Source organism: Marmota monax, unplaced genomic scaffold, assembly GCF_021218885.2.
Source record: "Marmota monax isolate L192 unplaced genomic scaffold, Marmota_monax_Labrador192_F-V1.1 WCK01_AAM20220418_F8-fsc00005, whole genome shotgun sequence".
Classification (NCBI taxonomy): Eukaryota; Metazoa; Chordata; class Mammalia; order Rodentia; family Sciuridae; genus Marmota; species Marmota monax.
Window position 1 is genome coordinate 28,164,422 of NW_026692254.1, and position 278,834 is coordinate 28,443,255.

The window sequence follows — 278,834 nt, forward strand, 5'->3', positions numbered from 1 at the left end:
ATAATAAAGCTATTTCACTTTGAAGAGGAATTGAAAAAGTCACTGAATTAGAAAGAAAAAAAGAGTGGGAAAAGATCTTTATATAAAATGTTTAATGCTTTCATTCAAATTGCTTCAAGATGTATGCAGGTAGAATTTTTCCACAATCAATGGACTCTCTGCTTGAGGGCCATTTCAAAATAGTAAGGTAATAAGGACTAAGTAGACATCTTCCAATGGATGAGGAGGAAAACTGATCTTCCTGATGTCTTTTTGAACAACTCTTTAACTTGGGATCCAAATGGTTAAGGTCACCAAAAGACTGTGTGGTGGCTCTGGAAGAAACCCAAGAAGTGAAATGACTTGTTTATGGATAATTGTCGTGAGTCAGAACTCATTCAGAGCTCTGGAGTTTCCAGGCCGTTAACTTATCTGCCTGAACCTGTGAGTCAGAGTCCGTGGGCCTGGGGTTTGCGCACATACTTCCCTGTCCTGCTCTGCCAGCCTGGCTTCTGGGCTTCACGCATGCACACACAGAAGCACTCACAGACCTCCTCATGCGTACATCCTGGGAAGGGCGCGGGCATGCTTGCCTTATTTATCCATCTACAGGAGATACGCACAGGATCTTAGTACCCTCCTGAGTACTAAGATTGGACCCTAAAAATCATTTACTTTCCCTTTAAGTATTCCTGTGAAGAGGGTGGATATGCTTCTAAATATCACTGGGTTACGTGCCAGTGCATGTAATAAACTATTATTCCTTTTCCCCCATTAATCTATCTTCAGATTGTCAAATTTAATTGTCAAACCTTAAACACATTTATTTTACATTTATGTGGTGCTGAGGATCGAACCCAGTGCCTTGTGCATGCTAGGCGAGCACTCTATCACTGAGCCACAACCCCAGGCCCTAAACACTTTTTTTTTAAATTGATTTTTATTTATTTTTTGTTATCAGGGATTGAAGCTAGGGTGCTTAACCACTGAGCCACATCCCCAGTCCCTTTTTTGTATTTTATTTAGAGATAGGGTCTGAGTTGCTTAGGGCCTTGCTAAATTGCTGAGACTGGCTTGAAATTTGGGATCCTCCTGCCTCAGCCTCTAGAGCTGCTGGGATTACAGACATGGGCCACCGTGCCCAACTCTTAAACACTGTGTCTGCAAGGATGACCTTAGGCCTTAGCCTAAGCAACTCCATTTTAAAACTCTAGTTTGAAACCTGCAGTCTCACCAGACACACATATGGAGCCCTCTAGCACAGCCCTTAGGCACAAAGGAGTCACTTCTCCCCACCCGGACAAACTCAGAGTGAAGTCATTCCACCCCAGGAGAAGGCTGCCTTGGTTCCTGATCTGATCATCATGGTCTGAGTTTGCATCTGCTGGACTTAGAGCCTAAGGCTTGAGGTTTTTGATCTAACATTTGACCTTAGCATGCAGAGGGAATGTCTGCCTATCATGATTAAGTGTGTTTGCAATGCTTAGAATTAATCTAGAATTGTTTGCTGTGAATTGATTATGTCTATTGCAGTGCCTAGCATTAAGGATTGTCATCTTCTTGATTAAGAACCTATAGAGTGAAATTATGTTGAGTGATTTGACTGAATAAAATATTGAAAAGGGCAGAAGTGTGTGGACATTCTTTATTTCTCCCCCTCAACCGCATTAGTTGCACTTTTTGCCCATCTTGACAGTGTCCCAGCAACGTGAGGGTATAACCCTCCTACAGACTCAGAAAGAGAAAAGACCTGGAAATATCATTGAGCTTTGGAACATCCATCTAGCTTCCCTTCCAAATAACTCTCTAACAGGTACCCTTCTGGGTATTTTTTGTTCACATTGATATACAGAGTAATTTTACAATTACATATTAATTAATTAATTATCTTTTTATGGTGCTGGGATCAAAGCCAGGGTCTCACATGTGCTAGGCAAACACTCTACTGCTGAGTTACACTCCCAGCCCTACAAACTTAAAAATACACGGTATATGTCTGTTAGTCCAACCTAGGTTTGAATCCCTAAGAGGTTACTTACCACTTGTGTCCCCTTAGACAAGCCCCTTGATCTTTTGAAGACTCAGTTTCCCATCTGAGTGGCAGTCCCCCCTTATCTACCTTTCCACATTCCTCAGTTTCATTTACCCATGGTCAATTGTGGTCTAAAAATATTAAATGGAAAATTTCAGAAGTAATTCATAAAATGGGTTTCTTTTGTTTTTCTTCATTTTCCTGTGGTTTTAATCCACTGGGAATTTAACCCAGGGCACTCTAACATTGAGGTATATCCCCAGCCCTTTTTTATTTACTAATTCTTTTGAGACAAATTCTCCCTAAGTTATTGAAGCTGCCCTCCAAATTGCAATCCAACTGCTTCAGTCTCCTGGGTACCTGGGATATAGTTATATGCCACCACAATCAGCTAATTCATAAGTTTTTAAATTTTTATTTATTTATTTATTTATTTATTGGTTCTGGGGATTGAACCCAGGGGCGCTTTACCACTGAGCCACAATCCTAGTTGGAGACAGGACCTCACTAAATTGCTGAGGCTGGCTTTGAACTCCTGATCCTCCTGCCTCAGCCTCTCAAAGCTGCTGGTATTACAGTCATGCACTACTGAGCCTTGAGTTGTTTTTGTATTTTTGTACTGAAGTTTAACCCGGGGATGATTAACAAAGTGAGCCATATCCCCAGAACTTTTTATTTTTTTATTTTGAGACAGGGTCTTGCTAAGTTGCTAGGGCCTCCCTAAATTGCTGAGGCTGGCCTCAAACTTGCGATCCTCCTGCCTCGGTCTCCTGAGCCACTGAGAATACAGGTGTGTGCCACCACACCCAGCTAACAGCTAACAACTTTTATTATGGTATATTATTATGATTGCTGTTTTTTTTTTTAAGAGAGAGAGAGAGAGAGAATTTTAAAAATATTTATTCTTTTAGTTTTCGGCGGACACAACATCTTTGTATGTGGTGCTGAGGATCGAACCCAGGCCGCACGCATGCCACGTGAGCGCGCTACCACTTGAGCCACATCCCCAGCCCAGATTGCTGTGTTTTATTATTAGTTATTATTGTTAAGGTCTCACTGTGCCTAGTTTATTGTAGGTATTTATGCATAAGAAAAAATAATGTCGGGCTGGGGATGTGTCTCAAACGGTAGTGTGCTCGCCTGGCATGTGGGGGGTGCTGGGTTCAATCCTCAGAACCACATAAAAATAAAATAAAGATGTTGTGTCCACTTAAAACTAAAAAATAAATATAAAAAAAAGAAAAAAAGAATATCATTGGTATTTTTCAGGCATCCACTGGGGTTCTTAGACCATATTGGATATGGAGGAGCTACTCTATTTGCATCCTGGAAACTTGCAGATTAAATGTAATGGTGTAAATTAAGCTCTTAGTAAACAGCTGCTTAGTAAAGTCATAATAGTAATGTGGACCTAGGAAATGGAGTGTTTGAGGGTGATTGTTTAGAAACTATAAATAAATATGCAAAAAAAGATTATCTCCATCCATAGATGGAAGTTTTCTTTTCTGCTCCTCCTCCTCCCCTCCTCCTCCCCTTCTCCTCCTCCCCTTCTCCTCCTCCCCCTCCTCCCCCTCCTCCCCCTCCTCCCCCTCCTCCTCCCCCTCCTCCCCTCCCCCTCCCCCTCCGCCTCCTCCCCTCCCCCTCCCCCTCCGCCTCCTCCTCCTCCTCCTTCTTTTGAACTCAGGGGCACTTAACCACTGAGCCATATCCCCAGCCCTATTTTGTATTTTGTTTAGAGTCAAGGTCTCATTGAGTTGCTTAGTGCCTCATTTTTGCTGAGGCTGGCTTTAAACTCATGATCCTCCTGCCTCAGCCTCCTGACTTGCTAGAAATATAGGCGTGTGCCACTACACCTGGCTAGATGGAAGTTTTCTAGGTCCATATCTGGACCAGTTTCCTGGTATCACATAACCCTGGTGGGGAGGGGGAGATCGGATTTTTTAATGTCCAGGTCTTCCTTATCTTTTTTTTTTTTTTTTGTACTAAGGACTAAACCCACCCACGGGCACTCTGCCACTGAGCCACATCCCCAACCCTTTTTATTGTTATTATTATTTATTTATTTATTAAAAAATTTTTTTAGTTGGAGTTGGACACAATACCTTGTTTTATTTATTTATTTCTATGAGGTGCTGAGGATTGAACCCAGGGCCTTGCTCGCACTAGGCGAGCACTCTACCGCTGAGCCACAACCCCAACTCCTATCGTTATTATTTTTATATTGAGATAGGGTTTCACAAAGTTGTGGAGGCTAGCTTCAAACTTGTGATCCTCCTGCTTCCGTCTCCCAGATTGCTAGGATTACAGGCATGTGCCTGGCTGGGTCCAGATTTTCTATACTACATTACTGAGCCTCATCTCTAAAATGACAGGGTCAGACTCCAGCCCCTTTCAGCTGAAAATATTCAATTGCACATCATTCCTGACACATCAGTAGGCCCAGACAGGTGGTGTGCGTGTCCTGCTAGTTGGGTGCCAGCCTTCGCTGCATAACACCAGACTGGCTGCACAACACCAGATTGAGGTTTGGAGAACTACAGCCTGTCCCTGGTCCTCAAGAGGGTGAAGTGGGGGTGCTCTGTGGCCAGGCATTTGGCTGGGTGCCTACAGAATCAGGCAAGGGCTGCCCATGAGGGCTGGCTGAGTGCCGGGAACTTCTTGTCTTTCCATTGAAACAGACACTGGCTGTCTGTTGAGATTCTGGAAACATCTGACCTTTTGCGAGCATCTTTAGAGCTGTGTGTGTGTGTGTAGGTTCCTGCTTTCTGTAAGTTGTTTAACCCTTTCCATGCAACCCTTGATGGGGGAGGGAATCGGTTTCCAAAGAACTCCAAAGATTTGCTTGGCTCATCTTGTCAGGTAGGGAGGTAGATGGTGCTTGGGGACAAAGAGACACTTAGCCACAACTTCTACACTGAGGTCAGGTTCAGACACCCTCCCTTTACTTTATATACCAAATAGAAGTCATCAGAGTAGAGTCTTTCTTATGTTTTTCCTACTTGCTTTGAGGTACCTGGGCTACTTTCATGAAAAGGGTGGTGGTCTTGGGACAGATGATGTGTGGATAGATAGCACATTACAAAAAAAAAAATGCAGTTATTTAAAATGTTTTGCTTTTGGATGGGGGGTACTGGGACTGAACCTAGGGCCTTGCACATGCTATGCCTGTGCTCTGCCAGGGCCTCTCCCATGAGATGTGGAGATGTGTTAAACATTAGATAAATGCAAATTAAAACAATGTACAGTACTTTTGGTTTTGGTACTGGGGATTGAACCCAGGGGAGCTTTACCACTTAAGTACATCCCCAGCCACCCCCCCCCCTTTTTTTTTAAATTTTGAGTTGTTTAGATCCTTGCTAAGTTGCTGAGGCTGTCCTGGAACTGGAGATCGTCTTGCCTTAGCCTCTGCCTTAGCATCCGAGTTGCTGGATTTACAACAGGTGTGTATGGATAGCAGTTTATTAATAGTAGCTTCAACCTCCCCAAACTGGAAATGACCCTTATCAGTAGGTGAAAAAATTGATGGTAAATACAATAAATGATTATTTAACCATAAAGAGAAATCAGGCACAGTGGTGCTCTCATCTGTAATCCCAGAGACTCGGGAGGCTGAGGCAGGAAGATAGCAAGTTTAAGGCCAGCCTGGGCAATTTAGTAAGACTCTGTCTCAAAATAAAATTAAAAAGTGTGTGTGGGGAGGATAAACTATTGATACTTACATCCTCACAACTCTAGAAAACATCATACTGTAGAAAGAAGTCAGGCTCATGGGCTGGGGATGTGGCATGCGTGCGGCCCGGGTTCGATCCTCAGCACCACATACAAACAAAGATGTTGTGTCCGCCAATAACTAAAAACTAAATATTAAAATTCTCACTCTCTCTTTAAAAAAAAAAAAAGAAAAAAGTCAGGCTCAAAGTGTACATGCTGTAAAGATTCTCTTTGTAATGAAGTTCTAGAACAGGCGAACTAATTTGTAACCACAGAAATAAGATCAGTGGTTGTTGGGGGACAAAGGATATGATTGATGGCAAAGGACACAGGGAACATTTTGGTGTCTTGGAAATGTTTTATACCTTGACTGTGATTGTGCTTACAATTATGTACATTTTCAAAATTCATAAAAAATGTGCACATAAAGTAGGGCACGGTGGCACATGCCTGTAATCCCACAGAGTTAGGAGGTTGAGGCAGGAGAATCATAAGTTCAGGGCCAGCCTCAGCAACTCAGTGAGGCCCTAAGCAATTTAGGAAGAACTGTCTCAAAAATGTAAACAGAAAATGTGTTAATATTATTATATATAAGTTTATCTTGATAGAGTTGATTAAGAATTATGTCATTTAAGAGAAAAAAATGAAAAGAAAAATGATATCATTTAGATTAGAAAAATTAGCCAGATAATGCCAGAAATTAGCAGGGTACAAAGTTCCTACTAATGGGTATATGGGTGGCCTGTGACCTAGCAATTCATTTCCCACAAATAACCTCAAAAGACAGTCTCAAATGGGTCCATAAGGTAGAGAGGCAAGAAGATATTCACTGCAAAGTTACTTCGGGATTGGAGTTTGCTTTCATTCCTTGTGGCATAGATGCATAAAATGCAGTAGATGTGCACTTGGATTATCCTGTGGCAGAAACAGTGGATTAGATGTACTCAGAGCAGCATGCATGGGTCTGCAGAATAAAAAAAAAAAACTAGAAAATAAGGCATGCATGTGTTGTTGGGTGTAGTGGTGTCCACCTGTAATCCAAACTACCTGGGAGGCTGAGGCACAAGGATCACAAGTTCCAGGCCAGTGTTAGCAACTTAGTGAGACCCTATCTCACCTTAAAAAAAAAAAAAAAAACGGCTGGGGAGACAGTATAGTGGTAAAGCACCCCTGGGTTCAATCCCCAGTACCACAAAAAGAGAGAAGAAAGGAAAAGAAGGAAAGGAAGGAAGGAAGGAAGGAAGGAAGGAAGGAAGGAAGGAGAAAAAAATGTGGAAAAACTAGATCTTTGGTACATCCCTGGTGGGAATGTAAAATGGAACAGCCATTCTGGAAAATAGTGTGGCAGTTTCTTACAAAACTAACATGCACTTACCTTAAGACCAGTAATTATACTCTTGGGGCATATATTCCAGAGAAATGAAAATTCATATTCACATAAAAACTTGTACATGAAAATTCATAATAGCTTTATTTGTAATAGCCCCAAACCAGGAACAACCCAAATATTCTTCAGTTCAACACGTGACTGACTAATCTCTGGCATACCCACACTATGGGATACTACTAAGTGAGAAAAAAAAAAAAAAGAACTAGCCGGCATGGTGGCACATGACTATGGTCCCAGCACTTGGGAGATAGAGGTGACAGGGCACTTGAGCCCAGGGATTTGACACCAGCTTGGTCAACATAATAAGACTCTGTCTAGGAAGGAAGGGAAAGAGGGAGGAAGAAAGGAAAGAAGGAAGGAAGGAGGGAAGAAGTGAGGGAGGGAAGGAAAGGTAGGCAGGCAGGGGAATTCACACAAAAAGAAACATACATGTACCTCAAAGTCATTCAGGTTGTGTGTGTGTGTGTGGGATGCTTATCTTGAAAAGTGATTCCATTTATTTACATAATAGTCCCCTGTTGTTTTGTTTAAAAGAAAAAAACAGGGATTGAATCCAGGGATGCTCTACCATGGGACACATCCCCAGTGCCCCCCCCCCTTTTAAATTAAATTATTTATTTATTCTAATTTGTTATACACAATGGCAGAATGCAATTCATTTCATATTACACATACAGAGCACAATTTTTCAAGTCACTGATTGTACACAAAGTATTGTCACACCATTCATGTCTTCATACATGTACTTAGGGTAATGATGTCTAACTCATTCCACCTTCATTCATTCCTACCCCCTTCCCCCTCCCTTCCCCTCCCTCCCCTTTGCCCTATTCCTCCATTCCTCACCCCCCATCACCATTATGAATCAGCATCCTCATATCAAACAAAACATTCCGCCTTTAGGTTTTGGGGATTGGCTAATTTCACTTAGCATTATATTCTCCAATTCTAACCATTTACCTGAAAATGCCATGATTTTATTGTCTTTTAATGCTGAGTAATGTTCCATTGTATATATATACCAAAGTTTCCCTGTCCATTCGTCTACTGAAGGGCATCTGGGTTGGTTCCACAATTTAGCTATTGTGAATTATGCTGCTATAAACATTGATATGGCTGTATTCCTATAGTATGCTGTATTTAAGTCCTTTGGGTATAAGCCGATGCATGGGATAGCTGGGTCAAATGGTGGTTCCATTTCAAGTTTTCCAAGGATTCTCCACAATGCTTTCCATATTGGCTGCACCAATTTGCAGTCCCACCAGCAATGTATGAGTGTACCTCTTTCCCCCACATCCTCATCAACACTTATTGTTGATTGTATTCTTAATAGCTGCTATTCTGACTGGAATAAGATGAAATCTTAGAGTAGTTTTGATTTGAATTTCTCTAATTGCTAGAGATGTTGAACATTTTTTTCGTATGTTTGTTGATTGATTGTCTATCGTCTTCTGAGAAGTGTCTGTTCAGTTCCTTAGCCCATTTATTGATTGGATTATTATTATTATTATTTTAGTGTTAAGGTTTCTGAGTGTTTTATATATCCTAGAGTTTAGTGTTCTATCTTATGTGCTTGTGCTAGAGATTTGCTCCCATTCTGTAGGCTCTCTATCTACTTCACTGATTGTTTCTTTTGCTGAGAAGAAGCTTTTTAGTTTGAATCTATCCCATTTATTGATTCTTGGTTTTAATTCTTGAGCTACAGGAGTCTTATTAAAGAAGCTGAATCCCCAGCCTTTTTTACTTTTTGTTTTGAGACAGGATCTTGCTAAATTTATCATCTGGCCTCAACCTTTTGATCCTCCTACCTCAGTCTCCCGAGTCACTGGAATTGAGACCTGTGTAACAGCACCCCGTTTACTTAACTATTATTATTTTTTCCTTAGGTACCAGGGATTGAACCCAAGGGCACATAATCACTGAGCTACATCCCCAGCCCTTTTAAAATATTTTATTTAGATATGGGGCCTCACTAAATTTCTGAGGCTGGCTTTGAACTTATGATCTTTCTGCCTCAGCCTCCTGAGTTGCTGGGACTATAGGTGTGTACCAGCTACATAATATTTTTGAAATCACAAAACTATAAGATAAAGACATTAGTTTTTGTCAGGGACAGAGATAGAAGTGAGTGGGCAGGACTGTGACTGTAAAGGGGTACTATGAGGGAGTTCTCTTATGGCAGTGTTACTGAAAGTTTGGTACTTGTCCCTGATCCCAATCCAATAATGAGGATGGGTTTTGAGAAAAAGGAAAAATAACTTTTATTGTTTTGCTAGCAATGGAGAAGCACAGTGGACTCCTGTCCCAGAGGCTGTGATTCCAAAAGCTACATTCCAAGTCTCTTGAGTTGTAATTCACTTGTTAATTTGGGAGACAGTCATTTCTGAGATTTTATGGTGCCAACACCAAAGTCTAAATTACTTCATTCCTATGATGGGTGTGTGCTCCCACCTAGACAGATAACTCTGCCTAGGCTGGAGAAGAATGGTAATCCTATTTTCTCCAGAGTAGGAGAGATTAGGGAGATGGAGGGAGAGAGGAAGAGAAAGAAGCATGTCCCTTCCAAAAATAAGTTGCAGTGGCAGAGGAGCAATGCTTTATTCAAAGCATAAGGAGGACCACTGTTACAGTGTTGGAGCAGTTCTGTATCTTGACTGTGGGGGGTGCAAAAATTGATTCTTGGTATCAACTTGCACAGATCTATACACATATAGACAGCATGAGCACGTGTGTGTGCACACACACACCACACACACACACAGTGCATGTCACAATGGGAGGGAAATTAATGGAAAGATCTGTAATCTATTTCACAGCATCGTACCAATGTCAGTTTCTTGGTTTTGCTATTTTTCTGTGGCTATATAATATCATCATTGGGGGAAGCCTGAGAAAGTTTCATGGGACATTAAGTTCTAATTTTGCGACTTTTTGTGAATCTATAATTATTTCAGACTAAAAGGGTAAAAAGAACAACAACCATGTGTACAATTCTTCAATACGCACTACACAAGAATGTGTACCTTAGAATGGTAGTCTAGGGGGTGAGGGAGTGGAGGAGGAATGAGGATAAAAGGATAAAAACAGCAACATTAATCAAGGTCCTCTATGATGATAATGTGCTGCACACTGAAAAGATATTAACTCCACCTTCCTTGCACCTGAGGTCCTGCAGATAAGGAAGGATGTTTGTTGACCACAGGGAGTTGTGGGGGAGGTGGATCCATAAGAGTAAAGATGGGGCCTTTTCCCAGTGACATTAAATGTTTCTTTCTTTACTCAATAGAAAATTGGAGGAAGGTTGGGCTGGGATTGTTGCGGCTCAGTGGTTGGGTGCTTGCCTTGCATGTGTGAGGCACTGGGTTTGATCCTCAGCACAAATAAATAAATAAAATTGTGTCCATTTACAACTAAAAAAATATTTTAAAAACCCCTCACACATCAGATAGAGCAGTAATCTCTAGGGTATATAAAAAACTCAAGAAGCTAAGCACCAAAAAAACACAAATAACCCAATCAACAAATGGGCCAAGGACCTGAAAAGACACTTCTCAGAAGAGGATATACAATCAATCAACAAATATATAAAAAAATGTTCAACATCTCTAGCAATTAGAGAAACTTGCAAATCAAAACTACTCTAAGATTTCATCTCACTCCTGTCAGAATGACAGCTATTATGAAGACAAACAACAATAGTGTTGGTGAGGATGTGAAGGAAAAAAGGTACACTCATACATTGCTGGTGGGACTGCAAATTGGTGCAGCCAATATGGAAAGCAGTATGGAGATTCCTTGGAAATCTGGGAATGGAACCAGTATTTGACCCAGCTATTCCTCTCCTTGGACTATACCCAAAGGAATTAAAAACAACATACTACAGAGACATAGCCATATCAATGTTTATAGCAGCACAATTCACAATAACTAAACTGTGGAGCCTTCAGTGGATGAATGGATAAAAAAAGGTGGCATATGTACACAATGGAATTTTACTCAGCATTAAAAAAGAACAACAGCATGACATTTGCAGATAAATGGATGGCATTGGAGAAGATAATGCTAAGTGAAGTTAGCCAATCCCCAAAAAACAAATGCCAAATGTTTCTCTGATATAAGGAGGCTGACTCATAGTGGGTATTGAGGGGGAGCATGGGAGGATTAGATGAATTCTAGATAGGGAAGAGGGGTGGGAGGGAAAGGGAGGGGGCAGGGAATTAGCAAGGATGGTGGATGTGATGGACAACATTATACAAAGTACATGTATGAAGACAATGAAAGATTTAAAAAAAAAAGAAATTTGGAGGAAGGTTGAAGGGGGAAGAGGAAGAAAAGGTGATGGGAAGGGATGGATGTGGTGTTGGTGTGTGTGTGTGTCTGTCTAGAGTATTCTTCTGGAGGTTCTGGGTTGGTCTAGGGATTACATGGGTCACAGTGACCAAAGCCTTCTGGAGCTCAGAGGTCCTAATGAAGAAGGCCAGAATTTTAGGCACTCTTGTGAGCAGCTGGTGCTCACAGGATGCTGTATGTGCTGGGAACTTGGAAGTTTTTGCATGGCCTCCTGGATCTAAAGACCTTAGACAAGACCTTTAATTTAGCTGTGTTCCCACTATTCTTTGCAGTGCCCCCACAATACTGTTTAGAAGGCAGAGCTAATAAAAAGATAAAAAGATTGATAGGACTTTTTTTTTTTTTGGTACTGAGGATTGAAACCAGGGGTGCTCAACTACTGAGCCACATCCCCAGCCTTTTTTTTTATTATTTTATTTAGATAGAGGGTCTTGCTGAGTTGCCAAGTGCTTTACTAAGTTGCTGAGACTGGTTTTGAACTTGTGACCCTCTTGCCTCAGCCTCCCAAGTTGCTGAGATTACAGGTGTGCATCACTGTGCCCAGCATTATTTAAGATAATGAGTGATGCTGGGCACAGTGGTGTATTTCCAGCTCCTTGGGAGGCTGGGGCAGGAAAATTGAAAGTTCAAGGTCAGCCTGAGCAATTTAAACCTGTCTCAAAATAAAATAAAATAAAAAAGGCTGGGAATATAGCTAAATGGAGGAGTACCCTGGGGTTCAATCCCTAGTACAAAAAAAATGCTTAGAAATAATTTAATGTTCAATAGTAGAGTTTTGGTTAAATGTACATTGTATTTGAATAAATAGAACACATTAGTTGGGCAGTGGGCCCGGAGGCTGAGGCAGGAGGATAGAGAGTTCAAAGCCAGCCTCAGCAAAAGTGAGGCACTAAGCAACTCAGTAAGAACCTGTCTCTAAATAAATAATATAAAATAGGGCTGGAGATGTGGCTCAGTGGTGGAGTACCCTTGAGTTCAAATACATGTACCGCCCCCCCCCCAAAAAAAAAAAAAAAAGGAAAAAAGGAAAAAGACCAGTCGATAGTCACCAAAATTGTAACGCCAGTGGACTTAAGATTTGTGCACTTGGTGGCTGGAATTGTAGCTCAGCCATAGAGTGCTTTCCTCTTAGGTGTGAGGCACTCCATTCGATTTCCAGCACCACATATAAATAAGCAAAAAAAGGTCCACCAACAAACTAAATAAATAAATAAATAAAGATTTGTGCACTTTACCAAATGTAAATTAGGTTTACATTTTTGAAAAGTTTTAGCTTTCCTTTTTCTTTGGTACTAGGGATTAAAACCCAGGGCCTCGTGCACACTAAATAAGTGCTCTATCACTAACTAAGTTATACTATCAACCAAAAAGTTTTTAAAAATATAATACTGGTGGTCTCTGGTGAGATGAAATTATGGGCAACAGTATTTTTCATTATTATTCAATCTTCCTGTGGTAAATATGTGCTACCTTTTGTAGGCAGGTAATAAAATAACCACTTTGTTCCTTTTCTAATGGAGTCTAGCAGCTCTGCCTGAAAAGATGGCATAGGGACAGTGTGCTCTTAGGCCTACTTTGGCCCAGGAAGAGGCTGGCACTTGGCCTCTTGTTTTCTCCAGCCTCTTGACCAGCCAGCTCTGGCCAGCTCAGCCATTTACACGCCCAGAACCGGTTGTTTCAGGAACCGCCCAGAAATCAGCTGTTGCTTTCCTGGAAGATAGGAGAACCAGGACATGAAGGTCTAAAGAGGGACAGGCAAGGTCACTTGATAAATGTGAGATATTTATAACCATATCTCTCCCCTCCTGCAGATCTCTCCCTTTACTCTCTCAGGGCGGTCTCCCATTGGTCGCTAAGGAAGGCAGCAATGGGACACTAAGGAAGGCAGCAATGGGACGCTAAGGAAGGCAGCCAACGGCATTTATCATGGGTGGAGATCTGGGTGGATTCACAGAGGGTGGCTTGCTCCTCTCTCTCATTGCCTCCTACTATAAACAATACTACAATTATAGCCAATTGACCACGTGTCGGGTGTTTCTCCACCACTGCATTTCACACAACCCTGTGAGGTCCCTACTGGTCTGATGCCCACTTTACAGGTGAAGAACTCAAGGATCAGAGAGGTTAAGGAACTCGCCTAAGCTAACAGTAGTGGATTCCAACCCGGGCCAAGCCAGGGCTCCAGCTAGTGAGACCGCCCCACTTAGGGACAGGACCAGCGAGCCTTCCAAGGTCAAGAAGGACGCAGCCCCGTGGACCCCGCGGCCTATTTCGGCACGCAGCCACGGTTGGGGACAAGACCCGACGCGGGGCGGGAAGACAGCCTGGAGTCCCGAGTAAATGCCCGGGGTCGGCCGGAGTAGTGGCCGGGCCAGGGCGGTGGGGAGAGGGATCGCGCGGCTGCGGAGCCCAGAAGCCAGAAGTGCGCCTGGGGATCATTCCCGTGAACTCTGGCAGGACGGGGCGGGGCGGGGCGGGGCGGAGCTTGGCCTCGGCCCAGCATTTCCGGGGACACCGCGCTGGACGGAGGGCGTCCGCTGGACACTCCGGGCCCCCAGGGACTGCGTCGGGCCGTCCTGGCAGCCGGAGCGAGCCTGCAGAACCTCGGGCCGCACTGTGGCTCAGAGGTGGCTACGCCGGGGGTGGTGACTCACTCCAGGTAGGCGCGTGTGTGGGGGGGTCGCCAGGCGGCGTGGGACTTGCGGCCCTAGGGTAACAAACGAGGCCCAGGCAGCTGGACAGCCTCAGTCCCCCACTCTGCGAACTACCACCTCCCGCCAAGCCCCTCTCCCAAGAGGGCGCCACCTGCACGCTCTGACGGGCACCCGCGCCCGCCACTCGGGCAGCCTGTTGCCATGGCAGCGCAGGAGGCTGGCCCATGTTCCCATGGCCACCGGGGGCCTCTGCTTCGAATCCTTTAACTGCGTCTTAAAACACTCTGCTTATGCCATCCCTTACTCCCAAACCGGGAATTCTGACCCGGGAGGGAAGAGTAGTCACTTGGAATTTGGAAAGGCTTGGACCCCTCATGGTGGTCTTTTTATACCCTCCAAGTTAGGCCCTTTGTTATGGCTTTTTTTTCTTCTCTACAGCAATAAGGTGGATTTAGGGGATAGGAGGGGAGGAACGTGAGGGTCTTGGGAAAAAGATCCTGTTGTGGCCTCTCCAGAGCCATTATGATTTAGCACAAAAGTGCGGGAACCTTGGGTCATCTTGGGAAGGTCATCAAACTTCTGCTTATATTTCCTCATGGGTAATGTATGTTATTTAAGAATCACAGGATTGGGCTGGGGTTGTAGCTCAGTGGTAAAGCGCTTGCCCCCCATGTGTGAGGGAGGCTCTGGGTTCGATTCTCAGCACTGCATATACATAGAGAATCAAAGCCCATCAACAACTAAAAATGCATATAAAAGTTTTCAAAAATCACAGTATTCTTGTGGAGGGCTGAATGCCATAAGAGCACAGAAGCATATAATTAAAAAAAAAAATTTCCCCTATAGATGCTTTACAACTGGAAGAGATTTAGAAATCACTTAGTCCTGTGCTCCCTCATTTTCATGGGGGAAACTTGACTCGCAGATTAAATTACTTCCTAAAAAATACAGTGAGTTGGTGGGAAGGCCAGAGTTTTAACTCAGTTGCCTGAGTCCCAGGCTGTGGCTGTTTTCCTTTGTGAATATTCTTTCAGAAGCTCAGAGAAATAAGGTATATCACCCGCTATTGGCTGAGGATAATTTAAAGATGGAGATGGGACTGGGCATGGTGGCTCATGCCTGTACTCTCAGTGACTGGGGAGGCAAGGCAGGAGAATCTCAAATATGAGACCAGCTTCAGCAATTTAGTGAGGCCCTAAGCACTTTAGGGAGGCCTATCTCAAAAAGAAAAAATTTTTTTTTTCTAAAGGGCTGGGGGAGAGACTGGGGTTGTAGCTCAGAGGTAGAGCACTTGCCTAGCATGTGTGAGGCACTGGGTTCGAATCTTAGCACCACATATAAATAAATAAAGGTCCTCAACAACTAAAAAAAAAATATATATATATATATATATATATATATATATATATAGAGAGAGAGAGAGAGAGAGAGAGAGAGAGAGAGAGAGGGCTTAGGAGAAGGAAAAGGGGGACTGGGAATGTGGCTCAGTGGTAAATCACCTCTGGATTCAATTCCCGGTATCAAAAAAAAAAAAAAAGAGAGAGAGAGAATGGGACTGGCAGTGTGGCTCCGTGGTACAACACGTGTTTAGCATGCTTTGAGGCCCTAGGCTCTATCCCCAGCTTCAAATAAATAAAATTAAAGACGGAGACATTGACAATAGGTAAACTAAAGATGGGAAATTGAGGCTTTTGCTTTAGGGAGAACTGAAAAATTCTCTCTCCCTGGCACATGGGTCTTGTGCCCAGGACTTTTACTTTAATGCTGTTATCTAATAGGAGCAAGAGAATTCAGCCACTCTCCAACATACTACCTCTTCTGAAGCCAACAAAGCTGAGACTAGAGATATATGAGTAAGAAAACCCTTTGCCCTAAAGCCAGGAAATGAGGCTCTGGCCCTACCTGCATGGTGTGGTACCTTTTCCTTTGAACAGGATAAAGGAAGGTGGGAAAGAAAATCCAGGAGGAGTACTTGAATTAATTGTTTGGAAATGATTTGAGACGGGCAGCTAGAGCAGAAAACTCATTTATTCAGTTAGTAAATATTTACTGTGTGCCTGCTATTTACAAGCTCTGCCCTGGGGCTGGAGATTTAAAAACCCGAGTTAGGCAGGTCTGGTTCTTGCACCAAGCAGCTTGTAGAAAAGAAGGGAAGAGAGGGATGGGATGTGCAAATGAGTGTTTTACTACAGCATAATGAGTGCCTTAATGGAAATCTGAGCTGAGTGCAGAGGGAACCCAGAGAAGCAACTCCAGAAATCTCGTCAAAAACAGCAGGATTCTAGCCTCTACTGCCTGGGAGCACTGCTGGAGCTCTGCCAGGTTGGCCCTGGCCACTACCTTTTGGTAGTAATGGACATGTCTAAAGAAATGTGGGTGAGGATGGGTTTTCCCTGGAAAGAAGAGCTTAAAGGATCCTGATGATCTATAACTGTGAGGCAGCTACCATTTCCTTCACATTATCAACAATGCTTAGAAGGCAGCAAGTACCCAAGAAACATTTGTGGAAAGAAGGAATGAAGAAAGGAAGGATGGAGAAGGAAGGAAAAGAGGAAGAGATGAGAGAGAGAGAGAGAGAGAGAGGAATTGGAAGGCAGGAAGGACAACAGCCCATATTATCTGAAGAGGAGATGGCTTTAGAAACCTGGTTGAGATTCTGACTATAGGTAGAGTGCCCATGAGGCCCTGGAGTAGAAGATCTGGGTCTGGTCCTAGTCCTGACTTAGCACTTATGTGACTTGAGCAAGTTCCCGAGCCTCTCTGTGCTCCAGTTTCTTGTCTGTGTAGTGGGAATAAACTGTAACTTATGTCTCCCTCTGTTGTGAGGATTAAATAAATGATTAAATGTAAAAAGGTCAGCACAGTGTTAAATGTCAACTTTGATTTAGGTGAAAAGAGTTCACCAAATATTTCACATCACAGTTATATAACTGTTCCAAAGTAAGGTATGATTTCTTTTTACCTGAAGAAGGCTAATTTTTTGTTTGTTTGTTTGGAACTGGGGATTGAACAGGAGAGTGCTCTGCCTCTAAGTTACATCCCTAGACTTTGTATTTTTTTATTTTGAGACAGAGCCTCATTTAGTTGCTGAGGGCTTTCTAAGTTTCTGAGACTGGACTTCAACTTGACTTGTGATCCTCCTGCCTCAGCCTCCAGAGTTTTGGGGATTATAGGCACATGTCAGAGTGCCTGGCTTGATCAAGGCTAATTTTGAAAGTTCCCTATATCTGCAGATGAACGTAACTTAAAGAAATGGTTCCTCATTTTTTTGGGAGGGGAGTTTTTTTTTTGTTTGTTTGTTTTTAAATATTTATTTTTTTAGGTGTAGATGGACACAACACAATGCCTTTATTTTTATGTGGTGCTGGAGGATCGAACCCGGGTCCCGCCTGTGCTAGGCAAGTGCTCTACCACTGAGCCACAATCTGGGAATTTTTTATTTTGTTTTGTTTTGTTACTGGGGATTAAACCTAGGGGCACTGTACCACTGAGCTACATCCTTAGCCCTTCCTATTTTTTATTTTGAGACAGGGTCTTATTAAATTGTCAGGCTGGCCTCCGACTTTTGATCCTCTTGCTTCAGCCTCCTAGATCACTGGAATTACAGGCATGAGCCACCTAACTTATGTCTCCCTCTGTTGTGAGGGAGTTGACAAGGATCCTTTTGAAATCAGATGAAAGCTCTGATCCCCTTTCTCCAGAAATAGCATGTCATTCTTGGGGTTCACAGTTTCCTGACGCCTACCCTGGGGTTAAGGGGCTCCCTGCTCTGCTCCACATTCCACAGGCTGCAGTGAAAAGGCCTAAGGCAGCATTCATTGAAGAGGCTCTAGGAGGTGCAAACTGGGGTCTGCTCTTTCAAGCGGGTATGGAAACCACAAGATAGCGATTTGGAACTAATCCCATGTCTGGGTGGGTCTGGCTCCTTAGAGCTCCCTCCCCTGCTGGGACCAGGCTCGGGCCACTCCAAGTGCTGCAGAGTTCCTGGTGTGGCAACCTCTAGCCTGATGCTCACTTTACACTTATAAATGGTGCTGCTAGCAAGTCCCAGGGAGTCAGGGGCCTAGGTAGATAGTGTATAAGCTCCCTCAGAAAAGTCTTTGTTGCCCTTACTGCAAGTGTTGTCTCCTGATGCCATTGCTTTAGGGTGGCAAGTGGGCATACCACTATGGGTTGGGTATTTCTTAGAACCTTCATTCTGGCAAAGCAGGGTGGAAGTACCATCCTTGCAACCACAGAAAAAATAGCAACCTATATGTCTATTCCCACCACCCTTGTAGGCATACCAACCTGCCTACCCTCTGGATTCAGCATCATAGTCAAGAGAAAGGCTCTATCTGGGAGCAAGAGTGGCAGCCACCAGGTAATCTAAAGTGATTGAGACCTACCAGGTGACCTAAAATGCCCATCCTCTCTGGGACAAAAGAGGCTAAGTGGAGAACCTTGGGCCTGGGAAGGAAGGTTTGTTCTCTTGGGTGATGGCAGGGCCCTGGCCTTCATAGGGCAATGCCTAGGGGCCTGGGGCTCAGAGTGGATTTACGGAGGAAAGAACTCAGTGGCAAATGGGGAGATAAGTTTCTTACTTCTTAAGATCTTGAGAACTGAGTATTATAATAAGCTGAACTGGAAGCTAAGACTCTTTCTCCCCCAGGCCTGAATCCTTCTTGCCCCATCCTTACCTGGCCTAGAACACTTACCTTCTACCTGTGAGAGGCTGCAGTGGTTTGAGAGCAGGGCAGAGTTGCTGGGCAGTTACTGTGCCCCTTCAGGGTTACAGGTGCCAAGTACCTGTCAGGCCAATTACCCTATGCTCTCTAGTCCCCCCAGTGAGCAGGCCTAAAGGCACAATATCTCCTGAGCTAGTGTTGGGGGTGCAAGGGAGTGACAGTGGCAACTTCATGTTCTACCCTGCCTGGGCAGGGACAGGTTGAGCCCTGCAGGTTGCACAATACCCCTGTAGGTGGGGGGGCGGGGGGCGCGGCGGATCCCCTCCCAGGGAGTGGCCAAATCAGGCCCCAACAGGCCCAGTGGGGGTGGTGCTGGGTGGCAGGCTGCTCACCATAGCTGGCACACCCAGGTTTGGGCTGGGCAAGCTGGTTTCTTCTCCCTGTGAGAGTTGCAACCTCAGCACTGGATTTGCAGGAGGCAGCCAAACCAAGAAAAGAGCCTAGAAGGGGTGGGGGGGTCCTTAGCATGGGCATCTAACATGGTTAAAAGTTGTTGAGGCTTTGGACAACTTTTAGATGGAGGTTGAACTGATACCATAGCCTGGAACATGGAGCATTCACTACATTCCAGTGTTGCCAGTTGCTTTATAGGTATTATCTCTTCATTTCTCTTAACTGCTCTAAAGTACTGTTACTATTCCCATTGCAGATGAGGAAATGGAGGTCCAGAGGATGCATGGCTTTCTTTCCCATTTTTTTTTAAACAAGCACTTTACCATTGAGCTACACCCCCAATCTAAACAACTTTCTTAAAGCCCACAAAAATAACGGGTAATGTTGATTTCTTCTGACAGAAGAACCTGTGTGCTCAGTCACTGGATTCTTGCACTTACAGGATCAAGAAAAAAACAAAGGACCAATGGATAGGAACCTGGTTTGGGGAATAGAGATGAGGCCATTTATTTACATTCATTGCCAGACCTTGGTTGAAAGCTGCCTGAGATTTGAAGGCAGTATTAGTACTAACCCTGGGTGGATGCCCTCTTCTGCAGAGGGCACTGCCCCAAGGAAGCACCCAGCCCCCAGGACCTGGCAACTATTGGCTGATTTAAAAGCACACACAGGATGTGCCAGCTGGTGTCACTTGCTCATCAAAATGTATCCATGCTGCAGCTGAGCTGCTTACGGAGCCCTAGGGAAGAGACACTAGCAGCGTGCCCAGCCAGGGCAGGATGGGGAGCTGCAGCTGCAGATTGGTATAAGAGAAGGACTTGGGGCTACGAGGGGATAGTGGCAGGGGGCCAGGACCTGAGGAGCTGGGCCACAGCCAGTTTGTGTCTGCAAGGCCTTGCTTGGGCAGGCTGCCAGTCAGCACCAAGAGCAGGGAGAAGTCTGGAGACTACTCTAGGAGGGAAAGTGGGACCTCTGGGTTCAAGCTCCACTGGACTTGGCAGGAGGCCCCTCCCCCAAGGGCAGCAAACAAAGCAATGACTCCCGAGTAGAATTGTGGGAGCCAGGGAGCCAGGCTCCCTGGGTGGGAATCAGAGCTGGCAGGCTTGGCTAGGGGCTGCCTGGCAGGGGTCATTCATGGGCAAGGATGCCTTGTTTGCACCTGGGCAGAAGTGGTACCTTGGGTGATTAATCAGTATTGATGGGTTTAGGAGACTGAATGTGGCCTGCTGAAGGTTCTATGGCTAATGTTTGCCCGGTGCCTATTCCCAGCCTTCCTGGAGAGAAGGAACAGGAGAGAGGCAGCAGATAGATGTGTTCATTTGATTCACATTTCTTCTTCTTCTTCTTTTTTTTTTTTTTACAGGGATTGAACCCAGGGGTGCTTAATCACTGAGCCACATCCTCAGATCTTTTTTGTATTTTATTTAGAGACAGGATCTTGCTAAGGGCCTCAGCCTCTCTAGCCACTGGGATTATAGGCGTGTGCCTCCACACCTGGTTTACAGTTTTCTTCTTGTTCTTTTTATTTTCTCTTTCTCAGTAGCCTTTCTTATTTCTCATCATTCTCTTTCCTTCTTCTGTAGTTCCTCTCTCTTTTTTTAAAATTTTACCACCCGATCCCCTTTTTGTTCTCTATCTCTCTTTTTGGTCCTAGAGATTGAATTTAGAGGTGTTCTTCCACTGAACTACATTTCTAGCCCTCCCCCCTTTAACTTTGAGATAAGGTCTCACTAAGTGCTGTGGCTACCCGAAAACTTTCCATCCTCCTGCCCCTCCTGCCCCAGCCTCCCAAGTAGCTAGGATTACAGGTGTGGCCACCACGCCCAGCCAGTCTCTCTTTTTTTCCCTATGATAATAGATAGAAAGTATAAGTTTACATACAGTAAAATGCATGGATCTTAAGTATACAGCTTGACATTTTAACATTTGTACACACTTGGAAAACCAATACCAGATCTAGATGTAGAATGTTTCTATCATCCCTCAAGTTTCCTCCTCTCCTGCCTACAAGTCGTGTACTCACTAGTCTGACATCTCTCACTGCAGAGAAGTTTTGTCTCAACTTTGTTATAATGTCTTCCAATGCACATTTTACCTCTTATTCTTTATTTTGTGTGTGTGCTACTGGGATTTGAACCCAGACACTTAACCATTTAGCCACATCCCCAGCCCTTTTTTATATTTTATCTAGAGACACGGTCTCACTGAGTTGCTTAGGAACTTGCTAAGTTGCTGAGGCTGGCTTTGAACTCGAAATCCTTATGCCTCAGCCTCCCAAGCCTCCTCAGTCTCCCAAGGGATTACAGGCATGCATGCGTGTGCCACTGAGCTCCCCCACTTTACCTCTCATTCTTGTGCCTTTGTCCTTATGTGTGCATAAGACAGACCTTCAGATAGAGAAGGCAGGAGGGTCAGAATGAGAGGAAGAGTAAGGACCAGTGAGCATGGGTGGAGATGGAGATGGAGGGCCACACTTGATGATGACTTCATCCTGCTGGCTCCGGGCACAGAGGAAGTGTTGCTTTTCTCTCGGCCCGCCTCCCCACCACTCTGTACTCCCTTTCCAAGCCGCCCCCTGAGCTCTTTATAAACACTGACAATTCTGGCCAAGAAAGACTTGCCTCCATCCAAGAGAAGCAGAGGGGAAGAAGAGACATGTCATTGGCTTGGGAACCACTCTTCAGCCCATAGGAAGTCTGTTCAAAGGAGATTTTTCTCTGTCGGTTGTCCTGTTTCTTCCAGTCTGGGGAGAACACATTAGCACACTCACAGAAGACGGTGGAGCCCACGAGGACTGAGATTGCCAGGCTGGGGATGCGGGTTAGAGGGCTCTTCTCCAGGCCAACATTGGGCCCCTCCTATTGTCAGCCCTGTGGAGCTTGTACTGGAGTGCCATGAGAGGCAATGGGGGTTTGGAAGACTGAAGACCTGTCACTGCCCTCGAGGGGCTTGCTGCCCAGTTGGCACAAGACATACTTTTGAAGCATTTGAGCAGCCGTGAGCAGGATATAATTAACCGCCAAGTGAGGCTGCAGCAGCCCCTGCCTCCTCTCCCCAGAGATGAGTATAGCCCTGTGTTGCCAAGACACGAGGCAGACCAATCTTTCTGCCACCTTAGGAACTATCTGATGTTGAGATTCAGGTTCTCAACAAAGACTAATTGAGCAGGTGGCCACAGATCAAGTGCTGCTCTAAGTAAGGGCAATAAGCAGAAAACAAGAGAAGGAAATGCTGTAACCATTACCTTCATTTTGACAAGATTTCTTGAAGGTTTTTCCCATAATAGTCTTGTGGATAATATGGAGAAACATGGGCTGAACAGTGGAGTTAGGAGGGCACAGAGATAATTGCTCAACCTATTAGGGCTCTTGGTCTATTTTAACCCTATTGAGGGGATCCTATGACATGCCACGGGGATCTGTTTTCGGTTGTCTTACTTATTTTTCCCAAATGAAGAGCTAAAGGATCGGTACAAAAATATCCATAACTTTACCTTTATTGACAAACTGTTAAAGTTTTACCACAGTCATGTTCTTACTCTTTCTAACACACACACACACACACACACACACAATTTTTTTTTTTGCTGAAGTATTTGAAAATAAGTTGTAGTATCATGACACTTCACTTCTAAAAACCTTAGTAGGCATTTCCAAAAAACAAGGACTTTATCATACATAAGAAATACCATCACATACCTAAGAAAATGAGCAATATTGAGCATGCCTGTAATCCCAGCTGAGGCAGAACCATTGCAAGTTCAGGGTAACTTAGTAAGACCCTATCTCAAAAAAATTGGGTACAGTCCCCATACAAACAAAACAAAACAAAACAAAAACCTAGAAAATAAACAATAAAGTCAATAAATACCAGCTGGGCATGGTATTTATTACACACCTGTAATCCCAGTGATTTTGGAGACTAAGGGAGGAGGATCACAAATTTGAAGTCAGCCTCAGTAACTTAGATCCTGTCTGAAAAAGGAAAATAAAAGGGCTGGGGATGTAGCTTAGTGGTAAAGCATTCCTGGGTTCAATCCCCAATACCAAATTTTTTTTTTTAAAAACCCAGTAAATATCATATTACACAGTCTACATTAAAAATTTCCCAATTGCTCCATGGCATTTTTTCTCTCCAAGATTCAATCAAGGTTCATTTATTACCTTTGGTCATTATGCCTTTTTAGTCTCTGAACCTAAAATGGTCCCGTCTTTTTTGCCTGTTACTAGATTGACCTTTTGGAAGAATTCAGGCTAGTTGTTTTATAGAATGTTCCACATACTGGATATGTCTGATTGCATCCTTGTTATTAGATCTGGGTTAAACACTTTCTGCAAGAATACCACAAGATTGTTGTATACTTTTTTTTTTAAATATTTTTTAGTTGTAGATGGACACAATACCTTTATTTCTTTTTATGTGGTGCTGAGGATCAAACCCAGTGCCCCATACGTGCAAGGCGGGCACTCTACTACTAAGCTACAGCCCCAGCCCTGTTGTATACTTCTTATTGCATCAAATCAGGAGGTAAATTATGTCACACAGTCCTATAACCAGTGATGATACTTTTGGCCTTTTGGTTAAGATGGTAGCTACCAGATCTCTCTCTCAGAGATAATTCTTCCCTTTGGTAATTAGTAAAGTCATTTGTGGGACAGACTTTGAGACCTTGCTAATACATACTTTCCTAATAATTTGCCATCCAATTGTTTCACATTCATTGATGATTCTTGTTTGAGTCTACATTTTTAGTCAGCATTTTTCTGTAAAGAAAATCTTCCTTTACAGAAGATTTTCTTTACAGAAATTAATGGATTATATTTTAATTTCATGCATTAGAAGCCATTATGCTATTTGATGCAAAAAGTGGTCATCAAGCTGGCTCCTAAGTCCCTTCCTGCCCTGCAAAATTTGCTCAGTAACAGAATAAGACACCTCCTAGGTCTCCTTTTGACATGACCCCATAAGTCTTTGATCACTCTTTGCTTTCTGGGCCAACAAACTGTCCTGTGTTTACTTCATACTTTTCCTTTCATTTTCCAAGGAGTCCTTATTCCTTTTATTGGAAACTGTTTTATAGAAACCAAGATCTGGGCGTTAGGTCTGCTCATCCATTATCTTTATCAATGACTTGTATAAAGGCATAGAAATACTTAGCTAAATTTACAGATTACTCAAAAGTGGGAGGGGAATATTGCAGCAATATTCAAAATGACTTCAGGAGGATGAAACCTGGGACAGAATCAATAGATTTACAAGAGATACTAAGTCCTGTGTTGAACTGAAAAAGCTAATTGCCTAATTTCAGATTTGGGAGAGGTCTTTACTGGATCAAAGTGTATAAAAACTAGTTCTATAGCTGGCTATGGTAGCGCATGCCTGTAATCCCAGCGGCTTGGGAGGCTGAGGCAGGAGGATCACAATTTAAAGCCAGTCTCAGCAATTTAGTGAGGCCCTAAGCAACTTGACAAGACCCTGTCTCAAAAAAAAGAAAGAAAGAAAAGAAAAGAAAAAATAAACCGTGTGTGTATGGGGGTAGTGGGGACATGGCTCAGTGGGTAAGCACCCTGTGTTTAATCCCTGGTTCAAAAAAAAAAAAGTTCTATTGTAAGTTAAAATGAGCCTGTAGTATTTTGTGACTCTTAGGTTACACTCATTCATTCATTCAACCAATATTTATTGGGGCCTGCCACCATATATCAGTACTGTTCTAAATGCTTAGGACAGGTTAACAAACCAACCAAACACAATTCCTGCCCTTTGATTTTCACCATTGAGCAGAGGAGAGGGGTGACCTGATTTTCTTTGATACTGGGGATAGAACCCAGGGGCACTTTACCATTGAGCTGTATCCCCAGATCTTTTTATTTTTATCTTGAGACAAGGTCTCACTAAAATTGTTGAGACTGGACTGCCTAAGGATCCAGGGATTATAGGTATGGGCCACTGTGCCCAGCCTGATTTTCACTTTTCTTTCTTTTTTGACCATAGTCTTTTTATTTTTTATTTTAGAGACAGGGTCTTGCTGAGTTGTTTAGGGCTTCACTAAGTTGCTGAAACTGGCTTTGAACTTGGGACCCTCCTGCCTCAGACTCCCCAGTCACTTGGACTACAGGCAAATGACACCACCTGCCCCTGTGGAATTCTGTATCCAATGCTAGGAGCCCCTTTAAAAGGGATGCCTAGCTTGCACCATGTGCACACAAGGATGTCAGGATGGTGGAGGTGCAGATATCATGTAACATGAATAAATTTGGTTTGAAGAGAGAAGACCTGGGCCACTTGGAGTGCTATGCTCACCCTCTGCCTGCTGTGGGAGAGGATATGGCAGCAGGGAGGCAGGGCAAAAGGATGTGACTCCGAGGACACTGATTTTGGCTGCGGGGTGAAAAAGAGTTGTCTTGCATTTGCAGCAAATTCCTGGAGACTCGGTTCCCAGGACACCGAACTGAATAGCAGAGGCTTTCAAACTCCTTTGTTATTATAGTTAAATAAGGAATTACATTTTACTGTAATCCTGTGCACACTTAGGAAAAACTGAAACAGGTTTCCCAAAACATCCATTCTGTGATCAATGAACTCTGCTTTTTCTAGGTTGGTTTTTCACCAAATTGATTTCAGAATTCAATAAGGGGTTCAGGCTACTACTGAAAACCCCTGGTCTCAGCATTGCTGAACTCCACCCATAGGGATGTTGGGAGAATTGAGGATAGCTGCCTCTGGAATACCACTCCAGCATTAGTGGGTCCTTTCCCCTGCCAGGCCAAGTGCATATTGTGAAGAAGATCTCATTTTCTTGGCAGTGTAGTGTATTAAATTCTCTTAGCCCACTTAAGCTAATTTTGCCCCGCCTCCCGGGTTTAGGGTGGACAGAATTCTAAGCATGGTCAAACCCCCGCAGGGTACCTAGACTAAGTGCTGAGCCTGTAGTGAACGGCCAGCTAAGACCTGCAGTGGATTGACTCTTGCGGAAATTAGATTCGCAAGCAACCAGCCCCCCTGTCTGCATGAGCTCGGCGGAGTTCATTTGTTCACAGACAAGTGGGTGCCAGGAAGGGGGGCTAGGGGGAGCCGCACATAAAGGAAAGAGACCGAGGCCTGACCTTCCCAAGGCGCACAATTCTCAAACTGAGGTCTCGGAGGAGCCAGAAGGGGGCCCTGCCCCGCCCTGGTGGGCGGGTCTGAGAGGTAGGGCGGGGATCTGGGGGTCTTCTGTCGTTCGTGGTCCAGGGCTCCAGCTGCGTCGGTGGCTACTTGATCTCGCGACTTGGCCGCTCCAAGCGAGCCCAGAGGGGGTGCACTAAGCCTGCGCCCCTTATGCTTCCAGCGCCCAGGAAAAAGGAAGAGGGAAGGGGAGGGTTGGACAAGGAGCAGAGCCCAGAGAGGCAGGACTAACCGCCCAACTTCCTCCTTGCCCTCCTCTCCCTCCCTCCCTTCGAGCGACACTCGCTGGGGAGCTTGGTCTGAACCCACTGGCAGTACGTGCGCCGGGCGGGAGGATCGCGGTGCCGGGGGCTCCGGGCCAGCGTTGCAGCTACCCACGTGACTCGTTTCCCGTCCGCGTCCCCTACCCCCAGGTCTGCAAGGGGAAGCCAGAGGAGTGACTCGGGGGCCGGACTGCGGGGCGGGGCTGCTGCCTGCGATTCCAGTTAGCAACCTGAGCCTGAGCTCGAGGACGCCGTCTCTCGCCGCGGTCCGAAGTCGAAGCGCCGCGATGGGCCGGGCAAGCGGGCCAGCCACCCCGCTGCCGCTGCTGCTCCTCTCTCTGCTCCTGTTGCCGCCGCCTCCGACGCGGGCTCTCAGCCCCAGGATCAGCCTGCCGCTGGGTGAGTGCTGCTGCGACCCGCGGGGTGCATGGAGGGGAGGGCTGCTTGGAGAGGTGCCTTGTGCAGAAGTGACCGTGACAAAGGAGGGAGGAGGGGGCCTGTGGGAGGCTTGGGATCCGTTACGATACCTCTTTCAAAAGTGCTGAGGGGAGGGAGGGAAAGGAGAGGGGAGCTGTGGGGCCGAGGGCCTCTTTCTTCCGTTTTCTTTCTGGGCATGGAGGGGGTTTCACTCACTGTCGCCGCCGCTCATCCTCTAGGAGGATGCATTTTCCGTTGTGTCTGGGGGCCTCCGGGTGCTGACCACCTGGCCTGCACTCGGTGGCCACCCTGTCCATCTCCTTGTCTTTGATGCTGGCCAGAACCGGCAGCGGTGCCGCCCCCTGAGCACGGCTCTGGGTGGAGGGAGTCTGGTGCTTGCTGTGCTGTAAACACTGGGGTTCTGGTATTCCTAGCAAGTTACTGCAGCGCCAGGAGAGATGGCTGGCTGGCGAGCGCCTGATCTTTCCTCCCGGCCCCTCAGTCCTTGACTGGAGGGAACCCCCCATCTCCACCGCCCCAGGTCCTGGGAGCCAGCCCTCTTTAGAGTGACCTGGAATGCCATCCTTTTGGGCCACCTTCCTCTGGTCGCCTCCCTTTCCAGTTTCTGCTCTTGCCTCTTTACTCCCAGCTCCTCTTGGCCATTCAGGCTTTGGAATCAGAGGGACCTGAGTCCCCAGCCCAGTAAGTACCTTCTGCTCCCCAGTTTCCTTATTTGGGAAGAGGACTCAGTCGTAGGTATCTTGCAGAGCTATCTTGGGGATTTGATAAAACTAGGTGCAGTATATGGGCATAGGCTTATAGGTACCCAACAAATGTTTCTCCAAGCCCTTTAACTGGTTGTCACCTTGTACAAATTAGAATAAAGCAAATTAGAGGTTACAGACTGAAACAGTCCAGGCTTCCTTCTCCTCACAGCATCCCCACCCCTAAAAACATCCTATTTACAAAAGGAAAGAGTAGAATCAGCACTTAAATTAAGGCAGGGCTCCAGTGACCTGAGCAGCCCTGTTAACAGCTATCTGAAGCATTGCAGACGGCCTGGGTTCAGATCCTACCTCAGCCACTTAGTGACCTGGAGCAAGCTACTTCTGTGGACCTTAGTTTCCTTATTTGTAAAATGGGGATAATTGCACTTAACTCAGGTTTCTGAGTATTAAATCATCACATGTTTGAAAAGTCCTTAAGACAGGGCTTGGTACAGAAACTGCTCAATAGGTGTTAGCTATCATTCTTGATATACATTGACCTTGGACCACTCCTACACATCCTGCCCAGAGCTAGGGCAGTTTTGCCTGAGGAGGGGATGGTGGGGGGTGTGTATGACTGCAGCCCCTTGGATGCTCCAGCTTGTGAAGTGAGAATGAACAGGTGTGTTTAGCCTCAGGCTGACGGCCGTGCTATTTCTGCTGTGACCTTGATTCATTTTTGGCCTTCAGACCCTCTTAGTTTGGGAAGTGAGGTGAAGTGGAGACAGATCCTCTGATGGACTTCACTTATACCTTGGGGAAACTGGACTGGCTCACAGGGCCATGATAGATGCAATAAGTGTCCCATTCAGAAAATGCAGTAAGTGTTGTGTCCAACTCAGAAAAGGGTGACTGGAAAGCAGAATTGGGGAACTGTGAAGGGGGAAAATAAGAGGACTTGCTTCCTGAAAACAGCTGAACTCTTAGTTATTAACTGCACAGTTCTAGCACCTGGCTCATTTCCACAGTTAGGCTCTAGTGGGGATTTTTGTCACACACCAAAACCCCCTGTACAGGTCACACCAGTTTATTTGTCAGGACTGTCACAGATTGTATAAGGGTGTCTAGGTGAGAGATTCAGAGGGCCTGAAATGCAGTCCATAGTATTCATCAGACTGGAAGTCCTAAAGAAGAGACCCCTTCCACTGTGCTCTTGGGGCCAGGTCTTCCCAGATGGAACCCCTTTTCCAGACCTACCAAATCCCTAGAATAGTTCAGCAATACCCCCACCTACTGAACTATGGAACACATATCCACACTTGACTGAGCTACCACACCTGCATACTTCCCCTCCCTGAGCTTCTGCCTGGCCCTTGATACCCATCTCTACCTCCTATCTATGCGCAGATCCTTTGCCTGTCTGGGAGTTCCAAAGGGGAATGCTCAATAGTGACTGAACAGGCTCATCCTCAGTGTGGCTTGAGGCAGTTTCCTCCCTCATCCCTGGGGGCTCGTTAGATGTTCCTGGCAGCCTGCCCATCTTGGGCAGGCCTATGGTGACCAAGGGATGCTTGGCCCAGGGCCTTTGGGTCCTTCCTTCACATGCCTCTCAGGAAGAGAAGCATGGGACTGGAGACCACACCCCCTCTTCCTGCCACCTACCTTCCCCTACTGAATTCTCACCTAAACCTCCCAAGGGCCAGAATACCTAGGACAGTGGGCTATGTCCACAGCTTAAAACAAATCCATTGAAATGGATGGAGCTTCTAGTTGCTCTGCATCTGGGGTCCCTCATTGAAAACCCCCACCATCAGTGTTGATGAATAGCACATTCTTGGGGCCTTTAGGTGGTGAGGGCATTTGTGGCCTTACCCAGTATCCAGTAGGAAGAGGACGACTAGGGGTAGGCAATGGGGACTCCAGAGTTATCTGGAAGTCTCTGTGAAAGGAATATATGAGAGAAGAGTGTGGAACTTGAGTTCTTTTGCACTGAAAACTGAAAAGTTCCAGGACCAGAGCATTGTCAGCAGCAGGTGTGATATTGACTATAGGGTCCAGTGCCTCCCAGCCTGGCCATGTGAGAAGAAATAAAACAAATCTGTTCCCTGTTTCACCAAAATCTTATGTAATTCCCTTATTTAGGCAATTTAAGGGAGTTATAATGTCCCCCTGCCCAAGAAGTGCATTTCTGGAAAGCTTGGACACAGTGTGTCTGAACTAGATTGAAAATAAATCTGTAGGCCTGCAAACTTCAGTCAAGAAAACCCCACTGAGCAGAGAGCAGGGACCTTGGCACGAATCAGATGCTAATCCTCTGATCCTGGGTCAGGCACCCAGGGTGAAGACTGCCTTGAGAGGTCCCCTGTGCTGCTTGCTTGTTTAGTCTTATCCCACCCTCCTTGTTGCGGCCTCAGCTCGGAATGAGTCTTTGTCTTCAGCTCTGTCCCATCCGCTGGCCTTTTCATGGTTCTTCAGGGCCAAATGGACAGGGCTGTAACTGAATGCTAAGAACCTAGTTGGGAAAACTAGCTGACCTCCCTCACTAACTACATATCCCAGAGCAAGCTTCCGGCCTTCTCCAAGCCTGCTCTCATGTTGGCAAGACTGGAATAATAATAGCAGGACCTGTCGCCCGGAGTCCTGAGAGGATTACATGAAATAACGCAAGTAAAGTGTTTGGCATGATGCCTGGCACGTGCTGCGAGTGTCCCCAGTAAAAGACAGTAGCTTCTGCTCTGCTGTGCTAGAAAGTCCCTCCAGCCTCACTGTGTGAGTCTTTTTGCACCAACATGGTGGACATCGTGTGAGTGCTGGCTGTATACAGCCCTCTGCAGAGGATAGGGAAGATCAGAGTTGGAGAGGGACAGGGAGGGAGAAGATGTCCAGTCCCAAGCAGATGAGATTCTTGGGGCAAAGGGGAACTTTGATTTTTTTTTTTGAGGGGAAAGTACTGGAAATTAAACCCAGGGATACTTCACCACTGAGCTATATCGCCAGTCCTTTTTAGTTTTTATTTTGAGACAAGTTCTCACCAAGTTACTTTGGGCCTCGCTAAGTTGCTGAGGATTTTAGGTGATATAGTTGGTGTTCTAGCATTTGGAGCTTAGAAGAAGGTAGAAGGTGAGGTAATGGGGATAGAGCTATTGTGAGCACCAGGCTTTCATGGTCTGGACTTATAGGTAAGATTGCTCAGGATCACAGGGGGAAGGATTTTGTCCAGGTCATAGAGTTCTGCCTCCAAAGCCTGTGATCTGACCTATTCTCCATGGGACCCCTGAGCTCTGCACTCAAGGGTCCATCTCGAAGCCCATCTTCTATATTAGAGGGCTCTAGCTGGGTGGGGCCTGCAGTGAGGGACTTTCAGTGGGGATGTAAATGGGAGACAGAAGCTCTCATTCCACCCTACTCTTCAAGAGGGTCCAAATTAACCAATTTCCCTCCCCATTTTTGGCCTCTTGTTGTACATCCTTCAGAAGAGGCCCTTCCTCTGGAACAGGAAGGAAAACCGCCGTTGTGGAGTGCCCACTGAGCCAGGTGTGGAGGTGTGTTGTTTTATCTTGTGCAAAAGAGAAAGTCAAGCTTAAAAGATTCCAACTCATATTTCAGGGTTGTGCAGCTAGATAGATAAGGGACCAAGACTGGACCACAGTCCTCTGACTCAGGAACCACATTTCCTCATGAGAACAACTGCTTCTTGCTTCACCTGTGAGTTGGACAAGAGCAGCAAAATGACCCCAGCTCACCTTTTGGGTAATTGATAAGTTATGTGATTCCATCTGTAAAGAAATCTATTGAGGCCACTCTTGGATAGGACAAGGAAGCCAGCTGAGGCACCTGAGGACATAGCCCTATTTGGAAATGTGGCAGAGCCCAGCTGACCTCACCAGGATTGCAGCGCACGGGAGACAGGGGACAGATGTCTTAGAGGTTTGCAAATTCTGGGGTAGTAAGCAAGAGCCAACCTGAAGATATATTTGGTTTGGCCCCCAGGTAACGGTAAAATTTTAACTAGTGGTTGATATTCAAAACTAAGGAAATTTTATATAAAAATCCTCATTTCCAACTTTTTAGATGACCTGGCAAGGCTGCACCCCCTTTCCATTTGGCAGTAAGCATCCAGGACAGTGGAGCTGCCACTGCTTCAGAGGGCACTCCTGTCTCCGGGTGGCTGCACACCTCTTCCTTCCCTGCTGGAGTGAGCAAGCATCAGAGGTGGAGGTGACCAGCGTGCTGCATGTTGCCCAGGGAAAGCATGTTACCCATATGACACATGAGAGAGGCGTAGAGCAAGGTTGGGAGGAAGGAAGGGAGTCAGAGGAGCAGCAGAAGTCCTGATTGCTGGTGACCCCTGATCTTTGCAGAGCCTGGTGTGCCACATGGGCCGGGTTGTTGCCTTTCATTGCAATCCCTTAAGGCCTCTCAAGAGTCAGGTGATTTGTTCAGGGTTGTACAACTGGTCAGTGATGAAGTCAGGATTCACATGTGGCTCTTGTGACCTCCTACTCAGTGCCCCTTCTTTTGGTACTGGGGATTGAACTCGGGCACTCAACCACTGAGCCACATCCCCAGCCCTATTTGTATTTTATTTAGACAGGGTCTCACTGAGTTGCATAGCACCTTACTATTGCTGAGGCTGGCTTTGAACTCGTGATCTGCCTGCCTCAGCCTCCCAAGCCAGTGGGAGTATAGGCGTGCACCACTGTACCCGGCACTCAGTGCCCTTTCTGGTCCTTGTGGCTTGTGTCCTGTCTCCCTCAGCCCTTTAGCTTCTATCCGTGGACCCTGGGATTGCAGGGCTGAGTGTGCAGTGCTCCAAGAAGGGGACAGGGTGGAAGAAATTGCTTCTCAAACACACTCTTGTGAGTCTTGTGAAGTTCAGGACCTCCATGCTGCCTTTGAATCTGGGACCCTCCCAGGGCCAGAGCACCCCAAATTGGACGACTCTGTCACTCATTTATCCAGTCAACAAACATTTATGGTAAAACTCCATAGTACTCACATAACCACATACAAATACGGAATACAAACATGACCAAAATGTGGTACTATTGGCTTGATGGAAAAGACAGGTACAGAAAAGTACAGAAAGCTTATCATAATCATTAGACAAGGTCACCATTGCACTGTGAGAAGTGTGGACAGAAAATGATGGGCACACAAAGAAGGGCCTCAGCCCAGCTGGAGATTCAGGAAGGTCTCCTGGAGGAGGTAAAACCAAGCTGGGTCTCAAAGGATGAATGTAAGTTAGTCAAAGGAATGAAGGACCTTTTGGGCAGAGGGGACCACCTGAGCAGAGATAAGAGATGAGAAACGGGCCCTTGAGTTGCAGTTCTGTGTCACTTAATTGAAACAGGGGAGGGAGGTGGTGGGTTAAAGCTTGGATGATGGGGCACCATTGGAGGTTTTAATCAGGACAGTGACAGTTCCCAGAGAACCTTCTTTTTTTTTTAATATTTATTTATTTTTTTAGTTATCGGCAGACACAGCATCTTTGTTGGTATGTGGTGCTGAGGGTCGAACCCAGGCCGCACGCATGCCAGACAAGCGCGCTACCGCTTGAGCCACATCCCCAGCCCCCCAGAGAACCTTCTTGTTGCAGCATAGGGAGGCCCTTGGGAGGCTGCTGTAGTGACCCATGTGAGCAGATGGTGACTGGCCCTGGGCTGGGCAGTGGACATAGTGAGAGGAATGGATCTGGAAAATACTAAGGATAAATTAGCAGGACTTGATGATAGATTAGATGTGTGTGGGTAAGAGAGAAGAAGGAGGAGCACAGGGCAGTGGGGCCATCCAGAGACACCAGATTCCAAGCCCATAGGTGGTAGTGGCGATGCCCATTGAGGGTTTCCTTGTGTGAACAGATTTGGGGGTCATTAGCATCCACATTATTGAAGTGATTGGTATGCATGCGTGACTCAGGGGCTTTCCCAGAGCGAGAAGAGCAGGGTCAAGAGCAAATCCCAGAGAACAAGAACATTTGAGATTAGAGCCTTGAGAGGCTCTGGGGTAGATTAGTAACACATACTCCAAAGCCAGGCAGCCCAGGTTCAAATCCCAGCCCCACCACTTTTCTACTTGGTGAATCTCATCTGAAGAATGGAGATGACAAATCCTACCTGACAACCACCTTGGGAGGATTATGGCCCTTAATCTACATAAGGTGCTAGAATATGACAGCTTTTTGAGGGATGGAGGCCCAGAAGGAGTGGAGAGAGATTGGAAATAATCTTTGAGACTGTTGGCGCATACACACCTGGCATACCTGCAGGACAGGTGGATGATAGTCCACAGGCAATCCCTGGGCCCTTGGAGTGCTGACCCACTGAATGTGGAGCTGCTTGAGGTCTAATTCCCTCTTGGAGTAAGTGGGAGGTGAGGAATGAAGACAGCATGGGCTGCTATCTTCTTTGGAGTTTGCCTAAGGGATGGGGAGAGTTATAAACTTAAAGAATGGACTTAAAGAAAAAAACTGCTTTCTGAAAGTTCAAGTCTCTAAGGAGATTGGGGCTGGCATTGATGTTGACTATGCCGAGGGCCCCAGTATCCTCAGAAAAAATAGAAGCAGTTGAGGAGGAAGGTGGACCCTAAGGCAGAGCCCTCAGCACATGGGGGTGTTGAAATGGCCTGCCCCTGAGCAGAAGGCAGAGGAGCTGACCATGGTCCCAGGTGGGCCCTGGACCCGCAGGTGGAGGTCAGGGCCCTAAATTGGAGGTGGCAGCTTGAGTAATTGTGTACAGGCTCTGCAGCCTGGGGATTCTGACAGAAGCTCTTGGACAATTCACTGGGGGTCATGGCAGTGGGAGGCAGGCTGTCAAGAGTGTGCCCACTCTAGAACACAAATCTTTTGACTATTTTAGCCTATGGGGCGGGGGGAACTTCTGCTACAGTTCTCCTGTAATCCCCCCCCCCCACACACACACACACAATGGGAATGACCCTGATCGTGGACTGTGCTCTGGCGTGGTGACATCAGAGGTTGGTCTGCTGTTCCACACTCATGTAGCCTGGGGAAGAGGTGGCTGCTGGCTGCTTCCTGCCCCACACTGGGTGGTGTGCAGGAAGTACATCCAGGTCAACCTGCCATACCCTAGTTTATACTGACTGTAGTCCAGTCAGCATGCCTGTCTCAGGGGTGGTGCCCCTACTGTTACATATAGGCTCAAGGTTCTGGTGACTTGGCATGGTGCCCCTGGGACACATCCTCTCAGGGCTGTCCAGGGACTTGTCCTGGCTCATTCCCCTCTCTCTGGGGCCAGAGGAGCCTCTAGTTGCCTCCTCCACTGGAGGTGTTTTCTGGCCTCATCCTGCTGGGGCCTGTGGAGGACAGGATGTTAGGGCTAGGTCAGCATCTTGCTGCGATGCCAGGAGCCATGGAGGAGAGAAAGGTGGGGTGGAGCTCTGAGTCATGGCACTGCTACAACTCACTGGCAGGCCAGGGGTGGGGACTGCCCAGGGTGGGGATGGTACTGAGCTCTTTTCCCGTCTTAACTCAGAGAGCACCAAGCTTCCGGCTGAGTCACAGGGAAGGGAACAGACTCTAGAAGGGGCTGGGGTCTGAGTTGTTCCCATATCACTTCCTGCTGAAAACCCACACCTCTGGGGTGCGGAGTGGAGCCCACAGGTGACCCTGAAGTGCCTAACGCAGCACTCCCTCTTTAGGAAGGTTGGTGCTGGGGCAGCTCCAGGCCAGTCTCCATCCTGCCTTCTGGGAGGATATTCTGCCTAGCTTGCACTGGTCTTGGAGAAGCCATGGTTTTGGCCAGCCCAGGGCAGAAGGTGGGCTTTCATCCTGCCTGGGAAAACCAGCCACAGCCTCAGACAGGCCCAGCTTTCTTTATAGTGGACAGCCTACTGGGTAGATGGATTTGGAGAATGTCTGAGCAGCACACGCAGCCCAGTAGACAAGGTGAGACGTGTTCGTTAGCACTGGAGCCACAACAGAGAACAACATAAAAGTTAAAACGGACCTGAGATTTACCAGTCCTTGCGGGGAGCAAGATGCAGAAACACCTGCCCAGTCACCTCTGCATAAAGAGCACCCAGGAGTGAGCACACAAGCATGGGCAGGCCCTGCGGTTCGGTGCACATAGACACAGACAGAGGCAGAGCCCCACACAGGCATCTGTAGTCACATCTACACTGGAGGTGACCCCTGGCACCTGCGAGCTTAGACATTAATACCACTCACACAGTCAGGCACAGACCCCAGCTCAGTACACAGCACATACCTGCAACCCATACACATTTCCATTTCTGAGCTGTTTTGGCCATGAGACCCTTGAGTGACCAAATTCAGGCCTAGTTAGAATCATCGAGAATAAGTGCTTTAACCACACAGGTGAGGGAGGCCCCACTCCTCCAGTGGCCCTGCCCCTCTGGCCACTCTCGCCTGGTTGGATTTTCCTGCAGGGCTTTTGAATTTTGTTTTTGAGCCACTTGAGAGTTGATCGTGTGCCAGACACCATGCTAGCACAGAGTAACGTGTGCAAAGTTGTTTTGAGTAAAGCTCTCAGTAAATGTGGGTTATTATGTATATTATTATTTACCTACATAATCTCATTTCTTCTCATAACAACCCTATGAGGCAGAGTGCTATGATTGTCCCCATTTTACAGATAAGGAAAGTGAGGCTGTAAGAAGTTAAATGGCTTGTCCTGATGGCACACAGCTAGTTAGTGCTAGAGGCTGGGTGTGAATCCAGGTTTCTGACTCCAGTTTGTACTCTCAATCTCTGTCTTGTTGAGATTTCCAGTGAGGAAGCCAGATCCACCAACCAGCCCTGGCCAAGCCCACAGTGTCAGGGGCCAAGGTCATCCATATACTATGGGTTTAATTCTGAGGCTCAGGCAGAGGGATGTGGGCAAGCTTGGAAAGCAATCCCCAATGGAAATGTTTGGAGCCAAGGGACCCTTACCTACCTCAAGGTACATTCCACTTTCTGTCCCTTTGCATTTTGAAAAGTGTATTCCCTAGGGGCTGGGGATGTGGCTCAAGCGGTAGCGCGCTCTCCTGGCATGCGTGCGGCCCGGGTTCGATCCTCAGCACCACATACAAACAAAGATGTTGTGTCCGCCGATAACTAAAAATAAATAAATATTAAAAAAAAAAAAAAAAAAAAAAAAAGAAAAGTGTATTCCCAAGATGACTGGAAGAGATGTGGGGGTTCAGGAGCAGCTGGATTGTTTGGAGGACAAGGGACCCACTGATGACCAGGCTTCCCCTCCAGCCTGGCTGTGCTCTATCTGCAAGACCCTGGGCAGCTTGCCACCCTCCTCCCAGGCCTGAAAGGGGTGAGCTGCCACCTGGGACTTCAGCTTATCTCCAACTCTTGGCATTTCTGTGTTTGGACATGTTCCAAGGGTGGCCTCCTGCTCAGAATTACAGGATCCGCCCAGGTGGAAATGCCCCTCCAGTGCAGGCAGATAAGCATTGGCAAATTGGAGGCCATCCTTGCTTTCAGAAAGTGTTGTGGAGGGATGTGAAAGATGTAGCTATTTGCCTTGATCTCACTGATTCTTCACGAGAATCTTGTGAGTTTCTTTTTTCATTATCCCTATGAATATGAATATGAATATGAATAGTATGAAGAAACTATAACTTTGTGAGTTGACGTCTACCCTGCCATACAGAAGGGCCCACTTGATGCTTCTCAGAATCACCCATGGTCTGGTAAAATGGCCATTTTCAGGCCCTATCCTAGATCAGCAGCATCAGAATTTCTAGGGGTAGGCCTGGGATTTTCCCATATTTTGTGGACCATGGATTCAGGAAGGAAGCCTCATGGGCCAGCCTCCTGCTCTGGCTTCCTTTGGCTTAAAGCTCTTTGAAGGTTGATGATCTCATTCATAAACTGGTGATGACAATTGTACCTGGCTGCCCCATACAGTTGTGGGGATGCAGAGTTAGCATCTGCAATGTGTTTGGCACAGCAGGGAAGGGTCTCCTAGGGTGGTGGTTCTTCCAGGGGCAAAGCACAAGATGAGATTGCTTGTTCCAACGTGCTCATTGGCTCGTGGCATAAAATACAAGCAATGTGATTGGATCCCAATATGTTGGGGAAATTTCTGATCTAGGAGAAGTTGGGGGGGTAGTGCTGGGGACTTTCCAGTGGGTAGAAATGGTGAGGAACTGGGACTCTAAGGCAGAAGTCCTAGAGTCTGATGTGATTCTGGACTTCGTGGTTGAAATATAGCCTCTTACTCATTTAAAGAGAGGTTCTCTTCAAGCTGAGCATGTTGGCACACGCCTGTAATCCCAGCGACTTGAGAAGCTGAGGCAGGGGGATCACAAATTTGAGGTCAGCCTCAACAACTTAGTGAGACCCTGTCTCAAAAAGTAAAAAGGCTGGGGATGTGCTGCCACACTACTATATCAGTCAGGGTCACTCCAAGTGAATTGGGTTGGCATTGAATAATCACACAGAAACAGAGAAAATACCTTTTTCTTGGGGTTCTTTGCCCCAGCTCCCACAAGGAAAGCAAGAGAGGCAGACAAAAGAGAGAGCGAGAGAGAGCACGCCTAAAGCCCTGTTTCTTGAGGGGAAGGCACTCTACCCAAATGAGGCAAGGGATTGGGCTTCAGCAGGGTGTAGCCCAATCTCATTGGGTGACATCCACTTCCAGAGCTTCATTCCCCTGCCTAGCAAAGGTGAGGTCCACCTGCTCTCACGCCACGAGCTCGCTGTGAGCGGAAGCCAGTCCCACACTTAATGTCGCTCAAGGCTAAGGGTCTGAGCTCACTCCTATGTGGCAGTTCCTGACAGGGATGTAGCTTAGTGGTAGAGCACCCCTGGGTTCAATCCTCATACCAAAAAAGAGAGAGAGAGAGAGAGATCCTCTTCAGACTACAGCTGCCCTCTGTGGTTTCAGTAGAAAGTTTGGGCTCTAGTCTTTAGGCAGGACTGAAGAATTCCCCATGAATTCTAGCTCTGGTTCCAGAGTGTGATAAGACTTCCAGCTGCAGAGCCCACACACGTTCCCTATAAACTCCTCCGACTAGTCTTCTTGTGTCACCACTTCCTCTCACCAGGATTGGGCTTGGACCTGCTGTCATCCTGTCAAGATAGCATTCTGTCAAGATGCTATCCATGTCATGTCTGGGCACATATACTGGGAAGACCCACCTGAGAGCTCCCTGAGCATTAACTTCCAGGGACTGAAAAACTGAGTTTTCCAGAAAAGGCTCATGTGCACTCTTCCTCTTAAGAAGTAACTTCATTTCCCTTTTCTCTTTGGCCACCAGGAGGAGGCTCTACATTAAATGTGCAATCCATTTCTAGTAGCTGTGTGGAGACCTCATGACCTGCTTATGTGACTCTTTTCTTTCTTTCTTTCTTGTTTAAGTCTTCAGATATTTCCCCCCACTGCCCTTGATTTTCATGTTTATATTTCACTACTTTCTTTTCTTTTGTGTTTCTTGCCTGTTGTGGAGCCAGTCTGAGGGTATGTAAAAGAAACTCACATACAAACACACATGAAGTCATTTTCATAACTGCTCTGTTGGCATGGCCTTTTTGCTCCCTCAGCTTCATGAGACTGTTTATTTGTGTGGTCATAATCCACTGGTCAGTTAGGACTTGCTTGAGGTTGCTGGGGGGAGGAGGCTGCATTTTATTGTTTTTCTGTTCTCATCAGCTGCTTAGAACAAAAGTATTTTTCAAATAATTACTCTCCAAACCTATTAGGTACTCCTAGCATAAATAGTACCCTGGCGAATCAGTGCGTGCGTTTACTTCGTTTTTCTTCTTTCTCTCTAATTTGTATCTTTCACAGTATACAAGTATAACTTATTGTAGAATCCAAAAGTGTTAAGTGAAAAGAAAAAAAAAATGACCTGCAATCCTACTAGAAATTCTGCTTTTTCAGCATTTTTTTACATCCTTCTGGATTTTTTTTAGTTGATTTTTTTTTTTTTAGTTTTTTAGTTTTATTTTATTTATTTATTTTGTGTGGTGCTGAGGATTGAACCCAGCGCCTCATACGTGCTAGGCAAGTACTCTACCATGAGCCACAACCACAGCCCCTAGATTTTTTGTTTGTTTGTTTGTATTTTTCCCACAAAATAAAAGAATCTGACCATATGTACTACTCTACAACCTTGATTTTCACTTTGTGGTAGGTAATTAGTATTATTACTTCATATTCTGCAATAATGAATGATACTTAAAATTTATATCAAGGGTACCTTACTTTTTTATTTTTTGGTACTGGGAATGGGAACCCAAGGGTATTCTACCACTGAGCTACATTCCCAGCTTTTTCTTTTTCTTTCTTTTCTTTTTTCTTTTTTTTTTTTTTTTTTTTTTTGAGACAGGGTCTGGGTACTTAGGCTGGCCTTGAACTTGAAATCCTTCTGCCTTAGCCTCCCAAGTCCCTGGGATTATAGGCGTGCACCACTGCATCCAGCCTGTTATATAATTTTTTGTTTGTTTGTTTCTTATATAATTTTTAAACCTGTCCCTCCTTCTCCCAACCCCTTGCCACCCAGTGCCTTCAATTAAACTGGCCCATTCAAGAGGTTGGTGTAAGAGGTTTGTCATGGAATGAAAGGTGGTCCCTAGGTAATGTCAATCTTCTCCCCAGGCTCCAAAGATCGGCCGATCCTCAAATTTGAAGGTGAAAACATCTCTAACTACACAGCTCTTCTGCTGAGCACAGATGGCAAGACTCTGTACGTTGGTGCCCGGGAGGCCCTCTTTGCACTCAACACCAGCCTCAGTTTCTGGCCAGGCGGGAAATATCAGGAGGTGAGAGATGTTGTCCAGGACTGGTTAGGCTGGGCAGAGAGAGAACGACAAGAAGCTTGACCTTCTGGGTTTGAGGATGATGCAGACGGGAGAAGAAATTGGCTCAGTGAATCCTCCACAACTCTTGTACACTTTCCTTCCCCTCTCATTCCCCAGCTGCTGTGGAGTGCAGATGCAGAGAGGAAGCAACAGTGCAGCTTCAAGGGCAAGGACCCAAAGGTAAGTCAGGACCTGGGGATGACTTGGGCTGAAGGAGGTTTGGAGGGTAATGGATCTGGGTCCAGGGCAGAGACTACAGAGGGGAGCAGACATATCCAGGTATGTCAGAAAGGGCATAGACTTCTGAGATGGCAGCACCTGGGTTTGAATCTCAGCCCTGTACTTATTATCTCTATGACCTTGGACAAGTAGATACACCTGGCCAAGCTATAATGCATACACCTGTAAAATGGTAGTAATAATACCTATCTCACTGGGCTTACTGTGAGGATCTAACAAGCTGGTAGCACCTGGCACATAATAAGTGCCATCAGCATCCAACATAGGTGGGGTGGGAGCTGTATCCTTCTGCACGTGGTCCCTGATGGCAGCTAGTCAGACAAATTCTGGTTTGGTTTTGGTCAAACCATTAGTAGGGTCTGGCCCAACCCAGGGTTTTCTGAAGGACTCCACACTGTTCCCAGAGGCTCCTCATCCTGAACACAGCAGGTGCAGCCAAGGCAAAGGCAAAAGAGCACCAGACTTGGGGGGCAAGGTAAAGGTTCAAGCCTTGTGTGGTGGTGAAAGCCAGTAATCCTAGTGTCTCAGGAGGCTGAGGCAGAAGGATTGCAAGTTTGAGTCCAGCCTCAGCAATTTAGCAACATCTTGTCTCAAAAAATAAAAAGCCTGGGGATGTAGCTCAGTTGTAAAGCACCCCTAGGTTCAATCCTCAGTTATCCCCTCTCGAAAGAAAGAGTGAAGAATTGAGAAGGTGGTCAGGAAAATTAAGGGAATTGACCGTAAGATATGTGGGAAAGAAACAGGATTTTGGATTTCACTCAGAGAAACATTTGGGGAACAAATGGAGAGCTAAGCAGAGAAGTGACATGGTCTCCCCTGGTGTTGGGCGACTCTGAGCTCCGGGGTAAAGGAGCCTCCATGCACAGGACAGAGGTGGTGGGCCACAGTGAAGAGCAGGAGATGAGGGTGGCTCTTTCTAGGGCGATATTGATAAAAGGAGTAAAAATGATGGATTCCAGATGTATTTTGAAGCTGGAGCTACCAGGATTTCCTTTTGGAAAATTGTGGGGTTTGAGAGTCCAAGGCTAGGCCTTCAGCCACTGAAAAGATTGCATTGCAGTTAATAAGGGTGGAGCAAGTTTTGGGAATGATGAGCGGGGTTGGAGATGTCTAGTAGATATCTCATGGAGTGACATGCACCTGGGTTCCGGACTGAGAGTGTCCTGCTCTGGGCTGTGACTTTCCCACAGGGTTGGTTGGGAGAGCTTTTGGTTTTCACTGAGCCTATAGAGGGGCAGACAGCAAATAGTTTGAGATTCCCCCGCATCAGGGTACCCTTCATTTACCAGACAGACAGAACCTTTGCTAGACAAAACTAGGTAAATCCCAGTGTCCCTGTGGTGCACACACATGCTGTGATCTTCTGTCTGCTTGACTCCTGGAAGCTCCTGGATTCTCATTTGTACCAAAACTTGAGTGCCCACCTCCAGATCCTAACCCTAACCCCTGGCCTGGCCTTGGATCTGTGGAGGAGGGATCCTTGGTGCCCCTTGGAGGCTGGGCTGGACCTGACATTCTCCTACTCCTCTTCCCCTCTAGCGTGACTGTCAAAATTACATCAAGATCCTCCTGCCACTCAATAGCAGCCACCTGTTCACCTGTGGCACAGCAGCCTTCAGCCCTCTGTGCACCTACATTGTGAGTACCCTCCTCAGCCCTGGGGTACCCCATGCCAGCCCCACAGGAGGAGCTGCCTCTCCTCCAGCTCCAGGGAGCTGTTTCTTAACACACACCCTTAGTAAAGAATAGGGCCGAGGCGGGGCGGGGCTTCTAAGTAGCAGTGGACTCTGAGAGCCCTGAGCCCCGTCACCCTGGCACCTAGCCCAGCCCCGATAGCCAGAGTCTCCTGCAGGGGGAAGAGGGTGCATGCCATCACCCTTGGACAAAGATCCTGTTCATCCCTGACTGGCTGCCCTTTCGTTTTCTCCAGCTTCTCTCCCTTGCTTTTACTTGAACCTCTTGAGTCATCTTGTTATGCACCCCTCCTCCCCCCACCCCCACACCATTTCATTCCTGTCCTACTCACTAGCCGAGGCTGACATTTGAGGTCATGGATTGAAGCCCCAGCTTTAGAATCAGAAATACCTGGGTTTGCATCATGTTGCTATCTCTTCCTAGCTTAAATCATTTTCTAGGCCTTATCTCTCTGCTAAGTGGGACTGATAGTTTCCCCCTACATCATCTCACAGACAGGGCAGGTGCCAGAGTGAGAAGGATGGCCTCCCTGACACCTGAACCCTCTCTCCTGCTCACCTGTCTGCAGTTGCCCTGTCTCTCTGCCTTTTCTCCTTTTCCGCTGAGCATATTCTTCATTCCTGGGCATGCTCCAGAATCCACCTATCTGCCCCCTACAGAATGTGGAAAACTTCACTCTGGCACGGGATGAGATGGGAAATGTCCTCCAGGAAGATGGCAAGGGCCGTTGTCCCTTTGACCCCAATTTCAAGTCCACTGCCCTGGTGGTTGGTGAGTATTGGAGTCAGAATGGGCTCATGAAGCCTTCATGTGGAGGCAGGCAGATGCACAGGGCTGGAGAGTTGGCTATGGGCAGGGTAAGTCCCAGGCCTGAGCTGTAGGTCTGTGCCGTGCTGATTCCCAGGGACACAGAGTGACCATGGGCTGCCCTTGGGTTTAGTTTTTCCAAGTTCCTGCTTCCGTCTCTGCCCACTGCAGGCAGATGGATGGTGCTGGGGTCACTCAGGGCCCTGAGCTGGGAGAAGGAGCCGTGCCCAGGGAGCCATTCCCATGGGAATGTTTTTTTGGCAGAGGGTGAGCTCTACACTGGAACAGTCAGCAGCTTCCAGGGTAACGACCCGGCCATTTCCCGGAGCCAAAGCCTCCGCCCCACCAAGACCGAGAGCTCCCTCAACTGGCTACAAGGTGAAGTTATCCTGCCACTCCTCCAGTCATCGGTTCTGAGGGGGCATTCTCCCCCAGCTGGGCCTGTCTCCAGAGTTCCTGGGCTGACTCTGTGCTGGCCCCCACAGACCCTGCATTCGTGGCTTCAGCCTACATTCCAGAGAGCCAGGACAGCTTTCAAGGTGATGATGATAAGATCTACTTCTTCTTCAGTGAGACTGGGCAGGAGTTTGAGTTCTTTGAGAACACCATCGTGTCCCGTGTCGCCCGCATCTGCAAGGTGAGTAGGTTGGGCTGGCGCCTTGGCTGCAGGATAACCCACATCTGTGGTCCTTCTTGTCTTCCCGGGAGCAGCAGCTTAGCCAACTGTCTGTCTTTCCGTCTTTTTTTTTTTTTGTTTTTTATGTGGAACTGAGATGGAACCCCGTGTCTCATGAATGCTAGGCTGGTGATCTACCACTGAGCTACATCCCCAACCCGTCTCTCCTTTATTTTTTTTTTTATTATTTTTTTAATATTTATTTTTTAGTTTTCGGCGGACGCAACATCTTTATTTGTACGTGGTGCTGGGGATCAAACCCGGGCCGCACGCATGCCAGGCGAGCGCGCTACCGCTTGAGCCACATCCCCAGCGCCCCCCGTCTCTCCTTTAAATTAAAAGATTTCTTATTGGTTTTGCTTACTTGAAAAATGTGAAAATGTAGAAAAAGTACACAGGAAAATCACTTACAATATAAAAATTAAGGTCTTTAATCTTGCCAGGTACAGTGGCACAGGCCTATAATGTAATCACAGTGATTCAGGAGGCTCAGGCAGGAAGACTCAAGTTTGAGGCCAGCTTTGGTGACTTAATAAGACCGTGTGTCAAAGTTAAAAAAGGTAGGGGGATGTAGCTCATTGGTAAAGAGACCCTGGTCTCAATTCATAGTACCAAAGAGAAAAAAAAAATCTTGATTTTTAATTTAATCTTAATTTAAAGATTAAGAGCATAGCTGGGCACAGTGACACGTGTTGGTAATCCCAGCAACTTGGGAGGCTGAGACAGGAGGATTGCAAGTTCAAGGCCAGCCTCAGAAACTTAGCAAGACCCTGCCTCAAAATAAAATATTAAAAGGGCTTAAAATTGGAGCTGGGGTTGTGACTCAGCGGTAGAGCGCTCGCCTAGCACTTGCAAGGCCCTGGGTTGATCCCAGCACTACATAAAAATAAATAAAATAAAGGTATTGTGTCCAACTACAACTAAAAAATAAATATTTAAAAAATTAAAAACTAAAAGGGCTAGAAATATAGCATAGTGGTAGAGTACCCCTGGGTTTAATCCCTAGTATCAAAAAAAAAAAAAAAAGATTAAGAGCACAGACTCTGAAATCAGACTGGTGGGTTCAAACCCTGCTCTTCAGGCTCTTGTATAAATCCTCACATTCTGGGTTAACAGATTCCTCATCTGTTGAATGGGAATAAAAACAACACTAACCTCAGAGTGTGGATTAAATTCATTCATGGAAAGTTCTTAGGAGTGTGGGAGCCACTGACCAAACGGAAGCTGTTAGTATTTTAACCCCCAACCCCCACAAGAAGGGGCCACTGTTAACACTTCAGAATGTTCATTGCTGGGCTTTTAAAATTATATGTGAATTTACATTATTAACTTATTTACAAACATAAATTATGCACCCTTGCTTTGTTTTCCCTGTCTATCCAGAATTCTGTCATGGACACCTTTCCCTATTTGATTGATTGATTTGAGACTGAGTCTCATTGTGTTTCTCAGGTTGGCTGAGAACTCCTGGGCTCAGGTGATCCTCCTGTTTCAGCCTCCTGCTCAGGCTACATGCATGTAGCAAAATGGCTGGTAATGCTTGTATACTGGGCAAGCACTCTTCCACCAGCTACATCCCCAGCCCTTTCCCTGTTTATATGGGCTCCTGTTGGTCCTTGTCTTTTGTAGCCCACAGTAAGGAATGTACTCTCATGATGGCATATGCACACTGCCTCCATATTTTCTTTTTGTTTGTTTGTTTGCCCATTTTATTTTATTTGTTCCAATTTGTTATGCATGACAACACAATGCATTTCGACTCATTGTACACAAATGGAGCACAACATTTTGTTTCTCTGGTTGTACATGATGCAGAGTCACACCATTTGTACAATAATACATGCACATAGGGTAATAATTACCATCTCATTCCACCATCCTTCCCACCCACATACCCCTTACCCTTCCTTTCCTCTCCTCTGCCCAATCCAAAGTTCCTCCATTCTTCCCTTACCCCCAGCACCATTATGGATTAGTATCCACATATCAGAGAAAATATTTGGCCTTTAGTTTTTAGGATTGGCTTATTTTGCTTAGCAAGATATACTCCAACTCCATCTATTTACCTGCAAATACTATAATTTCATTCTTCTTTGAGGTTGAGTAATATTTTATTGTGTATATGTACCATAGTTTCTTTATCCATTCATCTATTGAGGGCATCTAGGTTGGTTCCATAGTTTAGCTATTTAGCTGCTATAAACATTGATGGGCTGTGACACTATAGTATGCTGATTTTAAGTCCTACTGAGGAGTGGGATAGCTGGGTCAAATGGTAATTCCATTTCAAGTTTTCTAAGGAATCTCCATACTGCTTTCCAGAGTGGTTGCATGCCTGGTTTCTGTTCTCGCGACTAAAAGGCTCAGGGGTCACTCTAGTTAAACTGGGCTAACTGGGCTGCACGAAATAACCACACAAGAGACACAAATACCTTTTTCTTTGGGGTCGCTGTGACGGCTCCTCTGACCTTAAGGGTCCACAGAAAGAGAGAGAGAGCGAGAGCATGCGCTGACCCCTTTTATTGAGGAGAAGCTATTCAAATGAGGCAAGGGGTCAGGTTTCAGGGGGCTGAGTCTATCTTCATGATGTCCACTGTCAGCAGGTTGACTGACACCTGGGTAGGCCACACCCAAGGGCACAGTAAGAGGAGGGGACACACACAAGGCATTTCCATGGAAGATTCTATCCTAAACAGGGCAAGGGGTTATATTACAAAGGAACAGGTGAGCATAGCTTCACCCATGGGGCTGTAGCAAGACACACCCATTTCTGTGACTGAGCACCTCAGCACCCAGCTGGGGAGTGTAACTCAGTCACCCGTAAGGTTGGCCTCCCACAGTTGCACCAATTTGCAGTCCCACCAGCAGTGTATGAGTGTGCCTTTTCCCCCCACATCCTCAACTCCAAGTTTTCTCAATTGTAGATGGAACTTTGTCCCAGCTTTCATTTGTTCTTCATTCCACTTGGAAGGGGCAGTGAGGAGGCACCCTGTCTCCTGACTGCCCTGCTCCTGCCTCAGCTAGCCTGTGCCTCCTTCTCTTCCAGGGCGATGAGGGTGGTGAGCGGGTGCTGCAGCAGCGCTGGACATCCTTCCTTAAAGCACAGCTGCTATGCTCCCGGCCTGATGACGGCTTCCCATTCAATGTGCTGCAGGACGTCTTCACGCTGAGCCCCAGCCCCCAGGACTGGCGTGACACTCTTTTCTATGGGGTCTTTACTTCCCAGTGGTAGGGCTCCCAGGAACTAGCGGGGGATAGGAAGGTGAAGGGTGGCTGGGACTGGGACCCAGGAGCCAATCTTTGGGCCCTATGGGCCTCATCCTGAGCCCCTGAAGTTCCTGGGTTAATCTGGCTGTTTGCTTTGCAGGAACAGGGGGGCCACAGAAGGCTCTGCCCTCTGTGTCTTCACCATGGACGATGTGCAGAAGGCCTTCAATGGCCTCTACAAGGAGGTGAATCGAGAAACCCAGCAGTGGTACACTGTGACCCACCCGGTGCCCACGCCCCGGCCTGGAGCGGTGGGTACTGGCTTTGCACTCGGGGCCGGTATTGGGAAGATGTGGATCCCCATGTCATTCTGGGACCAAGGCTGTCCAGCCTCAAACAAATCATATAGTTTCTCGGAATCTGATTTCTCATCTTTAAAACTGAGGGTTTCTCTATGTAGGTCACTCTCAATCAGTACGTGAGGCAGCAGTGGTGATAACAACTCCAAATGAACTGTTCTGAGATGGGCTCCACACCACCTCGCAGGCCCCACTGAGCCTAAGCTGCAGTCACCCACAGCAGTAAGGGCTCACTGATACACCATTATGGCTTTCGTCTCCTACCTTCACCTGCCTGTGGTAACGGGCTTGGGTCATGGCTTAGCAGTAGAGTGTTTGACAGTATGTGTGGGGCACTGGTTCAATTCTCATGCACCCCATGTAAAATAAATTAAAAAACAAAACACTGGGGACACAGCCCAGGCCTGCTTGACTCACTAAATAAGATATAAATATGTGTGTTGATATGCCTTTGGTCCTGTCCTATCTCAGGCTGGGCAAGTATGTCCCCATTACTACTTACTATTGTAATCATCCCTTCACTTGGTCCTCTCTCCTACTCAATTGCAAGCTCTTTATTTAATAAGTGACCAGATGAACAGGCTTTAAGGCAATAGACCTTTGTATTTTCATTCTAGCCTAATGGGCTCCCCCAAAAGCAGACCTTGAAACAAGGCTATGAGTGCCATTAGCTTATTTGGGAGGTGACCCCAGGAAGTAGCCTGAGGGAACAGGCAGGTGAAGGTGGGAGAAGAAAGCCATAATGGTGTATCAGTGATTCCTTACTGCTGTGGGTGACTGCAGCTTAGGCTCAGTGGGGCCTGCGAGGTGGTGTGGAGCCCATCTCAGCTCAGAACAGTCCATTTGGAGTTGTTATCACCAACTGCTGCCTCAATTACTGGTTGAGAGTGACTTACATAGAGAAACCCTCAGGAAGAGAGAATCGGGCAGCTCTGGAAGGTGCAGGAACTGACTGTAGCCATTGCTGCCAGGATACTGCCCAGCCAGGGCTTCCTGAGCACTCTAGTGGGAAAGATGATAGAAGTATAGGGAGAGTAGGCATGGTTCTTGAGGCCAGTGTGTGAATGGAGTAAAGAGGCCCCAGCAAGGAAACTCAAGTCAGCCCTTGGTGAGTCCTTGGGCTTTCCCTTGGGCCTTCTGACTGGCACTCTGCAGAAGGCCAGGCAATGTGCCATGGCTTCTGGGGCAGGGGCAGAAGGCACTCCTGTCCACTGGGCCCCCATCCTGCCTGCTGCCCTGCAGTGTTGCTGGCTCATGCTGCCACCTTCTCCTTCAGTGTATCACCAATAGTGCCAGGGAACGGAGAATCAGCTCGTCCTTGCAGCTTCCAGACCGTGTGCTCAACTTCCTCAAGGACCACTTTCTGATGGACGGGCAGGTCCGCAGTCGCCTGATGCTGCTGCAGCCACAAGCCCGCTACCAGCGTGTGGCTGTGCACCGGGTCCCCGGCCTGCACCGCACCTACGATGTCCTCTTCTTAGGCACTGGTGAGTGCCTGCAGCCCACAGGCTCAGGGTAAGGGGCGTGGCTGGCGGGTCATGGGTGGCGGACTGTACCCAGGGCCTGAGTGCTGTCCATTCTCCAGGTGATGGATGGCTGCACAAGGCAGTAGATGTGGGTTCAAGGGTGCACATCATCGAGGAGCTCCAGATCTTCTCGTCAGGACAGCCTGTGCAGAACCTGCTCCTGGATAGCCACAGAGTGAGTGGGCATGGGAGGAGTCTAGGCAGCATGCTTGGGAGTGGCCCTCCATAATTACCAGGTAGTCCCCACCCAGTTTTTCCTCCCCTACACCAGCGAATGAAAAGTTATGAAATCCAGGCTCATGGCACAGGTGATCAGAAAGTGGAGGGTGCCACTTTCTGATAGAGGCCTCTTGGGTGGAGTGCTAGTGGGCATGTGAACCAAGTGTGGTCATGGGTGGTGGCCCTGGCTGTCCATGCCTGCCTCTCATCCCCAGTGTCTGGCTGTGCAGGGGCTTCTGTATGCTGCCTCCCACTCGGGTGTAGTCCAGGTGCCTGTGGCCAACTGTAGCCTATACCGGAGCTGTGGGGACTGCCTCCTTGCCCGAGACCCCTACTGCGCTTGGAGTGGCTCCAACTGCAGACATATCAGCCTCTACAATCCTGAGCTGGACTTCAGGTAAGAGCTCCTTGGGGCCTCCCACCCTCCCACCCCTGCCTGTGTATCCAGCCTTAGAGCTCTTCCTCAGGTCTCTCTAGGATCATCACCTGGTCTCATTTGCACTGTCTTAATTCTGCTTAATTATCCTGAGCTCCCTGCTTCCTCTCAGCTGTTTTGTAGTTCAGATAGTGTGTTTACCTTACCTGCCTGAAAAGGAGTGACACAATTTGGTAGAGTGTGCAATGTCACAGCTATGAAAAACCTTGCAGGAGAATATGGATTGGCATGTGAATACGTTTTAGGAACAGTAAGGGCTACAAAACAGTCTATTAAACCAGTAAAGAGTGGTTCAGAATAACATTTGGATTATAAAATGTTCCTGTAGAAAACAGGGATAAACACAAACAAAATAAAAACTACCCCTAATCCTACCACCTAAAGAGAATCTGAGTGGGATTCTGATTTACTATTCTTCCAGATGTTTTTACATATGTAGTAAATAAACAATATAAATGTTAAATAACCATGGAATCTGTCCTATTTGTAGTGTTCTTTTTGTTTGGGCCCAGGAAAAAGAATATACAAATTTATTACACACTTAAGGCATGGGAGTATCAGATTCCCCATTTATAGCATTCTCTCTTCTCAAGCATATATCTGGTGACAGTTTTTTTTTTAAATATTTTTTTAGTTTTAGGTGGACACAATATTTTTATTTTTATGTGGTGCTGAGGATCGAACTCAGTGCCTTATGTGTGCTAAGCAAGCACTCTACCACTTGAGCCACAACCCCAACCCTGGTGACAGTTTTTATTTCAAAAAACCAAATAGGCTGGGTGCAGTGGTGCACACCTGTAATCCCAGCAACTTGGGAGGCTAAGGTGGGAGGATCACAAGTCCAAAGCAGCCTCAGCAACTTAGTGAGACTGCCTCAAAATAAAAAAGAAAAAGGGCTGGGGATGTGGCTCAGTGGTTAAGTGCCCCTGGGTTCAATCCCTAGTACCAAAAAAATAGGAGTTTATGAACGTACACCTGGAAGGACATGCTGTCATGATCAATGGATGGCAGATTACATGAGATTTTTGTTTTATTTTTATCTTTTTGTTTGGTTGAGCTTTCCATTTTGAGTGCAGAATTATTTTTCTTTTTATTATTCTTTATGAAGTAAATCAATGCATGTGGATTAGTCTGAGACATATTTACATATAGGTCCAGCTGTCCTTTCAGACTGTTTTTGAGAGCACATTCTGCTTTTATAACTAAGGGAAACAGTATGTCACTTTTATCTGCAATGATGTGTAAATAGAAGGTGCTCATTCAAGCCATGTAGGGTTGGGGAATGAGCTCAGGGAAGTTTCTTACCCTCTGCTTTGGGCTTGGTGTTCCCTGAGAACCAGGTCCCCTGGCCAGGCTCAGGTATGCATTGAGGGGTGAGGGAACACAGGCTCATGGGGCTATCCCAGACTTTTTCTGGTCCTCAGGCCATGGATCCAGGACATCGAGGGGGCCAATGCCAAGGAGCTCTGCAACACTTCCTCAGCTAGGCCCCGGTCTTTTGTACCACCAGGTAAGGTACACCCTCAGAGGCTGGAGGAGGGGGGTGGGACCAAGGCTGCTTAGAAGACCTGTCTGAACATTGATAGGTGTAAATGCCTTTCCTCATATCCTCATCTTTTCAACTGGCAAGTGAGACCCTAGAAAATGAGACTCAGTCTCAGGAGTTCCCAGAGTTGCCCATCCTGGCACCAGGAGTATAGCTGGGAAGGAGGGTGTGAAGCTAGAGCGACTGTGGACACCAGCCCCCAAGTACCTGATGCCTCTTCTGTCCACAGCCAAGAAGCCCTGTGAACAAGTTCAATTCCAGCCCAACACAGTGAACACCTTGGCCTGCCCACTCCTCTCCAACCTGGCCACACGGCTCTGGCTGCACAATGGAGCCACTGTCAATGCCTCTGCCTCCTGCCGTGTGTTGCCCACGGGGGACTTGCTCTTGGTGGGCAGCCAGCAGGAGCTCGGAGTGTTCCAGTGCTGGTCACTGGAGGAAGGCTTCCAGCAGTTAGTGGCCAGCTACTGCCCAGAGGTGGTGGAGAATGGGGTGGTGGAACGAACAGACCGGGGCGGCAGTGTGCCTGTCGTTATCAACACGTCGCGAGTGAGCGCACCAGCTGGTGGCAAGTCCACCTGGGGTGCAGACAAGTCCTACTGGAATGAGTTCCTGGTGATGTGCGCACTGTTCGGGCTCGCTGTGGTACTTCTGATTTTATTCTTCCTCTATCGGCACCGGGATGGCATGAAAGTTTTCCTGAAACAGGGGGAGCGTGCCAGTGTGCACCCCAAGACTCGACCTGTGGTGCTGCCACCTGAGAACCGACCACTCAATGGCGTAGGTCCTCCTAGCACTCCACTGGACCACCGAGGGTACCAGGCCTTGTCAGATAGCTCCCCAGGGCCTCGGGTCTTCACTGAGTCAGAGAAGAGACCACTCAGCATCCAGGACAGCTTCGTGGAGGTGTCCCCTGTGTGCCCTCGGCCCCGGGTCCGCCTGGGCTCTGAGATCCGGGACTCTGTGGTATGACGGCTGACTTCTAGATGACGCTGCCCTGGCTTCAGAGGCTGTGAATGCTCAGAAGGGGGTCACTAGGCCTCCATTTCTCATGGAACCCAACCAGGGTTCCTTGCCCTTGGGAGCCTTGGAGTTAGCTGGCCTGCTGCTCTTCAACCAAGTCTTACAGCCCGGCAAGCTGTAAGAGGGCTGCCCTCCAGGGCCCAGTGGGGCCTGCCTAGCTGGGCAGAACAGTGCTCCTAAGTAAACTGAGCCTTTGGTTTAAAAAGACAACTGAAAATGTGAATCCAGATGGGAAAGAGAGAGAACATGGACATGCCATGCCACAGACACATGGTTCCTACCTTCACGGTCTCCCAGACTCTTGGGACTTTTATTCAAAGTGGTTGTGTGAGACAGAGTTGGAAATCCCTGCCCAGTTGGTATCCTCTACCTTCTGCCTTATCCTACTGCCACAGGCTTCCCTTCTCCCTGCAGAGGTAGGGGCCAGCTTGGGCTCTGAGGGTCCTTGAATTGCCTGATTGAGGATACAGCTGTGCCGCCATTACCCCACCACTCAGGGACCAGAGGGCCAGGCTGGCTCTGCAGCCCTCCTTAGGCCCTGGGCTCAGACCCAGCTCCTGGGCCTTTTTGCCCATGTCAGGCTGTGGCCACGTGAGAGAAGGAGCATGAGCCTGGGAAAGATTGTGACAACGTACACATTTCCATTGGAATTCAAGGAAGGAAGAGACCGTTGCCTGCCTTCATCCCAGTCAGAGAGACAACTCTTGTGTCCCTTTCACCATCTCAGCCCCATTTTTGAACTTAAGCACAGGGTGGAATTGACTGTATCCCAGCTTCTTCCCATCCCAGTTGACCTTCACACCCTGCCTGACTCCACACTAAGGGATACCCATACTGACACTGCCCAGCACAGGGCCTTGAATTTACATGGGTTTTATAAATTTTTTTTTTAATAAGATGCACTTTACTTTTTTTTGTAATAAAATTTGAAAAATAATTGTTTAATCATGGCTCTCTTAAAGGACTTTTGCTTTTTGAAGTTGGTCTGTTTCTGGGGGTTCTGAGCTTTTTTTTCCCCAAGGGTTAGTGAACCACAGCCAGCCTGGAGTGGAATATGGCACTTACCTAAGGGATTTTAGTTTGCAGGAGTCACTCTGTCCATCAGTTCAGTGTAGCAAGGGATGGGCCTACTTTCCTTAAATGCCTTACAATTTTGGCAGGGTTGTGGGGTACCAGAGATTGAACTCAGGGGTGCTAGGTAGTGAACCCAGGGACTGAAACCAGGGATTGGCCACTGAGCCACATCCCTAACCCTATTTTGTATTTTATTTAGAGACAGGGTCTCACTGAGTTGCTTAGGGCCTTGCTAAATTGCTGAGGCTGGCTTTGAACTCACAATCCTCCTCTCTCAGCCTCCTGAGTTGCTGGGATTATAGGAGTGCACCATCATGCCCAGCCTTTTACAATTTTTAATTTTACAAATGATAATTTGGTAAAACTAACTTTTCTTTTAGTATACAGTTCTTCAAATTTTAACACATTCCAAAATTCATGTAACTACCACCACAGCCAAAATTCTGGAGAGTTCCACCCCTCACTGCTATCTCCTTATACCTTCATTCAGGGGTGGGAGGGATTTGATTTCTCATTGATCCAACCTTTCTTTTTCTATATCTCTTTCTTACTGTACTGGGGATTGAACCCAGGGGTGCTTTACCACTCCCAGCCCTTTTAATTTTTTATTTTGAGGCAGGGTCTCAGTAAGTTGCTCAGAGCCTTGCTAAATTGCTGAGGCTGTGATCCTCCTGTCTCAGCCTCCCAAGACTCTGGGATTAGAGGCATGTGCCACATGCCTTGCTGGCCCCATTTTTAGATGTGACTTATTACTAGTATGATCAAAAGTTTCTAAAAGTTCGGTCCTTCCTTATACCAGTGTTTCTAGTGCCACACTTAGGATCAAAACTTCTAAACCTTTATTATTGATTAGTAGAAACAGAGTGATGACAATGGCAGGAAAAAGCAGGTGGGGTCCTCTCCTGCCCGGGACCAGACTGCGCGGTGCCGGCTCCAGGCTGGGCCTGCTTGGCCGGCCCTGACAACGCAGGCGTAACCTTGGCCACAGCTCAGCAGTGGAAAGGTCTTGGACAGGGTGCTGGGACACATGCTGGGGCTGCTGTCACAGGACAATCTTAAAGGAACTGCACAGAAAAGAGTGAGTTGGGTTTTCTTTTTCTTTTTTTCCCCAGTGCTAAGGTTGGAACCCAGAGCCTCATGCATGCTAGGAATATGCTCTGCCACTGAGCTACACCCCCAGCCCAAGTGGGGTTTTCTGATGGAAGAGGAGGGTAGGGACTGAATCCAAACCTAGCCGCCCCTCCCCCTAAGACCTTCTTTGGAATGGTTTGTGTCCCATGTGAGTCTGTCCCTTCTCCTTTGGAAGAAGAGTGACCTGAGACCTGGTCCCCAGAATGCAGAGCAACCACTACCAAATACCTGGCAAAGTCAGGTGAACGGGAGATGACATGCTGGAACTCAGAGAGATTGATGGTCCCATCCCTATCAATGTCTGACTCTTCCAGGATCTGGGAAAGGGAGAGCTTTAAGCCAGAGCCCCAACTCTTGCCTCCTGCTCCCAAGCCCAGCTAGATCAGGCCTGATCTGGCCACTCACATTATCAATGAGCTGCTTCATCTCTGAAGCACTGAGTCGAGTGTCCTCGCCCTCTCCCGTAAGACAGTTCACAAGCTGACTCAGGTCTTCTCTGTCCAGAGTTCCATCATCATCAAAGTCTAGAGAGCAGACATAGGAGGGCATGGTCAGGAGGAGCACCACAAAATGCACAAATGCCACCCACTTCCCAAACAGCCCCACCATGAAGCCCATGTTGGAATAGGTGGTGTTCTACCAGTTCTTTCTGGTCCTTACCGAAAATGCGAAAGGCATAGTGGGACTTGATGTCTGGGGTTGCTGTGTCACTAAATACACTCAGGAGGTCCAGGAAGTCCTCAAAGCTTAGGCTATCCCTGGTGGGGGATGTAGAGAAGACCCTGCAGATTCGTTCCTTGAAGGGATTGGCCTAAGTAAGAGAGCCTTTGGTGAATGCTTTGGGAAGTAGCCCCAGGTCACATGCTCATTAGACCCTATCAGAAACTTGATGGAGTGGGTCACAGTACCAGCACCATGGAGCTCAGATTTATGGGGAAGAAGCTCTGGGGCCAGGATATAAGGCCCTGGTAGGGGAGCGCAGGGGGCACTAAATGAGCCAGCTGGAGAAGGGGCAGGAATGGCTTCCTGGCAGTCTGTTTAACTCAAAGTGAGACCAGAGTGGGAAGAGGAAGGGAAAAAGATGAACTGGTTATTTTGGAATATAAGTATTTAACTGAACAACTATTATGTTACAGGAATTGGGTTAGTCCCTTTGTATAAAAAATTTCACAGCAGCCCTACTGAGTTACAACCAACCTGTGCAATAGGGTTTCTCAAACTTTAATAAGATTTTGTCCTCTTAAAGGACAAAACTTGTCTGAACTTCCAAGAATATGTCCTGGAATCCCAGTTTAAAAAGCACCATTCTAATCCAGGCATAGTGGTACCCGCCTATAATCCCAGTGATTTGGGAGGCTGAGGTGGGAGGGCCAGTCTCAGCAACTTTGTGAGACCCTTTATAAAAAACAGAAAAAGACTTGAGATGTAGCTCAGTGGCAAAGTGCCTCTGGGTTCAATTTCCAGTACCAATAAATAAATAAATAGCAACATTCTAGATAATTTTGCTGGGTGATTTTTCTTAAATATTTTTTTAGTTGAACACTTACTTTTATGTGGTGCTGAGAATTGAACCAAGTGCCCTGCACATGCTAGACGTGCACTCTATCCCTGAGCCACAACCCCAGCCCTTGCTGGATGAATTTGATAAATCCTTGCCCTCAGAAAGTTAGAGCTAAGCAGGAAAAAAAACTGGAATACAGACCAGTGACACCATTATCTCTATTTGAGTGGCAGGAAGAATTAGGGGGTCTAGCAGAGTAAAGGTGGGTAGAGGGGTGGGGAGCCTTACCTTGAGCTCTGGAATGCTGAGAATCAGCTCAAAGGATACCCGTGCCTGCAGTGATTCGTCCACACTTCGTTGCTCCTGGGGAAGGAGCTCACAAAACCGCCTGTGGGCTCTGACAAAGAGAGGGGAACTGGTCTCTCTCAAGCAATTGATCTCCCTGTGTGTGCTTGCATTCCCATTCCTTGCCTTGCACCTGACCCGTTATAAATCAGGTGAGGAGCTAAGCCACAAACAGGACTTCTGCGTCACTGGGCAATGGTCAGTCAAAAGGAGATAAGTCACAAGACAGTACAGGCTGGGAGTCCATTCTTGCAATAGGTATTTACTGAGAGCCTATTGTGTGTTCTCTGGCACTGTGCTGGGCACTGATTCTAGATCACTGATGGATGGAGAGACTGGAGAAAGAGCCAAAAGGTCCTTAAGAACAGAAAGAAAAGATCAAAACCACAATCTCATTCTCTTTCACTCCAGGGACTCCTCCAGACCTCCTTGAACTATCTTTCTTCTCAGCCCCACCTCCTTCCCAATGGAATGATCTTTGCCAAGGGAAGCCCAGGAATCTTCTCATTCAAGGGTTCTAACCCACAACAAATCCACTTCCTCCCAAGGTAGTCTTAGGCAAGTTACCAAACCCCTCTGTACCTGTTTCCTTGCCCTATACCTCCCTAAGTTAGATGATACAGGCAATCACTTAGCACAGTTCCTGGCCTAGGTAAATGCTCAAGAAGTGTTAACAGTTACTATATTATTCAAGTTAAGTTGGAAGGAAACGCCAGGCTCTCCAAGGCTTCTCTGGTTTTGTTACTGGGCAAAGTCAGCCGTGAGAGCTACAGCAACCCTTGCAGGACAGGGGCAGGATGTTCGCTAGTGCAGAAGCCAGTGGAGCGCAGGGTCAAACAGCTCCCAACTTTTCCCGGATCCTGAGAGGTGGTTCTGTGGTGCAACGATGGGGCCCCAGGCGCGACACGAGAGGGTGTACCAGGAAAGGGGTGCAGCCTTGGGCTTGGACTCCTCGCTTCCAGTAACATCTCCGCTGCTTAACTCCGGCAAGCCCTGCCCCACCCTCCAACAGGGGATCAGTTTGCCCATCTATAAGACAGTGACCCGCAAAGCCGCCTCTAGAGGATCCCAAGTCGGAAGTGGGGTTCAGGGCAGCACTCACAGGAGAATCTCCTGCTTAGTCAGGAACGTCAAGTCCTGGAAGGCAAACCAGAAGGGAGGTCAGCCGACCGTCCGGAGGCCGCAGCCGCTGGGCCGCCCACCCCGGGACACCGCTTCCGGGCGCAGGCCGGCACGCGAGCTCCCTGAGAACCCGCGTCCCGCGCACCTGGTACTCGGCCAGCAGCTCTTTGGACAGGCGACTGCCCGAACCCCCCATTGCCGCGCCGCGCGCACAGCTCCGCCAACTCTCCTTGGGACACCGACAACTTTCTCACTTCCGCCCTCCGCTGCGTCACCGACCAGTCCCCGCGGCAACAGCTGCTGAGGCTACCAACCCCGGCACCCGCTCCTCGCCACGCCCAGGCCTCCCAGAGCTGCTCCGCCCGCCAGCTGCCGGCCTCCGCAGTACTAGGCGCGCCGGAGGCGGGGCCCGGGGCGGGGCCGGACGCTCCGGGGCAGGGCCCAGGCCCCGCGGCCCCGCCCCCTGGTGGGCGGTGCGGCCGCGCGCGTAGTGCAGACTGCGCCTGCGCTGAAGGCTTCCTGACCCGCTTTCCCCGTGGTAGCGGCTGCAGGGAAAGTCTCGTGGTGTTGCAGCCCCACCTGCAATAGGTGCTGGCGGCTACAGCCCTGGGCGGGACCCGTAAGGAACATCTAGGAAATCCCTGCAGCCGGAGTATCCGGGAAACCTCGGGACTCGCCGGGTGACTGGAAGCGGTCGGCTCCCCATCTGCCCTGAGAGCACTTTTCCAGTCTGTCAGCGGGCGACTGTTACAACACTCGGTACAAAGAGCCCCTTCTTCCAGAAGTAACCACAACCTTGCTGCCTGTTAAGCCTGTTTACTGAGAAGCCACTGGATGTCAAGCACTGTGCACAGTTATCTTCCATTTTGAAACAGCTGGACCAGGTAGGCTCCCATTTTACAGACATGAAAATTCACGTCCAGAGGGTTTCAGTGACTCTTCTGGCTCGGACATTTAGACATTTAGGACATGTAGGTTGACCCCCTCCGAGGCTCCCACCCTACTGTATTATTCCAGCTGAGGTGCTTCCTTGAACTCCACCCCAGCGCCAGATTACATGCTCCCAGATGTAAAAACCGAGCTCTTGATCTTGTCCTCTCTCAACTCCCAGGTCATTGCTTGGCACATAGATTTTCAATAAATATATATCGGATGCGTGCTTGAATAAATTAACCTATAGTACTCTAGAAGGTGAGGATTCCAAGTTGCTGGGAGGAGGAGGTGGAGGTAGGATTAATTTTTGATTCTCCCAACTCATTATTCCTCCTGATCTTTGTAGAGTCTAGACCTGAGTATGTCATTCTCAGTTTAAAACCATTAAATGGAGCCGGGCAAGAGAGCATATGCCTTGTAATCCCAGAGACTGGGAAGGCTGAGGCAGGCGGATAGAAAGTTGGAGACCAGCCTCAGCAATTTAGCAAGATACTCAGCAACTTAGTGAGACCTTGTCTCAAAATTAAAAGAGGACTGGGATTGTAGCTCAGTGGTAAAGCGTCCCTGGGTTCAATCCCCAGCAAACCCCAATCCAGGGGGGAAAAAAGTTAAATGTTTAAAAATCCAAAGCCTGATCTTCTGGAACCCAGACTTCCTCTTTTCTTTTGGCCCTCTCCTCCTGTATTTCAGCTACTGTGGCTTTTGTTCCTTTTTTTTTTTTTTTTTTTTGGTACTGGGGACTGAACCCAGGGGCACTTTACCACTGAGCCACATCCCCAACCCTTTTTTATATTTTATTTACAGACAGGGTCTTGCTGAGTTGCTGAGACTGGCTTGGAACTCCCGATCATTGTGCCTCAGCCTACTGAGCTGCTGGGATTATAGGCAAGTGCCACCACTCTTGGCTTTTGTTCCTCTTCATTTTATCTTCAGGGAAGTCTTTCCTGACTCTCTAGATTAGATAAGGACTCTACACTTAGAGAGGTTCTAATGCTTCTTCCGTGACAGTGCACATATATCTTGTTTGCAATGTAGGTTTGAGTGATGATTGCATAAGTGTCTGTTTCCCTTTGTAGAATGCAAGCCCCATAAGCACAGCTAGGACCTGATGTGTGGCAGTTGTTCAGTGTTTAATGAGTGACTCTAGTTTTCCCAGCACTTCATAATAAGGGGATCATTTGAGAGTGATTTTGTTAAGAAAGATTCACTAAATCAATGGATGAGTACCACATTTGTGGAAATGTTACACTCCATGCAGTGGAAACTACAGAGCTATGGAAACACCAAAACCAGTCAAAGTGATTGGAGTGTAGCCTCATCCCAACCTGATTATTTTTCTCTTGAGAGTAGGCCCTTTCTATCCAACATAGAGTTGATCTTCTGTATTAAAACAATAGATAAGGGCTGGGATTGTAGTTCAGTGGTAGAGCACTTGCCTAGCATGTGTGAGGCAGTGGGTTTGATTCACAGCACCTCATATAAATAAGTAAAATAAAGGTCCATTGACAAATAAAAAATTGCCGGGTTTCTGTTCTCAAGACTAAAAGGCTCAGGGGTCACTCTAGTTAAACTGGGCTAACTGGGCTGCACGAAATAACCACACAAGAGACACAAATACCTTTATCTTTGGGGTTGCTGTGACGGCTCCTCTGACCTTAAGGGTCCCCAGAAGGAGAGAGAGAGAGAGAGCACACACACACACACACACACACACACTGAGGCAAGGGGTCAGGTTTCAGGGGGCTGAGTCTATCTTCATGATGTCCACTGTCAGCAGGTTGACTGACACCTGGGTAGGCCACACCCAAGGGCACAGTAAGAGGAGGGGACACACACAAGGCATTTCCATGGAAGATTCTATCCTAAACAGGGCAAGGGGTTATATTACAAAGGAACAGGTGAGCATAGCTTCACCCATGGGGCTGTAGCAAGACACACCCATTTCTGTGACACCCATTTCAGCACCCAGCTGGGGAGTGTAACTCAGTCACCCATAAGATTGGCCTCCCACAGAAAATAATTTAAAAAACTAAACAGAAACAATAGACAAGCAAGAATCTGTCACTGTGGCTCCTATGTAAGACAGACCAGGAAAAGCTAACCAGCCAGGGGTATCTTGACTGCATGGTGATCAGAGATTTACATGAAGATGTGGCAATTGACCTTGTGACATGATGACCAGCTGTCATCTAGATCTCCCAGCTGCCTCATTTGGTTCTGAATCTTCCTTTCTGAATAACCTTCTGATGGTCACTTTGCTTCCTGGCAGATATTGTGCCATTTGGCACATTTGTCATAGTATTAAGTAGTTATTCTGAATCATGTGGTATCTGGTTAGCATATTGTCCTTTTTTGTTTTTGTTTTTGTTTGCCTAATCATTGATAAAATTGAGTTCCTAATGCCCACTGTGTGTGTGTGTGTGTGTGTGTGTGTGTGTTGTGCTGGGGATCAAATCCAAGGGCACTCAACCGATAAACTATATCCCCAGCCTGTTTTATTTTTTTATTTTGAGGTAGGGTCTCACTAAGTTGCCAAGAATGACTTTGAACTTGCAATCCTGCCTCAGCCTCCCAAGTCATGGAGATTATAGGAATGAGCCATTGCTCCTGGCTCTGATATACATTAAAAGGAGTTTATCAAGAACTGGAGGATAGCTCAGTTGTAGAGCACTTGCCAAACATTCATGAGTCCCTGGGGTTCATCCTTAGCACCACCATTAAAACAAAACAAAATAAAAACCATCTTCTCATTCTGATTATAATTTTATTTCTTGGTTTGATTCTCAAAGGTTAAATTTGTATGTGTGTGTGATTGGAGATTAAACCCAGGGCCTTGCACATGATGCCAGGCAAGTTGTCTCCCGCTAAGCTCCGTTCCTACCCCTTTTTAATTTTATTTGAGACAGTGTTTGCCCAGACTTGCCATCCTCCTGCCTCATCCTCCCAAGTAATTGGGATTACAGGCATATTGGTTATGATTTTGTCAAGAGTATCAACTCTTGGATTTATGGATTTGTTCTACTTTTTTCAGTTTTTTTTTTAATATTTATTTTTTAGTTATAGGTGGACACAGTGCCTTTATTTTATTTTTATATGGTGCTGAGGATTGAACCCAGTGTCTCATGCATGCTAGGCAAGCACTTCACCTCTGAGCCACAACCCCAGCCCCCTTTTTTCATGTTTAACAAGACTTTTTTTTTTTTTCTTTTTTGGTGCTGGGAATCGAATCCAGAGCCTTGTGCATGCAAGACAAGCAATCTACCAACTGAGCTATAGCCCCAGCCCAACAAGACATTTTTTTTCCTACTTGTAAGATTATTCCTTTCTTCTTGTTTTCTTTGGGACCTTCAATAGGATGGCCATACAGATTTCACCAACACAGTGATTTATGATCCGAGACCCAAAGGAGCCAGCCATGTGAAGAAACTTTGGGAAAAGGATGTGTTATTTTGCATTAAAGGAACGGAAAGTACTGACACCCTGAGCAAGAACAAACTTAGGAAGAGTAAGGAGTAGAGTGGCAGTGGGGAGAGTGGTCGAGATGAATTGAAAAGCATACAGAATAGGTATCCCCAGAATATCAGGAGTGAACATTATGTAGGTCTTTATCCTGAATGAATGAATGAATGAATGAATGAATACTGTCTTTGATATAGCTCGGGTAAATAGGAAATAATTGAATTTCTTAAATTCATTTTGAGACACTTTTTTTTTTAAAGTTTTTAATTGTGCTAACAGATGCATAACATAAATTTTATGTTATCTTAATCTCTCTACAAAAAGTTTTTTTTTTTAATACTGAGGATTGAACTTAGGGGTGCTCCACCAATTCCAGCTCTTTTTTATTGAAACTGGGTCTCATTAAGTTGCTGATTTTCCTGCCTCAAGTCTCCCAACCTGCTAGGATTAAGGACATGCATCACTATGCCCTGCTAAAATTTTTTAATTGCTTGGGATGTAGTTTAATGGTAGAACACTTGGCTAGCAAATGCCAGGCCCTGGGTTCAATCTGTAGCACCATACACACAAAAAATATATATAAAATACAAACAATATATTATATTGCCAGGCTTGATGGAACACACCTACAACCCCAATGACTTGAGAGGCTGAGGCAGGAAGACCAAAAGTTTGAGGTTGACCTTGGCAACTTGGCAAGACCCTGTCTCAACATAAAATTGAGGACTGGGGATATAGCTTAGTTGGTAGAGTGCTTGTCTCACATACACAAGGCTATGGGTTCAATGCCCAGCACCACAAAAATAAAAAAATAAAATAAAATAAAATTTGAAAAGAGGCGAGGATACAGCTCAGTGGTAAAGTGCCCCTGATTTTAACCCCCAGTATCAAAATAAATAAAATAAAATAAATTGTTTGGGGAACTGCTATACTTTTTCCTCCAATGGCTGTATTACTTCACTCTCCACCAACAGTGTACAAGGGAGGCTTCCAGTTTCTCCACATCTTTGTCAACATCATAGAATAAGTCTTTTATCTTTTTTTCTCCCATTCCTCTACTCTGTGTATACATATACAGAGAATACATGTGTGTGTATGTATGTATGTATATATAAATATGTATGGATGTTTGTATATAAAACTGTCAACAAAAAATAGTCTATACATTTTTGATTTAGTAAAAACATGCTCATCTGCAAGTGATGGAAATATGAGCAATTTCTATGTTTTCTAGGTATTTTACCAAAGGCATGGATTATATATTGTTTTTAACTATAATCTAAACAAAAAGTCAAGATTATTTGAAAATAAAAATCTCTGAAAATGGACTACTCTCATGTATTTTTCATCTCTTAGGATTGTTTCAGGTAGTTCCATGGCTCTTTTGCATTATTCAAAGGAAACTTCATATTTGCTACCTCCAAACAATGAGGACTGGGAAGAGAAAGGCATCCCTGACTTTGTCTATGGGCAGAAGGAACTTATAGTGGAAGGCATTCAGTGGCCAAGGAATGCACCCAGCACCCTGGACACACCATCGAGATTTGACTCTGCCCTTTGTTCTGCCTGGAGGCAGAGGGTGGAGCTAGGGCTCTTTCGATACCGCCTAGGAGAGTTGCAAACTCAAACCCTCCCTGGTGCTGTGGGTTTTGTGGCTCAGCTAAATGTGGAACGAGGTGTACAGAGGAGACGTCCTCAGAACATCAAGAGTGTAAGGCAGGCATTTGACCCTGAACAGTTTAACTTCAACAAGATCCGGCCAGGAGAAGTTCTCTTCCGTCTGCACCGGAAGCCCAATGACTGTAGTGCTGTCCAGCAAGAGGACATCCTGGTGATAATCAATGTCAGTCCCCTGGAGTGGGGCCATGTGCTGCTGGTTCCTGAGCCTACGCGGGGGCTACCCCAGCGCCTGCTACCAGGTGTGCTGCGGGCAGGGCTTGAGACTGTGTTGCTGAGCTCTCACCCAGGCTTCAGGGTTGGCTTCAACAGCCTGGGGGGATTGGCCTCAGTGAACCACCTCCACCTGCACGGCTACTACCTGGCCCACAGATTGCCTGTGGAGGGGGCACCAAGTGAGGCTCTAGACCCAGGGGGCCATTTGTATTTGCTCCAGGCTGTCCCAGCTCCTGGTTTCCTCTTTTACACTAGTGGGCCAGGGCCTGACTTAGAAGCCTTGATTAGCAGGGTATGTCGAGCCACTGACTACCTCACTGACCACGAAATTGCACATAACTTGTTTGTAACTCGGGGAGCTCCACCTGGAAAGGCATCAGCATCCACAATGCTCACAGGGGTCCGAGTAATTCTGTGGGCCCGGAAGTCCAACTTTGGAATAAAGGAAGGTGAGGCTTTCAATGTTGCCCTCTGTGAACTGGCTGGCCACCTCCCTGTCAAAACATACCAGGACTTCAGCAGCCTGACAGAGGAGGCTGCCCTGGCCCTCATTCAGGACTGTCTGCTGCCCCCAGCACAAGCAGATGAGATACAGGAAGCACTGGTAGCCTTGATGGCCCAGGAAGAGCTGTGATCCTTCTGGAGGTATTTATTTGCTAACTGACTGAATCCCTTTCCATTCATAGTCCTTCATTGTCTAGTCATCTGGTCATTTATTTTTATGATTGCTTTCCTATTTCTCTCAGCCTAAGGGGAAGAATAAAGAAAGAACTGATGACTGGTCTTGGTGAAGGAGAGAAACCTTGGAATAAATTGAATCAGCATGCTCTCCTGGTTATATCTGCTGTTTCTCACCTTTCTTCCTTTTCTCACCTTCTCTGTTTGTTCCTCCTTTGCCCACTGTTTTGTTGTTGTTGCTGTATGTTTTTTGTTTTGAGACTGGCTCTCCCTATGTTATTCAGGCTGTCCTCAAATTCCTGAACTGTTGGGCTCAAGTGATTTTCCTGCCTCAGCCTCCCAAATAGCTGGGATTACAGATGAATGCCACCATACCTGACTGCAGCTCAGGCAGTCAGATGCCAGAATCTGAGCTGGGACAATGTGCATTTGTGATTCTCTCTACCATTTATTTTCTTTTCTTTCCCTCCCTCCCTCCCTTCCTTCCTTCCTTTTTCTATTCCATCACTTATTTTTATTTCTTCATCCTTCTCTTGAATTTGTTCCTGCTGCTCCATCAAGATGCCCTACTTCTTCATCTCCCTAAAAATTCATCTTGAATTTTCCTCCAGTCCCCAACATAGAGTTGAATGGTCTTTCACAATATCTCTTGTGAAAACAGGGTGTACTCATAACATTAAAGATGCAGGTCCTCTTACTATTTCCATTTAACAAATGAAGAAAGGGAAGTTGACAGATTATCACTTATCCAAGGTCAGCCAGATAACACATGGGATTTGAACTGCAGCTCAGGCAGTCAGATGCCAGAATCTGATCTGGGACAATGTGCATTTGTGATTCTCTCTTCAGTCAGCAATGCCCATAAAGTCATAAAGTGTAATGCTGCCCTTAAAATTTTATGGCCTTCTGGAGTCTTTCTCTGGCATTTCACAAGCTCCACATGATGTAGGCTTCTTGAAAAATCCAGAGCTAAGTCTTTACTTCTCTATCTGTATCTGAGTCAGTGTAAGATTTTATTTGTTTGTGCTACTGGTGATTGAACCCAGGGCCTTGTACATGCTAGGCAAGTATTCTACCCTATAGCTAAGCTATATCCCCAGCGCTTTTAAAATTTTATTTTGAGACAGGATCTCAGTATACTGTCCAGGCTGACCTCAAACTTGTGATCCTTCTGCCTTAGCCTCCCAAGTAGCTGGGATTACAGGCGTGTACCACCATGCCCAGCTGTGGAAATTTTTGAAAAATGAATGCTTTGTCTTGTTCTGTTACTCCAGTGATCTCCACACTGATTCCAGAAGAACCAGTCAAAAGGTACTATTATAGGGCTGGGGTTGGAGCTCAGTGGTAGAGCACTTGCCTGACATGTGTGAGACACTGGGTTCAATTCTCAGCACTACATATAAATAAATAAATAAATAAATAAATAAATAAATAAATAAATAAAAGGTCCATCAACAACTAAAACATATGTATACATACAAAAAATTTTTTAAAGGGTATAGTTGTTAGAGTTATATATAAAAAGCCATTTTTCCTTGTGCTTCCTTGATTCTTGTATAGCAAAAGTAACCCCAAAAAGGAAGAAAGAAAAGAAAAAAATCCTGAGTTTAGTTTTCAATAGGGATGATCACTGCCACTTATTTATTTTGTGGGGATTGAATCCAAGGGTGCTTTACCTTTGAGCTCCATCCTCAGCCCTTTTTATTTTTTGAGTCAGGATCTCACTAAATTGCTGAGGCTGGCCTGCAATCCTCCTGCCTCAGCCCCAGCCACTGGGATTTCAGATGTGCACAACCATGCCCAGTCCACTGCCACTACTCTTACCCCAAACCTCCTGAATGAATGGGAGTTCCTACTCACAGTGTAGGAGTCAGGGGGGCCTTCAGAATAAGGTGCCACCCGCTAGCTGGAAGAGTTCTCCCAGCAGAGGTTTGGGCTCCTCTGCCTTCTATTGTGTGGGCACAGCTTTGGCTGTGGCTTAGGCCCATAGGTACTTGGCTCCCTATGCCCAGGCCTGTAGAAAGCTTTATCGTAGAATTTTTTATTATTATTATTTTTTAAAGAGAGAGAGAGAGAATTTTTTAATGTTTATTTTTTAGTTTTTCGGCAAACAATATCTTTGTTTATTTGTGGTGCTGAGGAGTGAACCCAGACCGCACTCATGCCAGGCGAGTGGGCTACCGCTTGAGCCACATCCCCAGCCCTATCATAGAATTTTAATTGGAAATTTTATATCACAAAAGAAGTTACAGTCTCATTGAGATAAAGCAGACTATGCACCCATAACCTATGTTATAAGAAAAACAATTAAGCATTTTTACATTCTCTCAAATTTTTGACTACCCTCATGTTTTTGGCAAATGGCAGTAATTTTAACGTTTTTCTGAGAGCTTTTGCATATACAAGCTCAATATGCTTGCTTTTCCTTGCTTGCTCCCCAAAGGGAATGCATGAGATGATATTACAGCTAAGTAGATTTTGTGTCCAAGGTGATGAGCCAAATATCTGGATTTCTCCAGTTTGTCCCTGGGACTTCCCTGACCCAAATGAGTTTTTCTATAAAGCGGGGCAGGGTAAAGTCAAATAGGTTTTCTTTATGATAGTGTTTCTCAGCTGTTTATATGCTTTAGGAATTGTTTATAAAGTTTTGTTGTTGTTGCTTTAGGAATCTTTAAGAAGGTGGGCCAGGGATATGGCTCAGTAGTAGAGCACTTGCCTAGCATGCGTGAGACACTGGCTTTGATCCCTGGCATCACATAAAAATAAATAAAATAAAGGTACATCTACAATTAAAAAAATTTTTTTTAAAAAGAAGGGAATTTTATCTGAAGCTTTGTCTCAGCCAGAATATGGAATATATAGGCTCTTTGTACTCAGAGCCATGATAGGAACTGCTGATCCAAACAGGGCCTCTCCACCTTTTTGCCTCTTGATTCAGGACCTCAAATGCTAAGGGCCTATGGATTTGATCTAATGGGAAACCTTGAAGAGTACCAAATGGTGTAGTAACAGATTTGCATTTTAGGAAAAATACTCAAGCTGCAGATGTAAAGTGGTGGGAATATAAGGTTAGGGGGCTAATTCTATAAACTAGGTCCACTGTGATGACCCCCACATGCTTTCTTTTAAAAAGCAATTTACCTGGCTTAAGTCAGGATATGTTACACCTCAGCAAACAACCTATTATCTGAAGAAGAAATGCAGGGTAACAGAAGTTAACCCTGAAGTCGGGGGACTTCTGTGACTTATATAGGCCAGATCCCAGAATTCAGGAAGATAAGGACAATTCCCCCTAACTCTAAAACCCATAAGAACAAGTTCTAGTTAGAACCAGTCAACATGGGCAAATGCCCTGGATCTTTACTATACACAGTTGGGACTTGGAAGTTTGATGTGATTGTGCTGTCAGTCAAATGTCAAGAGGTGTCAGGCGCAGTGGCACACGTCTGTAATCCCAGTGGCTTGGAAGGCTAAGGCAGGAGGATTGCAAGTTCAAAGTCAGCCTCAGCAACTCAGTGAGGCACTAAGCAACTCAGTGAGACCCTGTCTCTAAATAAAAATTTAAAAAAGCACCCCTGGTTCAATCCCCGGTACCAAAAAAAAAAAAAAAAAAAAAAATCAAGAGGTGTTGGGCTGGGGTTGTGGCTCACTGGTAGAGTGCTTGCCTAGATGTGTGAGGCACTGGGTTCGATTCTTAGCACCACATATAAATTAACAAATAAATAAAAAAAATATTTTAAAAAATATTAAAAAAAGAAAGTCAAGAGGTGGACCTGGGGTGGGACCCTCCAGAAAACTCCCTGAGACCCCCCCCAGGAGGGCAAGAGAGGGGCACCATCCCTCTGAGAGGACCCCCTCTCACGCTTGAGAGTGTTCCCTTTTCCTGTGAACTCATGTCTGCTACACTGAGTGACACGTCTGAAATCTTTCTGATCACAAGAACTGCTAATAGAGGACTGTTGTAGTGTCTCAGCTCTGCAGTAGGCGGTGCTCTGTAACAAGGAGGATAAATGAAGAATAGTCAAAGAATTCAATGAAGAGTTTGCTGAAACAGTGATTCAGGCAACAAATGAAGATGGACCAGATCCTAGGACAGTGCTTGTAACACTGAATATTTGTTGACAAAATGAGAAAAACTAGAAACAAGGGACTCCAGAGTATTTCAAGGAGATCTTATATAAAGTCAAGCCCCACCTCTTGACTTTTAAAAAAAATATTTTTTAGTTGTAGATGGTCACAATACCTTTATTTTGTTAAGTTTTTTAATGTGGTGCTGGGGAGATTATATATATATATATATATATATATATATATATATATATATATATATATAAAATCATGTTGAAGAAAGAGCAAGAAATCTATGAATTTTAAAAATGTCCACTTAGAGCTGGGGTATAGCTCAGTGGTAGAGTACTGGCCTAGCATATGCAAGGTCCGGGGTTCCATCCACAGCACCAAAAGTGATACAAAAACAAACAGAAAAACAGAAGTCCTGTCCTCCTAAAGGATGGAAAATTTTAAAGTGTCTTCTGAATTTAGCCCACAGGATAATCTGAGTGACAAGTTGGGCTAAGTTTTGTGGAGATGGCTAGCAGAAGTCAAAGTGGGAGGGTGTCGGGGAAAAGAGGCCACGGTGACAGAACAATGTCATGAAGGGGTTCCGTTATTCCTTAATGGAGCTGTCTTAGACCATCAGGCTGAAAGCGCTGGAAGATATGTGTCTTAATCAGAGCTTTCCTAGAGGGCAAAGACTGTTCACTGCATGATTTCGGAAAAACCGAAGAAAAGAGAGCAGCTATTCGTCCCCAACGCAGACTTCATTTGTGCGTTCAAGAAAAGATGGGAGTGGGGAGGTGCGAAGTTGTGCCAAATCAGGAGAACTACAAGTCCCATGACGCACGCGCGGGGCGGGTCCTCCTGGGCCGCGACCCGCCCCTCTTCCGCTTCCATCTGTAAGCAAACGTAGCCCCGGCCAAGATGGCCTCAGCCGGCTCCCGGGTGGGTGTGGTCCGCGGAAGGACCCGCCCCCGGAACGCTTGTGCAATGGGAACCGCCCTCGTATCCATGGCGACGGCGGCGGCGGCTGCCGTCGGCTAGCTAAAAAAGGCGCTGCCGCCGCCTGGATCTCGGAGTCAGCAGTTAACCCCCAGGGGGAGCGGGCTCCCTTTCGCGACAGCCCGGACAGACGGTCCTGTGGAACTAATAGGCGGTCCCCGACACCAGCAACGCCCAGGAAGAGCCGAAACGGGCGAAGGGCGGCCATGAGCGAGCAGCTGGGTTCTACCCCAGGCCGCTAGGGGCAGCCTCAGCAGTCCCTCAGCTCTTCTCGGAACCTCGGGTGGGCAGTGTCCGCCGTAGGCTCCCCTTCTGTGGTCAGAGCCCAAGGGTTGCCTGGCCCCAGTGTGTTTACATGGAGAATCTGAATCCTGAGGCAGAGAAAGGGCCGACCTATTGTACATTTGATCTTCAGTTGTATTACAAAGCAAATTATCTCCCCAGTTCACCCAGCCATCCCTCATTCCATTCAGGAACAAAAGAGCCATGGTTATGGTTCTTACCATCTCTGCTCATTACTGCACGCACCACAGTGTGTTGTATGATCCAGTGTGATCTTGGGTGGTAGTCAGAGAATCCATATCTCCTGGCATCCCACACACCCTCACCCCAACTTGGAAACATCCTGTTATTCAGTGGGATTGTTCTGTTCCGAAGGAGCTGCAACATTTTCTTACAACACCACGAAGGGCCTTTGGGTGGATCCCTGCAAGCCATCCTGGGCCTTAATTCCTACCCTCTTCCCCTTAGAATCTAAGAGAATGGAACCTAGTACCTGTAAGACCAGTGAATCTGAGGAAGACTCTGTTGAGGAAGAGGAATCTGAGGAGGAGTGTGTTAAAGAGGAAGATACCACCCCTTCTAACTCTTCACAGCAGGCACTCTCAAAGGCAGACTATAAGGCATTTGAGAATGGGGATCCCTTAGCCATTATAGCCAAGAAAATTCCAAAGAAAATCATAGCCCCAACTGACACAGATGACTTAGAAGTTGGGAGGAGAAAGAGAAGGCGGAAACGCAGGTAACCTTCCCTGGACCTCCTCACCTGCCTGGCTCCAGAGTCACCCCCTGACCTCCCTTCAGCATTTGGGAGACTGGGACCTAAGCTCTTCCCTTCAGTCTTTGGAAGAGGAAAGGCTGGAGCATGATTTATCTTTTGGTACAACAGAAACAAAAATCAGAAACATTTGGGCTAGTTCATTTTGGAATTTCAGTATATTTTTTTCCATGCTGGGGATTGAACCCAGGGGTCTTTACCACTGAGCTATATCCCAGTCAGTCCTTTTTATTTTGAGACTAGGTTTTGCTAAATTGCTTAGGGCCTCATTAAGTTGCTGAGGCTAGCCTCAGACTGTGATCCTCCTGTCTCAGCCTCCAGAGTCCCTGGGATTACAGGCATGCTCACCATGCCTGGCAGAATTTCAGCATGTTTTTATCACCCTTGTCTTTCCTTTAAGTGGCTTCTAGAAAAAATGAATTGTGTTTGTTGGATATCTCTGCATCTGAGAGCCTGGCAGCCCAGGGTCTGTCTTTCCCTTCCACTCTGCCTGATTTCTGCTATTCCTCCATTCCAGACCCTTGGCCATCAACCTGACCAACTGCAAGTATGAAAGTGGTAAGCGCCCGACTCACACCCTTTTACACAAGAGGGCTGTCATTCTTACTAGGGAGAAGGAGCTCCAATCAAGCTTCCAGCGTTGGATCTTGCCAGGCTGTCCTAGAGCCCATGTTGAGGCTCATGAGGTTCCCCTGGCTCAGCTACTGGCAGTTGAGATATTGCTATTCTAACTAGTCTCAATGGTAGGGACAATATCTTCAGTTAACTAACAAAAACAACGAAAAAAGTTCTGGGTATGGTGGCTCATGCCTGTAATCCTAGAGACTTGGGAGGCTGAGGCAGGGAAATAAGTTTGAATCCAGCCTCAGCATTTGGTGAGATCCTATCTCAAAATTTTAAAAAGATTTTTAAAAGGCTAGGGGGCGTATAGCTCAGTGATAGAGCACTACCGTGTTCAATCCCCAGTACTGCTAGAAATAAAATACATGAGAGTCACCATTGCCCTACCCTCCCCAGATTTGTGCAAAGATGAGACAAGCTTAAAACAGTTTGGGTGGGTGGCTAGGGATGTAGTTCAGCACGTGCCTAGCATGTGTGAGGTCCTGGGTTCGATCCCTAACACCTAAAAAACAAAACAAACAAACAACAATAACAACAACAACAACAAAAAAAAACCCAAACCCCTACTTAAAAAAAAAAAAATCCCCAATTAGGTCAGTGTTTTCCTTCTTCCCCTCTTTTTCCCACTGCCATCTGTGCAAGAGGCCACCCAGAGTGTTAGGCACCAGTGTGGTCCCTACCTATGGTCAGCTCTGCAGAAACAATCCTGATTGAGAGATAGGACTGGCAGAATCATAAGGCCAGGCGCTCATTTTCTCTGCTGCATATTTTGGAAGGGCCTGACAGCCTCATGAACTTGGAATTGCCACCTGATAACTAAGATGCAGAACTGAAGTAAGAGTCACCTCCCTCTTCAACCTGGCCTCTGGTCAGATCTGTTCCTTTCCTGACCCATCTAGAGTTCCAGGGCTTGTTGCTGGTGCTTAGGCTGGCAACACTGACCCCCCCTATCTCTGCAGTGCGGCGGGCAGCCCAAATGTGTGGCCTGAAAGAAGTGGGGGAGGACAAAGAATGGACTGTGTATTGGACAGATTGCTCCGTCTCACTGGAACGAGTCATGGACATGAAGAGGTTTCAGGTACCAACTCCTGAGCTAAGATTCAGAATGACTATTCCTAACCCCTGTCCAGGCATGAGGCTGCCATTCTTTTTTGGCTGTACCCTGTTTAGACAGGAATGGCTATACTAAGGATCTTCTGTTCCAATGGAAATATTCTCCTCTTGGCTCTCTGGAGCTTCTGTTATCTGAAGGAAGTTTCCGGTGGGTAGATAATTGCCCATTATTTGCTCTGCCTGGTGACATCTATGTCTAGCCTGCCTGCTCCAAGGCAGGACTGAGAGGTAGCCTCAGAGCTAACAACAGGGCCATCTCAGCATCTTAGAACCCATCAGTGTGGTGGTGCATGCCTGTAATCCCAGCGATTTGGGAGGCTGGGGCAGGAGGATCACAAGTTCAAAGCTAGCCTCAGCAACTTAGCAATGACCTACGCAATTTAATGAGACCCTCTCTCAAAATAAAAACAATAAGGACTAGAGATGTGGCTCAGTGGTAAAGCACCTCTGGTTTCAATTCCCAAGTACAAAGAAGTGGGGGGAGGAAGAGAAGACAGCGTGTCAGTTTGGGGTCCTGCCTGGCAGCAAGAAAATCAGGGAAGATGGACCAGGTCCCTAAGAAGAATGTTCCTGCCAGGCTAGGGATGTAGCTTAGTGATCAAACACTAGTACATGCAAGGCCCTGTGTTCAATCTTCAGTATCTCACATACACAAAAAATATACCTGCCTCAAGGTATTTTTATTACCCTCTAACAGATTCCTTGTGGTGAATATCAATAAAATAAGTCATGTGTCACTTAATGACAGAGATACATTTCTGAGGAATGCATTGGTAGGTGATTTCATCATTGTTTGAGTTTTGTAAATGTATTTTACGAAATGGATGGATATGATATCACCAGATGACATAATCTTATAGAACCTTATATGTAGTTATTGAGTAAAATGCCCTTATACAATGCATGACTGTAATTAAAAAGGGTCTGGTGGGGCTCCACGGGAAGCTGAGTGATAGGTTTTCAAGTTCGAGGACAGCCCGGGCAACTTAGCAAGACCTTGTCTTAAATTTTTAAAAAGGCGATGGGGGTGCAGCTCACTTGTAGAGTACTTGTCTAGCAGGCTTGAGGAGCTGGGTTAGATCCTTAGGACACAATAAAAAAGGGAGTTGGGTGTGTATAGGCTTATTTTGAGGGGAAGCCAGTAAGGGATTGAAGAAACTATAACCTGTATCAAGATAGACAGCAAGTTCTACAAGTATTCAAGAAGCTTTGAAAAGAAATGCAGAAAGCTATTGTCAGATAAGGATGGCAATAATAACAGCTGTTATTGAGGACTTACTATGCATCTAACAGATACCATGTTAAGTGCTTTTATGTTGTTTTTTTTATTATTAAATCCTTAATAATGTTGGTTGTGATGGAGCAAACCTATAATCCCAGCAATTGGGTGGCAGGGGTGACTGAAGCAGGAGGATTACAAATTGAAGGACAGCCTGGGAAACTTAGTGAAACCCTATCCCAAAATAAAAATAAAAGGGCTGGGGATGTAGCTCAGTGGTAGAGCATCCCTGAGTTCAATCCCCAGTACCAGGGAAAAAAATCCTTAAAAACAAAATCCTGATGGCTGGGATATATCTCAGTTGATAGAAGGCTTGCCTCACATGCAGAAGGCCCTGGGTTCAATCCCTAACATCACACACACACACACACACACAAAAAAAAAAAAAAAAAAAAAATCCTGAGCAGCAGGTATCCTTTTGTTAAAAAAGGAAGCTGAAGCTCAGAAATACTAAGTTTATACAGCTAGTGACTGAGAAAGTCATGAAGGACAGAGCAGCCAGAGGTTTCCTAGCAGGCACCATGTCATCTCTAGGTGTCATGGAGTGCATTTCCTTCAGCTGGTCTTCAGTTTCCTTTTCTATTTCCTATCTTTTAGAGAATGTTTTTTATGATTTCTTTGTACTGCCATACATTGTTACTTTATAAGACAAGTACTGGTGGTGGTCTGAGGGATATTAGAAGATGGCTAGAAGGCCCAGAGGTCTGGCCTAGTACACATTCTTCTCTCTTGTCCTCCTCCTTTTTTTGAATGGGATGGTAGCGGGTACCAGGGATTGAACTCAGTGTCACTTAACCACTGAGCCACATCCCCAGCCTTATTTTGTATTTTATTAGAGACAGGGTCTCACTAAGTTGCTTAGCACCTTGCTAAATTGTTGAGGCTGGCTTTGAATTCATGATCCTTGGGCCTCCACCTCCCAAGCTGCTGGGATTATAGGCATGGGCCACTGGGCCAGCCTCTGTCCTTTTTTTTTTTAATATTTATTTTTTAGTTATATTGGACACGATACCTTTATTTTCTTTATATGTGGTGCTGAGGATCGAACCCAGGGCCCTGCACATGCTAGGCAAGTGCTCTACCACTGAGCCACAACTCCAGCCCCTTGTCCTTTATTTTTGAATGAAGGATGTGCACATTGGGTGTAGAAGCCTTGGGAGGGTTTCTCACCTGCCTTAGGGAATCTTCCTGTTTCTACCTTTGGGGTAGTAAGGACAGTGCTCACCTCCACTGTGACTCCTCCCTTCTTCCCCATCCTCTTCCATGATTTTTTGGGATGCCCACGCCCCAGGAGCTGTCATTTACTCTAGGAGACAATATAACTAACTGGCTCTGTTTCAGAAAATCAATCACTTTCCCGGCATGACAGAAATCTGCCGCAAAGATCTGCTGGCTCGGAATCTCAACCGCATGCAGAAACTCTATCCTACCGAGTACAACATCTTCCCCCGTACCTGGTGCCTCCCTGCAGAGTAAGTGAATCTAGCTTCCCAGGCTGAGATCCTAGGGGCAGGAATGGGTTGCCCTCCTTTGTCCCCTCCAGACTCTGGTCTGGTATGTCTCAGGGGGATGAAAGTGGACCAAGAAAGTTTCAGCTGATCAAAGAAAAGTGAGTCTGAGAACAGTGTTCCAGGAAGAGTGTGGATTAGATAGCCTAGATAGCAAGAATATAGCCACAGGCCCCTAGGTCAGCCATGATTTGCAGAAACCTTTTGACCTGCTCCTCTCTGCACATAGCTATGGGGACTTCCAGTCCTATGGTCGGCAGCGAAAAACCCGCACTTATATCTGCAAGCCAGACAGTGGCTGTCAGGGACGTGGCATCTTCATCACCCGGAACCCCCGTGAGATCAAGCCAGGAGAGCACATGATCTGCCAGCAGTACATCTCCAAGGTGAAAGATACCTCAGTACCATTAGGCTCCTCCCTGGCCCTGAGGTTCCTTGTCTCTTCCAAAGCCAGGGAGGAAGCCAGTTTTGGGCTCCTACCCTTTCTGCTGTCCCCATTATCCTGGAGGCAGTATGGAGCCATGGTTTAGTCAGCCTGCCTAGGTTTGAATCTCATCTTTTCTACTTCCTAGATATGTGACCTCAGGTAGGTGAATGACCTTTTTTTTTTTCTTCTTGCCTCCATTTCCTATTGTTTCATGGGAAGAGTAACAGTAACTACTTTATATGATTTTTGTGAAAATTAAATGAGTTGTGTATTTGAAGCACTTACAACAGTGTGTGGCACATAGTAAGCACTTCAAAAATTAATTACAGGGCTGGGGCTATAGCTCAGTGGCAGAGAGCTTTCCTCTCATATGGGAGGTACTGGGTTCGATCCTCAGCACCACATAAAAATAAAGGTTATTGTGTCCACCTACAACTAAAACAAATATTTAAAAAAATAAAGGCATGCTATCCATCTACAACTACAAAAAAAAATTTTTAAGTTAATTATATTCCTTCTGGGTTTGTGTGCTCTTAGCCTTTCCTTATTGATGGCTTCAAGTTTGATATGCGAATCTACGTCCTGATCACATCCTGTGACCCTCTTCGGATCTTCATGTATGAGGAGGGCCTGGCCCGCTTTGCCACCATGCCATATGTGGAGCCCAGCCACAACAACCTGGTGAGGGGGCAGAATGACACCCGTTCTCTTCCATTGCATAAGTGCTGATGTTCTAGGGAGAAACGAGGTAGAGATTTTTCATTATCACACAAGAAAAAGGAAGGAAGTCAGCGAAAGCCATGACACCAAGCTATGAGGACAGCACTTGGTGGGTGGTGACTGAGAAAAGGTGCCCATCACACCCCACCCTCTTCCCCAGAATCTTATAAAAGGACAGTCCCCTGTTGCAAAGGGCCAGGAGACCAGCAATACTAGGGAGGGGTAGAGAAGGCCATAAGACACTGGAGAGGTGGGCCGCATGGAAGCAGTCTGAGCCCATGGGGCTACTTGCTTCACAGGAAGATGTCTGCATGCACCTGACTAACTATGCTATCAACAAACACAATGAGAATTTTGTCCGGGATGATGCTGTGGGCAGTAAGAGGTACTTGCTACTCTGTTTTTTCCTCCTTCCTCTATCCTTTAGCCCTACAATTTCAGGAGCCCATGAAACCCAGCTGACTTTTGGGAGGCTGACTGCTAAGGAAAAACTGTCTTTCTAGACCCTGGATCTGTGCCTGAGTCTATCAGCCCCAAGCCCCACCCTAATAACTAATCCCCGTTCCGAGCTGCTAGCAGCTCTTTGACACACAGGGGCCCAGGCCTGGAATTAGGGTTAGCATCAGGGAACCAGCTGCCTGTAGCCAGGCCCTGGTGGCATAGAAATCTGTATTCCTCTGAGCACTGGGCCTCACAGGAAGCTGTCAACACTCAACGCCTGGCTGCGAGAACACAGCTACAACCCCCGAGAGCTGTGGGGCAACATCGAGGACATCATCATCAAAACTGTCATCTCAGCCCACTCTATTCTTCGCCACAACTACCGAACTTGTTTTCCTCAATATCTGAGTAGTGGTACATGTGCCTGTTTTGAGATCCTTGGTTTTGATGTTTTGCTGGACCACAAGCTGAAGCCCTGGCTGCTGGAGGTAAGGTTTCTCTCCTCATCTTTGCAAAAGCAAGATTCAGAGGCTTCTCTGAACAGGACATCTGGGATAGGAGGCACTCAGGTGGGGACAGAGAAGGGGAGATGATAGGGAAACTTCAGGGTAGGTGGCAACCAGCAGAAGGCAAAAGACATCTATCTACCCTACCCTTTTGGCTGGCTGAGTCAAACTTTGGTGATCTCTGGCTTCTACCACAGCAATCCAGGTTTGGGATCCCCAGTATAAACCTTGACTTTCAGGACACTTTATCTGTAGACTTAGGCTATTTGATTTACTCTCCCCAAGATGCCTGTGAATTGGAGGGATCAGTATGCAGAGTCCTATGGCCTTGAAAGCTAGAGCTTCCAGCCAACTTGGTTGCGGTTATAGGAGGGGATGTTTCTCCTAGACCCTCACTCAGGTCTTCAAGAGACCACCATCTGTTCAGGTGGTAGATACAGGAAGGGGGCAATAACTACTTCTCCTGGCAGGTAAATCACTCTCCAAGCTTCACTACAGACTCCCGCCTTGATCGAGAGGTGAAGGATGCACTTCTTTGTGATGCCATGACCCTTGTTAACCTCCGGGGTTGTGACAAAAAAAAAGTGTTAGAGGAGGACAAGCGGAGAGTCAAGGAAAGGCTTTTGCAGAGCCACCAACAGCCACGAGAAGCCAGGTATGTCATCTCAGCCCACTCTGTTCTTCGCCACAACTACCGAACCTGTTTCCCTCAATATCTAATGTGAGTTTATTAGCGTAACTGGTCTTGCTTTTATACTTTCCTGAGAGTGAAAGTCCACTAGAAGAAGGCCACAAAGAGCGAATTAACTATTGAAAAACATTTTGGGGCTGGGGTTATGGCTCAGAAGTAGTGCTCACCTGGCATGTGCAAGGCCGTAGGTTCAATCCTCGGCACCACATAAAAATAAATAAGTAAAATAAAGGTTTTGTGTCCAACTACAACTAAAAAATAAATATTAAAAAAAAATTGGGGGGGCTAGGGTTGTGGCTCAGTGGTAGAGCACTTTCCTTGCACAAGTGAAGCACTGGGTTTGATCCTCAGCACCACATAAAAATAATTAAATAAAGATATTGTGTCCATCTACAACTAAAAAAAATTAAAAAAAAAAACAACAACATTATTTTGGGGGACTGGGGACATAGCTCCATTGTATAACACTTGCCTAGCATGCATGAGACCCTGGGTTTGATCCCCAGCCCTGTGAAAAAAATTTTTTTTGCATAGATAGTACATTACATATGTATAGATAATACATCACATAATATAGACAATATATTCAAAATTCAAATGATACAGTTCACAGTTTTTCCCCTGCCCATCTCATCCAGCTACCCAATTTTCCTCCCTGGAGTCAGTCAACATTCCTAGTGTAGTGTCATACTTTCACAAGCACTTAAAGCACAAATATATATGTATTTATAACAAAGTATGTTTACCCAGACAGTTGCATAACTTATACATACTCGGCACCCTACTTAGCAATGTATTTTAGAGCTATTTTCATATTAACATATAAGGTGCTTTAGGTGGTTTGATTAGTTTTTTATCCTCATTTTTAATAGTTTTTTTAATCCTCATTTTTTATTGGTGTATTATAATTGTATATTTTTAAAATTTTTTTGTAGTTATAATGGACAGAATGCCTTTATTTTATTTACTTTTATGTGGTGCTAAGCATCAAACCCAATGCCTCACACATACTAGGCAAGTGCTCTGCCACTGAGCTACAGCCACAGCCCTAATTATACATATATACATATATATATATTTGTAGTTGGACATAATACCTTTATTTTACTTATTTATTTTTATGTGGTGCTGAGGATCGAACCCAGTGCCTTGCATGTGCACTTGCATGTGGGATTTGTTGTTACATATTTATATTTGTACATGCACACAATATAATAATGTAATTTGACCAAAATCACTTCCCAGCTTTCCCCCTTCCCTCTTTACTTTCCACCCCTTGATCCCTGTCCTAATCTCCCTTTGGTTTAGGAGATCCACCCTCACTTTTGTTTTCCTTTTTTTCCTCTAGCTTATGCACATGAGAGAAAACATAGGACCTTCTGAATTTGACTTATTTTGCTTAACATGATTGTCTCTGGTTCCATCCGGTGTCCTGCAAATGCCATAATTTCATTTTTCTTTATGGCTGAATGAAACTCTATTGTGTATATATACTATATTTTCTTTATCCATTTATCCACTGATAAACACCTAGTCTGGTTCCATAGTTTGGCTATTGTGAACTATAAACATGGTTATGCATATGTATCACTGTAGTAAAGGTAAATACCAAGAAGTAGTATAGTAGGGTTCCATGCCTAGTCTTTTGAGGAGCCTCCATTCTGATTTCCATAGTAATTATACTAATTTACAGTCCCACAAACAGTATAGAAGTGTTCCTTTTTCTCCACATCCTTTCCAGCATTTATTATTATTTGTATTCTTTTGTTTTTTGGTACCATGGATTGAACCCAGGGGCACTTAATCACTGAGCCACATCCTTAGCCCTTTTTATAGTTTATTTAGAGACAGGGTCTCACCGAGTTGCTTAGGGCCTTGCTAAGTTGCTAAAGCTGGCTTTGAACTTACAATCCTCCTTCCTCAGCCTCCCTAGCCCCTGGGATTACTGGTATGTGCCGTGGCATCCAGTTCTTATTTGTATATGTATTTTTTTATTATTTGTATATATATATATACAAATATATATATATATATACATATACCAAATATATATATGTATATACATATATATATATACATATATATATATATATATATATTTGGTATATACATATATATTTGGTGCTGGAGATTGAACCCAGGGCCTTGTGCATGCGAGGTAAGCACTCTACCAACTGAGCTATATTCCCAGCCCTATTATTTGTATTATTGATGACTGCCATTCTGACTGGTGTGAGATACAATCTCACAGTAGTTTTGATTCGCATTTTCCTAATTGCTAATGATGTTGAGCTTTTTTCCATGTATTGTTGGCCATTTGTATTTTGTCTTTTTTTGAAAATTATAAATATTTATTTATTTTCTTTAAAAAATTTATTTATTGGGGCTAGGGTTGTGGCTCAGCAGTAGAGCACTAGCTTCTCACGTGTGAGACCCTGGGTTCGATCCTCAGCACCACATAAAAATAAGTTAAAAAAAATAAAAATATTGTGCCCATGTATAACTAAAAAAATTTTTTAAAAAATTATTTATTTTAATTTGTATTTTTTCTTTTGAGGAGTGTCTGTTTAGTTTATTTGCCCATTTATTAATTGGGTCATTTGATTTTTTGGTGTAAAGATTTTTGAGCTCTTTATATGCTCTAGATACTAATCATCTGTTGGAAGAGTAGCTAATAAAGATTTTCTCCCATTCTGTGTGTTTTCTCTTCATATCCTAATTGTATACTTTGCTGTGCTTTTTTTTTTTTTTCCTTCAGTACTGGAGATTGAACCTAAGGGACTGAACTATATTCCCAGCTCTTTTTATTTTTTTAAGACAGGGTCTCACTAAATTCCTGAGGCTGGCCTTAAACTTGTTATTTCCCTGTTTCAGCTTCCCACATAGCTGGGATTATAGGTATGCATCACCATGCCCAACTGCTGGTTTGTTTTTTTTAACACAGCTCCTCTAGAAACCAGTTCCTGAGGAACTTTCTAAAAATGAAACACAGAAAACAGTTTAGTTGTTAATAGGGAATTGTTTAAATCAGTATTGATCACCCATTGTTGTTTTCTGTATAAAATGGGTTACAAACATGGTGATTGGTTACTGATATTAAAAGTATATGTTAATGATACATAAAATTGAATTTGAGTAGGCTTTGGATATTCCTGTAGTAACATTGCTTTTCTCTACTGGTATTCCAATATGAGGGGTAGTTTGTATTTGATTCCTCATGATAGCCATAGGGCCTGGTGAATAACAGGTACTCAAATGTTTGTGTGATGAATGGGAGTGAAGGATAAATTAAACACCCTGAGTGTTCCCATGAGACTGAACAGGGGACCTGAGTGAATCATGTTCAATGGGGAAAAATGGCTGACAACTACTTTACCTCTGAGCTACATCCCGGACACTTTTATTTTTTATTATGAGACAGGGTCTCACTAAGTTGCTCAGTCTGGCCTTGAACTTGTGATCCTCCAGCCTCAGCCTCTCAAGTAGCTGGGATTACAGGCATGTGCTACTATGTCTGGCACTCATTTTAAAATATTGATATATGATCCCAATTTGGAAGGAAGGAAGGAAAAAAAGGAAGTGAGGGAGGAAAGGCAAACTAGGGAGTAGCAAAGACAGGATTCAAACTCAGGAGGTCCTGCCCTGGAGTCCTTGCTCTGTGCTAATTACTAATATGTTAATTTCATAGTAAGATCATGGGGAGTTTTAATTTTTTTGCTCTTCTAAGTTTTCTGTAGTGAACTTATATTAGTCTCATAATTAGACTCCGATAATTTGGAGTGCCAGTTTGTAAGTAAACCCCTCTAAACTTAGAACAAAAATCAAATTTCTGGAAGCAAAGCCTATTCTTCTGCCTACACACATGGTCATGCTGACCAGAGATGGCCTTGACAGCCTTCCCCACAGTCAAGGGCTTGGGAGGCCAAGCGGCCAGCAGGAGTTTCTCAAAGGCTTACCCAGCCTTCCTTTCTCAAATCTCTGACTCTGCTGAGCTGTTTCCACAGGCGAGAACAGATCGAGTCGTCCCATGCAGCCATGCAGGACCAGGAACGATATGAGGATTCCCACCTGGGGGGCTATCGGCGGATCTATCCTGGGCCTGACACAGGGAAGTATGAACCCTTCTTCAAGCACAATGGCTCCCTCTTCCAGGAGACTGCTGCCTCCAAAGCCAGAGAAGAGTGTGCCAGGTACTTTGCCACTTTGTCCTGCATCTCCTTTATGCAGATGGATGAGGGCAGATCTTGAACCTGAATTACTCCCCAGCAGTGGGGGAGGAAGCCAGACACTTGAGGAAAGAGAAATAGAGCTATATAGTCTGTCAGCCTCTTAGTGACTCTTCATTCTGCAGGTTCCTCCCTAATTCCTGTCCCAAGAACAGATCATGATTCCTGCTTATCCCGTTTTCCCTCTATTTCCTTTTCCCCAACACAATTCCTCCAGTATCTGAAGCTTTTATGTTTTATCAGGCAGCAACTAGAAGAGATCCGCCTGAAGCAGGAACAGCAGGAGAATTCAGGCACTAAGAGGCGAAAGGAAAACAAGGACCAGAACCAGGGTGAATCAGCTGGGGAGAAGAGCCGATCCAGGGCAGGGCCCCGGGGCCTTTTCACCTTCTTGGCTTACAGGAATCGGAAGCGGGAGAAAGAGGTGTCAAGGGTTGTGTGACTCTTATCTTTCTGCAGGAAAATGGGTTGGGACTACTAGAAAAGGGAATCTCTGCTGTCCTCTCCTCCCCTTGCACAAGAGAGATGAGTTCCTTATCAGTAAATTGAAACTGACTTTTTGGAACAGAAGGTGAGAGAATGGACAGCAAAGGGAACTCTACAGGAGGGTCAGGGCAGGGATGGAGGTAGAGTGGGCTAGAGTCCTACAGCCATCCTTGCCGATGGTTTGTGACTTGTCCTTGGAGATCCTGCATTTATCTCTCATGTACCTTGCAGCCCAAATCAATACACCTGGATATTATGCAACCTCAAGATATTGTGGAAGAGGAGGAGCTAGAGCGGATGAAGTCCCTGATACAAAGGGAGAATCTCATTCGAAGCCTGGGTATTGTAGAGCAGCTGACCCGCATGCTACACCCCAGTCACAGGGGCCAGAAAAAACTTCATGAGTATCAGGTGAGGGTCCTTATGAAGCCTTTGGCAAAAGAAGGGATAAAAAGGTTGTGATATCAGCAGATGGTGGTGTCACACCAAAAGATGCTTATGTGATGGTATCTGTCAATGGAGCTTGGGAAAGTTGAATAGGCTGGGCCTTGGGAGAGGGTCTGGTCTGTTGGTTCTTTTTGCATCTATTCCCCATCTCCCTTATTTTCAGAATTGACATCCAGCAAAGTGCAGGCCCCAACTTTCTCAATTACAAGAGACTTACTCTCTATATTCTTATCTCATAGTAGCCCAAAAGTTATGACTGACAAATAACAAGGTTGCCATCATGCTGTGGCTTCTGTGTAATCTCTCTAGCACTGACAGTGTCCTCTAACAGGGAATAAGTAAATAGTCTCAGGCCAGTAAAACAGTTGCTGGGTTAGTAACAAATCTATTGGGCCCTCTGTTTTTATTGAACCCTAAAAGAGTAACTGGTTAAATAGTGGCTACGGCCTAGAAGAGATTTTTTAAGTTACTTATTTCTTCCAACACTCCATCCAGCCTCACAAGAAATGTGGTAAGGGGCTGCTCTTCTCCTCTAGCCTAGATTTCACCAGGACGGGCTGGGCAGTCAAGAAGTGCAATCTGTGAGTCTGGTCCCATTGGTGCTCCTAAGAGGGGCTACCTCAGAGCAGGGCCAGCCTCATTTCCTGCAACCACTTCGGCCCCATGAATTGATCCCCAGGATCTTAGGGCCACTGCCAAGCACGAATGCTGCAATTCCACAACATTCCCGGTGCCATCTGCAGCCCAGGACCTTCAACTGGATAGGAGATCCAGCAGCCATCGGTCCCTGTTCATTGTCAATGAGGAAAGCTGGGAGGCACTATTTTTCCAGCGCTAGAGTCAGGGTCACTAGCCGTAAGTATACAAAACTAGCTTTGGTCACTTTGACCTGTGTAAATTTCTAATAGCAGATATTACAGCTGGGATGCTCCTAAACTATAACGATGCAGTGGTACAGGAACGGGGAGGTGGTGGACCCATTTATTTAACTTCTCCTATGTATTAGACTCTGATGATAATAATGGCAGAATTACAGTCCTAGCCCTCAACAAAGGTAACAAGAAAGTGGGCAAGTAAACGTACCAAGTATAATACAGTGTGGTAAAGATGCTGGAGGAAAGCATGGGATACCATTCCTCTGTGGTAGTAACTGGATTACAGCTGAGAAAGAGGTGGGAAAATCTTTTCTGTGAGTACCAACTCAGGAGGGGTCCATGTTTTCACTGCAGAAGGCCAAGCCAGCAGAAGGCTAGAAGCCATAAACCAAGCCCTGGCAGTATCAGTGCCATCCACTTTAACCCCAAAGCATGGCTATCTTCTGCAGACTGAAAGCACATTGCCTTCCATGGTAAAGTCTGAACACAGAACAGCCAAGGCCAGGGATCTCACCCTCTGCCCTGCCTCTGCACCTGTTCTGCAGCATTCTAGTACAATTCTTAACGTTAGCCAGCACAGGTAAAAGCAAGAAGGAAGTCAGCACTCAACCTTTCCTGGAGAACCTCCTGAGGTTCCAAAAGGAGCACTGGGCCTTCAATCTTTGCTAAATGAAAGTCGGCCACCAAGTTCCAGTTTGAAAACCCCAGTCAGGAATCCTGTTTGAAAAAGGAAAAACAAAGACACCAAGAATTCCTCAACACCCTAAGATTCTTTTGGGATTGGTAAAGACTAAAAGATGAAGAGCCAAGGCTGGCCAAATACTCATTTCCACTTGTCAAACCTGAAGCTGGGCTTACTGTTGAGGGATGTCTGAACCTTGGGAGCGGTCACCCCAGCGACGTGTCCCTTTTACCATTGGAGTCAAGTGCCCAAGGCACGGGTCTGTCGCCGTCAGCCGACTGCCAAGGGTGGCCGCCCTTCCTGCCATGGTGGCGGAGACCGGCAGGCCTGGGCAGCTTGAGACAGAGGGGAGGCTCTCGGTAATTGAATCCGTCTTTTTATTAAAGTTTATGTCGTTTTCCAGGAGTGTCCTGAACCTCATTTAGACCCTCGCGTTTCAAGACAGCCAAACAGTTACAGCTGGGAAGAAAGGGCCGCTAAACAGCTCAGGCCTAGACTGTCCTTACAGCCCTGGAAAGGGCAACGCCTCGCATCTGCCCTATTTCCCGCCCCGCCCCTTCCGCTTCCGGGACTGCTTCCGGTGCTGTAGGGTAGCGGGCTGCTGGAGGTTGGTGTACTTCGCCATGGCGGTTACCCTCAGCCTATTGCTGGGCAGCCGAGTCCGTACTGCTGTTGCTCGCTATGGGTTCGCGACCCGGGGGCTGGCGGGCTCAGGCCCTATGGGCCGTGAGCCGGACCCGGATTCCGACTGGGAGCCAGAGGAGAGGGAGTTGCAGGAGGTCGAGAGGTACTAGCTCCTTTCCCGGCCCTCAGCCTGAAGCTGGCCTTGGGCCTCGGCGCTTCAAGCCGCGCCCCCTTAGCGCCGGGCGTCCTCCAGCCGCCTCCACTGTGACTCTAGTTTCTTCTTACCTGTTGTTAGCGGCGTAGGGACAGATGTTCAGCTCCCTTGCGACCACAGGTTCCTTCGCTAGTGACGTATATTTCGTTACACTTTTAGATAGTTCAGCATGCTTACGGGCAGTTATTGTTGTAGGTGTTAGATTTTTGGGTCGGTGTACAGAGCGGCGTTAAGCTGGCAAACATGGCCCGGTGGCCTTTATTGACACAAAAGAGGGCTGGGCTGTTGGTGATTTAGCTCAAGACTTTTCAAACACCCATCTTGCTTCCACGCATGGCTTCTGCCATTGGTTCTCTCCCCCAGCACCCTGAAACGACAGAAAAAAGCAATTCGATTCCAGAAAATTCGGAGGCAAATGGAGGCGCCAGGTGCCCCGCCCAGAACTCTGACATGGGAAGCCATGGAGCAGATACGGTAAGACTCAGGGTACTTTGTTAGCATCCGCTATGATAAGAGGTGAAAGATTCTGGGGCTAAAACACAGGTTTGGCCATTTGAGTTTTGTTTTTGTATTTTGTCTTTCTGTTATAGGAAAATTTATACAGAAAATACAGTAACATGACGAATTTCCTTAATTTATCATCTAGATTTTATTTATTTATTTTATGGTATCGGGGATTGAACCCAGGGGCGCTTAAGCACTGAGCCACATCTCCTGCCCCCCTATATATATAGTTAATTAGTTGTAGGTGGACACAATTCTTTTATTTTTATGTGGTGCTGAGGATTGAGCCCAGTGCCTCACCCCCGCTAGACAAGCGCTCTACCGCTGAGCCACAACCCCAGCCCCCCTTTTCTATATTTTAATTAGAGACAGTGTGTTGCTGAGGCTAGCTTTCAATTTGCGATCCTCCTGTCGCAGTCTCCTGAGCCACCAGCTGCTGGGATTACAGGCAAGTGCTACACCTTACCCAGCTGTTATCTAGATTTAGCATATAACAGTTGGTTCGTTTTTGCTGAACATTTTAATATAATTTTGTGGTTATTAATATTTTCATATTTTTATTGGTGCATTACAATTATATATAACATTGGAATTTCTTATTAACATGTTTATACGTGCATGATATAAAATTATAATTGTCAATATTGCAGAAAATGTAAAATAACACATTGCAGCCCTAGGTTCAGAAACAGGACTCACAAGGTTATGTGAATTTTCTTTCCTGTTTGTTTTTTTGCTTTGCTGGGGATGGAACCCAGGACCTTGCACCTGCAAGTGCTCTACCACTGAGCTACATCCCCAGCCCAGTTATATGCATTTCCTGAAAAGAGGATCCATACCTTTAAAAATCTTAAAAGGTGCCTTCTCAAAAAATGTTAAATGTTTTTAAGTTGCTTTTCTTTTTAAATTTTTTCTCTTTTTTTTTTATCTTGAATAGGTAATGTGTTATGGATGGTTCAAAATTATAACTATAACCTAGTGTACACATTGAAAATGAATCGTCCAGTTGCCTATTGGTACTATTTTTAATAGGTTTTGTGTTTTTTTTCTCCAGATTTCCTTATGTAAATACAGCAAGTATGAGTACAAATTTTATTTTCACCACCTGAATCACAAAAAGTAGCATACTATAAATTCTGTTCTACATTTTCCTTTGTAACTTGATTTGTCCTATAGATCTTTCCATTTCAGAAGAGAGAGCTACTTGATTCTTGCCAGACGTATTTGTTGTATACATTCCCAGAAGTAGAGTTTACGGACCAAAAGATAAAGTATTTATATTTTGTTAATATTGCTGAATAGATCTATGTTGGTTATGTATGCTGAATGATTCCAGTTGGGAGTAAAAGATTTTGTAGAAACCGGTTAAGATTTTGTGAGTCCAGCTGGATGTAGGGCATATGTGACTCTGGAGTCTGAGGTAGGCAATTGCAAGTTTGAGACCAGCCTCAGCAACTCAGTGAGGCCCTAAGCAATTTTTCAAGACCGTATCTCAAAAAAAAAAAGGGGGGGTGCTGGGGATGTGGCTCAGTGGTTAAGTGCCCCTGGGTTCAATCCCCGGTTGCGGGGAAGGGGGAAGATTTTGTTAACCTGTACCATCTCCCTTCTAGGGTCCCATGAACTATATCTCCAGTCCTTTTTATTTTAATTCTGAGATTTTGAGACAGGGTCTTGCTAAGTTGCCTAGGCTGGTCCTAGAACTTAAGATCCTCCTGCCTCAACCTCCCAGCTTTTTTTCTTTTTTTCTCCTGGTGCTGGAAATTGAATCCAGGGACTTACACATGCTAGGCAATCAGTTCTCTATTATCTTAAATAACTTTTTCAAACCTTCCAGCTTTCTACCTATCAAATCCCCTTTTGTAGTCAATAAATGTCCTTCTAAAAATTTAAAACAGGCCATTAAATAAAAACCCTGTGAGCTTCCTAGTCTTGCTCTTTATCTTTTATTCTCATTTTGAGAGAAGTGATAGCCTATCACTTTGTTTAGGACAGTTCTCTTTGTGCTTTAGGTTGTCCCCATGTATTTTCTTAGGAACCTGTCTGTTTGTTTGTTTGTACTGGGGATTGAACCTAGAGGTGCTTTACCACTGAGCTACATCCCCAATGCTTTATTTTTTATTTTGAGACAGGGTTTTGCTAAATTGCTTTAGGGCCTAAGTTGCTGAGGCTGGCCTTGAACTTGCAATTCTCCTGCCTCAGCTTCTCAAGTCTGGCATGCACTACTTACCCAGTGCAACCTGTCATCTTAAAACCCTCCCTTGGGGTTGGGATTGTGGCTCAAGGGTAGAGCCCTTACCTAGCATGGTTGGGACCCAGGTTCGATCCTCAGCACCACATAAAAATAAAGGCATTGTGTTGTGTCCATCTACACTTAAAAAACAAAAAACAAAAAACAAACCCTCCCTTACCAGGTGTTGTGACACACCTGGATGGACTGGGGATGTGGCTCAGTGGTTAAGTACCCCTGAGTTCAATCCCTCAGTACTCCCCCATCAAAAAAAAACTATAAAGTAAAAACCCTACCTCTTCTTTTTGTTTCCAACTTGCTTCTACCCATATTAGTTGTTTTTTTTTTTTTGTTGTTGTTGTTGTTGTTGTTTTTTGTAGAGGGACAACATGCCTTTATTTTATTTAATTTTTACATGGTGCTGCGGATCAGACCCAGTGTCTCACACATGCTAGGCAAGTGCTCTGCCTCCTGAGGTACAGCCCCAGCCCCAGTTTTTTTTTTTTTGCATGTGATGTTTTAACCACTACAATAAGACTGTTCTCTTTAAATCCATCAGTGACTTCCTTATTATTAAATTCAGCTGACACTGTGTGATCTTTAGCCTCCTTAAAATTCCTGGAGCATCTGACATCATAAACTGAACCTGGGACACATAGGTTCTTCAAACTGAATGTATACAAAATAGAATTAATCACTTTTACCTACAACTTAATTCTGTTCTTTTCCCTATAACCCATCAACCACCCTAGCTTTTGTGTGTGTGTGTGTGTGTGTGTGTGTGTGTGTGGTGCTGGGGATTGAACCCAGGGCCTGTGTGTGCAGGGCAGGCACTCTACCACCTGAGTTATATCCCTTGCCCCCTAGCCTTGGCCTTGATACTACCATCCCCAGTATTTAGTTCCTTAACAAATTCTACATTTGACCTTCCTAAATATTCTTCAGCTCTCTTCTGTCCTGTGCACACCATGCCATTGTTTCTGTTCTGACTGCCTGAATTACAATAATAGCCTTTTGCTTAATCTTTCCACTTAGACCACCACCACCACCACCCTGCCCCTATGATGCTGAAGATTGAACCCAGGCCCTGGGTCGTGCTGAGCAAGTACACTCTGCCACTGAGTGCACCTCCAATCCCTCCACCTACACTTTTTTTAAAAAAATATTTATTTATGTATTTTTTTTAGTTGTAGGTGGACACATTATTTTGTTTTTACATGGTGCTGAGGATCGAACCCAGTGCCTCATGCTACATGGTGCTGAGAGGATTGAACCCAGTGCCTCATGCATGCTAGGTGAGCACTCTACCACTGAGCCACAACCCCAGCCCCACTTTTTTTTTTTTTTTTTTTTAATATTTAGTTTTTAGTTGTAGTTGGACATAATATCTTTCTTTGTTTTTATGTGGTGTTGGGGATCGAACCCAAGGCCAGTGCCCACCCCCCACCCTCCACTTTTGTCACTGAACAACAATCACTGGGTTGAGCTTCAGAATGAATACTTACTCATGGCATTCTACTGCTTAAAGTCCTTCTTTGGCTCCCTGTTGCCTTGGGATAAATTTCAGACTCCTAGGCGCCATGTGACCTTACTTCTGCTCTGTCTGTTCCCAGTGAAGGTGATGTGCTTCCTTGTATTTCAAATGTTGCTCACTCAACTATCAATGTCTTTGATCTGTCCTGCCCTCCTGTTTTTTGTAGTTGTAGATGGATAGAATGCCTTTATTTTGTTTTGTTTTTTTTTATTTTTTAGTTGTAATTGGACATAACTTGTTTGTTTGCTTATTTATTTATTTATGTATTTATGTATGTGGTGCTGAGGATCGAATCCAGCACCTTGCATGTGCTAGGTGAGCACTCTACCACTGAGCCACAACTCTAGCCCCTTATTTGTTTATTTTTATGTGGTTCTGAGAATCGAACCCAGTGCCTCACATATGCTAGGCAAGTGCTCTGCCACTGAGCTGCAGCCCCAGCCCCCCTTGCCCTCCTCTCTACTAGCTTATTACTGCTTTTCATCCTTTCTGATGGGCTCTAGCTTGGATTTCCTGGAACATTTCCTGGGCAGCCCTTTTGATTGTTCTCATTACATCATCTGCTGTCATTTAGCATAGTGCCATTGTGTGCTTTTGGGAGTGAAGTTCAGTCTTCCTTCACCCCAGGAAGTAACTTCCAATGGGAAGTGTTCAGTTGATGTGAAATGAAGTGACCGACTGAAAGTGGTCAGGTGTTACTGTGAGTATGCCAGTTACTTAATTGGCACAATAAAAGGACTGCATTTATAATTTTTTCAAAGTCCTTTTCTTTTTACTTATTTATGACTGGTATTATCAATTAGCTGTTCTGGTAGAAGACTTCTTCACAACTTGAAAACCTGCTCCTTTTTCCCATAGGTATTTACATAAGGAATTTGCTGAGTCCTGGTCAGTTCCCAGGTTGGCTGAAGGTTTTGATGTCAGCACCGATGTTATCCGAAGGGTTTTAAAAAGTAAATTTGTACCCACTTTGGAACAGAAACTGAAGCAGGATCAAAAAGTTCTTAAGAAAGCTGAGTTTGCCCACTCACTCCGGCAGCTCCAGGGCTCTAGAGATACCGTGAAGCCACTTGCTGCAGGCCACTCTGTATCAAACTCTTTTCTGATGCCAGGGGATGAAGCCTCATCTGAAGGTCAGCTTCACAGCACAGCTTTGACAGTTATAGAGTCAAAAACTCACAGTACAAATGCACTGAGACAAAAGGGAAGGAATAAAGGAATCCAGAGCTTGAAGAAGGAAACCTTTGAGCCTATCACTGCAGCCTTAGGTCATCAGAGAGAGCTGCAAAAATACTCCAATGATTGTGTAGGCACCAGAAGAACTGACAGTAATGGATTGCCAAGTGATGAGAAACTGGAAATGTTGAAGACAGGGGAGCTACGGAACCAGAACTTCAGCAGCAAAGTAGTGCAGAGGGGACGGGAGTTCTTTGACAGCAATGGGAACTTCCTGTACAGAATTTGAGTTGGGGCCCGGCTTGTGGAGATGCCATGTGAAACAGCTAGACTAATATATTTGGAGCTGCCAAGATTTCTGCATGTGGATATCTACTTTGAAAATAGGAGGAATTTGATGAGCCTGGAATATGGACAGAAAGAGCTGCTTGGTTATTCAAGCTTCTTGGATCACTGCTCCCAGTCTGACCTGTGTATCTTCAGTATTCTCCTTTTTGCTTAACTTCTGTATGTTGAAAATCAGTATTGTTTCTGTGATACTTGCAATAATATGTTTGGGAGGAAGTGAAATGTTTGCTTTCTGACCTCATTTCCTTCTTGATCATCGAACACTAACAGTTTTTGAGCTGCTTAGTAAATTGGTTCTTTTATTTTCCTTTGGTGCAAAAATAAAATGTAGCAGTTCGTGTTGCTTTGTGTCTCTGGAGTGACTCTTGGAGAGTGCTGGAATGGAAAATGCACTGGGAGATGAGGAATCCCCATCTGAGGGCTCTCTGCAAAGCACCCTGCTCGTTGATAGAATTTGGGGAGTGGGGTACCCAGGGACAATTTACCACTGAGCTACATCCCCAGATTCTATTTTGAGATAGTGTCTCACTAAGTCACTTAGGACCTCACTAAATTGCTGAGGCTGGCCTTGAACTTTTGATCCTTCTGTGTCAGCCTCCTGAGCCACTAGGATTATAGATGTGTGCCACTGCACCAGGCTTAGTGATGGATTTTGATAACCCCAAACTGTACATCTTTCAGTTGCTGGAGTTTTGAGAGAGATTGGGAGTGGGAATTTGACAAAAAAATGGAAAGCATGCAAAGGCTTAAGAGTCCCCAACATCAGCCAAGCAGGCTGTAATTCCAATACATCTGTACTCCCAACTCCTGGTGAGGCTGAGGTAGGGAAAAGCAAGTTTGAGACCAGCCTGGCGAGTTAACCTTGTCTCAAAAATAAGAAAAGAGGGCTTGGGTTGTGGCTAAGTGGTAGAGTACTTGCCTACCACATGTGAGGCACTGGTTTGATTTTCAGCACCACATAAAAATAAATAAATGTGTCCATCTACAACTAAAAATAATATATTTTAAAAGAAAAGGGTTTGGGATGTAGTTCAGAGTAAAGCTCTTGCCTAGCATGTGCAAGGCCCTGGGTCTAGTCCCCAATACTGAAGAATGAAGTCCCCATCGTAATTTATTTCTTTCTTTTTTTTTTAATATTTATTTTTTAGTTGGACACAACACCTTTGTTTTATTTATTTTTATGTGGTGCTGAGGATGGAACCCAGGGCCTCGCATGTGCTAGGCAAGTGCTTTACCGCTGAGCCACAATCCCAGCCCCCACCCATCGTAATTTCTAGCCACATTTTAAAGCTTACCTAGATTACATCTGATTTTTACAGCTGACAACAGATTTCTACAAAAGTGCCATGCAGTAGGCAAGAACAAATAGGCCTCTCTTACAAATAATGAAATGGATATGATGGCTGCTGTTAAGTGGTGGTGTTGGGACATGAACCCAGGTCACCATTAAGGTTTTCTGAAACAGGAATATTCTAGGATGTGGCATAGTTTCTACTAATTTACTGATTTTTTTTTTTTTTTTTTTGGTAATGGGGATTGAACACAGGAGTGCTTCACAATTGAGCTATATCTGCAAGCCTTTTTTTTTTTTTTTTTTTTACTTTCAAGACAAGATCATTAAATTGCCAAGACAAACTTGGAATCCTGCTTCAACCTCCCAAGTAGCTGAGATTACAAATGTGTGTCACTGTCCCTGGCCCATGAAAATCTTTTGTCTAGAGGCATTAGATGCTGTTTGAATATTGCAGTATGCATATCTTTAACACTAAGCCATGCTTACAGCAACCCTGCCCCCCCCCCCTTTGTTACCAGGGATTAAACCCAGGGGCACTTAACCACTGAACTTTTTTTTTTTTTTTTTTTTTGAGGCAGGGTCTTGCTAGGTTGCTTACAGCCTTGCTAAGTGGCTGAGGCTGACTTTGAACTTGTGATCCTCTTACTTCAACGTCCTGAGTCTCTGGGATTATAGGCATGAGCCACTGTGCCCAGGTAGCCTTTTTTATTTTTGAGACAGGTCTTTCTACACATAAGGCTTACAGTTTGCATCCCTTGCGAATCATCTCACCATTCATTTTCCCAGTGGACTGTGGAAATCTACAAGTTCAAACTTGGATGTGTTTTTCATATACTTTACCCCTGCACTCCCTTGCTCACTAATCTGAAATCTTTTTTCCCATTCTTGGAGCATGCCAGTTTAGGCTTTTGCTCTTATTCATTCTTTGCCCCCAGATTCATGTGACTGACTTCTTGTCATTTAAGTCTCAAATCAGTTGTCACTTTCTTAGAGGGGTCTCCTCTGATCATCCAATTTAAAGCAGGTTCTTTAATACTCATTATTACTACCTCATTTAATTTTCTTCAGTATCTGAAATCTGTTACCACTTATTTTCTCCCCAGCCTTTTACCTCATGAAGGTAAGAGACTTGTGTGTTCATTACTGTAGTCCCAGCCCCTAACATCTCAATATTGGTTGAGTGAATGAAGAAATGATTGAGGGACTACTGAACAGTCAATGTTTGATGGTCAAAAAGCCTTGCTTTTTACTGTTGCCAGTTTACCCAGGAGCTCAGCCAGGGTAGGCCTCCTGCTCTAGCCCGTCAGTGTGTCTCAGATCCTAACTCACTGGTTTTAGGAAACTCCAGTTTCTTTTTTTGAGGAAGGGGGGTAACTAAGGATTTAACCTAGGGGCAGTTAACTATTGAGCCACATTCTCAGCCCCTTTTTTAACAAATTTTGAGACAGGGTCTCTCTAAGTTGCTTAGGGCCTCAGCCTCTGTAGTCACTGAGATTACAGGCATGTGCCACCATGCCTGCTTTAGGAAATTCCAGTTTCAGTGTTTCAGGAAATAGTCTCTGAGCCCAAGCTGTGATGTGGGATGGGGTATAATTCCAGTTCTGTGTTTATTGGGCTGGGGTCATGCTCTCCACAGACCCCTGTTCTCAGTCCCTTTACATGACAAGAACATTAAGGCCACACCGGATGAGGTGGAACTGCACTGTGGAGCACAGGTTCGATGTGTCCAATAGAGAAAGCAACAGGTAACAAGGTTCTTCCTGAGCTAGAGAGAAAGCAGCTACTGGTAGGTGTTTTTGTTAGCTATTTTGCCACTGTGACTTAAAGACCTGACCAGCACAGTTGTAGAGAAGGAAAAGTTTATTTGGGGGCTTACAGTCTCAGAGGTCTCAATCTACAGACAGCAGGCTCCATATCTTCGGGCTCAAGATGAGACAGAACATCATGGCAGAAGAGCATGGCGGTGGAAAGCAGCTCACATGGTGATCAGGAAGCAGAGAGAATCTACTGGCCAGATACAAAATATATACCACAAAGCCATGTCCCCAATGCCCACCTCTTCCAGCCACCCCTTACCAACCTTCAGTTACCAAGCAGTTAATTAATCCCCCAGGGGATTAATTCACTGATAATGGGTTCAGACTCTCAACCCAATCATTTCTTCTCTGAACCTTCTTGCATTTTCTTGCACATGAGCTTTTGGGGGACATCTCACATCCAAACCATAGTAGTGAAATAGTTACCTCCCAGCAGCCTTTGGTCCAAGCTCAAGAGGATGGCAAACCACAACAAAAGAACTTTTTGTGTCTCAGTGGTAGAGTGCTTACCTGGAATGTACAAGGTCCTGGGTTCAATTCCCAGCACCTCAAAAACAAATAACTTGTCCCTTTACTGTAGAGGATATACACTTACCTGCTTTAAGGGACACTAGAAGTGAAATTCACCATCTTTGGGCAGCCTCCAGTTCAGTGCACAGCTGAGATTCAAGCTAATGGTAATGTGGGGGGAGGAAGCTCAGCATAAAATATTACATGAGCTCCTAAAGTCCAGTATGAGCACAGCACTCTTCTAACAACAACAACAAAAAAAGATGAAAATTAAAATGCAATGAACCACTGTTTACCGACCACTTTTTTTTTCTTTTGATGTGTGAGATTGAATCCAGGGTTTCATTCTACTAATGCACTACATCACCAGTTCTTAATAAATCGCCTAATATTCTGACAGTGGTGTCTCTCTTAGCAGTCCTACAATTAACTCAGGACCACTTTACCACTGTGTCCCATCCCTTTTTATTTTTCACTTTTGAGATTGGGTTGTTCTAAGTTGCTGAGGCCTCAAATTTGTGTTCCTCCTGCCTCAGCCTGAGTAGCTGGAATTACAGGCATGGGCCATCTTACCCAGCTGATGTGGTTTCTTTATTTTTCCTAAATGACTTTTGCAGTTAGTTTATTTGAATTAGTATCCAAACACGGTTCACACATTGTAACATTACATTTTATTGATAGGTCCCTTAAGTCCTGTATTTTATTTATTTATTTTTTAGTTGTAGTTGGACACAAAACTTTATTGATTTTTATGTGGTGCTGAGGATTGAACCCAGGGCCTCACACATGCTAGTGAGCCCTCTACCGCTGAGCCACAAACCCAACCCTAAGTCCTGTATTTTAAATATGGTTGCTTTGACCCCTATGTCTTAACATGTTCCTATTAATCTGTATGTTCTACAAAGAAGTCGATATTAAAGTTTGATCAGGGGCTGGGGATGTGGCTCAGGTGGTAGCGTGCTCGCCTGGCATGCGTACGGCCTGGGTTCGATCCTCAGCACCACATACAAACAAAGATGTTGTGTCCGCCAAGAACTAAAAAATAAATATTAAAAAAAAAATTCTCTCTCTCTCTCTCTCTCACTCACTCACTCTCTTTAAAAAAAAATAAAAATAAAAAATAAAGTTTGATCAGGTTCAAATTTTGGCAGGATGTGATGCTCTGTACTTTGTATGTATCTCACCAGGGAATGGTATGATGGAATGATTATTCAGAGTTTCAGATGGGTGCGGTGGCACCCACCTATAATCCCTCCCTACTTGGGAGGCTGAGACAGGAGGATCTCCAGCTAGGCAATTTACCAAGACCTATCAAAAAGGAAAAAAATAGGGGCTGGGATTGTGGCTCACTGGTAGAGCACTCGCCTAGCACATGTGAGGCCCTGGGTTTGATCTTCAGCACCACATAAAAATAAATAAGAGGATTGTGTCTAACTACAACTAAAAAATTTTAAAAAGAATAAGAAGAAATAACCTAAAACAAATAACAAAAAAACTGGGGATGTAGCTCAATGGTAGAGTGCCCCTAGGTTCAATATCTAGTACTCCCCAACCCACCTTTTTTTTTTTTTTTAAGAGCTTCAGGTATTGTCATCCTCATGTCTCTTTGTCATGTGTGTGTGTGCGTGTGTGTGTGTGTGTGTGTGTGTGTAATTTACTTCCTGCGATGCTGGGGATGGAACCCAGAGCCTTGTGCATGCTAGACAATTGGCTCTACCACTGGATTGGGTATAATTCCAGCCCCTTACGTCTCATAAACCTTTTTTTTTAAATAGATATAGATTATTACCATCATTACCCTTCATAGTTTCCTCTTATCTTCCCAGCCAACTCCTATTCTCAAAGGCAATCACTTTTCGGAAAACATTTTCACCATACATTAGTTTTTCCTGATTTAGAACCTCATGTAAATATCACCATAGAATTATACTCTTGTCTTTATCTGCTTTCACTTATTCAGTTGTTTTAAATATATGAATATATCAGTTTATGTATCCATTTTTCCAAAAAAGTCATTAACAAATCAAAGTCTGAAGGCCAGAGCTGGCAGAGGTTGGCTTCTATTGGACTGTAAAGCGTTCCTCTTTCTCTCCACGGATAGGCATTTCCACGCATTTAGCCTCCTGCAGCCCTATCTGGCTACTAAATTTGTCAAGTAGATTTGATTGACAGCTGAGACTCAAGTGATCCAATGCTCTGTGGACCAAGTTGGTTTAACTGAGCAGGTACCAGCACGGTGCACGCTGGAAACCCCTGTTACTTGGAAGGCTGAGGCAGGCGGATCGCAAATTCGAGGCCAGCCTGGGCAACTTAGTGAGAACATATCTCAAAATAAAAAATACTGGGGGATAGGCTGGGAATATAGCTCAGTTGGTAGAGTGAGTACCTCGCATGCACAAGGCCCTGCGTTCAATCCCCAACACCACACACACGAAAAAAGGCTGGGGATGTAGCCTTTTTAAACCTCAGGGTAAATTTAACTTGAGTTCAGTCTTCTGTACCAAAAAGAAAAGGAAATTGAAGACGTGCCCAACTCCTACTTGAATGAGCCAGAAGAATTGGCTGTATCCTTAAAAATTAGTTAAATATATCATTTCATCCTAGGAACACGTTCCTCTGGCCAGAAAATGAAACTAGAAAGTTGACTTGTCGCTTACGGTATCCACTTGTTCCTTCCCGGTCGCCGTTCCCTTCCCGGTATGCTAAGCGCTAGGAGAGCGAACAAGACTTCCGGGAGGTCTAGGAAGTGGCTTCTTTTTCTGGGCGGAGTTACTTTGGCGCCGGTGGAGTTTGTGCTGGTGTAGGGCGGAATCCTGCTGACAAACGGAGTAGGTTGGGAAGGAACGGATCGCTACACAGTGACTGCAGGTCTGAGGCGAGTCGCTCTCCAAGCCTGCGGCCGTCTGGCTGGGAGGCGGCTATTTATTTTTCTAGTGTGGCCGAGGGGCGAGGGCCCCTCCGGGTGTTCTGCTCTGGTACTACAGTCCCAGGCGAGCAGGATAGCCGTCCTGTGCTCACCCTGGGTGGCTGCCGGCCTTCTCAGAACGGAAGGCGCCCGCCTCCTTCTACACCGGGGCACAGGTGTCCGCTGCCATGGCTTTTCCACTTCGGCCGGACGCCCCTGAGCTTCCTGACTTTTCCATGCTCAAGAGGCTGGCTCGAGACCAACTCATCTATCTGCTTGAGCAGGTCAGTGCCCGTCACCCTCAGCATCCATGGTTTAGCACTCACATGACGCGTACTTCTTTGTTTGTTTCTGAGTCCGTTCGATCTTGTTGTTGTCCTTGAAGCTTCTGCGTCAGGTCCAAAATGAAGCAGACAGCAAAGAAAACCCAGGGTAGAATGAGCTGCTTGAGACCTGGCCAAAGAATTAATGGATTTTTTTTTTAACAGTTAAGGGAGATAACGCTTGTCCAGGCGTCACTGGGGATGGAAAGACATCTTTGTCATTAAAAGATCTTAAGCACCAGGAGACAGATAAAACACAAAGTACTACACGCAGGGTATCAGGTGGTAAACCAGTGATAGACTGCTTGAAGTTCAGAATAAGCACTCATCTAGGTTGGATGATCTAGGAGTTTTGCGGAGCTAGGGTGTAAAGAATAAACATTTTCTTTAGAGACTGAAGATTATTCTCCAGGCAGATGGACTGGTAGGAGCAAAGCTGAGGAACCAGGGAAGGGCAAAGCATGTCAAGAAAATGGAGATATCAGATGATAGACTGAACCCTTCCCCATCCTATTTGTGGCATGAACAATACTTGATAATGATTCTAATAGCAATGTGTGGGATGGGGTAAATGGGCAACAGAATGCCAGTTAAGTGACCATAGATCAGATTGAAGTAATAAAGACCCACATGAAGTTGGAGGCAATGGAATGAGGGAGAAATGATGGATTTGTAAGGCATGGTGAAAGAAGACTGAAAGAGTTACTGATGATTAGTTGTAAATAATGAGAAGTAAAGTTGACTGAGATTTTTAACCTGGATAATTAGGGAAATAATGCTGCTACTATAACTGTAACAAATTACTTGTTTAATTATTTAGTTATTTGGGTTTTTTTCCCCAAACTGTATCCAGCTTTATTAAAGATATTTTTCACAAACAATCATAGTACTTCAAGCAAGATATGGGCAGACAATAGTTAACAGTATATAACAGCTTTAAAATCCCCTTCTTGGTTGGACTACCAAAATCAGAAAACCACTGTAAAACCCAATGAAATCTTCATACGATGCTCTAATAGAGAAAGTTTAGAGTGAGGGTTGACATTCCACATTTAGCATGTTGTTTAACAACTTTTCATGAGCCAGCCCTGACTTTCAGGAAATAAAATGAAAATGGTAAAAATTATTGATTTGAAGATCCACAATGTAGAAAAGGAACTGCTGCTCTTCTGAGGGACACTGTTCTCAATGATGTCACTGGAAAGACCCTATTGCCCCATACACTGGTAAAACCAAGTGTTGGAATCAGGTCCAACAGATCTGAGTTTAGGGGAGTTAAGTCTATGCAGGTGGCAGAAAGGGAGAGAAGGACATAAAGATGAATTTAAGTTTTTCCATACCATGAGGCATTTGTGCTAAGGTGACTAAGTGTGCCAACATCAGGGAGTCCCTCCTCTTGGGACTCTCAAAACTAGCAGGGAAAGGTGTTTTCCCCCACAGCAATCCAGCTTTGGAGACATTCTGCTAGTGATGTTTGCTCCTTCCCTCCAAAACAATAATGAGGGGCTGGGGATGTGGCTCAAGTGGTAGCACGCTCGCCTGGCGTGCGTGCGGCCTGGGTTCGATCCTCAGCACCACGTACAAACAAAGATATTGTGTCCGCCGAAAAACTAAAAAAAATAAATAAATATTTAAAATTCTCTCTTTCTCTCTCACTCTCTCTTTAAAAAACAAAAACAAAAACAAAAAACCAATGATGAAGTGTTCTGTGTGCTAACAACATAGCTTTAACAACAACAACAAAAAAAAGTAGGGCTGGGATTGTGTCTCAGCGGTAGAGCGCTCGGCTGGCATTTGCAAGGCCCTGGGTTCGATTCTCAGTCCCACATGAAAATAAATAAACAAAATAAAGGTATTGTGTCCAACTACTTCTAAAAAATAAGTATTTTTTTTAAAAAAGTAAAAAAAAATCTGCATTTTATTAAATTTGATAAAAAATAGTATTTCAAACTGTACGGTACACAGTTATCAAAAATGCACACACTTCACTTGGCATAGTCAGCACCTTCAGCTTTCTGTGCCTTGTCTGTTTTGGTGTCTCCATTTTCTGCATTATTCCCATCCTTGGTGGTGTCAGCTTTTTCCTTTTTTCCCTTTGGGTACCTTCTCTCCCTTTGCAGAGGCCTTTATATGATTGGGCTCTGGCTTTGGAGAAGTAGGTTTAGCAGACAACCTTGCAGATCTTCTGTGACTTTATCTCCTTTAGCATCCCCTTCAGCCTTTCTCTTGGGCACGGTGGCAGCTGCAAAGGGACGAAGGCGCTGGATGCAAGGGTGCAGCGGTGTGAGGCCTTGATTGGTTCAGGGGTTGTTCTTGCCTTTTCTTCACACTGCTCTGTGTTTTTTTTTTTTTTTTTTTGGTTTGTTTGTTTATTTTTTTTGGTGGAGCTGGGGATTGAATCCAGGGCCTTGTGTATGTGAGGCAAGCACTCTACCAATTGAGCTATATCCCCCAGCCCTAGTTATTTGTTTAATATCTTGTTTGCCACTAGATTGGAAGGTCCTCAAGGACCTAGCTTAGAGTCAAGCATATAGCATGTGCTTAATGAATATTCATTTTATGAACATTGAATGGAAATTTAAAAACACATAGAAAGAAGAATGAGTTTGGTGGTCATAGCTGATTCTTTTAGATTTGGATGGGGTGAAGTTATGGAGTTTAGTGTGTAACATTTGGCAGATAGAAATGTAGAGCTGCATTTCCATCATGAGGGCTGGGAGACAGGAGAAAACCTCAAGACATCTGGGACTGAATTTTATTTTGCTTTTGTATGCCCCATAGTGCTAGCACAGTGATTTGCCCTCACTCATTGTTGAGTAAAAGATTCAACAAATGTCTGAGGAATTGAAAAGAGGTGCTAGTTAAAGCCATTAGTTCAGGTGAGATCAACATGAAAGAACAGAGACCAAGGATAGAGACTTGTAAGTGGGGGGAGTAGGTGAGGAAGAGGCGTCCACATAGTGACTCAACATGGCCAGAGTGGATCTCCATGAGCTAATGCCCTCCTCAAACTAACTTCTGATTCACTTCTTGTTAATGGGCACTGCTGTTTGGCTGGATCATAATCATCTTTGACTATCCTTCCCACTAACACTTAAGTGAATTGATTGCTGAATCCTATGGCTATTTCCTTGCACATAACCTTATAGTGCAGGGCTTTTCACTTGCTAGGCAAGCACTCTACCATTGAGCTATAATTCCAGCACTTCTTATTTTATCGTGACATAGGATCTTGCCAAATTGTCCAACTAGCCTCAATGTTGCAATCCTTCTGCCTAATCCTCCCAAGTAGCTGGGATTACAGACATGTGCCACCAAATCCAACTACATATTTTTTTAAAAATAATGATCATAAAATAGTTTGCATATTATAGAAAATGTGGAAGATAAAGAAAATATTAAAAAAAACACTTATAATCCCACCACCAGATATAAGCAGTGTTAATAATGCTAATTTCTTTCAGGTATATTAAAAACCTAAATTACATATTCCATGTAACTCTTAACGTATTTTTATTCATGGCACTACCAGCTTAAAGCAGGTCTTCATTCGTTGTCACATGCTTGGCTGCTTAGTCTGGCATTAACTTCCTAAAAGGACTCACCTGCTTTTCTCACATCTCAATCCATTTTATCCATAGTTACTAGATTCTTTTTTTTTTTTAAAGAGAGAGAGAGAATTTTTAATATTTATTATTTTTTAGTTTTCGGCTGACACAACATCTTTGTTTGTATGTGGTGCTGAGGATCGAACCCGGGCCGCACGCATGCCAGGCAAGCTCACTACCGCTTGAGCCACATCCCCAGCCCAGTTACTAGATTCTTATGATTAAAATTTCTAACCAATTGGGATGTTTCAGTGCAAAAAAGTTTCCTGTTATCACTGATCCATAAAGGATTGTGTCATAACCTGCTATTGGAAGCCCTTTATGTTCCATTCTAGGCAACTGTTTCAGTATTATTCCTTACCATTATCCTACATAATGGTTTCTGAAGCTTGGTTCTGTTGACATTCTGGGCTGGATAATTCTGTGTTGTAGGACTTGTCCTATTCATTGTAGAATGCTTAGCAGCACCTCTGTCCTTACCTGTATGATGCCAATAACACCCTCTACTTGAAGGCAGGCAACCAAAACTGTCTCTGGACATTGTCAAATGTCTCTTTGGTGGGGCAGAATCATCCCTGATTGAGAACTTATACCTTCCATGTACCTTATCAGCCCAATTGAATTGTTTTGTTCTTCCCTTAACATTCAGTTTATTCTCTGTTCCTGGCCTTTGCTTGATTGCCTTTTTTTGTTGTTGTTTGCTTACTTTTTGTTTTTTGGTACTGGGGATAGGACCCAGGGGTGCTTTACCACTGAGCCACATCCCCAGCATTTTTAATTTTTCATTTTGAGACAAGGTCTCACTAAGTTGCTGAGGCAGGCCTTGAACTTGCAATCCTTCTGCCTCAGGCTCCCAAGTTGCTGGGATTATAGGTGTGCACCATTGCACCTGGCTGGATTGCCCTCTTAAGACAACTTCCAAACCATTTGTCAAGACCTAGTTGAGAGGAAACTTCCAGTGACTTCCTCCTCCCTGTCACTGACCGAGACTTCTCCTTCCTCTTCATCAGGAGTACAGGAGTCAGATGACAGAAATTGTGGGTGGGTGAGTGAGAAGGTGACAGGGCAAACACTGTCCTCATTTTCTAAGTTCTGTGTTGAACATGTGTTATTTTTGTAATTAGAAGAAAAATTCTACTTGAAAAGGTAGTTAGTAATTAGTTGAGGGGATTGCAGAAAGCAGGGTGGAGTTTTGTTGTATTTGGCTTTGTTCAGCAGGACACCAACCTTGTTGGGAGACAGAGTGGAGGAGGCAATGATGCAGATCAAAACCAATAGGCAGCAGGATGGTTGAGTGACAAGGAGTTGATCTGAGAAAGAAAATGGAATATCTTTCCAGAATAGTTGAATATACAGAAAAATGTTATCTGGATATAAATAATAAATGAGATGTTTAGCTAGATGATACCTACTGCCCTTCCAACTCAGAGACCATCTGTGTTTCTGTTAAATGGGTGGCTGGATGAATTCTCAACTGAAGGGGCTTGTGTGACCTATGAGTAACCTGACATACTATGTTTCCTTCAGCTTCCTGGAAAAAAGGATTTGTTCATTGAGGCAGATCTTATGAGCCCTTTGGATCGAATTGCCAATGTGTCCATACTGAAGGTACTGTCCCTTTTCCAAGGAGGCTCTTTCCCCTCTTTGCTGTCTTTCCTCTTTAAGCAGTTTTTCTTTCGATGAACAATACAAATTCGTGAAGAGTGACTGCTCTTACAGGGTGAAGATAGGGTAAGCTGATTTGGGGTAGTTGAATTAGGCTGACACAAGAATTGATATGTTGGTTGTATTGTTTTATATGTTCTATTGTTTTTTCTATTGACAGTTTGAGGAAGGTTTAGGGGGACAGTTGTCAGGGGAGTATTTTGATTCCAAGAATTAACATAAATAGGAAGCCCTTAATAAATCCCCTGTCTTTGTATCATGCTTTGTGCTTTTCAAGCACTTTTACGTTCATTGTCTTGTTGGATTCTTCCTGTAGCAACATGAAGTAGACAAGCTGTACAAGGTGGAGAACAAGCCAGCTCTCAGCTCCAACGAACAGTGAGTGTCTGCAAGTGTGTCTCACTTCCAAGTTAGGAGATCCCACCATACACAGTGGTACATGCCTATAATCCCAATGACTCTGGAGGCTGAGGCAGGAGTATTACAAGCTGGAGACCAGTGTTAGCAACTTAATAAGACCCTGTCTCAAAATAAAAAAAGGATTGAGGATATTGTTAGCACATTTGCCTTTGACCTGTCCTTGCCCTTGGTCTGGCACCATGGTATCTATGATATGATTCACTTTCCTGAATTTTTATAATTTCATGCTTAGATTATTGTTTAGCCTCTTAATGAGTCTTCCTCTCAGTTTCTCCCACTCTTGTTCTTTTCCCTCTCTAATACATATCACTATTTTATAACTAGATTGATTCCTCTCCCAAAAATAATTTTTAAAAAAGTTTTTTAGTTGTAGATGGACACAACACCTTTATTTATTTATTTTATGTGGTGCTAGGGATCAAACCCAGTGCCTTATGCATGCTAGGCAAGCACTCTACCACTGAGCCTCAATCTCAGCACTTCCCCAAAATAATTTTTGATAAGGTTCTCTTTCAAGAACCTTCCAGGCTTCCCATTATTTACATTATAGTCCAAATTGTACATCACAGATTCTAAGGCTGTCATTAGTGTGGACTTACATGCTGTCTGTCCAGCCTTTTTTCTCATGTGTCCCCTTTAAGCTTCTGTTGACACATGCTTCCACACACACCATGCTCTCTGCATGTGCCTTCATCTTTTTAACCACTCCATTTGTTTGCCTGAAAAATTTTTTTTCTTTCTTTCTTTTTTTTCTTCCTTTTTTAGTACTGGATAACAAATCCAGGGGCACTCAGCCACTGAGCGACATCCAATGCTCTTTTTAAAAATTTTTTATTTTGAGACATCCTGGTAAATTTCTCAGATTGACCTGGAACTTGCAATCCTCCTGCCTCCGCCTTCCGAGTAGCTGAAGTTATAGATTTGCATCATTGTGTCCGGCTTACTCAGATTCTTCTAAACCGCTGTCACCAACTTCATGATTTATCTTCACCATTTTTTTTTTCATCTTTTCTCTTATAGATTGTGCTTCTTGGTCAGACCTCGCATCAAGAATATGCGCTATATTGCCAGTGAGTGTGCCATGGTACTATGTGTAACCAAGACGTAGGAAAGAGTGGGCAAGATTGAAGGGCCCGTCAGTGAGGACCCTTTAATAGGAAGAGACTCTTATGAGTTGGCCCCTGCACTTGTAGAGAATATCTCCTTCCTTGTTTTTGGTCTAATACATGGCCCATGGCTTTCTGGGCTGGATTCTTTTTCTTTGTAGATCTTGTCAATGCTGACAAATTGGCTGGCCGAACTCGAAAATACAAAGTGATCTTCAGCCCTCAGAAGGTGAGTGTGGATCCTAGTAAGAGTGGGATGTGATATCAAACAAGGTGACAACTGGGTGAGTAAGGGGCTAGTGTTGCTGTCTCCCCCAAATCAGATTATGTGTGATTGAACCAATTAACTGCCACTGTCCTGAATGTATCCATGATTGTTAGGCAGAGGGTCTATCATCAAACTGCCCCAAATAGAATATTGTGGAGTTGTGAGAGGTGGCCTCTATTATATAGATTTCTTTAAATGAAAATCTTTACATTTTTGAAATAGAACCTGCTATATATCTCTGCTAACAGAATCCTGTATCATAATGTTTCTAATGTTATGGCTTCTCTCTATTATGGTTCAAAATATTGTGACCTTCTTCTTTTTTTTTTTTTTTTTTTTTTTTTTAATTTATTTATTTTTAGTTCTCGGCGGACACAACATCTTTGTTGGTATGTGGTGCTGAGTATTGAACCCGGGCCGCACGCATGCCAGGCGAGCGCACTACCGCTTGAGCCACATCCCCAGCCCTTGTGACCTTCTTCTTATATCCCTTTAATGATAACTATAATAAATCACCAATCCCCCCACTCCCATATTTTGATCCAACCCAAGGTATGTGGCCTTGGTTACTAGAACCACACCACCATTTTTTTGGCAGTGCTGTGGATTGAACCCAGGGCCTCACATGCTAGGCAGGCACTGAGCTAATCCATCCCTTTATATTTTTATATTTTTATTTTGAGACAGGGCTTTGCCCAGTTTCTTGTGATCATCCTGCCTTGGCCTTCTGAGTAGGTGGTATTACAGTTGTACAGGTATACACCACCATGTCCAGCTCACCTTTTTTTTGATACTGAGGACTGAATGCAGCAGCAGTTGACTCTGAGCTATACCCCAGTCTTGTTAATTGCTGAGGCTTGCCATGAACTTTCTATCCTCCTGTCTCCTAAATTGCTGGGATTGCAGGCATGTTCCACTGCACTCAGGTTCCCTTTTCTTTAAAAAAAAAAAATTTATAATAATTGTACATATTAACCAGGTGCACTGGTGCATGCTGGCAGTCCCAGCTATTAGCTGATGCAAGAAAATCACTTGAGCCCAGGAGTTTGAAGTCAGCTTGAGCAATATAGTGAGATTCTGTCTCAAAATAAAACAACAGCAACAGTGATAGCAAGAAAGAAACAATTGTACACTGGAGGGAGAAAGCCTTCTCTTACATAGGGAAGGACCCTAAAATACCATCTTATTTTACCCTAACTTTGAGCAACTGAGAGAACCTTGCCCCATGCTCACATGGTGAGTTACTATAGCCAAACTGGTTTCCTTCAATAATTGTAGTGTTTGAAGGTCCATCATAATATTTCTATTTCTTGATTCCATTGAATTCCCATCCCACTGCATATCAGCTAGGTGCCTTGTAGATGTGTCCCCAATCTCAGTGTTTGGCAGGAATGATATTCCAGGCCTTTACATTCTCAGCTATAGGCCTAAGAAGCTCTACCAAGTAGTGCATGCCACAGTTAGAGCAGTTTGAAACTCAAGTTGAAAGGACAGGGATTTATTTCTTCTTAGTTTTTCTAAGAGAGTTCTAGAGAAAATTGAAGCTATAGCTAAGACTGAAGATTGTGAAGCCAGGCTATCTGGGTGTGAATCTTTATTTTAGCATTTGTTACCTGCATGATCTTGGATAAGGTACTTAACTCCTTTGTGTTCAGTTTCTTTATCTTTCAAATGGAATTGATAATGTTACCCCATCTCCCACCCCCATTAACCAAGGGGCACTTTACCACTGAGCCACATCCTCAGCCCTTTTTATTTTTTATTTTGAGACAGGATCTTGCTAAGTTGCTTAGGACCTTGCTAAATTGCTGAGGCTGGCCTCAAACTTGGAATCTTCCCACCTCAGCCTTCTGACTTCATGGGATTACTATGTGATAGTGCACACCTGACTAGTATTTTTTTTAATTTAAGTGAGATGATTTTCAGAAAATAAATGAAAAATCCTGTGGAATTATATTTCTGTATGGTTTTCTCATCACATAAGAGGAATAAGAAGAAAGAGCCAATGATGTTCCTTGAAGGTTCTTTGAAAATGGATCGAGCAGTCTGACAAATAATTAGTCTGCCTATGAATACAAATGTAAAATGTATATAGTAACACTATTATCAGGGCAGGAAATTATTAAATAAGATGACAACCTATAAGAATCATAAGTTTGAGCTGGGATTGTGGCTCAGCGGTAGAGCGCTCGCCTAGTACGGGTGCGACCCAGGTTTGATTCTCAGCACCACATAAAAATAAAGGCATTGTATTGTCTATCTTCAAAAAAAAAAAAAAAAAAAAAAAAAAGATTCATTTTCTCTCTCTCTCTTTAAAAAAAAAAAAAGAATCATAGGTTAATTTTGAATGTTATTAAAGGAGCCATGGTCAATAATTTTTAGTGTTTGGGGTCTTATAAAACTCCCTCCACTTTTTTTTCTCCAAATTATACTTTTATTTGTATTAACATGGAATAGAACAAGTTGGTAATAGTTTCAAATAAGTCTTCAAGCAGGCATGAAGCATATACCTGTAATTCAAGAGGCTGAGATAGGAGGATTGCAGATTTGAGGCTAGACTTCGCACTTAGTTCTTGCCTATGTCCTGTGCAGGTGAGGGAAAGGGTTCCTCTCTGAGGGATGGGCTGGCTGAGAAATAAAAGCTAGAAAAGTAGTACTATGAAATAACCACAGGACACAGAAATATAGGTTCAGAATGGGGGCAGTGATGGGCCATGACAAGACGGGTATAGCTTCTGACAAAAAACAGAGCCCATTGCCCGGTTTATTTATATCTGAACAGATCAAAGAGATTCGATAGAAAGTTCTTCGCCAGGGCTGGTGTTTTAGCTCAGTGGTAGAGTGCATGCCTTGCATGTGTGAGTCACTGGGTTCGATCCTCAGCAATACATAAAAATAAATAAATTAAATAAAGGTATTGTGTCCATCTGCAACTAAAAAAAAAAAATTAAAAGAAAAAATAAAGAAAGTTCTTTGCCAAAAACAGGATAGAGGTCGGGCAGAAAGGCTTTGCTCAGTTCCTAATGGGTCATGTCCATCTCTGGTGCTGTATGGGACCTCTTGGCAGAGCTGAGGGGGAGTTCACATGTAATGGGGTGGTCTTAATGGTGGGATTGCTGCTATAAGTTCCCAATTACCAAATCTACTCCCTCAGTGGCTTCAATACTGGAAATCCTCATGCATTTTATGGGTGGCTTCCCGCACTTAGTGAAATCCTGTCTCAAAAATAAAATAAAAAGTACTGGGAGTGTCATTGATAAAGCACCCTTGGGTTCAATCCCTAGTATTATCACTAATTTAAAAAAAAAGTCTCCAAATTACACAGAAAAACAAAATTGGTATTTTTGTGAATATTCTTCATTTAACACCCTATCAAAACTTTTAGGCCAGACTCGGTGGCACATGCCTGTAATCCCAGTGGCTGGGGAGGCTGAGGCAGGAGGATTGCGAGTTCAAAGCTAGCCTAAGCAACTTAGGCCTTAAGCAACTCAGTGAGACCCTGTCTCTAAATAAAATACAAAAAAGGCCTGAGGATGTGGTTCAGTGGTTAAGTGTCCCTGAGTTCAATCCTTGGTACAATAAAAAAAAAAATGTTTTATATCTCTTCCTCAGTAGTTGTTAGGAAATGGGGCATCTCTGTCTCTTTTTGAGTCTGCCTTTGTTAGTGACTAGGATAGGCAGATTTCAGACTGGGCTCTGAAGTTCAGTAGTTAGCACTAAAAGTTAAAAGCAAGACTGGATTTAGCTTACTGGCAGAAATGAGTTAGAGATGAATAAGGTTCTTTTGTGTAACAGTGAAATAAGGAGCACGTAGCATGAATCTTTACCTCATGGAGCTATCATGAGGTTGAAGACAGAAGGTCCTTGTAAAATACAAAGAACAAGACCTAGTACATGTTAAGTGCTTAATCTCAATCAGCTATTATTAGTGTCATCATCGTCTGATGTGAATACCCTCTGTATTCTTCCCTTTTATCTCCAAGTTTTTACCCTTTACCCACTTGTCTCAAAGGAGGAAGAGACGCTGGCCCTTTCTGAGATCAGCTGAGCTGTTTCAGCTAAGTGCTGGCCACATCCATGCCTGCCTTTTCCATTATCTTACTTCATCAGCTAGATTCTCTTCTGTCTTCCCTGTCAACCCTTTTTCTGCTGTCAGGCTTCTGCTTCTTCACCTCCATCTTTACCCACTTGTCTTAGTGGTCTCTCTCTCTCTCTCTCTCTCTCTCTCTCTCTCTCTCGTACTAGGATTTGAATCCAGGAAAGCTTTACCACTGAGCTACAGCCCCAACTTTTTTCATTTTTTTTAATTTTGAGACAGCAAAGCTAAGTTGTGATCCTCCTGTCTCAGCCTCCCGAGTCATTGGGGTTACAGGTGTGTGCCACTGTATCCAGCAGTGGTGTCTCTTTGATGCTCATCCTCCGGCATTTGACACCCTATCTTCCTTGAAGTGTTAGCTGTCCTGCTGTTAGTGGTGCTCCTGCCAAAATGGTTTTTTTTGTTGTCTGTTTGTTTGTTTTTGTTTTTTGGTAGTACTGGGGTTTTCCTTGTACACAAGAGGCAAGTGCTCTATCACTGAGCTTTTTGAATTTTTATTTTGAGATAGGTTCTCGCTGAGTTGGCAAGGCTGACCTGGGATTTGTGATCCTCCTGCCTCAGCCTCCTGAGAAAGTCAGGAGCCAGATTTCATTAGAACGCCAGATTCCTGAGCTGGAATTATAGGTGTGCACCACTGTGCCAGGCATCAGCACCTCCATGATTTTTAGAGCAATTTTATGCCAATATTCCCAGCTCTGTCTGTACAGCTCACCCCTCAAATACAACTGAAATACCTTCTGGCATACACATGGCTCAGAGTTTAATCCTCAGTATCTCTCTCTCTCTCTCTCTCTCTCTCTCACACACACACACACACACACACACACACATAAATCTACCTACCTACACATATAAATCTACCTACCTACATACCTATGAACTCTTGGGGGTATAATCAGTCTCTCCCCAAACTGTAGCAGTATTTATAGAGGAACTCCAGAGAAATGGAAGCAACAGGGCTGGGGATGTGGCTCAAGCGGTAGCGCGCTCGCCTGGCATGCGTGCGGCCCGGGTTCGATCCTCAGCACCACATACAAAGAAAGATGTTGTGTCCACCGAAAACTAAAAAAGATAAATAAATATTAAAATTCAAAAAAAAAGAAATGGAAGGAACAGAAGAAGATTGTTACTAATTAATGTCCTTTTTTCTTTCAGTTTTATGCATGTGAGATGGTGCTTGAGGAAGAGGGAATCTATGGAGGTGAGAGGAGATGAATGTGAGTGGAAGGGGAGAGAGAACATGTAGAAGAAAGAAATCAGATTGTCATCCCTCTCCCAGCTGCTCCTTCTACTGGTGTTATTCCTGTTGGTTTAGTGGGAGGAGAGGCTCCGAGGATGGGAGTGGGAATAGGACCCCAACCAAGAACACTAGAGGCATGCCAATGCTTAGAGTTGGAAATGACCAGTTGCTGTATTCTCATCTTCCAAGACCTCCACCTCTGTGTAGTCTTCATTTCATTCTTTATGCAGCCTAGACCTGACCACACGCCTTCCTGCTGAAAATCCTGCAGTGTTCATTGAAAGCAAGATTCCTCAACAGTGTCTCCTCTGCTCTTATAGTAAACCTCTTCCTGTCCCTTCAGCTGCATCATGTGCTGCTCTTTTTCCCTGTCTTCTTTCCAGCCATGGGGACTTTACAAATGCTTTTCTTGTTGCCTAGTCTCTTCTCCACCCTTCAAATTTTTGCCCACACAGATTTGTTTGTTTGTTTGTTTGTTTGAGACAGGGTTTCACTGAGTTGCCCAGGCTGGCCTTGAACTTGCAATCTTCCTGCCTTAGCCTCCTGAGTAGTGCCTACACAAATCTTACTCATTAAGTTTGAATATTGCCAATTCGAGGCCAGCCTCAGCAATTTAGTGAGAGCCTGCTTCAAAAAAAAAAAAAAAAAGAAAAGAAAAAAGAAACACAAAAAGGGCTTGGGATGTGGCTCCATGGTTAAACACCCCTGGGTTCAATCCCCAGTACCAAAAAAAAAAAAAAAAAAAAAGGTTTATAAAATTCTAAGCTTGATTGTCACTTTTTTTTTTTTTTTTTAAATCAGGATTGAACCCAGGGGCACTTTTATCACTGAGCTACATTCCCAGCTCTTTTAATTTTTAATTTTGAGACTGGGTCTTGCTAGGTTGCTAAGGACCTCATTAAGTTCTCAGGGCTGGTCTCAACTTGAAATCCTTCTGCCTCTGCCTCTCCAATTACTGGGGTTATAGCATGCACCTCTGTGCCTGGGTCTGATTGTCACTTTTATTTTGTAGGCAAGTCTTTTATTTACCCTTAGTTGTATTTAGATCCCTGAAATATTTATGGTCAAGGCTTGTTGTTTTGTGCTGGAAATTAAACCCAGAGCTTCTTGTATACTGATATGCACTGTACTGCTGAGCTACCCCTAACTCAAGGCTTGGGGTTTTATATCTCTGGAGCACAAAAATGTGTAATTAAGTAGCTTGTGTCATAGTTTGTTTGCTGCATTTCTCCTCAACCACATCGTAAACCACATCATAAGCTCTAGAAGACTGGGAGTGGGTCCATTTTGCTTCTGCTCTGTTTGGTGCTTAGCATTTTCCTATACATATGTGGATTTCAGTAAATAACTTGCTGAATAGTGAATAAGTGAATCAGTGTTTTCTTAGCACTTGTGGTCAGCTCTCTAATAAAAGTCCACCACTTACAGTACTGTACTGTAGGCTGCAGTGTACATGTCTCCTCTCATTACCAGTCTGTGGGCTCTTTAAAAGGGAGGAACTATTTCTTATTTTGTGATTCTCTAGTGCTACGTGTAGTCCTGGCATGTGGCAGGCACTCAAATATTTGTTGCATGACTATGATAAATCATCATTTTAACATGGAGCTAAGTACCTTTTGCAGAAAGGCTGATGTCCTCTGTCCTCATAGATGTAAGCTGCGATGAATGGGCCTTCTCTTTGCTGCCTCTCGATGTGGATCTGCTGAGCATGGAACTGCCAGAATTTTTCAGGGACTATTTCCTGGTAAATGCCAGGCCCTTGATTCTTGGCACCAAGGAATTGGGACAAATATTGGGTCCAGTGAGCTAGAAATGGTGATTTAACCTTTGTCTAACTCATTATTTATCAAAGTGATAGTGATTTGGTGATTCATGGCTATCTATAGGTTGATCTGGATGGGACTTCCTTTGGGGTAAATAAAATGAACTCTTCCAAGCATTATCCAGACCCTGCCATCCTGCTTGGGGGCTTCTAGGATTAGCAGTTCTAAAGATGGGCCTGTTAGGTTGATTTGTGGTCCATATGAACCCTGTAGGAAGGAGATCAGCGTTGGACCAACACTGTGGCTCAGGCGTTGCACCTTCTCAGCACTCTCTATGGATCTTTTCCAAACTGCTATGGAGTTGGCAGATGTGCCAGGGTAAGAGCCCTAGTAGTACTTTTTCCCTATAGTCCCTTTTTTCCCTTGTTCTCTATCCTGTACACAAAAAGGATTATCCATAGGCATGTGTGATATGAGGTATATTCTTACCTTGTTTTTATGTTCCAGAATCGTTTCCCAGAGAGGAGAATTTGTGTGGCTAACTGAAAGGCAAAAGGCAGGGCCTGAGTGTTGTATTCCTAAATCTTTTTTTGAATCTCAAGGGCAGGTTGACATTTGTTCTTCATTGGTATGGGGAGGGGCAGGGAAGGATAGGAACAGCTGAGAGTAGAATAGGTTCACATTGTTCATTATTAGCTCCTTTCTTGGGTGCAAGATGAAGTATCACATAGAAGAGGTTGGCTTTTATAGGTTTAGGGCTACAAAACTTAATCAAAAAAATTGCAGTTCAGGGATAGTGCTGTAGCTCAGTGGTAGAGATTTTTTTGTAGGTAGGGATTTAAACACAAAATTGAGAATGTCTTGGTTTCTCACAGATGTCATATGAACTATGGAGGAAACTGGAGGAAGAGGAGGATAGTGAAACCAAAGGCCGAAGACCAGAAATTGGTCATATCTTTCTCCTGGACAGAGGTAAATTATGCTCAGCACTTCTTGTATCTTTGGCCCCTTTAAGACACAGTAATAGGGGCTGGGGATGTGGCTCAAGTGGTAGCACGCTCGCCTGGCATGTGTGCGGCCCGGGTTCGATCCTCAGCACTACATACAAACAAAGATGTTGTGTCCACCGAAAACTAAAAAATAAATATTAAAAATTCTCTTAAAAAAAAAAAAAGACACAGTAATATATGGAAACTGTGGTGACAGAGTTAGGATCCTAAAGTTAGGACTGTGAATTCCTATGTTGAATTCCACTTGGGCCCTATGGTACTTGAGCTAATATTGAGCTGGATCAGAGGGGCCTACATGGTCAGGATCTTGGTTTCAGACATGGACTTTGTGACGGCACTTTGCTCCCAAGTGGTTTATGAGGGCCTGGTAGACGACACCTTCCGCATCAAATGTGGTAAGTGCCATCCATAGTCACAGTGGAAGTGGTCATCAACCTGTGGTGCCTCCCATAATGGGGTAGGGATTATGGGAGAGACCTTCGTTCTGTGTGCATTGCTGGGGTATCTTCACCAGCAGTTCAGGAAAGGGTAAGAGAAGGCCTCAGTGGGGATCCTAATAGCCCTTCCTTCTGTTCTCAAAGGAAGTGTGGACTTTGGCCCAGAAGTTACATCCTCTGACAAAAGCCTGAAGGTGCTACTCAATGCTGAGGACAAGGTGAGGGTGTGGGTACTAATAGTGGATTTACTTAGGGCCACTGCTTACACAAGGCTCAGGACTACCTCTGAGCCTTAGGTGGCTAAGGTCACAAGAGAGAGGGTTTCCCATTAGCTAAGACGCATACTCAGAGCACAGGGTAGGTACTTGGCATCTACTTACTGATTCCAGCTCAGTAATTCTGAGCGTTCTTCCTGAACTATCATTTTCTTTCTTTCTTTTTTTTTAAGTATTTATTTTTTAGTTTTAGGTGGACACAATATCTTTATTTTATTTTTATGTGGTGTTGAGGATCGAACCAGTGCCTCAAGTATGCTAGGCGAGCACTTAACCACTGAGCCACAACCCCAACCCTGAACTGCCTTTTTTTTTTAATGGACAGAATGCCTTTATTTTATTTATTTATTTTCATGTGGTGCTGAGGATCGAACCCAGTGCCTCATGAGAACTAGGTAAGCGCTCTGCTACTGAGCTACAGCGCTAGCCCTGAACTGAAATTTTTTTGGTAAAGTAGGAAGATACTATGTTCTGACAAAGTAAATTATTCGTTTTGTTCCCCTCACAGGTATTTAATGAGATTCGTAATGAGCACTTCTCCAATGTCTTTGGCTTCTTGAGCCAGAAGGCCCGGAACTTGCAGGCCCAGTATGATGTGAGGCTCTAAGCCCTGTTTCTCTGTTTTGTTTCCTTAGTGTCTCCTAAGGCTGCTGTCCTCTGGCTCTCCTTCTTCTGACAGAACCCCATTTCTTCTGGATGGGTAGCAACTGAGGGAGGGTGGTGGTTTCTCCTGAAATCAGAGGTATTGACTTTATGGGGATGTTCCCACAGCGCCGGAGAGGCATGGACATTAAGCAGATGAAGAACTTTGTGTCTCAGGAGCTCAAAGGACTGAAACAGGAGCATCGCCTGCTGAGCCTCCGTAGGTACCAGTGTGGAGGTGCTAGGGGAAGTGACTCGATATTCCCCAGGGGAATGCTGTGGAGGGGCCATTGCCACCCAGGAGGAGATCCCTGTTTGGCAAATAGTGGTCTCATTGGTATACAATGGGAAGAAGTACTTTGCCTGCAGAGGTTTTTATCATTTTGTATAATAAAGGGACTTCCATCTAGAACCAGGAATATGTCAGCTCCCTTTTTGTCCTCTGCAGATATTGGGGCCTGTGAATCTATCATGAAGAAGAAAACTAAGCAGGATTTCCAAGAGCTAATCAAGACTGAGCATGGTAACCACAACAGCCAATTTTTATGCTACTTTTTGTGCCCCAGCTCCCTGTGAAAGATGATTTCTGGCTCCTTCCAGCTGATGCTGGCTGTGTGGAATGCTGATTCCTGCTAGAAGTCCTGGGGGTCCCTTAACCCACCCCAAGGATGGAGAAAGAGATGAGGAGACAGATGCCTGTTAGCATTGATGGCAACAGGTGAGCTGATCCCCAGTAATGGGCTTTCCTCTTATTACTCATAGCACTGCTAGAGGGGTTCAACATTCGGGAGAGCACCAACTACATTGAAGAACACATTGACCGGCAGGTGAGCAGCAAAGAGCTGGGGAGGCTGGGAATGGTGTTTAGAGGTGGGGTTGCTTAAGCAGAAGGAACTATTAGTATGCATTAAGAAACTTCAGTTCTTACCAGCTGTTTTTTTCTTGTGCAGGTGTCACCTATAGAAAGCCTTCGCCTCATGTGCCTTTTGTCCATCACTGAGAATGGTGAGCCCAAAAGATCAAAGATGAGAAGACAAGGTTGAGAAATATGCTTCAGGAAGAGAAGAAATAATTTTGAAAGACAAAGGCTAGGCTAGGTGGTGTATACCTGTAATCCCAGTTACGTGGAAGGCTTGAGGCAGGAGGATCACCAGTTCAAGGCTAGCCTGGGCAACTTAGGAATGCCCTGTCTCAAAGTTAAAAATAAATTTAAAAACCTGGAGTCGTGGTGCACTCCTGTAATCCTAGTGGAGGCTGAGGCAGGAGGATTGCAAGTTCAAAGCCAGCCTCAGCACAAGTGAGGTGATAAGTAACTCAGCAAGACCCTGTTTCTAAATAAAATACAAAATAGGGCTGGGGATATGGCTCAGTGGTTGAGTACCCCTGAGTTCAATCCCCAACACCCCTGGAAATAAATAAATAAATAAATAAATAAATAGGGCTAGGCCTGTAACTCGGTGGTCAAGTCCCCCTGGGTTGAATCCCCAGTGCCCCCCAAAAAGTTTTTGTTTTGGTTGAATTATCACCAGGTTAAGGGCAATTTATTGTCCAGCCCTAAGCAGGACCATCACAGAACAATGCCCTTCAGATCTTAGAATTGCAGAGGCACAGAGCCAAGTGGCCTTTCTCATCATTCTATGTGACCATCTGTCTTCAATAAAGTTTCTATGATAAAAATATGTTCTAGAAAAAAGGGACAGCCAACTAATTTCATGAACATTTCCAAAAACCCAGATTATGCAACTTTTCATGACAACTGTTTTTACTGTTGAAGTGTTCTAGTTGATCAGTATTCTTTAAGGTTTTTCTTTCTACCCAGGAAGGTACTTGCTTATTATAAATTTCCCTTGTTGTAGTTGGAAGTCCATTTCTTATGTCTATTTAAAAAAGCATTTGAGACCATATTTTTGGAACTCATTTTTATATACTGTCTGTTTCTTAGTAGCTATAAAGCAGTTCAAGGAGAACTGGCCCTTAGCTGTGAAGAAATGTGTGAAAAAAGTCTCATCTCCTTTCTGCCACATTCTGTCACCCCCCGCTACCATTAACATTAGTTCCAGTGTTTCCTCAGCACCGTTGTGGTTCAGAGCTCTTCCTAGAATGCCTAGAACCCAGACTTAATGTTTCAATAAGTAAGCTTAAATTTAGCAGTAATTTTACAGTTATATCCTGTGTAAGGTTAACATGATTTACTGCATCGTTTTTCTGATTAAAGTATTGGTTTGTTGGTGTGGCTCCACATCTCCAGAGTACCTCAGCTGACATATTCTTATTTTCCTCTCCCTTAGGTTTGATCCCCAAGGATTACCGATCTCTGAAAACACAGTATCTGCAAGTAAGAACTGGAGAATGTATTCTATTTTTTTTTTTTTTTTAATGTTTGGAGAATTTATTCTTAAGGGAAGCTGGTATAAGGCAGTTGTCAGGCATTTTTGAAGGAGGCACAAGGAAAATATGGCCCCTTCCTTATTCCTATCCATTTGCATTCTAGCCTCCCTCTTAAAGGTATTAGGGAGAGTACCTTTTCAGCATACCCACACCCATCTTTGGTGGGCAGCCAGTGCCAAGAGAATTTATAAACAATTCAGCATTTGAACCCAGTGAGGAATTCTGTCTCCTGGAAATGTCCCTCACTTTAGCACCTTGTGAAGCATTGATTCACTTTGCTTTCCTGATCTTTTTCATGTTTTCATGTGTGAAGCCTTTTCAACCATTTTTACCTCCATAGTTCCATGCTACTTCCTATTCCTCTTCTTTTGGTGTAGAGTTATTTCTGGTGTGAAAATCCTATACACAACAAAATGTGAGTTCTTTCAGGACAGACTGCAGGGTGTGGCCGTGGAGTCCTCCCCTCATTTCTCTATTACTAGCAGGGCCAGATTCAGTAAATAACTGATTTGAATTTTCTTCAGAGCTATGGCCCTGAGCATCTGCTCACCTTCTCTAATCTGCGGCGAGCTGGGCTCCTAACAGAGCAGGCCCCAGGGGACACTCTCACAGCAGTGGAGAGTAAAGTAAGCAAGCTGGTGACTGACAAGGCTGCAGGTGAGTAGGGAGCACAGGTGACCCCTATCCCCTACCCCACCTTTGCTGATGTTCCCTCTTCTCTCAACAGGCAGAGCACCCTGGGAGGGAACAAGGAGGGGGGAAGGAAGATGTGGTTCTTTATTGCTATTGTCATTACTACTGCTACTTCTGCTAGTAAGAGCAGTTTCGATGCATTGAACACTTAGCATGTGGTAACCTCCTACATATAGTTTTCCATTTAATCCTCACAAAGATTCTGTGAGGTACATTCCCTTTCCCCCATTTTTACTGATGAGGAAACTGAGACTTAAAGAGGTTTTATTGACATGTTCAAGGTCAGTCAGGTTGGTTTAAATCCAAAGCCCAGACAACTTATCTGATAAACTAGGGTCACCCTATAGTCTGCATTTATAGGTGGCTGGTACCCTGTAGGAGGAGAAAACAGTGGATGGGGAGAGGTGTGCTGAGTGTCATGATCAGTTCCAGGGAACTGTAGATGAATGGCTTCGAGGGAAGTCTTCAGACGTATCCTGAATGGTGTCACCTACAGCAGCGTCATGAATCTATAGACCTTATATGGACCCTAGCACAGATTTTTTTTCCCAGGAAAGATTACTGATGCCTTCAGTTCTCTGGCCAAGAGGAGCAATTTTCGGGCCATCAGCAAAAAGCTGAATTTGGTATGTGAAACAGGACTGCATGGCTGGTTATGGGGCGGGTTATGATTTAATTCCTTTGTGGAGTATAGTCCATAAAAACCTTTTTGGTGTTTGATTTTTATGAAGATCTTTTAGTATTCTTATAGCATGAGCTTAATTTAATGAGACAGGAGACAAGATTCACTTACTTAATAAGTATTTAACAAGCATCTGTCAGTGCTATAGGATAGTGGAAAGTATAGGTTCCTATGCTTCCTATGAAGGGGTTGAAGAGAAGGACTGGAGAGGAGAACCCTTCCCTTCAGAAATTCATTGCAGAGAGTTAGTGGATACTGAACATAAGTGTCATCTTGGTTATGGATTCCTTTTGGGGGGCCTGCTGCTGGTTCTCCCTTTAGTTGAAACAGGAATTATTGTTTGGGATTTGTTACTTTTATCTGATCCTTTAAAGGACTAGAGAACTGGGCTTCCACTTGCCTAATCAGTATCACTGCCTTCTAGATTCCACGCGTGGACGGAGAGTATGATCTGAAAGTGCCCCGAGACATGGCTTATGTCTTCAGTGGTGCTTATGTGCCCCTGAGCTGCCGAATCATTGAGCAGGTGGGAACAAGCCACTCATATTTCACTCTCTGCTTTCTCTTATCCCTCGCCCATCCCAGCTTTTATTATTGAAGTAACTAGCAAGACACATGACAGTGGTACTATTTGTGGACTTGAAACCAGTTTTTTGGTTTTTTTTTTTTAAATATTTATTTTTTAGTTGTAGTTGGACACAACTCCTTTATTTCACTTGTTTATTTTTGTATGTGGTGCTGAGGATCGAATCCAGGGTCTCGCATATGCGAGGCGAGCTCTCTACTACTGAGTCACAGCCCCATCCCAAAACCATTTTTTTTAATATTTATTTTTTTATTTGTTTTTAGTTATAGGTGGACACAATGTCTTTATTTTTTACTTTATGTGGTGCTGAGGATAGAACCCAGTACCTCATGCATGTTAGGTGAGCGCTCTACCGCTGAGCCACAATCCCAGCCCTTGAAACCAGTTCTTATACCTTCCCAGGTGTTAGAGCGGCGAAGCTGGCAGGGTCTTGATGAGGTGGTACGGCTACTCAATTGCAGTGAGTTTGCATTCACAGGTGTGTGGCATTGCCAGGTGGGGCAGGGTGTCAGTAAGAGGTGGGCTCACACATCATGCAGTACTAGCATGTCAGTGAAGAGCTAAGTCTGGTCTGATCCTCACAGACATGACCAAGGAAGACAAGACTTCCAGTGAATCCCTGCGCCTTATCTTGGTGGTATTCCTGGGTGGCTGCACATTCTCTGAGATCTCAGCCCTTCGGTTCTTGGGCAAAGAGAAAGGTAAAAGAACAGAAAGTTGAGAACAGGCTAGCATGGGTCCTGAGGGAAAAAAGTGCCTTGCACAGGAAGCCTTTTCTCCAGGCCATGGTACCACTTGTTATAACCTTGCTGCAGGCTGCTATAACCATGAGCCCAATCCCGATAGGCTTGCAAGTTGTGGTATCCACCAGCCTAGTATTGATGTCTTTGTGTTTATAAACTGGTACACTGATTCATTGGGGATTGTGGAACTGGATGGGTCAATGTGGTTCCTGCTGGGAACCTGAGATCTCTTGTCACTTCTGCTGCTTTTGATTCCTTAGGGTACAGGTTCATTTTTCTGACAACAGCTATCACAAATAGTGCTCGCCTTATGGAGGCCATGAGTGAGGTGAAAGCCTGAAGCTTTTGAGGCCAACATTGGAGTCTTCCTTGGATGTAGGTGTTTGGTACCCAGCTGCTAACAAAGTATTCCCATTGGCCCTGCTGAGAGCTGGGGAATTTGGAATTTATTTGGGACCTACAGAACATATTTGACAACAATGTTCATATCATGTGCCTGGGATATTCCATTTTTTTGCTTATGAAGTAGAGTACATGCTGGTAAGATACAAGGGAGAAGAGGTAACCTTTGCTAAATCCTGTTTGAATATCATTGTAAATAAAGCCACTGCTCTCATACATAACATCCTGTAGTTCTGTATATTCACTTCTGTGTATATTAGTGAAAGCACAAGAAGAGCTATCCTTGGGGTTTCATATGTTTTGTGGACAGAACTCTGTGATAGCTGTAGTCCTATTGCATTCTTCTTGGAAAAAAAAAAAATTACCTGTTCTGTACCAGAGTTTCCTCAACTGTAAAATAAGGAAGATGGATTAGGTGGTCAGCAAAAATTCTAAAACCTTTCTAATTCTAAAATTTTGTGATTCATTACATTTTCAAGAAAACAAATTTATTATTGTTTTAACTTAAAAAGGCACTTTAAGCTTTTTGTTTCTTATTGTAGAATGAAAAATTGTTACCCATTATAAAAGCTATTTCTGGCAACAGTAAATAGTACTCCTGTAAATGTCGCCAGTGCCCTTCTCTCTTTACCTTTTGAAAATTATAAACTATAACCACATATATTAGTGATCTCTTTTTTAAAAAAATATTTATTTTCTAGGTGTAGTTGGACACAATACCTTTATTTAATTTATTCATTTTTATGTGGTGCTGAGGATCAAACCCAAGGCCTTGCACACACTAGGTGAGTGTGCTACCCCTGAGCCACAACCCCAGCCCCAAGTGATCTCTTTTCAGGCCTTTTCTAACTTGATCTCATTGGAAACTACCTCTTTCTCCTTGAAATTCTCTTAATTCAGCTCTCATGACACTCATTTTTGTTCTGCATTTTTGTTGTCCATCTGTCTCCTTTGATTACTTCTGTATGCCTGTCCCATTTATTGACATCTCTCTCTCTCCTTTATTGTGGCGATCTATTTCCAGATCTCAGGCTTTTGCTAAGCTTCACTCACGCTAGTATTTCCTACCTGGTCATTTCACAAACTCTAAATGTCTAAAAGTTACAAATGGAACCTCTTGTCCACTCTTTAAAGCCCTAAATCTGCTCTTCTTCCCATTTTTAATTGACATTATCATCTACTCAAATTTTGTTCATTTTTTTGTGAAAGAAACTATCCTTGATATTACTGATTTTTCCCTTTATCCCTCACATTTAGTCTGTCCCCTTGTCCTATTGATTCTTATTTCAAAATGTCTCTAGTTAATCCCCTCCTTACCATTTCCACAACAGAGGTCTTTATTGTTGTCTCTTGCTTGGGTTTTTGCAAGACTGTCTCTCCCAGTTGCTCTGCTTCCCATCTGTTCCCCTTTCACAGTGCTTCCACTTATCAAAAGAAAGAAAGTCAAAACGTGTAATTGAATTCTTTACTAGAAGAACAATAATGCTGTATCAGAGCACACTCTAAGGAGAAGACATGCATCAACTAGCTAGCTAGCATTTTCGATACTGGCCGGCATGGTGGCACAGGCCTGTAATCCCAGTGACATGGAGGCTGAGGCACAAGTTCAAGGCTAGTCTGGACAATTTAGCAAGATCCTGTCTTGAAATAAAAAATAAAAAGGGCTGGGTTGTAGCTCAGTGGTAGAGCACCCCTGGGTTCAATCACTAGTACCAGGAGAAAAAAAAAAAATCTTTTGACAGTCTTATGTTAGGTTCGTGGATAAGATCAAAGACACTGTTGACAGAGATGTTAGTTCACAGAAGGAATATGTGGTTTCAGAAGGATTCTATAGCCAAGTAAATAAACAGTGACAGTGCATTGTATTTGTGCTATAGAATAGTACCATTTGGTAGAAATACAACATGGCCCTGTAATAGGGTCAGAATCACGGTATACACACAGTTTACGTGCTGAATATATTCTCTGAATAGACTTCTTTGCAAAGGCTGTAACACTTGTGGAGCTTCAAAGCTATGATATTAAGAACATCAGAGCAAAATTGCCTTATCTCTGGATAAGTTACAATGCTAATCCTTGGAATGCATCTGAAGATACAAATTTTGAAGCATTTTGAAGAACTTCCAAGTTAATTAATCAAAAGTTCCAGTAAATTTCGAGTATTGTCCCTATTATTTAGTGGTGTGAATTTTGGTATACTGTCACCAAGTTTAAAAATGTTATAAGTAACAATGAGAAATTTTTCTGAAAGAAAGGGAAAAAAAAATCTGGTTTTGGAGGTGAAGCAAAGCATCCTTTAGGGAAAAGGCAAAGGGTGACAATTACAGAAATGATGATTCATTAAGATGTGTCATTTCAATTATAATAAAATAAGTGAATCAAACAGGAAATGCCCTTTTTTTTTTTTTTTTTTTTTTTTGCCTGATGAGCAGAGAGGTTTAAAAGTGTAGTGTTTGGCACTGCTGAGGGTAATCGGAGGTGGGTACTCCGGGTGCGTTTCCTTGTTCGGGAGGACAAATTAATAAATACAACCTCTTCGAAAAGGAGGCATCACATTTCCATGAATCAGTCATAATAATGCAAGATGCAAAGATTTATGTATGAGGATATTCATCCTAATATTATTTGTTAAATAATGAGATCTACATGCCACAGAAAAAAAAATCTGATATGTGCATTTAGGGATATAGTTCAGTGAGAAAACGATGATACAAAAACACTTCGTCAATTTCAAGCCTTAAAATTTTCATATAACAGTTAAATAAACATAATTTGAAAGAAAACCAGGCCCCAGTGATCTCCATTTTTCACCAGTTGTGTGCCTTGGACAAGACACTCAGACTTGGGAGGCTTTTCTTCTACCTTTTTTTGAGTCTCGTCCTCTGTATGGTGGTGATAGTACTTCCTAATGGGTTTGTCGTGATGATTAAATGGGATAACTTCTCTAGAAAGATACCAAGCCTTTGAGCAGGGCTCAGTGTTCCTTCCCTTCTTTGGTGGGCTTCTCAAGCCTCCCTGCTCCTGCCCCTCGGCCTCTAAAAACACCACAAACTTGAAATCAAAACTGCGCGCGTCGGGTGGGGCTCGGATGACATCATAAGCTCTGAAAGGATGCACTTCAAGGCTATAGCTGGTCTAGTAAAGCCAGCCGCGGCCGAGCGCACGCGCAGACCGTGAGATCCGCCCAACATGCTCTCCCATTGCACTTCCCACGCCCAGCGCGCAGCTCCTGCTTGGGCGGAGACAGACCCGCGAGGTAGTCCGCCGTGGCGGAGGGGCGGGGATGAGGCGGGGCTTCGTGAGGAATGATGGGAAGCCGCACCAATCGCATGGCTGCTCCGCCTCGGAGCTCAATTTGAAATTCCGCGGGGCCCAACGGCTCGCGGAGCGGCTACCCACAGCGAGAACTTCGGTGTGTGTTGCTGGTTGCTGCGCTCGTACCCGCGTGAAGGAGGTCGGGGGTCTCGATTCCCTGGGACTGCTTGGAGCGTCCGCCATGAGAAGGAGGTGCGAGTCGAGATGTGGTGGGAGGGAGCAACGCCTGTCCCGGGTACTGGGCTGGTGCGGTGTCCGAGAGGCCCCTCGGCTGGGACTAGGGTGTCCGATCAACCCGCGGCTAGCGGGTGCACGTTCGAGCCTGACGCGCTGCTCTGAGGTCCCGCAGCCTCACCCCCGTGTCGTGTATGAGCGCGGCGTCGGAGCCGCTGAGCTGGGGCTGAGGCTGGAGGCAGGAGCCCGCCCCGCAGCGCCTCAGGTGCAGCTCCTTCGCACTGAAGGCCGCCTCAAAACCTCGGTCTGTGGCTTCACATTTCTTAAAGTCGTGAAGTTTTAAAAACATCTTTTGCTTTCTGTTGTATCCGCCCTGCGGTGTTAGCGCTTTACTTATTTGGAAAGACGGCTTAGTTTCCTTGCAAATTAAAGAACTGATGATGGAATTCTCTTATGGTCGTTTTAACAGCTTCCCCAGCGTTGCTGGGGAGGGAGTGTCCAGTTTGAGATCCGATTAGACGTGTGAAATTGGGCAAGAGGTCGAATGCATTTTCCCGATTCTAAAATAAGAACAATATCTGTGTAGGAGTTGTGTGTTTAAATCATACAGATGTTTACATTCGGGGGGGTTAAGTATTGTGCGTATTCCGTATTAAATAATTTGTAGTTAATTGGTTAAACTGATTACACTAAGGTTCTTGGTTCCATGATTACTAATTCTGATCAGGCTTTTCCAAATGCTTGTCCTCAGGGGAATAGGAATTAAGGAATTAAGTTTAAATCATTAATACCCTTGCCAAAACAAACTTAGTATTATAAGGTTGTGGATTGCAAATAACTTTTTAACCCACCTATTGGTGCTGGAAATATCAAACCCGGGGTTTCCAGCATGCTAAGCAAGCACTCTACCACCGAGATACGTCCTAGTTCCACAAATAATCTTATTATCTAAAGGAAATTATCTTAAAACTGCTGTGCATTTAATCTAATGGTGCATTCTGAGGACTAGTAAAATTTTAAATAGCATTTAAAGGAAAATCTTATTCACAGTTCATTATGGATAGCTCAGGTATCTTCTGTATTCAAGTGATTGAATGAAGGTAGAAAAAAAAAGTTCCCCTTGAATGGTTATAATTAGATTTTTTAAAGGCCACTAGGATTCCTCTAACCCAAAGCTAGGTTTTGGGGGTACTTTTGAATTTCAGGTATTCATTTTTGGAAAGGGATGTGAGAAATAGGCCTCAGAAACAATGAGTGTCAGATTTTCACTGAATTAACTATGATTATGGATCCTGAAACAGGTTGTACAGAAGTTTTCACAGACCTTTTCCAGAGTCTACCACTGTCCAGGGGGAAAAACAAGGAAGTAACTCAGTGAAGGTTGACTGAAAGTAGGCAATCATGTAGAGAGGAATACTTGAAATCTTTTCCAGTCTAGTGACTTAGGTTCAAGAGACTGGAAAAAATGGTTCTTTTTACAACTTTTGTGTCCTTGTGTATTTTTTATTCACTTTCAGTTATTTAGTGATGTATTCTAAGAAAAAAAAATAGATTTGCTCCTTTTAGGGAACCATTTAGCAAGGATCACAATGATAGCTCTGAAGCATCTTCAAGTCATACAACTTTTTAAAATCTACAGGTTATTCTTTCAGAATACTTCTTGAATGTATATTATGTACAAAGTACAATTCAAATATTGGGGATAGTGTGGCAAAAAAAAAAAAAAAAAAAACCTGACATCCTTGCCCTCGTAGGAGTTACATTCTGAAAAGAAAGGTAATAAACAGCTAGTGTGGTAACACAGGCCTTTAATCCCAGCAGCTGGAAGACTGAGGGCTGAAGCAGGAGGATGGCAAGTTTGAGGCAAGTCACAGCAATTTAGGGAGACCCTAACTCAAAACAGCAACACCAAAAAAAGGAGTGAGAATGTAGCTCATTGGTAAAGCACCCCAGGGCTCAATCCATTGTACAGACTCTCAAAAAGGGTTGGGGGATGTGGTTCAGGGCTCAGGGGTTGAATGCCCCTGGGTTCCATCTCTGGTCCGAAAAAAGAAAGCATAGGAAGAAGTAGTTGCAGCTTGGTCACGGAAAGGCCTCCTAAGAAGGTGATCTTTGAGTAAAGACCTAAAATGAGGAACCAAGCTGTGCAGCATCTGAGGGAAGAGGGGTCCAGGTAGAGGGAACTGTAAACACAAATGCCCTTATGCAGTATAATATGGGGTATTCCAGAGAGCAAGAAGGCCACTGTGACTAAAGTAGATAGTCAGTGCTGGTGTCAGAAGGTAAAATGAATATCAAATGGAATTGGGTTCCTTGGGCTTCTGGAAAGGCCAAGTCTTTAACTTGAGTGGGATGAGAAGTCCCTGGAGGGTTCTGAATGGAACCCTGTGCTCCACCTGTACTGACTGGAAACTTAAGGAGGCTTTGGCTCAAATTGGAAGCCCAGTTAAGAGCCCATTGACATACAGGTAAGAGATGATAGATGGTGACCTGGACCCATGTGGTAGGAGAGGAGAGCTAAGGAAGGTGAGATTTGGCTCTTTTGAAGGCAGTGTGAATGGCAACACACTGAAATATAAGAAAGGTGCTAAGTAATGCAAATGAAAAGAAAAAATTGGTACAATTTAAATGTTGAGAAGAGAGGAAAACATTTTATTTTGTATTGCTAGGGTTCAAACCCAGGGCTTGGTATGTTATTTTTTTAATTCTTAATTCTTTGAAATTTGTACTGTCATGTGAACTGTCCTAACAAGGATCTTTAGAAATTTCAAACACCTACTTCCATCAGACCAAATAAAATTTGTTATATATTATAAACTTGAAGGAGTAGTTAAATTTATAACAAATTGTGTGAATATTGCTTTTAGTTAGGCTGCTGAAGTCTAGCAGATAGATTGCTATTTGCCGTATAGATTTTTGTTTGTTTGTTTTGTTTTGTTTTTTGGTACTGGGAATGGAACCAACTTCATCAAGTGCTCTACCACTGAGCTATATACCCCAGCCCTTTAGATTTTATTTTGAAATCGGGTGTGGTAGTACATGCCTGTAATGCCAGCAGCTTGGGAGGCTGAGGCAGGAGGATCACAAATTCAAAGCCAGCCTTAGCAACTAGTGAGACCCTGTCTCTAATAGTTAAAATATAAGAAAGGGGCTGGGGATGTGGCTCAATGGTTAAGTGTCCCTGGGTTAAATCCCTAGTACCAATTTTTTTTTTTTTTTTTTTTGAGACAGGGTCTCTCACTAAGTGGCTGAGGCTGACCTCAAACTTTCAATCCTCCTGCCTCAGCCTCCCAAGTAGCTGGGAGCATGCACAACCAAGGTGGCTTATCTTGGTTTTAATTGGATTTGAGACCCACAATTAATGTCCCAATCTCATGTGATTTTACTTTATAAAAGTAACTTGTATGACTAATTAGCAAAGATTTTTAAGTTTTTCAAAGAAATCACTAAATCAAAATCAGATTATATGTCAGATGTTTTGAATAACAGCTCTGATATCATATACTGTCCCGACCAACAGGACACATCAACGTGGGCATAGTGAGCACAAGCCTTTTTAAGTTTTTCAAGAAAACGCAGGCTTAATTTTTTGTAGACACTCCGGGTTCCTTCCTGCCTAGGGGTGAACTCCTCATCCTCTGAGTCCTGATCTTCCTTGTGCCATTCCCCCGCTTCCTCCTCTTGATCCTCTTCTTTGTCCTCAGCCTGGGCGGGCTTATCTATCTGACTGCGGGTGATTGGGAAGGCGAGAACAGGCAGATGGCACGGCTTAGCCTTTGTATTAGACCACCTTGGGCCAGCTCGGGTTGACTCCTTGCCTAAGGCTAATGAGCGAAGCTCAGAGTCAAGGGATCTTAATTCTTTTAAAAGTTGGATCTGTTCCCATCTATGTTGGAGCGCAAGGGAGCCAGGTTAGGTAAGGGAAGTGGAGAAAAAATATCTGAGGGGGCAGTTGGCCCCTGAAGGGCCGGAGCACAAAAGGCAGGAGGGATATAGGAGGGAGGTGGATGTGTAAGTCCTATAGGCTGTGTCAGGGTCCTGAGAGGTGGCGGGTCTTCTGAATGGTAGCGAGCTGCTTCCTTCTCCAAGGTAGCCTCCTCCCCAGGGGTCAATATGTCTCCGGCATTTAAAACTGGATAAAGGCAGTTGGTAACCTTTGGAGCCTTATTCATTAGGGTGGGATTTTGAGGGGGACCAGGAAGGTTCCCAGGGTCCTAGGGAGACTGAGAAGTATCTATGTCTATACTAACTGAAGGGCATGCCGAGGGGGGACGAGAGGTCTTTTGCATAGCCTCTTCCCCAATCCTGACAAGTTTTAAGGTACCATTGTCAAAGGGTGAACTTTTAAGAATTTCATTAATTAAGTTCCAGTAAGAAAAGGTGGGAACAGGCACCTTTTCTGGGCCAAAGGATTCATAATAATCTTTTAAACAGTCTCCTACTCTAAGCCATCTTTTACCATCAATGGTCCCTTCAAGGGGAAACCATGGACACAATTCTCCTATGTATGAAAAGAATAATTTTAAGTCCTTTTTCTTAACATGCGCCCCTCGTGTCTTGAGGGCCTCCTTGAGGCCTGACAAAAACAAATCATGTGACGAAACTGCTTGTCCCATGGTGGGTCACTCACCTTTCGTCGTCCTCACTCTCCTCCTGGATCTGTCTCTCGATCTCTAGCTCCGCTTGGCCAAGTCTTCCCGGAGGACGGCGTTCCTTCTCAGTCAAAGGCTCGAGCCCCACATTGGGCGCCAAATGTCCGTCCGGCAGGACACATCATGTGAAATTTTCCTTTTCCATATTTGCAACTCCCTTCTCTGATAGTGAGAAACTCAGCACCCACTGTTTTCGATAAATGATTTGATGATTCTCCCCATATGCTGTCACCCCTCTGCTACGTGTATGTGTCCCATCTGGCAGGACACATCAACGTGGGCAGCGAACCTAGATGGGCAGGAATGAAGGGACAAGAGACACAAAAGGATGACAGCAAGACAGGAGTTCTGATCAAGCTGCAAACTTTTATTGTTCACACAGGGGTATTTATATGCTGGGGATGGGGAAGCTCTCTAATCAGCAATTGCTGGATGTGGGTGGTAAAACTGCCAGCTGCAAGATGTCTGATGATCCTGATAACCGCAGGATGTTCCAGGGAGATAGGTAGCTGCAGGATGTCTCCCAGGGGGCTGTCAGGCTATTCTTTGAAGGAGAATTTCCTTCTAGTCCCTGACAATATACCACATAATTTACCTTCATGAAGTATACAGTGATTCTTAGAATATTCAGAGTTGTGTAATTATCACCGCAGTTTTAGAATATTTTCAGCATTCTTCCAAAACCCCATTAGTGGTCAATCATCTTTTTAGCCTATGGTCTACATATTCACAACTATTTTTTCTATTCTGAGTAATTCACACAAAGGAGTCATTCACACAAATGAATCGTAAATATGTGGTCCTTAGTGACTTGCTTCCTTTAAGATAATGTTTTCAAAGTGTATTGCCTGATAATATTCCAGTGTAAATACATTACATGTTATTTACCCATTTGTGGTGTTTTCACTTTTTGGCTATTATAAGTAATGCTGCTATAAACATTCCTGAACAAGTTTTTGTATGGTCATCTTTTTAATTCTCTTGGGTAAATATCTAGTAATGGATATTGGGGTTGCATGATAACAATGTTTAAATGTTTAGAACCTGACAGACCCGTTTTTGAAGAGCTGTATCATCTTGCTTTCCCATAAGCAGTGTATGAGGGTTCCAGTTTCTCACCAATACTTAATATTTGTCTTAAATATAGGAATCTTGGTGGCTATGCCATGGTATCTCATTGTGGCTTTGATTTGCAATTCCCTAATAACTAACATTGTTGAGCATCTTTTTGTGTGTTTATTGGCAATGGTATATCTTTGGAGAAATGACTTCTCAAATTCTTTGCCCATTGTACTGGATTTTCTACTGTTCGGGGGGAAAAAATGATCACTTTTTACTTTCATTACAAGATCTTGCCTATAAACCTGATTGTCAGGATCTGAAAGTGCATTAATTCTGATGGATCTGGAATCTTTGATAGGAATTCAAAGCCATTTGTTTTACATTTATCAAACAACTTCTATGTATTAGGGTCTGGTAAAATGAAGATGGTAAAGACATGGTGGTCCCTGTCTTTATTTATGACAAGTTCATAGCTTTCCAGAGGACACTGTGGCAGATGAAAGGAGCCAAGTGTGCAAACCATGAGGGTTACATTCATATCAAATATTGACCACAGATTAGATCTTGAGAGTTATTTATAGTAGGATCTTGACTTGTTTCTCCTTGTTATTGAAGTAAAGTGTGAAGAGTCTTTGCCTGGGGAAGTTCTTTAGCTGCACTTTAGTTCACTGAGATCATATTAAATAAATGCTTTATTACCTGCTAACATTTCTAAAATAAAAGAAGCACAGTAAATTCTTTGAAGCACTAGATTATATCAGGTTATTGATACTGGCTGTCTGGTATAGGCAACTGGTATTTGTGTAGAATTTTCTTCAGGAACAGTCAACTTTAAAATGGGATTTCGTGGCTAGAGAAATGTCTGAAGGTTTTTGTGAATGTTCCCAGGTTCTAGATCTAGGCTAGTGGATCAGAGCACATCTAGTGTCTAGTTTCTCTGGTGCCCAGGCAGTCTTTGTTATCCTGTTGTATCTATAGGAAAGACCTCTCTGTTCTTTAAATATTTTGTAAAACAGACAAATGGTTATAATTTTTAAAGATAAAATACAGGATGCCAGTTAAATACATATTTGGGATAAACAATTTTTTGGTTAAAGTAAACTTTTGTAATAGAAGAATAGTATGCATGTAGAAATGTTAACGAAGTTAATACACCTGTGTGAGTATCCCAGAAGCCTTCTTTGTGGCCTCTCCCAATCATTCCTTCTTTAGAACCAAGGGGACCACTCTCCTGATTCCTGAGAGCATAGGTTAGTTTTGCCTCGTTTTGAACTGCATCCCTCCTTGGTGCTGGGGATTAAGCCTAGGGATTTGTGCATGCTAGGCAGGCCCTCTACCATTGAGCTACACCTTGGGCCCCAGGTTTTGAACTTTATATTGATGGCAATCACACAGTGATACATGCTTGCTTGTCTGGTTTCTTTGTTCATCCTAATTTTTCCCCTCCCCTATGTCTTTTTTCTTTTAATACCTTTGTTTTATTTATTCATTTTTATGTGGTGCTGAGAATCTAATCCAGTGCCTCACACATGCCAGGCAAATGCTGTACCACTGAACCACATCCCCAGCCTCTCATTCTTTTTTTTTAAATTTTTTTAGTTTGAGACAGGGTTTTGTTGTTGTTGTTTTGTAGATTCCTTAGGACTTTAAATAAAACACCACCATCTGACAATAGATTGTGTTATGACTTTCTTACTGATCTTTATTTCTTTTATTCCTTTTTTTTGGAGGGGGGGCTTATTTAGATGTCTAATACTTCCGGTAAGATGTGGTTAAAGTAGGCATCTTTGTCTTGTTCTTGACATTAGATAAATCACAATTTTACCATTATGTTAGCTGTATTTTTTTATTTATATATAACGGCGGAATGCATTACAATTCTTATTACATATATAGAACACAATTTTTCATACCTCTGGTCGTATACATAGTATATTCACACCAATTCGTGTGTAAGTTGCCCAGTCTGGTCTCCATCCTGTGGTTATCCCACTTCTATAGTCATGTTCCACTGTGCCCAATCAGAGATGCTTAACCACTAAGTCACATCTCTAGCTCTTTTTGTTTTTAGACAGGATCTTGCTAAGTTACTCAGGAACCTGCTGAGGCTGGCTTTGAACTCATGATCCTCCTGTCTCAGCCTCCCAAATTGCTGGGATTACAAGTGTGTGCCATTGTACCTAGCTTCCTAAGTTTTTCTTATGGTTTATCTATTTTTCTAAAGATTTACAGTATAATTTACACATAATAAACCTAACTCATTTGACATGTTCAGTTTTAATTGTATACTATTATATATTTTCCATCAAGGTCTAGAACCATTTAATCACCCCAAAAAGTTTCTATTGCTCTTTTGCAGCTGATCTTCCCTGATCTCAAGAAATTAATTTGCTTTTTCAGTAAAGTTGTTTGTTTTTTGTACTGCTGGTTGAACTCAGGGAGCGCTGAGCCACTGAGATACACCTACACCCCAGCCCTTTTTTTAAATTTATTTTATTTTATTTTTAGTTGTTGATGGGCCTTTATTTTATTCATTTATTTATATGTGGTATTGAGAATCGAATCCAGTGCTTCATGTATGTGAGGCAAATGCTCTACCACTGAGCCACAACCCCAGCCCTAATTTTTTGAGACTGGATCTGGCTGTTGCTGAGGCTGGCCTCAGAATTTGGGATCTTCTAGCCTTCTGAGTCATTTTAGGTGTGTGCCACCCTGCCTGGTTCTTTTACTAAATTTTTATCTCTCCTAGAATGTTATAAAATGGAATCATTATGATATGTAGGGTTTGACTTTTTTCATTTAGCATAATTAAATGTTTTAGTTCTATTAATGTTGCATGTACCTTGCTCCTTTTCCTTTTCATTACTGGGGATTGAACCCAGGGGTACTCTACTACTAAGCTATGTCCTAACCTCTTTTTATTTTTATTTTTTTTATTTTGAGACAGTGTCTTGCTAAGTTCCCAGACTGGCCTTGAATTGTGAACCTCTTGCCTCAGCCTTCTGATTCTCTGGGATTATGTGTGGCTTGTGTTCAGTTTTTTGTTGTTTATTTTTGGTACCTGGGATTTAGCCCAGGAGTTCTTTATTACTGAGCTACATCCCCAGTCCTTTTCATTTTTTATTTTTATTGTGAGACAGAGTCTAAGTTAGGGCCTTGAAAATCGCTGAGACTGGCCTCAAACTTGTGATCTTCCTGCCTTAGCCTCCCAAGTTGCTGGGATGATAGTTGCTAGGATGATTGCACCACCACAGTGAGTTCAATTTTAATAGATGTTGCAAATATATATTAACATGGTTGTACTGATTTATACACTTTACTAGCAATGTATGAAAGTTCAGCTTTTCTACATCTTTACCAACATTGATATTCATCTTAGTAATTTTAGCCACTTTGGGTTACTAGTTGTAATTTGAGAATAAGATCAGGCTTGGCGTGGCGATGCACTCAGTAATCCTAGCTACTCAGTAGGCTGAGGCAGAAGGATCACAAGTTTGAGGCCAGTCTCAGCAACTTAGTTATATTCTGTTTAAAATTAAAGAGTTGAGGGGCTGGGGCTGGGGTTGAGGCTCAGTGGTAGAGCACTTGCCTAACATGTGAGGTACTGGATTTGATTCTCAGCACCACGTATAAATAAATGAATAAAATAAAGGTCCATCAACATCTTAAAAAAAATAAAAATAAAAAATAAGGGGCTGGGAATGTAGGTCAGAGTATTTGCCTGTCATATATGCAAGGCCTTGAATTTGCCTTGTACCTCGAGAAAATAATAATAATAATTAATCACTTGCTTCTTAACAGCAAACTCATGTTAGTTTATTTTGCTGACATTTTGCCTAATTTTTCTTTAATAAAAGCATTTGTGATTATTATACTGTTAAAAGTAGAATCATCAATGAAAACCCAGATTCTGAGTACCATTCAAGGAGTGAATTTCCATGATGGGGATTGTGATATTGCATTTTGTTTGGCTTGTACGGGGGGAGAAGGAAAAAGGAATAGTCAGAGGTGAATTAAGCTAAATTCAGCTTTAAAGCTGCTGAAAAGATAGTCTATTTAGTTCCTGAAAATACTACTTTTAGTCTGTAGGCAAAGATTGATGCAACAGGTGAGTTTGTTTTGTTTTGTTTTTCAGTGAGGTACTCGCAGAGGAGTCCATTGTATGTCTCCAGAAAGCCCTAAATCACCTTCGGGAAATATGGGAATTGATCGGGATTCCAGAGGACCAGAGGTTACAAAGAACTGAGGTTGTAAAGAAGCATATCAAGGTGAGTTGAGTAATACTGGTGTCAGGCATAAGGATGCTGGTGTCTCATCTGAGAAATATGATCACCTACACTAGGATATTATAAGCTTTTCCTGTTTTGTTTTAGGCTTTTCCTGTTTTTGTTTGTTTGTTAAGCCTTTTCTTGATATTTTGTATTATGAACATTTTGGTGTTGGGGTTTTCTTCTGTAAACTTATATGGATTATTTTCTCTTTTATAGGATCTTCTGGATATGATGATTGCTGAAGAAGAGAGCCTGAAGGAAAGGCTTATCAAAAGCATATCCATCTGCCAAAAAGAGTTGAACACCCTGTGCAGTGAGTTACATGTTGAGCCATTTCAGGTACATGGCAGTTTGGAGGTATCCAGCTTGGGTTTGAGATTTAGGAAGAAGCAATGACTTTGGAGTACAGACAGAAGACTTCCTTATAGGGTTTTTACTGGAAAAATGGGGAGAGCATGGTACTTGGCCAGTTAGTTCTGTAAAGTGATTTTTTTTATTTATGTAGAGAACATAAATAAAAAAGAAATGGAACAACTAATAGGTGATCAGAACTAAGCTTCTTGGGGCTAGGGCTGTAACTCAGTGGCAAAGCCTTGCCTTTCCCTTGTGAGGCACTGAGTTCAATCCTCAGCGCGCGCGCGCTCTCTCTCTCTCTCTCTCATATATATATATATTTGTTCATCTACAACTAAAAAAATATACAAAAATTTAAAAAAAGAAGGCTGGGGTTGTGGCTCAGCGGTAGAGCGCTCGCCTAGCACGTGCGAGGCCCCGGGTTCGATCCTCAGCACCACATAAAAATAAAAGAAAATTTAAAAAAAAGAAAATCACCAATCCTCAACATACAAAATTATTTTTAAAAAAATAATAAATAAATTAAAATTAAAAAAGAAAGAAGATTCTTGCTGTAGTTCTGCTTTGTAGAGCATATTAATTTTTTTAAAAATTGACTTGGAGAAAAAGGTAGGCACAGATAATATTATGCTATTCTTTCTCTGAGAGAAAATGAAAAGAGGTACCTAGGAAGCAAAAGTAACTAGTGATAAAAGGAAAAGTTACCCCAAAATTCAACCTTTGTGGTTCTTTTCCTACTCCAAAGTTGTATGCCACTGAATCAGCCAGAGGGCTCCCTCAGAAGAAATGTCTCAAAAGCCAGGAGAACATATCTAGCTCAGCAGGCCATGATTATCAGTGTAGGTAGCTGAGAGATAACTGTATGTGGTCCAACATAAGTCAGGGATTTGAGTGAGGATATCAGGAGACAGGGTGCTGAAACAGCTCTGCTTAGAACTAGTGAAAACAGTGTTAGAATTGTGAAAGAACAGATGGAGCTTGGCTAGGTAAAGATGTACTAATAAGGTTCTCTGGTCCCTCTTGCTGTTACAGGAAGAACTGCCTGTGTGTTTAGTCTGTTTTTTGAACTTTTAATGTGAAATTGGGTGAAAAGTTAGGTATATAGTGGCATTCTCCCTGAAATTATATGACAGTTCCTATTTTGCTAATGTTAAATGAAGTTGTGTAAGTTTATAGAACATATAACTCCCCCTTCTCCTTTTGTCAGTTAAGAGTAACGCAGGGACCACTAAATTTATTTTTATTGGTAAGGTGATATTCATGAGATTATTAAGGTTTTGTTTTGTTTTGTTTTTGAGGTAGGTGCTGGGGATTGAATCCAGGAGTGCTTTACCACTGAGCTACATTCCCAGTACTTCTTATTTTAACACATGGTCTCAATAAGTTGCTGAGGCTGGCCTTGTACTTGCGATTCCCATTTCTTAGCCTCCTGAGTAGCAGTGATATAGGCACCATGCTCATTGAAGCTAGATATAGATACCTTCTTGCTAACTCAAAGCCAACTTTTCAACCAATATATGTTTCTTGCAAAAGTGCTATGGTATCTAAAGAAGTCAAATTCATAGAGACACAAAGTATAATGGTGGTTGTGATGAGCTGGGGGTAGAGGCAGAGAATGAAGACTTTTTATTAAATACAGTTTCAGTTTTACAAGATTAAGTAACTTCTGGAAGTGGATGAAGGTGATGGTTATAGAACAGTATGAGTGTACAGATGCTCCTCAACTTAAAATAGGGTTACACGCAATAAATCTATTATAAGTAAAAAATGCATGCTATCAGACTAAACCTGCTGAATAAAGTTTAGCCTAGTTTACCTTACACTTGTGCTCAGAACACTTACATAGCCTGGAGTTGGGCAAAATAATCTAACATAGCCAGGCGTGGTGGCGCAACCTATAATCCCAGTTACTGAGGTTGGAGGATCCAAATTGAAGGCCAACCTCAGCAATTTAGTGAGACACTATCTCAAAATCAAAAGGGATAGAGAAGTGTAGTTCATTGGTTAAAGCACCAGAGGGTAGGGGGAATTAAGCCTGGTAATCCTAGCACCTTTAATCCCAGCGGTTTGGCAGGCTGAGGCAGGAGGATCTCAAGTTCAAAGCCAGCCTCAGCAACTTAGTGAGACCATGTCTGAAAATAAAAAAGGGCAAGGGATGTGGCTCAATGACTGAATGTCTTTGGGTTCAATCCCTAGTACCCCCTGCCAAAAAAAAAAAAAGAGAGAGAGACAGAAACTGTTAAGTTGGTGACTATCTGTACTTAATCCAAAAAAATTTTGTAAAACATTTTTTTAGTTGTCAATTGACCTTTATTTTTATAAAAAGTGACCTGGTATCTATTAACCTTTCCTCATTTGGGACCTTCCTTAGGAGTTCTTCTTTGTGCCATATTCTATTGGTTATGAGTTGATTTATTTGTAAATTTAACTGAAAGTCTATCAATTCTCTTCCACTGTCCTTCTCAAGTGATTCCTGTGAAAGAATTACTTGAAACCTTGTAACATTGGTATACTGTCTTATACAGGAAGAAGGAGAAACAACTATCTTGCAACTAGAAAAAGATTTGCGCACTCAGGTAGAATTGATGCGAAAACAGAAAAAGGAGAGAAAACAGGAACTGAAGCTACTTCAAGAACAAGATCAAGAATTGTGTGAAATTCTTTGCATGCCCCACTATGACATTGATAATACTTCTGTTCCCACTTTAGAAGAACTGAACCAGTTCAGACAACATGTGGCAACACTGAGGGAAACAAAGGTACACTACCTGCATTTATACTTCCCAAAAGTCCTTCTGGCCTTCCTATAGGTTACTTTAATTATTATTTTTTTTAATAGGCATCTAGGCGTGAAGAGTTTGTCAACATAAAGAGACAGATCATACTGTGTATGGAAGAATTAGATCACACACCGGACACAAGCTTTGAAAGAGATGTGGTGTGTGAAGATGAAGATGCCTTTTGTTTGTCTTTGGAGAATATTGCAACACTACAAAAGTTGCTGCGGCAGGTAATATCTTCTCAAATTAAGACCCTGGATCTCAATAGTGTGTAGCATCTTGAAAAAACTGGCAGCTTTTCCTTCTGTCTTAAATAAGTGCCAATGTACATTAAGAGAGTAGGGGAGAATAAAAATAGTAACTTAGGATATATGATCTCGGTTTTATTTTTTTGGTACTAAGGATTGAACCCTGAGGGTCTCAAAAATGCTAGGCAAGTGCTCTACCACTGGGCTCTACCCCAAGCCCTGATTTTTTTCTTTTTTAAAAAAATATAAACCTTGGGGCTGGGGTTGTAGCTCAGTGGTAGAACGCTTGCCTCACACATGTGATGCCCTGGGTTCGATCTTCAGCACCACTTAAAAATAAATAAATAAAGATATTGTGTCCATCTACAACTAAAAAAGAATTAAAAAAAAACACCTTAATTTATGAGTAAATAAGAGATAAAATATTCTAAGAATATGAAATTACAATCAGATGAAATGACATCCATTTGATATACATAGTTGTTTTTTAAATAACTATTTTTATATTTATTTATTTATTCATTCATTTATTTTGATGATATGGGGGACTGAACTCAGGGCTTCAAGCTTGATAGGTGAGCGCTGTACCACTGAGCTATAATCCCCAGCCCCAAGCATACTGTTTGATTGAAAAAAACTTTCAATTCAACATTGGAATCCTGTTCTTGAGGTCTGAGATCCTCCCATAGTGACAGCTTTACATCTTATGTTCAGAATGCATCAAAAAATTTCTCTTGGGAAGCCAGGCACAGTGGTGCACACCTATAATTCCAGCAGCTCAGGAGGCTGAGGTAGGAAATTGCGAGTTCAAAGCCAACTTCAGCAAAAGCCAGGTACTAAGCAGCTCAGTGAGACCCTGTCTCTAAATAAAATACAAAATAGGGCTGGGGATGTGGCTCAGTGGCTGAGTGCCCCTGAGTTCAATCCCAGGTACCAAAAAAAAAAAAAAATGGGAATCACAGTATAAATGCTTCTTCTTCATTTGGGTCCAGACATTCCTTGCTACAGAGGACTAGCCTTTTGTGTGTTACTATTTTGCTTTAACCACAGCCTTTCCTTGATACAGCTGGAAATGCAAAAATCACAAAATGAAGCAGTGTGTGAGGGACTTCGTGCTCAAATCCGGGAACTCTGGGACAGGTTGCAGATACCTGAAGAAGAGAGAGAAGCTGTGGCAATGGTTATGACTGGGTCAAAAGCCAAGGTCAGGAAAGCGGTAAGAAACTGAATGGGTGCTGGGTAAGCAGTCTTCTGTGAGTCTTCCTGAGTCTAGTCCAACATCCTTACCTATTTCTCCCTTGGGCCTACCTACTCTTAAAAGTGTCAGAAAAGGGGGAAATGGCCTGCTTATCTTCTATCTTCTGTATTCTGGCTCCTATAATATGATTGTTACAGAGTATTATGTGTTATAATTTTATTTTAAAAGGCAAAATACCAAGCACCGAGGGTACGTCTATAATCCTAGTGACTTAGGAGGTTGAGGCAGGAGGATCACAAGTTTGAGGCCAGCTTCTGCAACTTAGTGAGACCTGTCTCAAAAAATAAGAAGGGCTGGGAATGTAACAGTGGTAAAGCATATCTGGGTTCAATCCCCAGTACCCTAAAGGAAACAAAAACAACTAAAAAGGGGGAACTTTTAATCTAAGTGAATATGAAAGTATGGTGAATACCTTTAATATGTCTTTTTCTTTCAGCTGCAATTAGAAGTGGATCGGCTCGAAGAACTGAAAATGCAAAACATGAAGAAAGTGATTGAGGCAATTCGAGTAGAGCTGGCTCAGTATTGGGACCAGTGTTTTTATAGCCAGGAGCAGAGACGAGCTTTTGCCCCTTACTATGCTGGTTAGTACAGCAGTGAATTTCATGTGGTCTACTCACTGCTCTTTTATAAACCCAGACACTCACCGGGAAGCCTCTATTTCCTTATCTGAATAGATACAGCCAATTCTTAACTATATTATCTCACATAATCTTCATGTCGGGAGATGAGGACAGTAAGGGACATAAATGTTGATCAGCTTAACTCAGGCATATAGCAGGTAAATGCATTAGCCTATTTGAGCCTAGAGGAGTCTGACTCCTAGAGCCCAGTGGAATTCCAGGCTGAACTGAACATAAAATTAAGCTGTTCTAACTAAATTCAGCAAGTTTTTAAACAGTTTTGTGACCTGATCCTCTATTGTCTGGATAAGGCAGAGAGAAGAATACAAAAGAAACTAAGACAAAGCAAAAGATAACACAGATTTTGGAGAATACCCTTGGAGACTACTCTTTGTCCATACCCTAGGTACTTAGTCCCCTCAGGCTAATTATGACAAACATATTATTTTATTGATGGTTTATTTTTTCAGTACTGGGGATTGAACCCAGAGGGGCTTTAACACTGAGCTACATCCCATCCCTTTTAAAATTTGTTTTGAGACCAAGGTCTCACTAAGTTGCCTAAGCTGACCTCAAACTTAATATTCTTCTACCTCAGGCTCCTGGGTTGCTGGGATTATAGGCACGCACCACCATGCCCAGCTTTTTATTTTTTTCTCTTCCGTTGTGCATGGAATGAAACCCAGGGCCTCATGCATGCCAGGTAAATGCCTAGCACTACACCCCCAGTCCTGGCTTTTATTTTTTATTAGCCACTTACTCCTATATTATAAAATATATATATATATATATATATATATATATATATATATATATATATATATATATACACACACACACACACACACACACACATCTATTTCCATTTTAGGGAAGTTGTGGATAGTAAATTGGGATATTAGACTAATTTTTTAAAAAAATGTTTAGTTGAAGATGAATATAATACCTTTATTTATTTTTATGTGGTGCTGAGGATCAAACCCAGTGTTTTAGGCAAGGACTTCACCACTGAGCTACAACCCCAGTCCTGAGTAATTTTAATTTTTAACTACTGGGTCTTTATGTTGCAGAGGACTACACAGAAAATCTGCTCCAACTACATGATGCTGAGATTGTGCGGTTAAGAAACTACTATGAAGTTCATAAAGAACTCTTTGAAGGTGTCCAGAAATGGGAAGAGAGCTGGAAGCTTTTCTTAGAATTTGAGGTATGCCCTATTTGTCTGCTTTTTTTTTTTTTTTTTTTTTTTTAATATTTATTTTTAGGTGTAGATGGACACAACACAATGCCTTTATTTTTTTATGTGGTGCTGAGGATTGAATTCGGGTCCCGCCCATGCTAGGCGAGCGCTCTACTGCTGAGCCACCATCCCAGCCCCTGTTTTAATTTGGTACTAGGGATTGAACTCAGGAGTGGGCATTCGACCACTGAGCCACATCTCTAGCCATTTTTGTATTTTATTTAGAGACAGGGTCTTGCTGCATTGCTTAGCACCTCACTGTTGCTGAGGTTGGCTTTGAACTTTCAATCCTGCTGCCTCTGCCTCCCAAGCTTCTGGGATTACAGGCATGTGCCATGGTGTCTGGCTACTTGTCTGCTTTCTTAAGAGTGAAATGAAGGGTTGAGAAAACATGCCCTGCATTGGAGATATGGCTCAGTGAGCGAATGCTTGCCTAGCATAGATATGACTCTGGGTTCAATCCCCAGCTTTGGGGGAAAAATAGCAAGCAAGGCCAGTTACCAGGTTTCTAATGTCCTATAAATTAATGGCTTAAAGAAGATAGAAGTTTCTTGCTTGAAGGAAGCCCAGATGTGGATAGAGCAGGCTTCTCCAGCTCTGGGCTCCCCACCACTAAGTGGGGACCTCGTCCTCAGGGCCAAGCTGGTTGCTAGAGCTCCCACCTGAAGGGCCACATTTCGGGCAGCATGGTAGAGAAAGAACAAAGGTGGCATTGCCCTCTTGACCCTGAATTAAGGGCTCCTCCCAGTCTCTCTTCACAGCACTTGTGTTTATGTGCCATACCAGTGGCTGGTAAGTCTGAGTAACGCTGTCCCAGGCAAATTCTGGTTCTGTTACTAAGGAAGTCAACTAACTTCTCTACTATTGCTACTTTTGCTGTTTTCCTAGAAAACTAGATATCAGGATGAATTTGTATTCTCTGAATTCCTTCTCACAGATAGCACAAACAGCATTTTAGAATTCAGGGCTGGGATTGGGGTGAGAGAAATGAAGCACCAACAGCACAAAATTTAAGGAGAAAATTGTTATTAGGTTCATGCTGACTCTATTAGCATTCATAAGGGTCTGTAGACTTTTAAGCTGAACTCTTTCAAGTTTCAAGTTTATAGGCAGGAAGCTAGGACTCAGATGGAGAGAACCTGGCAAGACCTTACAGCCGTTTACGATCAACTAGTCCTTAGATGCTTCTTGCTTCTGGGTGAAAACCAGGAGGAGGGGGAGTGAATATGAACATAGCTAAAGCAGCAGCCTTGTGTAACTCACCACACATGAGAAAAATAAAGGAGTTACTTATGCCATGCTATTGTTGTTAATAAGTTATGACCTGTCAAGCACTCTTGAAGAGAAATAGTTTGGTCTACATATTATCAAGAATGCTTCTAGTTACCTGCACCATTCTTTTAAGTAATTCCCCTGATTTAAAATTTTATTTTTTATTTTTTATTTTTAAATATTTATTTTTTAGTTGTAGTTGGACACAATACCTTTATTTTATTTATTTATTTTTATGTGGTGCTGAGGATCTAACCCAAGGCCTCACACGTGCTAGGCCAGCACTCTACCACTGAGCCACAACCCCAGCCCCTAAAAATTTTAATTTATTTTTTGGTACCGGGGATTGAACTCGGGATTGAACCAGTGAGCCACATCCCCAGCCCTACTTTTATTTAGAGACAGAATCTCACTGAGTTGCTTAGTGCCTCAGTTTTGCTGAGGCTGGCTTTGAACTAGTGATCCTCCTGCCTAAGCCTCCCGAGCTGCTGGGATTACAGGCTTGCACCACTGCCCAGCAGTAATTCCCCCAGTTTATAATGCCTAGTTATATACTCAAAATTATTGTGTATACATTATAAAATAACAAAAGCCAGACATTTAAGAAAAATGAGAAACGTTTTTTTTTTTTTTTTTAAACTCGGGGGCAGTCAACCACTGAGGAAATCCCCAGTCCAACTTTGTATTTTATTAGAGACAGGATCTCATTGAGTTGCTTAGTGCCTTGCCATTGCAGAGGTTGGCTTTGGACTTGGGATCCTCCTGTCTCAGCCTCCTGAGCTGCTGGGATTACAGGCAAGAAAAGCTTTTTTGTGGGGAGGGCAGTGTTGGAATGTGAACCCAGAGCTTCTCATTTCACACTTATTTACTGAGGCCAAGGATTGAACCCAGGACCTCACGCACTGCCATTGAACTACACCCCAGCCCTCTAAATTTTTGTTTATCTTGTGAAGGTTAATTTAGTGAAACCCAGATTATCTGCAAATTTCCTGGCCACGTGCATTTAAGCTGCATTCTGTGCCAGTATGCTAGAAATACAAGCGCAAGCAGAGGTATCACAACAAGCCCTGAGTTTAGGCCTGCCCATCCCTCCTCACCTTGTATATTAAAATAACATCATCTGACATCCAAACCAAGGAAGGGAACTAGTGGCATTTCTTGCCCACATCTTGCATGGGCTAGCGAATGGGTTTCCCTTGGGTGGGATGGGCTGGCTGAAAAATAAAAGCTAGAATAGCGAAATGACCACAGAACACAGAAAGTAGTTTCAATGAGGGGGTAGACACAGACAAAGCTAACTAGATGGGTCCAGCTTCTAACAAAGAAAGGAGCCCACATTTGCTTTATTTATATTGGAAAACATCAAAGGCTTTCGATAGAAAGTTCTTCACCAAAACAGGATAGAGGTGGGGGCAAGAAGGCTGATCAGTTCCTAGCGGGTTATGCCCATAGGTGCTGCGAGGGACCTTTCTGGTAGAGAAGGGGAGTTCACTCGCTTCAGGTGATCTATTCCCGTGAGTCTGCCATGGGAAGCTCCCAGTGCCAGATCTACCCCCTCATCGGTTGCAATGCTAAAAAAAAAAAAGGTCCTCATCATTTCCGGATGGCTTCCTATAGTCATTGTTATATTTATCTGTTATTTTTTAGATTGAAGGAAGCTTGTAGTTTTCCTACCCCCCAGTGGATGATCTTGCATATGCCCAGGAGTGCCCATGGCTTAAAATGCCACCATTTCTAATGGCTAAATGTGGACAAGAATGTGAAACTCTACAGGTCAATTTAATAATATACATTATGTTATGAGGGCTTAGGAGGAGTAATTGGTATGACTATCCTAGGTTATACTATCATTAAATAAAATGTATTTTTCAGAGAAAAGCTTCAGATCCAAGTCGATTTGTAAACCGAGGAGGAAACCTTCTAAAAGAAGAAAAGCAGCGAGCCAAGCTCCAGAAAACACTCCCTAAGGTAATATTGTTGCTAAGAGTTTTTGGCACTTGGCTCTTGAGATACTTTAATTTTTTGTATGTCCTTTGCTTTGTATTAATTTGCCCCAGAAATGTCTTCTCTTCCAAAGTTTATGCATTGGGCCTTCAGTGTAAGCAAAGGGCCACTGAACACCAAGGTGTAGTCTGCTGGAACCACCAAATTAAAGACTACAAATTAGGTGGCTTATACTACAGAAATTTACTTTCTCACAATTCTTGAAGCCAGTAGTCTGAGATTCAAGATGTCATTGGCAGGGCTGGATTTCTTCTGAGGCCTCTGCTTGTCTTATAGATGGCAGATTCTGATTGGATCTTCACATAACCTTTCCTCTGTGTGTCTTTGTGTCCTAATTACCATCAGTGATTGAATTAGGGCCCACCCTAATGACCTCATTTTAACTCAACTACCTTTTTTTTTTTGGTGGTGCTAGGGATTGAACCCAGAGCCTTGTGCTTATGATGCAAGCACTCTACCAACTGAGCTATACGCCCAGCCCTGGACTACTTTTTTTAAAAGACCATCCAGAAACACTTACATTCTGAGGTGTTGGGGGTTAGGACTTCAAAATGAATTTTGGGCAACATTTTAGCCCATAATATAGGCAAGCTTTTGAGAAACTACTGTGGGCTTTATTTTCTATGTTAATAATAGTAATGTTTCACATTTTTTTTTGAGTTGTTACTATTTCAAGATGTTTTCATTTATTCATATATATGACAATATCCCTTTAGGTTGATATTGTTTTTACAGATAATAAGGGGTAACTTGCCATTTTCACAGCTAGTAAGAGGTAGAGTCCAGACTGAAACCCAGATAATCTGGTTCCATAGTCATGCTTATGCTTATGCTTACATTAATCACTGTCTGGTTAATGTTACTGATTTTACTGATGCTGTTTCCAGCTTCAGGCATCAAAACCTCAGTATTCAGACTATGGGTTCTTGCCTTCTTCTACTTTTCTGTGTGTTGTAAATGAACCATCTCTGGTCACTCTGACCTGAAGCCCCATGGGTCTAGCTCCCTGAAGTTAGAATGCTAATGCTGTGGAAAAGGAAAAAATCATTGTTTTTTTGTTTTTTTTTGCCCAGTGGTGGTAGCACTGGGGATTGAACCACTGAGCTACACCCAAACCTTTTTCACTTTGAGACAGGATTCTGCTAAGTTGCCTAGGCTCGTCTTGAACTTGAAATCCTCCTGCCTTATTCTTCTGAGTAGCTGGGATTACAGTCATGTGCCATTGCACCCAGCTTAAGTAGTCAATCTTTAAGATAATCGTTTCATTTGGGCTTCAACCCCAAAGATTAAAAGTAACTAACATGTCCTTGTTTCTGGTCTCAGCTGGAAGAAGAGTTGAAGGCACGGATTGAAATGTGGGAACAGGAGCAGTCAAAAACATTTGAGGTGAATGGGCAGAAATTCATGGAGTATGTGGCAGAACAATGGGAGATGCATCGATTGGAGAAAGAGAGAGCCAAGCAGGAAAGAGTAAGTGTACACACAAACTGGGAAAAGAGGAAGATAGTTTATGCATCGTAGCATGTCTGTCAGAGCTCTTAGAAGAATTAGGTAGTCTGTAACAGCTCCTTTTAACTCAGGCTGCAGACTTGGCTCTAGACTTCTAGCCCTGCTTCTGTTCCCATCCTAAAACCACTTCTTACTGGGATTCATCACTGTTGCTTCTGACTTTCATACAGCAACTAAAGAACAAGAAGCAAACAGAGGCAGAGATGCTCTATGGCAGTGCTCCCCGGACACCCAGCAAGCGGCGAGTACTGGCTCCCAACACACCAGGCAAAGTGCGGAAGGTAAATGTGGCTTTTGTGGAGCCCTGCTGGTGAAGGAGTGGGGAGATAGGGTTCTTTGTCCTCTCTCACCCTCTGTACTGCTGAGTTGGAAAAGCAGTTTTCTTCTCCAGGTTGAGTGAATTTGAGAGTAAATGGGTGACTGTAGTTTAATCTTTAGTATTGGTTTATCACAACAGTAAAGGAGTGACCAGCTTTGACGTGTGCCATTTGTTGAGTCCTGGCATTTAACTCCTAGGGACCAATAATTGCTAACATTCTCTGATGATGAAACTTTCAGAAGTTCATCATCCTGTAATTCTTCCAGATGCCCACAGTACTGGGTGAAAGACAATTTTCATGCTTAATGAATGGAATTTTTAATATCCCTTAATCTCTAGAACAGGAAGTCAGGGAGTAATCATATTTTACTTTCTTTTTAATAAGACGGATTTTTTGTTTGGTTGGGTTTTTTTCCTTTTTGGGGGGGGGGGAGGGTATGCTGGGAATCGAACCCAGGGCCTTGTGCATGTGAGGCAAGCACTATCAACTGAGCTATATCCCCAGCCCCAAGGTGGTGCATTATTTTTTAAATCATTATAATATAACTACAATAGAGCCACTGTAAATATTTGGTGTTCTTTTTGCTCCCACCCACCAATGCTGGAGGCTGAACCCAGGGATTTGAGCATGGTAGGCAACTGTTCCACCCTGGGCTACATCCTCAGCCTTGTTTTATATGGAGATAGGTTCTTGCTAAGTTGCCCAGACTGGCCTCAAACTTGAGATCTTACCACCTCAGCCTCCTGAGTGGGTGGGATTACAGACTTATGCTACTTTCTATCCTTTAAATATTGATACAAGGTCTTACTCAGTTTTCCCAAGGCTGGCCTCAAACTTGCTATCCTCCTACCACTTTTGGGCTTCAGGTCTGCATTGGCACCATGTCCAGCCTAGTCTTAAATAGTGTATTTTTACATAATAGAGGTCACATTATTTAATTTTGATATTTTTCTTAACCTTTTTCCCTGTTATTCCACCCCCACCCACTACTGGGAATAGAACCTACCCAGAAACACTCTACCACTGAGCTATATCCTCAGTCCACTCCCTACCACCCCTTTTTGAGACTGGATCTCACTGGGTTACCAAGATTGGCTTCAAACTTGCAATCTTTCTGCCACAGCCTCCCAAGTCATTGGGATTTTCTGTGCCCACCTGGGTTATGATATGACTTTTTTTTTTTTTTTTTTTTTAAAGAGAGAGAGAGAGAGAGAGAATTTTAATATTTATTTTTTAGTTTTCGGTAGACACAACATCTTTTTGTTTGTACGTGGTGCTGAGGATCGAACCCGGGCCGCACGCATGCCAAGCGAGCACACTACCGCTTGAGCCACATCCCCAGCCCGACTTTTTTTTTTTAAGTATTTGTTTACATTGATTATCTCTTTACTCTATTCATTTATTTATATGTGGTGCTGAGAATCGAACCCAGTGTCTCACACATTCTAGGCAAGTGCTCTACCACTGAGCCACAATCCCAGCCCTTAAGTATTTGTTTAGTTGTACACATTACTTTTGTTTATTTTATGTAGTGCTGAGGATCAAACCCAGGGTCACCAACGTGCTAGGCAAGTGCTCTACCACTGAGCCACAACCCCAGCCCCGGGTTATGACTTTTTTTTAAAAAAATATTTGTTTTTTAGTTGTAGTTGGACACAATACCTCTATTTTACTTATTTATTTTCATGTGGTGCAGAGGATCGAACCCAGGGTCTCGCCCGTCTGAGGCGAGCACTCTACCGCTGAGCCACAACCCCAGCCCCCGGGTTATGACTTTTTATAGCTTCAAATTATCTTCAGATATACACTCTTTATTACATGTATATTCTATCCTCTTAAAAACTATTGTCATTTATTAAATTAGTTCCCTATTTGATCTACATACTTTTTTATTATGGAAATGTGATAAACTTTTACAAACATAAATTATACCACTAAGACTGAATTCTATGATTTGTTTTGGATCAGCAATGCTAAGAATATAAAGACATGTGAGGGCTGGGGATGTGGCTCAAGCGGTAGTGCGCTCGCCTGGCATGCATGCAGCCCAGGTTCGGTCCTCAGCACCACATATAAAACAAAGATGTTGTGTCCGCCAAAAACTAAAAAATAAATATTAAAATTCTCTCTCTCTCTTTATTTTTTATTTTATTTTTTTAATTTTTTATTGTTGGTTGTTCAAAACATTACATAGTTCTTGATATATCATATTTCACACTTTGATTCAAGTGGGTTATGAACTCCCATTTTTACCCCGTATACAGATTGCAGAATCACATCAATTACACATCCATTTCTCTCTCTCTTTAAAAAAAAAAAAAAAGACATGTGAGACAGCTCTTGCTGCTAAGAATGCTGTAAAATATTTCAAAAGTCTGGTTGTATTAATCACTGATTCCAATACGATTATGGCAGCTCGTTAGTGTCTTAAGTGTTATCATTGGCTCCACTCTCTGTCAATACTTGAACAAATTTTCAGACGTTGAGTGTTTTTTTCCCTTGCTTTTTATTCAATTACTACTTTTTTTTTTTTAACTGGTACATTATTGTTGTATGGGATTTAATGTTGCATATTTGTAAGTTTTATCCTTCCTCAGCTCCTGGCAACTAGGGATTTAACTGTCACAAGAGAGTAGTTTTGTATTTTCTAACATTTAATATAAATAGAATCATAAGTACATATTTTTGTGTATGGCTTCTTTCATTTAGCCTGATTTCTTTGAGGTTCATCCTTGGTGTTGCGTGTATCAATAGGCCATTCCTTTTTATTGTGGAGCAGTATTGCATTCTATAAACAAATCATAATCTGCTTGTCCATTTATCCTGCTGAGTATTCTTTCTGGTTTTTGACTAGTACAGATAAAACTGCTATAAACATTTATGAATAAGTATCGTATGGATATATGCTTTTATTTCTGTTGGGTAGAGTGTTTGGGTCATATAATAAATGTCTCATGCCATAAGTGATTGTACTATTTTATAGTTCCATCTGCTGGATATAAACAGGCTTTGAAAACTTCACGTTTCCTCGAGTCCTATATATCAGATGCAGCAGGTTCTTTACTGTGTGGACTCATCTTTACTGGACTATTTCCCCTATTCTTTTTCCTGTTAGGTAGAAATAGGTTACTGGAAAGGCTGAATATCAGTAATGTATCTGTTCTTCTCTAGCTGAACACTACTACCATGTCCAATGCTACAGCCAATAGTAGCATTAGGCCCGTCTTTGGGGGGACAGTCTACCGCTCCCCTGTGTCTCGACTTCCTCCTTCTGGCAGCAAGGTAAGCAAGCTCTGTATGCACCGCCTAGTTACCCAGATGCCTCAATCTAGATGTCCTAATTTCTAATCTCCCTGAATTTGGTTATCAGTGAGATGCTCAGAGTTGACAGACGTAAGTCAGATTATCACTAGATAATAGTAAAAAAAAAAAACTAACAATGAGAAAAAACGTCACCTAGCCTCTCTGGTACTATGAAAACCCTGGGCTGTGTCGAGACTAAAGGTCAGGTGATGGTCTTGTGGTCTCTGTGAGCTCAGGTCCAGTCTTCAGCTGGTGCTAAGCTAGGTTCCCCTGTACATGGGTTCCAGCCCAATGACACTGGGTCACTAGACACAGATACTCAAGAGAGAGGGGGATTCTGCCAAAACATATGTTTAGCCATTTAGCTATCCTACAGGCTATTCTCAAAGGTAGGTATTTTGTAAAATCATTAAGAATTCAAGGGCCTAGGAGTATATCTCAGTGGTAAAATGCAGTGATAGAGCTCTTGCCTAGCATCAAGCAAAAGTAGTTTTTAAATCAAAAGTATAAATTATAGACATATAAATGTGATATTAGCTCTTGAGTTTGTGTGTGTGCTTATACATTCATCTTAAGGTGACATATGGATCTCTTTCCTTACTCTAGCCAGTGGTCAGTTCCACTTGTTCTGGAAAGAAAACACCCCGTGCCGGTAGGCATGGAGCCAACAAAGAGAACTTGGAGTTGAATGGCAGCATCCTGAGTGGTGGGTACCCTGACTCGACCCCTCTCCAGCGCAACTTCAGCATTAATTCTGTTGCCAGCACCTATTCTGAGTTTGCGGTAATTCACCTTTTCTAATATCTACCAGTCTCTGGGGAGCACACAGTTGGGGCAGTCATTGTCTTTCCAAGGGCACCCAGGCTATCTGGTCAGCACAGGTACCTTGGAGGCTGAGAATCCCTTTCCTGCCTTGACATGAGGAAGGTGAGGGTGGGGGTGGCTGAAAGGAAATGTATGGGAAGTTGGCAGTAGCAACTAGACATTAACTTGGATCCTTCTGCTTAAGATAATACCACTCCCTGGCTGCAGGAGGTGACCCTCTCTAATCACTGCCCTGGTGCTCTCTTGGTGGAGTTCTTGGTAATTGTCTTCTTTGTTCTTAGAAGGATCCGTCCCACTCTGACAGCTCCACTTTTGGGCTTCAGGTCTGTATGGCAACCCCTGCATGTCCAGTTCCCTTTTTCCAAACTTGTCTATCATCTCCTTGCTTCATTCTCAACTGGGCAAAGGGCAGCACTAACCTATCATCTCAGCTGTGTTATTACAGAACTATTTTAACAAAAGAATTCTATGACAAACTTCAAAAATAAGTATCTGGCTTATGTTTCCTATAATAGGCTGACTGTCAGCCTGCTGACTAATAGAAAAACTTGTTCAGACTTGAATTGGATTCTCAGCCCCATCTAAAGTCAGGTGACGAATTTTAAAAACATTATTTCACAAAAGAAAACTTTCACTCTCCCCAATTGTGATATCAAAGGCCTAAAATGTGCTGGAAAGAATAGAGGCCCCATCATGTGGAAAGGGGAGCCCCAGCTGTGTGCTGCTTATAATGAGGTTCTTGGCCTGTGTGCTGATTATTTCCTGGAGTATATGTCTTACTAACTCAGGGCTGAATCTCAAACTTTGTCTACTGGTCTTTTCCCTACATTTGCCTGTTTCTACCACATTGAGCTGCTAAAGCATTTATGAAGCACTGGATTAAAGTAATTTTTCCAGAATGATTATCTCCTTCTATCCTGCTTTGCATTTACTAACACTTTACTGCAATGCCTTTCCTTAACAAGCTTCCTCCTCCATGTCTTGCCATGAAACAGAAGTGAGGCTGCCCCTTACCCTTTGGGGAATACAGAGTTAAAGCCTAAGCTGCCTTCTCTCTCTTTTTTTTCCCCTCAAATATTTATTTTTTAGTTGTAGTTGGATATAATACCTTTATTCATTTTTATGTGGTGCTGAGGAGCAAACCCAGGGCCTTGCTCATGCTAGGCAAGTGCTCTACCGCTGAGCCACAACCCCAGCCCCTGCCTTCTCTCTTAAAAAGGATGGAGAATGGGACACTTGCCCAGGGCTATATAGCTAGTGTGGAACGTTTAAGCCAGCTTCATATTCTGGCAGTTTATTCCAGTTTGTATTCCTGGTAGTGGTTCTACCTATAGAAATAGTGTGCCACTCTGGCCAGCTGTGTGCTGGACAGAGGGTCGTGTTTTTCTCTTTTGCTTGCTCAGCCAAGGCCTATTTTATCCACTTGGGGCCCATTTTATCCACTGCCTATCTATGGCTGATCTTGGGGGGTTCATTTGTTTTGGTTGTTAAAGCTAATAACACTCCATCAGGCAGCACCAAAGTCACTGACTAAACTAACCTCTACTAATATCTGTCTCTCTCAGGGGTCACTCAAGCTTTACTTTCTGCTTTTATGCCATGTGCTCCAGCATGAGATCAAATCACCAGCAGGTTACAAGGCCCTCAGCCCCAGGGATTGGTAGATACATGGTCTGGCCCATTGTTTAAGGGCTCATGAAAACAAAGCTTGTTGCTTACTTAGTTTACAGAACTACTCTTGGAGTTGCCAAAGTATAAGGGATTTCTTGGGTGAAGTTTTGACTGGACTGGCAGAGGAAAGGCGACTGGGGCATGTGTGTGCATGCGCTCAGTCTATGACTAACCCAATGGTGCTCAGTTCCTCACCTATTCCTAACATACTAGGGATCTCTCTGTCTCAGAAACTCCTCAGGGGACTTTCTGTTGACACTTAACTAGGATTATAAAGGAAGGGCATGCACGATAGGAGCAGTAGTACTGCCACTGATGTTATTTATTTTTTCAACAGCGAGAACTTTCAAAGGCTTCCAAATCTGAAGCTACTTCTCGAGTCCTCAATTCAACCAACATCCACGCCTGAGAAACCCTGACCAGCCAGCCACTGTGGCTTCCTGTGCATAGATTGGACTTATTATACAGGGGTGGCTCTAGTTTTTCTTTAAATGCGCTTAAAACCCTGGACAGGTTCTGTTACCTTGGGCCTAATTTAAAAACATGAACAAGAGTGATACTGAAAGTCTGTTATGGGTTTAGTGAGTCCATAGAGAGTTGCTTTTATTTTTTGACTCAAGAAATATTTTAAAACTTAGTTTATAGCTGTAAGTACAAATATTGGCATCTGGGACCTAATTTCTTTCTCTACTCCAGGATTCTACTTTTCAAAGCACGATCACCATTGTATAGAAAATGATTGACTAGGCCCAACCTTGGGGGATGAGAAATGAAGTAATTTTGGCATGTATACTTGTAATTAGCAATTAACATTGTTTTTTGTCTAGGGGTGTTCAGTTAATGATGTAGCTATGATAGCTTTGCTCTCACCAGAAGGCCTGTCCCCACCAATCAGGACAGCCTCCCTCCCAATGAGGATGTCTGTGTGTCAGCATTTGAGGTGGCCTGATACAGTGCCAAAGATGACAGAGAGGCTGGGAGCACCTTTGTTAAATTGTACAGTGTGTGATATATACAGTGCAATCCGTTTGTGGGTGTGTGTGAGTGACACACATGCTTTTCTGGACTGTTTCTTCAGAATTCTCTCTGGGTCCACTGTGCCCCATTGTGCCCAAGTTCTTCTATCCCTGCAGCTGCCAGCCCAGTTGGGAGGCCGTCTGGGTAGGTTGGGTCATTTCTGTTGTGGAGATGAGCAGCTTTGCACATGTCACCACTGGGGACGTTTTCCTGCTATAGCTTCCACAGATGAGGCTCCTTCTTTACCTACCCTCAACATCACTACTGCACTTCCCGGAGCACTATTATTTATTCTTACTGTCTGCCTGCGCCAGTACTACTGTTGACACATTAAATGGTTCTCAAAAGCTTACCAGTGTGGACTTGGTCTATAGGTGTAAGCCATGCTGTTAGTCATGTCCTGTTTTAAAATATAAATATATTCTTAAAAATAAATTAAAATGTGTGTAGTTACCTTTCAAAAAGATACCATGGCGTTTTTTTTTTTCTTGGTTTATTTTTCCCCACAACCAATTTTTGGTTGATTTGGCCTATGGAAAACAGAAAAGACCAAAAGGATATATGGAAATTTTTCTAGTTAGAACTTTTGTTATTTTGTGTCCTTTTTTGGGGGGCAGGGGGGTTGGGAATGGAGGAAGTACTAGGGGTTGAACCCAGGGATGCTTTTCCACTCAGCTACATCCTCAGTCCTTCTTTGTTTTGTTTTGTTTTTTTAATTTTGACAGGGTCTTGCTGAGTTGCCCAGGCTAGCCTAGAACTTGAGATCCTCCTGCCTCACAGCCTCATGAACCATTGTACCTGGTTTCTTTTTTGCATTTCTAAATTAAGAAACTCCCATTCTTTATTTCTCTCAAAGATCTTTTTCCATAACTCCAACAACTGAAGGATTAGGAATCTTTCTAATTCATTGTCATTTGTTATATTTTTAAAGATGGACACAACATCTTTATGTATTTTTATGTGGTACTGAGGATAGAACCCAGTGCCTCATATGTGTGAGGCAAGTGCTCTGCTATAACCCCAGCCCCTATCACTTGTCATATTAACAGGAATTGCTTTTATAAAAGTGAGCTTTATAAGCTGGGCATTGTGGTGCACACACCTGTAGCACCAGCTACTTGGAAGGCTGAGGTAAGAGCACTGCAAAGTTTGAGGCCAACTTCAGCAACTTGGCAAGACACTATCTCAAAAAAAAAAAAAAAAAAAAAAGCTGAGGCTGTAGGGTAACAGAACACCCCTGCGTTTAATTCCCAGTAACAAACAAACAAAAAAAACAGTAATAAGCTTTGAGGTATAACTGACATAAACTGCACTAGCAAAACTGTATACTTTGATAAATTGATAAAGTGCACATCTGTGAAATCTTCACCCTGACAGCAACTGCTGATTTGCTTTCTGATGCCATAGATTGCGTTTTCCAAAGTTTTTTATATAAGAATTTTTTTTCTTTTTTTGTAAATGGACACATTACCATTATCTTATTTATTCATTTTTTTCTGGTGCTGAGAGTTGAACCCAATGGCTCACACATGCTAGGCAAGCACTCTCCACTGAGTCACAACCCCAGCCCATATAAGGAGAATCTATAAAATATATTCCTGTTTGATCTCATTCTTCCAGTACTACTTTCATTATTTTGAGATTCATCCATGTTGTTGCTTGTATCCACAATTCATTCCCTTCTGCCGAGCAGTAGAATTATATACCATATAATAGGGATATATGATATATATCAGTTTATTCATGTTTGTTTTGTGTGTGTGTGTGTATTTACCTTTGGGATGTGCCCCAGTTTTTGACTGTTAAAATGGAACACTTGTTCAACACTTAGCCAGTTATTTATAACTCTGCCTTAATCTTTTTTTTTTTTTTTAGAATTTTTATTTTTATTTTTATTTTTATTTTTTAACGTTTTTCAGCGGACACAACATCTTTGTACGTGGTGCTGAGGATTGAACCCGGGCCGCACGCATGCCAGGCGAGCGCGCTACCGCTTGAGCCATATCCCCAGCCCTGCCTTAATCTTTAATTCTTGCTTGCACAGAACTTGCAGCTATCCAGAGGAATTTATTATTTTTACAGGCTTTTCGCTGAGTAATGTATCTAGTCTTGGCCTGTGTTCTAGCCTTCTCAATCCCTAGCATATGAGAGCTTTTAGAAACCTTTCCTCTGGGGGCTGGGGATGTGGCTCAAGCAGTAGCGCGCTCGCCTGGCATGCGTGCGGCCCGAGTTCGATTCTCAGCACCACATATAAACAAAGATGTGTCCGCCAAAAACTAAAAAACAGAAAAAAAAAAAGAAACCCTTCCTCTGTGTATCTCCTTTCCTGACCTCTTCATCTCCAGAAGTTATGTTTATTGCTTATGCCAACTATTTGTCCCTTGTCCCAGATTGCTGCAGCCAGTACTTGTACTTTTAAAAAGAGTTTCAGGGGGCTGGGGATGTGGCTCAAGCGGTAGCGCGCTCGCTTGGCATGCGTGCGGCCCGGGTTCGATCCTCAGCACCACATACAAAAAACAAAGATGTTGTGTCCGCCGAGAACTAAAAAATAAATATTAAAAAATTCTCTCTCTCTCCCTCTCTCTCTCTCTCTCTTTAAAAAAAAAAAAAAAAAAAAGAGTTTCAGAATGAGATCCTGAATAAGTTATACTCTGTGTATGTACAATATGTACATATTGAAATATACTGTCATGTAAATCCAAAAAGAACAAATAAAAAAAAGAGCTGAGCTTGTAGAGCGCTCACCTAGCATGTGCAAGGCCCAGGTTCAATCCTAAGCACCAAATAAAACGAAAGAAAGGTAGGTATTTGTCCATCTACAACTAAAAAAATATTAAAAGAAAGAAAAAATATAAATAAAACCATCCAGTTCTTGAGAGCCTACCGGATAAGTCAAAACCCACAACCACAATTCTTTGAAAAAGACCATACAATTTATTAGTTGGTTTTGTGGGAGATGAACCCAGAGTTTTCTTACTTTGCCACTTTCAGTGATGTTCCACTTCTAAATGTGTCTATATTTTAAAAGCAGCTTCAAGACAGACAAAGCTAAAACTGGTAGAACTGAAAAGAAAAATGGACAAATCCACAGTCAAGGACTTAACAACCCTCTCCCAGCAATACAGAATAGCTAGGTAAAAATCAGCAAGACTAGACGAACTAAACACTACCCTAGCACCAATCAGCCAGACCTAAGTGTGGAGAACTCCAACCAAAATCTGTTACTAGTAAAAGCCACATTCATCAAAATAGTCAAATAAATCATAACAAATTTGTCTTAAAAACTGTAATGATTGAGGCCTGGGCTTGTGGCTCAGCGGTAGAGCGCTCGCCTCGCATACATGAGACCCTGGGTTCGATCCTCAGCACCACATAAAAATAAATAAGTGAAATAAGGTATTATGTCTAACTAAAAAAAAAAATATATATATATATATATATATATATATATATGCCTTGTAATGATTGAAATAAAATGTTCCTGACCATAATGGAATCAAACTATAATAGAAAATTTCTTAGGAAGTACACATACTTAGAAATTAAGGCAAATTCTCAAGGGAAATCAGAACATTTTGAATCAAACGAAAATACAACATATTGATGAATTACAGGGAAATGAGTGAAAAAAATGACCTATAGTGGTTCCTAGTCTTGGCTGTACATTAAAATCATCTGGGTGAGAGTGGTGGCACACATCTATAACCCCTGTGACTCAGGAGGCTGAGAAAGGAGGATCACAAGTTCCAGGCCAGCCTAGGACAAATATTAACATCTGGGACCTAATTTCTTTTTCTACCCCATGATTCTACTTATTGAAGCACAATCACCATTGTATAGAAAATGACTGACTAGGCCCAGGCTTGGGGTGAAAACGTAGCAAGACCCCTGTCTCAAAAAAGGGTAGCAGTGTACCTCAGTGGTAGAGTATTTGCCTAGAGTGTGCAAGATCCTAAATTCAGTCCTCGGGACAAAAAAAAAAAAATGGGATTTAGTGGGAAAACTTCAAAACCCATCTATGTCTAGGCCTCACAGAGTTTCTGATTCATCATCTGGGACACTGACCTGTGTCATCAAAGTTTCCAGTGCTCTCCAAGTGTTTCTATAGTGCAGCAAAGTTAAGGCCCCTGCTCTAAAGTGAAGGGGAGTGCTGTGATGGAAAGGGACAAATGCAGGGACATTGGATGCTGGCAATGGTTTTCCCTAACCTGAAAAGGAGTTCTTTTTTTCTCTCCTCACCTCCCAAAAGGGAGTTTCACAATTGTTAACTTTATAATTTTCTAACATATATTTTGTTCACTTTTCTATATTTTATAACTTAAATACATACATACACACATGTCAGGTCTTCTCTTTTTCCACAGCATACACATAGGTGTTCCATGGCCCACAGGTGACTGTCTTCACTTGGAGCTGTTTCTCTACAAAGTATTCCACAAGGCAGGGCTGATCCACGCTGGTGCTATCCTTGTGGCCAAGCTGTCCATATTTACCTGAAGTGAGATGAGTCTCTTTGCCATCCTCTCCAATAGACCTTGCTACTTTTCCATGCAGCCCAAGGACGGCAGCCAGGAGGGGATAAGGTTTACACCCACCCCCTGCTGGTGCTTGCTCTGTGAATCCAGGAGACTGGAGCCAGAAAGCCTCTAGGGCCAGGCTCAGGGTCCCAAAAGTCCAGTGGCAACCAGTCATTACAGGCAAGAGGTTCCTCCGAGCTTCCTTGCTACCTACACCAAAATGTTTAGCATAGATTTCCGTTTTATCATTTTCTACCTAGTGCCAGAACACACAAACATGTTTTATAAATGCTGTTAAACACTCCCTTGCATGCACACTTATAATCCCAGCTACCAGGGAGGCTGATGGAGTAGGATCTCAAGTTCAAGGCCAGCCTTGGCAACATAGCAGAAAGCAAGATGTCATAGCTCCCCAGCCTGTCAGTCCTGATGTCATCTCCTATTTCTCTGTTGGTTGTAGACATTCTCTGGAGTGTGCCTAGATCTGTTTAGACCCCAGGAAGGGAGCACACAGCTTTTCAGTTCTGCACCTCCAGTAATCAGGTTGAGAACCCTGCTTCTTCAAGATGATGTAGCTTTGTCACCCATCTTTATTTCCAGGCTTTTCCTGCCCTTGGCTTAAGGGTCACGAAAACAATTCTTATACTTACCCCAGCCCCAGGTGTACAGCTCTCCTGTTCCTAAAACCAGAAGGACAATAAATAGCTGTCAGTATTATTCTATTCTCTGGCAAGACATTGGTCTAGCCTGGCCTGGCACAACCCATAGCCAGCATGTCACAATCCTCACAAGATATGTGTGGTGTGGAACAACATATTCTCTCTTTACAACTGTCTAATCAAATTTGATGTGGTAAAGGATCCAGTGGAAAAAGTTTATCTTCCCATATGTGAACTGAGTGGCCTGCATCTCACAGCTACTGAGATCAGGATACTGGATGAGGCAGTATCTGAGTGTGGAAGAGGCATAATCTTCTGGGCCTGACAGGCTGGGGAGCTATTATTAAAGCTATTTGCGGATAGAAGCTTGATTAAATGAGTAAGTATGTAAAGATGCCTTATACTTGGTGGCAGAGCACTTGCCTCGCACACATGAGGCACTGGGTTTGATCCTCAGCTCCACGTAAAACAATAAATAAAACGATATCGTGTCTATGTATAACTAAAAAAAAAAAAAAAAAAAGATAATACTCTTTGCTGAGGATGCACCTTCAGTGGTAGAGTGCTCTTAGCATGTGCAAGGGCCTGGGTTCCGTCCCCCGCACCTCTCCTCACCACCTCCTTCCCCAGTGTTGACCACTCCCTTTTCTGTAGCTCCAGCTAGAACACAGGTAGAATGCCTTTTCAGTCCATCCTGGAAAAGCCTGCCCAGCCCCACTCACTTGTCACTACAGCAGTGTGCCGGGATCCACAGCTGGCTTTGACTACATCTGAGCCCAGGGGAAGATCCAATAGAGCTGGGAAGGGCTGTACAGATATGAAGGGAGCAGGGGCTCCATCCTCAGCCCCAGATAGTCTATTCACTTCAGAACCATCTTCATTCAGACCTGTGGTTTTGGAATGTTTATACTGATGATTATTAACACTGAGTATTAAGCTTATTCACACATTATCTCATTGCTACAACAGATCTACAGAGCACATTATTCTCTGGCTTTAAAGCTGATGCTCCCACCATACTCACAGGAAGTGTTAGAGTTGACAGGCTTGCAGGCTGCGCAGTGCTGAGACTGGCATTAGCCTTGCCAATGCTCCCAGTAAGGGACTCAAAATCCTGTGTTGTAGTCTGGGGTGACAAGGATATCAGGCTTTTGAGCACTGTAGCTCTTCAGCCAGCATACATCCAGGAGTAAGAAATGATAGCAACATTGTGAGGAGATGACTCTGAAAGTCATGTTGACCCTCACCTTCCTCTGTAAAAATCTTCTTATCCTCTGCCAGGTTCCTTGCAGGCAGGGCCAGTTGCCCCGATTCATTCCAGCCCCAGATATAAATATCCCCTGTTTCTGAAAGAGATCAAGGGGACCCATTAAATAACCATGAACCCCTGTTCACCAATCCAAACTTTCCTAACCCTCCCATCAGCTTCTGGGCACTACTAAAGCCTGCTCTGCCCAAGTGGCACTCCAGGCAAAGGTGACCTCAGACTCTAGTGGCTTACTTGTCTTAGGTTCCCTGATCCTTAATTCTTTCTGGTTACCTTTCCCTTAAATTAAATCCCTGCTGGACTTTCTCTATTTTCATTTTTTCTTTATGTTGCTAAATCAATCCCCCCACACACCCAAACACACCATGGTAACCCCAGAATTTCTGCAGTATTATTTCCCTTTCAAACCCAATGAGGCAGCCTGTGCCCCTTTTCAACCCCACCTGCCACTAGTCCTGTTGCCTCTTGAAGCTCTCACCTCTCCTGTACCACTGCTGCTCTAATACCATCATGTTGAAGCAATGGCCCTAATGCTAAAAATTTGCTAACAATGATAACCTTATAAAGGTTATTATTTTGTGATGGTTTTTATGCACTTTTTAAAATATAATCCTTGAATCCTCACAGTAACCCACAAGAAATTATATGACAATACCCCTATTTTACAAATATTACCACTTTGATCAGGAGACAACTAAGGCACAGAGACATTAAGTACCAGGCCCAAGATCACAGGGGCAGAATGATGATTTGAAGGCATAGTTTGATGCCTCCATGCTTCAACCTGTACTCCAAACCTAAGCATGCCAATTCATCCTGGTCCTTAAGTGTGAGGTCTACCATTGGGCTGTTTCCAGTCCTCTGTTCTATGCCCTCTAGCCCAAAGGTTCTTCAGCTTGGCTGCCAAACCAGGCCCATTACATTAGAATATGGGGAAAGTAACTGAAAAAGCTCTAGTGATGTAAGTAGCAGATTAAGAGCCCTAGCTACAGAGATCACCTACTGCCAGTCACATGCTCTGTGTGGGCTCCAAGAGGCTAGGAAATAGCTGTCCCTGGATCACCCATATGGTTTTGTTTTTTTTGTTTTTTTTTGTTTTTTTTAAATATTTATTTTTTAGTTGTAGTTAGACACAATACCTTTATTTTATTTATTTATTTTTATGTGGTGCTGAGGATCGAACCCAGGGCCTTGCACTTGCTGGGAGAGTGCTCTACCGCTGAGCCACAACCCCAGCCCCACCCATATGGTTTTGAACTCAACACATCCAAAGGGAAACTCCTGGGGCTGGGGATATAGCTCAGCTGGTAGAGTGCATGCCTCCAATGCACAAGGCCCTGGGTTCAATCCCCAGCACCACAAAGAAAAAACAGAACCTCCTTATCTGACTCTAGGTCACCACCACCAGAGTCACACCCACCAACCTCATCCTCCCTCTAGGGATCTCAGGGTCCAGTGTGCCAAACATCACAGCCACCTGGGCAACTTCCAGTCTTTTCTCTGTTCTCCTTGACTGGGCTGCCCCTCATCCTTTCATGTTTTCCTGGATGGGTATTTCAGAAAGTTGACCCTGGCTGCGGGCAGGTGGATGGGAGAGGTACTGAGAACAGTAATAGAAGTAGAGAAACATCTGAATCGGCCCAGGTGTGAGAGGGCAGTGGTGGAGGCAGAGGGACTGAATTTGAGAAGCACTGGGGAGTCATACAAATGAGTGGGTGTTGACTAAAGTGTGATGAGTTTAAAAAGAGGCCTGAAGAGGCTTCCCACCAAAACTGGAAGAGGAGGGAGGTGTAAAAAGATCATGAGTGTAAAAAGATCATGAGCTAGTCTAGAATAGTACTGGGTCACTCACCACTCACACACACAGAATGCCAGCCGCCAGCCGCCACCTCGGCCATGGGTAAGCCCTGCAACGCCTCCAAAAGCCTTGGTTCCAACTCTGCCTCCAGCGTCCCATGGCCCAGCTGTCCGTGCCTGAGCAGGTGAAACCCTAGTCAGCTCTGGGCACATTAAGGGGCCCCTCCTCCGGCTTCTCCTAATCGCATTCAGCTGGCCCTCACCTGCCCCCGCCCCAGGAGAACACCTGACCAGCAGCGCACAGCAACAACACGTGTTCCGCGCCCAGCTCTAGCTGGCGTGCCCGCAGCTCCGGGACCAGAGTCCGGCTGAAGGGTGGCTGCGGACTCACGTAGGCGCAGGCGCCAGGCAGCAGGGGCAGCGAGCCAGCTCCAGACTCATCTCGTGCTTGGTGTTCCACCTCAGCCTCAGGCGCCAGCTTCTGGGTCCAAAGGGGCGCCCCACGCAGCGCCGAGCCCGGCGTCCACGCCTGCAGTTCAGTCCCAGACTCCGTCCCGGTGCGAATCACCACGAGGAGTCCTTCCGAGGCCCAAGCATCCCTGCAGTCGTCTGCCGCTCCATTAGTGGAGCCAGACAGCTCCAAGCGACCTGCACCTGCGTGGGCAGACCGGGGTGGGACACATACCAGAGTAGGGTCTAGGCAGGGGCAGGGTGCCAAAATGGATGGCTAGGGAGGGAACGGGACCAAAATGGGAGTGCTATCCTGGAGTGGCTATATGGTAGGGTGTAGTTTGCCAGGGGCGGGGCTGGAATCGGGATCAGGTGAGGGTCTCACGGGTCACGAAGGCGGTGTAGCTCCAGCTCGCGCTAACGCGACAAACGTCGACGTCCGCCCGCAGCGGCTCAGGACTGCGCACCTGGCGTCCTCGTCTGGAGCCCAGCGCCTGCCCGAAGCCACAGAAACCGAAGCCGAACCAAGCCCCGGGTCGCTCTCCGGCCATGCTCCGCAGCGCCCTCTGCCCGCCGCCACCCGGCTGGGGTCGCAAGGTCCCAGGAATAGGGCTGGAACACAGGTGCTTCTTGCAGACGAGCAAGGGTGCGACACCCTGCGTCTCTGGCCTCCCAGGAGCTGGAGCTTCCTTATCTACAAAGTGAAAGAAATGTCATACTCCTGACTACAGGGGAAGAGGGCTGAGCACAAGTTCCACCGACTGCACAGTGTTCTCAACAAAACCGAGGAAGTAGAGAGGCAGCTCCGGCCTCACCCACATGCGCCTCCGCAGCCAACCGATGTTCTTAACCTGAATCCAAATCCATTTCTTCAGTTTTACAAAAGCGGTGAGACGGGTGCTGTTTGTATCTACCTCTCAGAATTGTAATGAATGCAAATAAAGGCTTCGGTATGTTGTTGGCTTATTAGGTTCAGTCTGGGGGTTCCAACAGCAATGCCACTTTCTCGGTAAGTTAGGCTTGATAGGAATTTTACAAGGATTTTCAAATCTCAGAAATCAGCTCATGGGTCCCCCACCCCCGGTGTCCGCTCCCAACCCAGGAGGGGTCTCTGACCTTGATCCTGGCCCAGTACCCTCCATCCCTCAGGAAAGTCCTTTCTCCAGGTAGCGCCGCGGAGGAGAGCAGCTTTGAAGAGCCGCGCGCCAAGCGAGGCCATTGGCTTGCAGCAGCCTTCCTGGGGCCAATCACTGTTTGGCCCCACTATCGCGGTAACGTCACTGTTAGGGAGGCTGCAGGTAAGTGCTCACCTCCCAGGGGGTCCAGCTGGGTCGGCCAGACCTATGCTGAGTTAATCTGTAAAGTGGGCCTGAAACCTTCGGTAAGTATGGACACTCACAGGGCGGAGGAGCTCGGATTAGAACCACCGAGGGAACACTCATTAAGAGTCTAGCTAAAGTCCTAGTAACAGGGCCTTCCTCGCCCTTAGCCAGGACTGACGGGATCTCTAGCTCCTTCACTACTTCCTTCAGGCTGACAGCGGTAGCTCACTACTGGACATGCGCAGAACTCCCGGGCTAACGGGAAGCGGATGTACTGGGCGCCTCCGCTTTTACTTTCCACTGATTGGCTTGGGCCCTGTCATTCAGGCTTCAGAGGCCTCTGAGCTTGGAACCCTGGTTTAGGCTCTGAGAGAAGGGAGGGTCCTGGAAGGTGAAAAGTCCCAGACCTGCACCATTCTTCCAACCAGGCTCAACTACAGAAGAGACTGGATTTTCACAGGAGTGAAGACATACACTGAAAAACTAATGTGACTCCATTTTTAAAAATAAATAACAGCAGCTTCTACCTCAAGGCCTGTCCTAAGGAAGGGGGCTGACCCTTGTCCTTGGAAAAACCCACAGAGCACTCCTAAGTACATACCCACTCTGCTGAGTTGTTTGTAAATAACAGGAGAGGTCTGCAGCGCCAAATATCCCTGACTAAGTTAGGCTAGGTGAGGACCCATGGCAACCCCCTCTAGCAACCTCCAATCAGCATAAGACAATGAAAATACCTGGAATGCACAATGACCCCCAAGAACTCTATGGTGGTTGATAACATGATGGGAAACCATGTAGTTTAGCACGTACACCCCTTGTGGCCTAAACCAATCAGTTCAAATGAACCTCCCTCTTGTACTAGCCAATCACCCCTACCCAACTTGTTCCTGCCAATGAATATGCTTTCAATGTTAAGAGTTGTTGTTTGATTCTCCTGCGGTATGGAATGATTTGCTGTGTGATGTTGTGACACATAAAGTATCCTCCCAAAACCTATAAAATCTCACAGAACAAAGGACCAGGACTCACTCCCTGGGACCGCTGAGTCGGGAACTGTTGTGAGTCCAGGCTTGAGCTTGCAATAAAGACTCTTGTGTGCTTGCATCAGATTCGGCTCCTGGAGGTCTACTGGGGTCCCACGAATCTGGCATAACACCACCAACCCCAAATCCCAAGCACTGCCTGACTGGAGGTCACCAAGACTCATAAAGACAAAAATACTGAAGGGCAAACATGGGAGTCCATATCCTAAAACCATTTATTTCCAGGAAACTGAATGGTTTCTATTGACTAGCTTCCTGGTCTTTTTTTTTTTTTTTTAAATTCAAGTTAACTTATCCTTTTTTTTTTTTTTTAAGATAGAGTGAGAGAGGGAGGGAGGGAGAGAGAGAGAGAATTTTTAATATTTATTTTTTAGTTTTCGGCGGACACAACATCTTTGTTTTGTATGTGGTGCTGAGGATCGAACCCGGGCCGCACGCATGCCAGGAGAGCACACTACCGCTTGAGCCACATCCCCAGCCCATAGCTTCCTGGTCTTACCCCTTCTCTCTCCAGCAGGATTAAAAGCAACTCAGTGGGCCCCGGAGAGGTAAATCGATCAGATTCCTTCCATAAAGGTGGTTCTCCTGCTGCTACAGAACTCTACTGTACACTCACCCATATCCAGCTCCTGCCCACAGAGTCCTCCCTGCTCAGAGACAGAGCACACATTTGAGTACCATACACTTTATTAGAGGGGCAGACCTAACAGACTGAAAGGATGCTCACAGCTAAGAGGTTACTGATATGCCCTTCCTGATGCCTAGAATCCACAGGCAGAGTTGTAATGCCTCTCCCCAGCTCTCTACAGCGGTGAAGAAATAGGGCCCCTGTTAGTAGGCTCAAGGCAGTGCTGGCAGGGCAGGGCTGTATGACTGATTATGATCCATAACTCAACAGATTGTCAAAGTGCAGCTGTGGAGGAGAGGCAAGAGTGTTTGGTATCCCAGGGCCCATCAACCAAAGCTGCTTCTGTCCTTATTCTCAGTGCAATAGGTAGTGTGTGTGAGAGCCTTGGGACAAGGGCAGCCCTCACTTTTTATCCTGGTTGGGTTGGATAAGCCCGTATTCCATTGATTTTCCTAGGCAGGCTGCAGCAGCCCGAGTAACAGGGCCTTCCTCGCCCTTAGCCAGGACTGACAGGATCTCTAGCACCTCACTCTCCATCAGGGTGCTGGCAATCTCCTTAGAGGCGTCCACCATGTTCAACACCACCACAACACCCCGGTGCTGCAGCTCCTGGTTGGGGCTCAGAAGCAGGGCCTGTAGGATCTCCAGCCAATGTGTGGTCTGCAAGAAACAGGGCAGCAATAGGCTCAATCCTGGTGGAGAACACACCTACACCCTGGGACATCCCCCACCAACACCATGAGGGTCACCTATCCTCCCCCACTAAGAACAGCACTGACCACTTGGGGGATGCGGCTGCACAGTGAGGGTCGCATTGACGTGAGCATGGCCAAGCCTCCAGCAGCTGCCCGCCGTAACAATTCATCATCTTCTCCACTGTATAGCACCAACAGCTTCAGCCGGTCATTGCCCTGGGCTTCAAAGAGGTCCTGCACCTGTGGTCATATGGAGGGACAGAACCATGTCATCCGGGTGCAAAGCCCATCCAGGGCACAGGGTCAACTCCATCTCTGCATGTCAGGACAACCTGGACTATCACTCACCTCCTTGCTCATGGCCAAGTTACACATGCACTCTGTGGCTGCCCGGCGGATCATCTCGTGTTCCTCAAACATGTAACCCTCAATCATGGGCACAGCTTTCTCCTTTAGAATCTTCTGTCTGAAGACAAAGGTAGACGAGTCAGCATCATCAGGGATTTCCCTTGGGAATGTCCATTGACAGGGCTGTACCAGATATGAACTGCAGTTGTTTCTAGCCTTCTGACTAGGCCTAGGAAACAGCATAAGACTGTGGAAAATGCTCACAAATAGGCAGTAGGCCAACAGAGCAGTGGCAATAGCAGTGCTATTTAAACCCTAACGATTGAGCACTTAACCTGTTCAGCTGTTTGGATTATTTTACTTACTCCTCACCACAACCCCATTATGAAAGCAGGTATGATTATCTTTACATTTTGTAGAAGGGGAAACTGGGACTGAGTGGTGAGTAATGTGCTCAAGATCACAATTAGTATTTTGTCAAATACATACTGAACACATTGCTAGGGGTCCAAAATGCCTATGTGCAGGGCTGGGGATGTGGCTCAAGCGGTAGCGCGCTCGCCTGGCATGCGTGCGGCCCGGGTTCGATCCTCAGCACCACATACAAACAAAGACGTTGTGTCCGCCGAAAACTAAAAAATAAATATTAAAAATTCTCTCTCTCTCTCCCTCCCTCCCTCTCTCACTCTATCTTTGAAAAAAAAAAAAATGCCTATGTGCTAATTACTTTTACATGTATTTTCTCATTTAATTCTTCTTACCACTACTTCATGAGCTAGATACTATAATCATCCCACTCACAGAAGGGGAAACTGAGACACAGCCGTGAGTAACTTGCTTGAAGTTACACACTGGCAATTACTGAGGTCAAGATTTGAAGCCAGGTAGTCTCTAGAACCTGCAATGTTCTCACCCAATGTCTTGGTGCCTCTCCTGGCCTGTCTCCTCATCTGTATGATACAGAGGAGTCACTATGAGGCTCCAATAAGCCAATGATTGACTGTAATCTACCAGGGATAATACAAATCCTGATGTCCCACCCAGCCCTTACCCCTTACCTGAGCCTCTCACTGATCCCCGCCAGGTTTGTCAGGGCCATGAGCGCCTCGAAGTTCTGCAATCCTGAGCAGTTGAGGTGCAATAGGGAGACGAGGGGCCGGACCACTTCATAGATCTGTGATATGCCCCACACTGGTCAGGGCTAATCACCACAGCCCCTGCTATTCCACTAACCCCACGGGGAGGAGTCCACCCTCCAAGAGAGTGCTGCTAAGGCTTTCCCCTACCCTAGGGCTTAGCAAAGCTACTGATACATGTTGGTCCCAAGGAGTAGCCCTAGCCAGAGGCCATCTGGGCCCAGTGAGGGTGGAGGAGAGGCTACGATTGAGTCAAGAAGGCACTCACCCGCTCACCAGGGAAGGTCATCTCTGGGTTGGAGGTAATGGTGAGTTTTGCAAGAGCCTGGGCTGCCTTTGTCTGTCCCACTTCAGTGCCTTCCAGAGCCAGCGGAAGCAGAGCCTGTAGGAACAAGCCCATCAGTGGCCCAGGACATGCCTGGGAATGCAAGCCAAACTGTGCCCCCACCCTTCTCCTTCTCTCTCCAGGCTTGACAACACTTCCTGCTCAGATGCTATTCACCAGAGGTCTCTCATTAAACTACTCAAACTCTTGCTCAAACACCTGTTAAGAGTTAGTTATGGGGCTGGGGATGTGACTCAAGTGGTAGTGCGCTCGCCTGGCATGCGTGCAGCCCCGGTTCAATCCTCAGCACCACATACAAACAAAGATGTTGTGTCTGCCAAATACTAAAAAATAAATATTAAAATTCTATCTCTCTCTCTCCCTCTCTCTTTAAAAAAAAAAAAATTAGTTATGGATTGTGGGGCCATGGGGCCATGGAAGTAAGTGAGAAAAGAGAAAGGGAGGTGAGCTCAGGATTTTAATGGGCATAAAACACTGAGGTACTCTGAAGAACCCGCCCACATCAGCATCACTAACTCTGTAAGAAGCTATTCCTGATGGTCACTAATAATGTCCTTCCATGCCACATTCAACCCTTATCTCTGGCACAACAGGTACTGAATCATGTTTTATAAGCTAAAGGCTTAGCATCAGGAAGAAATAGGTAAACCAGCTCACCTTGCCTCCCCCCTGAGCAACCACAGTGCCTCTGTCCTCCACCTCTTCTACCAAAGCCAGGAAGACTCTGCAGGGAGAAGACAGTAGTGGGTGGAGGGGTCTGAGGTTCTGACAAGCAGATACTCCATTCTTGGGCTCAACAAAGAAAGGCAGGCAAATGGCCTCCCTTGCTCCAAGAGGCCCACAGTCCCAGGACCTCTTCCACCCACAGTCACACTAGCAGCCTGACAAGGCCTAAGAGTTGGGAGAGCTCTCATGCCAACTCAAGGCAGCCTTACCTACAGAGCAGCTCTCTACAGGAATTAGTCAACACAGGGCTCTCAGTCTTCACCATACATGTCATGGCTGACACCACACCTGCTGCCAGCAGCTTCTTCACCCGAGCCCTCACAAAGCTCGGTTTGTCCTAGAGAAGGACACAGCTTAGGAGGGGCCTTGGCCAACCAGACAGGGGAAGGGAGCCCTTCTCACAGCAGAGATTGATAAACATGGAAACAAAAAGGCAGCTGTTCCCAACAACAGACAAACTCCAAGACTCTTCTAGTGTACCCCTTACCTTAGGGTGCTGCTCAGGCAGGTGCTGCTTAGCATATTTGGCCAGCTCCACCATCTTGGGGTCAGGCTCCTCATAGTCATAGCTGTTGGTGCAGTTGACCAGTGCTGAAGCAACTGCGAAGAGCACCGACCTCTCCTCGGACTGCCAGGAACAGAGGGAAGTTCAGCTGGCCAGTCCAGGACAGAGTAGTGAATGCTGCCAGGTCTGGGGCCCTGTTTCACCCTCTGCTGTTCCACCTGGACATCAGGGTGAATCTGGGAACCTCCCAAGGCCCCAGACTTAGGGAGCTCACAAAAACTTGACCTCCCCCATTCCTCCAAAAAGCTCATCTTCCCTGACACTGCTGCTGCCCAGGCAACATAGAGTAGCTGCTCAGGCTGCCAGCCCTTGCTCCCTGGAATTGCAATACCAAGTCCAAGACCTGCCAAGAAAGCCTGGTAAACTATATCCTAAATGGTGTCCCCAGGGTGACAGCAGGAACCCACAGAGCTACCCTACTGAGCTGGAACAGAGCCTTCAGAGCAGCCTCATCTGCCACAAACTCTTCTTTCACATCAGCATCAAAGGTGAGGTAAGCCAGGCCCTCCACTGCCCAACGCCGAGTGCCCGCATCGATTTGGTCATTGCATAGCCACCTGGGGACATGCAGGGGAGTGAATGACCATCTGAATTGGGGAATGGGAAAGAATATATCAGGATAAAGAAAAGTCAGAGGCTTGGGCATCCTGTCAACAAACAGAAACAATGTGCCGGCATCCAGAAGAGTTTGCCTAGGGGAGAACAGCCCCTGCCTGGGACAGAAAGCCCTCTATCCAAACCCCCCACCCCCGAGCTCTGACAGGTGTGGAGCCACAGCAACACCACTCACTTTCGACACTGCTTGGCCAGCTTCAGAGTAGAGCCTTCAGCAAACTGCTTCATGCTAAAGTCAGTCCCTCCAGCTGAACCAAGCTTGCAGAGTCCCTGGAAAAAGAAGACAGGACCCATTGTCTGCCCTCCTCCATGCCTAGTTTAGGCTTCCTCCCAAATTCTCTGCTTCGGCTCTCTTAAAGCTGATACACAAATCAGCACCTTCTCCACCAGGCTACCATCTCAGCATTAGGCAATGATTGCCTGTTGAGATGGCCACACGACATAGAGCCTGGTAGTGACTGGCACCCTGGCTTCCTAGATTCCAACCCTTCCCAATCTACACTGAGAATTGTTCTGTTCCATTCTAGGTCTACAATAAACCTCTTTGCAAGTGGAGCCAATATGTGTGTGGAGAAAAAAACAGGTGTTTTAGCATGGCCTTATGGGATAGAGAAATCCAGGACTAAGTGACCCAAGAAGGAAGGACAGCTTCCACAAGTCCGTGGCCACAGTAGGCTCATGGAAGGCTAGACAATGCCCAAGCCGCCAGTTCCTGGGGACACTGCCTGATTCCTGCAGGCCCAGCCTTTCTTACCAGCAGGGGAACAGCATGTGACACCCTATATCCCCAACTCTCCTCCAGCGGTGGAGCACTTGCCTAACACGTGTGAGGCACTGGGTTCAATCCTCAGCACCACATAAAAATAATTAAATAAAATAAAGGCATTCTGTCCATTCACAACTCAAAAAAAAAAAAAAAAAGTACCTGGCTTGTCAGGAGGAACCAGGCCTTATATATCTTACTTTCACTTACAGGGTGCTAAGACTGTACAGTGAGACCCAGCCACGTCAGCACCCATGCTCATCCACCTCCATGCCCACCCTCAGCCTGTCCATCTCACCACCAGTGCCCGGATGCGGATGCTGTCCTTCTCACTACGCTTATACAGGTCCTTTAGCAGCGAGACACCATTGGCAGTGATGAATGAGGCCCTCTTGGCCTTGCCAGCTGCATGGATCAGAGCCTCCACGGCCACCAGCTGCTCTTCCTCCTGCTCAGAGGCACACAGAGCAATCACACTCTCCATGACACCACTCAGCTCCAAGGCCCGGTTGCCGGCGTCACATGGGCCCTGCAGGAGGCAGGACACTGTCTGGATGGCCCGTAGCTTCCCGGCCAGCCCTTGGCCCTCAAACCAGCTCCTGAGAGGAACAGAATGATAGCTGTCACACCAAGGCATGCATGAAGGTACTCTCCTTTCCTTGCTTCCCTCCACTGACCAGGCACCTAAACTACTTGGAAAGAAATTGCAAGAAAAGCTGCCAAGGGAAGACAAGGGCTCTCTCACCAGGATGACAATGGTCACCCCAATTATCTTTATCTACTTTCATTCAAGTCTTCCCTGATGACACACCACCTAACAAAGGCTACTGTCACTCACACCATCCTGTTTACTTCCTTTCTTGTACTGAGATCATTCTGTTTATTTCACAGTTTATCATCTGTCATTTCCCCCAAAGCTATAAGCTCTTTAAGGGCAAGCAGTATCATGTTTCCCCTCTGTGTTGGAATGAATACATGGAAAGTGCCTAGTTGGGCTATTGTAGCTCAGTGGTAGCGTGTGTGGAGGTACTGGGTTCGATTCTCAGAACTGTATATAAACTGTATATAAAACAAAGGTCCATCAACCACTAAAAAAAGTATGCAGTAAAGGTATGCACTTGATACATTCATTGCATTACTGGAAAACTGATTTGAGAAAGAACCTCCCTAGTGAAGTCACATGGGAACAAGAAGAGAGTCTGGGCAGGGCACAGTGGCATGCACTTGTAGTCCCAGCTACTTGGGAGGCTGAGGCAAGAAGATCACTTGAGTCCAGGAGTTCAAGGCCAGCCTGGACAACATAGCAAGACTCCCTTACTCATCTTGGGGCACTTTGTCTAGCCCCTGCCAGTCCTCCCCAAAGTTGCTTTCCCTGATGAAAGCCTGTCACTTATGCCCCTTCCCAAAGAAGTCAGAACTTTTTTGTTGGAATCCCTGGAAATGAGAAAGAGAGCAGACTCCCTTACTTGATGTAGTTTTCACAGAGTCGGTGGAAATTCTCCCTCTCAGCATCACACTTCAGGTCATCGAAGAGCTTGCTGAGGAGAATGGAGGCACTCATACGGCTATTTGCTGTCACTGCAAGCTCCCCAGGAGGATCCTGCAAGGAGCCCCCCACCTCCAAGATCTTTTTCAGACCTGAAAAGAGACTCCATTTAGTCAGTAGAACACCAATTCCAACCCCTATGTAAAGAGACATGGCTTTCCAGGAGACAAGCAGGACTACCTCCTTCTCAGCTGAGAAGTCACAGAGTTCAGACAATCACATCAAAGCAGCACAGAGAACATGGCTGGTGGATATACAACCTCCAGGAGGCTGCTGTGGGTCAGGGAAGGACCTCAAAAGTGAGGTCTGCATGCCAGCCCTATGGGACCAAATATTCTGGGGCTCTGAAGTTCCTGCTCTATAAAACTAAGGGAAAAATAACACCCAGGGTTCAGAGGATCATTATGATAACAAAAAAGCTGAGGGGTGCAAAGGGACCTGGCAGAGGTGCTCAGCATGGCCTTTTCAAACCTTTTCTTATTTATCTTTTTTTTTGGGAAAAAAGAGGAGTAAACCAACATATTAAAATTTGTTTTTTTTCAGCCAGGTACAGTGGTACATCTCAGTCACTCTGGAGACTGAGACAGAAGGATCACACGTTCAATTGCTAGCCTCAGCAATTTAGCAAGACTGTTTCAAAATAAAAACTTTTTAAAAAGGGCTAGGGACATGCTCAGTGGTAGAGTGCCCCTGGGTTTAGTTCCAATAAATAAACAAAACCTTCAGAAAAAGAAAGCCAATCCAGGGGCTGAGGTTGTGGCTCAGCCATAGAACACTCGCCTAAGCACGTGCAAGGCGCTGGGTTTGATCTTCAGCACCACATAAAAATAAAAACAAAAATAAAGGTATTGTGTCCAACTACAACTGAAAAAAAAAAAAAAGCCAATCCAATCCTTCTGTTAACCTGCTATTTCAGGCCTGCTTGGTATGTATGCCTTTGCACACATACACAATCAAAGGGTCTAACTTTAAGTTCCTAAGGGTACTATGAAGGCCATAGGATGTACTTTGAAGCAGATGCATGGCTGTGTGTTTGCTCCTTTTCTGATCACACCTATGGATAAACAGTCCTCAGCTACCTAAGCAAATTTCTGTAAACTATATCACCTACCTTGGTCAATAACCCAGAGAGTCAGGCTATTGTTGGGATCCTTAGGTGATTTCCGGGGCACTATTTTAATCAGGAGGGTCAGAGCATTATCTCGGCCTTGGCCAGAGACCCCAACCTCAGTCAGTAGCTCCAAGAGATTATTGATGAGGACCTTCAGCTCCCGGGCAGGATCTGGCAACAAGGACACATCAGTGATTAGCATACAGAGGCCCTAGGTTCAATTCTCAGCACCAAAAAGAGGACATTAGTGGGATCCACTGTGGCCCATCCCAGTCTGACGTTTGAACTCCCCCAACAAGCCAAGAAGACACAGGGGGAACTGTATCTAGGCTCATGCCTGAACTCCAGCCTTACCCTCAAGCATCTTGGCTACTTAGAATCTAGAGTAAAATCCTGTCACCAAGCCATTTCTTAACCAACTTGCAGCTGCAAGTCTGGTCCCAAAAGAACTAGCCTCGTTGGTTCAGCCCCATCCCCTCCACAATAACAACATGACAAAAAACTGCAGGCCTGCTTCACTCACCCACAATGATAGCACCTTCTTTGCCTCGGAAACCTTTTTTGACACCTTCTTTGAGGGCATCAAATATAACTTGTAGCAGGTGGCAGGCAGCCAAGGACACAGCCTGGTTTTCCACACCCAAGATGGAGACCACTCGTCGAGTTCCCAGCACACTCAGGGTTGCCACTGTCTGGAATGGGAGAGAGGCAGATAGAAGCCTCTGGTCAATGAACGGCAGCCATAGAGTTTCCTAACTCTGAGTTGGAGAGTGTGGTCAGAGGTGAGAAAACATTTGGGAGGAAGAACCATCTCCAAGAGAGCACAAAGCAGGCCTGACAGATGGTGTGACCTGGGGTCATGCCAAAAAAATTGCATTTGAAAGGTTTCCTAAAGAAAACATTCCAGAGGAGTCCTTACCTCTGCTCTCCTTGGTCCAATTAGAAGACAAAAAACACTCTGGCCCAGGGAGCAACTACTTTGTTTCATGTCTCCTCAAGAAGGAGAAACATAAACTGGACAAAGGTACCTAAGCCCCAGGCCTATAGCCACCTTATTCCTCCCTAACCACAGCCCTGACGTCTGTCCATAGCTAGAGGATGTGAACATGAGTGGAATGAACCTGCAAGGCCTCTCTACCCCAATCTTCATCTGGAGAACCCCATAAGGTCCATGTGAACCCATCACTGGCTCCTTCCAGAAGCTGAAGGAGAAAACAAAATTTACATGGTTCAACCATTCTTGACCTGTTGGGAGGCCAAGAAAAATAGCTCATACTTGGCCCAAAGAGACTTCATTGAGGGGCTGGGGATGTAACTCAGTGGTAGAATGCTTCCTCAGAGTGTCCAAGGCCCTCGGTTCAACCTCAGTATGCACCCAACCCAACCCCACCAGCCTAAAAAAAAAGTGAAAGGGAATTTCTTTGAGTACTTCACAGTTCCACTTCTGATTTACAAGTTGTAGTTTCCTCTAAAAACAACCAAGGGTCAAGTCCCTGTCTGCTAGAGCAAGCCAGCTCAAGAAAGAGCTGAGAGCATGGACTTTACTACACTGGTCCAAGAGCAGGACCATTCTGGCTATACTCTCTGTGCTGAGAATCATGTCAGGGTCAGGTAGTTTCTACATGTAAAGTCACTATCTCCATGATAAAAATGTTATGGGTGACATCTTTGACCACATAACTCTAAGTGAGGACCCCTCTCTAGAAGAAAAGCCAGTTTGATCTTTTCTTTTCTTTCTTTTTTTTTTTTTTTTTGGTACTAGGGATTCAACCCAGAGATACACAATCACTGAGCGACATTCTCAGTCCTTTCTATTTTTTATTTTGAGACAGGGTCTCACTAAGTTGCAGAGGCTGTCTTGAACTTGCAATCCTCCTGCCTCAGCCTCCCTGAATTGCTGAGATTAGAAACCTGTGCCACCATGCCTGGCTGCCAATTTGATCTCTAGGACCCCTTTCTGAGCATATGGACACTAAATGAGTCAGTGACCAGGTGTTTTTGTGTGAGCTAGCTGCAAGAAAGCAGTGCTCAGGGTGCCCTACTTCATACTAATTCACGTTGGTCTTTTAGGTATTATTTTTATTTTTCATCCTATACTCTGCCTCAAGTTCTTTTTGGAATAAGATGAAGGGTAGAAGAATGGATGGAAGGTAGATAAATTAATGGACTGTTGAATACATAGATAGATGGATGGACAGACAAATGGACTGAAGCAATAAACTAGATCTTCTGCCCTACCTACCCGTGATTGATGCTCAGAGCAAATGCCAACCAGTGTACGTAGAGCTGCCAGCATGAGGTCAGTTTCTCCAGTGTCCAGCAGGCGTTGCAAGAGCTGAACCCCATTGCTCCGGAAGATCTTCTCAGCTCCAGCATCCTCTCGGGCCAGCACCACCAAGTTCTGAGAAGCCTGTGTCGACGGAAGCACATTATAAGAGCTGGGGATGTAGCTCAGTGGTAGAACACTTCTCTAACATGCATGAGGCACTGGATTCATTCCCAGCACATACCACACACACACAAAGTACATTACAACACTGACACTGTATGTAGCATGGGACAGGTTAAGCAGAGGCACTGAGCTCTGGACCTCCCCACTTCCACTTAGTGGCTGAGTGACACTGGCCATAAATTTAACCTCTCTAAGCTTCCTTCTAGGTAGAGGGGAAACCCTGCTCTCAGAGTTGATGGTTAGAACAAATGTGGTCCTAAGTCTTCAGCAGAGCCTGAAAGGTAGGGACAGTGCCTCAGTTACCTCTGTATACCTAGCTCCTGGAAGAGGACTGGCCAACAAGTCACTCTTGAATACTGGTTCCCTTTTCTTGGTTCATACTATGATTCCAAGCCCTCAGAGCTACCATCTAGGACCCATGATTCAAACAGCAACATACATCAGACCAGGCCAGCAAAGGGGTTTCTGAGACCAACACCATGGAAGAGATAGAGGACTATGAATGGGCAGATCCAGGAGTTCAGCCCCCATGGGCTCACTCAAGGCCCTATACCTTTTGCTTCTTCTCAGTCCCTTTTTCTTCTGGGTCCAACAGTATCTGAAACATCTGTTCCACTTTGGCATCTGTTGAGGACATGTATCGTACCTAGGACAAACGAGTAAAGCACAGAAGCAATCACTTCTCTTGGCCAGAGATATCACATTCCTTGCTGTTCTCTCCGTCTCCTCCAAGGCCTGACTCCTGTTTCTGGGAGGCACAGTGAGGATGTCTGGGCTCAGGGCTAGCACCACGCTACCATGGACAGGAAGAGACTTGCTGGGAAGCTCCTCCTAAATTTCCTGAAGTGATTTTCCTCTCTGAGCTAATTCTTGTTTGGGCAACAGGAACAGCACCAATGCTAAAGATAGTGCTCTTTGGAAGGGGAGGTATCCTATTAGCCACAAGGAAACCCACTGACAGTGGTGCCATCTATGTAGAGAACTCATGGCATACTCATCAAGGGAGCTGGAAGGTTGGAAGGCAGTTGCTGACACTTCTTTTAGCTCAGAATTCTCTTTTTGACAGTTTTTTTTTTTTTTTTTTTTTTTTTTAAATCTGAACAAGCAAGACCATCCTAAGCCTACTTACCTACCCATCCCCAGGTGATTAGGCATCGATGATGGCACAAACCTAGTCCCCACTTCTCCTCTTGCATCCATGGCAGACATGACTAATCAAGCACAGCACATTCCCTTGCTAGGCCCAGGAAATATGCTTCCTAGTCCTTCTCTACATATAGGCAGCTGCTGCCATCCAAACAGACTTAGCAATGAGAGGAAAACTATTTGTTTTCCCAGGTCTCAACCTGTCAATAAAGTGTTTGCCATTGTATTATTTGCTTCTACTGTATATTTTAACAACACATTATCTGGTTAATTCAAACTTTGGTTAGAGTTCATGACAGTCTTTGAATTATTTTCCCTCAATTAATTTAAAAATATATGTAGTAGGGCTGGGGTTATGGCTCAGTGGTAGATCACTTGTCTAGCATGTGTGAGGCACTGGGTTCTATTCTCAGCACAACATAAAATAAATGAATAAAATAAAGGTATAAAAATTAGTTTTCATCAGCTGTATTTAAAAATATATAAATATATGTACCATGAAACAATATCTTTATTAAAAATATATTGACAGTCCAGGCACAATGGCAAACATCTGTAATCCCAGCAACTCAAGAGGCTGAGGGCCTCAAAAAAAAAAAAATTTGCCAAACAAACCACACAAAAAAGTATGGTGCCATTATTTTAACCTGCTTTTCCCTATCCACTGGCATGGCTGAGCATCATTCTATGCTCACTTGCCATCAGCAGCTCCTGTCCAGAGAACTGTGTCTATACCCTTGATTCAGACTACTTCATCATGGGGTCAGTGCTCCAATCTCTCAAGTCTTTCACATACCTTCTCCTGAATCTGGCCCCCAATGCTCCGCAGGGCTTCCTGGAAGACTTTGTTCTTGGGTTCTAGGCTCACACATCTCTGCAGGTCAAGGACAGCTTGGTCCAGGCGGCCCAGTTTCTCTAGGGCTTGGCTCCTCCGGTAAAGTGCTTTGACATCCCCACCGTCCTTTTCAATGGCTGAGCACAAACAGGAGCTCTGTCAGCACCCATGAGGCCACCGTCTCCAGGCAAGAGCAGGAGGGAAATATCTCCAGGGCCAGAGGAAGGTGGGGGGATGCGTGGGTACTTCAGCCTCAGAAAAGGTGAGGGTAGCTGTGGAAAAGGAAATGCCCAAGGGAGTGGGAAAGAAAGAAGGCAGATGTGTTTCAGGGTCCAAAGGAGAAGAAAGTAGATAGATAGTGCAGTGCTCCCAGAGTCCTTGCCCACCAAAGAAGCCCCACAGCTCCACATGAGGGCCCATATTCCCTTACCTTTAGATGCCTCCGTTTCTGCTTTATCATAATCTTCCTGTAGAAAAAAAGATCAGAAGCCTGAGAAGATGGTCATCTCCTTTTCCAGGCACTAAAGGGACAGAAGAGATACACTTGTTTTCCAGAGTCACCGGATCCCCCAACACCCTGAGGCCCGAAGACATCTGGCAATCATAGCTGGGAAAATCGAATGCCCAGATCAAGCCCAAGCAGCAGCAAAGATGGGCCAAATAGGGACCCACGCAGGCCAGGGAAAGAGCGGCAAGCTTCCCTCACCAGCTTGAGGTGACAAGCAGCCAGATTCCGGTGCAGAATGGCCTGGTCCTGAGGCGTCGCGCCCAGACCTAGGGCCTGGGTATAGGCCGATAAGGCGCCCTCGTAGTCTCCGCATTTGAACAGCTCGTTGCCCTCTTTGCGCAGCTGCTCCACTGAGCTGGCCTGTGGAGAATGGGATGGAAACGTCGGGGAGGCAGCTCAGGGAAGAACAAGGGAGCTAGGAGAGGGGAGCAGGGGTTGGGAGCGGGTCCAATCGAGGGCTAAGAATGGGAAAGGAGGCCAGGAGATACCCAGGGTAACTGTGAAGGAGAGATGACACGGAAGGATGACTACGCACCCCGGGGACGACGGGTCGGGGTTCAGGGGTCCCTGGACCACTCACAGTCATCACGGAGCCGAAGTCCCGGGCCCGCGCAGGCGCAGTCTCTGGGGCGGAGGTGGCCCTGGGCTCTGGAAGCTGCCAGTGGCTGACGCGCCCCAGCTCTGAGTCAGAGGCGGCGTGAGAGAGAGGCGGGCCAAGGAGAGCGCGACCCGGCAGGGGCGGGGCGCTGGGGAGGAGGTTCCGCCCCTCTAGCACGCGCACCTAGTTTGTGAGCTCCGGGACCTGCAGGGGGCGCGCAGCGGAGGAGCCAGTGGGGGACCTGCGGCGGCTACAGCTCCGGCCAGCGCCCCGGCCCCGACCGCTGCAGAAGTGCAGGAGGTCTGCGGTCATCAGGGCCACGATCAGTAGGCTGTAGAGGCCCAGGGCTAGGAAAGCACCCGGGCCCCTGTGGGAGAGGGGAGACTATCAGGATAGTGGCAACCGTGTGTTACAGACCCCTGCGAGTCTGGAGAAAGCGCAGACCCCTCTCCCTGAATAAATTTGCACACGCACATATTTTGCAAAGGAACATTTTGGAGTTCACAGATACCTAAAGCCACCCATGGGCAGATTCAGAATTAAAACCTTCTACTACAATGTGTGTAACACACGGATTAGAGCACACATTCTTTCCGCTTACACATTGCCCCCAGCCCCCTCCACTTCACAGCACAAGCTAATGGCTTCCGGTTGCCCGCTTTCACCGCCCCGTAAACATTTCCTTCACAATTGTTTGTAATTATGATTTATGTGATTTTCGGTTTGCCGTCTGGCCCTCTACTGGTCTGCAAGTCACAAGTCTCCCACCCCAGAATTTAAGGAACAAACTCCCAGGCACTGGAACACCCTGTTCCAAAGGCTCTGGGGCTGGAGTTCTCACCTAAGGATGGGTGGCGGAGGAAGAGCAGACAGGTTGACTTGGTATAGGGCCTCAAATTCATCCCGGGTACAGCAGTAGCCCCCTGCAGCCTGCAGGTGACAGCAGTAGGCTTCCTCGGGAGTATCAGAGAGCCGGGGACAGAAGAAACCAGAGTAGTGGCGGCCATCAGCATCCTGGGTGGTCTGGCACAAGTTGGGATGGTAAGCCAATGCTGAAGAGACAGACAAGGGGTCTGGAGACAAGAAGGAGGAGTCTGTCCAAACCCTATTCCACAATTCCCAGAAAGTAAAAGGGATCATCCCCTACCAAAATAGAAGGTCCCTTCTTCCCCTCCTCACCAACTCCCCAAATAACTCATACCACCTGCAGGGAATGAAAGAGTGCTGTACCTGAGAGAGATGTGGGCTGGGCAAAGGTCATCCAACTGAAGAGCAGTAGCAGCCCCACTGACAGGCCTGTCATCAAGGGGCCTGGCCTCCTTTTTTGGAAGCCCATGAGAAGTCACCTCCACCTCAGCCTTGATTCTAGGAACCCCATCATCTTTCTATCTAAGCCATGACTGCAGAAAACAAGGAATTAAAAATCAAAGGGATGGAGATGTAGCTCAGAGGTAGAGTGCTTGCCTAGCATAAACAAGGCCCTGGGTTCAATCCTCAGTACCATAAAAATTTTAAAAAGGCATTGGCTTGGGACCATAAGTGGACACATGCCTATAATCCCAGTTACTTGAGAGGTTGGGGCAAGGAGGATAGAAAGTTCAAGGTCAACTTGGGCAACTTAGCAAGACCCTATCTCAAAATTTAAAACCAACAGAAAGAAAGGCCTGGGGATATAGCTCAGTGATAGAGCACTTGTCTAGCATGAGTGAGTCCCTGAGTTCAGTCCCTGGTACTGAAAAAATAAATACATACATACATACAAAAGCACCGACACCCTTAGGCACCATTAACACAAACCTGAAGCTCTTCTACTACAGGCTTCTAGAGAGATGAAAGCCACTCAGTTTTTATCTCCTGCTGGAAAAAGGCCTGTACTTTTAAACTACCTAAGGTTTTCTGAGCAAAAGGGGAAAAGGCTCAGAAGAATAGAGGAGGGACTAATGGATGAGACCAAAGATAAGCCATTGGCCTGAAAAATAGACAAGTATTTAGAGACAAATATATCGCTATCTACCTACTCTTCAACTTCGAGGCTGCCATGGAAGCCCTGGGAATTCTGACAGTTCCATTTCAGGACCTCTGTTTTCAGCTTATGGAGCTTCCCTCCCTAACCACCGCAACGTGGCAACCACCAAATCTAGCTGTAAACCAAGGGTGAGTCTCTTCATTAACTTTCCTCCTGAGCCTCATCTCCCCCAGTTACCAGCCAAAACACAAAAACTACCTGTTTGATTGGAGTATACTTAGCAACAGGCCAATTCCAACTCACAGGAAAGCCAGCTGGGGCATCTCCAGGTCTCTATGACCCCTCATACCTCATAGCTGCCAGGTAATTCCCTAAGACAGGGAATTTCTCCAGAAGACCCAAGTCACCAGCCAGCAGAGTTAATTAAGTGTTATCACAGAACCTATCTAGGCTAGACAACATCATGCTCCAAAAACAACAGGGACAAGACTCAGCACCCCAGAGGCCCACAGCAGTTACCTAGAGACCAAAGCAGGGGCCCGATGGAACAAGAAAGCAACTCAAATTTTACCTGAACACTGAAAACAAAAACAGTCCTGTGGAAACACTACTGCTGACTGGAAGTCTAAATTTGAAACATTTAGGCAGGGCTCCCAGTTTAGGATCCAATTTTCCAGAAGGTCAGGCCCTAGGGTCTCTTAGGCCCAAAGGTGGAGCTGGTCGCCCATAGTAACAGGACCCACATCCTCAGGGAAAACTTTATGGAGCCCTTTGAAAATGTTTCAGAGCACTTACAGGTTAAAGATTGCCTTTAACTCTTGGTAGAAGCTGTCTCTGACTCTGAGACTAGTTGAATTGCTCCTTCTCTATGGACCCTGTATAGTCTCCTATGCCTTTGAGTACTGGACTTAGCACACTGTGAGGCCACTGCCTTATTTCCAGTTTGCCCTCCCACCTCTCTCCACAGATTATGGGCTCCCAAAGAACCAGACTATGTTTTTCTTTATTTTCTTTCTTTATTTTTATGTGCCGCTGAGGATGGAACCCAGTGCCTCACAAGTGCTAGGGAAGCGCTCTACCACTGAGTTACAAACCAGCCCCCAGACTGTTGTCCTTCTTGAACCCTCACTGAAGCACACTGAATAAGGACTGTGATGCTGAATGAAGCTCTCCATACCAGTCTTTCTCTGTGCCATAATTTCAGTTCCAAGAGGAACCAGTCTGTGGCAGCTTGTTAGAATCAGAGCCTCTCCAATCCCTGGGCCTCCGAGGCGCAAGGAGGCGCTGTAAACGCTCCAATCCAACTCCCCCTGACACAGTCCCCAGCGCCATCCGCGCGATGGGCTCTGAAGCAGCGCAGCTGCTGGAGGCTGCAGACTTCGCGGCTCGGAAGCATAAACAGCAGCGTCGGAAGGATCCAGAAGGGACCCCCTACATCAACCACCCCATCGGTGGGCGCGCCGATCCGGAAGCACCCCTAGCGGCGCCTGGGGGTGGGGGTGGGTACTGTGAAGGGCGTGCACCTCATTGAGCACCTACTTTATCCCAAGCTTTGTGTCAGACACTGTTTGTGCGGTATGATTTAAGCCTCACAAGAACCCGGGGCAGCAGGCATGATTATTCCCTTGGTTCGGTGAACACCCCAAGAGAATGAGGGACTCGCTCAAGGTCACTCAGCTAGTGAAGGGCTACACCTGCCTCTCCAAAATCCAAAACAGTGAGGCTGTCTCCGATCTTAATTCCTGCTTTGCCCTGCCAGGTGTGGCTCGTATCCTGACCCATGAGGCGGGAATCACTGACATTGTGGTCTTACAGGTAACTTTACCCCCTCTCTGCCAGGAGGTCAGGGTGGGGATCAGAGGTCCCTTTCAGCAATGGGCATCCCTTGGTTGACATCACAGGACTGAAAGGGAGCCTGTCCCCAGGCGGCCTTGATTCATGACACAGTGGAAGACACAGACACTACCCTGGATGAGGTGGAGATGCACTTTGGGGCACAGGTGCGGCGCTTGGTGGAGGAGGTAACAGATGACAAGACTCTGCCCAAGTTGGAGAGAAAGCGGCAACAGGTGGAGCAGGCACCTCACAGCAGCCCAGGGGCCAAACTGGTGAAACTGGCAGACAAGCTGTACAATCTGAGGGACCTGAATCGCTGCACCCCTGAGGGTATGTTTCCCCACTGGTTCTGAGGGAACATGAAGAGATGTCCCCCTTCAAAAATCACAAGTTAGTCATATCAGTGGGGGGGGGGCGTCTAGGCATTCTCAGTTCCCCAAACTAATCCTACTAGAATAGTCTTCTTTCATAAGGTGAAAATACAATAGCTGGGCCAAGAGGAAGTTTTCAAGACAAATCATTCCGTCAGGAATTCATCTCATGGCCCTATACCAAGCCCTCCAATCAGTAGGCAAAAGGCAATGTTGTCCTTGGCATTACACTAGCAGGTTTCTGTCCACTCTTATGCAGGATGGTCAGAACATCGCGTCCAGGAATACTTCGAGTGGGCAGCACAGGTGGTGAAGGGGCTTCAGGGAACAAACCAACAACTGGAAGAGGCTCTAAAACAGCTGTTCAAGGAGCGTGGGCTGACACTCTGAGCAGTGCTGGGAGCCATGGGTGCTACTGACTCCAGCCCTCCCATGCCAGACCGGATTCATACTTAAGTTTTTCAGTGCCTCCTGATCTCCCTCCATGCTTCTCTCAGCCCAGATATTGAAGGTTAAAAATACTTGCCTTTTCTTACTCTGAAGGTTTCCCACCAACTAAACTGAGCCTGGAATGTGGGAAGCAGATGTACTCCCTCCATTTCTAACCCAGTCACTGCCCTCTCCTAAGTCCTGGGTCTGTTTACTATTTTGCATGGTGGGATCTCGAGCCCCTTAGAGACCTGTGCTTGTATAAACACTGGTTAGATGTCATCATGGAAAATAAAGCAAGTGGGGTAAAGTTTTAAGTTGCTCTCCTCCTTCCCCAGCCTCCTCAGTAGACACCGATATGTTGTAGGCTTGTCCTCCACAATGCAGGTTTCCAAAAATGTGTCCCCGGTGTCAGCTCCTTCTGATTGAGGGCTTCAACCCCTGGAGCCTGGCTTCCTTCTCACAGCTGGGCTGTGTCATTATAAGGGTCAGATTACGAGACAGACAGAAAGGGTCTTCATTAAAATAACTGGAAAGTAATACCAGCGCTTACTGGAAATCCTGCCTGGGCACTGAGAGGCCGAAGCCCCAATAGGAGACGGCCGGTGGGGGCTTCTATTCTCTACCCTAGACCGCCAGGTGATGGGCAGTCCACCTAGGAGTCGCTCTAAGAAATTGGGTGTTCCCGCGGTTGCTAAGCAACAGGAACTTCCGGACGTCCCGGAAGTGGCCTTGGGGAGGCAGTTCCGGTGAGTGAATCTGTTGTTGGTTAGCTGATCAGTGCTAAGCAGCTAGGGTTTTTTTAGTTGTCTTGAAAAGCAGTCAAACTAGGGACTGTTTCATGTAGGACCACGGTGGTTATTTATCCAAATGAAGGTACCAGTATAGGGTTCCTCGAAAAAAGTAGGTGAAGGGCAACAAAAAAGCTGACATTGAAATAAAACTGTCCCAGGTTTTGATCGACGTTCAGCGTGATCCTCTTAAGGCAGACCAGGGTATGGTACATTTTGGTTTTAATTTAAAATCAGTTTTGCGTCGGGCACAGTGATCCACGCCTGAAATCCCAGCGTCTCCTTAGGCTGTGAAGCAGGAAGATCTCAAAATTCAAGGCCAGTCTGGGCAACTAAGCGATACCCTGGCTGGGGGTGTAGTTCAGTGGCTCAGTCCCCAGTACAAAAAAAAAAAAAAAAAAAAAAAAAATTTGCGGAAGCGCAATTGCAAGATTTTTTTTTTTTAACTTCCTTACACTTAAAATATTAACGTAAGTTTGCACGCAGTTCACAATAACCAAATTATGGAATCAGCCCACATGCCTATCACAGGTGGATAAAGAATATGTGAAATATATACATAATGGAGTTTTACTCAGCTATAAAGAATGAAATTGTGACATTTGCTAATATGTGGATGGAACTGGAGAAAATGCTAAGTGGAATAAATCAGTCAAGGTCGAATGTTTTCTCATATACAGAAGCTAGAGTAAATAAACAGGAAGATGGAGAGGGGAGACACCATGAAAATGGGAGATCAGTGGGGAGGAACAGTGGAATGAGGTTGACCAGATTGTGCTGTGTGTGTGTGTGAATGTGCCGCGGTGAAGTCTATCTTTATGTGTAAAGTGTCAATTTATAAAAACAATAAATAGATGGGGGAAATGGAGTAAAGTGGAGAAGAAGGGAAACGTACTAGGGACGGAAATGGGTCAACTTCTATTCCACACGTGTGATTATGTCAAAATGAACCTATTGTGTGTAGCTCTAATACGCCAATAAAACCATAAATAAGTCTGCAGTTTTTAAGTGATTTGAAGTTAAAAATTTTAAAGTTTTAGGACATTTAATAAACATTGATTCCCTCTGTACCTTTAGAATGCAAAGATGAAGACTGTCACAAGGTTTTTTTTTGTTTTGTTTTGTTTTGTTTTTTGTACCAGGGATTGAACTCTGGGGCACTCAACCACTGAGCCATATCCCCAGCCCTATTTTGTATTTTATTTAGAGACAGGGTCTCACCGAGTTTCTAAGCACCTCGCCAGTGCTGAGGCTGGCTTTGAACTAGCGATCCTCTGGTCTCAGCCTCCCAAGACACTGGGTTTACAGGTGTACACCACCAGGCCGGGCACAAGGTAACATTTTTAAAAGTTACTTCATATGTTTTTATAGACATCAGAAAAAAAATTTTTTTAAAGAGATGTCTGGCTGTGTTACCCAGGCTGGTCTTGAACTCATGGGCTCAAGATCCTCCAGTCTCAGTCTCCAGAGTAGCTGGGATTATAGGCATTCACCACTGCACCAGGCAAAGGTTTTCTTTTGTTTGGGGTTTTCTTTTGGTGCAGTGGATCAAACCCAGGGACTCCTGCATGCTAAGCACCCACTTTACCACTGAGCTACACCCCCAGCTCTTAAAAGAATTTTAAGTTATGGTAAAATGTAAGAAAATCTACCATCTTAGCCATTTTTAAGTGCACAGTAGGTGGCATTAAGTAGATTCACATTGTGCCAGGATGGTGATGCACATCTGTATTCCAAGTGCCTTAGGAGGCCAAGACAAGAGGATCTCAAGTTTGAAGCCAGTCTCTGTGCAACTTAGCAAGACCCTGTCTCAAAAATAAGGGCTAGGGATGTAGCTCAGTGGTAGAGCACCCATGAGTTTAATCCCCAGTACCAGACACAAAAAGGAAAAAAATATGTATATTCACATTGTTGTTTAACCATCACTACCATCCAGCTTCAGAATTTTTTTCATCTTTATTTTTGTGTGTGTGTGTTCTATAAGTGATTGGAGCTTTATCACTAAAGTACATCTACACCCCAAGTTTTTTTTTGTTGTTGTTGCTGTTTGGTATGGGAAGGGCATGAGGCCTTTTACAAGGTCCTTTATCTTATTCACCAGAAAGAAGCCCTTAAGACCTAATAACCTCCCAAGGCCCCATCTCTTCATATTGTTGCACTGGAGATTGTTTCAACATGAATTTTGGAGGGACACACATTAAAACCATAGCACTACATTCTTACAAGGAAATCTTTCTTCTGAGGGACCTTCTCAAGTCCTCTACCCTGTTGTCAAATCTTCAATCCTTGTCACATTCTAGATACCTAGGAATCCTCACCCCCAGCTCAGGCATCCTGTGCCAAGGCTACTCTAATTATGTGGAGTTCACATTTAGTTCAGGTTTATTCTCTACTAGGGAGGTCCAAAGTCAGTAGCCAATTTGGATGAACACTTTGTATTGCCCTATCGGTCCTGGCAATTATGATCTGGATTTTTTTCCCACTGACCTAAGTTATGCTTCAAGGGATCTGTCATCTCTTACTGAAACTTGCCCTTTGAATGTCCTTTGCACACATTTTCGTTAGGGAAGAACCAAGTTTTATGTTTTTGGTACCAGGAATTGAAACCAAGGGTGTTTACCCACTGAGCCTCATTCCCAGCCCTTTTTATGTTTTGATACAGGGTCTCCCTAAGTTGCTGAAGCTGGCTTTGAACTTGCAATCCTTCTGCCTCAGCCTCCTGAGTCACTGGGATCACAGGCATGCAGCATCCTTCCCAGCAAGAACAAAGATTTTGTTGGGAGATCTTTACCTTGGAGGATCTCATTCCTACTACTCTAGAATGACCCACGACTCCAGTGCTATTTCCTTTTGCTGACCACAATCACATCAGGCAGGTCAAGTTCGGGCTAAAGATGTTATCTGCACAGGTGTTCAAGGTTACAATCATGCCCTATGCAAGCCACATCTGAACACTGGGCCTGGTTCTTTCTGCATGGAAAGACCCAGCTCTTTGCCTGTGCCTGCCTTTCTTTCCATGCTTCCAACTAGACATACAACTCTTTCCACTTCAAAAGAAATGTGTGGTTCTAAGTAGATGAAAGGTTGCAGAAAGCAATCAAATCTTACTTCTGGGTGAAGTTACTTCTGGTTCTAGGTTTGATTAAAACCGTAAGCCTCAGTGCTGGAGCTCCATGATTAAGGGTTGTTGCTTGCTTTAAAACAGTAGGCCTAGGGCTGGGGTTGTGGTAGTGGTAGAGCGCCCACCTATCATGTGTGAGGCACTGGGTTCAATCCTCAGCACCACATAAAAATGAAACATATTGTATCCCACTTACAACTAAAAAATTAAAAAACAAAACAGTAGGCCCATTTACAAATCTTGTGCTCTCAAGAATCAACTGGATGCTTATTCAAAATGCAAATTCTAGCCTGGTACAATGGTGTATGCCTACAATCCCACTGGCTCAGCACCTCACTGAGGCCTGGTTGGGCAATTTAGTGAGACCTCAACTCAAAAATAAAAAGGTTTGGCATGTAGCTCAGTGGCATAGCACCCCTGGGTTTTTAATCACCAGTATCCCTCTATCAACAATAACATTCTTTGGTGTGGTCTCTTGCTCCCAGACAGGTTCAAAGGTTGTACCCTATGCACTAAAACAGGCTTTTGTTTCTTGCTACTGTTGCAGCATCAGACTTAGGACAGCTGTGGCTCTGCTCCAGACATCATTGCAACACCCAGACCAAAGGAGAATCCCTATTTAGGATAAGACAGAAACCCATACTTCCAACTAGGAACTCTGATGATCCCTGAACCACTTTTTTTTTTTTTTTGGACATTGAACCCAGGAGGGCTTTACCACTGAGCTAGATCCCTGGCCATTTTTGTTTAGAGACAAATTGCTGGGGCTGGCCTCAAACTTGGAATTCTCCTGCCTCAGACTCGACTGCTGGAATTACAGGCATGTGTCACCATGCCAGGGTCTGGACCATATCTTGAACAATGCTGCCTTATTATTTTAAAAGGCTAGTGTATAACATAATTCCTGTCAAGACAAATAATTTCACTGCACATCTAAGACCTCCAAAGATAATATCCTTTATTCTGCTAATTTCCTAGGGGTTCACAGATTCTCTCTTATCATTTCATTACAAATCATATACTAGCAAATAACACTTGCCGTAATTGCTTAGCAACCTTTACCAATATGGTTATAACTCCTATTCGTGGAGCTCTTCTGTGTACGAGGCACTATGCTGAGTACTTCACATTTGTTACCTTAGTTCTTCCATCAGGTTATGGACAGGATTCCACGAGCTATGGCCTGACATTGGCACAAAGATTCTGGCAAACCCACAAAAACTTGGCCTTGTCACTCTTTGAGATTTCAGATGGCTCCTGGCAGGCCCCCAGTGACTTTGAGGACCCTAAAGCAAATTTTCTAATCATACTGATTTTTACTACACCACAAATATTTTCTCCCACATCTGACATTTATATTTCAACCTGATGTTTCTCATAGCACAGAAACTCAATTTTGTGTGTCTGGTAAGATGTTTTTCTTTTTGGTTTCATGTTTTCAAAAGACCTTCCTACATCAGTTATAAAAATATATTTTCTTATTTTGTTTTTTTCCCCCTCTCAAACTAATTTTTGTGGAAACTGAGGTAGAGATCTTACTCTAATAAGTCATCTCAAAGTATTATTTATTAAATAATCCATCTTTTCCCCCATTTAAAATACTCCCATTTAAAAAAAAAAAATTTACCATATACTAAATCCCTATGTACCCAGGACTGTTTCCGGATTCTCCATACTGTCCCATCTGTCTGACCCAGTCTGTTATACTAATTAAATTCATGCTAGCCAGAGTCCTTTGGGAAATCTGGTAGGACAAGTGCCTTTTACCCACCTCAGCACCATCACTGGACTCATCGCCATTCGGAGATACCTTGATATTCTCATGCCTTTACTCTTCCAAATGAACTTCAGAAGCTACTGAATTTCAAAAAGTATCCAATCTCATTGGAATTACATTGAATTGAGCCGATTTAGGGAGAACCAAAATCTTTACAGGAACATGTTTAGTACTGGCTCAATTTACAGAATGCACTTCCTAGGTCTTCAGCCAATTCTGCTGGATTTCATAGGCAGGCTGCTTTAGGGTCTATAGATGATGGCAATTATAACCCTTCCTTACCTCCTTCACTTGACTTGTTGCAGGGGTAAGTAATGCCAGACACTGCTAAACCACAGCACCCCTGGCTAGTTTCTTACCCTCATTGGGAATGCTTATGGTGTTTGACTCTTCAGAGTGCCATTAACTGTTTCTGACATGGACCTTTTCTAGATTAGTAAGTTTCTTTCTTAGAATTTTAAGAAGGGGTGGATTTTATTTTTGTGGTGCTGGGGATCAAACCCAGAGCCTCATGCTTGCTAGGCAAACACTCTACTCACGAAGCCACATCCCCAGCCCTAGGGGGGGGATTTTAAATTTTATCAAATATCTCTTCAGCATCTATAGAGACTATTATAAATTTTTCTCTATTATTTGAAGCTGAAATGAAGACTCATGAGCAGTCCTACCACTTCCTAATTTAGTCTACATATCCCTCATCCCCCGTGTCAAGAATTGAATACTGTAAAAGGATGGGCCAAAGGTGAGGCTTCGAGGCCTGCTAGGCATGGCACCGAAAGTCGTCTCAAGTTGCCCAAGCCTGGAGGGTCTTGGAGGTTTCACTTTCTTTCCAGGACCAAACCCCTCATGATAGAAAGTTCTTGGAGGCAGTAGTGCAGAGAGTAAAGGGAACAAACCAGAGTCAGGTAGGGTGGAGAACCCCCGCTAAGCCCCAGCCACCAATCCCATTAATCAACACACAGACAAACTGCCCAATTTGAGATGGGGGTTTTGGTATCTGAAATGTTCTATGCCCTCTGGCCATAAGTCTCTAGTGAGTCCTTCCTGCCATCCTGCAGCCCCCACCAGGATGTGCAGGCCCAGTGGCATTTAGGGTAGAGCCATCACAGAAAGCAGAAAAGCCTTCAGGCCCTTAGGAGAAACTGCGATTCCTTCTACTCCTCCACCCCACCGCTAACTGTGGGTCCCCATCCTTCTCTTCCCACTGATCCTGCTCCTTATACCAGGATACATGGTCTCTTCTTCACCACAGGATTCCCCTAGAGTAAGCTCTCATCTGTAGTCACCCGACACTGGGCCTTACCCACTTAGCTTCCCTGACCTCCTGTCTGTCCCCACTCCTCCCACATCCCACTTTGGGAAAAGGATGGGTACTTGAGCTTGTGCCCAAGCATGTGGCCACTCAACCCAGAGCAGAGTCTGGTACCATCAACCCCGACCAATGGCTTCCTCTCCCTCATCTCACCAGCATCTGCCCTACCTGCCCACCACTGGGCATTGCCCTAAATACAGAAGGAACAATAAACAAGATGAGGGGAGAGCCCAGTCTGTCAGGTTTTAGAGGCAGATTGGATGGGATACCCAGTGTGGCTTGTCCAACCCATTCTCAGTGTTAAGAGGCAGTCTTTGTGGATGAGCTTTTTCTTCAGGCCACAAGAAGCCTTAACCCAAGCGGAGGCGAAAGGTGGCGATCTCCATGGGTTCCAGATAGATGTCAGTGCTGTTGGAGGGTGAGGCTAGAGGGTACAATAGTGTCAAGGAGGTTGGCTGTAGGAATCCCACATCCAGGCCATGGAAAAGGCTACCTAGGGCTACCTGTGGAGAGAGAAGACACCGGGCTGTGCTAGATACTCCTAAACAGAAACACTTGTCATCTACATCACTAGTGTTAACTCTTTAGCAATCTGACAGAGTAACTCAGTATTAGAGTACTTGCCCACCATGTGCAAAACCCTAGTTTCAGCACTTCAAAAAAAAAAAAGCAACAAGGCTTCATACATATATACATTGGTATCCAACCTCCAGGGCTCACCGAGATTTGCTCAACCCCAAAGCCCATCTGTGGATCTCAGGGTGGGAACCATTTCACTGAGATGCAACCACTTTGAGGACAGTGACTAATCTTCTAAATCACCAGTGGCTTGCAAAGAGTCTGGCATATGAGGGCATTTAATGCCAACTGAAACCACAAATACAGCTCACAAAGGACCAGCATCATGGATTTAGTTTTACATGCCTGGTGTTACGTCCCTGATCCTCAGGGAACAGAAGTTCTCTAGCTCCATGCCATGTCTGGAGCTGCCCCTACCAAGGCCTCAGTTACTGAAAACATGTGTCAATGGCTTCCTCCTTTCTCTATGGAAAGCCTTGAAATGAGTGACACTTTCTTCTTTCATCCTGCTGTCCAACCCCAGTCCTCTCCCCATAAGCTCTTGCTCTTATATTCCCAGTGCCTCAGCTTCCCTGCCTCCCCACATCAGGTGTTTCACCTTCCATCCCTGGGACCCACTCACCTTGCCCTGGCTTGTGGTACAGTTGAAGCCCAAGTTCTTGGCCTCAAGGCTGCAGTCAAAACCCTTGCGGTGTAAGATAAATGCAGTGTCTGATGAGGGCAAGTTATCTTCCTGGACAACAGGAGGAAAGACAATGACTGGCAGGGCTCTGCAGAATTCAGAAAGGCAGCAATACCCTGCCCAAAAGGCAAGTGCTGGGAACAGGGAGTGAGGGGGACCAGAATTTGGTCCTGGAAGTTCTGAGCCCAAAGGGACACTCACCTCGCCTGGAAGCGTACGTAGGTTGAGCAAGTGGAAGTCACAGGGCAGTGCGGAAGCCAGAGGATGAAATGAGTGCAGACTGGAGCCTGGGAGCTGCCTCTTGGCTACGGGCAGGGCAAGCACAGGGGTATTCAGGTACATGGAGGTCAGGTGGCTGAGGAGGGATGGGTAGCTGGTAGAGCGGCCTTCTTGGACCTGCAAGATGGACCGGAGATATGAATGAGGGAGCAAAGCCAGGCTAATAGGTAAAGGTGAGGCAGAGTAACACTACACCAGGCCAGTTCCTTTGGCAGGAGCTTTCCTGGTGTTGTCTGGATGCAGGCACTGCCTGGCTCCAGATCCTGCACCTTTAACTCTTCATTGTAACTACTTTCCATAATACCCAACTCAGAGGGCTATTTTACAGGCCACTTCTTCCCTACGTTTTATTATTATTTTATTATTACTCCAAAATATATCATGAGCAACATTCATCAGTGACACCTCCCATCAGAGATCCTCAGTGCAGGTGGGGAATGAAGACACTTCACCATGGAGGATGGGCCTTGGATGGACAAAGTGTTCTGAGCCATCCTGTGGTCTCCAATAACACACCATACCCACTGTGCCAGCTTGATGCCCAGGACAATGGTCCCCCATGGCTCTGCCAACTGAAGACGACTCCTTAAGATAGCTCCCCGACATGTCACACTCATGGATCTATGTGGAACTTTCCCTCAAAGCTGCTGCTTTTCTGTGTTCTGATTTCTGTCCCTATTACTACTCTCCTAGTTGCCCAGAATCTCACTTCCCTCTACTTTGATCTCCAGGGACAGGTGGTTACCAAACCCTCCTCCATTCCGCCTCTGCAGTATACCGTTAGCTACCCCAATTCCTTTCTCCCACCCATGGCCTGGTTCAAGTTCAACCCACCAACACTTCCTATTTGAACAACCTTCAAATTCTTACTCATGCCTGTCTTCCTACACACAAAGCCACCGGCTCCCTGCTGTTGGAATGATATGATGAGTAGAGTCCATGTAGTGTCCCTCCCTGCTCAGGTCTTTCCTTGGTGTCCAGATTCTTTGGCCAGACATTCATGGACTCTGCAGTCTGCCCCTACTATCCCACAATGCTGTATCCCAGCACTTGCCCACAGAGCTTTCTGTAATAATGGAAATGTACTGTAACTGCACTTAGCCAACTTGGGACCACTAACGATTTGAAATGTTGCCAGTATGAATGAAAAACTGAATTTTTAATTTCATTTTATTTGCATAGCCACATGTGGCTGGTAGCTACCATAATGGACAGTGCAGCTCCCACTCATATTCTTTCTTGCCTTCCACCCATTCCCTGGGGTGTGTGTGTTTGTGCTTTGATAATGGGGATTGAACCTAGGGGCACTGGATCACTGAATTACAGTGATCCAGTGCCCCTAGGTTTTGATTTTTTAGTTTTTACTTATTTATTTTTGTATGTGGTGCTGGGGATTGAACCCAGGGCATTGTGCATGCAAGGCAAGCACCCTACCAACTGAGCCATATCCCAGCCCTTATTTTTTTTTATTTTGAGACAGGGTCTCGCCAAGTTGGTTAGGGTCTCACTAAATTTTTAAGGCTGACTTTGAACTTGCAACACTCCAGTCTCAGCCTCTCAAGATGCTGGGATTACAGGCATGTGCCACCACGCCTGGTACCCAGTCATTTTTGAGAAAGCTTGCTAAGTTCCTGAGACTGGCCTCAAATTTGAGATTCTCCTGCCTCAGCCTCCTGAGTCACTAGGATTACACAAGTGTGCCACTGTGCCCAGCTCATGTGTTTATATCATAACCCCATTTATCAAAGCCGCTCTTGGAAGACACATCCTCCAAGAAAATTGTCCTTGATGTCTTCAGGACCAGCGGGACACATCCATTTCTACTCTGTACTTTTACACTCAGAGTTGACTCTACCCCTACTCACGGGGAAATTGCTAAAAGTCAGCAGCATCATATGCACTGATGGCCCCCTCAGGTCCTACAGCACAGCAGGGGCTCAGTATCCATGTGATTAAGGAGTGACTGAGCCCCAGACATGTGACACTAGACAGCAGGCTCCAGCTACAGTGACGGCTTGCTTATACTAGTTCTCTAGTCCCATCGCTGTCCCTTACCTCTTGGTCACTGCTCCTGCTGCTGTGAAAGATCAAGTCCCTAAACATGGCTGCCAGTTTGGAGAAATAGCCTGGCTGGTGGGGGCAAAGAAAGCCATGATTATGAGCAGGGTTGGAGCAGAAGGTTAGAAAATGTTGGGGCGAGGGGAGGGAAGAAGGATCACAGAGGAAGGTGGCAAATGAACATGAAGGGAACTTAGGAAACAGGATGCAGCCAGAAGAGGAGGTGCCAGGTTGCATGAGATGGATCACAAAATGACAGAAAGTCGCCCGCCACAACCCAGGAATTAAGCCCTCTCTGTCTATCCCTTGCCCTCCTCCACCTATGCTCAAATCCTTGGCCAGAACCCCAGGGCCACCCATAAGAACGAGCTTGCTCTGACTCCCTGGGCACTGGGATCAGATTTTACCTCACTGCCCACGGTTCGACGTTCTAACAGGAGGCGGAAACGGTTGCAGGTTCTCTTGTTGTCCTTGAGCCCTTGACCTAGTCCCCGGTTGTCATCCTGCATTAGCCGACGGTCTAAGATCACCTCCAGCTGGCCTGGGGAAGTTCACAGTGAGTCCACAGACTGCCATCCCAATCCCTAAGCAGACACTGGCCTAAGACAAGAATCCCAGCCCCAGGCCCTAAACCCAGTGAGGCAGACAAGAAGCTGAGTCATTCACAAACTAGGAGGGAGCTGAATGTGGGGCTGGTCCTGTGTCCTTGTTCTACAGATGAAGAAATAACAGGCCCCAAAAGGGACAGGCTGACCCTGGCCGCTCACTCTGAGTCAGGAGTCGGACCTAGGCTCAGGGGACCCAAGCAGGAAACCCTATTAAGACTGGCCACATGAAAAAAACAAACAGAAAACAGAGCAACACCATCTGTAGTGTGGCTGCAGATTCCCTCATTGGGGGCTGGTTTCTCAGACTGGGCAGTTCTGTTGTGACCAAAACCTGTTCTCCTACCCTTGCTCTACATGAGAACAGCTAGAAGGCCCAGCAGGCCAGACTTGGTCCTAACAGCCTTGTCTGTCAGAAGCTGGGTTGTACAGAGTCTGTGTAGGTCCAGTGCTCCTCATGCAAAGGTAGATCAGACAGGCTCAATGGGGCCTCTAGGCTGTCTTGGGGCAAAGAGATGGCAGATGACCACCTCAACTTTTTTTTTTTTTTTGGTAGTACTAGGGATTAAACCCAAGGGTACTTTATCACTGAGCCCAGCCCATTTTTTTTACTTATGTTAAGTCTTGTTAAGTTGCCCAGGCTGGCCTGAAACTTGCCATCCTTCTGCCTCAGACTCCCAAAATGCTGGGATTATAGGCATGCAACACGGAGCAGGCTTCCCTCAGCTCTCCTGAGGGAAGGCCACACCAGCTTCTCACACAGAGATGGCCCTGCTTCCCTTTCACTTCCACAGCCCTGACTCTGACTTCTGTAGTCTTTTTACCATGAGCAATCACAGAAAGTCATCTCGAAACCCTAAAATGAATCCTTTGGATAGAAAACAATCATTTCTTAACACAACAAACCCAGCAGGGCAGAAGGAGATAATCAAGCAAGAACACTGAGCTGTAGTCAGGAATCATGAGGTGGAGCAGCTGGGGCAGAGGGCAGTGTAGCCACACTCGCTCCTAGGGGAAGAAGGCCCCACCCTTCCACCACGCCCACACACACAGCCTTGAACCCACAGCAATTCAGCCTTCACAAAGGCTCTGTCCCATAGAAGACTTCAAGGGCCAAATTTAATTTTCCCCTGAGGCTATGGGAGCCACCTGGAGCTCACCCAGCATGATCAGTGGCCAGCTCTGATTCCACACCAGTGCGCTTCATGCCTTGGTTTTTTTGGTTTTGTTTTTTCAGTGCTGAGGATGAAACTCAGGGTCCAGCTTTGATTCTTTAAAGTGTCATCTTTTCTTCTATTGACCTTTAGCAGGTCATTAGAACGAGACAAATTTTTCTCCTTTTCTAAATATTTCACTATTAACATCAAGTATGCTTTTTAACTATCCATAATCTCATCTCTGGCCAGAATAAGGGTCACACATCTCATTAGAGAGTCACCATTTAATAACCTGATGCTTCTTGAGGGGACCTAACAGGACACCTGCCACTCAACGGCCACCCAGCTGCCTCCTCCAAGAGAGGAGAGAGCAATGCCTGCTTTCCTCCTATGGCCAGCTCTTGACGAGTGACAGAAGCTGAGGATGGCTCATCCCTCCTGCAAGCACAGAGGTGATGCAGACAAGAAAGACACTGAGAGAGGCCTACAGAGTGGAGACCCTCAAGGGTGTGATGAGCTGCTCCTCCCTGCCTCACACCCTCTGCAGAGCTCCTATTCTCCACTCACCATCCCTGAGGCTGGAGACGCCCAAGGCCTGAGCAGTGTGTAGTGTGAGGCGCTTCTGTGCATCCTGGATGTAGGCCATAACTGGCATGGGGTAGAAGTTAGCCTGCAGGGGCAGCTTCTTTAGATACCTCCGGGGCTGCACCTGTGGGGCCAAGGCCAGCAGGTCAAGGGCATCTAGGGACTCTTTGGGTCTTAAGGCATCCCCAGTCTGAAGGTGTCCCTGATTACTCTCATTTCCAGTTTCTTCTTTTACATCAGGGTAGACCACCCCCCATGTCCTGTGACGGAGGCCAAAAGCACAGTCCAGGTCTACTCTGATTAGGGCTCCAGCCCAGGAATCACCTGAAAGCCATTGAGGTCTGTGAAGAAGGTTCCCTGGCTGTCAATGTCTGTGTGGATGCGCAGGGCCAGCTCCTTGTTGACATAGTCCCGGATGTCCACCACGGATGACACATCCAGAGACAGCCCCTCTACCCCTGGCACAGGGAAAAAGGGGAGGGCATCAAGAGGAGTGAGAATAGGCCATGGATGAGAGCCTGGGCCAGGAAATCAAAGCTGAGCTGGGGAGAGGCTCTGCCCAACCCCCACCAAGCAATTCCCAGGGCATTTTTGAATGACCTTTTCTCTAAGAGAATTAAACATACCCGTCTTATGTGAAACACCTGTTGGGAGCAGATGTGTAAACAAAGGAGGGGCAGGAGGAGCAGCACATGAGCCCAGGGAGCCCACACTTCCTTTCCCACCCTTCCTTGTTCGCAGGACTCACCAGGCAGGTTATAAAGCCGGACCACCTGGTGAACATGCTCATAGTAGGCAACCACCTCTGAGTAGAAAGGGCCTTCGGTGACACGCAGCACAGGGGGGTCCTTGGGGGAATAGGGCTGGAGAAAAAGCAGGTGGCCACTGAGCCCACAGTGTGGAAAGAAAAGCAGGAGTTGGCAGCCCAGGGTTGGGCGAGATGTCTCATCTCATCAGGGTCTGGCCTAACCACCCCGGGACTGAGCTGCCCAACCCGCCAACCTCCTCCAGGCATCGAAGACAAGTCTTCCTGCATGAAGTGATCATCCTGAGGGATGCCTGTACCCCTCTTCTGGCCCTCCCTGATAGTGAAAAATACCAAGGCCTGCCGGGTTTTGTGAGACAACTCTCAGGTACCTTGGCCTCGCCGTCAGGCAGGAAGAGGTAGGCTCCACTCTTGTCCTTGGATGTACGAGTGCCATAGATGAGGAATTCCATGTTCATCTGCTGGTCCTGCTCCTCATCCACCCTTCGTATGCTCTGCCAAAAAACACAGCCCTGACCCCTGGCCCCACACCAGCATGTCAGGCCTGCCCCCTGGAGGGCACGGACTAATTTCCCCACGGAGCCAAGCCCAGTGCTACAAGTTTGGATCTTAAGTGTCTCTCAAAGGTCTGTGTATTAAAGGCTTGTTCTCTGTTGTGGGGCTACTGGAGGGAAGCAGAAGCTTTAAGAAGTAGGGTCTAGTGGGAGATTTTAGGTCATTAGAGGCATGCCCTTAAGGGGGAGAGTGAGTTCACTCACTCAGAGCCATGAGTGAACAGCTCTGCTCTAAGCTCCCCACCTGATGTTGCTGCCTCACCATAGGCCCAAAAAGCAGTGGTTCCACTCTTTTGAACTGTCCTAGAACTGCAAGCCAAAGTAAACCTTTTTGCTTTGTAAGTTGATTACCTCAGATACTTGTGCATATTTTTTTTCCTTTTTTGTTGTTCATTTTGTGGTGCTGGAGATCAAACCCAGGATCTCGTGCATGCTAGGCAGGTGCTCTAGCACTGAGCTATGTCCCCAGCTATCTCAGGTATTTGTCACAGTAACAAAAGGCTAACATACCTAGCTTCCTCATGTTGTCAGCTTGGAGCAAAGATGGCCCATGCCCAAGTCACTGTCAGGTGGCAGCAGCACTTGGGGTAGGAAAGCAGCTCTGCCCAACCCCACTGGCATGCACACCCTTTCCCACCACCCCTGGCCCTTTACCTTTGGGAGCCCAGTAAGGCCTGAGAACCAGACCTGCATGTAGCGGTTGCTGAGGGCAAAGTCACTGGATCCTGAGTCAATGACATGGAGAGGAAATGCATCATGCCTGCTCACAGAGAGCTGCCGGCCATGCAAGTAGACTCGCACAGAGGAGGGCAGTGTGCGGTGCCCATCCAGGCCCAGCTGTAGCTGCAGCACACCCAGGCCCAGGGCTGGCAGACGGATGGGCACAGATACCTGTGAGCACAGGAAGGGTGAGGAGGCATAGGCCATGGCCAAGGATCAATTCCAGATCCAGGAAGGGGAATTCTGGGGTACTGGGACATTTGCTTCCTAATAGTCTGAGCAAGCAACTACCCTGCAGGAGCCCTATCCCCTTCTCTGAAAATACTCCTTCTTGTCAGACTTAATCAGTCTCAAATGATACTTAAAAACTATAAAGTGGTAACCACACATTAAGCCTTCAACAAATATCTGTTGTGCTGTGACACATGCCTGTCATCCCAGCACTTGGGAGACAGAGGCAGGCAGATCACTTGAGCCCAGGAATTCAAGACCAGCCAGGGCAACAGAGCAAGACTCATAAATAAACAGACAGATACATAGATAAATATTTGCTGAATTAATGGATGAATGAAGAGGCCATTTTTATTATTACCATATCATCCTTCACTTTCCTTTCAAGGACAGAATCAAATCCTATCCTAAGAGTGACTAATCCTCTGGACAAGCCCTCTCCCAGACACCCATCCCCAGCCTGAGAAGTGAGAAAGGCACAGCAGAGAGGCAGGAACTAGATGTCCATGGGAGGGTAAGGCCCTGGCAAGAGGATACTGATTAGCAGAGGGGGCCAAAGCAAGGGCCCACCTGCCAAGCTCCTGCCTTACCTGGTAGACATCGGGGACCATGTCTGTGGCAGATCTCCAGTGTGCACTGATCTGCACAGCCAGGGGCTGACCCTCCTCTGAAAGAACACGCACACGGGGTGAGTTGACCAGCAGGGACACCACACTGAGCCGCTCCTGTTCCAGTGGGTTGAACAGCACCACAAACCTGTGGGTAGAGGGTGGGCTGAGCCAAGGGGCTGTTGCCACCAGCAGCATGGCAGGAACAGCAGCCAGGACAGAATCCTGCAGTGGGTCAGCAAGTACAGAGGTGGAAAGGCACTGGAAGCCAGGGAGTGGCTTTGCCCCTCGGCCCCTGGCCTGATCTGGCTCACCTGGGTGAGGAATCCAGCTGGATCACTGTACGCTCTGGCAGGGCATCATGATTTAAGCGGGTGTCATCCTGGAATTAAGTGGGTAAACAGGGAAAAAACATCAAGGGGCTTGGCCAGCCTGTCCTGGACGTGGACCACCCACTGTCCAGGACACAGAAATCTCATCCCCAGACAGGAAAGGAAGAAAGAGTAACACACCCGAAATGACAGTTGTTGGGATGGCACCCCCGCATGCTGGAGGGTCCATGCAGATCCAGGAGGGGGCTCACCATTTGGAGGAAGGGTGCCTCAGGGTCAAAGTGGTAGGTATCCTTGTCCCCTAGCACCAGATAATGAGCTGCATTGATGATAACCTGCTTCAGGCCAATGAGGGAGCGCAGGAGCCTGTGGCAGGGTAGGAGAGGAGACAGGGAGGAGATGACCAAAGGGAGGCAGCCTGCCCGCTGACCACCCTGCACATCCTCTTCTTGGGATGGTGGGTGGGTGGGTGAGAGGAGACAGCTCCTACCTGACACCATAGTCCACCACCACTGCCTCCTTGGCAGTTCCAGTGATGGCATCATGGTGCTGAAAGAGCCCCAGTGTGCGCCGAGCTTCCGTCAGGAGGGTGAAGTCAGACAGTGGGTACCGGCTGGCTAGTCCAGAGCGGCGGGCGTGGGTCACAGCCAGGCTGTACAGAATCTCTGCCCCCCTAGTCCAAGAGAAGAGTCAGCTGCCTGCCCACTCCACTCTGAGGGGCCATCCACATTCATTCCCTTTCCTTTCCCAACACTTCTCTTAAGCCTTGGCCTCTTGCCAAGCCAACTCTACTCCCCCAGCCTGCAAGGGAGTGGGGTCTCACCGAAGGTGGGCTTCTAGGACTCGGTCCAGACTCTTGTAGAAAGGTCTGGAAGTATAATAGCCTGTCCAGTAATGGTCCTCACGGTCCGCGTAGGAGAAGAAATCCCCGCTTAGCACAGGAAACCCTGGGGGCCGGGCCCCTGGTTCCACGCCTGTCCTCTTGTATAGAGCGTCAAAATAGTCAGAGAGGGTGCCAAACTGGGCCTGTGGGAACCCCAAAAATGAGCTCTCATGAGTTCCAGAGCCTCCTGGAATTCTGGTCACCAGTGCTGCAGCTGTGGAGGTCCACCTCAGCAGAGGGCATACCTTCTGGACCTAAAATAAAAGCTGGGGAGCCAGAAGTGAATTTTGACATAAAAGGGGAACCCTTGCTTTGGAGTAGCTAACGGGGATAGTCAGAGGAAAGCCCCCCTCCCTCAGCAATGCACCACCCCACACCTGCACGTGGAGTTCAGGCTTGCTGTTGAGGAAGTCAAAGAGCCGCTGGTAGTTGAAGAACTGGGCATCCCATTCCTGGGGCTTGTCATATCGGAAGTCATCGCCCAGTGGCACCAAGAGGACATTGCTTCGGAAGAGCCGAGACTTCTTCCTGTACTGGTCTAGGAGCAGGGCTGCCCTGAAGCAGGAAAGGACACAGGTTCCATATGAAGTCTCAGGGCTAAGAGATCTCCAAGCAGAGTCACCTCAAGAGTCAGCCCACTTTGAAACACCACTATGGAGTTGTTGTTCAGCCTGCAGATAGACACTTCCTGAGACAGGAAGCCCAGTCCCAGTGTTCTCTGGGACATTTCTGAGAACAGAAGAGTTCTTATCCTAGGCTGCAGTTGATGGCTTCAATTCCCTGATTCCACTTACGCCCTGTGACACAAGACAAATCAGTCCTTCCCCACGATTATCCTTCAGATACATCAAAGATGTGCTCATGCCCCTCGAGCTGTCAATTTGGTTCCTGGAGAACAATTTAGAATCTGCTCACCAGCAGTTCTCTGGCCAGTGACCTGAGTCAGGGCCCAGCACCTCATATGGAGGTCCACAGAGGGCAGACCCACCAGAGGAAGGCAGAACCACCCTCTTCAGCCAGGTCAGGACCCCAGAGAGCAGTGTGCAGAAAACTTCACTATCACCATGCTGATGGTCAGTTTCCATAGTTCTATGTATGTAGGTTTTTTTCCTTTACCTGAACTCACATGTTCTGTCTTCTGAAGCTAAGATGGAATCCTACATTTCTACCTGTTAAACCCTATCTGTCTTTTGGGAATCCCAGTTCTGAAGCTCCAGTGAACAATGCAGCACAGTACTATGGTGAAGAACCCAGACTCTGGAGCCAGATTTTGCTAGCTGAGTGACCTTAGGCAAGTAACTTAACCTCTTAGGGCTTCAGTTTCTGGAAAAATGAGGAAAACATCAGTATCATTACTGACACTGATGTCATTAACCCCCATGATGTTATAAGAATTAAAATTAATTGAATGAATTAATATTTAAGCAAGCATTTCAAATAGTGCCTGGCACATGGGAGGAACCATATACAAACATTTGCGTGTGTTTTTTCATCCATAGTATGGTTAAAATCAATAGAAAAATAGTGCCCCATAGCATATCATTGGAAAATCCTTTCTGTTTTCAGACCAACCTGTTAAATGACATGTTATGGATATCAAAGTCCTAGCAGTCACTAATCTAACTTAACAGGACAAGACAAGCTTTTTCTGTTCTATTTGGTTCTTAAAGAAAGGACTCCTCAAAGACCAACTACCCCTGATTTATCAGCTTAGCAAGCCCTTCAAAGGAAGAAATGTGGTTTTGTCTCCTGGCCTGTTCTCTGTGAACTGGGGTCAGAAACACAGATTGTCACTGCTGCTTTAGGAAAAACCACACCTACTTAATAGACCTATATTCCTGCCAGCAATCAGCATTTAGATTCCTGGAAACAAAAGACCATTTTCTTTCTCCTTTGGTCATAGGCCTCATCTCTTGTACATCATAGAAATCACAGCATTGCAACACAAAAACCAGTTCAACTTGTTATATTCTTGTTTTTTTTTTTTGTTTTTTGTTTTTTTGTGATGCTGGGACTCCAACCCAGGCCCTCACAAATGCTACCACTAAGCTACTCCCACAATCTTCAAATTTTTTATATTCTGGTGTTTCTTTTTTGTTTTTTTTTTTTTTTTTTTAGTGGAATCCAGGGGCACTTTACCACTGAGCTATATCCCCCACCCTTTTTGAGACAAGGGTCTTGCTCAATTGCCCAGGCTGGCCTTGAACTTCAGTCTTTCTGCATCAGTTTCTTGAGTCACTGGGATTACGGGCATGTACAACCACGCCCAGCAATGGCTCATTATTTTCTGAAGGTTTTCACTGAATCACTGTTTAGATCATGTTTAATCAACACTTTCTTAGTGGATTTCAGCCACTTTCCTAGTGCTGATTTCAGCCACAGTGATATCTTTGAGAGTCCGCAATTCTTTTCTCACAGGGACAAGTCTGTTTCCTCAGGGGGACTGAATACAGATCTGAATGGAATTCAGGTCCACTGAACACAGATCTTGGCTGACTTTGAGCCAAGTTAGAATATCTGAGCCAAATGAAGGCACATTTGCCTCAAGTTTGTAAGAAATTGTACCAATTTAATAATCATTCATCTGAGGCAGTCAACTGGCTCTGACAGCTTGCTGGGTCACCAGAAAACATAGTTCTTGGGGAAAATAAAAGTGTTCTGTAAAAGGCAGTTCCTTAGCACATTCTAGTTTTCTAGGAAGACTTCACAGCCACCACTGCAAATGCTGCAGGCCTGAACCCACTCTGAGCCCATACTCCATTTTCCAGATACCACCTGCACCATGCAGTCCCCGGACTCAGCAGAGCATGGCCAGGTCTCCTGACTCCTCTACGGAGCAAAAATGCTAACCCCATGCCCAGGCCAGAGCTGGAAACAGATACCTTTCTGCCACATTGGCCTCTGTGATGGCCCGGGGTGGCACTTTCCAAGGGCAGTTGATGCGTCCACCGGGCAGGCGTTTGAAATCAAACTGGCAGCAGATCTTGGGATCTGGGCCACAGGTATGAGGCACATCATAGCTGTAGAAGGGCATCATGTGGCAAAAGATGTCTGTGCTGGAATCCGAGTCTGCAGAAGACACATCACGTGGTCAACCAATGGCAAACAGCCTCAGGAATTGGGCATAGGGACTCCAGGAAGGCATGGATCTGCATAAGCTAAAGGTTGCCTGACAGGAGGGTCCAACTGGATTTAGGCTGTACACGACATACAGGACAGGGGACAGGATATGTGGGGCTCCAGGGCCCACAGGTCCTGTAGGGGAAGTCCTTGCACAGACAGCAGCCCTGTAGAAGCCACAGGTCAATGTGACCCTCCCCTAGCTTAAAGGAGAGATAGCTTCTGCCAGTCTTCCCTGAGAAGTGGAGTCTTATTTCTGACATCCCTGATCTTCCCCCCAGGGAAGTCTATGCTGCTTGGACCCCCTCTACCCTACCTGGCCTTACCCCAAGTCTGTCTCCACATGAACTCCAAGCTGTGGGTGGCAGCAAAGTGCTTCTTAATGGCATAATGTACCCTCTGGATCAACATGCTGGTCAGGTTGGCACGGCGCAGCAGGTAAGGCATGGTGGAGCTGTGTCCAAATGGGTCCACTGCCCAGCCAGAGCGTGGGGTTGCACCTAGGCAGGGTATGTAACCAGAGGCTCTGAACACCTCAGGGCCTGGCCTCTGGGCTCCCAGGTCCTAAGATCTCAGCTCTTGCCTTGCAGGGAGAAGATGCCATATGGACAGGCCCATGTTAACCTTGAGAAGAACTACCCCCTGACAATCCCTGTGCCTTACAGCATCATGTCACAGCACTCTGGGCCAAGCTATGGGGCCAGAACCCCACTTCTGGGCCTGGACTTACCAAGGTTTCTCTCCAGCCACTGGTGTCCCTCAATGAGCTGGTCAATCAATGCAAAGTAGTGGGAGTTGGCCTCATCTGGCATCACCCAGCCTCCTGTTGCAATCTCTAGCTGCCCATTTCCCACCAGCCTGAAGGTAAAGATGCATACTTAGCATGGGGTGGGGATGCTTGCCCAGTCCTGCCAACCAGAAGATGATGCTAGTGCCTGCATGTTCTGGCCCTACTAGGCTGGTTCACTCAAATCCAAGACTAAGAGAACACACACTTGCCCTCCTTTCCCTCCAGTCCAACCCCATGTTGTCCTGGCCCTGCTTATCTTGGGACTTTTGGGGGAAGGCCCCATGTTTCTTCTTCACTTACACTCAGACAACTCTGATATCTAACACTAGTGGCCCTCAAACCGTTGTTCCTCATTTCTGCCCCAGCTCCCTGTGCCTCTTCTTGCCACCTCAGCACCCACAGTATGAGACGAGACCTAGCCATTCAGCTCAGGCCCTCCAACGCCTCCCTAACTGCTACTGGCCTTCGGACTGCTGCTCTCTTTTGGGCATTGATGTTGTCCCACCACTTGGCAAAGAAGGAGACTTCTGCCCAGAGGAAGCGCCGCCGGGAGTCCTCCTGTAGCTTGGATACCATGCTGTTGAGGATGTGTTGGGTCTGCTCTGTGTAGTACTTGTCAAAGGTCTTGATCCAGCCTGGGGAGCCAAAAGAGTCTCCTGAGGATACCACCTTCTTCAATGATGCCATCTGCCCCTTCCTTACGTTTGCCATGAGAAAGCCCACTCCACACCCCCTCTTCTATGCCTACTAGACCTTCACCTGGGTCATTGTGTGAGTGGGGCACCACAAACACCTGCAGGTCTTCAGTATCCCAGTCATGTGGGCTGTAGGAGATGTCAAAGCCTTGCCTCCAAACGCCGCCCTCCACATTGTCAAATGGCAACTCTTCTGACACAGTTAGCATCTGCCAGGCAGGAAGGCAGTTCAGTGTCCCATCTGTGGTCACTGCAAGTCCCTGCCAGCTCTGATTCTTACCTGTAGCTCTGGCTTCTGGCCCCGGTCCTCCAAAGCAAACTGGCAATCCTGGGGGGAGATGGAGAAGAAGCTGGGCCGGGGCTCCGGGGGCACCACCCAGGATCCATTGGCTGTGTGGTAGGGCAGCAGAGCAGGTGGGCCTTCTGCATTGGCTGTCAGCTCCAGCACAGAGTCCTTGATGTGGCTGATAATTTCATGGTTCTCCTCCAACAGCTGCTCCAGCTGCTCAATGCGATTCTGCAGCACAGAAATTTGGCTCTGCCAGAAAAGCAAAAAACAATCACCCACAGCTCCTTATGCCATAGGGAAGGTCTCTGCTTAGTGTCTACCACCTGAGGCCTGACTATGAGCCCACTCTCCTCAATCAAAGCTAGACTGCAAGCCTACATAGATGGAAAGTTCTGGGAACCTCTCTACTAAGGACTAAGATCCATTTGGGTTAGAAGTTCTGTCACTTTCTAGCTCACAGATGGTAAAGGTTTCCTCTCACATGCCTATGCTCAATGATCAGTATTGCTTTTTGGAGCATGGAGCTGAGGACTGCACTGGGACTTAATGGGAAAAAATGCTGCAATCAATCAGCAACGTCTGCCAAAAATTCAGGAGGACACTTCATTTTTTTTTCTTCATTCTTTTTGTCATCACTATTTTTTGCTTCCTATTGGGGCTGGGATGTAGCTAAGTGATAAGTGTGCATGTTTAGCAAGCACAAGGCCTTAGGTTCAATCTCCAGCATAAAACAAAAACGAAAACAAAACAAAAACTTGCCTATTGAAAAGTAATGTTCCTATCCTGGGCTGACATAACTCTCCAGTCCAGGTGACAACCTGAACTCAGGTGATTTGTATATGAAGAGATTAGCAACCAGGCTTACTCACCCGTGGGAAGTTCCCACCATTCTGGTGTCGGGTGGGATCATGCTGTACTCTGTCCAGCATGAGGTACAGCGAAAAGACTGCCACGCAGAAGATAGCAGCCCCACACACTGTCACCTGCTTTTTCAGCTTCATACTGGCCTCCACACACCCCTAGCAGGAGAGACACCATCTGTAGCTCTGGCATGTAAAATCCCTTTGGTATCTTCCCACCAAATAGTTCCCAAGGGCTGTTCCCAAGGAACACCTATTTACCTGGCTCCAGTAAAAAGCTAACTCCTAAGCACAAGATCCCAACATTAGTTAAGTATCCTGACCCAACCCTGATTTTATTCTCTTGCTTCAGATTCCAAAAGCACAAGCAGCACATCTGGGACTGGTCCTGTCTGGTCCTGGAAACAGCTCTACCCCTAAGGTAGGATGATGCCCCCTCTCAGCTGATGATGTAAAATAGGTTCAAGAAAACAGAGTCCCACCTCTAGCCCCACATTTCACTACACAAATTCCTAATTGCAATCAGCTTTCCCCTGGGGCCTGCCCACAGGTGGAGCCTGTACAGGTTCCTTGGCCTTGTGCTTCTCCTTTCTAAGGAATAAACTGGTCTCTGATTTAAAGGTATAGCCAGAGGCCAAGAGGCAGAAAAGCCTTTCCACCAATCCTCTTGGATCAGACTGCCACTTAGCAAAAACAGTCTTTCGCACAGATCCTCAGTAAAAATAGTGAATGAATTTCTTTATAGAAAAGATGATGCTTCTGCTTCCAACATAAAGCTAGTCCTCCCTGTTCTCCTTTCCGTTAGTACTAATTCCTGTAGTGCAAAACTTTCAGTCCTGGCTTATAGAAGCTGTACGGGATCCCTGGGAAGCCAGCAAGATGCTGAAAGTCCCCTGGGTAGGGAGAGGCATAGCAGCTAGGCTGTGGGACAACTTCTGAGGACCGGAACAGCTGCCACCGCGGCTGGCCCCTACTTGCCTGGCAGGCGGAGGGAGGGCGGGACGGGACCACGCTCCAGAGACTTCTCCGGGCGCCCTGGGGCAAAGGAGCTCTGTTGCCTCTGCGTTGTGCCCTACTTAGCGCGATCTGATTCCTCTCAGGAGCCTCTGGGCAATTATTTTTAGCCCCTCCAGGCCAAAGTGGGTGGAGCTGGAGGAAGAGAGTTGGATCACAGGAGGGCTAGCACCTGCCGCCGGGTCTTCTTCAGCGCGCCCAGCCCCCTCCCGGGCCTCCCGGACTCTGCCCGCGCAGGAGACCGGAACGTCAGCTGCTTGGGCCGGGCCTTCCGCCCGGACCGACCTCTCAGCGCAGCGAGGTCTCTTAGCGCTCTAGTCGTCCAAGCCCGGCTGAGGCCGAATCAATTGGAACCCTCCCCCGCATCCGCTCGGCCCATTACCGTCTGCAGCTGGCCTCCGCGGCGCTCGGGACCCAGCCGGCCAAGCCGCGATCCCTCACATCCCTGGGGAAGGCGATCCCGCTCAGGCAGCGACGCAGGCGAAAGGCGGACTCCCGCCCACTGGTCGCCCACGGTTTCAAGCGCCGCAGCCGCGCTCCCGTGGGGGCCAAGGCCGCCAGCGCGCTCCGGTGCGCCCGCGCCGGTCCGCCAGCCTCCAGCGGCCACCCGGCCGAACAGCGTGCGGGGCGGGGACACACGCGCCGCGTCCCCGCGTGCCCCGCCCCGCCAGGCCCTACCGCCTCCTAAGTGAGCCCCGCAGCCCCCGCCCTGCTCCCGCGGCGCTGCGTGTCCGGTTTGGGCCCGGCTGCCCGAGCTGCCGGCGCCAAGAATCCAGGTGCCGGCGCCGGGGCCGCACTGCGCAGCCGCAGCCCGAGACCGGCCTTAGCGTGCTGCGGAACCTGAGCTGGGGCGCGCAACTTTGTTTTTTTATGAATCTTCCTAGAGTAAGCACATTTCACCAAACAGTTGCAGAAAATTCCAGCTCCTTTTCACCAGCCAGTAGTGGAGTGCGTTTTCCTCAGTCCGCCTTGATCAACTCTAGATAGTCTGTTTTCTGAAGTTACCTTCGCAGGCAAAGGGGTGCTGCCTCCTGTAGGTATAAATTAATGGAAATTCCTTTCCGTGCCACCCAGTAAGACACTCCCCCACCTTTTCTCTCTCTCCCCATTTTTGTACTGGAGATTGAACCCAGGGGCATTTTACTACTGGTCTACATCTCAAGCCCCTTTACACATTTTAAAATTTTTGAGGAGGGTGTGTGTGTGTGTGTGTGTGTGTGTGTGTGATGGGGGCACATCTCACTAAAATGCCCTGGCTGACCTTGAATTTGAGATTCTCCCGCCTTGGCTTCCCAAGTAGCTAGGATTATAGGCATATGCCACCACGCCTGTCTCAAATCCTTTCTATTTATTTGAAGCAACATCAGGTAACAGTGACCATCACTCTGATTCAGCAGGATCATCAGGCTCACTTGGAAGACCATAGTCAGGCTCCCCATTCTAGAATTATTCCAGATGCCACTGGGTATGGACATTAGCATCACCTGGCTTTCCCTCTAAGTTCAGAAGCTAGTCCACCTTTTCTAGTTCATTAAGCCAAGTGTGGCAAGAGATGTTGGCAACCACATAGATGCCGCCCTGAATGACCAGCATGATGCCCAGGGCAAGATGGCTGTCTACCACCTTTCATGCTATAGAGTACACTCTTACTCTAGTGTTTGACAGGGTAGTGAGAGAAGCACCTGGTTAGAATTTCCAACCCTCCCAGCTCTCCTTTGCCTACATAGGTTCCAGTAGCCTAATCTGCTGAAGGCAGGCATGAAAGGGAAAATGGAAAAGTGAGAAATATGTGATTTGGGTCTCTTACAACCAATTGGGGTCTCTTCTCCCCATCCCAGCCTTTAAGCTGAACATTTTATTTAATAAGAACTACCCATCCTGGAAATTGCCACAGTGAGAATAGACATTGCCTGGCTGGGTGTGGTGGCCCATCCTGTAATCCTAGCAACTCTGGGGGATGAGGCAGGAAGATCACAAGTTCTAGGCCAGCCTGGGCAATTTAGTGAGACCCTGTCTTCATGTTTAAATTTGTGTGTGTGTGTGTGTGTGTGTGTTCATTCCAGGGATTGAACCCAGGGGTGCTAAACCTCTGAGCTACATCTCCAACCTTTTTATTTTTTATTTTGAGACAGGATCTCACTAAGTTGCTTAGGGCCTCTCTTAGTTGCTGAGGCTGGCCTTGAACTTGTGATCCTCCTGCCTCAGCCCCACCACCCCCTGCCCCATGCTGCTGGGATTACAAGCATGTGCCAGCACCCTCAGCTTGAAATTTTTATAAAAGGGCTGGGAATGTAGCTCAGTGGTTCAATCTCCAGCACAGGGTGGGGAGGAACATGAAAAAAAAAAAAAAAAAAGAATACAAACTACCTTCTTTATGTGTGTATGCTCCCTTGGGAGTTGAGCTTTAGTTGTCCTTTTATCTTTTTTAGTTGATCTTTTAAGAAATTCAATCTATGTTTTATCTGGGTGCAGTAGTGCATACCTGTAATCCCAGCAATTTAGGAGGCTGAGGTGAGTGAAATACAAAGGCCAGTCTGGACAATTTAGTAAGAGCCCCATCTTAAAACAGAAAGTAAAAAAGGGCTGGAGATTTACTCAATGGTAGAATGTTGGTGGGATTGATGCCCAGTACCCCCACTGCCAATCCATTTTGTGTTTTGCTGATGCTGCTACCTGTCAGTGACACAGGGCATAAAATGTCCATCAATGTCCCAAGTGGTTCCCCATTGCTGGGTACTCTTGGTTATAAAGGCAGGCAGCTTCCTTGCCTAATTGGATGTGTCTGAAGAATACAAATATGTGACATTGTCTACTTAGGACTCCAAACAATATGGCCTACATCCACAGTGCATAATGGGAATTACTGTGCTATACCTGGAAAACCCTATATATTGCAATCAACATCCAGTGGTACCCTCAAGGTGGAAGTAGGTGGCCCATCTAGTCTATTTGTCAGGGCCAGAGAAGTAACCAGACTATGTGCTCTGGAGTTCTCTTTGCCACTCAACTGTATAGAGTATCTAGGCACATTAGCAGGACTTCTTTGGCTTCACGTTCTGGGATCACAAGTGCTTATTTTGGCCCTAGCCATAGATAAAATATCATATCCTATGTGATAGTGGCTGTAGCTTCTACTTGAGAGATCTCGCCAGCTGGTTGCTTCCATTGATATTCATGACAAAGGGTCCTTTTTCCATGGGCATCTCTCTTGGACGTGTGTCCCACTCAATCTATTGCCAGAGTGTCTCCAACTTCTATAGGAGTTGGGACTTAACCAGTTATACTGCTTCCAGGCTAGCCCATTGGCTATTGCTCATGAGTCAGTGAAACCATAGTGAGGTTCACCGTGAGAGGTGTTTCCCATACCAAGCACCACAGTCTAAATCTCTGCCTATTGGGTAGAATTCCCTTTTCCATGCAAATTTTTAAACTGTTATTTCTGTGGCTGCACAGCAGCAGCTGTTTTGTACATTAACTGGGCTGTCAGTTCTTAAGTCATGTCCAGGTTCTCAGGAGACTCAATGTACTTCGGACCCAAGAAACCCAAGATACTGGCAGTCTTTGGTCTTTGTCTCAGGGTTAGCCACACCTTTGCCTTTTTTTTTTTTTTTAACTCAGGAGCACTCCACCACTGGTCACATCTCCAGCCCTATTTTGTATTTTATTTAGATAGGGTCTCACTGAGTTGCTTGGTGCTTCACAGTAACTGAGACTGGCTTTGAACTCATGATCCTCCTGTCTCAGCTTTCCAAGATGCTGGGATTATAGGCCTGTGCCTTTTCACATGGCCTGGCCTCTTTTTATGGAGGAAAGAGATTCCACAGATGCCTGGTTCATTCTTTTCTTGGAACACTTCCTCTTTAATGAATAATGCTTGGTAAGCAATCTGGCATTGTGGCACACCCTTGGGAGGCTGAGGCAGGATGATCCAAGGTTGAGGCCAGCCTGGGCAATTTAGCAAGACCCTGTCTCAAAATAAATAAATTAATTAAAAGGGCTGGTTTATCAGACAAGTGCCATGTGTCCTAAAACCCACAGATGCCTTTGCCTCTGGGTGATGTCCTTCTTCCACGGGTTCTAGTCTGTGTAGCTGTCAGTCATTGACACTTTTCATCCAAAAGCCTAGTGTTCAGGGCACCACTCATAGGTGGTACCTTTTGGGTAACCTTGTGTAGTGGGCTGAATACATCCTGTTGATAAAACCGTCTCTCATGCTCAGACATGCCCATCGGATGTTTTACCTCCTTTGGTTTGCTGGAAGTTTTAAGGCCAGTTGTTTTGTTCTTTTTCTTTTCCTTTTTTTTTCTGTGACAGGCTTGGGAATTGTCCTCTGGGTATGGGTCCACATGGTGCCCAAGAACTTTACATGTCTGGCCTCTGTATCAGGTTAATTTTTCAGCTTTGGTCAACCCATCCAATCTAAGGAAGTTTGTACAAGTTAATTCTCTAACTGGATGATGTTATTAACATAGTCATACTAATATACTTCTGATGGGATCTCAGGCTTCTCTATGTCTGGCCAGCTGGCCTATCCGTTGGTGGCAAATCATAGGGGAATGCAGGTACCTCTGTGGCAATACTATAAAGATGCATTGTCGGGCTAGGGTTGTGGTAGAGTGCCTGGCACCTGCAAGGCAATGGGTTTGATTCTCAGCACCACATAAAAATAAACGAAGCATACAATTCGATGTTTTTTTTTAAAAAAAGATGTGGGCTGGAGTTGTGGCCCAGTGGGAGAGTGCTCACCTAGCACATATGAGGCACTGGATTTGATCCTCAGCACCACATAAAAATGAGAAAAGATATTGTGTGTCCACCTACAACTAAAAGAATATTTAAAAAAAAATAACTTATTAAAAAAGATGCATTGTCACTCAAGCCAATGAGGGTAAAGTAGTTTTCATCTTCCACATGCATTGGAAAGATCAAAAAGGCATTAGTAGGAGCTGGGATTGTGGCTCAGTGGTAAAGCATTTGCTGGGCATGTGTGAGGCCCTGGATTCAATTCTAAGCACCACATATAAATAAATAAATAAATAAATAAATACAATAAAGGTCCATTAACAACTAAAAAAATATTTTAAAAAAACCCAAAAAGGTATTAGTAGCCTGTAATCCCAGTGACTCACATGTCTGAGGCAAGAGGATTGCAAGTTCAAGGTCAGCCTCAACAGTTTAGTGAGACTGTCTCAAAATAAAAAATTAAAAGGGCTGTGGTAAAGACACTCTGGGTTCAATTTCCACTACCGCAAAAACAAAACAAAAATTGACATGAGTACTCTGCATACTAGGTGACTTCGGTCTGTACAATGAGCTCTATGATATGAAATAATCCATAAGATGCCAAGGTCAGGGACCTTTTGTACTTGCCACTCAGGCTCCCTCCACCCACTGTTCTGTATTGCTTTGCAGTAGCCACTTGGCTAGGTCTAGACGATGAACATTTGTCCCTATCTAAGTCCCTCTCCAAGGACCTGGTCCTCCAACTTAGCCTGTTTGAGCAGTGGGGAAAGGATAGTGCTGAAAGTGGTGGGTCAAACAGTAGTCCCAACAGCACAAACCTCAGCTTGATGTCCCTCCTATCAGTCCACAGGAAATGTTAAAGCTGGTCCAGTAAATAGCCCAAATCTTTAAGTCCCATAACCCTCCCAGAGCCCTGTGAGAAATAGAATATTCCTTCATAGGTAGAATCATCACTTGCCTCTTCAGGGACCACCTGATGTAACAGCCAGATCCATGTGTCCTTTTAGATGGTTTCTCCCCTATCTTGGTCTATAGTGCATTATCTGGGCCTTTCCCAAGGCTTCCATTGTGGGAAAGGTGTTGCTTGATAGCTGAATAATTTTCTGAAAAATATCCCCAGGGTGTAAGAGAAGATTCATTTTCCCTCCACAGCCTGATATGTCAATTAAAATGTGTAGTCTGATGGGGATGACTATTTCATCATCTGGGCACTCATGATCTCCATTATGAATTCAGGCTGAGGTCACAGTGACATAATAGTGGCAGCCTCCTCCAGTACTGTTCAGATGATGGGAAATCATCTCAGATAGGCCACTATGTCATGACAACTATAAAGACCCAGTGCAACAAGCCCTGATTTTCTCTTTATCTTTTCCTCCTTTGTCATTGATTGTGGCCAAAAATGGCCTGGAGCATGGGGTCAGTCCTAAAGTATCCACGCAACTTCTGTTCCTTCCCATTCAGGAGATCTTGCAGAGAACCCTCACTTGGATGATTCATACTTCTATAGTGGATTAGACTTTTCACCAAATCTCTTATTGCTCCTTGTAAAAGTGGATCTCAGTACATTTCTGAGCTACTAATTGCCATTGATCACTCCGTCCCTTGAGGGTAGCCCTCTTAAGATTTCAATGGAAAGTCTGGCCTGTCTTTTTCTCTCTCAGCTCTTTCAAATTCTGCTCTTCAGAGATTTTCAGGACTTTATAGACTCCCAACATACAGAGGTTCAAACTCTGGCAGATACAAGGAAGAGAGACCAAGACCAACTCTTACTGATGACCCAAATCAATGAACACCCTATGGAAGACAATGGCTGCCTATCACTAACTGACCTTGGAAGCATTCTTTCCCTTGAAATTGTGGGTCATCTGGTCTTCATTTCTTCCACCACTCTCCATTCTCTTTAAAAATAAGATCATTTCCATCTTATCTACTTTTTCCCAGCTGTTGCAATGGAGGGAGGGGCATGGCCCACAGAGACCTACCACAGCCTACCCAGAAGCAGAAGTTCTTTAGTTCTGTTTTTTTAACCACTTCCATTGGAGAAATTATTTCAATTACTATTTTCACTTAATCACACTCCAACTTAATTTCCTTTTAAAAATATTTTAATTCTACCTTTTCTTTTTAATTTTTTTTGTAGTTATAGATGGACAGAATGCCTTTGTTTATTTTTATGAGGTGCTGAGAATCGAACCCAGTGCCTCATGCATGCTAGGAAAGCACTCTACCACTGAGCTACAGTCCCAGCGCATCCTTTTTAAAAATTTTTTTACAAATTTTTATTGGTGCATTATAATTGTACACAATGATGGGATTCCTTTTTTTGGGGGGGGGGGTGCTAGGGATTAAACCTCATGCATTCTGGGAAAGTGCTGAACTACACCTCCAACCGTCAATTTCCTCTTTTTAAACAAATTAGAGCTCTCTTTTATCCCTTTGAAAACTTATATTGTCCATTTTCCTAACTTCCTTGAGGGATGGCTATTTTACTTCATGGTTTATATTACTTGTTGTCTTGTATTATAAATCTTTCTCATTTTCTTTTCTTTCTTTTTTTTAGTTCAGCCCTATTACTTTACTTATTTATTTATTATTTATGGTCCAAAGTATTGAACTTGGGGGTGCTCTACCACTGAGCTATATCCCCAGCCCTTTTTATTTTTTATTTTGAGACAGGTCTCACGAAGTTGCTGAGGCTAGCCTGGAACTTGCGATCCTTGCGATCCTTCTGCTTCAGCCTCTGGAGTTGCAGGGGTTACAGGCACGTTCCCCCATACCCGGCCTACATTGTCTCAACCTTCACTGTTTCTACTGGGAATGTTTCAGATGACTACAGATTTCAGTGGAACCCCTCCCAGTAAGGGCTCCCCAATCTGCCATCCCATTGCTCAGGAAACTCTTTTTTTTTTTTTTTAAAGAGTTTAGTTGTTGTCAATGGACCTTTATTTAATTTATTTATATGTAGTGCTGAGACTCAAAACCCAGTGCCTCACACATGCTAGGCAAGTGCTTTACCACTGTGATACAACCCCAGCCCCAAGAAACTCTTAAGAGATGAACTCCTTAGAAAAAGCATTTCTTTCTCTTCAGCCACATCAGTCTCCTCGAGTGGAACCCTAACCTTCCCTCTCTTCCCAGCTCTTCTTGAACTGTATGTGACTGTTGTACACATCCACAGTGTCAGTTACTCTCTAACATTTATAAGCTGATGACTTTCATATCTCTGTTGCCAGCCTTTACCTCCATCTGGGCTTTCAGACTGATCTGTATACTTTTTATCTCCACAGGCCCCTAAGCAAAACATCTCTGAACTCAATATCCTCCGTCCTCCCCGCAGCACGGCTCCTCTTGTTGAGATCCTCTTTTGGGAAACAGTGCCACCATCTGGATCTAGCCAAAGCATGTATAATACCCTCAGCCATGTCCCACATCCAGCTGCTACCAAATTATATCAGCTCCGCTCCATGAGTTCTGCCTATCCTCTTTCTTCTCATAGCCATTACAGAGGTCTTGCAGGCCTTCTAAGATGTGCCCTCCAGAGGACCACACATGCCAAGAGTACTGGATGGATAAAAGTGGTTTTATTATTTCTTCCTGGGAGAGGAAGCCCTGGCAAGAGCAGGGACACAGAGCCAACACAGGGCTGCATACTTCTCACAGCACAGCTGCTGGTGACTGGAGTGCAAGAACATGGAGAGCTGTTCAACAGTGTGAACGGGAGCTGCCGAGGAGATACACTCTTGCCTGAAGAAGCCACTGGCTTGAGAAGGGGGTCCCAGCCTCATCGATGCCGCTTTCGAATGCTCTGCAGCTCCTGGTAGATGGTGCTGAAGCTGGGTCGCTGCCCAGGCTCATAGGCCCAGCACTGCTCCATGAGCCTGAACACAGCATCAGGGCACAGCTCTGGGCAGGGCAGGCGACCCCCTGTGAGGACAGGCACAGCACACTAGGCATGAGGAAGGGTTCCTGGGGCAGCCTGTGAGCAACAGGAGCTGCTAAAGATGTACTGTCCCTACTTTTGTTTTGTTCAACAAAACCTCAAGAAACAGAGATTGGATGTGACCTTTTTTTTTTTTTTTTAAGGTATTAAGGATTGAACCCATGGCCTCATGCATGTTAAGCAAGCATTCTATCACTGAGCTACATCCCCAGCCCTTTTAATGTTATTTTGAGACAGGATCTCACTAAGGTGATGAGGGTTTTGCTAAGCTGCTGAGGCTGGTTTCAAACTTGCCATCCTTCTGCCTCAGCCTTCCAGGTCACTGGGATTGCAGGTGTGCACCACCATGCCCAGCTGAGGCCTGTGTTCCCACTATGTGCTACTTGTGTGATCTCTGCAAGTCTGTTTTTCTACCTGCAAAAGGAACATATTAATCTCCACCTTATGTTTGGCAAGGAGTAAATGAAGTAACCTTTGACCTAGTATTAACAGGTGCCCTGCTCAGTGGCAGCTCTGGGATTATTCTTATTCTGCCCCAGTGGGAAGGTTAGGAAGTTAAGGGAAGAAAAGGTGTCCAGGTGGAGCATGGGAAAGAGGGTGTGGCCCTAAGGTTGCTGTCACACACAGGCTTGCCTTACCCGTTTCCACAAACTCTCGTGTTTGCTGATTGCTGAGGTTGGGATAGGGCGAGGCCCCCAGGCTAAAGGTCTCCCAGAGCAAGATGCCAAAGCTCCATACATCACTCTCAGAGGAGTAGCGGCCTGCAGAGGAGGTGAGGCAGCATGAGAGAGCTGTCCACATCCATAGAGTAAGATTCCACCCATGCCTAGTCTTCAATGTTGCAAAGCAGGGTTGGAAAGGGCCAGATACCATAGTTAAGGGCCTCCGGTGCGGTCCACTTCACTGGGACTTGTCTGAGACCCCCTGAGGCTGCATAGATTCCATCAGCTTCCTCTCGGGACATCCCAAAATCACTGATCTTCAGAACGTTCTTCTCTGTCACCAGGCAGTTTCGAGCAGCCAAGTCCCTGGGTGAAGCAGGGTCAGGGTCTCCTTTAGCTAATGTTTCCTGCCTTGCCTGGGCCAAGCCCTCCACACAAAGCCGTGGATAGAAGCTCTGCTTGTCCCAGGCTAGTCTATCAGGAGAGGCTGACTCCATCTCTGGAGCTGAAGCCTGATAGCCAAAGGGTTCAGGGATGACAGCTCTTCCTGACTAGGGGCATCAGGGCTATAGCCCACTCACCGGTGGATGCAACACTTGCTTTCTAAGTATTCCATGCCTGCAGCTGCATCCCCCACCATCTGCAGCAGAGTCTTCACCCTCAGGCGGGCTCCCTCTGTCCGTAGGAAGGTCAGGAAATCTCCTCCTGGAGGTGGGGGCGGCTATGAGCCTCCTGCGGGGGCAGCCACCTTGCCAGGCTGAGTTCCCCACCCTGGAGATTAGCAACCCTGCTCACCCTGCACAAGCTCCATGACAATGTAGATGGGTTGCTTCTGGGTGCAGACACCAATGAGACGCACAATGTTGGGGTGGCTGTACTGCTTCAGGATCCTGCAGGGCACTGTGGCTTAGGTACCATGTGGCCTGGGCCCACCTTCCACCTCCTCCAGAAACCCCAGGGAGGATGGGAGAATGGCTGGAGAGAAAAGCTTGACCTCTGGAGGCCAACAGCCCTAGATGTGTGGCCTTAGGTGGGGCCTTGGCAGCTTCTACCTCTTGGCCCTATGGGGGGTGCTACCCAACTGTGAGGGGGCAAGAAGATTAAATGACACCAGAGAAGTCAAGCATTTTATGTCTGGCCATGCACAGCGGACACTTTCATATACGGAACCTCTGGTTGTCCTTATTTTGTTACCCACCTTGCTTCCTGCAGAAACTTGGCCTTGAGGTCAGGGGGGAGTGTCTCTCGACAAGATTTCACTGCCACCAGAGTATTATCAGCTCTCAGGCGTCCACTGAATACTTCACCGAAGTTCCCCTGAAATGGTCTAAGGCTCCTACCAAGGCTTCCCTATGCCACTGTCCTTTCTCCACTCAGGGGGACACCCACCTTGTTCCTGCCCCCTCTACATTCAGCCCCCACGTTCACAATTGCTCACTCTAGCTCTCTAGGAGTTTACTCCCTAGTTAGGGAACTGAGAGAGGATGGGCAGGAAAAGCCACCTGTGACATGCCACATTCTCCAAGAGAAATGACATGGAAAATAAAAAAACACTTTCCTTTGTGTTTGAAAAACATTTTGATTTTTAGGAAAGTGACTTCCTTTCTAGACAGATATTTTACAGTTCATATTAAAGAATATCTTTCCACATATGCAAGAAGCCTCTGAGGAGGAGCTGGAGTGGGGTGCCAGTGACAGAGCTGTCTTCCGGGGAGTTTGGGGGTGGGTACTCTGCTTCCTGGAGGACAGGGCATGGCAATGGTTAGGAAGCAGTGGAGCTGGAGAAAAAGGGCAAGCCAGGAGGAGGGGCTGGCAGAGCATCCTCCTAGTGGAGGCCCAACTTACCCGCCCAATCTGCTCGCCTAACACCAGGTCCTCATGGTTCAGTACCCACTTGTCCTGGGGAAAAGGAGTTAGAAAGTCAGAAATCAGTGATGAGAGGGGATGCTGGGCTCTGGGAAGGACTGAACAGCTCTCCTACTGACACTATCTTTCATTTCTTGGAGCTTTAGTGTGTTGGTCTGTCTAGTGCAGTTGAATATCAGGATCATGCTCAGGTGACTCCAGGAAGCAGCCAGGTGCCTTCACCAAGTGAGCACCAGTCATCTCTGCACAGCCTTTGGAGTGGAAGTGGCCTTGACATTCCAAACCTAGAAATCTGGCCAAATTGTGGAGTGAGGGCTCCCTTCACATTCTGCACGTAGACCAAAGACACAACAGGTCCTTACTGCTCCTACCATGGTCAAGCCTTACCACAAGTAGCACAGCCAGGTTGGACACAGGCTCACCTTGGGCACAGGCCTGTACAGGACAACACCGCTCTTCTTGGTGAGGGGCTGCCGGGAGCACAGCAGGTGGTCAATGAGCAATGGGATGCTGGGGAAGCCATCCCCTTCTAACCGGTACAGGTTCTGTGGGACAGAGTGACTGGGGTCAGCAGCTTCCATTGCTGAGGGGGCCTGAGTCTTGGCAGAGGGCAGGAAGAGCAGCAGGGGAGAAAGGGCCTGCCTGGGACAAGAGGCAGAGAGGCCTACGGAAAAGATATGAGCATGTGGGACACAACTCTGCTACCCTCCTTAGCGGAGGATAATGCTTAAGTCTCTATTGCATTACAGAGACTTGGGTCCTCTTGATAGTTCTTCCAGCTCAGCTAGGGAGGCATCTAAGACATAGCAGCTACTCCCTACCCTCTAGAGGTTATCAGTCTCAAAATCATTCCACTGGGAAGGAAAAGGGAAGGCTCAGGTCCCAGCCTCACTCACGTCCAAGGACTGGATGATGAAGTGCCGGGGCTGGCCATCCCACAGTACTGAGAGCACATACTCCTGCTTGCCCTGGCTCTCCCGCACCAGAAAGTCCCCAGAGTGTGTCAGCAGCTCAGCCACCTCTGCCCGCGGGATGGCCCCATGGTACCATAGCTGCTCATGCAGGGGCTTCTGCACCTCTGGAACAAGCTGTAGCGGTGGGGGAAGCTGGGCAGGGGAGAAGCAAGTGGGGTCACTCAGCCAGCTTGCCAGGGAAAGCCACTGGGTCAAAGGGTATCTCTCCACCACCCAATAAGCTCTCAGTCCTTACAACCACAGGGAGTGGCACACAGAGCCATCTGTGGGCCCTTGGATCACTCTGGGGAAGAACTGGGATGGGAAGCCCAGACTGGCAGTCCCAAACCAAACTGGTGCCTTTTCCTCCAGGCCACAGAGGTCCCTGCCCACTTCTGGAGCAAGTAGAGCCCTGGGTTAACCAAAGCTGCTGGTCCCTGCAGTACACCGGGGTGGTGGGTGGAAGGAGTACAGGGGTAGCAGGATTTGGGGGCATCTGCAGCCAGGACTCCTAAGGAAGACATGGACACCTCAAGCTGCTGGGCCTGCAGCTTGGCTTGGCCACACAGTGCTACCTGCACTCTGCAGCTCCTCCTGCAGTGCCTGCTTCTTGCCTAAAACCCAGGAGGCTGAAGTAGAAAGATCACAAGTTCAAAGTCATTCTCAGAAATTTAGCAAGGCCCTAAACAACATAGTGAGAACTTGTCTCAAAATAAAAAATAAAGACAGGGCTGGGGTTGTGGCTCAGTGGTAGAGTGCTTGCCTAGCATGCATGAGACACCAGGTTCAATCCTCAGCACCACAAAAAAATAAAGATATTGTGTCCACCTAAAACTAAAAAATATTATAAAATAAAATAAAGACAGCTGGGATTTGGCTCAGTGGTTAAGCAACCCTGGGTTCAGATCACCAAGGAAGGAGCCTAGAGGAGGAGTATGTCTGAGACCCCTGATCTGGCCTATCTCTTAGGACATACAGAGGTATGAAGCAGGCTGACCGCCACTCACCGAGAACTTGGGGCGGAAGATTCCTGAGAAGTGGCTCTTAAGGATCTCCAGCGTAGGTGTCCTTCCCCCCTCTCGCTCCTGCTCCTGAGGCCAGGGACAGACGTCAGCAGGTGGCCAGGCTTGGGGAGGGGGAGGGCAAAAATGAGGAGCACAGCCCCTGCGGGCAGGCATGGCTGGCAGGCAAGGGCAATAGCAGGTAGCTCACCGAGGATGAGGTGGAATGGCGGTCATCCTGCAGGAGCAGCACGGCTGGGGGCTCGCCAGGGCCCAGCTGCTCCAGCTTGGTCTGCAGCAGCTCCTGCTGGGCCTGTAGCTTGGCTTGGCCACACAGTGCTACCTGCAGCCCCTGCAGCGCCTCCTGCAGTGCCTGCTTCTTGCCTAACAGCTGCACCCTGCAGGCAGAGGGTAGGTAGGAGGGTAGGACAGAGACATGGGCTCAGTCCCCAGCTGGAAGCAGCAGCAGGTAGGGCAGGCAGAACAGAGCAGGGCCAGGAGCTGCTGCAAGAGGGCCCACTCACCGCTCCCGGGGGTGAGTGTTCTGCTCCTCACTCTGGAGCTCATGCTGCAGCTGACTGACCACCTCCTTTCGGTTCAGCACAGTCTCAGTGGCCACAGCCAGGTCATCTGTCACAGAGGTCAGTCTGTATCCACAAGAAGAGCAATGTTAGAGCCGCACTCGCCACAAGCATCCTTACAGAGCCAAGCAAGCCTGGTTGCCTAGCCATAGCTCGGTATAGGCAGAGTTCCCTCCCCACCCTGCCACACAGACACCCATGGTCTGTCAGGAGCCCACCCTGGCCCAGAAGCCAAGCCACCACACACGTGTGCTGCACACTCTCCACAGTTAGCTCGTTCAGTTGCAGCTCCCCAGGCTCCAGCTGTTCACCCTCCTCAAGCAACGACTCATCAAAGGTGACACAGGGTGGGATGTCAGGGGCAGACCTGTGGGTGACATGACCCTGTCAGTGAACAGGCCAGTAGCCCTAGTGTCAAGCAGGTGCAAGGATGGGCTTACCCATACTGCTGTAGGAAGCCTTGGTACTCAGCCTCCGGCTGGATGCGGGCAACAGCTGCAGCCATCTCCCGGTGAATAGCGACCACCTCATCCTGCACCAGACTGCTAATCTCCAGGTATTCCTGTAGAATCTCCTTCCTGTCCCCGGGATGCAACCCCCAGTTAGGGAGACCTCAGGCTAGGAGAGGCAGGCAGTTCAGTCTAGGGCATTGGGTTTGGAGGCTGTGCTGGGATTGACTCCACCTCAGCTAATGGCAAATTATTTAACCTCCCCTTGATCTTCTACTTTCTGATGTGTGTGATGGACACACTGGCAGTTGCATTAAGGATCCAAAGTGATCCTGAATACAGATGTCTGGTACTTAGGAAGTACTCTGGCAGCCAGCTTAAAATTGGGACTCTGGGCCCCCAATAAATGTATAAGCCACCAATGTGCTGCTAATTCCACGTCTGTATCTCCTAGGCCTGACAGCACCCCTGAGCTCCAGCCTCATGTCTTCATCCACTTACCCAAAATGTCCCATTGAACACTGGTCTCTCAGACACCCGAATTATACTCATTGAAAAATTAATTCCTAGTCCCCAAAACCTCTTCCTTCCATATCCTTCTCTACACAAGCTAATGGCAACTCTAAGCTCTAAGCTCAGTCCTTAGAGACAAGCTTGATTCCTCTATTTCACACTCTACTTCCAATCATAAGGAAATCCTACCACTGTATCTTCAAAATATACCCAGGACCTGACCACTTTTTCATCTCCATCACTACCACTTTGGCCCAATAGCCAAGATCTGTAGCTAGGATCCATGCAAGACACTCCTGTCTGACCTCTCTTCTCTGGCCTCACCCCTTAAAAGTCTATTCTTAAATCAGCAGCCACAGCAACCTTATAGAGCATGTCACTATGGTTTACCCAGAGCCAGTCCTCACAGTGGCCTGCTGGACCCTCTCATTGAGCCCCCAACCTCTGGCTCCTCTAGTCCATGTCTGATTCTCCCCTCCCCTTGTTCTGCAGAAAGTCCACTGATTCTTTGTTACCCTCTAAAGCTCTCCCACTATAGCACCTAATCACTCGCTGTCCCTCTTTCTGGAATAGTCTTTCTCCAGAGAGTCCCATGGTTCACTCCATATCTCTCTTAATTCTGTCTTGGGATGTCACCTTCTCATATCTTTTTGTTTTCAGTGGTACTGGGGATTGAATCCAGGAGTGCTCTACCAATGAGCTATATCCACAACTTTTAATTTTTTATTTTAAAACAGTATCTGGTTAAGTTGCTCAGACTGGACTTGATGCTTCTGCCTTTCTTCATAGTCGCTGGAATTACAGAACATCATCATCTCAAAGAAGCCTTCTCAGAGCACTCTACTTAAAATTGCAGCTCCTCCCCTGCCCTCCTAACCCTCTTCCCTAAGTTTAGTTTTTTTCACAGCACTTATCACTCGTAACATACTTCCTATTTTATTTCTTCCCTCCCTCCCTTCACTAAAGTGGAAGATTCTGAGGACAGATGTTTGTCTACATTTTTCTCTGCTACATTCCAGAGTGTAGAACAATGCTCAGTGAATTTAACTAAACCCTAGGACTCTTCCCTCTCTTGCTTTGCAGAAGGTTCACTGGCCCTTTGCTACCCTCTAAAGCTCTCTTGCTGCTACAACTGTACACTTGCTATAAGGGGCCCTAGAATAATGTAATTTGGATTAAGTCGACTGGCTAAGGACCCATCCTCACCCAATTACATGGTCCATGCTTTTACAGGATTGAATTTTCTAGGCCCTGCTTCTGGGCCTAGTAGTGGGTTTAGGACTGTTACAAGGCTAGGGTGGGACTGCGGGCTTACAGGATGTGCACCATCTCCTCGTGTAGGTCCTGCAGCGACTGCAGCAAGCTAGGCAGCATGAGCTGGTGGTGGTGCTGGTGGTGCAGCTGCGCAGCCCGCACACCAAGCACATAGCGGTTGTGATGGGCAAAGAGTTTCCAAAGGCTGCGCACATACTTGTCTTTGGCCTTGTCACGGTCCTTGTCTGCAGGTGGGAGGGAGGGAGGTGTGGAGAAAAGTGTCAGCATAGGGGCTTGAGTAGTCCTCACTTTTGGGACACCCACAGGCAGGTGAGCACTGGTTTGGGATTCCCTCCCTGCTAGCAAGGGAAGCCACAAACCTTTGCTGGCCTCTTGGTATTTACGCCTGGCCTGGGCACTGTCCCGGGCCAGGGCTCGGTATTGGCTTTTTAGCTTCTCGATGTCCTGGTTGTGGGTCTGGGGAGAGAGGGGATGGTCAGAATAAGGAGGAAGGTCCCTAAGCACGGGTGATTCCTTCTTGAGGTAAAGCCCTGGCAAGGTCCTGCCAATGAGTCAGGAAGCATATCTAAGCCCATCCTCCTGGAAGGGTCTGGAGACGTGAGGAAGCTGGCTGCAAGGTTTAGGGTCAGAGGAGCTGAGTTAAAGACAGCCCACTGTGGGAGGCAGACAGGTGGCCTGGGCCTGTCCCTCTATACCTTAAGAATGCTATCCTGGAACTATATAGGTCCAGCTTCAGGAATATGCAGCCCATATAGTCATGTAGGGCTCCATATGCAGATAGGTCTTGTGTGTGGTTCACATGCACTCCTGTTCTCATATTGTAAAAAAAAAAATTTTTTTTGGTAGTGGGGATTGAACCCAGGGCTAGCACACTTCTACTGAGCTACATCCCCAGCCCTTTTAAATTTTGAGACAGGGACTCACTCAGTTGCCCAGGTTTGGCCTTGAACTTTCACTCCTCCTGCCTCAGCCTCTTGAGTAGCTAGGGTTACAGATGTGCACTAACACACCATGCAATGTCATATTGAAATTTCCAATGATTTCTTAAAAGAGGACCCACATTGTCATTTTGTACTGGGCTTGGCAAATTATGTTCCTGGCCAACAAGAACAATATATGACAGTCGAGAATGGAGTTCTCATCCCAGTTCTCCTGTTTAGATGCTGAGACACCTTGGGAAAGCTCCATCCATCTTCTCTGAATCTCAGTTTCCCCATCTGGAACTGAGCTAAATGTATAAACTAGAGTAGCTTTTCTCTTAAACAGCCAGAAAGTATTTCAGGCCTGTAAGCCATAAAGTCTCTGTTGCAATTATTCAATTCTGTCATTGTAGCTCTCTCTATAGTAGCCATAGATGATATGAAAACAAACAGGCATGGTTGTGCTCCAGTAAAACTTTATAAAATAGGGCAGATCCTAATGTCTAATCCCAGCAACTCGGGAGGCAGAAGCAGGAAGACCCCAAGTTTTGAGGCCAAAATTTAAAAATGGCCAGGGGTGGTGGCACACTCCTGTAATCCCAGTGGCTTGGCCAGATGAGGCAGGAGGATCACGAGTTCAAAGCCAGCCTCAGGAATGGTGAGGCACTAAGCAACTCAGTGAGACCCTGTCTCTAAATAAAATACAAAATAGGTCTAGGGATGTAGCTCAATCCCCAGTCTCCTCCCGCCACCAAAAAAAATTTCAAAACGGCTGGGGATTTTCCCGAGGAGTGTGAGGCCAGGTTGGCCACCAGGGGCTGCTGTGGGTCTGTGGCAAAGCCAGGCTCTGTGCTGGCGTAAGAGGTGTGGTTCCAGTGACACAGTGAACACTGGACTGAAGCACCCAGAGAAAGAGCAGCTCCCAAATCATACAGCCTACAACTAAGGAGCTGGTGGAATTAAGAGCTAGGCAGGCTAATTTCAGCTGTGAGGGGGCCACTCTGCTGCCCTGTCTCTGGGGCCCTGAGAAGGAGTCCTAAGCTAAAAGCAAACAGAGAGACACTCATTCTTCTCACTGTCTCTGGGGTCCATACAGGAGGCAGAGCACAGACCCTGGGCTCCACCCAGGTAGTGACATGCCTCACCCATCCTTGCATTCCCAGCACTATGGCTAGGAACAGACAACACATGGCCAGGCCAGCTGTGCTGCAGGCCAGCCCAAGTGAGGGGGCCAGGGTGGGGGAGCTACAGCAAGGCTGGAGCATGCCATCCTGAGGCCAGGCCTGCGGTCAGGGACTTCCACTTCCCCAGTTAATCTAGGGGCTCTAGTTTAAAATCATTCCTTTTAAGCTCCACACTATGACAGAAATGATTGTCTGCCATGTACCCACCTTGGTGAGCTCCTGCTGCAGTTGCTGCCACTGCTCGCTGTAGGTCTTGCGCAGCTGCTGCCGCTCCCTGATCAGGAGGCTCAGCTTGCTCAGGGGCCCTGAGTTCAGATCTTCTGCATGCTGCCGTAGCACCCGGCTCAGACCCTCTGTCTGGCTGGTGATCTCTGCCCATGACTATGCACAGGATGGGGGAGGCAGGGAAGAGTAGACAATGGCTCCCAAGCCTGGGCCTGCCAAATCTCCAACTCCATCCCAGAGAGTTTTAGGAAAGGAAGGGGGTGGGCAGGTGTAGCTAGCACCCACAGGAACCCCAGAAACCCACCTGGCTGACAGGGCTGTCAGGGCCGCTACTCCGGCTCTGGCCTCCGCTGTCCTGCAGGGACATGTGGTGAAGAAGTCCTGCATATTCCCGGTCACTCTTGACCCTCTGGGCCATCCACTTCCGCATGCCCTCCAACAGGCGAAGCTCTGCTTCCTGCATCTGCTGCACTGCCCCATGGCCCTGGGGGCTGCACAGCTCTGAGGAGAAGCCCATAATGGTGTCCTAGGGACAGATAATAGGCCATCACTGGGGGCAAAGCAGCAGCTGGAGTGAAATGAGGGAACAAAGAGGCTGGGGACTACAAGGTCAAAAGGGTTGCAGGGCCAGGAGGAGCTGCAAACAGGTAGAAGGTGGGTGGGGTCCTACCCTGCTGAAACAGCAATAGGTACAGGACAGTAGCCTGGCCTCGGACTGGCCTTCATTGCTTCCTATGCCCCCAGTCAAGCCCTAGTGCCAGAGGTCCCCTTTCCAATTGTGGAGAGGAACCAGTCTGGCGCCAGCGCCATTCCTAGGTCCTTCATCCAAAAACCAGTTAGAGGCCCTCCACAGAGCCAAGCCTAGGAGGGCTGGAGCCTCAGGAGCCTACAGCTGGAGCCCTGTAACTGTGGCCACCAGGCCCTTCCGCGGCCCCTACCCCCACCCAAATGGGTGTCAGGCTCTCAGGACGCCTGCCCGGTCCCTGCCCACTACCACCCAGCTTCCCGCCCCACGTCTGCGCGCGTCGTCGCCTGCTGGGCTGAGAGGCTGATGTTACCGGCGCGGGTAGCTGCTCCTGGAGCGGCCGTGGACCGACTCAAGCCCCGCGCCGACCCCCGGCCAGTTCCTGATTCCGCGCTTCCTCCTCCCGCGGTTTCAGTTGGCCCAGGCCCCGGGGCGGGCCCGCGGAGGGGAAGGGGCGGGCGGCAGCGGCCTGCGGCCCGACGCCCGCCCGCCCCCCTGCTCAGTGCTGGGCCGTAGCCTCCGGCCGGCTCTCGGCCACGGAAACGGAAGGGAGGGGGAGGCCGGGAAAGAATGGCCGTGTGGAGAGGGGCCTGCGCGGCACTCCCCAGGGCCCAGCACCGTCCCAGGAACGAGGAGAAGGGGCCTTCGGTGGAAGTGGGGATGGGTGAAGGGTGAGGCCCTAGACAGGTGCTGGGCTGGGGGAATCCATAGACGTAGGTCCTAGCAGGCCGCCAGGGTGACCCAGAAAAGGAACGGGAAAACTAGTCCAGGCCCTCCCCATCCCACTGGATTCCCTAAGGAGAACTCAGGCCAGCCTCTATTTGAATAAAATCACCCGAGAGGCCTGTCAGGCACAGGTCCTGGGAGCAAGGTCTCCAATCCCTATCACTAGCAAGCATTTCTATTCTAAGGGAAACCTGGGACTGGCATACCTAGTCATTCCCCAACGTTCCAGCTGGGGAATGGCTAGGTATATAGTTTTCCATGTGGGACTCAGCACCCCACATACCAATGTCATCTTTGTGTTCAGTCAGACCCCACTTTAGGCCTCAGCCCTGTGGCTTGTAGCTAGGTCACTTCAGGGGCAACACAGGCCCACCTATTCTCTACCCAGTTCAGCCCCTATCATTCACTTGCCCTACACCCTGGGGCTTGTCTCCAGCTTCCTCTTGGAGGTGGAAGAGGACAGGGCTGCCCTGGTGCATTTATCTGTTCCTTGCAGGAGGCCCTGGAGTCCCTGGCCTTCTGACACAGGCCTACCTATAGGCAGGCAGGCAGGCCATCAGTAGGCCTAAATGGCCTCCAGTCCAGATCCCATTTCCCCATCCAGGACACAGCCAGTGATCCTGGGAAGAAATATATCACCACACCGGAGGACAGGCCTGATTTGCATAGTCTGCACGTTTAATCACTTTAAAATTTCTAACATTATCTCGTGTCCATTAAATAGAACCAACAATGCTGGGCCTGTTTAAATTACAAGGAAAAAAAATCACTGTGCACCAACCCAGTATCTTACAAAACCAGCCGGGCTGGCCACGAGGGTAGGGGGATGGGAGAGGAGGGGGCACCCCTGGGCAGGTGACTGGGTACCTGGAAAGGCTAGGGGAAAGAAAATGGGGCTCCCAAATGGGAGGGGACTGATTGTCCTAATGGAAGGGGTGCAAAAGGCACGTCAGAAGAGGTGGCTTGGGGGGGCATAACAGGTCAGTGCTTTCTCCGCTAGGGCACAGTGTTGGAGGGGGCTTAGGTGCCACCACCTGCCCACCCCTGGCACTTGGAGAGCCAATGACCCATCAGCCCTTTGCACAAGCCCCATTTGAAACACAGATGTCAGCCTGCCCCTTCCACCCTGACCCCTTTTCCTAGAGCCCGCCTGGCTGGCCTCTCTCTTCAAGACTTGGGGCTCAGCTCCTTCTCACTCCTCAGCAACATGCTGCAGCCCCTACACCTCAGGAGCTGGGCAGCCAGGGGAAGAGCAGGGTGGACGTGGGTGTGAGAAGGTGAGTGTGAGAAGGTGGGTGTGGTCCAGCTGCTACCCCCATTAAAAATACAAAAAAAAAAAAAAATCAGCATCTAAAGTGAAATAATCACAAAGTGAAAATATATCCTCAAACAGCTCCTGAGATCCCCACAGGGGAAAGCAGCATTGGGTGGGAGGCGGAAGAGGCCGGCTGGGCCACCGTCCCTCCCCACCACCCACCCAGGGGCTCCGGGACTGTGAGTGCCAACAGCCCAGGCAGCTCCGGGCTCAGAAAACAGGGACTTGGGCCCTGGTGGGAGGGGAGGGTGTTGGAGATAAGAGGGTGGTCAGGACACCAGCATGGGCTCCCCCCGCCCCAAGCTGCAGCCGGGGCCCGTACCAGCCTGGCTCAGCCTGACAGCCATCTGTTGTAAAGGCCTATAGCACAGAGGCAGGGGACACACACATGTGCACACCTGGAAGCGCCTGCCTCGTCTTGGTCCCTTCCTATGATTGCCACTTCTGCTGAGGCTCACCAGAGGAGCGGGACAGGATTGGGGATGCAAAAGCCCTTGGTGAGGTGACCTCTCCTTCAAATACCTCTCAGGCCAGCCTCCTGCTGCCTGGATGGGGACCATTATTGCTTTAGAGGGACAGGGAAGGGGCAAGAGCTGCAGCCTGGGTCGTGAATCCCCAAAAGGACTGCCTCTCTTCACTCCACAAGAACTCCGGCTGGGGCCTAGGCCTTGAAAAGCTGCCCTAAAGGTTTCACTCCTTTCTCCACATGGAGGGGTGCTGGGGGTGAGGTGAGGTCCTCCCCTGTCCCCAGCTGGTCCTGGGGCCCTACCTTGGGCAGCTAGGTGGGCCCAAGGATTGGATAGGAAGCAGTTTTTGCCCCTCTTGCCTCCCAGCTGGGGTCCAAACCCAGTCCCAAGATAAAAAAATACTTTGGTGAATTAAAAAGTGCCCAAGGAAGGGATTGGCTTGAAGGGGCGGGCAGTGGGCTCGTCAAAGGGCGCTCTGGTCTTTGATAAAGGCGGTCCTCTCGCCCCGGCCCTCATCTTCTTCTGAGTCTGATGGGCACTCCTCCTGCCAGGCTTCAGGGGGGAGCCCCTTGTAGGAGATGAGGCCACGGTCCATGGTGTACACCTTCACCCCCCGAAAGCTGAAGCCTGAACGTAGTTGCAGGACCAGGAAGACAGTGACAAAGACCAGCACAATGAAGGCGCAGCTGAGGCCAGCCACCACCTCAGGCAGGTGAGAGGGCAATAGCCCAGCCTGCAGCCGTGGCTCTGCCTCCACCTCTGGGGACAGCCCTGGTGGTTGCTGCTGTTCAGGGGACTCGCGGCTGCTCTGGCTTTGCCTGGAGCACGTCTGCTCCACAGGGTCCAGGGAGGCATGGCTGGGGCAGCTGAGGCAGTCCGTGGGGGCTGGACCCTGGCATGTGGCACAGGAGGCATGGCAGGGGGCACACACACTGGCCCGGATGATTTCCATGTCGTTCTCAGTGCTATAGTGTGTATCGAGGACTTGGGGTGTGAAGCCTGGTGGGCAGTGCTGGACACAGCTTTTCTGGTGCAGGGAAAAGCCTTCCTCACACACTGCCAGCATAGAGAGAGAAAGGTAGTGTCAGCCAAGTGGACCACAGCCACGAGCCACATAAGCCCTCAGTCCCAGGTCCATGGCAGCCTGGTGAACCTAGACCTGCAGCCCCAAGCACAATTACCACAGTCCCTAGGATCCTCCAGGTCTTTTAAGACCCCTTATTCTCCTAGAGCAGGGCTTCAGGACAGGCACCCACTGTCCCTCACCTAACCCAGTGCAACTGCTGGTCCCAATAGAACCCACTACTAACCAACACAGGCCTGGCTAGATGTGAGGGTCTTGCAGCCGCTGCTCTCAGAAGGTGTAGGGAGCCCCTCAGGGGCTGTGCCATATAGTACAAGAGTGAACTTGGTCAGTGTCCCTGTTGGGGGGGGGGGGGGGAAGAAGCAAGGGTTAGAGGGCACTGGCATCACACCAGGTCCCTCCAGCTCTTTTCCTTGTTCCCCACCAATCAAGTATCCCCTATACCATAGTTGTTGGCTTCGCTGGTGTTTTCAATCTCCAGAACCCACTCGCCAGAAGGGTCCTCATCCCAAGAATGGGTTGTCATGAAGGCCCAGTCATTAAACCCATCTGCAGAGTAGTCATGTGGCCTGGAGGAGGGAGTTGAATATAGCCATTTGAGGGCCTTGGGGGATCCCAGGCCAGGTGACACCTAACAGACAAGACATGGGCCAAACACCCTTCCCCTCATGCAGCACCAATCCCGCCGGGCTGAAAATGCCTATTGGCTTGGCTGTTTCCCAGGGGACCAAATGTTTTCAGCGAGGGGACTCTAGAGGGACAAAAGCATTTCATAAGGGAACACAACACTGATGTTAAATACGTAGAAGCGAGGGATTCCTATGATATGAGGCAATCCCATAGGATAAAGCTGTCCCTCCCCAAATGCCAACAATGCCCTCAGTAGTATTTGATAGTGATTATTAGGGGTGTGGGTGAATGACTGAACATGGGCTGTGAGGGAGAAGAGGGGATGGGCAGGGCGAGCAGGGTACAGGGCAAGAACCTGGCAGCCAGGAGGGTGGAGCGGGTGCCCATGGGGCTGACCAGGTGGATGGCCAGGTCGCCACGGCGATTGTAGGACAGGGTTAGCCGCGCCTGAGCATGCTCCAGCCGGGTGATATGGTTGGGCTCGCCCAGACATGCAGTCACAGTCTTGCGCACCTCTAGCCGTTTGCCAATGTCCCTGTGCAGAGAGTATCACAGTGGGGTGTCAACTTTGTCCAAAAAGACCAGGAGGCACCCCCTGTAGCTTTCAGGCCCCACTTGCCTCCTCCCAGCCCAGGTCCAGTTCTCACTTGGGTTCAGTGAGGATGTCAATGATACACTTCCGCTGGGGGGCTACTGTTGTCCAGTTCTGGGCCAGGGCCACCATGGCACCTGCGTCCAATAACCCATAGCCATATGAATGACTCACTGTGGGGACAAGTAAGGCAGAATCAGCAAGGAGGCAGAGAATGTCCTCCTCCACTTACCTTGGAGTCCAGCTCCCCCTGGGCTGCCCTGCCCTCACCTTTCCGGCCCACACCATTGGTGGCCCAGTCATTAGCATTAAGATGGGCTGGCTTTGAGGTCTGAACCACCAGATGTTGCATGTCCCGCCAGGTGAGGTTTTTACTGTAAAGGAGGAAGGGAGAGGCCAGGATTCAATCTTTTTGGAGAAAAGCTGGATAGTAAATACTGCCCTGCATAGGACACTGAAACAAGGATGTTCCTCATCCACTTACTTGGCCTCTAGGGTCAGAGCAATGATGCCAGCTGCCAAGGGGGCAGAGGCTGAGGTGCCTGTGTGAGACTCTGTGCACTTCTGCCGCAAGTCAGTGGTCACCTGCCAGGAGACAAAAGCGTTTGGTTTTTGATGGGTACAGGGGGCTAGAAGGGCTACCTGCCTGCCTTCCATCTGTCCACAGGCCCTGGATACTACCAATGGCATAGTGAGCCAGGGTTAAGAAACCTCCATCACAACTGATGTCTTACTAACTTGCTATGGATAGACCAATGCATGGCCCCTTCTGGACTTTAGTTTCCCAAGGAATAAGGAGGTTCACCAAGAGCTTGGAGAGCAATGCCTGTTTTTATGGAGACTCTACATGCCTAAAGGGCTTCACAGATAGCTTCACAGCTCTCAAGAGTCTTAGAGAGGTTCCGACTCACATTCCATGATGCCTGAATGGCTATCACCCAGCCACATGGGGATGAGAGGCAGAGAGGTCTAAAAAGAGACCCTGAGCAGAGCCAATAACAGCCTCACTTCCCCAGTTCCCTGCCCCATGCAAGACTCACAATCTGCTTCTCATTCTGATTGCCACTGCTGTAGGTGGTGGCTAATGTGGATGAGCAGGCCTCGCTGTACCAGGGCACATTGCCGAACTGTGTGGCACTGCTGATGGACAGCGTGTAGATACTGTTGGTGTAGCCGTCGCAGTTGCAGCTGTCATGTTCCCGGCCCCCATTCCCTGAGGCCCAGACAAAGATGGAGCCCAGCCCCCCGCGGCCCTGTGGACAAAGTGGGCTGGGGTCACTCAGGATAGGTACTTGGGGGAGATCCAGTTGAAGACACTGCTACAGACTGGGAAGGCTAGAGTCTCATTCTCCAGGAACTCTGGATCCAGATCCACCTCTCACATCCCCTGTGAGATCCCTGGTAGATAAGTATGTATACAAAATTTATCTCTGTGCACAAAATAAAAATAGACTAGAATCACTACCAAAATGCTCAGAGTGGTGATCTCCAGGGAGTAGTATTATGGGTGACTTTTATTTAACTTATGCTTTTTTTTGTCCTCCCTACTTTTTAATAGGGCTGGGATCAAACCCAGGCCCTTGAACATGCAAAGCATGTGTTCTACTACTGTGTTACACCTCTAGCCCTTAATGTTTTAATAAAGACACTTGTGTACAATTAAAAATAAACACAGTAAATAAAAACAAAAGAGAGCTATGGAGAGAACCGTGCCCAGCCATCCCCAAGAGGCTAGGCCTGGTTTCCAGGCCTGGGCAAGGACTCCCACCTTACCTGACTAACCCCCCGGAAGAAGGCCTCCTCAGCAAGGCGGGCTGGCCCATCCACTGTCTTGCCATCATCCTCAGGGCCCCAGCTGGCACTGTAGATGTGGATGTGGTTGGGGTTCAGGCCCAGTGAGCGTGCCTCCACTGCATCTGTCACCTCACCATCCAGCATGCGCACCCCTGGCCATAGAAAGGATCAGAAGAAGGATGCTGTGTGGGCCCACTACCACGGGCCCCTCTGGGGATAAACCCAGTCCCACACCCCAGGGGAGAGGCAGGAGAGGAGCAGGGGAGGGTAGAGGTCAGTGCTGGGAAACCCTGAGCCCCTAACTATTGCCTTTCAAAGATAAGACCCAAGGAGAGGAAGAGGACAGTGCCTTCTGCCCCTAGCCTCTCATTCTGGATTAGAAAGATTCTCAGTTCTCAGAAGAGTGAGGTGATCAAGGCCTGCCATGTAAGGACTCAGAGTGGGTTGTCAGGATTTAGACTCCTGCTAATAGACACCCACCCCACCCCACAGTACCACCATCACTGGGAGTCTAGCTCTTTGAGTTACTAAGAACCCCTATGGACAGAAGGATCCCCAATGGGAATGAGGCATGTGTGGCCAAAAGGAAAACAAGCAGAGTACACTCCTACCAAAAGGGCCCTTCCACTTCTAATATGGGATAGAGGGACCAAGGCACACACCTACCTCCAATACGGGCGTTGTAGGCCACGCCCACACCACAGACACCGTTGTTGGCCACTGCAGCCACTTCTCCTGCACACCGTGTGCCATGCCTGCCAGGACCAAAAGCAGAGCATTAGCGGAATGGACACACCACAGCAGATGCAGAGAGGCCAGGGCAGCCTGAGCAGCAGGAAGGATCAGCACACCCCTCTACCCATGATCACCATCCATGTGTGTGCACAGACCCCTGCCACACACACTCCACTGGGCCTGTGGCCATCTCCAACTGGACCAGGACTGTGGCACTCAGGCTCATGAGGCACAACATGCCTTAGGCACCTAGGCTCAGCCCTATGTCCTTGGTGAAAGAAAGGAGAAGGGAGACAGAGGTCAGGGACCTGCCATTTCTTACCTGTTGTCATTCATCTGTGTGTACCGAGGCTGGGGGTCAGGGTCCTGGTCATTGACATCAAAGCTGGCTCCAGGATCCTGGAAAGGATGTGGTCATTGTCAGGAGCAGTCTAATCAAATGGCAGAACATGAGGTCCCCTTGATACTCCTCAGCAGGGGTTACTACCTCCCTCCCCCACCTCCTCACATAATTGCCTGCCAAGTCTGGGTGGTTCTTCTCAATGCCATCGTCCAGGATGGAGACCACGATGCCGTGCCCTGTGTAGCCCTGGGCCCAGGCCTCCTTCACATTCAGGTCCCGCTGAGTGACACCAGACTGTGAAGACACCCAACCTGATTATTTACAAGATGTGGTTGATTGTGTAAGGTTAGGACTAATTTGAAGAATCCCTTCACCACCCCAAAACCTCATTCTCCACTCATCCCAGCTCTAGAAGAGTCACCATTGGTCTTATAGCCTCTGTGAAATGTTAAGGGCTCTGGAGGGATGTGCTGAGGAAAGATCACCCAGCAAAGGAAAGAAAAAGAATTAGAGAAAGTCTTAGACATATCTGGAGGGGTCAAGTCCCCCAGAGGCCACATACCAGGTACCACTGCTGGGGAAACTTGGGATCTGTGGGCTCCTGGTACACATCCCGCTTTGATCTTCGCTTTGCCACCTGTTGTTCTAGCCACAGCACCTGGGAGGAAGCAAGGGAGAGATGATATAGCTTGGGTGAGGGGAGGAAGCAAGAGGAGCTCCTGACAGTGAGAAGGGTAGGGTGGCAACAAGAGGGGCTATGGTCATACTCACTTGAGGCTCCCTCTGCAGTCGGCTGTGCCGTGAGCGGTGAGGTGACAGGGACCGCTTTGTTACTGCTCGATGCCAGAAGTGGTAATAGTCGCCGAAGATCTGCAATAGATCAGGGTAACTGAGATGGGCTTTCAGTCCCCAGGAGCGGGGGCTGGGGGTAGACCATGGCTGGAAGGGGAGGCTCACAACAGCAGTGGGTGGTGGGGCATCTGCTTCCTGCCCAGGACCCTACAAGAACAAGCAGGGGACTTTGCCCTCACTGGATATGCTGATTGAGCAACCTATGCCAAAAGCCCACAGGTAGGACAAGCCACTGCTTCTATCCCACTGGCCACCCAGAACTTGCCTACTACCTAGGTACCCTGAGAAGATAAGCCCAATTGTTTCAGTCCTCTGGTGCCAGAATCACTGTTCTGTCTTCACCCCCAGGCAATGTCCTGTGCCTAGGCCAGCAGGCCAGGACACACCTACCTGGCCCAGGTTGTGGAACCCATGTTTTCGTGCCACGCTATCAGCCACGGCTAGGCCTCCAGGAATGTGCACAGCCCACGTGTTGGTGAAGACCTTCTGGCCACCGGCATTAGCTGTCAGCAGCACCAAGACTCCTGCTGCTGCTACCACCCATAGCAACCAGGGCCTCAGCTCCATGGGGCGGCAGGAGGCTGGAACCCCAGAGCTCCCGTCTTCTTGGCCTGGTCACAGGGCTTTAGCTTCCACGTGTTTGCTCACTGCCTGTGGCCCGGGGCTGACTGGTGGGGGCATGGAGCCGAGATGGGCAGGGCTGTGGAGGAGAATGAGGGCTGCCGGCTCTGAGAGGAACAGGGGAAAAAGGGGAAAAGAGTCAGTCCCTCCTCAGCCACATGCCTAAGGCTGCCCTTTCTACCCCATGGCTCAATCTGGGCCTAAAAGAGGCTCTGGGAAACCAGGGGTAGTGACGTACACCTGTAATTAAAGCTACTTGAGAGGCTGAGGCAGGAGGATTCCAAGTTTGAGGCAAGCCTCGACAACTTAGGAAGACACTATCTCTCAAAAAAATAAAAATGTCTGGAGGTATAGCTCAGTGGTAAAGCACACCTGGGTTCAGTCCCTAGTACAAGAAAGAGGGTGTGGGTGCTAGTGGAGGAGAAAGGAGTTAAACCAAAAAACCCCTGAAGAAATCCACCCCCTCCAAGGTCAGTGTAATAAACTGACACATGGACCACCCTATACACACACATCTCTTTCTTTTTTTTTTTTTTAATATTTATTTTTTAGTTGTAACTGGACACAATACCTTTTTTTTTTTTTTAAGAGAAAGAGAGAGAATTTCAATATTTATTTTTCAGTTCTCGGCGGACACAACATCTTTGTATGTGGTGCTGAGGATCGAACCCGGGCCGCACGCATGCCAGGTAAGCGCGCTACCGCTTGAGCCACATCCCCAGCCCTGGACACAATACCTTTATTTAATTTATTTATTTTTATGTGGTGCTGGGGGTCAAACCCAGCTCCTCGCACGTGCTAGGCAAGCGCTCTAGCTCCGAGCCCCAGATCCATCCCCACATACATCTCCTTCTTTCTCAACCAGAGAACAGAAGTGGGATGAAGAAAGAGTATCAAGTTTTGAGTTCCTTTTTTTCTCAAAATCAGAAACAACAAATAAAAATTCACCATAATCAAAGTAAAAAAGATACACTATAAAGCAGTATGTACACACAATCTTATTTTGTTTTTTTAAAAAAACTATTTATACATGCATATTTATACATAACCCAAAACAAAATCTGGAAGGACACACGCCAAAATGTTAGCAATGGTTCTCTCAAGATGAAGACAATTTCAAGTAACTGGTATTTCCTTCTTTGTATCATTGCATATTATCCACAATAGCGAGGTGTATTTTATAAAGGAATAAAAATGTTGGCTTTTTAAAGGTTTTTAAATGAACAGGGTCTACCAAACTCACTAGAGTTTCCTGGTTCAGCAAAACAAGATTCAGCCCGAGGGAGTTACTCACAAAGCCCACAGTTCCTGGGAGGAAAAATGGTCAACCCAAGTTGGGATGGAGCCTGGGAGGACATGCTTGGAGCACAGGAGATCCCCCAGGCTTCACCTCCCTCTAAGGCTGAGACGACAGCCATCTGCAAAGTCAGGGTGCCCAGGTTCTTTTTACTGTTTCCTGGGGAACTCGGGGGCTTCCCAGCCTTGCCTTGCCTGGGGGCTCCCAGCCACCCCCTTGCTTGCTCCAGGCCCACCACCTTGTGTAATCAGAGCTGGACAGCCAGGGCAAACACTGGCTGCCGAGCCAGGAGCGCCAAGGTGAGGCTGAATCAATAGTCCATGTGTTGTTTTTCCTCCTTCAGCAAACAGACAGCGGGACCTCTCTGCCTGGGGCCACATAACTGTCCCCATACAAGGACCCTGACTAACCAGAAGCCAAGCTCCTGGGGTGGGCAGCAGTTAGGGTAGTCTCAGTTGGGCTGCTGGGGGTACCCTGTCTCAGTGCCAAGCTCCTTGAGTCACTTTTGTGCCTGCCCACAGGGCCCCATGCCCCTACCATACCCTTGGCCCAGCCCCAAAGGAGGCCATACTGCCAGGTGGCAAATGAAGGTACCCCAGCTCACACAGGCCCTGGGGAGCTGGGCAGGCAGGCTAGACACTGGGAACCCCTTGTTTCTTCAGGGGCTGTCACAGCCACAACCAGCCTCTCTGGCTGCTGTAGTCCCACCAGGCAGGCTGGGGGCGGGGGTGGGGGACTCCACATAATTCCTGGAGTATTTTCAGTTTACACCAAAATAACCTGACAGCTGATGGCAGGAGACATCTACAATGCATCTTCTCCACACCCCTGATGAGCAGAGCCCACAGGGCTCCATGATAAGCCTGGGAGCCACAGCTCCATTAAGCTTTGGGCAGCTGAAGCATGTCCCAGTCCCTGGGAGTGAAGGGACCCTGAGGCTCCATTTAAAAGAATGTGGGGCCAGGCTCAGTGGCACATGCCTGTAATCCCAGCAACTCAGGCGGCTGAGGCAAGAGAATCACAAATTTGAGGTGAGCCTCAACAATTTAGCCAGACACTGTCTCAAAATATTTAAAAAGAAAAAGGACTGGGGATGTGTCTCAGGGGTAAAGTGCCTCTGTGTTCAATCTCTAAAACTAAAAATAAAATTTAAATAAAAATAAAAGGTATATGGGGCCCAGGGGGCACAGCCATATGGGAACTGGGTCTCTTCCTCCCCCCAGGTGGGAGGGCGGGTATACTAGGGATTGAACCTAAATGTACTCTACCACTGAGCTATATCCCTAGCCTATTTTATTTTTTGAGACAGAATCTTGCAAAGTTGCCAAGGCCAGCTTTATACTTGTGATCCTCATGCCTCAGCCTTCCAAGTAGATGAGATCTTCTCCACTTCTTGCCACACAGCTGCCTCTTGGATCCAGATGTCATGTAAAGAGACACTGACCACAGTGCTATGGGCCTTCAAATCTAAGGCTGAATTCATCTGGGTCTAGCCCAGATTCCAGCATACTGTAGATGGAGCTGCAGCTGCTTGGTGTTAAAGATGATTAACCAACTATCTAATTACCTTGCAGCACCCAGAAAGAAAGCAGGCTTCAGGCACAACTAAACAGACCCCAAGAAAGAGAGCCTACCAATCCTCTACCTAGCGTCCTCAGCCATAGTAAGGTATCCTTATGGCTTTGAGAGCCATAAAGCCCTGCAGACAGTTCTGTCTTAGCATCCAGGACACAGGAAGGACCCCCCCACCCCCCACACACAAAGAGCAGGAGCTGAGAACAGTGAATGAATGGGCTTCTCCCCACCCCCATCTTAGACTCTGACTCATCCTCTGAGTCCCAGTTGTCTTAAACTCTGAGGCTTGCTGTATTTCTGTCCCCTTGTGATGGGTCTCACTTGGACCTGAGCTCCAGGATTGACCAGAGAGAGATGTGGGTGCTCGTTCTGACTGTTGTTCTTGGGCAAAGGCCATTTCTCCAGTCTCAGACTTTCCCAACACAGATGGTTACCCCACTGCACCTACCTCAGGTTGGGCTGCTGTTTTCCAGGCACTGGAGGTCTGGTTCCCATACAACCACAGAGCAAGCCACTGAGGGCCACTGGAAAATCCAATCAGATCTCTCTTTCAATCAGAGACCCCAGCCAGGTCCTGTTACAGGCACTGGGAGGCTCCCAAGAAATTCTGACTGCTAGTTCCTGCTCAGCTAGTATTTGCTGTGTGATCTTATACAAGTCACTTCCTCTGTCTGGGCCTCAGTTTCCTTGGTGGTAAAAACTGTTAGACCAGCGGTTTTCAAACTTTTTTTTAAAGCCACAGAATCCTCTATTAAAAAAAAAAAAAAAATCAAATCTTATGTGGAAGCCTAGTATAGGTAATAGTAAACCTAGCTAGGGCTGCTCTGGTTAAGTTGGGGCAAGCTTGACTACTCTCCTATGCTGTGTCCACACCTGGCAAGAAGCTGCCCAGTCCTCATTAAGAGCACATCACCTGGATTCCCCTCACATCCCAACACTCTCAAGTAGATGAGGGTCTGCCCCCGCGGGGAAAAGGGGTGTGGGTGATGGGAAAGCAGATACTGACCAGACAAGTGATTGCCGTCAGACCTGTCTGGGAATTGGGCCGCCCCTTGGTCTAGCCACCCCACGGGGACAGCAGGGGCCTCCACCAGGCCTCGGGAGGAAGCAGCCCTGGAACCTACCTGAGCCGGCCTGCCAGCATCCCCGAATCCCGCACCTGAGTGCGCCCGCCACACAGGTGTGCGGACTGAGTCGAGGCTCCAGCGTGAATGATCTCCTCTACCTCACGAATTGCCGCTCCGCTCCTCCCCTCTCCCGGTGGGACGCAGGCCCTCCCCAGCCACGGAGTGGGCGAGCCGGCGGCGGCCCCGGAGGACGGCGGGGAGGCGGGAGCACCCAGCGCCTCCGGAATTCTCTCTCCCCATCCCGCCCCCAGCAGAGGCCCCGCAGGCGCTTCCTGGGGTCAGAGGGCTCGCCCCGGCCCCAAGCGGAAAAGTACCGGCACGGGCAGGGACCAGGGCCGGGGCCCGGACGCTCAGGTGGGCTACGGAGCGCCCTTCCTGGTCCCCGTGGCTCCACCTCCGGACCAGCCCCGGAGCCAGTTCCCAAAGCCGGGCGGGCAGCAAGGGCCCGGGTCAGGGCTACCCCGACACCAGCGCCCTCGATTCTTCTCCGCCGGGGCGCCCGGGCCGCGGAGCTCGCTCTCCTGGGGCAGAGCGGCCCGGCCTGAACGGCTCCCCGCGGGCCCGGTACCCCGGTGCGCTGCCTCCCTGGGCCCCGGGCCCCGCGCCCTCACTGCTTACCCTGGGGAGCCCAGGCGGGGAAACTTTTCCAGGCGAGCGCCGCGGCGGCTCGGGAGCCCCTCGGCCGAGCGGAGAGCCCGGCGGCGGGGGCCTGGGCTCGGCGCGGTCCCCGCGCCAGCAGCAGCGTCACGGTGCGGAGGCGGGGAGGCGCGGCGGCGCGGCCTCGGCCCGGCCGGCGACCAGGGCAGGGCTCGGCCTCGCTCCGGCTCGGGCAGGGGCAGCGGCCGGGCCGCGGCGGCGCGGCTTGTTTACTCGGGCCGCTGTCACGGCGGCGGCGGCGGCGGCCCGGGCTCCTCCTCCTCCGCCGCCGCGCCCCTCCCCCTCGCGGCGCCACCTCCGCGCTCCCCCGGCCGCCGCCGCCGCCGCCGCCGCCGCCGGCCCGCCGCGCAGCCCAGCCCATGCATCGCATGCAGCCCAGCCCGGGCCCGCTTTCGGAGTGCGAGCGCCGGGAGACCCTGCACGCCCGGCCCTGCGGCCTTCTGGGGCGCCCGCTGCCTCTGGCTCCCGGTAGGGGCAGGTAGGACGTGGGGCCGATGATCCCAAAGCCCTCACGGTCGCCAGCGCGCCCCCCCTAGGCCCCATAGTCCCCGTCTCTGCCCCCGGGTTCGGCTCTTCGTACCGCGAGCTCCCTGGGCAGCTGGTTGTGGACACCCGAACTCGGAACCCTCATGAGGGGATGGGAAGGGAAGGGTCTGGGGAGTCATTCCGAACCCAGCCTCGGCAGGACTCTGGGAAGCTGGCGTTCTCCCCACCTCCACCCCCACCCCAGCCCTTCCCCGCTTCCCCAGCTCTTCCTGAGTCCTGAGTTTGGGCATGACCGGATGAAGGGGCCTGAGATGGCAGACCTGGGGCATGCCACTTGAAGGTCCCATCTCCCAGCGGCAAGACAAACCTCGTGGCCTGTTAGAGGAGTCACGATTTTATTTGCTTATGTTTGGACAGGTGGATACATAAGCAGAAGTAACCCATCTTTTAATTTCCCTCCCCCCCCCACACACACACACACATGCCAGGCACTTGGCCAGTGATATAAGATTATCTCTTCCTTAGGTATATTATTTAATCCACATAATCCTTTCTCAGACTGACGTTATTAATCCCATTTTACTGATAAGGAAACTGAGGTGTACAAAGTTTAAATAATTTGCCCTAAATCCCACAACTAGCAGGCCTTGGATCCTGGAAGAGACCTGGTGTTTTAGTGAGCCTGAATCCAAGCTACTTGAAATATACCAGCTGAAGCCTCTCCCTCCCTGGGTTCCTGCCCTAAAAAAAGTCTGTGCTACTTGGCTGAGGTGGACACTGCTTGAGCTGAGAAAGAAAAGAGGGAAAATGTGGCCAAGAGCTTCCCAGGCTGGGTTATTCCAAGGTCGCCGAGCAGCCTCTGCCCATCCCTTCCTGCTCCCTGTGAGATAACCTGGCAGCAGAGTGCTATCCTGTCACCTCCTTCACAAGTTCCCGGATAATGATAAAAACAAATGCCACGGAGTGCTTACCCGGAGCCAGGCACCATTCTAAGCCAGTTCCATGTATTAACTCTTCTCACCACAAACCTCATGAGATAGGTACGGTACTGTTTTCCTTCAGGAGCTTGTATTTAATTTTATTTTGAGGTAGGGTATTGCTAAATTGCCCAGGCCAGCCAGCTGGAACTGCGATTTGCCTCCCCAGTAGCTGCCCAAGTAGCTGGGATTACATGCATGTATCGGCTTCACAATGTTTTTTTGTTTTATTTTTGTGGTAATGGGGATTGAACCAAGGGCCAAGCAAATGCTCTACCATCGAGCTACATTCCAGCTCTTCTTCTTATTTTGAGACAAGGTCTTGTGTAATTGCACAGGCTTGCCCTGTTCTTGCAATTCTCCTGCCTCAGCCTCCCAAGCAGCTGGGACTATAGTCACATACCCCCAGGTCCTGTTTCCATTAGGAGCCTTTTATGCATCATGAACTACATTTGACAGAGAAGGAAACAGTCCCAGAGAAGTTAAATAATATTCCTAAAGTCACTCATGTGAAAGATCAACCAGTGAACTGGAGTTCAAGTCCCTGTGGCACTGTTTTGTATTGTGCCACCTTAACTCCTCAGAGCCCCCATATCCCTCTGTAAAATAAGAGATAATATTCAATTAATGGGTTTAGGTGCTTTTGGGATACCCTTACAAACACGACAGAAAATTTAAGAATGTAGGGGTCCTCAGAGCTAGGAGATAAGTTGGTAAATCCATAAATCTGTTTGACTCCCAGTTTGGGGACTTCCTGCCCACAAGGAGTCAAAACTTCTAGGGGCAACCTTGGGGTAGCCCCTACCATCACCAGCCACAGTTGGGAGAACAATACTCCTATAGTGAGACTGAGGCAGGAAGTGAGTCACAGTTCTTCCTCAGGCTATGAGCAAGAGAACCCCATTGAGGGGAAATAGGGACAGGGCTGGCCCCACCTCACATGGGAGTCCCCCAGTGCCCTTCCTTTGTGTTCTGTGGCCTAGAAGAAAGGTCAGCCGAGAAAGAAAGCACTACAGGCTACCTCAGGTGCCCTATCCATCTGGGAGTTGGTCCCAGGCAAGCTGCTGTGGGTTTTTGGAGAAGGAAGGACCAAAAGGCTGCCACTCAGACAGGGGCTATGCAGCTTCCCCATTTCTTCTGCCAGCTTGTTCTTCCAATCATGCCTTTGGCATAAAGATAGAATTCATTAAACTATGTTGCTCAAAGATGCATCATTAGGGGGCGGGAAGAGGAGGTATTGAGCAGGTAAGCACCTGCCCTGCTTCACCCAAAGCCTGTCCACTCTGGTCCTTCTCACATTCTGGGGTTTCCCAGAAGATTGTATTTTGCAACAATTCTGCCTAGAAAAGATTTGGAAGCCACTCTCTGAGATACCTCTGGAGAGAATCAGCTGCCCCAGCTGAGAACTTATGCCTTTATCTCTTTGAAACAAATCCTGTGGGCAGGTATTGTTCTCTTTATATCTCCCAGCTGATTGATCTGAGGCCCCAGGGCCTAAGAAGCTAAGCTGTCTCTAAAGCTCAGGACTTGTGACTTGGGGCTTTAGGAGCCCAAGGTCCTCTTTGGTGAGGCATTATAAGTTTTATACTACAGTTAGTAGTTAGATAGGAAAAGCAGGGTCTGCCTAATAGGGAAATCCTGGGGTCCAGGGGAGGCTGGAAAAGGGTTCCCACTTTCCAGGCAGGGATCTGGGAGTAAGGGTCCAGCAGCCAGACCTCTCTTTATCCTTGAATTTGCAGCTAATGCATGAAACTCCTTAGTAACTATAGGGTAATCACAGTTCTAAATTCCCCAGTTCCATTGTCCCCTTGCAGTGCTCTGGGAGTCCCTATTTCTCAAACAAACTACTTCCCTGCCTCATACACCTCAAATAAAGCCTTCAGCAGCAGCACCCATGCCTGATTTTAATCAAAATGTACACATCATCCATGTTTGTATAGAAGGGTACACAACAAAATTTAACTGGTGCATCTTCTGAAAGGGTGAGACCTTTCTTCTTTTTTGCTTACCTGCATTTTCAGGAGTGTGTACAATAGCTCTTCTAACGTTATGGTGAAAGCTTCAAGTTAGGCAGAATTGAATAAAGCATGCCCACGCTTCACCATCTAGCTCCAGAACACCTGGGATCCATCCTATTGCTGCTGCTTCCCCTGTTGGCTGCTGGTGCCACAGTCAAGCTCTTCTGTCACAAGGCATAGCCCTTCCAGTTCTGGCTAAACCACTTTGGGAAAACCTCCTTTATATGACAGGCAAACAGGGTGCCTGTGATTGAGAGGGAGGAGCTGGAGACTAGAAGTGAGTTGGTGGTGAAATATCTGGTCATGCTGGGACTGGATCCCAACATGGCCAGCCCTTCTCATTTTCTCATTTATTGGGGTGGGTCTACATTTACCTTTCACCATCTGGCTCTACCACATCCTAGACACTCATTGATTTAATGGCTTCCTTTGGCCAACTCTATGTCTTCTGCCTTGTTTTCAATATCCAGCCAGTGCTACCCACAATCAATCACCTAATAACTGCTTTGGGCACAGTCTCTTCAGTCAGATAGAAATTCATTCAACACCAGCTGAATGTTGGATCTTGGTATCTCAGAACTAATCCCTTAGGGCTTGTCCTCAGGAATCCAGAGGCTGCCTCTGGTAGAATTGAAAGGAGGTATGAGACTCACCTGAATCTTCCTGAATCTGGGAACTCCATGACCTTGAGTTTCAACAAACCTGCTGCCCTTCCTTAGCCCATTTGATCCAGAAATGTATGCAATGATTGTAGATTCTTATTGAGTTTTCCAATTGGTTTGTCAGCTGGAATAGGGTTTCTCAATCTCAACTCTTGATGTCTTGAGTTGTGGGGACTGTCCATGCATTGTAGGATGTTCAGCCACCTCCCTGGTCTCCAAACACTAAATGCCAGTAGCACCCCCATTCCTATTACATCCCAAAAGCTTCCCAGACATGCCAAATCACTTCCAATGACGAAATCACTCCCAATTAAAAACTGCTCGTTCATATTGGGGAATAGGAATGTCACAGGTTGGCAGTTAATGTGTCAGGATTGGAGGCAGTAGAGTTGTGGGCTGGGAATTGTGCACCAAGACAGCTCCCAAGCCCCAAACTGCCTAATATGGCAGTATGACAAACGGGGCCACTTAGTGTTCAGGACAAAAAATCGTATGCATCTTCCTGACATCTGAGGACATCATTTTCACAATGTTGATGATAATGCAGAATCAATGATGTGTGCACCTACAGTCCCAACACTCGGAAAACTGAAGTAGGAGAGTCTCAAGAGTCACGGTCTGCTTGCACAACAGACAGAGATCCCTGTCTTAAGGAAAACAAAAACAACAAACAAAAAAGACAGAATGCAAAGCGCAGTGGTGGTGCCTGTAATCACAGCTACTCGGGAGGCTGAGGGAGGAGGATCGAAAGTTCCTGGTTAGCTGAGCAACTTAGAATTTATCTCAAAATAAAAAGGACTGGGGATGTAACTCAGTGACGGAGCACTTGCTTAGCACCTGAGAGACCATGGGTTCAATCCCCAGTACTGCAAATAAATAAAAGAACAAAATAAAAAAGGGTACTCTGTTTGCAAAGGTGAGGAAGTGGGTGAGACATGTTAGCATTGACTATATTCAGAGAGTAGATCCATGGCTGCTTGGGAAAGGGGGATAGGGAGGAGTGAGAGGAAATTTGGGATGATGGATATGATCATTATCTTGACTGTGGTGATGGTTTCATGGGTGTGTACTTACGTCAAAACATATCAAGTTGTATACTTTAAATGTGTACAGTTTATAGTGTGTCAATTAAAACTCAATAAAACTTTTTTAAACGTGTTTAATTGTTTGAAGTTTTTTTTAATTTTTTTTAATATTTATTTTTTTTTTAGTTATCGGCGGACACAGCATCTTTGTTTGTATGTGGTGCTGACAGGGTCTTGCTAAGTTGCTTAGAGCCTTGCTAAATTGCTGAGGCTCCCTCTAACCTGTAATGTTCCTGTCTCAGCCTCCCACGTCACTGGGATTTCAGGCATGTGCCACTGTGTCTGGCTGTGAGTAGCCCATTTCTTGATTGTGTTCTATAAGTGAGGGGTCACTAGAGTACTTAAAAAGAAAATGATCATGGGGGCTGGGGTTGTGGCTCAGTGGTACAGCACTTGCCTTGCATGTGTGAGGCACTGGGTTTGATCCTCAGCACCACATAAAAATAAATAAAGTAAAGGTATTGTATCCACCTACAACTTTAAAAAAAAAAAATGATCGTGGATATAGGCTTGACCTAAGAAAGGAAGCAAAGGAACGGCAACAACAGTTGGCTCCAAAGTCGCTCTGAGAAACCAGCCAGTCCTCAGTTTAGGAAAGCATAGGAGAGTCTTTCCGTTGGATGATGCTATCAAACCAACAAGTCTGGAACAGTATTATCAGGGGCTTGAGAAAATAAAATAACAAATATAATGCTAGTTGCCAAGGAAAGAACAGAAGATTCTGGAAATCACAGGCTCCTCCACTGACTTTAATCCCTAAAACAAACATCACTGGGGAAAAAAAAAATCAGTTAATACCCCATGGAGGTGGGCGGGCACTCTCTCTCAATGGGGCATGGTGCACCTGGGGAGTAGGGCACACCTCCGGGAGCCCGGTGCCATGTGCCAACCTGCTTGTAGTTTGTAGGTTCATGCCTGAGGGCTGCAGTTGGCAGGAGGGGATGCCTGAGATGCCCAAAAGGGAGAACTATGAGTAGCAAACAATGAGGGGCCCTCACAGGGGTCCAGATGCTTCTTAGTTGATGAAGACCTCCACTGAGGTTCTTGGGAGCCCCCAGGCAAGTCAGGGGAGCAAGGAGAAATGTTGTAATAGGGATAAATTATATGTGGAAACAAACTTGTGAAAGGTTGAGTGTGCACCAGGTATTCGTTCATTTCTCTAGTATTGATTGAGCACCTACTGAATACAGGACCTTTTCCAGTGCCCAGTTTCTAAAGAACTTCAGATATCCCAAGTACTATGGAATACAGTAATAAAGAGGGGAATGTGGGCTGGGGTTGTAGCTCCGTGGTAGAGCATTTGCCTCCTACAAGTGAGACACTGGGTTCAATCCTCAGCACCACATAAATAAATAAAGGTATTGTATCCATCTACAACTAAAAATATTTAAAAAAAAAAAAAAAAAAAAGTAACGTGGCTGGGCATGGTGATGCCCTCCTGTAATCCCAGTGACTCAGAAGGCTGAGGCAGGAGAATTGAAAGTTCAAGGCCAACCTGGGTGACTTAGATCCTGTCTCAAAATAAAAGGGCTGGAACTTTAGCTTAGTGACACAGCGCTTGCCTAGCATGCATCAAAAGGCCCTGGGTTCAATCCCCAGCACTGCAAAAAAAAAAAAAAAAAAAAAAGGTGGGGGTTGATGTGGGGGTTCATGGGGGAGGGGGAGGGGGAGGGGAAGGTCTATTGTCCCTGGGGTATTAGGGAAGGCCTCTGGGAGGAAGTGATCTTTTGAGTCAAGGCTCAAGAAAGAGGCATGGGGTAAAGATCTGGAGGAGAGGCCTCCCAGATGGAGGAAAAAGCAGGAATACGACTCAGGGGTTGAACTCATGCATTTGAGGAACAGACACTTCTTGGAACACTGTAGGAGGGAAAGAGTAGAAAGAGAGGAGATGGGGGGTAGAAAGGAGCTAGATCATGGAGCACTTGGCAGACTGGGCCTTGATGTCAAATTAATTCCCATAGCAATGGGCAGTTTTGGAGAATTTTACTAATTAACCTTTTTGTATGTGTGATGCTTGGGACTCAACCCACGGCCCCACATGTGCTAGGCAAATGTTCTACCACTGAGCCACATCCCCAGTCTTTTTTATCTTTCATTTTGAGACAGGTCTCACTAACTTGCCTAGGCTGGCCTTGGACCTCCTGAGCAGCTGAAATTATAGGCCTGGACCACCTCGTCCAGCTAATTTACCCTTTTTAAAGGTCTTTCTGTCTATAGTGGGAAGAAAAGATATATGGGGAAGAGTGGGAATCCACAGCAGCCCGACACAGGTATCCCTCCCAATGTTACACATGGTGAGAGTGGTGACTTTCACAAACCAGTAAGCAGGTGTGGGGGCACTGAGCACCCCTAGGAAGGATGGTCACAGAGGGTCTGTACATCCAGCCTGGGAAGAGGGGATTTCAGCAGAACAATAGCTGGCAGGGGGTAACCAGGCCTGGGATCCCACAACCTAACCACTTCACCCGTTCAGTTACTTCTCCCTAAACCGCACCCCTGTGGGCATCTTTAGCAGGAGACTTGGCAACCAAGGGATGCTTTCAGATAGCAGCAAAAACCCACAGAGCACTTATTGGCTCATCCCTGTTGGGCACCATGCTTAATATTTTATGATGATTGCCTCATTTACAATTCACAACAACCCTCAAGGCAGGCACACAAGTGTTATTACTCCCATTTCATAGATTTGGAAAGTGAGGCCTAGACAGCTTGCTAAGAATCAGTTAGGAAAAGAAAGACTCAAGATTTGAGCAGAGGAGTATGAATGGAAGCCCACATGCTTAAACAACTCTGCTTTCTGCCTCTACAAGAGGGTTGAGCTGTGGCTGAATCAGACAGATTCACTCAGGCACTGCGATGTGGGAGGCTCAGCTGTGATTCACACTTGACTTTTTCTTGGAAAAGTCTTGTTCACCTGAATTCTCATAGTAGTACATTATATATATATTAGTTGTAGTTGGATATAATAACCTTTTAAAAAATTTGTATGTGCTAGGCAAACACTCTGCCGCTGAGCCATAACCCCAGACCACATGTTGGTTTTTTGATATCATTTATGACAATTAATCACTGAACTGCCCTCCTCTGTACCCCGCCTCCCTAAACCTGGCAGGAGATAGTACAGTGTGCTGGTCACTAGCTCAGCTCTGAATTCAAATTCAGCTCTGAAATGCTCTAGAATACCCTTGCGAAAATGACCTAACTTCCCAGGGCCTCAATTTCCTCATCTGTAAAATGGGGTACAAACAGCACCCAGCTCATCAGGTGACACCTGTAAAGTGCTCAGCCCAGTGCCAGGACAGCAACAATGGCTGCTGCAACTATGCTCCATTCTTCTTCCTCTGAGGTAGGAGAGCTTTCCGGGTTGGCTGCCCAAGGAGGCTTCTCTGACCTTCCTACTTTGGCCTAACCCAGGCTTTTGTGGGAGGATCTCTGTCCTTATGCAGCTCTTCTTAGAGAGCTCTTCTTTTCCTCAGCAGGAGAGCTGCCAATCTCCTCACCTGGCTGCCTATGTTTGGTGCAACCTTTCAGTGTCGCCTGGTTCCTGGATGGCCCATGGGGTGCCTGTGCCCTCGTGGTCATTTTGCAAGCCACTTGCTCCTTTGACCCTTTACCCCTGAAGAAAGAGATCAACAAATAGTTCTCCCAGGCAGTACTGTACCGTTCAACTTGTTCACATTATGACACAGAACATATAGACAGGCCACCGGGGCACTGGATGAGGCTGTTGTGGCTGGTGGGGCCTTGTTGACAGCTGCCACCCAGGCCCTGGTGTCTGCTTGGAGTGGAATGAATCTATTTCAGGGGTTTGGGATGTAGCTGAGTGGTAGAGCACTTACCTAGCATGTGCAAGGCCCAGGGTTCAATCTCCAACACCACACCACCCCCACACATACCTATTCTTTTTTTTTTTTTTTTTCCAGGGGGAAGGTAGTGGGGATTGAATCCAGGGGCACTTTACCACTGAATTATATTCCCAGCCCTCTTTATTTTTTTACTTTGAGACATGGTCTTGCTAAGTTGCTTAGGACCTTGCTAAATTGCTGAGTCTGTCCTTGAATTTGTAATCTTCCTGTCTCAGCCTCTCAGACTCCAGCCTCACATTTATTCTTATACACTCCCTTTTTAACAATAGGTGACATAGTATAATTGTTTTTTTTTCCACTTAGCAATACATCTACATCAGAGAAAAATACATAATAAATGCAAACAGGGCTGATGGTGTAGCATAGTGGTAGAGTGCTTGCCCAGTATGTGTGAGGTCCCAGGTTCAGTCCCTCCATACCCAGAAAAATAAAAAGTAACATTATCAGTGTGTGTGTGTGTGTGTGTGTGTGTGTTACTAGAAATTGAACCCAGAGGTGCTCTGCCCCTGAGCTATATCCCCAGCCCTTTCTTCAATATTTTATTCTGAGACAGGGGCTCACTAAGTTGCCCAGGCTGGCCTCCAGCTTGCAATCCTCCTACCTCAGCCTCCCATGTTGCTGGGATTACAGGCGTGTGCCACTGCACCCAGCAATAATATCAGTTTAATGGGAAGATGATGTTGTTTGTCTAAAACCAAATTGCTGCTTGCAGCAAGATGGAACCGACCATATAAGAGCAGATATCTCCTGACTTTGTCATGCCTGTGGATGCTGCCATGTGCTGGGAATGACTCAGTTCTCCCTGACTTTTTTTTTTTTTTAATGTATTTGAATTACTGCAATACTTCTATTTGCACAGTGGGCTGTTACATCATTTGGCCTTCACTTGGCTTCAACGCATCATTTACGCATTAAATCCGCCTCTGTTCTTTTCTTGTTAGCCAGCAGCAATTAAAAAGGACTGCTTGATGCCAACACAATCATAAACACAAATGCAAACTTGGGCAGTGAAATCCTGTGTCAACAGTAAATTGTAAGGTGGTCATGCTGACAGGAATGATAATGGAAATAATCGTAGTGGCTAACTTGCCAAGTGCTGGCACTAGGCTTAGTGATTTACATGCAGGGTTTTCTTCAGTCCTCCCCATATCCCTATAAAGTAAATTCTACCCATTTTACAGATTAGAACATTTAGTCTAACAGGGTACAGTGATGCATACCTGTAATCCCAGTAATTTAGGAAGCTGAGGCAGGAGGATTTCAAGTTCAAGGCCAGCTTGGACAATTTAGCAAGACCTTGTCTCAAAAATAAAAAGGGCTGGGAGTGTGACTCAGTAGCAAAGTGCTTGCTTAGCATGTACCAAGCCATGTGGTCAATTCCTAGTATCACAAATAAATAAATAAATAAACAAACAAAGGTACATTTAGTCTAAGAAGGATTAAATAACTGACTCAAGGTCACTGGGCTAGAAAGTGATAAAATTGAAATTTGAATCTGTGGCTGCCTGTCTCCAGGGACTACTAGGAACCAGTGGTAGTGACAGGGACCAGAGTATGCTGTTTGCCATCAGTTTCTGGCCATAAATGCTCACCTGGGCCAGGCCCTGCTGGGCTGGGCCAGGCAGGATATTTAAAGCCTAAGGCAGAGGGTAGAAGGGGAGTGGGGTGGTCATAGTCCCTGTTGGGGCCTAGACTCCATAGGAACCTTCTTCTTGGAGAGTCCCAGAAGAAAATGTGCCAAGCCTGGCCATGTGACCACAATTCCTCTCGCCCAATATCAAGGTGAACAAACACTCACATGCCAAAACATCACTTAGAAGATAATGGTCTATGTCCGTGACTGTAACAATGACACTCTGTCAGGTCCTGGCAAACGACTAAGGGTTCTGTGTGTTCCTGGCACCTGGGGTTGGGTGTGTGGCTCAGTGCTAAAGGGTTTGCCTAGCACATGCAAGGGAAAGGTCCTGGGTTCAACCCAGTACTGAAGGAAAAAAAAGAAAAGGAAAGAAAGCACAAACTTGTGGCCACTCTCTCAGCTCCAATCCCAGAAGGGAGGCAGAGCAGTGGGGTAGTCCTGGAGCCCCCAAGCCATCATCCTATCCCAGCGCCCCTGCAGATCAGTCAAGCCTCTTGCCCCACATAGTAATTTGGCTACAATTTTCCTAGATCAATAAAATTGATTGTAAAAACTAAGTTCCCAGAACAATGGCCCATGCCTGTAATCCCAGGGACTCAAGAGATTGAGGCAAGAGGATTACAAATTCAAGGCCAGCCTGGGCAATTTAGCCAGACCCTGTCTCAAAATAAAAAAAATTAAAAATAAAAAGGGCTCAGAATGTAGCTCTGTGGTAGAGCTGCTCTGGGTTCAATCCTCAGTACTGGAAAACAAATAAATGAACAACCACCACCAAAAAAACAAAAGTAAACTCCCGTCTTTGGCTCCAGGAGATGTTCAGGCACTGTTAGAGCTCCAGATAAGGGGTCCCATCCTGCAGTTCCCAGTATACTGTCACTTGCCCCCCCCCCAACACTTCCTCACCTCAGTTCCCCACAACCTTCCACCTGCCTTCATCTGCTTTTTCTCCATCCCTCAAATACACTCCTGCCTCAGGGCCTTTGCCTAGACTTCTCTCTGTCACATCCAGATGCCTTATCCCCAAGTCTTTCAGAGACTTTTCTCAAATACCACTTTTGCTGACAAAAAGTGTCAAAATGCACGCACAGCACCCCCTACCCCACTTCCTGTCTCTGTTTTCTGCCAGAGCATTTTTCACTATTGGACATGCTCTATTCTCATTTGTTTTTATGTATTGTCTTTTTTTCCCCCACTTAGAATGTCTCATCTTCTTGGGCAGGCAGGCAGGCAGGCAGGCAGCAGGGATTTCTGTCTGTTTTGCCTAATGCTCTATCTCCAATGGTTCAAAAAGTACCTGGCATAAGTAGGTGCTTCGTCAATATTTGTCAAATAAATTATCTCACTGTAGAACACTTGATTCCACATAAAAAGACAAAGAAGAAATAAAAGATGCTTAGAATCTCCTTCCCTTCCAAATGAGCTCCCTGTCTCTCCAGGCATTCATGTAGAAGTGCAACAGACTTTTGGGAAGGAGTTTTAAAAAACACTGGGTAAGAGGTGGGATTATATGGCCTCCAATTTTCCTGCTTTTTTTAAAATATTTATTTTTCAGTTGTAGTTGGACATAATACCTTTATTTTATTTATTTATTTTTATGTGGTGCTGAAGATCAAACCCAGGGCCTTTCATGGGCTAGACGAGCGCTCTATTGCTGAGCCACAATCCCAGCCCTCCAATTTTCCTGCTTTTAAGAAAATTCTGGGAGCTTGCAAAACACTCCTCCTTCACTGGGAATTTTGGAAACACTGACGGATTCTTCCAGCCCAGGGTTTCTCCCTTAGCGCTCTGCACTAAGTGGGGAGTCTTGCAAGGCAGAAGGCTTGGGAAACAGGGTGGAGTGGAATCATCTATCAGAGCCAAACAAGACTATCCCAGAAGGAAATAAAGCAGAGACCTGCTCAGGACTTAGCAAACAGTGACATAGTTGGGGTAAAGCCAGTCCGCACACTCATTGGCATGATCTGAGGAGGTCATGATCTCAGGCAGTCCCCATCTCCTCAGATGGGTCCCCCTCTATTTGCCACAATGTCTGGAATTCCACCATTAGAGACAGTTAGGTTTCCACTTTTAAAATGCACTCTTGGAGCTGGGGGTGTAGTTCAGTGGTAGAAGGCTTGCTTAGCCTGTGAGGCCCTGGGTTTGATCCCCAGCACCCCAAAACAAACAAAAACAAAATGCACGCTTGGGAAGGTCAGGTATTCTGCTATTGCAGTCATATAAACCAGGTTTGAATTTGCATGTCATCTCTGACTGGGTCAGGAGTGGGTGTGGGTTTTGGTAATGGGGGCATTTAGAAGCAGGGGTACTGCCAGGAAAGGAAACAGCCTGAGACTCTTCTTTATGACAGGATCCTCTGAATCAAAGATCTTAAGACAAGAGTTGTGACCTCATGGATTAACCCCAGTGCAGGCCCTGGAACTGCTCTCTGGGACAGGAAGTGGCTAAGAAAAGCACAAACCATGCAAAATCCCCTTCCCACAGCTGCAACATTTTCCCCAGGGTCCATTTTCACCGAAATGGGTTACTGGGACACCACACTGAAAGGGAGCATTGGGGAAACTCCTCAAGGTCCCCTTGTGACAGGCCACTTGTTGATCATGATTAAGGCAAACACACAGAACATATACCACTCCTTCTGTGTCCCACCCCATGGCAGACATTGCTAATCCATCACCACACAGCTGTGGAGCTCTTTCCCCCAAAGTGTTCCTTACAATCACAGCTAATCTATCAAAATTCACCTTTGAAGTGAAACATAATGGCTGATGCTGATTGAAGAGCCCTCCCTGAGTGTGGGGATCAAGTAGGTCTTCACTATCCCTGTCCTTCAGGAACCACGGGGTTAAGATTCCACAGAAAAGACCAACTGGGACTCAGGGAGGGTGTGAGACCTGGCCAAGGTCATGTAGGGTATCATGAGGGAAGATAGGGAGGGAGGTCTGGCTCACTATCACCTGGCCCTGGATGGTTGATCCAAGAGGCAGAGCACACATATGTACCCCTATGTCACATGCCCAGGGGAAGACACCATTCTAGTCCCACATGTGAACAAGTACAGTGTGTGAAGTCCCAGGATGCTTGAATAACCTTATAAGATCTGGACTTTCTGAGCTCCATGAGTCAGTTGGGCAGCAGCATACAGATACTGGGAAGCCTGGATCTCAGATGTGACTCTTCATGTTCATTTGAACCTTTGCCCTGGGACCTAGTCCAGGACAGACTCTTCAGTGCCAGAAATGGTGTCTTCCTCCACTGGACATGTGGGGGCTTGGGGACACGTGTGTGCCATCTCTTAGATCAACCACACAGATATAAACCACCAAGCCTGGGCTGGATGTGGGAAGACCAGTGCCTCGGAGAAAGGTAGCCAGGCCTGGATCACGCAGGACAAGCTTTCCTTAGAATGGTTCTCTCTCTGGACAGGTTATCTCCTCCGTCTCCACCTTCCTTTGTGATCCATCACTAAGGAAGCTGGCCTGTGGCTTAATTTTGTTGATCCTCGGTTTCTTCATCCATTAAATGGGGATAATGATACCTCCCCTGCCAAGATGTCACAAGAATGGGATGAACTAATTCTATAAAATACCTGGCATGGTGCCCTACACACAGCAGGTGCTCAGATAGGACAACTGGCATGATGACCTGGCCTGGGGACTTTTCCAGCTATAAGAGCCCACCCTGAACCCCATCCTTGCTGTGAGGAACCATGTCCCACGGCCTCTGTAGTCACCAGAACTGAATTAGGTGGGTCAAGCTTGGAGGGCGAGAGAATCAGTTTTTATTGAATTTGGAGAAGAGCTTTCTTGCTCTGAGGAGCAGCCTAGAAATTTCCAAACAGTTGCCTGCTGGTACCCATATTCTCTGTGGCCTCCCTTTTTGTGGATGTTACTGTGGGGGTGATAAGCTGAGACCCCTCTCATCCACTAAGAGGACTCCCAGTGTTGTCTGGAACTGGAGTGGGTAGATCAGTGACAGTCCTGCTTGGAAACCAGGAGAGAAGTGTAATCGTGCCCACTCTGACTTTCCCAGGGCCATTCCTAGTCATCACCCCATTGTGCCCATCTACATCACAGTGGGGAGGGGAAAAGGCCTGGGGTGGGAGGGAGGTGGGTTGGATTTACTTGGTTTATATTGTTTTAAAACAAAAAAGTGGCCCCTAGTGTATAATTAAAAGAAGCAATTGGTGATAAAATATATAAATGGAGTTTGTATACACAAAAAGAAAAAGACCAGAAAGAAAAAGACCAAGAGACATTCTCACAGTGGTTGTTACTTTGTTAAAGGCTTGTGGCTGGACTTTTATTTTCTTCTTTGTGCCTTTCAAACTTTTGATTAGTGACCACAATTTGCATTTTAAAATATCAGAATAACACAATAAAATGATGGAGGTAGTGGCTGGGGACTGAACCCAGGGACTTGCATATGCTAGGCGATTACTCTACCATGAGCTACACCCCCAGCCGCAATAAACAATCTTGAAACAGGAGTGAATGAAGCATCAGGTTTGGGCTCTGGACATGAACAGGGGTAGACTTCCTTCACTTGCCCCCACGGGTGGTGACTCTCCAGCTTAGATGACATCAGGTCCACTTCTCAGAATGGGGACATCTAATTCTCTGCCCTTCAGACCCAGAAACACCTCTCTCTTGTCTGGGTGTCAGATCCAGATCTTCTCTGTGCCCCAGCCCCAGTGGTGACAGGGTCCTGTGGGCCATCTTGCTGGCTCCCTGGAAGGAGCTGTGGTTTAGGCCCACAAGCCCGGCAGGGAGGGAGGGGCTGATTCCCTTCCAGGAACTGGGCCAGGTGGAAGTAGTGATAAGCAACAGTGACGTTTCCCCCACATCCTTTTACCTGCCTTACTGTGTCTGCTTCTGAGTCAGGGTCCTTTTGGGGACTGATGGCGGGATGTCAGGATGTGACATGACTCTCTGGACAGTCCCTAAGGGCTAGGCAGTCTTGAGGGAAGGGCAATAAGTCGGAGAACATCACCACAAGCAGAGATAGTCTGTCCCTGCAAGCAGCCTCCCCTTGGTCCCTGGATCAGTTCTTTGCATGATCTCTCAGACCTTGGACACAGCGCTATGGTCTCCCAGTGTCCCTTAGGACACCCCAGGAATCAGCCTGAGCACATTCCCACACTGACCCAGAGCAGCCTTGTGAGGCGGACTTTGCAGAGGCTGAGGGTGGTGCCCTGACCAACCACAGCCCTGCCTTTTCCCATCATCACCTCATGGCCTTCTCTGACAGAGGCTGGAGAGCTTTGTAGGTTTTCAATGGGAGATGCTCTGGACATTTGGGTGGGGACAATTTTTTTTTTTTTTTTGGTAATATTTGTTTTTTAGTTGTAGATGGGCACAATACATTTATTTATTTTTATGTGGTACTGAGGATTGAACCCAGTGCCTCATGCGTGCTAGGCAGGCACTCTACCACTGAGCCACAACCCCAGCTCTGGGTGGTTCATGTGAGACTGAGACTGTTTCCTAGAGTATCTCTCCGTATTTGACAGATAAAGACACTTAGTCTTTTTCATACACATACTCACACAAACACACACACATATACATATATGTGTATGATTTCTTTTTTGTTTTTATTTTTTGGTGGTACCCCAGGGGATTGAACCCAGGGGTGTTCTACTGAGCTATATCCCCAGCCCTTTTTGTTTTCAGTTTGAGGCAAGGTCTCACTAAGTTGCCCAGGCTGGCCTCAAACCTGGGATCCTCCTGCGTCATCCTACTGAGTTTCTGGGATCACAGGCATGTGCCACCATGCCTGACTGAATCATAAATTTAAAAGACTTGGCCTGGGGCCCAGCTTAGTACTAGAGCACATGCTTAGCATGCATAAAGCCCTGGGTCTGATTTCTTGCACACACACACACACAAAAAAAAAATTAAATACTTTTTCAAGGTTCCTCAATAAGGTTGGAGCTAAAACTTGAATATAAATCTGGCTGGATGTGGTGGTTCATGCCTGTAATCCCAGCTCCCTGGGAGGCTGAGGCAGGAGGATAGCAAGTTCAAGGCCAGTCTGGGCAAGTTTAGGAGACCTGTCTCAAAATAAAAAAAAAATAAAAAGGACTGGAGATGAAGTTCATTGGTATAGTGCCCCTGAGTTCAATATCCAGTACCTGAACCCCAAAAAAGACTGTATAAACCTCTTTCTCTAACATGATAAGAAATATATCTAGGGCTGGGGATGTGGCTCAAGCGGTAGCGCGCTCGCCTGGCATGCGTGCGGCCCGGGTTCAATTCTCAGCACCACATACAAAGATGTTGTGTTCGCTGAAAACTGAAAAAAAAAAATAAATAAATATGTTTTAATTAAAAAAAAAAAAAAGAAATATATCTATATTTACACATGGGATAATTTACAGAAGTGGTGTTAAAATATCCTGTACAGAATATATAGGACTATTAGATTGTAATAAGAAATATAAATTCAATAATTTAATTGAATTAATAAATAGGAACTTTAATTTATTTTAGGTATTGGGGATTGAACCCAGGGGCATTTAACTCCTGAGCCACATCTCCAGCCCTTTTTATTTACTTATTTATTTTAATTAATTAATTAATTTGTGTTGCTGGGGATTGAACCAGGGCCTTATGCATGCAAGGCAAGCACTCTACCAACTGAGCTACATTCCCAGGTCTCATTAAATTGTTTAAGGCCTCACTAAGTTTCTGAGGCTGGCTTTGAACTCACAATATTCTTGCCTCAGCCTACCAAGCCACTAGGATTATAAGTATGTGCCACTGTGCCCAGCTAAATAGGAACTTTATAAGCAAAACTTTGATTCTAAAACTAAAACTCCTGAACTCAAGCAATCCTCTTGCCTCACCTTCCCAAGTATTTGAGGCTTCATCACTGTGCCTTTCTTGAAGATGGATTTTTTTTTTTTTGGTACCAGGGACAGAAGCCAGGGGTGCTTAACCACTGGGCCACATCCCCAGACCCTTTTTGTATTTTATTTAGAGATAGGGTCTTGCTGAGTTGCTTAGCCCTTCTCTGTAACTGACGCTGGCTTTGAACTCTCATCCTCTTACCTCAGCCTCCCAAGACTCTGGGATTACAGGTGTGAGCCACCATGCCTGGTGAAATATTTTTTCAACATGGGAACTTTAAAAAAAAAATTATATATATATATATATATATATATATATATATTCATTTAAGACGTAAAATTCATTTAAAATGTAAATGCTTCTGCTCCCTCCACACATGCATGTATAATCGGCTTCAAAAACATTAACACAAACAAAAAGTAAAAATGCAAAATAAAAATAAAAATATTAAGGCATATTAGTTAAATTAGCCTTAACTGATTGAGGAAAGAGACAGTGTATTCTATGCATTGTTGCAGCCTGCTCCCGCTGGGTGCCCAGTTATTGCCACTACAGCAAATGACCCCACACATTTCCAAACATGCCTTCCAGGTATGAGTCTCTGAACCACTGAGCTTATGCTCAGTTTCCAGCCTTGCTCACAGCACCCTGGTTGCGGGACTCCACTCTGGGCAGTGGCTTGCTGTCTCTATTTTGGCAGTGCAGGGGATGTGAACCCAGGGCCTCACACGTGTTAGGCAAGTACTCTACCACTAAGCCACATCCCCAGCCCCTAGGGTGTTCTCTCTGAGCTCCCAAACCAACACTAGCGACTGCACACATCTGGGCTTTGCAAGAGGGGATTAAGACAGCCACCAGTGACTGCTGATCGTGGGCTCCACAGTGTAGTCAGAAGTATTCCTAACTGTTACTGGTGGGGAAACAGGCCCAGAGTGGGTGAGGTCCCTACCCTGGTAAGGAGTGAAGGCAGGATTCCCACCTACACATTCTATGATTCTGCCCCAACCTGCTCATGCTTTAAATACTGACTTTTAATAAGTCTGTGGAATAAAAAAAAAGGCCACAGAAATGTTTTTGTTCCCAGGTGTTCTTCCAGAATCTTGCTGTTCATATGCACAAGGTGGAATCTATTTCCCCTCCCCTCATAGCTACCTTGTTGAATAAAATGTGGCAGAAGTAATGTCGTTTGGTCTCCAGGGCTAAGTCATAAAAGTCAAGGAGGCAGAAGCATCTCTCTCTCTCTCTCTCTCTCTCTCTCTCTCTCTCTCTCAGGATGTTTGATCTCTGAACTCATCTGCCATGTTGTGAAGGAGCCCAGGCCACACAGCAGGATCATGTGTACAAGTTCCATTTGATGCCCGACTGTGACCTCTGCTGATCTTTGGCCAGCATCACTAACCAACCATGTGCATGACTCAGCCTTCAGGACTCCAGCCCCCAGTCTTCAAATCAGTCAGCTGAGTCTCCACAGAGCTGGTCTCCAAAGCATTGACCTACAGACTCTGTAGCTGAGTAAACAGTTGCTCTCTCTTTTGTATAGGTAGTCACTGAAGTCAGAGGTGGTGGGGAGCTTGACCAGGGATCCCTGTGATTAAGTGATGGCCTCTCTGTAGGCCATGTTACCTGTGGAGTGGAGACACTAGAGACAGGAAGGCCAATGAGGAGGCTAGTGCACCTGTCTGGTTCTTGGGCAAGTGGGTGGATATCTTAGGTCTCTCAAACTGAGGCCCGTCTCAAATTAAAAAATTAAAAGGGCTGGGGATGTAGCTCAGTGGTAAAGGACCCCTGGGTTCAAGCCCCAGTAAGGGAGAAAAAAAAAAAAGACCAAAAGAATTTTTTTTTTCTTTCTGCATAAATTCTCCTCAGTGCTCAAGGCCCAACCTGTATCTCACTTCCATAGGTGGACACCTTGCAGGAGGGGAGCTCTCTTCTCTCTGAGGTCCTGATCTTGCTCCCACTGCTCTAACAGAACCACTCATGTCCTGCCTTACATACATGTCCTGCTTGGTGTATCTTACTGATAATTCACATTTATTTATTTTTTGTTTGTTTTGGTGCTGGGGATTGAACCTAGGACTTATGCATGCTAGGCACATGCTCTATCCGGCCCTCCCCCCACTAGACCCCCTCATTCTTCTTTTCTTTATTTATTTCTTTTTTGTTGGTGGTTTGTTTGTTTGGTTGGTTTTATTTGTTTGTTTGTTTGTTGTTGTTGTTGTTGTTTGTTTGTTTTATTCCTTGGGGCTGGGGATTGAACCCAGGAGCACTCTACCACTGAACTATATCCTCAGTCCTTTTTGTTTTTTATTTTGAGACAGGGTCTCACAAAGTTTCCCAGGTTGGCCAAGAACTTGGGTCTTTAGCCTCAGCCTCCCAAGTAGCTGGTTTACAGAGTACTCTTTTCTTTAAGATGCTTTCCATATTGAAGTTTTATTGGGTAGTTTTGTTTTGTTTTGTTTGTGGTGCTGAGGATTGAACCCAGGGCCTCACACATGCTAGGAAGGCTCTCTACCACTGAGCTACACTCCAGCCCTTGTGCCTGAGGTATTTTTCCCTATCAGGGGGCACAAGGAGGCTCTGGGAGGTACTGGTCAAGTCCTGTCTGTTAATCTGGACACTGAGTATATAGCTGGATTTGCTCTGCAAAATTTTATTAAACTGCACACTTACAACTTATGTGCTATTCTTCATGCATGTTGTAAATTTGAAGTTCACTTAAAAAAGAAGTTATTATGGGGCTGAGGCTGGGGCTCAGTGGTAGAGTGCTTGCCTAACATGTGTGAGGCACTAGTTTCAATCCTTAGCACCACATACAAAAATAAGCAAATAAAATAAAAGCTGTCCATCTACAACTACAAAAAATTAAATAAAAAAGAAGTTATTACTTATCCTGAGGTCATACAAATATTCCCCTGCATTTTCTTCTCAATGTGTTAAGATTTTGTTATTCACATGTAAGCCCCAAATCCACCTGGAGTTGTGTGTACGGTGTTGGCGAGGATCTAATTTTACTTTTCCCATATGGATCACCACTTGTCCCAACACATTTATAAAAGAATCTGTCTTTCCCCCACTGGTTGGTGATGTCTCTCTGTCATATGGCAAACTCTCCTATAGTCACAGTTACATTTCTATGTCCCTCTTTTGTCCACTTCTTCTCTTTATAGCTCAATGTCAAAACCTTTTTACCTTAATTTCTGCAAAGTTCCCCCCACCACCACTTGGTGGTATTGGGGATGGACCCAGAGCCTCATGAATGCTAAGCAAGGGCTCTACCACTGAGCTACATTCCCAGCCCTGTAAAAAAGTCTTAATATTTGGTAAGACCTGTAGACTTTAAGGTGAAAATGATGTTGTCACCTTGTTACTCCTGGGCTTCAGAGGCCAAGACCAAGGGATCAGGCGTTCAATCAGTGACTGGTACAGTGTCCAAGTGAGAGGTGAGCAGCCCTGTCTCAGGTGGTGGCTGAAGAGAGGGCTGGAGTTGGATGTGACTGGAGGTAAACAGACAGACTTGCTGGAGGACTGCATGTGAGGGTGAAGCAAAATAGGATAAAGATGGCTCTTTGGCTTTTGGCCTAAGTGGAGGATGGTAGTGCCATTTACTGAGATGAGAAAGCCCGGGTAAAGCTGACAGATGGGCCCTGAGAAAGTGCTGGTACATGAGTGTGTGAATGAATGAATGGGTGGGGGTGTGAGCAAGCTGTTGCCCCACCCTTTTCCTAGGCCCTTAGGTCTGGGGCTCAGGGAGGATCATGGCCAGCTCCCGGCCTATTTCACAGGGTTAGTTGTCTCATGGGTCTATGTTATGTCCCCGCAGCAGGACTGTCTTTGCTGGTGTGTGTGTGGGCCTTCTCTGCCTGTGTAACAACTAATGACTCCCCACCAGCCCAGCACAGTCCTGCACTGAGCCCCGCAGAGTCTTTGTGTGTGTGTGTGTGTGTGTGTGTGTGTGTAGTGTTGGGGATTTAAACCAGGACCTTGAACATGCGGGGCAACTGCTCTACCACTGAGTTACACCTCCTGCCCCTGGCTGTTTTTTTCTTTTTCTTTCTTTCTTTTTTTGAGGGGATGGGGTAGGGGGAGTACCGGGATTGAACTCATGGACACATGACCACTGAGCCACATCTCCAGCCCTTTGTATTTTAGAGACAGAGATTCACTGAATTGCTTAGTGCCTCGCAGTTGCTGAGGCTGGCTTTGAACTCGCAGTCCTCCTGCCTCAGCCTCCCAAGCCACTGGGATTATAGGCATACGCCACTGTACCAGCTGGCTGTTTTTTGTAGGAGGCAGTCTTGCTATACTGCTTAAATTGGCCCCAAATCCCCAGGCTTAGGTGATCCTTCAGTCTCAGCCTCCCCCAGATTCTTGTTCCAGGTCATGGGCTCATGGAAGGCTTCCAGTACCTCAGGAGGTCCTCAGCATTTGGGGATGGGGGGCAGATCCCAGGCCTGCTGCTACCTGCCTCCTCTCCTCAGTTAGGGAGGTGACCTGAGTGAGTCTCTGTGTTATTTGGGGGCCTGTGCTATTTATGAGAGTGAAGCAAGGAGCCTTGGGTTTACCTGGACATGTAGGAAGCACTACTGTGGAGCTGCTCACAGCTTCGGAGGGCCGGTGGGGGCTCAGGGTGAGGCATTGTTTTTTGTTTTATACCAGATCTGTTTATAGCCTGTCTCTGGCTCATCCTCCACAGCTGTTTTGAAAACACCTTTAGTCCATAAAATGTGGAAATTGCATCTGAGCCTCAAGCTGAGTCATGTCTTTGAACCAGCTCTCAACTGGATGGCAGTTTTTTTTTTTTTTGGCCAGGCCTGGGGTGTGGCTGGCTCTGTGTGGGTCTGTGTTTACCTTGTGGGCAGCCCCAGGTGACCTGTGAATCCACTCAAGCCCCTGGCACAGGCTTTATTCAGACACTCATGAATCAAGAAGCATTTTTAAATTGGGCATAGTGGCATGTGACTAATCCTAGCTCCTAGGGAGCCTGAAGCAGAAGGCATGCAAGTTTGAGGCCCAACTGGGCAACTGAGCAAAGCCCTCAGCAACTTAAGGAGACCTTGTCTCAAAAAAAAAAAAAAAAAAATTAAAGAAGCTTTTTCAAGCTTCCTTTGTTGGAGAAGGGAGAACTTCAGGGTTCTCATATCCGTAGGTAACACAGGGGAGGTGCAGATGTGGGAAGAAGAGGAGACAGGGAGGTGACTGTATGACCAATGTGATTCTGCAGTCTGTACAATCAGAAAAATGAGAAATTATACCCCATTTGATTCAAATGTATGAATTGCCAAAATCATTGTAATGTCATATATAGCTAATAAAAAAATATTGGTAGACAACAACAAAAAGATGTAAAATTTTTAAATAAATTACTCTTATTTATATATATATATAAAGAGGAGACAGGGAAGTGGGGCACTGAGAAGAGAATGGGGAGGCCCAGGTCAGCTGGAGCCCACCCAGTACCTCTCTCTGGGCGTCCTTGGCCTGGACCACTATCTACCCACCATGACCTTAGCCAGAGGTGACCTTTGGGACCCAGCACAACTCTTGGCTGGATGGGAAGGAGAGAAGAGGTAAGAACAGAAGAAACTTGTCTTGATTGAGCACCTTTTGTTAGTGTCTCATGGAGGGTTCAAGAATCCTGGCCACTTGCCTATATAAGGCCTTGGGTTAGTACTTTTATTTTCCAAATATTATACCCTCATCTGCCTTAACCTCCTCATCTGGCCTCCTGAGGGTCAAGGGAGATGGGCCAAGCAAAGGACTAAATAATTGGCATCTCGGATTTTTATAAATCGTATTGACACGGTTCACATTTATCAAGCATGTTCTGCAGCAGCTGCTTTACTCAAGAGTCTTCCTCCCAGTAAGCACATTTAATTCTGTTGGCAACTTTAAAGTGAGTTCTCTTTTTAGTCCTATTTTCAGACCAAGGAATTGAGGTATGGAGACATTAACTAACTTGCCCCAGGCCACAGGAACAGTGACAATGGAACAGAATTCTGACCCAGGCCACTATGGAAAAATTTGGATTAAATTGATTTTTCTCACTGTGAATTCTCCAAAACCTCATCTTTTGTCCCTTTTTTCTTTTTCTCTTTTTTTTTTTTCAATATTTCTTTCTTTCTTTTTCTTTTTCTTTTTTTTTTTGAGAGAGGAGGGTCTAATTATGTTACCCTGGCTAACTTCAAACTCCTGGGCACAATGGTCATCTTGCTTCCCAAGTAGCTGGGACTATAAGTACACATCACTTTACCCAGCTTCTTTGGTCCATTAAACCAAAATTGATCCCTGAGCCAGGCACGGGTGGTAAATGCCTATAATCCCAGCAGTTCAACAGGCTGAGGCAGGAGGATTGCAAGTTTAAAGCCAGCCTCAGCAATTTAGTGAGGACCTGACTCAGAATAAAAGGGCTGGGGATGTGGCTCAGTGGTTAAGTGCCCCAAGGTTCAATCCCCAGTACAAAAAAAAAATTGAGCCCTGCATGGTGGCACACACTGTAATCTCAGCTGCTTGGAGGGAGTCTGAGGCAGGAGGACTGCAAGTTCAAGGACAGCCTGTACAACTCAGACAGACCCCTCTGTCTCAAAGAACAAAAAGAACTGGGGATGTAGTTCAGTGGTGGAGCACTTGCCTAGCATGTGGGATTTCCTGGCATCAATCCCCAGAACTGTTAAAATTTTTTTTTTTTTAAATAAGGTTAGAATTGTTATAAAAAATTGTTTCCCAATCAGATAAACATAGAAAGACTTGGAACATTGCCTTTCACTCATGGGAGATTCATAGGGCACTTGAGTACAGTAAAAGGCCATCAGAAGTTCTATGGTTAAAAGGGGTAAAAGCAAAAACATCCTGATTGTGTTTAACCCAGCATTTCCCAAACTTGTTTACTCTCCAAGTCTTCTTTCTTTCTTTTTTTTTTCTTTTTCTTTCTTTCTTTTTTTTTGGTACCAGGAATTGAACTCAAGGGCACTCAACCACTGAGTCACATCCCCAGTCCTATTTTTTATTTTATTTAGAGACAGGGTCTCACTGAGTTGCTTAGCAACTCACTTTTGCTGAGGCTGGCTTTGAACTCATTGATTTTCCTGCCTCAGCCTCCTGAGCTACTGGGATTACAGGCATGGGCCTGACTTCAAGCCTTATTTCTAAGGAGTGCTTTTTTAAAAAATATTTTTTTTAGTTATACATGGACATAATATCTTTATTTTGTTTATTTATTTTTATGTGGTGCTAAGGATCGAACCCAGTGCCTCACATATGTGAAGCAAGTGTTCTACCACTGAGCCGTAACCCCAGCCCTCTAAGGAGTCCTTTTTAAGATGGAGTTTGAAGCCTACAGGATCTCACAAGTCACCTTTGCTGGGTCAAGGGATTTTTGTCATTTTTTCCCTCCTCAGTACTGGGGATTGAACTCAGAGATGCTCTACCACTGAGCTACATCTCCAGCCTTTTTTATTTTGAAACAGGGTCTTGCCAAGTTGCCCAGGCTGACCTCAAACTTGCAATCCTTCTTCCTCAGCCTTCCAAATCGCTGGAATTACAGGAATGCACCATCACCCCCAGATGATTTTTACAGTCTCATGGGGAAGCCCCATGGACCATCTTGCTTTTAGGACCCTGTTTTTTTTTTTTCCCCTTTGTTCCTTAGGCTCACTCTCAAAGATACAATGAAAGGTGGGTAAGGTTTTCTGTTTTAAGACTTCCAGCCCAGAGGCTCAGGAGGCTCAGCAGGAGGATTTTGAGTTCAAAGCCAGCCTCAGCAAAAGCAAGGTACTAAGCAACTCAGTGAGACCCTGTCTCTAAATAAAAGTACAAAATAGGGCTGGGGATGTGGCTCAGTGGTCCTGAGGGTCAATGCCCCTGAGTTCAATCCTAGTACCAAAAAAAAAAAAAAAAACTTTAGAAGCCTGATAAGGATGGAACAGTGTGAATTTCAGAACTTGAAGGGCCTGGGGAGCCCACTGGGTGACTCCTGGCATAGTCTGAGAGCCAGGGAAGGCTTCATGGATAAAGTGAGAGCAAAGTCAAGCAGGTGAGGGTCTTGAGGTGGTCAGAATTGTAGGTAAATATTTGTACATTTGTGGAAAACCATGCTTTATCTAGAGTCTACAGAAAATCCCTTGGCTGATCTAATTGAATCCTATGAAGGCTATTTTACAACTCTATAAGTTGTGGGTAACTGAGAGGCAATGCAGAATCTTTTTATTTTTTTCAGTACCGGGGACTGAAACTAGGGGTGTTCTACCACTGAGTCACATCCCCAGACTTATTTTATTTTTTTTAAATTTATTTTGAGACAGGGTCTCACCAAGTTGCCCAGACTTGGCTTCAAACTTGCAGTCCTCTTGCCTCAGCCTCCTGATTTGCTGGGATTACAGATGTGAACTACTGTGCCTGTCAGAGTCCTTGTTTCCAGGCCTGCAGATTCCACATTGTCCCTGGACAAGTTGCCTCCCCTCCCCAGCTCTGTTCCATTTGCACATTGATTTCCATATTCCTGATCAATAAATATGTCACTCAGATTTTACTTGAACTGGTTACAACTGCCTGGTTCCCTTAAATTGACTTAGGAATAGAAAACAATTTTTAACATATGTTGACTTTAAAAAAAAAATCTATATGTTACAATCATGATATTGTCCATCTCTGTCTCTGTCTGTCTCTGTCTCTGTCTCTGTCTCTCTCTCTCTTTCTTTATTTTTAATTTTGAGACAGGGTTTCACTAAGGTGCTTAGGGCTGGCTTTCAACTTGCAATCCTCCAGCCTCAGACTCCTGAGTTGCTGGCTGGAATTACAAGTATGCAACACCACTGGGAATGTTGTTTCTTTTTGGAAAAAAAAAAAAATGACAGTGAGAGCCCCACCCAAGCAGAGGGCATATGTGCTGAGGCCTGTAGGCTCGCTCTCGGTACAGACATTGATCAAGCAGGTAGCCTGACCTGACCCTACAGGAGTGAACCATCAGGTGACACTGAAACACACTAATTTTTCAGCACTTAGTCATGAAGGGTGGAGGGGGCTTAAGAAAACTGAAAAAATGCTAATAATCAATTGCCAGGTATTGTATGCACATACAACTTGCCATCACCTCTATTTGGTATGTCTGAAGTGGCATCAAATGCACCTCTGCAGTGGAATCCATTGAAGCTTTTGAAGGTGCAATGGAAGTGGTCCTTCCTGGCTAGTCAGGGAGCCAGCCAGTGGTCATGGGCCATTTTGTTTAATGAGTTCATCTCACAAATGCAGGCAAAACCCACCAATAGCAGAGGTGAGTGGGACATTTGCAGTCTTGTGTATGAAACCAGTGTCAAAAGGCAAAATTAGAACAAATTTAGGTGTAGATCTAATCAGGGCAACCTCCCTCCAATAAGACAGAATCAGAGCTCCCTGGGCAATAACAGAACAGTGGGTTTAATAAGGTGGGAACAGGAACAGAACAATAGAAAAATATCTGGGTAATACCAAATTATCAGGTTACTTTATGTCTGCCTGTGTGTGTATGTGTGTTTTATTGGGGATTAAACCCAAGTCCTCAGACATGCTAAACAAGCTCTCTACCATTGAGCTGCATCCTCAGCCCTATTTATTTATTTATTTTTTAAAATTTTATTTACTTATTTTAGGTGTAGATGGACACAACGCCTTTATTTTTATGTGGTGTTGAGGATCGAATCTGGGTCCCACCCACGCTAGGCAAGCACTCTACCGCTGAGCCACAATCCTAGCTCCTATTTATTTTATTTTGAGACCAGGTTCTCTCTGAGTTGCCTAGGCTGATCTTAAACTTGCAATCCTCCAGCCTCAGACTTCTGAGTAGCTGGGATTACAGGTGCCCAGCTCAGGTTGCTTTTTGTAATGGTTCAGACAAAGGGGACTTCCTTATTACACTGACTCAGGCAGACTGGAATCTAGTTTTTAGGAAAAACTGGTCTGTTTTGGAATCTGTCTGCTTCCTTAGAAGTTATGTGTAGCATGAGTGACACCATTTTGATTTGTTCTGGTCTGTTGGGCCTAGGGCAGAAGCTCAGTCCAAAACAATGGTCTCCCATAATTTTGTTTCACACCAGGAGACTCCATATGCTTATTAGAATTGCTATTTCTAGAGACAAGTTCAGTGGCACAAGCCTGTAATCCCAGCAATTTGGGAGGTTGAGGCAGGAAGATCACAAGTTCAAGGACAGCCTCAGAAACTTAGTGAGGCCCTAAATAACTTAGTAAGACCCTGTTTCAAAATAAAAAATAAAAAGGGCTGGAGCTGGGGCTCAGTGGCTCAGTGGTTAAGCATTCCTGGGTTCAATCCCTGCACCCCCCCCCAAAAAAAAAAAGATTCTGAAAAGCACACATGCACAAAAGCAAAAGGAACTGAACTCTCCATCTGAGAATGCTGATAATATATGCAGCACGTGAAGGAAATTGAACTGGGGCTCCTCCAGCCTGTCCTGGAGCAGGTGGCCTACAGCCGTAGGGCCTGGGTTAGCCTCGGGCTCTGCTGGGAAGCTTCCCATTTCTCTTCTTCCTCCTTCTTGTCCACTTGGGCTGGGTGCTAGGAGACAAGGGTGACCCAGACACTGCTCTCATGAAACTCATGTTTAAGGAGACAATACAATAGGGAGGGGTCAGGGCTGGGAGGAAGTGCCCCAGGAGCTGTGGGCACAGAAGAATCCCCAGGGGATGTCCCTGTAACCAAAACTGGTGAAGGGGAAAAAAAAATAGCCATCCCCACAGAGTACCAGTTGGGACTGGGTTCAGATATGCTGGACTCACAGGAATGCAGCGGGTGGAGCTCAGGGGTGGTAACAAGAGCTGGACCCATTTTCCTGGAATTGGATAGTCAGGGGATACTCCTCTGTTCCCTAGGCCTCCTGCAGGGCAGCCCTGCAGGAACCCTTCTGATCCCTCAGCTCTGCTTCCTTGTTTGATTTGTATAACAATCTGATCAGGCCAGCTGTGGCCTCTGCACCCAGGGCTGGAGCCCAGTACTGGCCTCTGTCAAAGCAGTGGGGGTTGGGGGAACTCTCATAATAAGAAAGGCTACTGGTGCCTCCTAGACAGTCTTTGGTAGGAAATCAGTCCTTGGGGACCTGCTGATTCTGGGGTAAGCTTGGGTCAGTTCCAGATGAGAAACCCTCTTTGAAACTGCCTCCTCCTGGCATAAGACCCAGAGTTCTTTCCATGGGGCTTGCTACAGCCTGATCCCCAAAGAATTTATCCTGCACATACCCACATGTAAAGAGATATAGGGAAGGGTAGTCATCACAGCAATACTCATCTTAACAAAAGACTAGAAGTAACCGGTGTGTCCAACAGGGAGGGTGCTGGGCTGTGAACCCTTAAAAAGAATGGAGTTCTTTAGAGCATGCTCATATGGCAGAAGGAGCTCTTACACCCCCACATGGGGACTTTGCGGTTCTGTGCCCCTAGATGCTGCCACAAATGCCTTAGCTGGGCTGTCCCACATGCCTCAAAGATGAAGCCTCCTGCTTTGCTTGGCTCCAGTCCTTGCCTGACACTCTGGCTGAAGCAAAGGAGTGAGATGGAAGATGGCAAGCTTCAGAGACAGATGGGTCTGACAATCCCAGCAGTTGGGCCTATTGAGAAGTGACACATTTTCCTCTCTGTGCCTCAGTTTGCCCATCTATAAAATAAGGACAATTGACGGGTCTCCTAGGCGAGATGAACACCTGGTATACAGAGTGAGCATTCAACAGAGGTGAATGTAACTTGAGTTTTATGCAGTGGGAACAGCTATGTGGGGTGCGGGTGCAGACCAGAGCAGGGCCAGGGTCTGTAGAGATGCCTTGTCAATCTGTGGGGAGGCACACTGGCTCCAGGTCTCTGGGTCCTGCCCATCACCTTTGTGTGTGTGTGTGGAGGGCACCATGCCACCCTCACAGTAGACAGTGTTTCCAGAGAAGAGTTCAGGACACTGTTTCCTGAGACAGAGCGGAGGGGTTGGGGAGGAAGCTGATGCCTCCTCTGGGACAAGGTGGTGGCAGCCCCCGCTCTCCCCCACCTGCCCTGAGATTCACCCTGTCTTGCTGGGAGTGGGAGGTGACCTCAGTTCACCCTCTGGTCCCTTTGGAAGGGGTGGGGTTGTGCTGGGCGCTCTCTGTGAGCTGCACGTGCTAAGGGAGCTTGCTGTGGTGCTAGAGGGTGTGATTTGGGGAGACCTGGGAGGAGCTGGTGGAGATTATGCAGAGTGATGCTCCCCATCTGGGCATGGGGGACTGAGCTGGAAGAGAAGGGACTGAGTAGGAGAGGGGCTGGAAGTTCGCGGTGTGGGCCCAGTCCTGGCCAAGACCCTCCATGGTGTCCAATGGTGCCCCATGGCCAACTGCAGACCCTCAGCCAGCTCCCCAGGAAGCCCCGTCCTCCCAGGAAAGCTCTGTGCATCTCCATTTAAAGTTTGTGTCACTTTCTTCCCTTACTGACTCAGTGACTCCCCCTTTCCTTCTTTAAACTCATATCTCATTATCATTCTTTCAACAAATCTTAAACTAAAAATAGCTAACATTTCACACATTATCTTCTTTATTCCTATCAAGGAGTTTATTGTGTTCCTATTTTCCTGATGAGGAAATAGAGTCCTCGAAGGCCAGGAACTTGGCAGAGGTCGCTCAGCTATTAAGAGGCCCCACGTGCCTTCCTGCCTCCAGAGCAGGAGTCCCCATGGGCTCTGAGCTACGAAGGTGAGACAGAGCCAGGCAGGGCCCCCAGGCTCAACCAGAGGGGTTCTGTGGGCACCAACAGGGGGTCTGGGCTGTGAGTGGGAGATGCCAGGGAATGCTTCTGGGGAGGGGGCCTTAGAATCTGGGGCAGAAGGTAGAGGGGGAATCATGGTAGAACAAAAGCCATGTGCATCCCCAGCCTCTTTTATTTTAAATTTTGAGACAAGATCTCACTAAGTTGCTGAGGTTGGCCTCGAACTTGCAATTCTCCTGTCCTAGTCTCCTGAGTTGCTGGGATTATAGGCAGGCATCACAGTACCTAGCTGACCACTGTTGATATAAAAATGACCTATCCTGCCTGTAATCCCAGCAGCTTGGGAGTTGAGGCAGGAAGATTGCAAGTTCAAAGCCAGTCTCAGCAAAGGCGAGGCACTAAGCAACTCAGTGAGACCCTGTTTCTAAATAAAATACAAAATAGGGCTGGGGATGTGGACCTGAGTTCAAACCCCGGTACCAAAAAAAGAAAAGAGAGAGAGAGAGAGAGAGAAGAAAAATGACATATGACATATGCTCTTTAGTCACAAACAAAACAAACAGGCAGTCTGGGGAGGGGAGCTCCAGAATGGAGGGAGTGAGGGTGCAGGTAGAGAGAATATGGGTCAGGGCTGTGCTCTTAGAGGTAAAGGCAGGTGAAAGTGAAAGAGGTCCATGGAGTTCAGGATGCTCTCCAGGGCTGCAGGGAGGACAACCTTGGCCAGGCGAGTCAAACCCAGTTCTCCAGGCAGTCCAGGTAGCACCTGTCTCAGGGGCTTAGGATCCCAGGACTGGGACAAGCACTGCTGGCAAGAGGTGCTCCATGTTCTTCCTTCCTAGGGGGGCTAAATACCCAGGAACCAGCAGGCCTTTTTCAGCTCTTTTCCTGGACTCAGTTACCCAAACAAGGAATTTTTATTCATTTATTTGCTTATTTTATTTATTTTTTGAGATAGGGTCTTGCTATGTTGCCTATGCTAGCCTCAAACTCCTGATCCTGCCTGCTTTAACCTCCGAGTAGCTTGACAGGAAATCTTACCTTTATCTAGGACCTTCAAAAACTCTGGGTCTTTACACTGTCTTCCTGAAAACCTTATTTACGTTAAAGTGTCAAAGACTTATATAGCTTGAAATGTAATGGTTCTCAACTCTGCCTATTCAAAAGAATCATCCAAGGGGTTATGTATGTGAAGGAGATGACCATTCAGTGTTTTTTTCTTTTCTTTTCTTTTTCCACCTTGGAGTCTTGATCACCGTGCTACATCACCACCCCTTTTTATTTTCTATTTTGAGCAGATCTCACTGTGTTGCTGGGCTGGCCTCATGCTTGTTCTCCTTCCTCAGCCTCCTGAGTAGCTGGGCTCACAGGCGTGCACCACCACGCCCGGCTGACCATTGTTTTTATAAAAATAATATATGCTCATTTTCAAACAAAACACAACAAGCAATGCAGAAAAGTACAAAGAAGGAAGTGACAAATTTCCCCCAGTAGAATGCCAGCTTCACGAGGGCAGGGTTTTCTATTCTGCTCTCTCTGTATTCCCAACACCTAGACTTTCCAGAAGAGAGTAATATTTTCTACAGTGCATTCCCCTGTGTTAGCATTTGACAAATGTCATATGTACACAGAGAAGTGTGGGGAGTGGGTTGGAGAGGGAGGGAGGGGGAGAGAGAGGGAGGGAGAGAGAGAGAGAGAAGAGAGAGAGAGGTAAATAGAGTTAAATAATTTTGAAAGATGGGCTTGGGGCTGAGGGCACAGCTCAGTGGTAGAGTAGCATTTGTGAGGCACTGCATTGGGTTCCATCCCCAGCACTGCCAGGGAGCGGGGTTAAGAGGGGGGGATTCTACCATACCTGCTCGGTTTTAATCAATCAATCAATCAATTATATGTGGTACTCAGCTGAGAATTAACTCAATGGTGCTCTACCATTGAGCTAATCCTCAACCTTTTTTATTTTTATTTTGACACAGGGTCTGACCTAATTGCTCAAGTTGGCCCTGACCTTGTGATTCTCCTGCCTCTGCCTCCCTAGTAACTGGGATTACAGGCAGACACCACCACCCCTGGCCCTGTTCCTGATTTTGATGCTAATATTTTCACTTTGTCAAGATTTATAACACACTCTGTTGCGACCATGATACTTCCAGTATTTAGTCTTAGTCCTGTATTTAAATAAATTCCATTCTATTTTTCTACCACATATTGTCCCTGAGTTTTGCATTTGAGTAATCTTTTGGTTGTGTAAGAAAAAATTGTCAAAGACTTTAAAATGAACCCCACCCCCCTGCAAAATGATGTCCTGCAGCACACCTTTCTGGGTCACCTCTTTTTTTTTTTTTGGTAGCACTGGGGATTCAATTTGGGACTTCACACATGCTAAGCATGCACTGAGCTACATCCTCAATCTCTAAGTTGCCTAAAATTGTTTTTCTTTTTTCCTGTGGTGCTGGGTATCAAATCCAGGTCTTCATATATGCTCGGCAAGCACTATATCCGGGTTTCCTAATTCTTTAGGGTACCTTTGTCCTTCAGCCAATCTAAATTTTAGTAAACAGCAATGCAAATGATTGTTGTCATAAAAATGCAAAATTATGGGTGTGGTGCACCCTCTGTAATCCCAGCTACTCAGAAGTTTGAGGCAGGAGAATTAAAAGTTTGAGGCTAGCCTGGGCAACTTAGGGAGACACTGTCCCAAAATATGAAATAAAAAGGGCTGGGGATGTGGCTCAGTGACAGAGCACCCCTGGGTTCAATCCCCAGTATGGCAAGGAAGAAAGAAAATAAATGCCCAAGGATTGTGCCCAGTGGATTTCGGTTGATCTCAGCCCCTGACTCCCTGACTGTTGATCAACTTTGCGTGTGTGTGTGTGTGTGTGTGTGTAAATCCCAGCATTCCTTCTTTGCTTATCTATGTATGTGTTCCAATTTTCCCTTGAGCCAGCTGTCACATATTACTTATTCTCTAATTACTTAATGAGTTAAATAAAAATGTTAACATGTGTTCATTTTATATTTTGCACGAGAATCATGATTTTACCTCTAAAAAAAAAGTACACTTTTAAATGGTTAGCTAGATTTCATTATGGAGGAGTTTTGGTCTTACTTCCCCAAAGGGCTCATGGGTGCTATTATCTCTGACCTTTTCCATGTTCTTTATAAATCTGAACAACTTCACTGGGTGAAGTATTCTTGGCTTTCTCTTTTCCACACAACTTTGAAGACTCGGCTCCCTTGTCTTCTGGCATTCAATGTTGCTGTGGAAAAATTTGAGGCTAGATTGTTTTTTTTTTTTTTTTCCTCCTCCTGGGTGCCTGAAGGTTTTGTCCTTTATCCTTAAAAAGTTCAGTAACTCAGTCAGTAGGGCCCAATGCTGATCATTCTAAATCTGTCCCCCTAGTTTTCTTGTGTCCTTTCAATTCCTACAGCAGGTCCTTTGTCTCTGCAGTTTCTTGAGGGGAAAAAAAAAAGTTTCTCTCCCATGCTATTGTTTGCGTTTCTTTTCAGCACTGGGGATTGAATCCAGAGGCACTCTGCCTGAGCTACCTCTCTGGCCCTTTTTATTTTGAGACAGGTTTTCATTAAGTTGCTGAAGCTGGCCTCAAGCTTGTGATCCTCCTGCCTCAGCCTCCCGAGTTACAGGCGTGCGCGCACGGCATCCAGCTTCCTGATACTACTTTCTGCCTTCTCTTCTCTGTACTCTTTTCCTGTCCAGTTCATATTCTCATTAACTTTTCTCAAACATGAAGCCACTAGTGTCTAAGAATTGCCTTCACCCCTGGACACATGTTTCCTCTCAGTTTGTGGCCTCCTGTGATCACCCTCCCTTTCCTGGCAGTTGAGTGTCGGTTGCCTGCAAGTTCTTATCTCGCTCCCTCTCTGCTCATCCTCCAGGCATTTAGCTTGTTCTGGCAGCAGAATCAGGCTGCCCTTTAGAAAGACAGTTTGGTGGACTGTGAGGTTTTATGCTTTTCAGTAACAGAGGTGGGCCGGGGAGAGTCCCCTGACTGAGGCCACCCTCACTGGGGCTCCAGGTTAACTGCCTTGTCCTCTTCCTGTCTGAGTGTGTGTGTCCCACTCCCAGGCTAGTACCATCCCGTGTCCATGAAGATGGAGGAAACTGGACACCATTTCTCTGGAGGCTGTCTGTCTGTCTTGGTTAGGGGGCTCTTTTTGAATCTAGTGGCACTCTATCACTGAGCTCCATCCTGGCTCTTTTTATTTTATATTTTGAGAAAGGCTCTTGCTATGTGCTGAGGCTGACCTTCAACTTGTGATCCTCCTGACTCAGCCTCCCCAGTTGCTGGGCTTACAGGTGGATACCAGGTAACTCATTCTTTTTTTTTTTTTGTCAACACTCAAATTTTGTCAGGCACAGGGCAGGAGAGTCTATACTCTTCCCTCTGTCTTCCTTTTACAGTCAGGACTTCCTTAGCAGCCTCTTTCAAAAGTAAATTCCCAGGACTATGCCCCAAAGACCTGGTTCTGTGGGTCTGGGCAGAACCTTGCCCTCCCCACCCAGGTGACGCGGATGTGCTGGCCTGGGCTGAGAACTGCTGACTCATTGACCAGGGGCATTTATCTTTTAGTCAAATTAAAGGAATGCAGCTCTGCTTATGTAAATCCTCCTAGAGCTGAACACTGAACAGGCTTGGAATGTCCTAGTGGGTGGGCCAATCTGATTATTAGCCTCCATTCTACTGGTGAGGACTCTGAGGTCCAGAGAGGGGAAGTGACTTGCCCAGGGTCATACAGGAAGTCAGTAACAGGCAGGGTTGAAGAACTGGAAATGCTGATTCCTGATCTGGGGACCAGGGTTAGTGTGGCCTACCTTTTATGGCAGCCTACCTCTTAGAGCAGGAAGGTCTTTTTGTCTAAGGCCTGGGGAGCCCCATTCCTATTTCTGGGTCTGGGGTTATTGGGGGAAGGTAGCCAGACAAGAAGTCCCATTCCCAATCCCAGCCCCTCCAGGGAGAATGACCCCCACGTTCCCTCCCCCAGCAGTGCTTTTTTTTTTTATTTTTTATTATTTTTTTTAGAGAGAGGGGGGAGAGAGGGAGAGAGAGAATTTTTTTTAATATTTATTTTTTAGTTATTGGCGGACACAACATCTTTGTTTGTATGTGGTGCTGAGGATTGAACCTGGGCCGCACGCATGCCAGGCGAGCGCGCTACCCCTTGAGCCACATCCCCAGCCCCCAGCAGTGCTTTAAGCTAGGAACCTGCGAGTGACCTTGGACCAGGCTTCTCCTTGAATGACCCAGGTGAGCAAGCAGCATCAGAAAAGGTGGGAAATTTGGAATTGGGATTGGAGATGGGGTCGGTCAGGTTTTTCGGGAGGGTCTTCAGCTGCCCAGAGAAGGAGCTGCCAGAGAAGTCTGGGCCACAGCAGGGTAGCAAAGCTTGACTGGGCAGTTGGGCTGAGGTGTCCTGCATATTGTCAACCCCACGCTGGCTCCCTTCTCATCCTGCCCCACCTTGAGGTAACCCAGCTGGGCCAGCCTGGTGATGTCAGGCAGCCCAGAAGAATCCAAGTCCACCCTTGACTTCTTTGTGGCCCTGGTGGTTCAGTGGCCCCATTGTGAAAAGGGGGAAGAACAGGGCTCTCTGCACAAGGAGAGATCCCCTGAGGATGAGAGCATGTGACGGGCTGAGAACAGAGCCCCGGCCAGTCAGCGCAGGAACTCAGCGACAAAACTGCTGAGCTCAAAATAGACCCACTTCATCAGGTAACATTTTATTGGAGTTTTTTTTTTTTTTTTTTTTAGTTGACGGGGGAAAGCACCTCACTGTCACCACAAAGCTGCCATTTAATTTCTCACTGGGTCATTTCTGATCTTTGTCTGCTAAATTTCATTCCCGACACCTATCCCCCAGGGTCCTCATTTTTCTTTTTTGGGGGGTGGATACTGGGGATTGAACCCCGGGTTGCTCTGCCCCTGAGCTACATCCCCAGGCCTTTTTATTTTTAGACAAGGTCATGCTAAGTTCCTCAGGGTCTCACTAAATTGCTGAACTGGCCTTGAAATTGCAATCCTTCTGCCTTGGTCTCCCAAGTTACTGGGATTACAGGTGTGGTGACCCCCCAGGGTCACCTCTATTGCTCAGTCCCAGCCCTCTGTTTAGATAGCATGTACCAAAAATGGAAGATGAGAGTGTCCCCTTTCCCCCAGTGTGCTCCGGGGAGTATGAGTCATGACAGGGCCCCAGCTTGCACCGATGACCCTGCTCTGGGAGGTACGTGAAGCATGCTTGGACTCCTGGCAGTCACGAGGTGGTGGCTTCGATGACCTGGCTAGATGTAGGAGTACTGCGCTGGACTTGCACATAGGCTTCGGGGCCCCCATGCCCCTAAGTGGACCTTGAAGACATCATCCACATGCGCTGGTTTCTCTGCTTTTCACAGCAACCTCAGGGGCTGACAGGCCAGGGGCCACTGCTGTCCCTTGGGATCCCATTTTACAGGCAAGGAAGCCAAGCTTAGAGGGGCCGAAGGCTCAGGGAACCAGACACAGTCCCACACTGCCCCTACCCTGGCTGAAACACCCAGGACCCTGTCCACCCCTCCACCTATTCACACTGTGGGACCCGCAGCCCACTGAGGGCCTCACTGCTAGTCCAGGCAAGTCTCCCGGGCTTATCTCCCAACAACTTACAGGCACCTTGCTTTTACTCTCTTTTTGGAAATAATGTCCCCTTATCCCAGGGGGTTTCACGTTCTTTAGTTTGCTCTGGCCACCTTCTTTTGCTGAACTGTCTCCTCACTTTGGAGAACGCCTGGCTCTCAGGGAAGGAGCTGCCCCCATCTTTGTCCCCGGGTCTGCTTCAGAGAGGCCTGGGAGTGGCTGTGCTGGTCAGTGCAAATTTGAAATGCCTAAAAATAGTCACACAATTGAGGATTTTAGAGGTGTCCATTCCCTGGGTCTTCCAGGGATTCCTAGAGTCTGGATTGAGAACTCTTGGGTTATGGGGTACGGCCTACCTGTTCTGCCCATTTCCAGAATTCTGGAATCTGGGTGCTTATTATGGCTGGGTAGATGGATATGGCCATGCCTGAAGGAGGCTTTATTTATTTACTTACTTTCTGATGCTGGGGATTGAACCCAGGGCCTTGCACATGCAAAACATACACTCTACAACTGAGTTACACTCCTAGCCTGAGGCTGCTTCTTCTTTTTCTTTTTTTTTTTTAACAGCAATTTCATAAAAGGACTAAATTGAGAATGGCTGAGTCAACTAAGAACTATGTCCAGTTCACTTGCTAATTAACATCTGTACAAATCTATACAACAAATAACTATATACACAGCATGTGTCCATATACTCTGCTATAATAACAATAGCTCATGTTCAGGGAGTGTCGAGGTGCCACACTACTTGATGCTGAGTTCACATTATCTTGTCAGTCTTCCTAAAAATCAGAATCATAGAATTTTGTAGTTATGATTCCTCTGAGGCCCAGATAATTTAAGTAACTTACTCAAAGTCACACAGTAAGTGGTAAAATTGGCCTTTGACACCAAACAATCTGACACTACAGCCATTTGATAAGTCTTTCTTCTCATGAATGTGGATGGGGAGCCTGGACCCCCTCCTGTCCCAGACTTGAGTCTGTTCCTAACTCAGCTGGTTGAATCCTGTTGGGGCTTAGGCATAGACAGCAAGCTGTAAGCAAACATTTAAATTGTGTTTTTCTAGAAAGTATAGGTCACACATTGGTGCCTAAGGCCACTGTCTAGGAGTCCTCAACAGGCTCATTATGAAGCTTCCTTTGCCTGGCCCAGCAGGGAGACAGAACACGGCTCTCAGGCAGATTTAGGCTGTAAGATGACCTCATTTGACCCCAGAGGCTGGCAAGCCCTGGGAAATGTCTGCTCACACAGTCTGTTTTTCCTTGCCTTTAGCACACCCTGAAAAGTGCCTGCTGGGAATGGCGTTGCTGTTCCTTCTTGTTGCAAAGACTCTTGAAGATGCACTTTGGAGCTGGAAGGGGCTTACAACCCTGTATTTCTCAGGAGATGAGTCTCCTGAAAATCATCTCTTCTGTGCAAGGTGGTTCCACTGTTCCACTTCCACACTCCTCTTCCTCTCCCCAGCCTCCTTTGCCAGGCCAGTCCAACATTGAGGATGGAGATAACCTAGCCATCAGGGGACCACATGTATGCCTTCTTCTTCTTCTCTCTATTTTATTTTTTATTAATTTTTTTTTATATTGGGGGTTGAATCCAAGGTAGTCTATCACTGAGCCACATCCCCAGCCACTTTTATTTTTCTTTTGAGATAGGGTCTTGCTAAGTTGCCCAGGCTGGCCTCTAACTCTTGAGCCTTCTGAGTAGCTGGGATTAGTGGTGTGCGCTACATACCTTAATTCTTATTGTTTAGAAACCAAGGATGGAAGAGAAGTAAGAGCTGGGCATGGTGATGTGGATCTGTAACTTGTAGGGAGGCTGGAGCAGGATTGCTTGAGCCAGCCTGCCCAGCCTAGGGAGTCCCCATTTTAGGAAGGAAGGAAGGCAGGCTGGCAAGAAGCTAAAAGTGCTGTAATCTGTGTTCACCCTGAGGGCTGCCCCCTGGTGCCCTTTTCTATGCAGGAGGCCAGCAGTTCTCCAAATGTGGGCCTAGGACCCGGCATCAGTAGCACCAGGAAGCTTGTTAGAAGTGCAGACCCCTCAGAGGGGTTGTAGGTCAGTGGTGCTGTGCTTGCCTGCACATGCAAGGCCCTGTGTTCAATCCCGGGTACCACAAGAAGTAAACAAATAAAATTTAAAAAAATGAAAGAAAAATAAATTGAATGAAGAAAAGCAGACCATCAAGCCTCTCCCAGATTTGCTGAGTCAAACTCTTTCCACCATCGCCCCAGGTGCAATGCTGGGTAAGTGTGAGGACCACTGGCCTGGGTCCTGTCTTTCTCAGCTGGGATCCGGAACTCTGCACAGGAAGGATCCAATTACAAAGTTTTTCTCACAAAAGCCTTCCCACATCAGGTAAACTGCAGGTGCGCAGGACAGAAAAGGGACTGGAAGCAGATGCTGGGGAAGCTTAGCTGGGCTAAAAGTCTTAGCCCATGATAACCGGTACAGCTCTAAATCAATAAATGGGGGAAACTGACTAGCTATCTAAGAATAAATAAGACACTCACTAACCCAGAACATCAATATACACACAAAAAAACAAAATTCCAGGTGAATGCTCAGGTCGACCAGCAGGCAACTTTCACCTGTCTTGGAGAAGCCAGCAGAAGCAGTGAGGGAGGATGACAGTGTCCTATGCCATCACCCCACAGACTGCAGACCCCTGTCCCAGCCTTCTGTCTAATCTTCCCCTGGAGGTTAGTCTAGGAAGTGGCCCTCATAACTGTCCCTTCACCCATCCATCACCCATCCATCTACTCTCCCAATCACCCACCGATCTGCCCATCATCCATTCATCTATCAAACAACTGGTTATCAGACATTTTCTGTGCATCAGTCCCCCTGGGGCATAATTTAGATCTGGGAACAAAGATGCCTAAGCTTTGGAAGATAGAGGGTGTGACAGGTCCTATGGGTGGGGGTCCAACTCAGTCTGTTTTCTGTTACTCTAACAGAATATTGGAGCCTGGGAAATTTATAAAGGTAAAAAGTTTATTTAGCTCACAGTTCTGGGTGCTAGGGATTGAACCCAGGGGGCTTTACCATTGAACAACATCCCCACTCATATTTTATTTTGAGACAGGGTCTCACTAAGTTGCCTAGACCGGCCTTGAACTTGTGATCCTCTTGCCTCAGTCTCCTAAATTACTGGGATTATAGGCCTGTGTCACTGTGCCCAGCATAGACCATGCTTGAGGAAACCAGTGCAGTCCTGCACAAATGAATCTAGTCCTATAGTAAGGACCTAATCACCTCTTGAAGGCTCCAACTCCCAGTACCACCACAATGGTAATGACATTCAATGGGAGTTTCTGAAGTGACAAATCATGTTCAGACTACAGAAGGGTCCTTGCAGATTAGCTGGGGTCCCCCACTGTAGGGTCCTCTCCCTGAACCAGAGCTCTTGCTGTGCTCCTGTCATGTCATGTGGCTGCTCAGGCAGGTGACCTGGCCAGGTGTTCATCACCTTAAAGTGAGGGGTGGGTAAGGCTGGGAAGGGTTACTTTCTGCTCTGAAGGGGGTCCCTAGATGGTAGGCTTAATGTTCCTTCTGCTTCTTCTAGGAAGTGAAGAGAGGGGGCCAGGAGAAAGC

General features: G+C 46.1%; 13 protein-coding genes, 1 long non-coding RNA gene and 1 pseudogene across 42 annotated transcripts; 7 read left to right on the forward strand and 8 right to left on the reverse strand.

Annotated features, from left to right (window-relative positions):
* The first annotated feature begins 13,976 nt into the window (after window positions 1–13,976).
* On the forward strand, window positions 13,977–53,250 carry Sema4b (semaphorin 4B). The gene is made up of 15 exons (XM_046437548.2): window positions 13,977–14,121; window positions 26,814–27,062; window positions 40,369–40,532; window positions 40,689–40,751; window positions 42,351–42,449; window positions 43,166–43,277; window positions 43,578–43,691; window positions 43,799–43,950; window positions 47,036–47,217; window positions 47,357–47,507; window positions 48,832–49,042; window positions 49,141–49,256; window positions 49,531–49,697; window positions 51,161–51,246; window positions 51,512–53,250. The coding sequence occupies exons 2-15, from the start codon at window positions 26,951–26,953 to the stop codon at window positions 52,252–52,254; spliced, it is 2,472 nt and encodes an 823-aa protein (XP_046293504.1). The 5' UTR covers window positions 13,977–14,121; window positions 26,814–26,950; the 3' UTR covers window positions 52,255–53,250.
* Window positions 53,251–54,195: 945 nt separating this feature from the next.
* Cib1 (calcium and integrin binding 1) lies at window positions 54,196–57,783 on the reverse strand. Its single transcript, XM_046437563.1, has 7 exons — window positions 57,624–57,783; window positions 57,459–57,493; window positions 56,300–56,408; window positions 55,171–55,321; window positions 54,916–55,034; window positions 54,739–54,827; window positions 54,196–54,443 (listed from the first exon to the last, which is right to left on the reverse strand). The coding sequence occupies exons 1-7, from the start codon at window positions 57,672–57,674 to the stop codon at window positions 54,422–54,424; spliced, it is 576 nt and encodes a 191-aa protein (XP_046293519.1). The 5' UTR covers window positions 57,675–57,783; the 3' UTR covers window positions 54,196–54,421.
* A 209-nt stretch (window positions 57,784–57,992) lies between these two features.
* Window positions 57,993–75,041, forward strand: Gdpgp1 (GDP-D-glucose phosphorylase 1). 4 transcript variants are annotated; one of them, XR_006850278.2, is made up of 4 exons: window positions 57,993–58,362; window positions 63,227–64,408; window positions 71,074–71,114; window positions 72,137–72,229. XR_006850278.2 is itself a non-coding variant. In XM_046437658.2 (3 exons), exon 2 carries the CDS (start codon window positions 63,246–63,248, stop codon window positions 64,395–64,397), a length of 1,152 nt encoding a protein of 383 aa, XP_046293614.1. In that variant the 5' UTR covers window positions 57,993–58,362; window positions 63,227–63,245; the 3' UTR covers window positions 64,398–64,408; window positions 74,911–75,041. The 4 variants fall into 4 exon arrangements, 3 of the variants coding, with proteins under 3 accessions (XP_046293614.1, XP_046293622.1, XP_046293629.1); XM_046437658.2 differs by lacking the exons at window positions 71,074–71,114; window positions 72,137–72,229 and adding an exon at window positions 74,911–75,041; XM_046437666.2 differs by lacking the exon at window positions 71,074–71,114 and having other exon boundaries at window positions 72,137–72,255.
* Ttll13 (tubulin tyrosine ligase like 13) lies at window positions 68,858–84,978 on the forward strand. The gene is made up of 14 exons (XM_046437577.2): window positions 68,858–70,520; window positions 71,074–71,114; window positions 72,137–72,255; window positions 74,911–75,041; window positions 75,307–75,463; window positions 76,042–76,185; window positions 76,524–76,609; window positions 76,922–77,153; window positions 77,642–77,826; window positions 81,867–82,052; window positions 82,332–82,512; window positions 82,806–82,985; window positions 83,558–83,876; window positions 84,251–84,978. The coding sequence occupies exons 1-14, from the start codon at window positions 70,261–70,263 to the stop codon at window positions 84,478–84,480; spliced, it is 2,451 nt and encodes an 816-aa protein (XP_046293533.2). The 5' UTR covers window positions 68,858–70,260; the 3' UTR covers window positions 84,481–84,978.
* Window positions 84,979–85,141: 163 nt separating this feature from the next.
* Window positions 85,142–91,548, forward strand: Ngrn (neugrin, neurite outgrowth associated). Of its 3 annotated transcripts, none has more exons than XM_046437684.2 (3): window positions 85,142–85,365; window positions 85,780–85,890; window positions 90,540–91,548. In XM_046437684.2, exons 1-3 carry the CDS (start codon window positions 85,202–85,204, stop codon window positions 91,144–91,146), a joined length of 882 nt encoding a protein of 293 aa, XP_046293640.1. In that variant the 5' UTR covers window positions 85,142–85,201; the 3' UTR covers window positions 91,147–91,548. The 3 variants fall into 3 exon arrangements, 1 of the variants encoding a protein (XP_046293640.1); XR_009226248.1 differs by adding an exon at window positions 89,335–89,442 and having other exon boundaries at window positions 85,222–85,890; window positions 90,540–90,672; XR_009226249.1 differs by lacking the exon at window positions 90,540–91,548 and adding an exon at window positions 86,287–86,372 and having other exon boundaries at window positions 85,222–85,890.
* A 2,793-nt stretch (window positions 91,549–94,341) lies between these two features.
* LOC124088203 (uncharacterized) lies at window positions 94,342–97,619 on the reverse strand. The gene is made up of 3 exons (XR_006850285.2): window positions 97,484–97,619; window positions 94,912–95,067; window positions 94,342–94,503 (listed from the first exon to the last, which is right to left on the reverse strand). It is a non-coding gene; the product is annotated as an uncharacterized LOC124088203 (long non-coding RNA).
* Vps33b (VPS33B late endosome and lysosome associated) lies at window positions 97,618–120,299 on the forward strand. Of its 2 annotated transcripts, XM_046437697.2 has the most exons (23): window positions 97,618–98,015; window positions 103,190–103,270; window positions 103,644–103,705; window positions 104,768–104,817; window positions 105,015–105,082; window positions 110,373–110,418; window positions 112,107–112,201; window positions 112,494–112,598; window positions 113,096–113,192; window positions 113,548–113,625; window positions 113,812–113,885; window positions 114,451–114,537; window positions 114,714–114,804; window positions 115,033–115,107; window positions 115,347–115,411; window positions 115,535–115,589; window positions 116,873–116,919; window positions 117,497–117,629; window positions 118,218–118,291; window positions 118,772–118,873; window positions 119,336–119,411; window positions 119,518–119,634; window positions 119,937–120,299. In XM_046437697.2, the coding sequence occupies exons 1-23, from the start codon at window positions 97,920–97,922 to the stop codon at window positions 120,014–120,016; spliced, it is 1,854 nt and encodes a 617-aa protein (XP_046293653.1). In that variant the 5' UTR covers window positions 97,618–97,919; the 3' UTR covers window positions 120,017–120,299. The 2 variants fall into 2 exon arrangements, with proteins under 2 accessions (XP_046293653.1, XP_058433272.1); XM_058577289.1 differs by lacking the exons at window positions 97,618–98,015; window positions 103,190–103,270 and having other exon boundaries at window positions 103,685–103,705; window positions 110,373–110,434.
* LOC124089148 (non-histone chromosomal protein HMG-17-like) lies at window positions 100,040–102,262 on the reverse strand (annotated as a pseudogene).
* A 3,130-nt stretch (window positions 120,300–123,429) lies between the features above and the next one.
* On the forward strand, window positions 123,430–152,442 carry Prc1 (protein regulator of cytokinesis 1). Of its 4 annotated transcripts, none has more exons than XM_046437742.2 (15): window positions 123,430–123,585; window positions 133,417–133,549; window positions 133,769–133,891; window positions 136,432–136,665; window positions 136,746–136,916; window positions 138,001–138,150; window positions 138,629–138,776; window positions 139,886–140,022; window positions 143,200–143,295; window positions 144,655–144,801; window positions 145,011–145,121; window positions 148,332–148,442; window positions 149,070–149,246; window positions 149,570–149,611; window positions 151,297–152,442. In XM_046437742.2, the coding sequence occupies exons 1-15, from the start codon at window positions 123,575–123,577 to the stop codon at window positions 151,366–151,368; spliced, it is 1,863 nt and encodes a 620-aa protein (XP_046293698.1). In that variant the 5' UTR covers window positions 123,430–123,574; the 3' UTR covers window positions 151,369–152,442. The 4 variants fall into 4 exon arrangements, with proteins under 4 accessions (XP_046293698.1, XP_046293707.1, XP_046293715.1 ...); XM_046437751.2 differs by having other exon boundaries at window positions 149,573–149,611; XM_046437759.2 differs by lacking the exon at window positions 149,570–149,611.
* Window positions 137,461–162,231, reverse strand: Rccd1 (RCC1 domain containing 1). 8 transcript variants are annotated; one of them, XM_046437771.2, is made up of 10 exons: window positions 161,783–162,231; window positions 161,052–161,360; window positions 160,480–160,870; window positions 160,272–160,393; window positions 158,400–158,498; window positions 157,875–158,039; window positions 157,144–157,173; window positions 156,572–156,703; window positions 156,311–156,469; window positions 137,461–138,085 (listed from the first exon to the last, which is right to left on the reverse strand). In XM_046437771.2, the coding sequence occupies exons 1-9, from the start codon at window positions 161,883–161,885 to the stop codon at window positions 156,318–156,320; spliced, it is 1,503 nt and encodes a 500-aa protein (XP_046293727.1). In that variant the 5' UTR covers window positions 161,886–162,231; the 3' UTR covers window positions 137,461–138,085; window positions 156,311–156,317. The 8 variants fall into 8 exon arrangements, with proteins under 8 accessions (XP_046293727.1, XP_046293728.1, XP_046293751.1 ...); XM_046437772.2 differs by having other exon boundaries at window positions 156,307–156,469; XM_046437795.2 differs by lacking the exon at window positions 137,461–138,085 and adding an exon at window positions 138,637–138,658.
* A 1,469-nt stretch (window positions 162,232–163,700) lies between these two features.
* On the reverse strand, window positions 163,701–177,159 carry Unc45a (unc-45 myosin chaperone A). Of its 3 annotated transcripts, none has more exons than XM_046437837.1 (20): window positions 177,032–177,159; window positions 176,650–176,811; window positions 176,374–176,410; window positions 175,905–176,080; window positions 174,516–174,608; window positions 173,753–173,920; window positions 172,034–172,202; window positions 171,511–171,681; window positions 170,320–170,491; window positions 169,152–169,452; window positions 168,266–168,360; window positions 167,891–168,032; window positions 167,398–167,538; window positions 167,120–167,247; window positions 166,842–166,908; window positions 166,107–166,220; window positions 165,761–165,876; window positions 164,703–164,820; window positions 164,439–164,594; window positions 163,701–164,319 (listed from the first exon to the last, which is right to left on the reverse strand). In XM_046437837.1, exons 1-20 carry the CDS (start codon window positions 177,035–177,037, stop codon window positions 164,062–164,064), a joined length of 2,790 nt encoding a protein of 929 aa, XP_046293793.1. In that variant the 5' UTR covers window positions 177,038–177,159; the 3' UTR covers window positions 163,701–164,061. The 3 variants fall into 3 exon arrangements, with proteins under 3 accessions (XP_046293793.1, XP_046293789.1, XP_046293797.1); XM_046437833.2 differs by having other exon boundaries at window positions 176,987–177,128; XM_046437841.2 differs by lacking the exons at window positions 163,701–164,319; window positions 164,439–164,594 and adding an exon at window positions 165,192–165,334 and having other exon boundaries at window positions 164,704–164,820; window positions 176,987–177,130.
* A 3,152-nt stretch (window positions 177,160–180,311) lies between these two features.
* Hddc3 (HD domain containing 3) lies at window positions 180,312–181,968 on the forward strand. 4 transcript variants are annotated; one of them, XM_046437855.2, is made up of 4 exons: window positions 180,312–180,466; window positions 180,775–180,830; window positions 180,941–181,181; window positions 181,482–181,968. In XM_046437855.2, exons 1-4 carry the CDS (start codon window positions 180,355–180,357, stop codon window positions 181,610–181,612), a joined length of 540 nt encoding a protein of 179 aa, XP_046293811.1. In that variant the 5' UTR covers window positions 180,312–180,354; the 3' UTR covers window positions 181,613–181,968. The 4 variants fall into 4 exon arrangements, with proteins under 4 accessions (XP_046293811.1, XP_046293828.1, XP_046293821.1 ...); XM_046437872.2 differs by having other exon boundaries at window positions 181,016–181,181; XM_046437865.2 differs by having other exon boundaries at window positions 180,317–180,514; window positions 181,016–181,181.
* A 4,529-nt stretch (window positions 181,969–186,497) lies between these two features.
* Man2a2 (mannosidase alpha class 2A member 2) lies at window positions 186,498–206,075 on the reverse strand. Its single transcript, XM_046437881.2, has 24 exons — window positions 205,842–206,075; window positions 205,424–205,594; window positions 204,455–204,604; window positions 203,577–203,834; window positions 203,361–203,505; window positions 203,065–203,236; window positions 202,542–202,669; window positions 202,138–202,311; window positions 201,574–201,760; window positions 199,069–199,246; window positions 198,632–198,834; window positions 198,299–198,481; window positions 198,060–198,174; window positions 197,791–197,858; window positions 197,459–197,624; window positions 196,572–196,808; window positions 195,735–195,857; window positions 195,346–195,460; window positions 194,922–195,055; window positions 194,580–194,721; window positions 192,658–192,791; window positions 190,115–190,309; window positions 189,854–189,964; window positions 186,498–189,155 (listed from the first exon to the last, which is right to left on the reverse strand). Exons 3-24 carry the CDS (start codon window positions 204,584–204,586, stop codon window positions 189,003–189,005), a joined length of 3,453 nt encoding a protein of 1,150 aa, XP_046293837.1. The 5' UTR covers window positions 204,587–204,604; window positions 205,424–205,594; window positions 205,842–206,075; the 3' UTR covers window positions 186,498–189,002.
* A 7,692-nt stretch (window positions 206,076–213,767) lies between these two features.
* Window positions 213,768–224,987, reverse strand: Fes (FES proto-oncogene, tyrosine kinase). Of its 3 annotated transcripts, none has more exons than XM_046437894.2 (19): window positions 224,833–224,987; window positions 224,079–224,300; window positions 223,757–223,930; window positions 221,805–221,901; window positions 221,486–221,669; window positions 219,649–219,786; window positions 219,456–219,575; window positions 219,152–219,274; window positions 218,839–219,025; window positions 218,634–218,717; window positions 217,570–217,779; window positions 217,096–217,218; window positions 216,653–216,706; window positions 216,006–216,124; window positions 215,603–215,697; window positions 215,389–215,512; window positions 215,016–215,173; window positions 214,784–214,906; window positions 213,768–214,129 (listed from the first exon to the last, which is right to left on the reverse strand). In XM_046437894.2, exons 2-19 carry the CDS (start codon window positions 224,289–224,291, stop codon window positions 213,987–213,989), a joined length of 2,469 nt encoding a protein of 822 aa, XP_046293850.1. In that variant the 5' UTR covers window positions 224,292–224,300; window positions 224,833–224,987; the 3' UTR covers window positions 213,768–213,986. The 3 variants fall into 3 exon arrangements, with proteins under 3 accessions (XP_046293850.1, XP_046293860.1, XP_058433342.1); XM_046437904.2 differs by lacking the exon at window positions 224,833–224,987 and adding an exon at window positions 224,445–224,707; XM_058577359.1 differs by lacking the exon at window positions 217,570–217,779.
* A 915-nt stretch (window positions 224,988–225,902) lies between these two features.
* Furin (furin, paired basic amino acid cleaving enzyme) lies at window positions 225,903–241,930 on the reverse strand. Of its 6 annotated transcripts, none has more exons than XM_046437914.2 (17): window positions 238,296–238,411; window positions 236,999–237,298; window positions 233,448–233,785; window positions 232,977–233,075; window positions 232,768–232,863; window positions 232,371–232,499; window positions 232,185–232,261; window positions 231,794–231,882; window positions 231,107–231,279; window positions 230,374–230,586; window positions 229,818–229,918; window positions 229,604–229,707; window positions 229,389–229,506; window positions 229,097–229,276; window positions 228,556–228,680; window positions 228,338–228,448; window positions 225,903–228,083 (listed from the first exon to the last, which is right to left on the reverse strand). In XM_046437914.2, exons 3-17 carry the CDS (start codon window positions 233,622–233,624, stop codon window positions 227,491–227,493), a joined length of 2,385 nt encoding a protein of 794 aa, XP_046293870.1. In that variant the 5' UTR covers window positions 233,625–233,785; window positions 236,999–237,298; window positions 238,296–238,411; the 3' UTR covers window positions 225,903–227,490. The 6 variants fall into 6 exon arrangements, with proteins under 6 accessions (XP_046293870.1, XP_046293882.1, XP_058433356.1 ...); XM_046437926.2 differs by having other exon boundaries at window positions 236,999–237,074; window positions 238,296–238,409; XM_058577373.1 differs by lacking the exons at window positions 236,999–237,298; window positions 238,296–238,411 and adding an exon at window positions 241,807–241,930.
* Window positions 241,931–278,834: the final 36,904 nt, after the last annotated feature.

Bases quoted from the DNA above. Each gene is read 5' to 3' on its own strand.
- Sema4b (XM_046437548.2), top strand. From the start codon at position 26,951: ATGGGCCGGGCAAGCGGGCCAGCCACCCCGCTGCCGCTGCTGCTCCTC. The intron at 40,752-42,350 runs GTAAGTCAGGAC...CTTCCCCTCTAG, and splicing joins TCAAGGGCAAGGACCCAAAG to CGTGACTGTCAAAATTACAT. The intron at 47,218-47,356 runs GTAGGGCTCCCA...TTTGCTTTGCAG, and splicing joins GGGGTCTTTACTTCCCAGTG to GAACAGGGGGGCCACAGAAG.
- Cib1 (XM_046437563.1), bottom strand. From the start codon at position 57,674: ATGGGGGGTTCGGGCAGTCGCCTGTCCAAAGAGCTGCTGGCCGAGTAC. The intron at 54,828-54,915 runs GTGAGTGGCCAG...TCCCTTTCCCAG, and splicing joins TGAAGCAGCTCATTGATAAT to ATCCTGGAAGAGTCAGACAT. The intron at 54,444-54,738 runs GTATTTGGTAGT...TTTTCTGTGCAG, and splicing joins CGTTCACCTGACTTTGCCAG to TTCCTTTAAGATTGTCCTGT.
- Gdpgp1 (XM_046437658.2), top strand. From the start codon at position 63,246: ATGGCTCTTTTGCATTATTCAAAGGAAACTTCATATTTGCTACCTCCA.
- Ttll13 (XM_046437577.2), top strand. From the start codon at position 70,261: ATGGAACCTAGTACCTGTAAGACCAGTGAATCTGAGGAAGACTCTGTT. The intron at 70,521-71,073 runs GTAACCTTCCCT...CCTCCATTCCAG, and splicing joins AAGAGAAGGCGGAAACGCAG to ACCCTTGGCCATCAACCTGA. The intron at 71,115-72,136 runs GTAAGCGCCCGA...CTATCTCTGCAG, and splicing joins CAACTGCAAGTATGAAAGTG to TGCGGCGGGCAGCCCAAATG.
- Ngrn (XM_046437684.2), top strand. From the start codon at position 85,202: ATGGCGGTTACCCTCAGCCTATTGCTGGGCAGCCGAGTCCGTACTGCT. The intron at 85,366-85,779 runs GTACTAGCTCCT...TCTCTCCCCCAG, and splicing joins GAGTTGCAGGAGGTCGAGAG to CACCCTGAAACGACAGAAAA. The intron at 85,891-90,539 runs GTAAGACTCAGG...TTTTTCCCATAG, and splicing joins GAAGCCATGGAGCAGATACG to GTATTTACATAAGGAATTTG.
- Vps33b (XM_046437697.2), top strand. From the start codon at position 97,920: ATGGCTTTTCCACTTCGGCCGGACGCCCCTGAGCTTCCTGACTTTTCC. The intron at 113,193-113,547 runs GTAAATTATGCT...TCTTGGTTTCAG, and splicing joins TATCTTTCTCCTGGACAGAG to ACATGGACTTTGTGACGGCA. The intron at 113,886-114,450 runs GTGAGGGTGTGG...TTCCCCTCACAG, and splicing joins TACTCAATGCTGAGGACAAG to GTATTTAATGAGATTCGTAA.
- Prc1 (XM_046437742.2), top strand. The intron at 136,917-138,000 runs GTAATATCTTCT...TCCTTGATACAG, and splicing joins TACAAAAGTTGCTGCGGCAG to CTGGAAATGCAAAAATCACA. The intron at 140,023-143,199 runs GTATGCCCTATT...TGTATTTTTCAG, and splicing joins AGCTTTTCTTAGAATTTGAG to AGAAAAGCTTCAGATCCAAG.
- Rccd1 (XM_046437771.2), bottom strand. From the start codon at position 161,885: ATGGCCTCGCTTGGCGCGCGGCTCTTCAAAGCTGCTCTCCTCCGCGGC. The intron at 160,394-160,479 runs GTGAGGGCCAGC...TCACCTGCTCAG, and splicing joins TTCTCCTGGGGCGGGGGCAG to GCACGGACAGCTGGGCCATG. The intron at 156,704-157,143 runs GTAAGTATAAGA...ATTTTGGTGTAG, and splicing joins GCTGTACACCTGGGGCTGGG to GTAGCAAGGAAGCTCGGAGG.
- Unc45a (XM_046437833.2), bottom strand. From the start codon at position 177,037: ATGACTGTGAGTGGTCCAGGGACCCCTGAACCCCGACCCGTCGTCCCC. The intron at 171,682-172,033 runs GTGAGTGAAGCA...CCTTGTTGCCAG, and splicing joins AGAAGGTGCTATCATTGTGG to ATCCTGCCCGGGAGCTGAAG. The intron at 164,320-164,438 runs GTCAGTGCTGTT...TGTTTCTTGCAG, and splicing joins GCAGCCGCATCCCCCAAGTG to ACCACACATTGGCTGGAGAT.
- Hddc3 (XM_046437848.2), top strand. From the start codon at position 180,355: ATGGGCTCTGAAGCAGCGCAGCTGCTGGAGGCTGCAGACTTCGCGGCT. The intron at 180,831-180,940 runs GTAACTTTACCC...GCCTGTCCCCAG, and splicing joins CTGACATTGTGGTCTTACAG to GCGGCCTTGATTCATGACAC. The intron at 181,182-181,481 runs GTATGTTTCCCC...ACTCTTATGCAG, and splicing joins GAATCGCTGCACCCCTGAGG to GATGGTCAGAACATCGCGTC.
- Man2a2 (XM_046437881.2), bottom strand. From the start codon at position 204,586: ATGAAGCTGAAAAAGCAGGTGACAGTGTGTGGGGCTGCTATCTTCTGC. The intron at 192,792-194,579 runs GTGAGTGGAGAA...GAACTTCCCCAG, and splicing joins CGTCTCCAGCCTCAGGGATG to GCCAGCTGGAGGTGATCTTA. The intron at 189,156-189,853 runs GTGAGTGGGTCC...CTCTCTCCACAG, and splicing joins GTACCACAAGCCAGGGCAAG to GTAGCCCTAGGTAGCCTTTT.
- Fes (XM_046437894.2), bottom strand. From the start codon at position 224,291: ATGGGCTTCTCCTCAGAGCTGTGCAGCCCCCAGGGCCATGGGGCAGTG. The intron at 219,576-219,648 runs GTAAGCCCATCC...TGTCACCCACAG, and splicing joins GGCTTCCTACAGCAGTATGG to GTCTGCCCCTGACATCCCAC. The intron at 214,130-214,783 runs GTAAGGCAAGCC...CTGTCCTCACAG, and splicing joins ACGAGAGTTTGTGGAAACGG to GGGGTCGCCTGCCCTGCCCA.
- Furin (XM_058577373.1), bottom strand. From the start codon at position 233,624: ATGGAGCTGAGGCCCTGGTTGCTATGGGTGGTAGCAGCAGCAGGAGTC. The intron at 232,262-232,370 runs GTGAGGAGGTGG...CATCCTTTCCAG, and splicing joins CAGACTTGGCAGGCAATTAT to GATCCTGGAGCCAGCTTTGA. The intron at 229,919-230,373 runs GTGAGTCTTGCA...GTCTCCTGGCAG, and splicing joins ATCAGAATGAGAAGCAGATT to GTGACCACTGACTTGCGGCA.